General features: G+C 40.0%; 2 protein-coding genes across 10 annotated transcripts; one reads left to right on the top strand and one right to left on the bottom strand.

The window, feature by feature from the left end:
* Nucleotides 1-68360: 68360 nt before the first annotated feature.
* LOC126236961 (heterogeneous nuclear ribonucleoprotein R) lies at nucleotides 68361-248189 on the top strand. Of its 9 annotated transcripts, XM_049946662.1 has the most exons (12): nucleotides 68361-68477; nucleotides 123556-123702; nucleotides 165415-165564; nucleotides 188471-188811; nucleotides 188908-189084; nucleotides 189816-189951; nucleotides 190899-191104; nucleotides 194776-194925; nucleotides 207898-208171; nucleotides 232669-232817; nucleotides 236212-236383; nucleotides 246587-248189. In XM_049946662.1, the coding sequence occupies exons 3-12, from the start codon at nucleotides 165417-165419 to the stop codon at nucleotides 246781-246783; spliced, it is 1950 nt and encodes a 649-aa protein (XP_049802619.1). In that variant the 5' UTR covers nucleotides 68361-68477; nucleotides 123556-123702; nucleotides 165415-165416; the 3' UTR covers nucleotides 246784-248189. The 9 variants fall into 9 exon arrangements, with proteins under 9 accessions (XP_049802619.1, XP_049802618.1, XP_049802617.1 ...); XM_049946661.1 differs by lacking the exons at nucleotides 68361-68477; nucleotides 123556-123702 and adding an exon at nucleotides 160713-160835; XM_049946660.1 differs by lacking the exons at nucleotides 68361-68477; nucleotides 123556-123702; nucleotides 189816-189951 and adding exons at nucleotides 160842-161075; nucleotides 190318-190453.
* On the bottom strand, nucleotides 96778-159140 carry LOC126236960 (uncharacterized). Its single transcript, XM_049946658.1, has 14 exons — nucleotides 158485-159140; nucleotides 141772-141909; nucleotides 130196-130314; nucleotides 121370-121514; nucleotides 121130-121259; nucleotides 117483-117648; nucleotides 114857-115037; nucleotides 114590-114707; nucleotides 105944-106184; nucleotides 104085-104241; nucleotides 103096-103227; nucleotides 99449-99566; nucleotides 99217-99371; nucleotides 96778-97023 (listed from the first exon to the last, which is right to left on the bottom strand). Exons 1-14 carry the CDS (start codon nucleotides 158973-158975, stop codon nucleotides 96921-96923), a joined length of 2394 nt encoding a protein of 797 aa, XP_049802615.1. The 5' UTR covers nucleotides 158976-159140; the 3' UTR covers nucleotides 96778-96920.
* Nucleotides 248190-288358: the final 40169 nt, after the last annotated feature.

Genomic DNA, 288358 nt, shown 5'->3' with positions numbered 1-288358 from the left:
CAATGGAGCACGTTATCATGATTTCATACGGGATACTCTACCTGTGCTGCTAGAACATGTGCCTTTACAAGTACGACACAACATGTGGTTCATGCACGATGGAGTTCCTGCACATATCAGTCGAAGTGTTCGTACGCTTCTCAACAACAGATTCGGTGACCGATGGATTGGTAGAGGCGGACCAATTCCATGGCCTCCACGCTCTCCTCACCTCAACCCTCTTGACTTTCATTTATGGGGGCATTTGAAAGCTCTTGTCTACGCAACCCCGGTACCAAATGTAGAGACTCTTCGTGCTCCTATTGTGGACGGCTGTGATACAATACGCCATTCTCCAGGGCTGCATCAGCCCATCAGGGATTCCATGCGACGGAGGGTGGATGCATGTATCCTCGCTAACGGAGGACATTTTGAACATTTTCTGTAACAAAGTGTTTGAAGTCACGCTGGTACGTTCTGTTGCTGTGTGTTTCCATTCCATGATTAATGTGATTTGAAGAGAAGTAATAAAATGTGCTCTAACATGGAAAGTAAGCGTTTCCGGACACATGTCCACATAACATATTTTCTTTCTTTGTGTGTGAGGAATGTTTCCTGAAAGTTTGGCCGTACCTTTTTGTAACACCCTGTATACTCCGCAAGCCGCCGTGCGGTGCGTGGCGGAAGACAGCCTGTACCACTACTAGTCATTTCGCTTCCTGTTCCATTCACAAATAGAACTAGGGGAAAACGATTGTCTATGTGCCTCTGTACGAGCCCTGATTTCTCGTATCTTCGTAATGCTTAAGCGAAATGTGCGTTGGCTGCAGTAGAATAGTTCAGCAGTCAGTTTCAAATGCCGGATCTCTGAATTTTCTTATCAGAAAGAAGGCTTCGCATTTGAGTTCCCGAAGCATCTCTGTAACACTTGTGTATTGTTCTGACCTACCGGTAATACTAACGCCTCGCTCCTGCACTGCTTCGATGTTTTCCTTTAATCCCACCTGGTGCGGATCCTAAACACTCGATCAATAGTCAAGAATGGGTCGCACTGGTGTTCTGTATGCCGTTACCCACGCGTTCCTAAAATTCTCCCAGTAAACAGAAGTCGACCATTCGCCACTCCTACTACAGTTCTTACATGCTCGCTCCATTTCATATCGCTTTGCAACGTTACCCTTATGTATTTAATCGACGTGGCTATGTCAAGCAACACACTGCTAACGCTGTATTTGGACATTAAGGGTTTGTTTTTCCTACTCATCTGCATTAACTAGAAATTTTGACTAAGTCATCTTGTATCCCCCTACACCTTCCCATAAACCACAGAATCACCAGTAAACAGCCGCAGAATGCTGCTGACCCTGTCCTCCAGATCATTTATAGCAGCGCTTTTTTTCTAAAAAAAAGTTTGAGGATACTCCGACATTGGATGTAATGCAGCGAAAATTACTTATAACTGAAGCATGGGATACCACCCGTCTGCTTTTAACCATGACGTCATCAACATGTCGAACTACAAAAAAAATGGTATCGGACTCTTCAGTTGACTTTGTCTATCAAATACTCTCGACATCTATATATTTCTCTCTCTGGAAGAGCAAAACGACAACATAAAGTTTTGATATTTCTTTTACAATTTGTCATTCCAGGAGTCTCAGGCCAATTTGACGAGTCCAAAGCTTTCGCACATTCAGAGATAGCAATATCCTCTGTCTGCAGAAGACAATTCTCCATGCGCTGTTTCAGACAACTGTAAAATATGCTGGGCTGAAGATGTCTGATAGTTGCCTCCTTTTCCAGTGGAATTCTCTGAAGTTCAGCTCTTGGACTGCTTTGTGGGCTTCACAGTAATGAGGACCACAGCTCAGTTTTCTCTCTTCAAACACCAACAGCTGATTTCTGATATTCTATTGGGCAGAATACAGTGTGATGTCTCTTGACTGTAGCTCAAGACTTAGTTCTTATAATTCTTGAAGGGCATCACACATTAGAGCCAAGTCGAGAATGAAGTCAATTTTTGTAATGTACTTCAATAAACCACCGTACATACCTCTGTCAGTTGTTTCCCTGCTTTGATCATCTTTTGCAGCTGTGAAGTAAGCAACCAAAGCTTTAAAGTTTTTCCACAATGAATCGCAAAGGATCATGGTAGCGGGACCGTAGAGACATCTATCAGTAGCTCGGCGTTTGAGCGTACGCATATCCGTTTAGCACTACCATCGCCCATTATTAGCGGACGAGGCCACTGCATGCTTGTCGAACCGGCTGCCAGCGATTCAGTTGTTGAGAACGGTTGCCGAAGCTTCGAAATGCTTGAAACAGTCAATGACATCGCTTTTCCCACCAAAAACATCACTGGTATCGTTCGTATTGCAATTACCAACACGAAAAAATGAAATAAAAAATTCACGCCCGTGAAATAAATTTTTGGCACTCTTCCAAGTTCTCAACATCGTAAAAAACGTTTAGGAGTACACATCCCCCAGCGTTCCCCCAGAAAAACGGCACTGATTTATAGTTTGCATCTATCTTCAGGCGTCTGCCAATTCAGGTTCTTCAACAGTCGTGACGCTCTCCCGCTGTTCAGACAAATGCGTGGCCATTCCTGCTGCCCTTCTTTGTATACCTCCAGTAGCCCCTGTGAGTGCTATACGTCATATGGATTCCGCACATTTGAACAATATTCGAAGACGGGACGCACAAGTGATTTGTTGGTATCTCCTCTGTAGGTTGATTGCGGTTTTATTTTATTTTTATTTATTTATTTATTTTGCGAAGATCTGTCGGAAACATTTACCATTATTAAACCCGCAGATGCGTGAAGACGATTATTAAAGTAAGACAGAAAACAGCCGCAGACATAGAAACCAGGAAATTGACATCTTAGCTAGGCGGAGTATTGAGTAAAGAGGCGGTTGTCGCGTAACGACGGAGATTAGTTTCCTGTTTCCTGTGGCTGAGGCGCTGCGCGGCAGGGGTGACCCCGTCCTGAGACGCTGCCCTCCCAACGGCCGCCGATTCAATGCGGACACGTGGCTTGCAGCTGCATTTCCGGCGAGGCGAGCATACTGTTCGCCGACGGCTTTCAAGCGCGGCACGTGCAGCCGGCGCAGGTCATCAACTTCTCTGCCGCCAAGCGCGCCGCGCCGCCGAGACGCACTATCACTACGTTTACGCGCGGCTCAACTTCCGGAAGACGGAAACCGAATTTCAGAAACAGTTTTTTGCAGTTTTTCCGATCTTTAGTTGCTTCTACACAAATTCCGCCTGGAAATCAGCTGTTCCGGTTTCTGATTTAGTCAGCAAAATCGCTGCTTCTCTTCCATTAAACATTAGAGTTAGACAACTTCACGCTCTGTCTAATTTTTCTATTCCTCCATTACTGCACAAAAAGTTACTCCGCCCAGATTAACGGAAGATTTTTAAAAACAAGATGTAACATGACAAAGCGAGCACTTTCCCAAAATGGTTGTGCGTTAACCTGAGAGCGAACATCGACTGTGCGGGCGCGGTGGCCGTGCGGCTCTGGCGCTGCAGTCCGGAACCGCGAGGCTGCTACGGTCGCAGGTTCGAATCCTGCCTCGGGCATGGGTGTGTGTGATGTCCTTAGGTTAGTTAGGTTTAAGTAGTTCTAAGTTCTAGGGGACTTATGGCCTAAGATGTTGAGTCCCATAGTGCTCAGAGCCATTTTTGAGCATCGACTGTGGAAGTGGAAATTTGGCAGGTTGAACTTAATTTCCAGAATCGATATTGGCGTTTTTACATAAAGAACCGGAAGTGGAATTGGAAATTCGTTATTCTGGTAGCCTTATGTGAAGATTGAGAAAATGTGCGTTGTTTTCATCAGCGGGTGTCCACGAAGGAGTAACTACGTTAGAAAAAAATCTAACTTTTCTCCATAACGTATTCTCGGGCACTGATAAGAGGATTTGCAGCACTCAGTCTCTACTTCAATTTTTGAAATTAACTTTGTTTCCCTCGAGATGTTTCGGATGTTTTCACGTCCATTTTCAGAAAATGATCATTTATTTAGTTCAACACTATACAGAGTAAATAAAGGCCACGATGTTTGCTTTGAAACTCCAATTTGCTTATCGGAATTATATCTTAACGCATACATAATTTAGAAGTCTAAAGTAAAATAAAGTATCGAATAAAGAATAGGGCACGCGACGAACTGGAAACGGTCGATATGATCGATTTTAACATAATCGATTTGATCGATACTTGTCGACAGTTATCACGTAGGTCGACAATGTCAGATTGATTTCTGTGTTTCACCTGTTGTTGTCATTTTAGAAGATGGAACTGTTCACAGCGTACACATCACGAAGACACACAAGAAAGGACAACACGTGGTCTAATCTATATCAACATGGTAATACTGCAAATCATAATTAAGTGCCTGGCAGAAGGTTGATCGAACCACCTTCAAGATATGTCTACCGTTCCACTCTCGAACAGAGTGCGGGAAAAACGAATAATTGAATCTTTCCGAGCGAGCTCTGATTTCTCTTATTTTATTATATGATTAATTCTCCCTATCTATGTAGACGCCACCAAATATTTTCACACTCTGAGGAGAAAGTTGGTTATTGAAATTTCGTGAGACGATCCTGGCGCAATGAAAAACGCCGTTGTTACAATGACTGCCACTCCAACTCGTGTATCATACCCGCAACACTCTCTCCCCATTTTCGCGATGATACGAAATGAGCTGCCCTTCTTTAGATTTTTTCGATTTTCTCTGTCAATTCTATCTAATGCGGGGCCAACACCGCGCAGCAACATTCCAGAAGAGTATGGACAAGCCTAGTGAAAGCTGTCTCTTAATAGTAGACATGTTGCATCTTCTAAGTGTGCAGCCAAAAAATCGCAGTTTTTAGTTCGTTTTCCCCACAACGTTCTCTATGTGGCCGTTCCAAATTAAATTATTCTTAACTGTAATCCCTAAATGTTTAGTTGAATTCACAGCCTTTAGGTTTTGTGATTAGTCGTTTACCGTGTAACCGAAATTTAGTGGATTTCTTTTAGCACTGATGTGGATGACTTCGCACATTTCATTACTTAGTCAATTGTCACTTTTCGCTCCATACAGATATATTGTCTAAATCATTTTGCGATTGGTTTTGATCATCTGATGACTTCACAGGACGGCAAATGTCAGCATCATCTGGCCACCGAGAATATTAAAATACGATAACCTGAATGAATGGGCACAAGTCATGGAACAAAAATACCTCCAAAATATCGTAGAATCATCTCCCGCTTGAACTACACCCTCCACGCATTGCGTGTTAAACAACTCATGAGGCCGGTGCTGCATTTGACGCCATGCAGCACTTTAAAAGAGGCAAAATAATTTCTCACTGGACCACTCTGCGCGCCTCCAGTCAGCTGCCACTCTCTTTGTGTGTTGTCTGCTCCACTGAAGTACACCTTTGTGTGGCGCTGTGGACAACGGCCCTTTGAGAGGCACCCGACTCTAAACGTCCATCGCATGCAGTTCCCTTCACGGTCTTCGCTCGGAAACTGCTTGAGGTGACCTGCATTCACCGACAGCAGCAATTCATGTCGGCTTTGGATCCGATTGTCTTTGATAAGGAGTTACATTCTTCTCCAGTTCGTGTCGGTTAAGATCTTTTTATGAGCACTGTTCTTGGGCCGTGCACAATTCCTCGTAGGTATGTTAGAGAGTTCACGTTGATACACCAGCTGATTAGGCAGCTTCATTCAAGGTGTGATCATGGGCATCGTCCATACAACCAAATGACACTTCACTGTGCGACTGCTACGGTCGCAGGTTCGAATCCTGCCTCGGGCATGGATGTGTATGATGTCCTTAGGTTAGGTTAGGTTTAAGTAGTTCTAAGTTCTAGGGGACTAATGACCACAGCAGTTGAGTCCCATTGTGCTCAGAGCCATTTTTGACACTTCATTTCACTGTCATGACTTAAATCGGGAGTGTAGGGTTATTTGACTACTGGTACCAGCTGTACATCATCAGCAGGTCCCGAAAGCGATCGGAGTTTCTTAAGGGGTGACAAACATTTTCTCCAGTGAGATTACGAATTCCACAGCGACCTCGACAAGAAAGGCTGAAGAAGCTTGGGTGACGTGTGATCAAGTAATTTCAAGGCTCTTATTTCACAGCATACCGTTAGTACAAATGAATGTGTAACCTCCGAACACAGCCGGCCGCAGTGGTCTGGCGGTTCTAGGCGCTCAGTCCGGAACCGCGCGACTGCTACGGTCGCAGGTTCGAATCCTGCCTCGGGCATGGATGTGTGTGATGTCCTTAGGTTAGTTAGGTTTAAGTAGTTCTAAGTTGTAGGGGACTGATGACCACAGATGTTAAGTCCCATAGTGCTCAGAGCCATTTGACCCTCCGAACACAGATTTGAAAAAAACGGTCAAAGGAAATTAATTATATTTTAAAACGAAATAGTAACTGGTGACCTCATCAGAAAAAAAAACAACCGTGTCTATTGTGCGAGGGCTTGCTGAAAAGTAATGCCTCCGAATTTTTTATGTGAAAGCTCTTAAAGTTATTTAAATAAAATCAAACTTTATTAACATTCTAAAGCTTTATTCTTCGTGTCTGCATATTTTTTTCTCAGCAGAGTCATCCTGGCGATGAACACATTTCTCTCAAAAGAGACCAGTATGTTTATACCGTCACGGTAGAATGTTTTACTTCATTGATGGAGCCGCAACCTCACCCGTGCTTGCACCGCTTCATCGCTGTCAAACTGAAGTCCTCGAAGGTGTTCTTTTGAGGTTTCAAAACAGATGAAAATCGGATGATGCCAAGCCGGGACTGCATAGAGGATGATCGATGACAGTGAACCCAAAGCGTCGAATTGTTGAAGACGTAGTGAAGTGAAACACTTGAGGCCGTCGTTCTGGTGTTGTTATATTGCAGCCAGTTTAACTGACGCTCTGGTAGTGAACTCCATTCGTATACACTACCCCATCAATGGCCAATAACAATGAACTGACTTCCGTAGAATACAGTAAAAGCGAAGCTGTGTTTTGATGGTTGGATGCACAACATCGTTTTTTCAGTGTTCTGCGAAAGTCAGTTCATAGACGTTGGCCACTGATGGAATCGTGTATACGGTTGAAGTTCGCCTTCTCATTATCAGTTAAGGCCTGAAGATGGTGTACTGACCCACCGAAACTAGTTACAATAGAATAAATCTACCAGAAAGTTTCATGTCAGCGCACACTCCGTTGCAGAGTGAAAGTTTCATTCTGCAAACATTCCCTAGGCTGTGGCTAAGTCATGTCTCCGCAGTATCCTTTCTTCTGGCAGTGCTGGTTCTGCAAGGTCTGCAGGAGAGCTTCTGTGAAGTTTGGAAGGTAGGAGACGAGGTACTGGCGGATTTGGGGCTGTGAGGACGAGTTCTGAGTCACGCGTGGGTAGCTCAGATGGTAGAGCACTTGCCCGCGTAAGGCAAAGGTCCCGAGCTCGAGTCTGGATCCGGCACACAATTTTAATCTGCCAGGAAGTTTCACGTCAGCGCACACTCCGCTGCAGAGTGAAAATTTCATTGTGGAGAATAAAGTAACACCAACACAACTGCTGTAGATGTTTCATTTTGTTATGTAACTAAACGGCTGAAGTCCCGCAGACCATCAATCGGAAGGATAAACATGCAAAAAAAAAAAAAAAAAAAAAAGGGTTGTTGCAGATGTCACAGAGCTCGTGGGTGGTCTGGCATTGTCATCCTGAAGAGATCTCTTCAAATTCGTGCTTTCAGTTGTCGACACCGAGGCAGAAGGTTGCAACTAGCTTCAGCGAAGAGGGAAGTCGATCGAGTAATATACAAGACATGTAATACCTTCATTGATGCCGGCCGAAGTGGCCGTGCGGTTAAAGGCGCTGCAGTCTGGAACCGCAAGACCGCTACGGTCGCAGGTTCGAATCCTGCCTCGGGCATGGATATTTGTGATGTCCTTAGGTTAGTTAGGTTTAACTAGTTCTAAGTTCTAGGGGACTAATGACCTCAGCAGTTGAGTCCCATAGTGCTCAGAGCCATTTGAACCAACCTTCATTGATACTGAGAACATAATAAAAAATTCTGAGACATTACTTTTCGACATGCTCTTGTATAAGTGTTTGCTGTTTGTAGACACTAGGTGATTTAAGCTGCCGTACCACAAGACAAACTAGGAACACTTCCGCCGCCATACGTCGGTGAACACGATCAATTTTGTTTATAAAATTACCAATTATGCAGCAACCAGTCGAAAATCATGTTTTATTTATTCACTTTTGCAAATCGATTTCAACTGATTAACAGCCATCATCGGTGCTTTCAAGCAATATGTGCCCTGAGTAATAATACTGTCTTAAGCAAAGGTCAAACATAAAGTGACTTCTGGGTAACCCAGGCAGCCAAAGTGTTTGGTGTTTCAAGAGTCATCATGTCGAAGATTGATACCGCATACACAGAAAGTGGACTAAATATTAACAAACGAAAGTGTGTGTTCAGTGATCGTGATAGACGTTTGTTGAAGAGGACTGTGAGGAAAAATAGGAGGGCGACAGCTGTAAAATTATCTGCAGAACTCAATGTCTCACTCGCGAACCCTGTTAGCCTCAAAACAACACCAAGGGAGCAGCATAAGCAGGGAATTGCAAGGCGAGCTAGAATGCCAAAACCACTCATCAGTCATGCAAATACCTATAACAAAACAAAAAAAAATCATGCCTGAGCCATGAAACCTGGACAATGGAACAGTGGGGAGAAGGTCACTTGGTCGTTTAATCTTGTTTCACACCGTGTCCACCTTCTGGCTGAGTATACGTCCCAAAAGTGAAACATGGCCAAGGTTCGTGATGATTTGGGCAGCCATATCACGATATTCTATGAGCCCATGGTTACTCTACAAGGCCGCTACTACCAGGGATTGTGTGGCCATTTTGGCTGATCAGACCCATCCCTCGGTATAATGTTTCATCCCCAATGGCAATGTTGTATTCCAAGACAACAAGGACCCGTTCACACAGCGCGCATCGTCCAGCATTGGTGAGCATGAAGATAAGCTGTCGCAATTTCCCTGGTCACCACAGTCACCAGATCTCAATATTATTTATCCTCTGCGCTTTACTTCGGAGAGAAGGGTGCATGATCACTATCCACCTCCATCATCGTTACCTGAACTTGCCACTATATTGCAGGAATAATGTTATAAGATTCCCTTGAAAAGCATACAGCAGTATGAAAGTGCTTCCTTTACCATATCAGGCACGGTACTGTGTTGTCTTTTTGTTATTTCTACATTCTAAGACAAAAAAAGACGCAAAAATGGTTCAAATGGCTTTAAGCACTATGGGACTTAACATCTGAGGTCATCAGTCCCCTAGATTTAGATCTACTTAAACCTAAATAACCTAAGGACATCACACACATCCATGCCCGTGGCAGGATTCAAACCTGCGACCGTAGCAGCAACGCGGTTCCGGACTGAAGCGCCTAGAACCGCTCGCCCACAGCGGCCGGCAAAAATAGACGCACCTCGAAGGAATTATCTGAATGGGACGGAAAGTGGTAGGCGTGAAGTACACGTACACACAAAAACATTGGTTGATATTTTCAAGAGAAAAATCTTCACAAGTTGAGCAAGTCAATAACGCGTTGGTATGTCTCTGGCCCTTATGCAAGCAGTTATTCGGGTTGGCATTGATTGACGGAGTTGTTGGATGTCCTCCTGAGGAATATCGTGCGAAGTTCTGTCCAGATGGCGCGTTAGATCATCAAAACCCCGAAATGGTTAGACCGTCCTGCCATTATGCTCCAAGCGTACTCCGTTGGGGAGGGATCGGGTGATATTGGTGAGGATAGGGTTTGGCAAACATGACGACAAGCAGTAGAAACTCTTGCTGTGTGTGGGCGGGCATTATCTTGCTGAAATGTTAGCCCAGGATGACTTACCATGAAGGGCGACAAAACCGGGCGTCGAATATCGTAGACATACTGCTGTGCTGTAAGGGGGCCGTGGATGACAACCAAAAGGGTAATGCTACGATAAGGAATGGCACCCCAGATCATTACTCCTGGTTGTCAGGCCGTATGGCGCGCGACATTCTAGTTGGTATCCTACCGCTGTCGGAGGCACCTCCAGACACACCTTCGCTGGTCAAATCGGCTCATTTCGAAGCAGAATTCATCGCTAAAGACAATTCTACTCATTTCAAAGAGATTCCGGAACGAAGACGTGTCTGGAGACGCCCTTGATGGGATGCCCGCCATAATGTGGGACCACCAGGAGTTATGGTCTAGGGTGTAATTTCTTTTCATAGCAAGACCCCTTTGGTTGTCATCCGAGGCACCCTTACAGCAAAGCGGTACTTATACGACGTTTTGTTGCACTTCGGGGCAAGCCATCGTGCGCTTGCATTTCAGCAAGATAATGCCCGCCCGTGCACAGCGAGAGTTTTTTCTGCTTGTCTTAGTTCTTGCCAAATCCAAAACCAGCAAGGTCGCCTGGTCTCTCCTGAGTTGAGAACGTCTGGTGCATTATGGGCAGAACCCTCCAACCAACTTGGGATTTTGACAGTCCGACGTGCCAACTGGACAGAATTTGCCACGGTATTCCTCAGGAGTACGTCAAGTAAATATATCAATCAATGCCAAGCCGAATAACTGCTTCCAGAGGTGGACCAACGCGTTATTGACTTGCTAAATTTGTGAAGCTCTTTGCCTTGATTAAATCATTCAGTTTTTCTGAAACTGTGATCATTTATTAGTCTGTAGATGTATATTATATCTACTGATTTTCGTCCCATTCGGATAATTCCTTCGTAGTCCACCTTTTCTTTCTTAGAATGTGTATTTTGGTCCATCCTCTGTATGTGCTCCTTGCCAAACATGCTCGAATGTACGCCGCGGACTTCAGTGCAGCGGGAAGCCAACAAGGTGTGCTGTGCGCAATGGCGCGCGCGACCCGGAAGGAACAAAGGTTGGTGCGGCACGTGCCGCGTCGCCAGCAGCCAGCAGGTGCTGGTGGCCTACCAGCTGCGCCCGCTCGCAGCTGCCGCAGACCCACACGTGCGCCTGCTCTCTAGATTTCCCGCTCGCCCTTCCTAATTTGCGTTATAACCCGCCCCCGCTGCGAAGGTCCCTAAATCGCGCTCGCACACATACTTGTACCTCAGCGGCGACTATAATGTCCAGTATATTACACTACTGGCCGTTAAAATTGCTACACCACGAAGATGACGTGCTACAGACGCGAAATTTCACCGACAGGAAGAAGATGCTGTGATATGCAAATGATTAGCTTTTCAGAGCATTCACACAAGGTTGGCGCCGGTGGTGGCGACACCTACAACGTGCTGACATGGGGAAAGTTTCCAACCGATTTCTCATACACAAACAGCAGTTCACCGGGGTTGCCTGGTGAAACGTTGTGATGCCTCGTGTAAGGAGGAGAAATGCGTACCATCACGTTTCCGACCTTGATAAAGGTCGGATTGTAGCCTATCGCGATTGCGGTTTATCGTATCGCGACATTGCTGCTCGCGTTGGTCGAGATCCAATGACTGATAGCACAATATGGAATCGGTGGGTTCAGGAGGGTAATACGGAACGCCGTGCTGGATCCCAACGGCCTCGTATCACTAGCAGTCGAGATGACATGCATCTTATCCCATGGCTGTAACGGATCGAGCAGCCACGTCTCGATCGCTGAGTCAACAGATGGGGACGTTTGCAAGACAACAACCATCTGTACGTACAGTTCGACGACGTTTGCTGCAGCAAGGACTATCAGCTCGTAGACCATGGCTGCAGTTACCCATGACACTGCATCACAGACAGGAGCGCTGCGATGGTGTACTCAATGACGAACCTGGGTGCACGAATGGCAAAACGTCATTTTTTCGGATGAATCCAGGTTCTGTTTACAGCATCTTGATGGTCGCATCCGTGTTTGGCAACATCGCGGTGACGCACATTGGAAGCATGTATTCGTCATCGCCATACTGGCGTATCACCAGGCGTGCCATTGGTTACACGTCTCGGTCACCTCTTGTTCGCATTGACGGCACTTTGAATAGTGGACGTTACATTTCAGATGTGTTACGACCCGTGGCTCTACCCATCATTCGATCCCTGCGAAATCCTACATTTCAGCAGGACAATGCACGACCGCATGCTGCAGGTCCTGTATGGGCCTTTCTGGATACAGAAATGTTCGACTGCTGCCCTGGCCAGCACATTCTCCAGATCTCTCACCAGTTGAAAAAACTCAATGCCCAGACGTATCAAGGCCGTTATTACGGCCAGAGGTGGTTGTTCTGGATGCTGATTTCTCAGGATCTATGCACCCAAATTGCGTGAAAATGTAATCACATGTCAGTTCTAGTATAATATATTTGTCCAATGAATACCCGTTTATCATCTGCATTTCTTCTTGGTGTAGCAATTTTAATGGCCAGTAGTGTACTTTCTCCACCAGGTACGTGTAAGTGGGGGAAGAAGAATATGTAAAGAGGAACTGTGAGCAATCATCATGATGACTGTCGATATTCTACACAAATCGTGGTTTCCCTACAGAAATAGGTTGCTCCTTGATTCGAACTGGCAACCGATCCAAAACAAGGAAAAGTAATACATTAGACCCATTATGTCTCGAACGTATTTGCACTTTCTCTGAGCAGAGTGTATTCTCTTGATGAAATTAGTATTATGTAGCTTTTTTGGGCTCTGTTTCTCAGGCTAGTATTCACAAACGCGACTAACTCTTTAACGCCGAGACCTGTCATTTGGAAGACAAGAAGAGCGTGCCCTGGCTGCGGGAGAAACCACATGACGTATCATTGAGAGCTTTCTTTCACTACGAGACGGAAAGAAATCAAGCTCTTCAGTATTATCAGCACAGAACTGGTCTGTGCACGACAGCGTACGGTACCAATATGTTCCAAAGAGCCGCACCCGAAAATGCGGTTTTTCAGGGTCCATATCTAGGCTTCTATTGACCACAGAGATAAGGGATCACGTGTTTTGGATAGCCCTTAGTCTGACGATCATTTCTGTACCTGCCGTAACAACAGGCAGACTGTAGCTATCAACAGCATCGGGTCAAAATTCAAACATTTCACGCTTCCGGCACCGCAAGCAAACTGAGCAAACAGGTTGGTTCTTTTGCATTAGGTATGGTCTAGGGCATATCTTAAGCGGCTTGTAAATGCACTATTTGTTCATAGGCCGCTCCTGAGAATATCCTGATAAACCATGATTTCTGAGTACGACAAATATCAGTTGTGAGATGGCCACTTCTATCATTCATATTCATGACAAATTGTCCAAATTTGTACAGTATGTTCCTAAGATGATGTTCTCGGGGAACCTTGAAACTATTTTCGATATCACTATCGTTACCGAGATCCAGAAGTTCAAAGTTACCGTACTTAGTCACGTAAAGTACTCAGGCAGTATTCGGTCTGAGGCGTAGGAGTAGTTTTAACTGACGTAGTGAACACATGGCAAGGGTTCTGGGGTCAGTGCAAGGGTTCTGATGCCAACAAACTGTGTTCTTAGTCGCCATTTTTTCACCAACAAAACTTCATGACGCAGTCTGTGTATAGTGGGCACTTCACGTCTATACAGGCTACCTTGACGTGGAAATTATTCGATAGTGCCACCTACCGGCTAAGCACCTAAAAAAAATGTTTCTTGATACAAAATTCTTTGTACCTGCAAATCAGTAACCGCATTATTTTGGAATACTGCAGGTCTCGCCTAAAAATGTTGTACATTTTTATGCAAAGTACTGTAAAGTGAACTTGCGTTGGATGGGAGACGATTCTGCGTTAACCTTATGTTATGCTTACTTATTTCTTGTTTATATGTGTACAAGTAAGTAAATGTGTCGAATATATAAATAAACTGTCAAAACTTTACTATCCTACGGAGTTCGTTATATACTGTATGTAAATGTGTCGAAGTATATAAAAAAACTGCCAAAACTTTACTTACCTACAGAATTCGGTATACATAAGCAGCACACCCCCTGTAAGAGGGAGAAAAAGGGAACCAGATGAAAAATGCTCCTTTCAGAGTACAAAAAAGGTGATTATGCTACTCTTTAAAAGGACACTTTCGGAAAAGCGGGGAACCAGAAACTTCAAACCTCATTTCGCCTTCTCACCAAAACTTTTTGTATACAAACATATTCGTACATTTATGTGCTGGAAGAGAATAGCAGAGAGACAGTGACTGTGGAAGAGAGAAGGGACAGTGCTAGTGTGAGAGAAAGACAGGAAACAGTGACAGTGAGAGGCAGAAGTAACAACAAAATAGAGAGAGAGAGAGAGGTGGATGGATGAAGACACAGGAGTTGGAGTCAAAGAGAGAGGAGATAGTGACGGCCAGTGAGAGACAGTGGCAATAAAAGAGAAAGAGAGATAGATGGAGGTAGTAGCAGTGGGAGCAAAATAGAGAGAGAGAATACAGTCGAAATGAAAAAGAGAGATGAGTGGAGACCATACATTGTCTTGGTAGAGTCTGGACCTCTCAGACAGACGAACTTTAACACGAAAAAAATTGCCCACTTTCTCCCATCCCCCTATACCCACGTGTTATAGATTCTCAATCTAGGAGTCAAATCTCCAAGCAAACCAAGTTCAAGGATATGCGTGGAGAGGAGACAAAGGTGGTTGAATAGAAAGACAGCAGACTGAAAGAGAGAAAGAAAGAGACAGTGGAAATGGGAGAAAAGAAGAATGGGACAAAGACAATGGCAGTGGGACAGAGAGACAGTGGAAGTGACAGAGAAGGTGGCAGTGATAAAGGAGAGCAAGAGAAAGTGATTAGTCAATGACCGGGTGAGAGACAGACAGGAGAGAAAGTGCCAATAGGAGAAAAAAGATACAGTGGGAGAGACATGTATAGAGAGTGGCAGTGAGAGGGAAATGCTGGTATGAAGGCTTCACTACTATGAGGGACTATGCAAAAGGATTTAGAGTGTGCTGTGTTAAAAGAGCGAGAATATGTTCGCATGTCAAAATTGTTGGTGAGGAAGGCGGAATGTGATTGAGGTAGCTGGTTCTCCACTTTTCTGTCACGGTCTTTTAAAGAGGAGCATATTCGCCTTTTCAGCTTGTGATGAAACATAACTCAGCAAATCAAAGTTTCCATCCCATTCTTTGATTTGATCTTTTTCCGACGTCATGTTCCGAGTGAAGTAATGTATACATCTTTATTGAAATGATCAATTCCGGATATATTTCTGTTAATGTTTCTTCTGTTTCCAGACAATCGATTGATAACGAAGCGAAATGACAAAAGTGTAGATAAAATATATCGTATAAAAGCATAATTATATACATGGCCCGACAAAGGTGAAACACACAGAAGATATGCGTGGTTGTCAGTGTAACTTCATACACGTACACACCATCAGCGTGTATGTAAATGATTAGACTTGCAAGTCTCTGTGAAGGGTAAATTAGCCACCAGAGTGCTTTAGTGTTGTTATCAGGCCTTTTCGGGTAAATAGGGAGCACAAACAGCGTCATATGCTGAAGGATCATTATGAAGGACAGATATGCCGAGTACTCGTAAGAGAAAGGGTTATCAGCGTCTGCAGAGTTTGAAAGAGGCTTCATTGTGGGTTTCCATTTGGTCAGCTGGTCGTTTTGTCAAGTATCCAGATTTAAGGGGCATTCGGATGTGATGGTGCATTTGGATGTGACAGTGGCCTGATGCTGGACTACATGGGAAAATGAGGGGAGGCGTAATCGTCTTCAAGGTTCCAGTCGATCACATCTGACCACCACAAGGGAAGATCGCCATATTGTGCACCAAGCACATCATAACCACTTCACATCTGCGCCTGCCATTGGATAACAAGTTATAGACTCCCTGCAACATTCTGGTCATCACACACTATTGCTTGGAGACTAGTAACTGCCAGAATAGGGAATTACAATCTCATACACAGGCTGCTATTAAAACCGCACAACACAGACAGCTGAGATTGAAATCATGCCATGACCTGGAAGCACGAACTGATGATTAATGGCATCACAATATGTTCAGCGATGAGTCACAGTTCTCCTGTACGTCAGATGACCACTATCAGTGACCATGGCAGGTCAAAGCTGGTAGTGATAGAGTGATCTATTATAGCACAACAGTATGCTATGGACATCCTACATCCTCAGATGTTACCTCTCATGTGACAGTATTGTGATACTCTTTTTCAATGGGATAATGCTCGTCAACACATGCCACATATCTCTATGAACTGTCTGTTTAATGTTTGGGATATTCAAATGGTCAGCATGATTCACAGATCTGTTTCTGAGGGAACTTGTATAGGACTGTCATGGTTGCCAACTCTGTCCCAGTGCCAGTATCTAATATTTCAAAGATCAGTTACAACAACGATGGGAATCAGCACTGTGAGGGTAGAATCTCCTAGTTCCCATAGTAGCAGAGATGTCGGTGAAAAGGATTTTTCAACCTCTGACATTTACGCTGCCCTGCATGACAGGCATATTTTGTGCATAGTACCAGTATGTGTTGTAGGGACGACCTGCGTGGATGGCCACAGCTGTGCAGAAAAAGAGGGGAGGAGGTGACAAATAGTGAGAGGGCAGATGAGAGGACAGAGGGGGAAGATAAAACAGACAGAGAATGGGGTAGGAGAAGATGGACAGAGGGAGAGGGAAGGAGTGGTTGGCCTGAGAGATTGGAAAAAATGTTTGGCAGATGGAATAAGAAGGAGGAGATGGTCAGAGAAAGAGGGGAGGAGAGTGGGGGAGAGAGAGGGGGAAGATGGAGTTGGACAGAGAGAGGAAGAAGGAGGAGACAGAGAGAGACATAGTGGAAGGAAGGACAGAGATAGTGGGGGGAGGAGAAGAAGAAGATGGATAGAGAGAGGGGGAGGAAGAGATGGATAGAGAGGAGTGAGAATGAGATGTTTGTAGAGAGGGGAAGGATGAGATAGACAGAGATAGGGGAGATGGGCACAGAGAGTTGAGGAGGAGGACATAGAGAGACGGTGGAGGCGGATATGACAGAGAAAATGACTAGAAGGAGAAGGACAGATGCATGGTACATGTATTAAATATACCGTGGATATATAGATGTACCGTAGCGACGAGACTCCGCCCCCTCCCAGTAGGCGATACAATGTAAGGACGATAAATTCTCACAGTGAGGAACGCTTCGGACAGCTCTCAACATCGTCGCGCTGTTGAGTACAAAATCAAAACGATAGTCATCAACATAGCATCATTTTCTTAATCTGGTACTGCAAAGACAGTTCACAATATTTCATTTACAATGAGAGTGAAAGAGTTTCTTTCTGATGATTGTAGCTGAATGGTCCTTTCCAAAATGAAATGCTCGTCTTTGTTAAATAACAATTCATGCGAAAGATATAATCTACATTAATACTAACTTAAAACATAGTAGTTAGCAGAAATACGTAAGTCTAATTAGCCAATGCCAGTCCAAAGTGTGGGTCGAAAAGAAGAAAATATGTATAGCCGAGTATGGCTAATCTGAAGCCCAAAGAACCTCAAAAAACGATCAAATAATTAATCGATTTAACGAATGTTTGACTGATCAGGGAGGAATCAAGAAAAGAGAAGTAAGTGTATCCCCTTCCAAAACAGAGGTAAAAATTATGACTATAGTTTCATTAACATCCCTATTTCTTTACAAGCACCAAATGTAGCTCTAAGAAAAGTTCTTTTACTATTTTTATTAATTTTTATTTGTTTTAACATTTGGAGGGAAAGGCACATACAAATTTCCAGAAATACTAGTGGAAAATTCAGCTCTATTCTGCAATGAAATCAATTATCTTTTCCTGAGTCAGTGACCTCCAACGTGGTTGGTTTGGACGATCTTCGGCCGGTAGATCTAGTCGACATGAGGGAACATTCACATGCGAATAACGCATTGTATTATATTTTAATGGTCTTTGATACTTCTTCTAAATTTGCCTGGACATTACCTATGAAAGCGAAAACAGGGAAGGAGTCATGCATGTGTTTGAGTGATTGTTGCAGACGGAGACGAATCGAAGGCCAGTTAACCTTCATAGGTGATTTAGCTCGTATTTCAAAACACAAGACAGCATTTGAGAAGTCATACATGCCAAACCGATTAACCGAGATATTTAGTTTCCAAAGTGCAGTAACCTACCTCTTAAAGGGCAGCAGTGGTGCTGAAATTGCAGGATGTTTTTACACAAAAGAGCTACAGAGGGGCTCGGAAATAGAAGTGTATCTCGCAAGAGGATCATATGGCGTCGAGGAAATTGAGCGTTAGTTAAACGGCTTGGTTTTCCTGCATAATAAAACAGCTGGATCGACGCTGGAGACTTGCTATATAACAGGATGTGCAGACCACAACCACTTCAGTAGGCTAACACGCGTGATAGGAGACGCATTAGAGGAGGAGGTGGTATTCTCGAGAAACTACCAGTCGAATTACGCATTCCTGGATATAAGTACTTGAAACCATATAAGAAAGTACTTGGTCTCTTCATAAACAAACTAAAAAAAAGCCCAAAAGTCCTACCAGACAGGGCGCTTACACATACAATTGTTAAGACGAAATTGAACATTTTGTGGTTAAAACAAGCAAAAGAAAGTCCAAGAGTCCTACCAGACAGGGCGCTTACACATACAATTGTTAAGACGAAATTGAACATTTCGTGGTTAAAACAAGATATACACATAACGTCTACCATTTCGACTCATTCAGCGACGTGCAACCTCCAGAATAATTCCAACGATACTTCACATGCAGAAGACAAGAGTTTTGCAACTTTAAACGCTACCAAGACTTTAATACATTTCTGTGTGATCATCTATGCGTCATGTTCCTCCTGACATTTACGAATGATATGTAAGGACGGGCATTAAACATCCATTCACTAGTTGATGTCTAGATGCAATGTCGTACACTCTGACTTTAAAAGAATGATCGTCTGTACTACGAGCGAATTACTTCGAGCCAACTGACTTAAGCATTGGAGATTGTAGTATCACGCTGATTGGACTGGAGTCATACATCATCATCCCAAATATCAGAGAGGTATCTGGAAAGTAGTGTTAAAAACAAAATTGTGGGAATTGAACATGATGCATACGATATCGACGATTTAAACGACGTTTTAAAACGGTCTGCAAAACGGATGAGCTCCGTGCAAACATTAGTACGCTTAAATCTGAAATAAGGACGGCGAATGCATCGATTGACTTTAAGCAAAAGGTTCAATAGGCCCACTACTGTGTTTCACGAAGGGACGGGTTATGAAGACGGATCCGAGTGAATTTTACAAATCTGATCAGACAGTGGATTTTCTCCCTGTCAGTACAATCCGTATTGAGTGTACATTGCAACGAACTCATATCTCAACGATACCTCGATTCATTCAATTTACGGATTCTTCCCATCAGTTGGAACAGTGGATAAGATTGAGACTACTACCAACGCTTTATACCTTCCAGTGAAAGTTCAGACATTAGAATACCTAGAGCTGCGTATTGTGGACCAGAATAACCAACTTGTTGACTTTCGTGGAGAGGAAATCATTGTACGGTCTAGTATGATAAAACAAAATTATTCGGTTAAATATATTTTAATTCTTTCAATTTAAATCTGTGCTTCATACTAGAATGTCGTGTTCCCAGTTTGGCACAGCTTTGCCACAGGAGACACGAAAGCGGTCGAAGACGTCCGTCTTCTGGTCGGCACCTGATCGTTGTCAGAAGGAGGCTAGTTTTTGATTACGCAAAGACTTCTATTATTTGGAAAAGAACAACCCGGATTTCTTTACGTAATCAGTATGAATTTTATAATTACCTAAGGGACCTTTAACAATGAACAGTAAAAAAAATTGCATTTGCAAATGAAATCATTAATAAATGGGGCAGCTATGAGTTGTATAGAAGACAAGGGGCGGCCTTCTGTACACGACCAGGATGCCGCAGTATTCTCTGCTGTAGTAAAGGCTGTTTGACATTTATAAAAATAATATGGCATGGAGGTTAAAAAAGTATAAAGGAAAAGAACAGAATAAGAAATCTGGTAAACACTAAATATAATCAAACAATTCTCACTAGCAAATTAGGGCTTATTTATAAACAATATAACTTACATAAGTACTTTTCTAACTGTATGGTGCGATCAGATTTCAGCCTACCCTGTGCTGTCTCCTTGGTTTACGTTTTTGTCACAAATTACAGTCATTACTTTTCTCCTTCATTGAAGACAATTCTTGCACTGTTCAACACCTTCATAACAATAACTTGCCGGTTTACAGTTTCGAACTTAAATTACTTGAATTTTATTAATTAATAATGTTGTCTGCACGCTGGCAAGACCGCTTACTTTTCTAGCTTAAAGTCGACCTTCTTTACGTTTTCACATTACAAGCAGAAGTACATTAAAATCTGAAGATCTACCAAAGTTTTTTTACTGTCATCTTTTATTTAGATCGAAGCGGAACGTCAGTTCAGCTTCTATTAAAATGTTACTTTGACTGCGCAATCGATGTATTAGCGTCCGCGCTGGATGCGCATCTTTACAGTTATGTAAATTATATAAAACAAATGTCTTTCAAAGAATATGTCTCACCTCATAAGTTGATCATTTAATATACAGATAGGTGAATGCCTTTCCAAGGGTACTCAAAGCTTTCATACCGAGCGAGGTGGCGCAGTGGTTAGACACTGGACTCGCATTCGGGAGGACGACGGTTCAATCCCGCGTCCGGCCATCCTGATTTAGGTTTTCCGTGATTTCCCTAAATCACTCCAGGCAAATGCCGGGATGGTTCCTCTGAAAGGGCACGGCCGACTTCCTTCCCCATCCTTCCCTAATCCGATGAGACCGATGACCACGCTGTCTGGTCTCCTTCCCCAAAACCAACCAACCATCAAAGCTTTCATAGGACGGAAATACCAATAATATTACATCGCTTCCCGCGTGAGGAGTAATGAGTCTGAAAGATCGTTACGACTCACGCGCAGTCGTAATATTATTGGATTCACGTACTTAGTGAATAAAGTATTTAAGGATCTCTCCTTGTAGGGAGCAAAACAAACATAACATAAGGCACATAGAATTATATACGTTTCACACTAAGTCGTCAAAGCTACTCACAGTTGCTTGATCATTAACAAACTTGGTTGTGGCATGATGCCATCATAAGTGTTCAAGGATTTAACATAGGTTCCTTTTTTTCGTGTTCTCAAGAATTACTCTCATTCAATCAATTGAAACATTGAAATACTAATATAGATACAAGTACAAATTAAATACACATACAGATACATATATACATAAATATTGACAAGAAGAAAAAAAAATTCTATTACAGTATTGGTGCATTTCCGCCAATTGTGAACAGAACACAAAACTTTTATCAGTCTTTCTCGTAGCGACATCACTCTTCACTTTGTAGTTGGGAGTATTTCCTATGAACTCGGATGATTTTCACAGGGGAATTCTTTCATCACCTGTCACTTTTCACTGCACTAAAACTGGGGATCACCTTTTCACACTCTGATGGAAAACACTGGGGATTTCACTATGTGAAGGGGGAAGTGATATTTCTTGACTCGACGATCCATCGGGTCATGTCGGGAATCAGGAAAGTTGATGACTGGTTCAATGACGAATGAGTCAGTTTGGTGGCTGTCTTAATCTCATTCCAGTTCATGTTTCAGCACATGGAAATACAGAAAAAAATCTGTATTAGGACTTGCTCATTAACTAGCATCTTAATCTAAGGGCATATAGAGTAAGAATTTAAGACAATAAAAATTACTGCATAGACTATGTACATATACATTAATATTATTCACATTTTGTGTCTAAGTTTTATATTCTTTCGTTAGCAAATATTAGCAAAACAGGTTTCGTCTTGTACAGGTCTTTCTTAAGCAATGTACTTAGCAATATTGCCGTAGCAATTTTCAGTTAAGGAAAAGTCATCATTAGTGTCCTTTTAATGTAAATATAGTAAAATCGTGCGTAGTTTATCAACGTTTTATTATTTTTATGTCCATTTTCATCTCAAATCTGGAGCACGCTCGCGCCCGTTATGGAGAGGAATGCTTATTGTTGACTACGGGCCGGCGAGCAGTCATTGATTGTTGCCACAGTGCTTCACAGTCACGTGATAACGAACTGGCGGTTTAACAGCGTTGGCAGTCCGCGTCCTGCACGTGGCAGATAGTTCAGTGGCTACCAATCGTTTTATAACTTGTGCATTTTGTTGAATCATGGGTACTGGAGCAGCTCGTCAAGGTAACATGGTCAACCTGGACGGTAAATTGACTGCACCAGCGACGAAGAACAGTCATCGATGAAAATGACTACTGTCACCTATTGCAGTGAGTACAATAGCTTGTCTATCCTTTGACTGATAGTCACTGTATCGCCGTTGCAACGTGAGAATACTTGTAATGCTACTTCACACGCGGAACACCACTCGTGTCCATAAGTTTATTACAGTTTTGATTCACACAAGAGATAACTAGTTGTTCGTGTCCATACATGTGTCAAATTACTATGTTACACACGTGTCCATCATTTTGTCACTGAGTCACACGCATCAATCCATACGTGTCCATTTAGGTGTCTTTATACTACAGAGTAGTACAGGTAATGCTAAAATTACTTATCGTGAAAGGATCATTTACAAAATATACATAGTTTTTTTTTTTTATTACTGTCCAAGACGTAACGAGAAAACGTGTTTGCTATTATGAATGGTGCTTCTGAACCACATTAGATTTTATATGTAATTTAAATCTGATTCTTTTCCTTTTCTTATTGTTCTGTAACAGCCTTTTTTTGTTTCTTTGTTCATTTATTCGGTTACATCAATAATCAGTAAAATATACCCACTTTGGCGTGCCGAACAGTTCACGTTCAAAACTAACTTCATCTAACAGAAATCGGGAAAATTATTCCTATTTCCTAGGATGCTTTTGCTCACAGCAAATGAGATTTACATCACGTTTCGATAAGTAACTGCAGATACGCATTAACCAACGAGCCACGATCGTCAATACACACAATATACACATGTCAAGTCTTTTGAACCAATTTCCAAATTCCTTCCCCTACCGGGTAGGGTAGAAAGGTAAGAATGCTAAAGAAGAAAACTACAATAGGATAGTGAAAGATACGAAGATAGATAATAGGTGAAATAATCAGTTGAGCAAATTCATTCTTCGACTCCACCGTTTTTAGTGTCATCCACGTGGCATAACTTGACTTCAGTATTAAAATGTCCAAACAGAGGTAATATAATTTCAGACATGTTGCTGTATGTCTTTGGAAGCGGACACGAGCATGCGCTACCTCTTCCCAAAAACATGTATGTGCAGCACGATAGGCGAAATCCCACGCAATGATGACATATTTCGTTTTCCTCCATCTTAAACGTTACCTCCCTTATGTTTCAAACTAATGCCTTGTGCATATTGCACAGCCTTTATATTACTGTTTGAAAGTTTTTATTTGCAGTCCTTGGTTTTACAAATAATAGTATTGATTGAAAAAAAAAATTACATTGCAGTACTGGTTCAAATGGCTCTGAGCACTATGGGACTCAACTGCTGAGGTCATTAGTCCCCTAGAACTTAGAACTAGTTAAACCTAACTAACCTAAGGACATCACAAACATCCATGCCCGAGGCAGGATTCGAACCTGCGACCGTAGCGGTCTTGCGGTTCCAGACTGCAGCGCCTTTAACCGCACGGCCACTTCGGCCGGCACATTTCAGTACTGATTACAGTTATTGCGGAGGTACAGTTTCTCTTACATTAATACTGTTATTAGTGAAATTCTATTCAAACAGAATACTTAATTTATACGTTGAACTGGCTGGCTCTAAACGTTTTCTACCTTAAGTAGCTGAAATAATTTAATAATACAATGAAGCAGCTGGCCCTATAATGCTCAGCCCGAACAGCTGCACTAAAATGAACTGGATGGATCTCACACTTAAAACTAGTATGGCTTGGACAGCTAGCAGTAGGTGAAACTTAAAAACTATTCTGTTTATACATGCACTCGCACATGCACATGTAGTGCAAAAGAGAGAAAATATGGTAAAACTATCTTTTGTCCATTTACAATTTTTTAACTTCTTTGATATATATATATATATATATATATATATATATATATATATATATATATATATATTTTGCACATTTAATTTTCTTAATAATTTGTATGATTTTTTTACCAGCACATTGTGCTTATATATTCATGCAAACATAGTATGCTACTTATTATGAAATAAAATAAACAGAATGTATTGACACACAAGCATACATATTAACATGGGCATACACACCCACAAGCCCACACACAGACAAATAAGCAATCACACATGCAGGCACACCATACATCACACACATACAATATTTGCACAATTATTAAAGAGCCATACTATTCGACACAAGCCCTCACTCAGAAATTCGCTCACTCTTCTCATTCACACCGCCAGAGTTCCCACCCACTCTTGTAGTTCAAGTAAATAGTGTGAGTAAGGGACAGTGTACACCTTGTGACGATCGAATACTAGTTTGCTGTACCATATGCGAAGGTTGCGGTGGAACACCTCGAACACCACCATACAGGCACTGCAAGTAGTCTTTGACAATGAGGACACATGATGCTATATATCGCACACCCTTAGCCTGCCTCTGTGTGGCTCCGTCTATTGTACAACAGGCATACACTTTGGATCTTAGATCCACAAACTCCACAATCGGCAATCCATCCGTCTCATCTTTCATTAAGCCGATAGCCTTCGTGTTCTGAGGAACAAGACCATAAGGATTATGGGCTGCATATCCCGATGTGTTGAATTCATTACCATGACACCTAATTACTTCAAATTAATCGCAGTTCTTCACCCAATAGATGAAGCTAACTCTATCTATATAAAGTAACTATGGTTCCACGAAATAACTTTTAATAAACTTATAGTGGAAGCGATACATATGGAGTTTGGAGATGTCCAGTATATACATCCCCAGATAGATAGGTTTTGTAAACTCTACTGAAACCGTCGACATCTCCACAGCAACAAAGTTCTCATTGAAAATAGTGACCCGCGTAAAAGTTGGGCTGGTGATGCACTTTCTTACGCCCCAATGCACATCCCATTCGCTCCTAATTAAAATATAGTGTTCATTTCTTACATTCTGCATGGTTTTATGGAAAATGGAATTATTAATTAAGTTATAAAAATCTTTTTCGAAATCACTAGTCGCACCCGTCCTCTTTTCGGTATTTAATTCGGCATACTACTTCAGCCACGAGGACTGACTGAAGGAGGTATCCCGAGTGATTCTACCCGTAGCAGAGTACTGCGTTACATTGAATGGCATTAAATTTCGGATCATCTAGGGCATTGAGGAGCTCTATCTCCAGCACCAAGAGGCACACTTTAGATACCTGTCACGGTTGAGATACCCCCTGGCCATATTCTCAGTTTTAGTGACCCAGATACACCCCTCAAAGACCCTAGCAACCGCCGTGTGTCTAGAGGGGTCATGACGCTGCTAATCTGATCCCTTCGCTATCAGGACGCGAGAGAGCGCTACCGCTAGCCACAGGATTATTATCATTAACACTATAAGTAGGAAACGAATGTGTCCACCTGGTGGATGACGGTGTTGGTGAGAAGGAGCCTTATGGGGTGAGGGAGATGCACCGAGCACACATACCTTTTACTGCCGGTGAGGGCGAACAGTCGGAACTGCAGTGGGAGCAGTGGTGAGCCCCTGTGGGAGCACACAGCTGCTTCACCACCGCTAGCCAGGGGGATGGGAGGTCGTTGCTCTTACTGAGCCTCCCACGGATGCCAGAGGGGATGCGATGGTCAGCTTAATTAATCTGCATATCAATTTGATATCAAAATTGCATCAGTGCCACCCTTATCCCACTACTAGCTCCAGGGTCTGATGAAATCCCTGTAAGGGTCTATAAATTTGTGGCTGAGTTATCCCCTCTTCTAACTATAATATATTGTACATCCCGTGAACAAAAAACCGTGCCCAGTTCTTGGGAAAAGGCACAGGCCACACCCATTTACAAGAAGGGTAGTAGAAGTGATCCACAAAACTACCATGCAATATCTTTGACATCGCTTTGTTGTAGAATTTAGAACATATTCTGAGCTCAAACATAATGACATATCTTGAACAGAATGATCTCCTCAATGCCAACCAGCATGGGTTTCGAAAATATCGATCAAATGAAATCCAACTCGCACTTTTCTCACGTGACATACTAAAGATTGGGCTCAAGGCGGTCAGGTAGATGTAGTTCTTGATTTCCCAAAAGCATTTGACTCAGTACCAGAGCTAAGCTTATTGTCATAAGTACGCTCGTATGGGAGTATCAGGTGAAACTTGTATCTGGATTGAGGAGTTTTGGTAGGGAGCACGCAACAAGTTATCTTGGATGGAGAGTCATTGTAAGTTGTAGAAGTAACTTCGGGTGTGCGCCAGGGAAGCGTCTTGGGCCTCTTACTGTTCATGTTGTATATTAACGACCTTGCAGACAATATCAGAATTTTTGCAGATGATACAGTTATCTATAATGAAGTATTATCTGAAAGAACCTGCATAAATATTCGATCAGATCTTGATAAGATTTCAACTTGGTGCAGAGATTGACAACTTGCTTTAAATGTTCAGAAATGTACAATTTTGCACTTCACGAAAAGAAAAGACGTAGCATCCTATAACTATAGTATCAGTGAATCACTGCTGGAATCAGCTAACTGATACAAATACCTGGCTGTAACACTTCATAGTGATATGAAATGGAATGACCACATAGGTGCAGTCGTGGGTAAAGTAGGTGATAGACTTCGGTTTACTGGTGGAATATTGGCGGCAGTTCAGTCAGTCTAAAAAGAAGATTGCTGACAAACCACTCGCGCGACCAATTCTAGAATATTGCTGAAGTGTGTGGGACCCGTACCGGATTGGACTAATAGGGGATATTGAACGTATACAGAGAAGGACAGCACGAATGGTCACAGGTTTGTTTAATCCACGGAATTAAATAAATAAATAAATATTCCAGGGCCTCGATAATTTGTGTTCTGCGAGAGTCAAACACTTGTTCTTGTCACAGTGATACTGAAGGAACTGAACTGGAAGACTTTTGAAGACAGACTAAAGCTGTCCAAAGAAAGTCTTATTAACAGAGTTTCTAGACCCAGCTTAAATGATTACTACGTATCGCTCACATAGGGATCGTGAATATAAGGTTAGAATAATTACAGCACGCACACAGGTATTCAAACAATCATTCTTCCTGCGCTCCATACGTGAATGGGACAGGAAGTAACCTTAATAACTGGTACAATGGGACGTACCCTCTGCCATGCACCTCACGGTGGTTTGCAGAGTTTAGTTGTAAATGTAGATGTATTCTTACCCAACGCAGTCTTCATAAATTTCCTTTCCCCAGATCTACCTATATCACAAAACCTCTTAGTTTGAACACCTATAAAATTTTCTTATACCTGCCACTATCATTGTTGATATTATTGATATTACTAGTATTACTACTGTTTTCACTATAAGTGAGAGCAACTGCATTAGTGCAACTACTGACAGTATTAAGTTTATTAGTTCATGGTCAGTGTGATTTACTCACACTGCCACTTCGACACTCAAATCATTTTAACACTGTTTTTCATATTAAAGCTGTTATTTAACTATGGTGTAAAAATGTTCTGAATGTGTGAAACCTTGATCTAATCTAAGAGGAGGCCTGATAGCCCTAATCAGAAAAAGTTAAATAAATAAATAAATATTCCAGGGCCTCGATAACTTGCTTTCTGCGAGAATCAAACGCTTGTTGTTCATTAAACTTATTTTACAGTTAATATTAATGATTAATGAAAACCACAGCAGCTTTATTAATGCACATCTATTGTTTCACGACCGGCTTCATTCTTTTAGAACATCATCATGTTGCCTGCAGTTAAACAAAACGAGAAATTAGTCTAAAGCTAGTGTCTTAACGACTAAAATAGGCAACTCACAATGCCAACAGCTTTGTAATAAATTCTCAGCGAGTTATGCCAATACCTTTATATGAAAGAAATGGTTGTCATGTGTAACATTAGAGACAAAATATGGAAACGACCCTCACATGAACATTCTGGTGACCACCCGGCGGAGGTATGGTGAGCAATAAGTGTTGCCCAGACGCGGCTGTCCCAAAATAGAGGTAAACACGTAAACATACTACATGGCCTCTGTTGAAGGTTATATATAGATTGTTGAATTATAATCATTACAAGACAAAACCTTAAACACAGAAATAACATTAAAGTGAACAAAACACTAAAGAATTATCCAAAACTATTGCAAAAATTGATATAAACGAAGATTAAGAAAGGATTTAGGCAGAGTAGCAAGGGTACAGATGGCAGTGCTTGCACAAAGATGCATCGTAGTTCGAGAGATATGACAGTAAGTGACCAATTGTACATAACTTGTCGAGAAATTATATTAAATACATTGAAGCGCCAAAGAACTGGAATAGGCATGCGTATTCAAAAACAGAGATACACAAACAGGGAGAATACGGCGCTGCGGCCGGCAGCGCCTATCTAAGGCAAGTGTCTGGCGCAGTTGTTAGATCGGTTACTGCTGCTACAATGGCAGGTTATCAAGAATTAAGTGAGTTTCAATGTGGTGTTATAGTCTGCGCACGAGCGATGGGACACAGCATCTGTTAGGTAGCGATGAAGTGGGGATCTTCCCGTACGACCATTTAGTCTCCGACGTCGCTGCGGCCGGAAAAAGATCCTGCAAGAATGGGACCAGTGACGACTGAAGAGAATCGTTCAACAGCAATCCTTCCGCAAATTGCTGCAGATTTCAGTGCTGGGCCATCAATAAGTATCAGCGTACGAGTCATTCCACGAAACATCATCGATATGGGCTTTCGGAACAACTGATGACTGCATGACACGAAGCCTGGGCCCGCCAACACTGACATTGGACTGTTGATGACTGGGAACATGTTTCCTGGTCGGACGAGTCTCGTTTCAAATTGTGTGGAGCTGATGGACGTGTACGGGTACGGAGACAACCTCATGAATCCATGGATCCTGCATGTCAGCAGCGGACTGTTCAAGTTGGTGAAGGCTCTGTAAAGGTGTGGGGCGTGTACAGTTGGAGAGATACGGGGCTCCTGATACGTCTAGATACGACTCTGACCGGTGACACGTATGTAAGCATCCTGTCTGATCACTTGCATCCATTCACGTCCATTGTGCATTCCGACGGACTTGGGCGATTCCAGCAGGACAATGCGACATCCCACACGTCCAAAATTGGTACAGAGTGGCTCCAGGAACACTCTTCTGAGTTTAAACACTTCCTCTGACCGCCAAACTCCCCAGACATGAACATTATTGAGCATATCCCGGATGCCTTGCAACGAGCTATTCAGAACAGAAGAGATCGCCATCCTCTCGTACTTTTACGGATTTATGGACTATTCTACAGGATTCGAGTGTCAATTCCCTCCAGCAATACTTCAGACATTAGTCGAGTACATGCCACGCCGTGTTGCGGCACTCCTGCGTGCTCGCTGGAGCCCTACACGGTATTAGGCAGGTGTACCAGATTCTTTTCGCTTCAGTGTATAACAGAAACAGTAATTGTGAACTTGCAGAATGATCATGACTCATCAATAACGTTGTTACAAAAGGCGTATTGTATCGGACATGAACAAGTTAAAATTACCGAACTAGGTTGTTGCCACTGTCTGTAGTTAACACAGTTAAAATTGTGTTAAACTTACTACAATTAATTGCAACAGAAGAGAAAGAAATGCCAGTGCTTGCATAAAGCTGTACCGTCATTAATTAGATAAAACACTTAGTGACTGATTATAGACACGGTGGTGAAGTAATTACATTTTAACAGAAACAGTAATTGTGATCATGTAGAATCATTATGAGTAATGAATAAAAGTAGTTGCAAATAACGTTTTTCATTAAAAAAGGAAAAATTAAAAAAATAAAATACATTATAATTATAAAAGTTTATAAAAATGAATTATTGTACAGAGTTTAGCGATTTCCACACAACTTGCTTTTAATTTCCTAAAAACATAAACGACTGGAATCTTCCAGTTCAGTTGTTTCTAGTTCTTTTACGTGTTCAGTAACAATACATCTGTTGTATCAACCTTTCGAGCTATGATCATTCTGGGAGTTCATAATTACTGTCTGTTATATTCAATGTAATTACTTCACAAGTTTTTGTCATATCTGGTCGAACTACAGTGCATCTTTGTGTAAGCACTGACATCTGTTCTCTTGTTATTGCACATAATTATTTTATTAATCTTTTGTTTGTATTTATTTTTGCAATTGTTTTGGATAACTGTTTACTGTTTTTGCACTTAAATGTCATTTATGTATTTAATGTTTTGTCTTTACATGTAATGACTATGATTCCACAATCGATATACCGCACTCGACGGAGGCTTGTTTTATGTTTACGTGTTTACCTCTCTTTTGGAGCGACCTTGTCTGGACGTCTAGCGTACACAGCATGCCATGTCGGATGCAATTGCTGCTCGCCATGCTGCCGACAGGCGGTCAGCAGGATACAGGAAATGTATTCGCTGTTGCACATATGAACCACCATCGGCTACGTATTGAAATGACGATAGCGAAAATATGTACTCGAACGGGACTCGAACCAGGATTTTCCGTTTTATGAGAGTGGTCACCTTAAATGCTTCAGTTATCCTCGTCTTCTTCTTTTTTTTTTGACCTCATTTTGTCCGTTAATGTTCGTTGTATTTGTTCGGGGCGGACGTCCCATGACGCTTGTTCAAGTTCATCGTTATTCCATTAACTCAAAAAAATGGTTCAAATGGCTCTGAGCACTATGGGACTCAACTGCTGTGGTCATCAGTCCCCTAGAACTTAGAACTACTTAAACCTAACTAACCTAAGGACATCACACACATCTATGCCCGAGGCAGGATTCGAACCTGCGACCGTAGCAGTCGCACGGTTCCGGACTGCGCGCCTAGAACCGCGAGACCACCGCGGCCGGCTCCATTAACTCAGTTTTTTTTTCTTTTTTTCTTTATTACAGAGGGCAGCTAACCTTCAGACCGAAGCGCATGAATCACCGTCAAACCTAAACTTCCATAATAATGTCCTCGTCTTTCTGCAACAACCTGCATTGGTATACTACGTATATTCCCTCGTCCACGAAGGAAATATTTATTGAGAGTTGAGAATAAATACGAAATCGCAGTGATTGTGTATTTAAGAAGTACGATACAATGTTTCTTTGGACATGCGTATTGACTGTCGACTTCCAATAAATATTTCCTTCCTGGACGAGAATATACTTAACGTACGAGTGCAGGTTGTGACACATGGACGACGACATATGAAGTTAGGGAATGGCCGTGATTCCTGCATGGACAGCCGAAGCGAGGCCGGTACTGTAGCTCAGTGTGTTCGGCAGAGGGTTAAAAAAATAAACAAACTGAGTGAATCGATCAACCATGAACTTGAACGGTTGTCATAGGACGTCCGCAACGAAAAAAAAAAGAAGAAAGTTAGCATGACCCCTGGCCGCTGGAATAAGTGGGAAATTCGGGTTCGAACCTCGGCACGTCACAAATTTGAACTGTCGTCATTCCAATATACAGCCGGTAGTGGTTCATATCCGCAATTGAGAATAAATTTCCTGTATTTCTTAACGTCTGCAGGCACTGCTATTTCGCATTCGGTTAGCAGGTGCTTGTTTCACTGTCTTTTTCCAAATTTTGTCTCTATCGCTACGTATGACAATCAGGTCTTTTATATGATGATATTTGCACATCTCGTCGAGGATTTATGATACGTCTGTTAGCAGTGCGAGTTCCCAATTTTATTCTTTAAGACACTATAGCTTTTAGCCTAATTTCTTGTTTCGTTTAACTGTAGGCAACCTGATGATGGTCTAAACAAATGAGACCGCGACCGATACAGTAAATGTGTACATTTACAGCAGTGATGGTTTTCATTTATCATCAATATTAGTGTCAATCAGCTGTGAAGCCCGACATGATCAAGATCGTTTTATAACTGATTTATGTACTTTGCTGCATCATGCATCATTGAGTAAACAAAGGAGTGTCGCGAAGATGGTTCAAATGGCTCTGAGCACTATGGGACTTAACTGCCGAGGTCGTCAGTCCCCTAGAACTTAGAACTACATAACCTAACTAACCTAAGGGCATCACACACATCCATGCCCGAGGCAGGATTCGAACCTGCGACCGTAGCGGTCTCGCGGTTCCAGACTGCAGCGCCTAGAACCGCACGGCCACTTCGGCCGGCGGTAGTTCTAACAGCTAGGCTGAAATCGTAAAAATTCTCAGTTCTCAAATGTTTATTCGACTCATGTTGGTTCTTGAGAACCTAAGATATAAATTACTGCAACACATTATTTAAACAATTACGTTGGTATCCTGAGTTAAACTATTTCCAAGATGCATTATTGACAACAAATGTTAAACCAATACTGCAACGTAATATGTAAACAAATCTGCCGTCCCTGCATTACTGTTGTGGTGTCGCAGTGTGTGTGTTGACAGGCAGAAATACAGCAATATAATGACGTCACGAAATATTCTGCCAATCACGGTAAATATTAACAAAACTAGCTTACTGCACACTGCTTCGCTCGTGTAGGCTGTATGGCCCGCAGAGAATATTTGTTTTTATTTAATCGAATTTTTATGTTGTTCACAAACTGCAAGCCCTTCTAGGCTTTTCACGCTAATGAAGACCATATAAGCATGGTCATTTCCTCCTGTGCTTCTGACCAAAAAGCGGTTCTGGCAGCTGAAGTTCAAAGTTTTGGTTAACAGCAACTTCCATCCCCTACCAAACATTTCTTTACATCTAACCGAGAAATGAAATACCAATTTTCATAAATTTAGCTTTAAATTTTTTTAATTTAATGAAATATTTTCTTAAGTATTTTCATCCCCTATTGAACTACCTTAGGGGTTGAAGGTCCAGTAACAGTGAAACACGTATTTTTTTTATTTCTAACCGAGAAGTCAAATATCAGCTGTCGCAGATGTAGCCTTACAAATCCTTTAGTAGTTCTTCAGTAATTATTTATTTAACAAAAAACTTTTACCCACTGTTTTACACATTTAGTGGTTGAATATCCAAAAATGCTGAACCACCTATTTTTTTCCGACTAAGAAATAAAATACCAGTTTCAACATTCAATTAATAGCGACATACTTTCAAAAAGCCTTTGATCTTCCTTTTCATCCCCTTAGAAGTGGAATTTCGCACAATCCCTTTTTAAATGATGCCTACTGTATAAGATCCATGCCCTCTCCAAACTTCAAGTTTCTATCTTTAGCGGTTTGGGCTGGGCGATAATGAGTCAGTGAATCAGTCTGACGCTATTTCCCCCCTTAGGGGTTTATTTCCAAAATCAGTAAAACAAGTAGATTTTTGTTTCTAACTGAGAATCCAAATTTAAATTTTCATAGATTAAGCTTTAAAAATGCTTCCATTATAAAATATCTACATAAAAAATCTCACCCCTTATTTCACTCCCTCAGGGGCTCAATTTCGAAAAACACGTATTTTTTTGTTTGTAACCGAAAAGTCAAATACCAATGTTCATAGATGTAGCTTAAAAAATATATTAGTAGTTCATTAATAATGATATATTTTCAAAGAAAGCTTTCACCCATTTTTTCACCCCCATAGGATTAAATTTTCAAAACCTCTAAAACGCCTATTTCTTTATTTCTGACGAGTAACCACATACTAATTTTCGTACGTCTAGCTTCATAATTGCCTTAATAATGACATTTTTCAAACAAACTCTCCATCCCTACTTCACTCCCTTAGGGCTGGAATTTCGAAAAACTCCTTATTAAACGACGCCTACAGTATATGATCCACACCTTCTCCAAATTTCAAGTGTCTGTCCTTAGGGGTTTGGTCTGGGCAATCATAAGTCAGTCAGTCAGCCAGAACATTGCCTTTTATACATAGAGATTTACAGTATAAGACGCTTTGACAGTGCAGTGTGTGACTGTTGTGCGGCTGAATTACTGTAATGTGATGACGTCACGGCATTTCTACAAAATAGCCGAAGGTCTTGAAAAATTTATCAACGAAGATGGAAGACGTCAGCATATTCATTCCAAAGCTTGTCATTATTTCTAAATTTGATGCTTGTGAGTTTGTTACTGCATTTCAAATTCCGCAGAATTGTGAAAAATGTTAGTCCATCCACTCCTCTAGGCGAATTGTGTGTGCATGGGTGCTATCCTCCTTTAAAAAGGTAGCCAACTATTACCATAATTATCTAATAGTCCAAAATGGCCACCTTCAAGTTAGGTACCTCAATTGACGCAATTAGCAGCAAAGGATTGGGTATTTTCTGTAATTTTCTATAAATTTAGCGGAATTTTCCACAGATAACTGCTCTGATACATGACTAGTGCAAGAAATAAGCCATTGCTATGAGGAAACACGTCCCCGTGCTCTCCCCAAGTTTAACACTGCCTCTGCCAATCCTTCTGCGTCCATCATCCCGATAAGATTAGCCTGGCGATTCTAGAGACGTAACTACCATACTCCTCTACACGTGGACAATACCTTAACAGTAATTGGCATACTGGAAAATAATTTAATGAAAATTACATCCATGCTTGTACCCCCTGCAAGCTCACTGATGATCGATCACATCCCTTCATTTCTGTTTATTGGGATCTTGGATGGCTGACGAGACACTGCCACGAAATGAAACACCCTGTCAGGTCCCTACCACCAAGGGGAATTCACCCAACTCCACCTATCTCACTGGGCCACTGAGAACAAGGTCCCCCTCCTCTCACCATTAAAAAAAATGTAAATGTCGTGTGACTAGGGCCTCCCGTCGGGTAGACCGTGCGCCGGGTGCAAGTCTTTCGATTTGACGCCACTTTGGGGATGGGGATGAAATAATGACGATTAGGACAACACAACACCCGCGGAGAAAAACCTCCGGCCCAGGCGGGAATCGAACCCGGGCCCTTAGGATTGACATTCTGTCATTCTGACCTTTTTTTTATTTTTTATTTTTTTAAAAATTTTATTTATTTATTTATTTTGCATTTAGTTCGGTATTGTTCGTTGCGTTTGGTCTGGGCGGACGTCACAAGACATCCGTTCAAGTTGATCGTTGATTCCTTTACTCAGTTTTAATTTTTTTTTTTTTATTACAGAGGGCGAGCTGCCCTCTGACTGAACTCACTGAGCTACCGTGCCGGCACCACTCAGCTACCGGTCTGAACTCGCTGAGCTACCGCGCCAGCACCATTCAGCTACCGAGGGCGGACCACCTCACCATATCCCACTTTTATTACAACAGCAAATGCATGGGTGGCATCTTTCTTTTTCCATCCACCGAAGAGAATAGATCATCATGAAACACCAGCAACAGAAGACATCAGCGATTATACAGTGTGTTCAATAAGTAACTATGTAGTTCAGAACTTTAAAGTCATGGAAGTTATAAGAGATGCTGGAAGTGATCCCCTTGAACTTGAAGACGCAGTTGCAAATGTTTCTGCATTTTCTAGAAGATGTGCAGAACATCGGGAGCGATGTTCCGAATGTGACGTGTCAGTGGAGCTTGGAGTTCTTGTATAGTGTGCGGATTGCCTTCATAGGCCTTTCCCTTCAACATACCCCGGTGGAGCCAAGTCGGGTGAACGCGGAGACATGATGCAGTCACCGAAGATGTCCTTGAAAAATTTCATCGTCTTGTGGGCTCCAGAAGGCAGGTGCAGTACCGTTCTACATATATGGTGTCCTGAAGGAAGATCGGCCAAATGATGCGTTTACGAGTCACGGTGGGCGCACAAAACGCCAACCTTTTATCATGCAGTGGGGACACCTTAAATTCATGCGGATTCTCCGCAGTCCACACAGGACTATTCTGGGTGTGCACGTAACCGGACAGGTGAAACCATGCCTCATCCGTGAAAAACGTTGTGTCAAGAATCCCTTCACCATTGTCTTGCAGGAAGGACTGAAACCAGCTGCAAAAGTTCACAAGCGCCGGGCGATTGGTGTCTCTCAGTTCCCTCACGACCGACATTTTGTACGGATACATAGACAGTGACTTTCGAAGAATCTGGTGAGTGGAACTCACGGATACGTGAGCCTGCTGAGCTAGTCGTCTAATCGATTTCTTTGGACTTTCCAGCATCATGTCTTGCTCCTCCGCCACCTTCTCTTCAGATGTGGATGGCCTGCCTGATTTTGTAACATAATGAACGCTTCCGGTCTTTCGAAACTTGGTGATGAGGTTCCGTAGCCGGCCGCTGGTGGCCGAGCGGTTCTGGCGCTACAGTCTGGAACCGCGCGACCGCTACGGTCGCAGGTTCGAATCCTGCCTCGGGCATGGATGTGTGTGATGTCCTTAGGTTATTTAGGTTTAAGTAGTTCTAAGTTCTAGGGGACTTATGACCTCAGCAGTTGAGTCCCATAGTGCTCAGAGCCATTTTTTGAGGTTCCGTACAGAATTGCGGTTAGGCATCTTCACTCTTGGGAACTTTGCAGCAAACGCAGCTTCTACTGCTGAGATAAACTTGTCTCCATTGCAGAACACATGCTCCACAAAAAACATCCTTTGTTCAATCGTCAGCATGATGATCTGGATCACAATGATGTCACAGAAGACGTTGCTCTTCAATCCAACCGGTCCTGCGAGCAAATACAAGTATTTGGTCAAATATGATTCAAATATGTTAAACAATGGAAAATGTATTAATAATTGACAACCATATCAGTCATTACTTAGCTCACCACAACGTGGCACTGCGTAGTTCCTTTCAGAACACCCAGTAGTTCGCACTTTACTGGGTAAATTTTAGAACACATACGTTTAAGATAGGTTGTTATAATTATACCCCATACAATCATATCTATTAATACAACCTGGTAAGATCTCATGCTGACGAGCAAATCCCATGTTTTTACACGTAATGAAAAATACACTTGAGAACCTGAATCACTTTCCGAAACATGCTATAAATTCGATCGATCATGATGGATAATCGTAGGTATTTTACGTCAGCATATTGATATTAGCACAGCGTGGCGGAAAATAATGGTTCAAATGTCTCTCAGCACTATGGGACTTAACATCTGAGGTCATCAGTCCCCTAGACTTAGAACTACTTAAACCTAACTAACCTAATGACATCACACACATCCATGCCCGAGATAGGATTCGAACCTGCGACCGTAGCAGCAGCGCGGTTCCGGACTGAAACGCCTAGAACCGCTGAGGCCACAGCGGCCGGCAGCGTGGCGGAACTGTAACACATTTTCACATATATCGTTAGTGCAGTACACTAGCTTCGTTTGGAAGGCGTCTGTAATCCTTGCCTGTTGTCGCGTTAGGGCAGTAGGCTAGAAACACTCAACACAGTTCAAAAACATCACGAACCAACCAATCTCGTTATGCGATTTCTATCCATAGTGTCAATACGTATTCTAATTTTATAAGCCGTGACCGTAAGTCGCCTCATGATCACGTGACAACTTACAATACATTCACTGCTGTTTGTAAAGCTCAACATAAGAGTCGCAGGCATCAATTGGTAACTTTTCTGTATGGCACGATACTTTCATGAGTCTTTAGTATTCGCAGTGAATATGGGACTGGAAGCATTTGACATTTAATTTATATTTTAATATCTCGATGTTTAGAGATGTATAGCTGTTTTTTGCATTGTCAGACTTGCTGTCACAGAGACAATGACCTTTATTAGATTTTTCCAAATTTGTAGAATAGTTTTTATCATAAAAAAGTTTTTTTGATTTAATGTGTATTTTTCGTACCTGTGAGCAACTCAGTCTCCATGCAGTCCTAAAACCTCTTGAACTTCGCGGTATCTATGATTTTTCTACCTTATGAGGAGACTCTCGAAATCCTTCACATCCCTTCTTGAGAATAATTACACTTCTGGAAATGTTTATACAGTGCGGCGTAGTTAAAAGTAGCCCCCCTCCCCCCCCCCTCCTGTTTGAATGAGAATGCAATATATCGACTTCTGAAATTGAGTAAACAGCTACAACATTGGACAGTTTTATGCATTACTCGATTGTTAGCATTCTTCTGTCAGCGTTTCAGTTTACTTCTTCAATGAAGTTAGACGTTTCTCTTTGCGGTCTGTAAAATGACTTTATCGATTGAAGCAACAATTGAAATTATGGACCCATATCTAAAAACAGATTCGATTAAGGAAATTCGCGAAATTTTCGGGGTCAAGTATCCGGATTCAGGACTTCCAGTAAAGAGAGCAATACAGAGTCTGTATAAAAATTGGCGCACCTACGGATCTGCAGAAAACGGAAACCGCCAAAGAATTCCTTCAGTTTGCACACCAGAAATTATTGCAGGCATTCACCGAAGAATTATCGGAGCCCAAAGACGTCCTCACACAAATTGGCCCAACAGGCGCACCTTAAGTAGGAGGAATCGCCATCGGATATTGAAACGTCTTAATTTGGAGCAATATTATATAATATGAGCAACAGTTACGGTAGGATGACAGAAACGAGTAGATTACTGCACGTGGCTTTTGGATAACATCAACGATGGTTTGTTGACGCTTCCCATAACATCATGTGTGATGAAGCAAGGCTCCATCTTTCCGGCCATGCGACTTCACAGAACACGAGGAATTGGACAAGGGACAGCCCTAACCTTGTGTTGTCAGCAACTACTCAATGATGAAGAAATCGACGTTTGTTAAGGCGTAACAGGAACACGCATCACAGGACCGTATTTTCTGACACCACCCTCAACACGGTTACATATATGGAAATTTTTGATACATTCTGTGCTCAACTCACTGAATATGAAAAACAGTACTGCTTCGTCCATCAGGATGGGGCAACATGCCACACGTCTAAGTTATCCCTGGTTCGAGTCCATGATGTCTTCACTGAGGAACGAGCTGTCAGCAAACTTTTGTGGCCACCACGTTCGCCAGACCTAACATCATGTGATATTTTCCTGTGAGGATCATTTGAAGAACAAGGTCTGTGAAACAAATCCATACGCAATACAGAAACTGAAAGACAACATCAGCTGTGAAGTTGCCGCCATCGATCCCCGAATTTTATGCCGGGTATATCTAAATATGCTTAGACGTGCACAGCTGTGGATTGATGTTGCAGAGGTTCACATTCAGCGTCTACTATAAATATATTTCTCACTGTACTTTTCATTGTACGCCCTTTTCATTGTAAGCCGGCCCCTGTGGCCGAGCGGTTCTAGGCACTTCAGTCCGGAACCGCGCTGTTGCTATGGTCGCAGGTTCGAATCCTGCCTCGGGCATGGATGTGTGTGATGTCCTTAGGTTAGTTAATTTTAAGTAGTTCTAAGTTTAGGGGACTGACGACCTCAGATGTTAAGTTCCATAGTGCTCAGAGCCATTTGAACCATTTTTCATTATAAACAAATGGTAAGGCCATTTCAACCCTTCGTTTCTGTAATTCCACTGCATTTCCTTTATACTGTTCTCTGCGCCATCCTTTATGTTGTACTCCTTGGTCAAAGCGTACGGAAATCTGAATCGTTTCCCCAAAAACATTATGCAAGGGATAAACAATTATACAGGGTGATTCTTATTAACGTTTACAAACCTCCGAAGTGACGTAGATGACGCTGAGACAAGTAAGTTAAGATACATGGCGCCGCAGATGTCGGGAAGTACTCCAAAAGGATGACAAATGTTGAACGTGTGAGGTTACCAATGACGTAACTCGCCGTACGAGCAGCGGTGAAGCCTAGAGGCCCGTCACGTCTGATCGTCACAACCGAAGTCAAGTATTCACGTCGGCTCTGGGCCCTCGTGCGCGGCTTTAGGACGTGGGTCTCAATTCAACTCTTGCGTCTGGCAGGCAGTAATTTTCTTGCATCGCTTTAGACAAAGCAAAGTACAGTACAGCAAAAACATATCGTATTGCATCATGAGTAGATGAGTATAAACTTCCGAATTCCGTCGTTACCAGTAACTGACCTACGTTTTGTTTATTAAGTAATGTCTATAAATAAAAAAAGAAGAGACTAAAGGAAAGAAACACAAAATAAGAACACTTTTACTTCGTTACAGCGAGGACAATAATTTTGTAACTTCTGTGTTTACAACAGATCATATTTACAGGAGTGGTTTGTCATTGGCACCGTTTGCTCGAATGCAAGTATTTCATGGCTCAGCCATCCACCGCTGCACGTACGGCGAGGTACGTCATCATCTGATATTGCCACATGTTCAACATTTCTCATCCATGTTTGGGATATTTCCCGAAATCTGCAACCCCATGTGTCTTATATTAAATTACCTGTCTCAGTGCCATCTACGTCGCTTCGAAGGTTTTTAAACATTAATAAGATTAGATAGATCCAGACAGGCAAATATTGGATGACGCATCACTGCCGGTGGAGGACATACTGTTATGCGTATCAGACAGATAATTATGGGTAAACTGTCTTGATACGCAACCAAGCTCATCTTCACATTCCGCTTACTTTCCCTATAGTGCAGTAAAATCATCTTGTTTAATGCGCTGGACTGCAAATTTACCTAGTGTCCTCCTTTTCAATTTTTCATGTTTCATGTTTGTATCATTGGACCAGTAAGAGCTCCGACATACGTGGCACATCACGAACCAACCAGCCAATCACGTAACGCATTTTTTTTTATCTCAGTGTATGTTCTAATTTTAGTAGGCATGGCCGGAAGTGAGATCACGATCATGTGACCACCTTATAAGCTTGTATTACTTCCCAGGTGTCAAGTTACAGATCTACACATTTACGATTTAACATGTAGTGACTTAACTCTGCTCGACATAATGGTTCCTTTAGGTTCCAAGAAGACCGAGTTTGTTCTACATCTTTACTAGCAAGACAGTCATGCCTTAAATTTTTACACAGATGTTCTTTGCGTTCTCATATATTCCGACATGGAGAGGATGACTGTCATTAGATTCTTCCATATTCTTAACTCTAACAAATATACTCTCTGAAGTTGTACTTGTGAGTGGTGATGATGAGGTCCCATACTCCGAGAAGCGTAGGGGACGATGCGGGAGACCCGCACCGCCGACTAGGCAAGGTCCTGGCTGAGGTGGTTTGCCACTGCCTTCCTCCGACAGTGCATAACTATAAATAAGAAACATGTTTCCAACTATCATAACCTTACCCAACCTCCGTTCTCTAGTAAGTATCTAACTTCAGTAACATGATTGCCGAATCCATTTCCACGTAGATGAATAACGAAACATTCAGACCCTCCCAACAATCGTTCCATTAAAGCAACATTTATGTAAGTCACATGCATCCCTTACTAATTTTGAATTGTAATTTGCTTATGGCAAATAGGCAGTCATCCAGATGCGCAACGTAGAATTACACCAAGATATAGTTTACAATAAAACTTTCGGCATTCCTCTTTGGCAGTTTGTGCAACTGATTTCCACATTAAATAATTAAAACTGTGTGCATACAGAGCATAGTATTATAACCTATTATCAATCCTGATACGTGGATTGTGTGTATTTTCAGTCTCATCCATCAACTTGTATGTACATATTTACCTTAATTCTCCAGAAGGTGCTGATTTGGATTCCACGTCAGTCCACCTTAGTATTCATATTTATGTAGAACAAACACTGGCATGTGTTTTAGCATAGGAATATGACCAGAGTGTCTACCAACAGCAAATTCTTTTTGTTGATGATTATTCGTACCAGTAGCAAAAGCCTCTGGGTAAAGACCAAGGTGACAACACCTCTGGTCACGTGATTATGTGGTCAGTTCTTCTAAATATTCCTTTCAATCCAATTGTAAACTCCTATCCCCATTACTGTATTCTGTGTGTGCTGCGATGTGGCTATGCCAGGACCAGGGATAAGGTGTGGGATAGGATCCAACATAGGGCCAAGGGATAAGGTGTGGAATTGGATACAACAATGACAAGTAATATGCATGTGTTTTTTGCACGTGTGGTGTTACTCTACACACCAAAACACGTACTAACGGAGGCAGTTTAGTGGCGTATTTTTATTAAATTATCAGCTCCACTGTCTGTAAAATGTGGCGTTATAATTCCAAGTGAGCAGTACAAAATGGTTTAAATGGCTCTGAGCACTATGGGACTTAACTTCTGAGGTCATCAGTACCCTAGAACTTAGAACTACGTAAACCTAACTAACCTAAGGACATCACACACATCCATGCTCGAGACAGTGTTCGAACCTGCGACCGTAGCGGTCGCGCGGTTCCAGAGTGTAGCGCCAAGAACCGCTCGGCCATGAACAGTACACCCAAGCATCGACAACTGTATGTCAGAACAAGGTAATGTTAACGCTGGAAGTTACCCTAGCATGGATGATTGTCATAATGTATAGATGGATGTCTTTGATATCGTTTTAAATAGAACTAAGGCGAGTATTTTGACAAAATAATACAGAGAAACTAGGGTTCGGCCCTCAATCTTTACCCAACACAGGCTTATGCATTCTCTGTAGTAAACGTATCAGAGTATATTTTTTCGTATGAGTATACAAACTTTACGAGTACGTGTGATCGATGTCCGCATTAAGTAATTACAGACAGACACAGGCAGACGGGTATGCTATGCAACAGAGCCTGCCATCTGGAGAGTATCGATGGATGTACACAGGAGAAATCGTCAGACTGAAGGAAAAGATCCATGATTTGGCTACGGATGCTGGTGAGGGGTGGGTTTTGGAGGTAGAACTGACATATCCCACCCATTTGTAGGATGCGCACAGCAATTTTCCGCTGATCCGAAGTGCCTAATCCCACGAAACGGTTCCGTCCCATAGCTGTTGGCGACGTTGGGGAACAAGCAGCGGTATTCTGCACTACAGAAACCTCCAGAAATGTGCGGATGGAACTTGTTAGCATCATCCACATCATCCCCTACAAGCAGCGTCGCTGGTTGGAGGAGTACCTTGCTGTAAAGACCGAAGAGAGGGCTCTTGCAATGTGTGAAGTCAATGAATAATTCAGTTTTCGGAAAAACAATGGAAAATATTGAATATCGCGATATTTATTTAGTTTATTGCTTTGGGGTCGTTTTGGCGCAAGATGTTACGGCAAACGATAGTATATTGCAGTGCCTATGTCTTTAACAAGAACAATCCAGTGTTCCTTCGGGAATGTACTCATGTCCGAAGGAACAGGCACTGCAGCTACTACAGCCGTTATGAAGCACACGAAATGCATTCGCAGTTGCGAATGTCAGCAACCATCAGCTGTGTAAGGGAACGACGACACTGAAAATTGGTGCCGGCCCGGAACTCGAACCCAGATTTCCAGCTTTGCGCGAAGGGTCGCCTTTAACCGCCTTGGTTATCCGTGTACGACTCTCGGCCGGACCCAAGCTCCCATACGTCGTCGTTCCTGCGTCACAACCTGTACTCGTACACATATTATGAAAGTCCCGTACAGCTGCCTGGCATCGGCGGATGAGTACGATATTGCAGTGTCAGCGTTATTAGGAAGAACGATGCAATGTCCCTTCGGACGTGCAAAATTACTCAGACTCAGTCCGTTATCATTATGCTCTTCAGCTAAACCGTACGAGTGTAGGTTGTACGAGAGTCTCAGTAGTAAAAAATAAATGTATTAAAACTTCATGTGTGATTCGGCAGTGTTGACAACGTCGTATCTCCTGAACTATGCGTGGTACCGTGATGTACACTACTGGTCATTAAAATTGCTACACCACGAAGATGACGTGCTACAGACGCGAAATTTAACCGACAGAAAGAAGATGCTGTGACACGCAAATGATTAGCTTTTCAGAGCATTCACACAAGGTTGGCGCCGGTGGCGACACCTACAACGTGCTGACATGAGGAAAATTTCCAAACGATTTCTCATACACAAACAGCAGTTGACCGACGTTACCTGGTGAAACATTATTGTGATGCCTCGTGTAAGGAGGATAAATGCGTACCATCACGTTTCCGTTATTGTGATGCCTCGTGTAAGGAGGATAAATGCGTACCATCACGTTTCCGACTTTGATAAAGGTCGGATTGTAGCCTATCGCGATTGCGGTTTATCGTATCGCGACATTGCTGCTCGCGTTGGTCGAGATCCAATGACTGTTTGCAAGACAACAACCGTCTGCTCGAACAGTTCGACGACGTTTGCAGCAGGATGGACTATCAGCTCGGAGACCATGGCTGCGGTTACCCTTGATGCTGCATCACAGATAGGAGCGCCTGCGATGGTGTACTCAATGACGAAACTGGGTGCACGAATGGCAAAACGTCATTTTTTCGGATGAATCCAGGTTCTGTTTACAGCACCATGATTGTCGCATCCGTGTTTGGCGACATCGCGGTGAACGCACATTGGAAGCGTGTATTCGTCATCGCCATACTGGCGTATCACCCGGCGTGATGGTGTGGGGTGCCATTGGTTACACGTCTCGGTCACCTCTTGTTCGAATTCACGGCACTTTGAACAGTGGACTTTACATTTCAGGTGTGTTACGATCCGTGGCTCTACCCTTCATTCGATCCCTGTGAAACCCTACATTTCAGCAGGATAATGCACGACCGCATGTTGCAGGTTCTGTACGGGCCTTTCCGGATACAGAAAATGTTCGACTGCTGCCCTGGCCAGCACGTTCTCCAGATCTCTCACCAATTGAAAACGTCTGGTCAATGGTGGCCGAGCAACTGGCTCGTCACAATACGCCAGTCACTACTCTTGATGAACTGTGGTATCGTGTTGAAGCTGCATGGTCAGCTGTACCTATACACGCCATCCAAGCTCTGTTTGACTCAATGCCCAGGCATATCAAGGCCGTTATTACGGCCATAGGTGGTTGTTCTGGGTACTGATTTCTCAGGATCTATGCACCCAAATTGCGTGGAAATGTAATCAGATGTCAGTTCTAGTATAATATATTTGTCCAATGAATACCCGTTTATCAATTGCATTTCTTCTTGATGTAGCAATTTTAATGGCCAGTAGTGTATTTTCGTAGGTGCATTTAACGGCATATATGTATACTGTCTGAAAAATTTATTGGGAATACAGATAGAAGCACAGAAATAATACATTTAATCGTCATGCATGATGCATCAGTTTTTCAGAATGTTTGGATTTAAGATCGTTCGCACACTTCGTCACTTACTAGCTTGGCGTAGACAACATTGCTCGTGTTAGAGAGATGAATACCAATTATGTTCTGCTAATCAATTTTAACGTCGTCACGTAGAAAACGTTCCACTTCAAAAACTCCGGCCGTGCATGATCGGGTTGAAAACTGGTCTTGATGGTGGTTTGACTGTATGAATGTACCATATTACGTCGGTAGTGATGGACTCTAAACTAGCGGCGACGAAGTAGTAAACTACTACGGAAACTCGCGACCGCGCGGACGGGACGTAAACAGGACGTCCTCGCCGCAGCGCTGTACCAACTGAGCTACCCTAGCACCACTGACGACCCGTCCTCACAGATTCTATTCTTGCAGTACCTCGTCTCCTACTTTCCAAACGTCACAGAAGCTCTGCTACGAACCTTGCAGAAACTAGCACTCCTGGAAGAAAAGATATTGCGGAGACATGGCTTAGTCCCAGCCTGGGGGATGTTTCTAGAATGAGATTTTCACTCTGCAACGGAGTGAAAATCTCTTTCTGGAATATCTTCCTTCTTATTTTATGCACCATTATTTCTGCTACAACTATACCCCTTTCATTACCGTTCAATGGTGGACTCTCAATTTTTTGTAAATGACTCATACTAGCAGCAAACATCGATTTTCGGCCACCCAAAGCGTAAACTAAACCCTCATAGAAAACCCTTAAGCATACTCAACCTGGCATTTTGGTATACAGATGTGACTTAGTGAACAGTTCATTCATAGTTTTTACATATAACTCTGCAGCTAAACAATACAGTTCTTCGCTAGGGTAATGTAGGGCCCTCGTAGGGAATGTTCTAATATGCTCCTCAGTTATCGATAAGTCCATCTGCGGTGTTACACTGCTTGAAGCAGCACATCCCCTTCTGTTATATGGCTGGAAATTATTTTTTCATAGAGTTATAAATTTTTCACACTTGTTCATTTGTAATGCCAAAAAGGCTGCAAAAATCTGTTTGCACACTTCGATCAGCTCAGCATTTCCGGATAAACATGTGATACCGATAATTTAGTGGTCTTGGCTTAGAAAGGCCATCGCTTTTCCGGGGTCTTCAGCGCAACACACCCTGTAAGATATCGATATTGTTTGTCCTTACTTTCAGCCGCATTAAATTTACTGAAAAGTCTCTCTGTTCATGTTTAGAAATCCTCTTGTAACACAGTATCTTGCAACTGAAACATATTAATGCCATCTGATAGAAACTGCATTCACCACACGAATCCAGGGCTGATGTTTTTTCTGTCTTCTTTACAAAAATAACACGAGTCCAGCTCTCATGTTGTTAGTGCAAAGAACACGAAGAACATTATGCTTGTAAAAGCATTAATACGTGAGGACATATGTGATGTAAAGAAGATGAATCTATGTTTCATGAAGCCTACCCTGCATATAACTCAGTTTTGCCAAAAAATGGATTTATGTTGTTTTTGCAAATACAGATTCAAATGTTTCGGAGTTCGTTGTTCAGCGTACGTAGTTAATAATGAGGTTCTGCAAAAGACGATTCCAACATGTCCCTATGTTGACTATAGCTGTTGATGAAATATCGATATAACTATATTACCACCATAAAATATCGACATATATCTGTGACATTTTCTTCTCCCATATATCGATCTGGTGATATAAAACTTGCACTATCGAGTGCCACTATTTTTATTTTATATTATATTTTTACGCGACTTTTGGTAAATATTTGAAACTGTCCTTTTAAAATTGTAGTAGAACATAATTTTACTATCATTGTGTGAAGAAGTCTTACAACTTTTTAAGCTTTCATCACGTCCAGTCTTCCTCTTTGACTATGTGAAGCAAGTATAGGTGGCACAAAAGAAGTCCGATTGCACTGGGGGGGGGGGGGGGGGGGTGAATGGTACAACAAGATTTCCGATGTGAAGAAACAGCACACCAGTTGCGTTAAAAAACAATTTTTAACGTAACTAGTGTGCAAATCTAAATGACACCACTGGTCTTTGCGGTGGGTGGAGCCCTGTGAGGGAAATGTTGACGTAATCGGCGCTCTGCGCTACCAACAGAAACTGTAACGTTTAGCTTCACCACGCAGTTTTCCTACATCAGAAAGAAATAAGGCTCTTTTCGAGATGTAGACAATAACAAGTTAAGAAAATAAGGTATGAGAGGTTAACTGGAATGAAACAACAGTTGGTCAAAAAAATACTGTTACACAAAGTTTTCAACAGCACAAAGTCCCATTATTAATTTACTGATTTTCAGATTAAGTGTTTTTCTTTCAATTCTTACTCTACAGACCATAGGCAGGCTGCTAGCTTGTTGATGTGCAGAATATCTAATAGTAAAGCAACACTTACATATAAAACTCTAAAACTGGCAATATTTTACAATGTGCAGCCGATATTTTATATGCCTGTACGTTGATACTTTCTACTTTCCTTATATCGATACATTTTGTCGAGATATCGAGAGCCGATGATGAGACTTTTTCAATAATCGATATATCGGATACCCGACTTTTTTAAAAGCCAGCAGTCCTAATGGTGACACAACGACACTATCAATTACAGCTGCAGTGCGCACGGTATCATTGGAACTGAACCGTGGTTCAATGGTAGCGTGTCGCCCGTTGAATCAGGGCCCTTGCTACACTACGTGTCCAGACATGCCACTATGCAGGTGAACGGCTGCTCGAAACGAGCGACACACCATGAGTGCAGGCTGGAGGGAGCAGTATTATGCTGTGGGCAACATGCGCCTGGACTTCCATGGTACATGTTGTGAAATCGAACGCACTGTGACTGCTGTGAACTACGTGAACCACTTGCATCCCTTCATGCTTGCTGTCTTCTCCCAGCGATGGCCTCTTTCAGCAAGATATTGTTCGTCCCATAAGGCCACAATTGTGCTACAATGATTTGAGGGCCATGATAGAGAACTGACGTTGATGTTTAGCCGCCAAGCCTCCTGATCTGAATCCGAGTGAACACATCTGGGAAGCTGTCGGACGCTAGCTCTGCACTCACAAACCACAGCCCAAAATTTGCGATAATTGCGAGAACACATCTGGGAAGCTATCGGACGCTAGCTCTGCACTCACAATCCAGAGCCCAGAATTTGCGATAACTGCGTGACCTGTGCGTAGGCATCTGGTGGCGTATACCTCCGGAAACGTGTCAAGCAGTTGTCGAAGTCATGCTACTGTGTTGTGTTCCAACCGTGGTCCAATACACTCTTAATCAGGGGATCTTAATAGTTTCGCTCATCATAGGCTGCCACAACCATTTACAAAAACATTTATTACATGTGTACCGAGGCTGGTACGGAAGTTCTACAATTAGATCTGGTTTAAGGAGCTAATTATCTTCCAGGTATTATGTACGAGGCCGACCTGGAAAGTAATGCCTCCGGATCGTTCCATGTGAAAACTCTTAACGCTTTTTAAACTAAACAAACTTCATTAACATTCTACATCTTTTTGCTCATATTTCATATCTATTTCTCAACACAGTCACCCTGGCCGCGAACACATTTCTCCCAGAAACAGACCGGTATATTGGTATCTTCACTGTAGAATATTTGACTTTGTTGACGGAGCCACAACCTCACTTCTGTTTGCACCGCTTCATCACTATCAAAGTGAAGTCCTCGGAGGTGTGCTTTAAGTTTTGTAAACAGATGAAAATCGGATGCGGCCAGGTCGGGGACTGTATGGAGTATGATCGATGGCAGTGAACCCAAGGCGTCGGACAGTAGTAGATATCGCAGCGCCCGTGTGTGGTCTGGCATTGTCATGGTGAAGATCCATGAGGGTACTCCATGTGTGGACCAACTCCTCGAATTCGAAACTCGATTACAGCACGCTGTTAGTCACGCACCGACATTAGTTTCGTTACACACCGCCATGTTGCGCGTTACAATTCGGGGCCCTCCAGTGACAGAGGGGAGGGGGGGGGTTGTTTTGGGAAGGAGACCAGACAGCGAGGTCATCGGTCTCATCGGATTAGGGAAGGATGGGGAAGGAAGTCGGCCGTGCCCTTTCAAAGGAACCATCCCGGCATTTGCCTGGAGCGATTTAGGGAAATCACGGAAAACCTAAATCAGGATGGCCGGACGCGGGATTGAACCGTCGTCCTCCCGAATGCGAGTCCAGTGTCTAACCACTGCGCCACCTCGCTCGGTCCCAGTGACAGAGGGCTGCAAGTAAGTCAACATGAAGAATAAAGACATAGAATATTACAAGCACATGTTTTATTTAAAAAGCTTTAAGAGTTTTTACATAAAAAATTCGGAGGCATTACTTTTCAGCAGGCTATAGTATGTTGTGCTTGTAACCTAAAGACTTTGTTGACCAATCGAATCCTTCCTTGTAATCGTCCCAGAATGGCAAGGTATACCCAAGAATCTGTCGGACGAAAGTTTTGTAAGTTGTTACTAACGTGCATGTGTTATATGTTCTCAGAACTTCCAATGTGTCTCAGATTCGCTTCTGATTTTCCTACATACAGATTTATGTGGTTGCTCTACTTTTGAACGTTTTGGACAGTTACTCCCGTATATTTTATAGCTGCGTATAATCTCCATTGGGTATCACCAAGCCGGCCGTGGTGGCCAAGCGGTTAAAGGCGCTACAGTCTGGAACCGCGCGACTGCTACGGTCGCAGGTTCGAATCCTGCCTCGGGCATGGATGCGTGTGATGTCCTTAGGTTAGTTAGGTTTAAGTAGTTCTAAGTTCTAGGGGACTGATGACCTTAGAAGTTAAGTCCCATAGTGCTCAGAGCCATTTGAACCATTTGGGTATCACCAATAGTATAATCGAACAATATATTGCACTGCCGTTTACTTATGAGCAATAAGCTACAATAAGTCACTGCACCAGTCGTCAATCTTCTATCGGTTTTCCTGCATTTCGTTACAGTCTTCTAGCGCTGTAACTTACCTCTATATAAATTTGATGTATAAGTTCGTAGCGTTTTTGTTTTTCGTGTTGGTATTTCGTTTGCTGTGGGTTTATTTATCGATCGTCATTTTTTATTTGTAGTTCACTGTTGCTCTTTGATTCTACATACTGTCATTTTTTCAAGTGGAGATAGTGAGTCGAGCTGCGGACGCTAGAAAATGGAGTGGCAAGTGGAGAAATCGGAACGTTTCCGAGATATTCTTCTGTTTGAATTCAGTAGATGGGTGACAGAATTGGTGGCAGCCAACAACATTTGCGCCTTGTATGGAAATAATGACATTAGACAGAGCACAGCAAGAAAATGGTTTTTTCGTTTTAAGGAGAACCGTTTTGACATTAATGATTTTTCACGTTCAGGAAGGAAAAAAAATTGGAAATTCGTGGTAATTCCTATAGGACCAAACTGCTGAGGTCATCGGTCCCTAGCGTTACACACTACTTACGCTAAGGACAACACACACGCACATCCATGCCCGAGGGAGGACTTGAGCCTCTGAAGGGGGCAGCCGCGCGAACCGTGGCAAGACGCCCAAGACCACGGAGCTACCCTGCACGGCCATTCAGGAACACCATCGGGTTTTAATGAAGATCGCTTAAACGCATTAATGCACAATGATCTACGTCAGTGTACTCGTGAATAGGCAAATCTGTTGAATTGCAGTCATTTCACTGCAATCATCACCCAACGTTTGCATGCTATGAGGAAGGTTCGAAATTCGGGTGCATGGGTACCACTCGCTCTTAAGCCAAAATCACAAAAATCGGCGATGCCCATATGTGCATCTCTGCTCTGCTCATTATCACTTGGCTCGTGAGTAACACCGCCCGTTCCTATCCTGTATGGTGATGAGAAATGGTGTCTTTGTGCTAACATAAGGAAATGAAAGCAATGGTTGAGCCTACACAAAGCAGCAACTAGCCATACCTGCGCGCATCCACAAAACATAATGTTACGCATCGGGTGAAACAATGACGGTGTGGTGTACTACGAATTGCTTCCCCGAGGTGTAATCACCATTGCTGACATTTATTATCAATATCTGAGATGTCCTCCGCATTCTGCTTGAATGTCAAGAAACATCAATACGATTTGGGTTGGGAAGTCATTCCGCACCTACTTTATTCACCTGATCTTGCACCCTCAGATTTTCACTTTTTCCACTTCTATCGAATAGAGTTCAAGGAACTTGATTTCTGCTTGATAATGTGATCCGAACATGACTCGAAGAATTCTTCGCCTCAAAATCACGTGATTTCTAGAGTCGCGGAATCGAAAAGTTACTCCAGCGTACGCTAGGGTCGCAGGTTCGAAACCTGCCTCGGGCATGGATGTGTGTGATGTCCTTACGTTACTTAGGTTTAAGGGGACTGATGACCTTAGAAGTTAAGTCCCATAGTGCTCAGAGCCATTTGAACCATTACTCCAGCGTTGGCAGACTGCTGTAAATAGTGGAGGAGAATATATTAATGATGACTAATATCCCTGTTATGCGTATCTTTTCTGTTCATTAAACTTATGGAAAAACGCTACGGACTTACGCACCAACCCAATACAACAATACGCATAGCCCCACGCAGCTTTAATCGTTTTCAATCAGATCATTTGTATACTACTATACACTTTCCTTATCATACTTTTATGCATATTCACCTTATCTCTTTTCCGGACACTATCTGTTCTTTTCAATTGATCTTTCAAGTCTTTACGTCTTCTCTTTGAACCTTATTTCACTGTACGAATTTGTCATCGTTTTTTCTTTTTACTTTCTATGCCACGAATGGATTTAATGCTACAAACCTATCCCATTCCCTTCTCATCTCCTGTATCCCTGATAAACCCTTCAGTTCTTATAACTGCCATCTGGTTTTTGTGCAAGTGGAGGAAGAGGTTTCGCTCCCTTTATTTTATTCCTGATAACTTCAGAATTACATGTTCGAATGTTGTTATTGATGTTGTTGTGGTCGTCCCAAGACTGGTTTGATGCAGCTCTGCACACTACTCTATCCTGTGTAAGACTCTTCGTCTCCGAATAACTACTGCAACCTGCTTACCATTCATCTGTTGGTCTCCCTCTACAATTTTTATCCCCTGCCCCACTTTCCCCCAACGCCACGCTGATGATTTCTTGGTGTCTTAGAATGTATTCTATCAAACAATTCCGTCTGTTAGTCAAATTGTGTCATAAACTGCTTTCTCCCCACTTCTATTTAGGACCTCCTTATTAGTTACGCGATCTACCCATCCGATCTTCAGCACTGTTCTATAGCACCACATTTCAAAGGCTTCTTTGCTCTTTTGTGTGAAGTGCTCAACGTACACTTTAGTAAAAGGCAACACTCCAGGCAAATACCTTCAGAGAAGACTTTCTAACACTTAAATGTTTGTTAGAAGTTAACAAACTCCTCTTTTCAGAAACGTTTGGCTTGCTATAGCCAGTCTGCAATTTATATTCTCTCTACTTTGGCCATCATGAGTTATTTTGCTGCCAAGTACCAAAACTCATCTACTACTTTTAGTGTTTCATATTTCCTAAAATAATTCCCCCCCCCCCCCCCCCCCCATCATCGCGTGATTTAGTTCTGCTACATTTCATATTCCTTGTTTTACTTTTGTTGATGTTCATCGTATATCCTCATTTCAAGACGTTGTCCATTCAGTTCAACTGCTCTTCCAACTGTATATATGAATGTATGAAGTACTAATATTGCATCGCTTTTTTTTAACAACAATCAGTACGGGTTGTTTGTAACGCAATATGTTCAGGTTTTATCCACTACTCTAAACTGAATTAACGTCTCTTCCATCATGTATTTAATCTTTGTTATCTATTGGTGCGTCACCCGTAAACCGCCTTAGATTTGAGAACCACTTTGTATAAGCATCGTATTCTTGTACGAAAACTTGCGAATGAGAATAGCACCGGATACATACCGTTTTTATTGTTTTTTTGTATTGTTTGTTGTGAACATAGGACCACTTGAAGTTATGTGAAGATAATTACACTGTAACTGAAACAATGTGACAAGTAGGAAAACTTTACATTGCAAGTGGAGCGAAACATCCATAGATAAAGTAATCTGTTTTCTTGCGACAATTTTCCGATATGGTTTTGACGTGTTCCCTTAGCTGAAAGTATTTCAATTTACTGTTTGCGTTAGTGTGGTTAATACTTCTATTTTCATCGAGGAAGGGTAAATTTGAAAACGGAGTCAAAGTGCATGACACAGATTATGGACGGACTCTGAATAGTAAATGAAGATTATTCTTGCTTCGTAGTGAAAAATACTTAGATATAGTGTAGCTGCTCGCGGCGTAACAACATAATTGGCACCAATAATAACGGTTTGTGATGGTAAACATTACGAACTATTACATTTCTTGTCTCACACTTCTGGAGAGCAATAAAATAAACAGGAGCTGTAAAATCCTGAAGTCGTTACCCGAATATGCTATGGCACAATGTCTTTGATACCAACAGTTAATTTTTTCGCTGTGAAATATTGTAGTCAGGATTATTTATATTGTTGTAATGGTGAATTACAACGTTGTGGTAATTACTGTCTTTCTATTTTATTTTTCATCTGCGTAATATTCCAGCTTGCTAGTCTCTCGTGTATATTGTTTAAATAGCTTTAGGCTGCATCATCCTTTCAACCAAAATTAGAAATCAACTGTTAACACATACATTAAATGTAATTATGCAGACGTTAGTTGCCTTCAACGCTAGCCTGGTCTACAGAATGACACAAAATTGTATCTGCATGAAGTCTTACCTATTCCCGCATTATACTGATTCATGTTTGTATGCGAATTAATTGCACCACGTCTAGTAAATAATATTTAAACTATACATTTATGAAAGGTTCATGTGTCGTAGTCTCGTTCTTAGTTTTACGAATGTTAGACAGTAGTTCATATACACTGACGAACTATATACAGTACATGTCTTTTTTTTTATAGAAATATAAAAGTGTAACTGTAAGAACATCATTAAATTTTGTATGAATATTAAAATATCGTACAAATATAAAGCGCAGTAAGGAAAGAGATATAACTGCGGCAGAACAGATAGGTCCTAATACATGATATTTGCCCTTTCTCCACGATCTTGATTAAATGCTACCTGGGCTGATATTCTAAACTTGTATATCGGCCTCTGTCAAGAATTTAGTAATCATATGACATTTGCGAAACTAAAGAGCGCAGCAAATCAACAGCACATGTAGCAAGGAGAATCCCCCTTGAAACCAATTTCATGCACAGACCAGCCTGCGCATGCTTTGCTTTTGTGCGCGATTGGCACACATGCTGAGGCAGCTGAGCCAGGCCTCCTCCAGTGTGTAAAGGGCGATCAAAAAGGTTCCGTTTGCGAGCGTTGCTGCTGCGTATATGCAATGTAGCGCGATTTCGATGCAGGTATACAAGCATCGACTTGCACAAAAGAGGTTAGGGTGGCATTCGTGGCTCTCCGACGTGCGTGCGGTAAATTCGTAAACGTGAACTATGGCGACGTTATTACCAAATGCGTCTAAACAGGACCAGTGTGCTTTTACTCTTTACTTGACTACCGAGGGACATCCGTAGGAGAATGAAGAATATGTATGGGGCAGTATATCCGTGGAAAACCACCGTTGTGGAAGGGTGCACAAAGGGGTGCTGCTGCTTCTTAATAATGCGCGTCCCCATGTCGCAAGTGTCGCAACGCAGAAGTTATACCAACTCAAGTGGAAGACACTCGAGCACCCACCATGTAGTCCCCTTGCGATTAGCAAGCCTTCAGTCCCTTAAAAAAGATCTTGAAAGGTTGACGATTCCTGTCGGGCGAGGATTTGCAGAAGGCAGTTACTGACTTCTTCACGCAGTACGGCACAGTGTTTTACCAAACGGGTATCTTCAACCTGCTGCATCCGTGGGATGATTTCATCAATGCTCATGGCGACTTTACGTTTTTCAACCGCTGTGTCGCAACACATTGGAGTGTCGCGAATATGTATCACGTATGGAGCGAGATTTTATGTTCTCGCTTAAGACTAACAAGTTTCTTTTACTGCATGCTTTATATTTATGTTCACATATTCCTATTCAAAAGTCCTTCTTAATAAATTTGCAAAATTTGTGTCTCACTGACGTTCCATAATAAAAAAAAAGGTATTGTGTGTACTTTACGAGAACGTGTTTGCTTTTTGCATCTAGGAAAAAAAATTACATGTAAGGACGTCGCGAAAGATTGAAATGTACTTTGCAATGCCCCAAAGGAAAAAAAAGGTTGACAAAACCGGATCTAGAATATAATGTAGCTTGTACTTGTTTTTCTTTTATTTATTACTGATATACATACATCAAAAAAAGTTTTTCATCACCTCGGTTCCGAGAGTTCCGGAACCTGTGCAACAAATTAGAATAGAGATCAACATAAACATCATTTCCGCCCTTATTATTGCTCATGAAAACCACACTTTGTATGTTGTACCACCATACAGCGAGACCTTCAGAGGTGGTGGTCCACATTGCTGTACACACCGGTACTCCTAATACCCAGTAGCACGTCGTCTTGCATTGATGCATGCCTGTATTCGTCGTGGCATACTATCCACAAGTTCATCAAGGCACTGTTGATCCAGATTGTCCCACTCCTTAACGGCGATTCGGCGTAGATCCCTCAGAGTGGTTGGCGGGTCGCGTCGTCCATAAACAGCCCTTTTCAATCTATCCACGGCATGTTGGATAGGGATCATGTCTGGAGAACATGCTGGTCACTCTAGTCGAGCGATGTCGTTATCCTGAAGGGAGTCATTCACAAGATGTGCACGATGGGGGCGCGAATTGTCGTCCATGGAGACGAGTGTCTCGCCAATGTGCTGCCGGTATGGTTGCACAATCGGTTGGAGGATGGCATTCACGTATCGTACAGCCTTTACAGCGCCTTCCATGACCACCAGCGGCGTACGCTTAGATTAGATTAGTTTACGTTCCATAGATCCGTGCTGAGGAGATCCTCGTGGATGTGGAACATGTCAATTTTTTTTTAAAGCTGAAATAACAATACTAATAGTATGAATATATACAATACATCATTTGTTTCTATTACAAAATTCGTCAATGGAGTAGAAGGAGTTGGCCACTAGTAAGTCTTTCAGGCTCCTTTTAAACTGATCTTTATTTGTAACTAAATTTTTTATGTTTACTGGCAAATTATTGAAGATGAGTGTTCCTGAGTAGTGGACCCCTTTTTGAACTAAAGTAAGTGCTTTTAAGTCCTTGTGCAGATCATTTTTGTTCCTGGTATTGTATGTATCAACTGAGCTGTTTATTGGAAAAAGAGATATATTATTTAGGGCAAATTTCATTAATGAGTAAATATACTGAGAGGCAGTAGTTAGTATACCCAGTTCTTTGAAGAGGTTTCTACAGGACGTCCGTGAATTTACTCCACAAATAATACGTATTACACGCTTTTGGACTCTGAAAACTTTTGTTTGACTTTAAGAGTTACCCCAAAATATTATACCATATGACATTATGGAATGAAAGTAGGCAAAGTATGCAAGCTTTTTCATTTTTATGTTGCCTATGTCTGCTAACACTCGAATTGCAAATACAGATTTATTAAGGCGTTTCTGCAGTTCTGTGGTGTTCTCTTCCCAACTGAATTTATTATCAAGTTGTAATCCCAGGAATTTAAGACTGTCAACCTCTTCTATCTGCTCTTCTTCGTATTTTATGCATATGCTGGGTGGAAACCTCTTACAGGTTCTAAACTGCATATAGTGAGTCTTTTCGAAGTTTAATGTCAGTGAGTTGGCTTTAAACCATTTATTAATATCCATGAAAATGTCATTAGCAGATCTTTCTAGAACTACACTTGACATACTATTTATTGCAATACTTGTGTCATCTGCAAACAAAACGAACTCTGCTTCTGGCAGTGTAACTGATGAGAGATCATTAATGTACACAAGAAAAAGCAATGGCCCTAAGATGGATCCTTGTGGGACACCACATGTAATTTCTTCCCATTCTGATGATGATTGATGACTTAATTCACTAGTCCCTTGCACTGACACTCTTTGTTTCCTGTTAGTGAGGTATGACTTGAACCATTTTGCAGCACTGCCCGTGACACCATAGAATTCTAATTTACTTAAAAGGATGTTGTGGTTCACACAATCAAATGCCTTTGACAAATCACAGAAAATACCTGCTGCTTGTAATTTGTTATTTAATGAATTAAGTATCACTGTAGGTGTAAATAGCATTCTCAATATCAGAACCCTTCAGAAATCCAAACTGTGTTCTTGATAATATGTTATTTGTGGTCAGATGGTTGAGCAGCTGCCTGTACATTACTTTTTCTAAAATTTTTGAGAATGCTGTCAAAAGTGAAATCGGTCTATAGTTTGATGGTATCTCTTTATCTCCTTTCTTGAATAGAGGCTTAACATCTGCATATTTTAGCCCCACATAATGCCACTCCAAGACAGCAGGGAACCTCTACCTTACTGTACTCGCTGGACAGTGTGTCTAAGGCGTTCAGCTTGACCGGTTTGCCTCCAAACACGTCTCCGACGATTGTCTGGTTGAAGGCATAAGCGACATTCATGGTAAATAGAACGTGATGCCAATCCTGAGCGGTCCGTTCGGCATGTTGTTGGGCCCATCTGACCCGCGCTGCATGGTGTCGTGGTTGCAAAGATGGACTTCGCCATGGCCGTCGGAAGTGAAGTTGCGCATCATGCAGCCTATTGCGCACCGTTTGAGTCGTAACACGACGTCCTGTGGCTGCACGAAAAGCATTATTCAACATGGTGGCGTTGTTGTCAGCGTTCCTCCGAGCCATAATCCGTAGGTAGCGGTCATCCACTGCAGTAGTAGCCCTTGGGCGGCCTGAGCGAGGCATGTCATCGACAGTTCCTGTCTCTCTCTATATCCTCCATGCCCGAACAACATCGCTTTGGTTGACCCCGAGACGCCTGGACACTTCCCTTGTTGAGAGCCCTTCCTGGCACAAAGTAAGAATGTGGATGCGACCGAACCGCGGTATTGACCGTCTAGGCATAGTTGAACTAAAGACAACGCGAGCCGTGTACGTCCTTCTTGGTGGTATGACTGAAACTGATCGGCTGTCGGACCCCCTCCGTCTAATAGACGCTGCTCATGCATGGTTGTTTACATCTTTGGGCAGGTTTAGTGATATCTATGAACAGCCAAAGGGACTGTGTCTGTGATACAATATCCACAGTCAACGTCTATCTTCAGGAGTTCTGGGAACTGGGGTGACGCAAAACTTTTTTTGATGAGTGTATATTATAAGTATTATAAGTATATAAGTTAATGACGAAAGTAGCTTTCGCAAGATGTGCCACAACCAAGTAACAATAGCTCGATGAAAGTTGGACAGTACATAGAAAGAATTGCTACAATATTGTGCAGAAGGTAACTGAAAGTAATACACAATGAGACGAACAGAAATGACATTAGTCTTCAAAGAAAATTATTACACTGGAGTCACCACATTCTGTGATGGTCCCCGGAACATTATAAACGACAGGACATGGTTCTTAGTCGCTTGCGTGTTCAGTACACATGGCAGTGCATGCTGAGGACACTCTCCCATACTGATCACAAGATTGGTGAGAAGTTCTTGTGGTAGGGTGTTTCATTCCTCCACCAGTGTAGTGGACAACTGCTGGATGGTAGCTGGTGCATGTGAGTGTGCTACCATTCGTCTCTCCAACACATCACACACATCTGATGGAGTTTAACTCGGGGAAATAGGAAGGCTAGTTCACTCACAAAATATCCGCTCGTTCCAAGAGCTCCTCTACTTGCGCTGTTCAGTGTGGTCATTCGTTGTCATCCATGAAAATTAGGTCAGGGCTGAATGTATTACTGAAAAGATGAACACAGGGAAGGGGTAAACTGCCAAAATAACGTGGGCAGAGGAGTGGAAGATGAGGAGATGGATAGACAGAGAGGGTCGAGGAGGGCATAGGCAGAGAACAGAGTTATAACATCCTAACTTCCATAGGACAAGAGAAACGGGCAAAAATGTGGCTTCCACTCTTGACATATAGGCTGGCCTTACGAAAGGTATGTTGTGTAGGTAATATCGACATGTCTTGCAGGGGATACACAGGCAGCTGGCCACAGTTGAGTGGAGAGAGGGGGAGGATGTGCATAGTGAGGGAGGGGGACAGAAAATGGGGGAGGAGAATATGGACAGAAATGGGGGAAGGATGTGATGGACAGAGAGAGGAGGAATATGGCACATACAGAAAGAGTGGAGAGGATGAGAGGAACAGGGAGAGAGGGGAGGAGGCATGTTATGCAGGTAGCATTTGCTTGCCTTGCAGGGCCTCCACGTGCTGATGGACTCAACTGAGCAGAGAGAGGGGGAGAGGAGATGAACAGAGAGAGTGGGGAGAATTAGATGGATAGAGAGAGGAGGGTAGAGGAGATGGACAGAGAGAGGAGAAAGGAGGGGAATGATAGAGAAAGGGGAGGAGGAGATGTACAAAGAGAGAGAGGAGAAGGAGATGGTCAGAAAGAAGGGGGGAGGAGATGGACAGATAAATGGGGTGAAGTAAATGGAGAGGAAGAGAGAGTGGGGAGAAGGAGATAGACAGAGAAAGGGGGTTGGATGAGGTCGACAGAGAGACCAGGGGGAGAAAGAGGTGGATACTGAGGCAGGGGAAGAGGAGATGCGTGCAATATATGTGTTGAACAATTATGTGAACAGATCTCACATGGAAATGGCTAGCATGTTTATAAAATAGGATGTATGTCTGTATGTCCAACATTCCTCCTAAACTACTTAACTGAATTCAACCAAGTTTGATATGCACTCATAGGAGTGGAGATAAGCACAAGAAACGTTTTCGCCTCCTGACATGTAGGCTGCTGTGATGACAGGCAAGTTGTGCCACTATACTGGCATTCCCTGCAGGGGCTGCAAATGCTAAATTACATATATGACCAGAGAGAGGGAGGGGAGGAGGCAGATAGTGTGAGGGATTGGGGGATGAGGTGGACAGAGAAAGGTAAGAGACAGAGAGGGTTCATGTTTAGGGTTGTTACATGGGCCAGTAGGGTATATAAGGGGCTTGAATAACAACTGATGTTGTGTGGACACTGTGGAGGACGTGAAGATGCCGCATACTCATGTGAGATTATTCACCAGCTGAAGAAATCCGAAAGAAGACTCGTTGTGGGGCACCACAGGGGAGGATCACTGTACTGTACACGAAGCACATCTAACACATTCGCTTCTACATCTACCATCCGAGAACAAGTAATGAACTCCTTGAAACATCCTGTGTAGCCACATACCATTAGTGGAGAGCAGCAGTAGGCAGGATAGGGAATTTCTGTCCCATGCGTAGTCTGCCGTTAACAAGACAACATAAACGGCTACGTTTGGAGTGGTGCCGTAATCGGGAAGCGTGGACTGCTGATGAATGGCGTCGCATTGTGCTGAGCGATGCATTATGGCTCTAGACTAGCGAAGACGGCCATCATCGGTGAGGAAGGTGGCGACCTCGTGTTCAAATGGTTCAAATGGCTCTAAGCACTATGGGACTTAACATCTGAGGTCATCAGTCCTCTAGACGTAGAGCTACGTAACCCTAACTAACCTAAGGACAGCACACACATCCATGCCCGAGGCAGGATTCGAACCTGCGACCGTTGCAGGAGCGCAGCTACGGACTGAAGCGCCTAGAACCGCTCGGCCAGCGACCTCGGCAGTGGTCCCACTCTTTAAATGTTGCGAAGAGGCACCTTGGCGTTACTTCTGGCGTCAAGATGTGAGGTGCCATGGGATATGACTTCAAGTCGCGGCTTGTGGTAAAAGAGGGAACTCCGATAGGGCACGCCATGGGAATTCTCTATCTCCATGTATTACCTGCCGTATGACAATACAGTGGGGCGATTTCTTAACAGGACAATGCTCCTCTGGACATTTCATATGTTTCTGTGAATTGTCTGCGTGGTGTTGAGGTAGTCCTATAGCTAGCAAGATCCACAGATATGTCTCCGATAGAACTTGTATGGGACCAGCTCAGACCTCTACTTCGTCCTAATACCAGTATCCAGGACATCGAAGTGCAGTTACGACAGTTGTGGGCCAGCTTGCATCAGGGGAGGATACAATGGCTTCAAGACACACTTTCCAATCCTATCGGTGTATGCATCCAGCCTAGAGGGAGTACAACATCATACTGATAAGTGAGATCATACTGCCAAATTCTTTGTAAGTTTAACTGTATCAGTGAAAATCAAATTACAGCCCGCGAAGTATCATTTCGCTTCCTCCTCCACTTCTGGTTCAAATGGCTCTGAACACTATGGGACTTAACTTCTGAGGTCATCAGTCCCCTAGAACTTAGAACTACTTAAACCTAACTAACCTAAGGACATCACACACATCCATGCCCGAGGCAGGATTCGAACCTGCGACCGTAGCGGTCGCGCAGTTCCAGACTGTAGCGCCTAGAACCGCACGGCCACTCCTGCCGGCTCCTCCACTTCTGATTCATTGTTTGTTGTCATTACAGAATGTTCGTCCTAGTGGTCATCAGCCGCAGATACTCTGGTGTTTCGGCAGATATATGCATGCGACGCACAGTGTCGACGGGAAGCGTCGATTTGTTTCCCGTTACAGACAAAATGATTTATAAAACGTAATTTCACGTGCACATTCGATAGAGTGATCCCAGATTAATCTCCTGCGTTATTGCATATCCATATAATTATATATTCAATGCTCCCTCGTCTTTGGTACCTTGGTAACAATTCCAAAAATGTTTCCACGACGCAAATGCGCTAGGTAGCATCTTTTCTCCAACTTCATGCGTCTTATTGATGTGACTTGACGCTTGTTGAGTGTAACACTCACAGACCATCCTCTCGGTGGTCTTCATGCTGTATTACTGCACGGTGTGTGCTTTCGTGCCTCTACGGTGCGGTATTTTCAAATTATGCACTAACCAGATATCTGAATTTATTTTTTTATAGCGTTCTGTGCACAGGCACATCTGGAACTGGTCTTCCTTAAAGGTTTCTTTGCTAAGTCGTCAACTCTATCATTATTAGAGTTTATTTGTTCATTTACTTCACTACTGTAACTGCTTCCAATATTTTCAGAACCTCCCTTTTAGTTCATTTCCGTGACCCGGTTTTTGTAATTTCTGCAGCTTACTTCAAATTCTGAAGTCACATTTGCTGTTGTGTAAATACTATGCGCAGCATATCGTGGGCAATATAGATGTTTGCATGGTAATGATAAATTTTAAACATAAGCAAGCTTTACGTCAATAACTTCCCTGCTTTTCGTCTTGACTAATCTTTCAAGAAATTGTTGCCAATTTTTGCGTACGGTGTACGTTTTTCTTTTATCTTTGGTGATGTTGTTTCATTTTGAATAGCTGTATTCCACGCCGTATTGACATGTTAATTGTTATAGTATCTAACTGCGGTTAGTTAATGGGTAATTTACTTTCCATGTTTCCTATTCTGTATAGAACTCTCCAGCCGTATGACTGACCGTGTCTGCCTTATCTTTAGTTCAGATTTGGTCGAATTACAGTGGAAACGGTCGCCGTCCTAGAGGCACCGTTCAACCAAGATGACTATACCAAGGGATTAGTGGATATATTTATGTTTGTGTGGTTTATATACCCCTACGTAAACCCCAGCGTAACACAGGTGTGGGTGTTTCGCCAAAGTAACAAGTTTGTCGACATAAAACGTAATACCGACTTCTGCAGAGTACTTCTTAAATATGTAGGCGTAATACTTGATTGTTCTTTGACAGTTAAGAAATATGTTGAAATAATCGGACAGAAGATTTAAACTATTAGCAACATTATCACAAAGCTGACTGGAATAGGCTGGGGCTACAAGCAAACATTGAATTTATAGCAACACAATCGACTGTGTATTCTGTTGCCGAATTTGCGCTCCTGTGGGGGCTGGAAGTACTCTTGTCAACAAAATTGATGTCTAGCTGAAACTCAACGGCAGAGAGAGAACTGTCACTGGCATACAAAAAGCAAGACCAGTTTTCTAGCTTCGTGTCTTATGTAATATAGCACCACCAGATGTTAGACGACGACAATGGACCGAGGTTGGGACAAGATATGAAACGGATTAATTCGTGGAAACTCTTAATCAACAATGTTCTTTCTCATCTTCCACAAACCAGAGATAAATCTAGGAAGCCTCTGTGATATGCCTAGTTATCCTTCCTTCCTGCGAGAAGTATGTTTTATTCACTTCTCCGGCGGAAATGTCTCCCAGGTGCATATCCTGTTCCATCGTCTAGAGCCTCTTCTTTTCGTGTTTCATATCGGTATTTAGTTTACAACATACTTCCGGACCATATCTTCCGTTCAGATGTGTTGTCTACGTCAGACTGACTGTCTCTAGCTATATTTTCAGAAACCTAACTTTTCTGTACAGTTTGATATTTTATGACGTTACACTAATAGAAGCAGTAACTGAACTTCTTCCCAGATATTTATAATATGCCTAGTACCGTCTCTTTTGCCGTATTTTCTTCCATACATTGGCCTTTTTAATTTGCAGTAGTAATGTTTTCAGGCAGCAGATACACTACTGACTGTTGCAATAGTAGCTTCCTACGATACGAGAGGCAACCTTTGTTCTTTTCGGGAAATTACGTATATCGATGGTAAGCACTGAATCTCGTAACTCCATCTGTCTGTCAAAACAGGTCCAGTAATTAGTAATTCCACTATCAAAGAGAGATTTGAAAGTGCATGGATTTTTCTAATGTCTCAATAACTAGATTTCTACTACATAGTTACACGTGTAACAACTTTGTGTGCAGCAATTTATATATTTTTTTAGAAATCATTTTTTGCTTCTCCTGTACAATTTAACAAAATGGAGTTACAAGGTTTTCGTTGCTTACCATCGATATGTAACGCTGGCGCAATGCGCTTGTGCGCTCCAAGATAATCTTCTTTTCGCCTCTAGTGATATAAATTAGATACAGGACACATCGTGCAATGTAAGGTTTCACAGACGGCATTTCCGTGCTTGATGATTTTTGTTTTATGGACATTACCCCATTAGCATTAATGGTAATCGAGAATCCTTTACATATATGCTAGACATAACTGAGGTGTCGTTACATATACCTGGAAAACTTATGATTTCTCAGTACAAAGAAGTCCATACTCTCTTTTTCATTGATTTAAAACTTAGCTACATTGCAGTAATTAATTTTCAATCCAAACATTAATCTTTTCGTGTGGACTCGCAACTGGGTTTCACGAAATGCAAAAAAATGTTCAAATGTGTGTGAAATCTTATGGGACTTAACTGCTAAGGTCATCGGTCGCTAAGCTTGCACACTACGTAACCTAAATTATCCTAAGGACAAACACACACACACACACCCATGCCCGAGGGAGGATTCGTACCTCCGCCGGGACCAGCCGCACAGTCCGTGACTACAGCGCCCTAGAACGCTCGGCTGATGCCGCGCGGCAACGAAATGCAGATGTAGTTTAGGAATGGTTATTATGGAAAATTCAAACCGGGCACAAATCGTCCTGCCTGTCTCCCATTCCCTTTCACTCTCTCCTTCCGTTTAGATTAGAAAGGAAGCTATATATGCGATGACAGTATCTTGTTAACTGTGATCTAAGCAGATAAACAGCGTGTTATTAATTTAGCAAAAAATGACCTGAAGGACCTTCTGGTGTTCTCAAACTGAAACTGTACGCGGGAGAAAATCGTCCACCTCACCAGAGGATACAAGAGATTGGAGATGTGTCATAAAAAGACCCAAAATAGCGAACGCTGCTAAAGTGGGTAAACACAAGGTCGAACATGAAGAAGAGCTGTTGTTTTTTTCTTTTCGTTTACGTGAACGCAAGGTAACTAAGGACGAAATTCGTTCTGAATTCGAGTAGTTGACACAAGAAAAAATAGTAACCGCATGTATGACGTGTTTTAAAGTCACCATTGGATCGCTATCATTTCGCCTAGCTTTTTTCCTCTCCTTTACTGTAGTAAACATCGAAATACTGGAGCAATGGCAATGAAATATAGTACAACTCCTTGGAAGAATATATGAGATGCTAAATATAGCTACCGCAGTAGGAGTTTGGAGCATATTCTGTATTCGAACATTATGAATTATTTCAAAGAAGACGATCTATTGACACAATGTCAGCAAGGATTCTGAAAATATGTTCTCGTGAAACACAACTGGCACTTCATTGACACGAAGCACTGAGTGCTATCGACAGAATATCTCAAATTGATTCCATATTTCTAGATTTCCAGAAGGTTTTCGACACCGTTCCTAACAGAGCACCTTCTAATCAGCTTATGTACCTATGGAGCATCGTGTCACTTGTGTCACTGGGTTGGTAACTTCCTGTCAGAAATTACACAGTTCGTAGTAACTGACGGGAAGTCATCGGATAAAACAAAGTGAAACCTGGAATTCCCCAAGGAAGTGTTGTATGCCCTCTGCTGTTCCTAATCTATATAAGCGAATTAGTAGACAATCTGAGCAGCTCTCTTGGGTTGTTTGCAGCTGATGCTGTCGTTTACCATCTAGTAAAGTAATCAGGATACCAAAACTAATTTTACAAAATAATTTAGACGGAATATCGGGATGATGCGAAAAGTGGAAACTAACCCTAAGTAATAAGTTTGAGATCCTCCAGATGAGTACTAAAAAGTCTGTTAAATACCGGTTACACGATAAATCACAGAAATATAAGGGCTGCTTATTACAACCACAAATAAATTGGAACCATCACATTGAAAAAGTGAGGAGGCGAAACAAAGATTGCCTTTTATTGTAGAACATTTAGATCTTGGAATATGCACCAAGTCTACTGAACAGACTGTGTAGATTACCCTTGTCGCCCTCTTCTGGAGTATCGCTGCGCAATATTGAATCCTTACCAGATAGGACTGCTGGGGGACCTAAAAAAAGATCAACGAAGGTCAGCTCGGTTTGTATTATTGCAAAATAGGGGAGAGAGTATGACAGATATGATATGCGAGTTGGTCTGGCTAACATTAAAACAAACGCGGTTTTCGTTGTGCGAGATATTTTCAAGAAATTTCGATTACCAAATTTGTGCTCCGAATGCGAAAATATTTTGTTGATTCCCACCTATATAGGAAGAAATTGCCATCGTCATAAAATAATGGAGAGTAGAACTCGCACGCCAAGATTTAGGTGCTCATTTTTTCCCACGTGCTATTCGAGAGTGAAACGGTCGAGAAATAGTCTGAAAGTGGTTCTGTGGATCCGTTGCCAAGCGCTAAAGTGCGAATTGTAGATTAGTCATGTAGATGTAGATGTCTTGTACAAAGCTGTCCTGCTGCAAAGGTTTCTCGTCGCTCTCCTCCGCTCTTTCCTCTATGTTTTCTACATGTATATTTTCAGTGTATAAAACGGTAACTGGTAGTTTTGTTTGCATCTCACAAATTATAAGGGAAATGAGAAGTGGAGGAAACACGAGTGCTACATTTTGCTTGTTTCTCACGATAGGGCACTGCGGGAAGTTCCAGAATTTAAAGGAGGATCACTATAATATTATAATTATAATATTATAATTCCACGTGCTCCTTGATAGCTCCATTCTAGTGGGTTATTTCTTTCTGTCACGGGAAATTGAAATGACAAGTTTATGTTCAAATGCCAAGACCATTACTTAACAGCTAAGCTGCGAAGGGATTTAGCTATTGCTACTATTTGTAAAAAAGAAAGGAATTCGGGAACATTTTTAAAGTAGTGACCATGGCTCAAGCCAAGCCGGTGTTTTTACGCGTGATGAAAATGCGTCTCTCTCAGAAAAGTTGCTTTTAAGACGTACTATTACTTCACACTTTCAAGAAGACTTACATTTCAAATTGCTGTCTTAACACACAATACGTAGTTGATACGTTTGAAAAAATCAAGTCTTAAAAGCTGGACGGTCTGTTTAACGCACCGTGTTTTACTAAGATAAATATCAGAAGTAATATATTGTGTAGTTCGTAACTGAATATTGTTAGAATTTTTAGAGCATACAAGTTAGTTTATTTACTACACGTTCTAACATAGGAATTTTGCGAGGCAACAGCGGTACTGTAAAAGCTTTGTTTCCCTATTAATCTCTGCAGGGCAACTCAGCGTATTTATTACACTCGCGCAAGATGTTACTCGCGTAGAGCAATTTAAAATTTTACATCGCCCTCAGCCACAGCCCAAATGAAACCCTGTCGTTGCGTTTCACTTCGGAGCTTAAGCTGTAATGCCATCACGCTACAAAATGCTATTTCCTTTCAAAACAAATGAATTAAAGGCAGTTAAGTTCTTAACAGTCTTGCTGATACCGAGATGACAAACAGTTCTTAACATAATCTTGGGAGTACAATGAGAAATAAACATTCCGTTATCCGCGTCCTTCTCACCTCTGTTTCAGTTCGTGAGATCTGAAAATTTTTCAGACAGTCCCAACATTGTTCTGTGGTCCTCCCCTGTAAAAGCCAGCAGCAGGAAGGTGTCCAATTGCTCCCTTGCCCAAATGTTAGTGATGACTTTGGCAGTTGTCGCTTACTTGTCTTCATAAAAAATGCGATTTAAACAAATGCCCTGCGCTTAACACTATATTTTTTCCCAAACAAACCAGGTTGCATTGTGTGCTAATGGAGCTATTTGTAAATACGTCTTCTGGAGAGTCTGAAATAAGAGGAGTAGAAAGGAAAAGGGAACGTATACTACATTTTGAAACAAATATCGACCATGAAACGATTAATTATCAGTATCCCCATTGTAGGCGAAAAAGTTTATGGCTGATGGTCGATAATGGTGATATAAATGTGTGACATGCAGTTGGATTTTTTGGTAAATGCGATCATTGATACGGGAGGACACAATGTAAAAAATACAAAATTCCTACAACCACAAAGGCTGCGTGTTGATCCGCAACTGGACATTTTACCTTCGATTCGTCTCCGTAGCGATCCACCGTGAGTGAGTGCTGGCCATTCGACAATCAACCTTTCGTAGATGTGTGTTCAGCAGTCACGTGCCCGCGTTATCGGTATGTGAGCCCTCAGTTATCGCTGCGTTTCTGTGCTGGACGCTCGTGGCGTTTGCGTGGCTATCTGGAGGTGGAATAAACCCATGTCTGCAATAGCATCCCAGAATTCTGTGTGGTGGGCGGAGCTTGTTCATCATGTGCCGTCAGTCGCCGGAGAGGTAAGCTGTGGCACACGAAATATTTCTCGTTCAAGTATTCTAATTTCACTTTACAAAGTGTCGTACATAGATTAGGCTTGGCAGTCTAGATAGCATCGCTACGTCACATTCGCGACTGTGAACATCACAGCCTCAAGCTGTACGTTTATGGTTCGCACCCAGTTCACAAGAGAAGCTAACTATCGCCATTCATTGTTCGTTCTATTGTTGCTCGTTAATGATAGTATCTTAGAAACGCTGCCTGATCGCTACACTCGTAATGATTTATAATATTACTATTTGTTATTACGGTAAAAAATGCTTTCTTACTTTTGCGAGTGTTTCTCTGTTCCTTCTTACTGAAGGGTTTTGGTACAGTATGTCGTCACAAGAAACATGCCACAAGATCTGTGTACTGGATGAAAAACCCGAGTTCTGAGTATTTTAAATAGACTAGTCACACTTTTGTGTCGAGTCATTGAATTTAATAAACATTGTTGTCTGCTTAGAGTATTGACAAATTCATCTTTCTAAGGTGAATGATATTAGGTGGATTTTTAGTTGAAATTTCGTCGCGCGTTGTTTACAGAGAAGTTATCTTGCAGTAAAAACAGTTAACAGTTTGAAACATGCGAAAATACGGACGTAAGCTATTATTTGTGTCCAAAATAAACGAGGTAGCCATCTGAAGTACGTTGCACTGTGGCGCGTGTTTTGAAATGCAATTCAGTTGTTCGTCGTGAGTTTTATACGTTTTAAATGATTGAGTTTATAGTAGGACAACACATCTGTCAAACGATGTACCGCGAGTGTACTTACGCGTCCGGAGGCTTTTTTTTAAATTCGGAAGTTATAATGGTGTCTTAAGTATAACGATTTAAAATAAAATTATAACTGGTCATTATTTCTAGAAAAAATCGTCTGTATTACGTAACTGCCACGGTTCGCAAGAAATGTAGTTATTTGAGAAAGTAACATTTATATGTTATTTCGGATAAGATTCAAATGGCTCTGAGTACTATGGGACTTAACAACATCTGAGGTCATCAGTCCCCTAGAACTTAGAACTACTTAAACCTATCTACTCTAAGGACATCACACACATCCATGCCCGAGGCAGGATTCGAACCTGCGGCCGTAGCGGTCGCGTGGTTCCAGACTGTAGCGCCTAGAACCGCTCGGTCACACCGGCCGCCTATTTCGGATAGCCATGGAGAGTGACTGCTCCAAATGAACAAAAATGGAGTCAGAATCACGGTCACGTTGACAGCAATTTTACATGTGACTCTTAAGAAAAGTTCGGTAACACTTGTCATATTGTGGTAGAAGAGAGAGATTACAGAGAAGATAGGCATTTCATATAAATGGGTGCACAAAGTGCTGAATTAAGTTCCATGTATGAAGAGGCTAAGTACCCTATGTCGCTGCGTTTTTTACATCCTGATCAAAAATGAATGACGAAATAAGTTCAAAAACGGTTTTGGGGAAATTGAAGCATACTTCGCGAGACTTCGGACGTAATTATGTGACTGTATACAAGGCGAGGAATCTGAGCTAAAAATCCACATCTAAAACTGCTTTATATTCCGCATGCCACCTTGCAGTGTGTGGAGGGGGTACTTCTGGTACCACTACCATTTCCTCCCTTCATTTGCGAATGGTGCACGGGAAGATGGACAGTTTCTCTGATTTTACACCATGGTCATTTCGTGAGATACCCCTCTCTCTCTCTCTCTCTCTCTCTCTCTCTCTCTGTGTGTGTGTGTGTGTGTGTGTGTGTGTGGTGGGGGTAGGGGGAGGAAGTAGATGTGCATGTGTTCTTGGAATATACGCTCTCGGAATTTTAACAGTAATCTACTTCATAATGCACAACGCTTAATCTTATAGCGACTGCCAATGTGCCAGTGGAGTTTGGATTATCATTTCCGCAACTGTCTCAGGCTTAATGAACGATTCCGTGACGAAACGAGCCTCTCGTTTTTTAGATGTTCCCTCTATCCCACTATTAATGCTACCTCGTAAGGGTTCCCAACAGTATTAAAAAGTTGATCAAAGGAGTATTTTAAAAGGAGGTATCAAAAAGTTTCCGTTCGAATCGGTATGATAACCAGGTTAAATCACCGTGAGCATCGAGGCAATCATCCCACCGCCGCCCCAGGTTGAAGATTATCGTTTGGTAAAAGACGGTGTCCTGCTGCGAAGTCCGTAACTGCCTGCTGAACATCCTCGTCCAACAGGAATCGTAGATCCTTTAAGGCCCTTTTTAAAGGCCCGGAGGCGTGGCAACCGCATGGGGAAAGATGAAGACTGTAGGGCGGGTGCCCGAGTGTCTCCCACTTGTGTTGGCCTAACTTGTCCGTTACATTTGCGATATGGGGACTTGCGTTTTCAGCACGGAATATGGCGCATTATTCCAGAACGGTGGATTTCGACAGACACGCTGCCCCGTGCACGTTCTTCATTCTCCGATGGATGTCTGCCGGTGTTAGTCCTTCGGCAGCCGAGAAAAGAATAACAGCGTGTTGGTTCTGTTTGGACGCATAACGTCGCCGCAGTTCAAGTTTCCACATATACCGCACACACGTCGGAAAGACACGAATGTCACACTAATCCCTTGCCTATATGTCGATGCCTATTTATACCCGCATCGGAGTAGTTCTGCGTTGAATACACGCTACAGCAACGCCCTCAAATGGAAACTTTTTGATCGCCCCTTATCTGCCGCTCCACACGCACATTAAGCAATGCTCTTGCCCAGAATGGAGTCCAGTATTCAGCAACGCATATTTTCAATAAGTTACCAGCAACCATTAAGAGTTTAGTTTCAGACAAGGCACAATTTAAACATAATTTAAAAGAATTTTTGGTGGCCAACTCCTATTCCATCCAATGAGTTTCTCAACAAGTGCGTAGACCATTTTAATGAAAATTTATTATACTTTAATTTTTGACAATACTTGGTTGTAACAGCCAAGTAACCACCTACTGTGTGAATAATAGACGTATGGAAAGCAGATATAAGTCTTAAGTCTGTAAATAGTGGAAGTTTAATTTTAAATCTTGTACATAATCTGACTGTTCTTAACTGAGTATCACTGAAATGAATAATTTACTTTAATTTTTGACAGTACTTGGTAATAGCCAAGAAACTAGAAAATGTCTGAATGATGGATTTAATGAAAGCAGATGTAACTATTAAACCTGCAAATATTAGAAGTTTAAATTTAATTCATGTACATAATTTTACAGTTTATTGACCGAGGATCATTAAAATTAATGAAACTCAAGTTTTTCTAATTACATTTTTGTAATATGTTTATCTGACATATTCCACACCCAGGAGGATTCCCTCTTTTATGGGTCTATGCAATGAATAATTAATCTGATCTAATCTAATCTATGAACAATACCAAGCTATTCGGCTACGCTGTCACACTTCATTCTTGCAGTTTGCCGATGAATCTTCCCAGTATGAAGTCATGCAAATGTTGTCACCGTGGCATATCGTTGTAAAGATCACCGCCACACTGCACTGTAACTGCACGCTGATTGACACACAGCCGTTTCCTTTTTCTTCAACAGCCTCGTGTTGTTTAGCACTACAGTCACGCTGACGTCACGCCATGTGATCCAAATTTCTTTGCACGACTGGGATACCTCTGGCAAAATACTCCCGCATATTCATTCATTTTAATCGAATAGATAAAAGGTTATGCTACTCTATCTAGCTCGTCCTTAACCCTGGAACACTAATGGGGGAAATGCTACATTGTTACTATACCATCGAAGATTTGACTACTCCATATTTTATTGGAAGGAAGTCGTAATTTACAGTTTGCGCAGTAGTTAATTACAACTATAAAGTTCGAATGATACGTCACTTACTAAATAAGTGCAAAATGTCCTGTTTTACATCTTATACTGATGGATTGGAGGGAACAGCGAATTGGTACCGCCGACCGCGGTGGCCGAGCGGTTCTAGGCGCTTCAGCCCGGAACCACGCGACTGCTACGGTCGCAGGTTCGAATCCTGCCTCGGGCATGGATGTGTGTGATGTCCTTAGGTTAGTTAGGTTTAAGTAGTTCTAGGTCTAGGGGACTGATGACCTCAGATGTTAAGTTCCATAGTGCTCAGAGCCAGTTTTGAATTGGTACCAACTGGAACCGTAAATTTTACGAGGGTTTAATAACGTAGGGTTAAGTTTGGTACAGAAGTGTGTGTAATGCAAATTACAGACTTGTGTTTCAAAGTATAAACGAAATTCCGTATGGCAGCTCTCGTCTATTTCAGTACTCATATTTGTTAATGTTAATGACATAACTAAAAGTGGACTGCTTACTTCTAGAATTAGCTTTCCAATCTGTGGTAGAAAGTAAAAAGAAAAAAGTTTCTAGTGCATGTTTGGCGACGCAAACGTGATTTCCGAACCGTTTTCTCTTTTCCTTACTCCTGCTCCTTGTTTTCCTTTAACTCCCTCAGTTGCAGTCATTTCTTTACGTCACGAAAACTCTCGCATGACAGTTATTTAGGGTGCATACAGCGGTATTGACTGTTTATGGAAGTTCGTAACAGCTTCAAGATGAACGAAAATCTTACTGCACTTACACCGAACAGTGATAACTATGGGTTTTAAAATTAGCGCTGTGTTTTGTTGGGATCATTGACATAGCTTCGGACTTGTATTCGTCCGTGCTAATTGAAAACTGAGAATTCATTAACTCAGGTTGTGGAGAAACATTGGGTTTGCACGGATGCTTGATTAGTATGAGTACAAAAACTAACAATCTACAGGTACGTACGTCTCATTAGAATGGTGCTGTAAATGAGTTACTATTTGTCTCCTTTGGTATAGCACACTGTCATAAAGGGTTGCTTGAAAAGATACTTGTTTTTTTTTTATGGATCTTCACTTTTCGTTGAGGCTTCTACGCTTTCTGCCATCATACGTCGTGTAATCTGATGTGTTATTCTCGGCTCAGAGATTATTGCAACTCCGTTAGATGCCCCTCATAATATAGTGTAAGAAAAACCTCTGTGAAGTAAGACTATAGGAGTAAACTCCACGGAACTTCCATGGTGCAACAAAAATAATGACTGATCAGAACACCAGACCGCTCAATTTGCAAAAAGGAGGAAAGGGAATACTGAGGCTTAATGTCACGCCTACGACAAGACGGATCAAAGGCTGGGGTTGTGGAAGGATGGGCGAGGAAGTTCACCATATCCTTTTCAAAGGAATAACTCCAGTCTTTGCCTTAATCGAGTCCAGGAAATCACGGAAAAACTAAACCTCGAGAATCGGACGGGAATTTAAACTGCCTCATACCGAATGCTCGGTAAAACTGTGAGCATCAAGCAACTTGTATTATTCGTTTTCCATTACACTGCAGTTCCCATTGACACCTGAACAGTGTATGCTGTTAGAGGAACAACGTTTGAATCCATATTTACGCGCGATATCTGGACGACAGTGATCATCATTTAACACCGAACTTCAATAGTTCTAAATGCACCTCTTGTCAACATAGAAAACAGTTACAAGGAAGTAACTGTAACACAGAAACGAATGATGCACCTCGGACAGGATCTGCGAGAGAGAACCCCCCTTACATCATATCCGGCTCTGAAAAATTCCAGTAGCAGTTTATGCACATTGAAGATTTTCGCGATGCTCACAGCTGTTGCCGTAATTGCAGACTTTCGACAGCGTTGCAAGATTGCTGATTGCCTAGAAGAAAAGGCAAGAACGAGTTCTCCAACTCCTGCCGCGAGCCGCAGGGTCTGCAAAATATTGCCATGCAGGGGGAGGTTCTCGAGTGGCTGAGGAGCGAGGGGCGGTCCGCAAAGAAGTGCTTCCCCTCCTCCCCCCCCACTATCAAACCTCTCCCCTACCTCCCCCAGCGTCACCGACAGATTCGCAAAATGGTGCCGGCCGCTTTCCACCATAGCGATTTAATTCAGCTCGGTTATTCACCTACCTTATTTGCAAAATTTACGACTCTGATAGTTGGGAGTGAGGCTTATTATCTATAACAGGTAAACAATAAACGCTTTATTGGCAATACAGAGCGTTTCAAGAAGAACGGTAACCGTTTTATCGGGAGGTGATGAGGACGGATATGAACACAGAAGTTCAGATAACCATGCACTGCAACCAAAAGTCAATAGCTACCCACTGCACTTCGGCCCAATGGCGGCAGCCATGTTAAAAATTATTACATGAACATTTACGTCTGTACTCTGCAAACCACCGTAAATTGCTTAACAGAGGGTACTGCTCCAGTCTACCATCTATAAGGAAATTTCTCAGTCCATTCGCGTATGGTGCGCAGGAAGAATATGGCTTAAATCCTTCTGCGCGCGCTGTGATAGCCTATTCTTGTCTTCGTGATCTCTGTAGAAAACGCTTGCTGCCTTCGTTCTATACCTTCATATTCCCTGTTAGTTTTATTTCGTTTGGGTTCCACACGCTTTAGCAACAATTAAGGATGGAACGCGCTAATGTTTCGTGCGTTAAGCAAAGACTCGTTGCATTTTCCCAGTATGCAACCAATGAACCAGCTTTAGCTATGACTGAGTCTAGGTGATCATTTTATTTCATGTTGTTGTTATGGTCTTCAGTCCTGAGACTGGTTTGATGCAGCTCTCCATGCTACTCTGTCCAGTGCAAGCTTCTTCATCTCCCAGTACCTACTGCAACCTACATCATTCTGAATCTGCTTAGTGTATTCATCTCTTGGTCTCCCTCTACCATTTTTACCCTCCACGCTGCCCTCCAATACTAATTTGGTGATCCCTCGATGTCTCAGAACATGTCCTACCAACCGATCCCTTCTTCTAGTCAAGTTGTGCCACAAGCTCCTCTTCTCCCCAATTCTATTCAATACCTCCTCATTAGTTATGTGATCTACCCATCTAATCTTCAGCATTTTTCTGTAGCACCACATTTCGAAAGCTTCTATTCTCTTCTTGTCTAAACTATTTATCGTCCATGTTTCATTTCCATACATGGCTATACTCCGTACAAATACTTTCAGAAACGACTTCCTGACACTTAAATCTATACTCGATGTCAACAAATTTTTCTTCGTCAGAGACGCTTTCCTTGCCACTGCCAGTCTACATTTTATATCCTCTCTACTTCGACCATACATATCCCTACAAATTGTTACACACAGGTATTCGTATGATTTTACTGATTCCAGTTGTGACTCAATGAATGCAAGTTACCAGTCTTTGAATTACTTTCAAAAATTATAAAAACTTTAATGAATATGTGTTTATCTTTTTGCAGTTAATGCGTCGCCATAGATAAAGTATGATGTTAGCTGATACTAAAGACTTACGTTGGACGTTCTTTGCTATTGTTACAGTGCAAAATGTTTGTGAGAGACTTACTATTTCATAAAAATTTCACATAGCGCCATGGTTTTACATAACTCTGAGATGACGAAAGTAACTAACTTGGCGATCAGTCCGTGAGACCACGCACTGGCGCCTCGCCGCCGTGTCATCATCTGCTGGTTAGACGCGATTTAGATGGGCGTATAGTCAATTCTCTGTTCTCACAGATTTCCGGTCTTGGAATTGCAATTTCTTATTTAATCAACTCCACGGTTTATCTCACGAAGTTGAGTGCACCTATCTTTTCTCTTGCCACCGAGGAAAATCCCTGGTAGTACAGGGAATCGAAGCCGTGTCCTCCACATAACAGACACACTGACTGATAAGCTACGGAGGTGGATCCATTCTGGCAGATGTCGCGATCAGTGGTTTCTCGGCCGCAGTATCACCATGAAACTGAGTGCTGTAGCTTCCCAAAGTACCGTTCTGTCCGTAACTTCTGTACCTTAGTTGCAATGACAGTCTTCTGCAGTAGCCAAGGATGTCTGAAAATTGGTTCATACAGCACGCCTTGAAGTTCGTGAGATGATAAAAAGCAATTACTCTCTTTGGTACACAGGACCAATGATTAAGGTTAGTATTTCCCTAACAAATGTTTCGCACAGTACACTTTACAGTTCGCCGGTCCTTGTGAGTAAACATTTTAAACCTTTCCGGTCAATGCTTACGTTCACTGCTCTGGCTGCATACAACTTGTGTGAAATATAATGCCGTAATATCTGATGCAGCGGACTCTTACAATTCTGTCGGAATCATTTCTCTCGGTAGACATATTCTGATGGAGATCCTGTCGATGATGTTTTTATTTTAATTTTATTTTTAGTTAATTATTTATTTGTTTTGCGATTTGTTTACAAATCTTGAGATCGTTTCTCGCAAATTCGTATCCGTGCCTCTTGATTCTTGTAAAATCGTCTTTCAAATTTCTTCATTGCATATCCTCCTCCACATGGTTTTTCCATTGTGCACAGGTCTTCCTTTTTTTTCTCTTTTATGGAGGTCGCCAACTTAGTACTTTTTCAGCCTAAAAGTATGTTTTCCAACTTAATCTCATCACAAGCCTATACCATTTTAAACGCCGTTATTCCATCTCTTCGGTTATGTACATGACAGGTTTCTTTCGCTTCCTGATTTCTTTATTTAGGATCTTCTCTTATCCTGAAACTCTACATCTTCTCCTCACGAAATCAATTTGCACGGCTTCAAGTCTTCTTCTGCCTCTTTTTGTCATTTCCCCGGATTCCGCTCCATATGCTTTGTACTGTTGATTCATATAAACCTATCTGTGTCTTTTTCTGACTAAACGATGGAATTCAGTTTGTATATTGCTTGTTTAGTTTGTGTTGTCCTCTCCTCTCTGTACTAATGTAATTTTACGTCGCGCGTAACGCATTTACTGGCGAATCCGGAGACTTTGAGCATCATAGTATAAATCCTTATTCCAGCAGATACGGCGTTAATAGTAATATTAGTGTTACTCATTTTAAAAATCTCCAAAACTGAAAGTAATTTGATGTCTCGCCGAGATCGGAGATAATAGAAATGGATGGAGAAGGGAATCGGTGACGATATTATTCTGCATTTACATTTACATGACTCTTCTGCAATTCACAATTAAGTGGCTGACAGAGGGTTCATCGAACCATCTCCAAGCTGTTTCTGTACCGTTCCACTCTCGAACAGCACAAGGAAAAGACGAACATTAAATCTTCCAGTGCGAACTCTGATTTCTCGTATTTTATTGAAATGATCATGTCTCCCTATGTATGTGGGCGCAAAAAAATATTTTCTCATTCTGAGGAAAAAGTTGACGATTGAAATTTCGTTAAAAGAGCCTACCGCAACGAATAGCGCCTTTGTTTTTAATGCATGCCACTCCAACACGCGTATCATACCCGTTACACCCTCTCCCCTGTTTCGTGATACTACAAAACGAGCTGCCCTTCAAACTTTTTCGATGTTCTCCGTTAATCCTATCTGGTAAGGATCCCACACCGTGCATCAGCACTTCGCAAGAGAACGAAAAAGCGTAGTGCAGGCAGTCTCTTTAGTAGACCTGTTGCATCTTCTAAGTGTTCTGCCAATAAATCTCAGTCTTTTCTTAGCTTTCCCCACAGCATTACCTATGTGATCGTTCCAATTTTAAGTTATTCATAACTGTTAATCCGTAAGCAGCCAATTTAGTTAAATTTACTGTCTTTAGATTTGTGTAATTTATCGTGTAAGCGAAACTAGCGGTTCCTTTTAGTACTTATGTGGATGACTCCACGCTTCTCCTTATATGGAGTGAATCGCAGCTTTTCGCACCGTACAGATATATTGTCTAAATCATTTTGCAATGCTGAATTAAATATTCCGATATTCACCTAAACTTATTTGCGAGAAACAAGGAAATTAGGATGTGACGGGGATTCAAGTTTGAGCCCAGTATCTTAGCAACTACATTATTTCCAAGAACGACCAGTAGCTGGCAAACGGCATACTAGCTCGTTTTAGTGTCTAAAAATATCGAATATTTTGTTATAATGATTGAATTTTCGAAAGTCTCACCAGAAACTTTTCTGAGATCTACACTTGGTCTTCGCTAGCAGTGATCCCTGCGTGTTGGTTTCAGTGCACTCGGCCTGCTATTACTGATTTATTTTACGGAACGATATAACGTAGTCGATAAGACATTGGACTCGAATGGTAGGACAGCGGTTCAGATTCCTATCAATTTATACAGATTTTCCTTGGTTTCCTGCAATCGAGTAAAGCAAATGTCAGGATGATTATTTTGAAAAAAAAAAAAAAAAAAACACGTTTTGTGCTCGATCTCTTGACCTCGACGGGACGTCAAACATTAACCTTCAGTTTTCCTATTTCTTTCCTTACCAAACTCCATACAGGATCTTCTTGGTAACGTTTCATGACTATTGTATTTAAAATGACATAAAAGACTGAATGGCTGGAAATGCATACTGCTAAGAAACACGGTGAACATTCCGACACGATCAAATACACATGTAACCCTATTGAAGAGCGGATATATTTCTGCTGGAATATATCATTACTACCGACTCTTAAAATGTTGAGTATTAGGCCCTATTTCTCAAGTTCGCTCCGTATGAAGTAGGCTTGCTATCTCTGGAATTTAAAACTTGCGTTCTCGTATGGAAACATGAAGCCGCTTCTCGAATAGCCATCCGTCATTAAAGAGCTCAGACCCGTGTACGTATTAAGCAAGTAGCAATAGATAAACAGTAGCTACTAATTACACGACTAACAGCGTTTTTAAAATTAGCTGCTTTTCTGCTAAATTTGTGATGTTGATTCACGGCTGTATAACCGCTCATACAGCGTAACGCTGTAACAATAGTCCGTTGTGAATACAGCATATACAAGTAGTCTTTGACATATATTTTACTCTGTTAATTTATAATTTGAATCTTTCCACCTAGTCGGCGGTCCTCCTCCGTTATTTAATTTGCAGAATTATAAGCAGTTGTTACTTTAGTCTAAATTTCTAGTAGCTGATAATTATATCCAGTTCTTCTGTTGTAGCTTTAGTTTACTCCAAAATGGATTTTGGCCTTTCACCCACCTTCAACTGAAGTAATATGTTTGTATCTTCGTTAGTGTAATGTTTTTATCAACTGCTCTGAGCACTATGGGACTCAACTGCTGAGGTCATTAGTCCCCTAGAACTTAGAACTAGTTAAACATCACAAACATCCATGCCCGAGGCAGGATTCGAACCTGCGACCGTAGCGTTCTTGCGGTTCCAGACTGCAGCGCCTAGAACAGCTCGGCCACTTCGGCCGGCTTTATCAACTGCATTTTGAATGCAACAGCTACGTATTGCTCTGTACTTTGTAGCTCCTTTTCCCGCTCTAAATGCATAGCATTAACACTTTTATGTTCACTCATGCACTAATTAATGCACCGTTTCCGTCATGTGACAGACTAATGAGTTTGTTTTTAATCGGCTACATAGCGAATGCTGCGCTGTTATCAGTGCACGTAATGTTTGTGTTATGCATTGGAAGTCGAGAAAAGAAACCAAAATTACAGAAAGTGGCTGGTTGCATTCCTTAAGCAATTCAGTCCATGCCACGGAGCTTAGCCATCATTAACACGGAGAAAGTAACATTTCTCTCTGTCTGGCACATTCTACGTCTATGGTAAGTCTTCTTCGTGATGCAGTCTACAAAATATAGTTGGGTGAATTCGAATATTAAGTAATGTAGAATAAAACAAAAAAGATCGGCACCATTCGTGACATAATTAAACTAATGATAAGATTTGCTGATTACTGTTAAATCTCACCTCTTCTCCTCAGTAAGTTGTTTCTTTGTGTAGCGAAAAGAACTGTCGTTAGAGCGCTCGTCAAAGAGACACAAAAGGTAACGAATCTATAGTTAGAAGATAATACTTCATACTGGTCCTGTGTGACTCATTAAGTAATATGTATTTTGCATATGTCGAATGCCACGCAAATCTCTGGCAGGGTACGGAAGATCTTAAGGTACAATATTTTGGTCCTAAGCTTAGTACTACCTGCTGAGTTGCAAATTGTTTGTGTAATACTCGGATGATTTGGAAGCAATGTTCAGGATTTGGCATTTTGTGGAAAGAAACGTGCTTTAATACCATGACGGAAGTGTTATGAGATCGCGCTCACGATGTCGAACATCTCTAACGCAATTTTTGCTATCGAAATGTTGCTCGATTGTTACAAAATCGATATTTTAGTGATGCTTTGAACATGTGCTGAACAATCCACATGCCCCTAATATGAAACAGTATGATTTAGTGAAATGACAATGGCACCAGGTCATGGTACACATCCAACAAATAAGAGAAACCAGTTGCTGGATTGGATGGAAATTGTATCCTACTAACGGAAAAACCACAGAATTTACACTGCATTTTCGGGCTGCTGAGGAGTGATTAGAAAATGGAAGGTATTGTCAGTTGGAGTGTCACTGTGATAAGACAGTCAAGAATTGTTGAAAATATACAGTTCGTGTGTTGATTTGTATACTGAACAAAGTTGTCTGTAACTGGCGACAATAAAGGTACATTTCTCTACAAGCATTTATTAACACTTAGATGGGACAGTATCATCACCATTCTCGGTTGTTATATGGCAAGAATCTAATATTTCGTGACAGCCTCTGTGCAGTGAATGTTCTAAGTGGTGTAAGAAGCAGTTTGTTGTGGCAGTTTTTATTCGGTCAACTTCATCCAACTAGTACGCTTTTCATTGCCACCATATAATATACAGAAGAAATATAAGAAGTAGTCATATTGGTTACGTAACAGCCCTTAATTTGTGCATGTCGGGTACTTACAGCTGGTCTTTAAGTGCGCAGTGTATTTCATTCCTATTACGGATAAATACCTTAAATACCTTAGGTTCTAAACAGAACTTCACTAACTTATGGTCTTACGTCGACAAAGAATCATAATTTTCAGAAAGGCTATACCCTTGACGATGCACCCTTTCTCCTGTGGACCATAATTTAACTTAATGGGATACATGAAATTACGAAGGCAAGATGAAAAAATACGTTTCCGAATTATTTAATGTAAACTATTAAAGGTTTTTCAGTAAAACAAACTATTAACATTCTGCATCTTTATTCTTCGTGTCTATATACTTACTTCTCAACATAGTCGCCCCAGCGACGAACACATTTTTCCCAACGAGATACCAGTTTATCGATACCGTCACTGTAGAATGTATGACTTTGTTGACGGAGTCACCTCACCTCTGCTTGCACCGCTTGCTCGCTATCAAAGTGAAGGCCTCGAAAGTGTTCTTTAAGTTTTGGAAACAGATGAATATCTGATTGGGCCAAGTCGGGAGCGTATGGAGGATGATCGATGACAGTGAACACTAGGCATCGGATTGTTGCAAATGTCGCAGTGCTCGCGTGTGGTCCGGCATTGTCATGCTGAAGGAGACGGCGCTCCATGTGTGGGCGTACTCCTCGGATTCGAAGCTCGATTACAGCACGTCGTTTCACATGCACCGACGTAGTTCCGTTATACTCCGCCATGTTACACGCTGCAATTCGGAGTCCTCTAGTGGCAGAGGGCTGCAAATATGTGGATATGAAGAATAAAGACGTAGATGTTAACAACGTTTATTTTATTTAGAAATCTTTAAGAGTTTTCACATAAAATATTCGGAGACATTACTTTTCAGCACGGCCTGGCATAATCCTGCGGCCGGCTACAGCATTTATTTCTTCGTTGAATCAATGTTATTCAGTATCGTTGAATGTAAGTGATCTTACCATTACTATGTCTACACAGTTCCATTGTTTCTTGTCAACATTAAACTTCTGACTATTCCATTTAAGACATCGACGAATAAAATCAAGCAGTGAAATACAGCGATATATCTCAGTGAAAAGGAACTGAAGTCTACCCTATGAGAAATTTGTTTTGACTGCTGACGAAACAGCTAGGATTACATGAGAATCAGAATATACTTTGATAAACTAGATGTCACACGAAACATAGAGACAAACATCAAATACCAGATTTTAATGTGATTTCTAAAGTGAGAAGTAAAATCTGTGCGGCCGAGACTTGAAAGTCTTAGGAAGTGTGATCAAAAGTATGCGAACACCTGGCTGAAAATGACTTACAAGTTCGTGGCGCCCTCCATCGGTAGTGCTGGAATTAAGTTGGCCCACCATTAGTCTTGATGACAGCTTCCACTCTCACATGCATACGTTCAATCAGGTGCCGGAAGGTTTCTTGGGGAATGGAAGCCCAGTTTTCACGGAGGGCTGCACTGAGGAGAGGTATCGATGTAGGTCGGCAAAGCCTGGTACGAAATCGGCGTTCTAAAACATCCCAAAGGTGTTCTACAGGATTCAGGTCAGGACTCGATCCAGGCCAGTCCATTACAGGAATGTTATTGTCCTGTAACCACTCCGCCACAGGCCGTGCATTATGAACAGGTGCTTGATCGTGTTGAAAGATGCAGTCGCCACACCCCGAATTGCTCTTCAACAGTGGGAAGCAAGAAGGTGCTTAAAACATCAGTGTAGGCCTGTGCTGTGATAGTGCCACGCAAAACAAGGGGAGCAATCCTCCTCTATGAAAAACACGACCACACCATAACACCACCGCCTCCGAATTTTACTGTTTGCACTACACATGCTGGCAGATGACGTTCACCGGGCATTCACCATACCCACACCCTGACATCGTATCGCTACATTGTGTACCGTGATTCGTCACTCCACACAACGTTTTTCCACTGTTCAATCGTCCAATGTTCACGCTCCTTACACCAAGCGAGGCGTCGTTTGGCATTTACCAGCGTGATGTGTGGATTTATAGCTTATGAGCAGCCGCTCGACCATGAAATCCAAGTTTTCTCACCTCCCGCCTGACTGTCGTAGTACTTGCAGCGGATCCTGACACAGTTTGGAATTCCTGTGTGATGGTCTGGATAGATGTCTGCCTATTACACATTACGACCCTCTTCAACTGTCGGCGGTCTCTTGTCAGTCAGTCAACAGACGAGGTCGGCCTGTACGCTTTTGTCCTATATGTGTCCCTTCACGTTTCCACTTCACTATCACATCGGAAACTGTGGACCTAGGGATGTTCAGGAGTGTGGAAATCTCGCGTACAGACGTAAGACACAAGTGACACCCAATCACCTAACCACGTTCGAAGTCCGTGAGTTAGAGCGCCCCCTTCTGCTCTCTCACGATGTCTAATGACTACTGAGGTCGCTGATATGGAGTACGTAGCAGTAGGTGGCAGTACAATGCACCTAATATGAAAAACGTATGCTTTTGGGGGTGTCCGGATACTTTTGACCACTTAGTGTATCATACCGGCATCAATCTCCAGTGATTTAGAGAAACCGCAAAAAAAACTCTGAGGGCCACTGCGCCATCTCATTCGACCTCTTCTATTCGGGGCCTTGGCGAATCGGCGAGAAGATAAATATACTAGTACGTTAGAGGCAAATCCTGCCATGGCTGCAACATATTGTCCTAGTTAATTAAAAAATAGTTACAGATAATAATGTGTTTCGGGGTGTTCTGCCGAGTTATTTTTTCCATTTTATGCACAATATTTCAACTACCGACTCATCCGTCTTCTTTAGGCGCTACGAGTTTTGCTGTTATGTGCACTAGCTTCCAGGACTCCAACCAGATTGTGAAGTGTTGTTGGTCTCACGCCTATGTTTATAGCTGAGTTCGATTCCCGATGCCCACTTCGCCCTGGTCTTTTGTTTCTCAGAGCCCTCACTGATATTCCTTGAAACGCAAATTCTCTTATCGTTTTCTAGCTCTGGTGGAGATTATAATAAACTGACTGCCGGACTCCAAGCCTCATTTAATCTGAAACTTCCGCCCTTGTTTATTAGGTTTTATGACATCCTTATTTCGATAGACTCCTGAATTACGCTGTCCGAGAAACTGGGCATTTGCACCACACTCGGCGACAGCGGATTTACTTGACTCTTTTAGTCGGGTGCGTCCCAGATGTTCCCCGCATCTCCCCTCGACTGTCTCGACCAGGGGCGGATCCAGGATCTCGGTCGGGGGGGGGGGGGGCAAATTTTTTGGTACCTGCCTTCCAAAAGATTAATTCCAAATAAAACCATTAATACTCTACACACACACACACACACACACACACACACACACACATATATATATATATATATATATATATATATATATATATATATATAGTTTGTGTATCGCTATGTGTTAAGTGCGTTTAATGAAATAACTTACTGCATTACCTAAAAAATATTCTTCAAATCCGACACGTACACTTGAAAAACTCTGTGATTGTCTGCTAATGTAAAATAATCTATAAAAATGCTAATGTTCATTTGTTTCCATTCTTAAATCTTCGAAATTAGTTCAGCAATTGCTTTCATTTGACAGAATGCTGCCATCGAATTCGCGCATGTGTTTATACGCAGCAATGATGATACGACTGCGAAAAGTTATAATAGGGTATTTGACTGTGTTCGGGAAATGATCTTATATTGTTAATTACATCATTTTATGCTCATAATAAGCTGTTTTTCCTCATGAATGTAAATTTTAACAATAAGAAAAGATCGGTCACGCACCAGGGGGAGGGGGGGGGCAATTGCCCCCTTTGCCCCCCCCCCCCCCCCCCCTGGTCTCGACAGTCTGCTCAACGTAAGACATGTCACCTTCGCATGCATTGCGGCATGCACCCAGCTTTCGAGAACCTAAATCTTCTTCAATATTACAAACGAGCCTTTTTATCCTAGTTTAAGGGAGCAAAATACTCAGGATGCCATGTTTCTGAGGGTTACACGTTAGTATCGACATTGTACGTAGGTACTGATTCTGTAGTTCGCGTGATGTGAAGGTGGATGGTTCTTGTTAATAATCTGAAACCGGTTATCAGCAAATTGTAGTTTTATTTCTTATTGCGATCAAGGCTACCAATATATATATATATATATATATATATATATATATATAATACTGCTGTATCTCCTTCACAAGACGATGTCATGTCTTACATACAGCGGTATTAAACTTGGCGACATGGTGTCGGGAGCCGTCGGGTATGACCAGGTTACAGCTGGTAGTGATTGAGAGAACTCTACTGGCACAATGGTACCTCACGTGCATCCTGCATCCCCATGTCTTGCTGTCTTGCGACGGTTTCGTAGTGCCATTGTTCAACATGAAAATGCTTGTCCACACGTTGCACATGTCCACGTGAACTGTCAGCGTGATGTTGAGGTACTTCTGTGGCCAGCAAGATTCCTAGATCTGTCTCAGATAGAACATGTATGTGACCTGGTCGAACGTCAACTCCGTCCCATTGCGTGTCCAGGGCGTCAAGGACCACTTGCAACTGTCGTGGAGCTGCTTGCTTCATGGATGGGTACTGTCGGTTTACGACACTCTTCCTAACAGAATCAGTGCATGCATCCTGGCGAGAGAGGAGGTGCAACACCATACTGATAAGTTGGTTCAAACTGCCAAGTTCTTTGTAACTTTGACTCGATTTTGTAATCACTGAAAAAAACATCGCACATCTCACTGAACCTGTGAAGTTTGATTTCATTTTCTCCTCCCCATCTGGGTGCTTCACTTTTTGCCAGGCAAAGTAGATTGCAACAAAACGTACCTTCTGCCAAGTAATTTATAGTGATTAGCTCAGTACTGATGTCCATGGATTAGCCTTTCAAGTCATTGTGTAATGCAATAAGTGAGAACGAGTGTATGACGGATTAAGATACAAGAAAGTTCTCATTTCCGTTTTACACCATGGTGAAGACAAGTTCGAGTGATAATCGGGATGTGCAGACGTTATGTATGATTATTGCGAGGTCTGTGAAAAGGTTCAACGAGAGCAGCTTGTGAGAATTCTTTAAGGGGGTTAGGATGTGAAACAGGCCAACTTGGAGCAGGAGAGGCACCACAGGACATTTTAATTTACATTGTCTATACTTTTACAAATAAATTCATATAACTGTGTTAGCATGACCAGAAAGGATTCAGGATTCACACTCATAGCAGAGGAAGTTCAAAAACATAACAAAACAATTTTTTTTACATGTGAAATTTCATCATTTTTTCAGTTGATATTGGCTGCATTTGTTGCTGTAGGTACTCTTTTCTTCATAAGTAAGAGAGATTCTTCGATGAATTTTGCACAGCATACAAACCATACTTACAGGTGTAAGAAACTCTAGAATTTCCCAAATCTGTTAAAAACTGTGGTAAAAATTGAGATAATTAACTATAAAATTCGAGTTTTCTTTAAACACGAAGTTTAAAACGTAACAGCCCATTCATTTTTCCATAGATTAAATAAATTCTATCCCACGCACGGGTTCCCGGGTTCGATTCCCGGCGGGGTCAGGGATTTTCTCTGCCTCGTGATGGCTGGGTGTTGTGTGCTGTCCTTAGGTTAGTTAGGTTTAAGTAGTTCTAAGTTCTAGGGGACTGATGACCATAGATGTTAAGTCCCATAGTGCTCAGAGCCATTTGAACCAAATTCTAGATTTTCATACACCTGTAAGTATGGTTTGTAAGCTGTGCAAAATTCATCGAAGAATCTCTCTTACTTATGAAGAAAAGTGTACCTATAGCAACAAATGCAGCCAACAGTAAGTGAAAAAAATCATGAAATTTCATATTTAAAAATATTATTTTTTCAGTGCAAATTAAAATGTCCTGTGGTGCCTCTCCTTCTCGAAGTCGGCCCGTTTGACATCCTACCCCCCTTAAACGAAACATCTGAATTATAGAAAGGTTCGAATTATGCCTGGTAAAATATCGAGCTTCAGACAATTACCTGATCGTACTGAACTCGGTTTCTTTTCAATTATTTACCCGTACGCTGTTGTTATGTTACAAAAGGCTGTGCTTCATTCCTTTCCTACATCTGAGATAGTTTTCTCCCTCAAACGAACGAGGTGACATAGTGGCGTAGATTATGGTTTGAAATCCCGACCAGGCCATTTAGATTCAGTTTTTCCTTTGTTTCTCTAAATTATTTCACTCGAATGCTAGGATTGTTCTTTAGACAAACCCATGCTTAGTACATAACAGCCACTTCTTACTGTGCTACGCTACTTCTCTAATGGCTCATTGTCAGCAAGTGATTAATTTTCACCTTCCCGTTTCTTGTGCACTACCTTCTTTTTGATCGCTTATCGGACTTTATGGGAGTGAGTATTGATTCACGTTTCGTCCATGCAGCCAAATTAACGTGTCAACAACGTATTTTGCCCGAATTATCCGTCCGACAGAGATCTGTTAATTTGTGATCGAAGCAAAATATCGTTAATTGACAGCCAGAAGAAAGGAATACATGACCGACCGTTACTTCGTCACAGGTGCCCCTTTCTCCAGTTTTGTAAGCAGATGGAGATGCTTGTCACATGGTTTTGTTTAGAATTTGTGTTGCCTCGTCTTAACCAACAAAAATGCGATACGCGCGGAGAGCTACAAACAACATGTTGCATGTGTTGAAGCTAATATTCGTCGTTTCCGCGTGAATATACATTCTTTGAATTTGATGATAAGGTTTTTCTCAACATATTCGACGTATTTCTTTGAATTGTCTTCCAACTGACCTAGCGTATAGTTTCTGTAAGTACCTCGTGAGGCCAACCGGTCTGTGCTTTCATGCTTCTTTGTGTACACAGGATGTCCTCCGTTAGTCCAACGTGATACGTATCCCACACATTTGAACATCGCTGTAATATAGGTAATGCGTTTTGTAAACAATCTCTTCTTAGTACACTAACTACACTTTCCCACTATACTACCAGTAATAAAAGTAAATCGAATCAAGCCATTTACATGACTGACTGTAGTTACGCCTCATTAAACGTGTAGTCAAAAGCTACTAAAAACGTACATTTTGCGAATGCACAACGTCTTCTCATTTTTCTACTTTGAGAGCCAGTGTCCAGGTTTGCGCCACACCGATTGTTTTCTCCATATCTTACTGGATATTGTTGTGATTTATGTCGGTTAACATGCGTGGTGCGTAATCCACGAAATCTAACTTTGCAACATATTCTAGTCGCTAAGGCATCGACATGTCAGGTACTTGCGATACTTTAACATCTGAAACGGATTTTGGTATGACGAAAATGCAGCGTTGTTTGGTTTAACTGGATGAACCGTTTGTGACGTCGCTGCTAGATAATCGCGTTTCACACTTAACAAATCATGCAAACCGTAGCGCCTCAGTTGCTGTTCTAGGAATTTCAGATGATGTACTGAGTTTCTCATTTGGGAACACACAAATCCGACCAGAATTATTTGGCCGAATAGCGCACCCAAGTTTAATAAAAGTGGCGTCATCAGTTATTTCTTTGTTGAAGCAGTTCCGGTGGGGGGGGGGGGGCTCCATTCCAGACTTTTATAACTTTTTCGATGCTACATATAAACGATCGGGCTGGTCGGGGTGACCGAGCGATTCTAGGCGCTAGTCTGTAACCGCGCGACCGCTACGGTCGCAGGTTCGAATCCTGCCTCGGGCATGGATGTGTGTGATGTCCTTAGGTTAGTTAGGTTTAGTAGTTCTAAGTTCTAGGGGACTGATGACCTTAGAAGTTAAGTCCCATAGTGCTCAGAGCCATTTTATAAACGATCGGTGTTGGATGTAACAACGAGCGAAAAAATGTGACTTTATTGTCGCTTACCCCATCACAAATACTTGGGGCAACAGTATGGGGGGATATAAATTGCAACGATCATACAGGAATCAGGATGAGTTGTACATGAAACAAATGGCAGGATTAATTTTATTGGTGTCCGCCCCTGGTAGCTGAGTGTTCAGTTCGACGGACTGTCATACCTAACGGTCCGGGTTCGATTCCCGGCTGGGTCAGAGATTTTCTCCGCTCAGGGACTGGGTGTTGTGTTGTCCTCATCATCATTTCATCCCCATCGACACGCAAGACGCCGAAGTGGCGTCAACTCGAAAGACTCGCACCAGGTGAACGGTCTACCCGACGGGAGGCCCTAGCCACACGGCATTTCCATTTTATTGGTGGGACACAGAGCATTGGAAAACTGTGATTTTGCTACGGAGGATATCAATTGTAAAATACTTGCTCCGTCTATACTAAAATACTTGTGAGGGATTTTTATCAGGTAAGACAAAGATAGAAATTTGAGTGTGTTCAGTCCGGAGCACGGATGGTCGCACGATTGTTTTCCTCGCACGAGAACGAACAGTAGCGCAGAAATATCTCAGCTTCCAGCAGACACTCGAAAAAAGCATGTTAACGTCTCGTGGTAATCTAGTCACAAAATCCGAAAGAGTTACAGGACGAAATCTACGAATATTTTGGAGCTCCTGACTTCATATGCGTAAATATGAAGAAGTCAATAGGAGCATACTAGCAATCATTTTTCCCACGCTCCATGTGTATCATGTAGAAAGTACCACCTGTCAAACACTTTCTATTAATTCGCAGAATGTAGATGTAGATGCTGAATCCATACGTAATGCCATTCTCAGTGTCTAAAAATCTCATAGAAGTAGTTTGTTAAAAAAGAAACACTGTCCTCCGAGAGATCTGCTATCCTGCTCGAAGCGAGAGAGTGAACAGCGCAGCAGAGATTGGCCTGTTTGATGGTGCACTTGGCGGGGGGCGGGGGTCCGGTGGGATGTGAGGCAGCGGGTCGGTGGCCGCTTCCCGCGTCTTTCCTCCCCCTGGGCCCAGTGCACCGACTTCCGGCCAGTGCACCCTTCCCACGGCCCGGAGGCGAATCGCGCGCTCAGAAGCGGCTCGGAGGGGGCGCGGGCAGAATTCGCGAAAGAGGGTGCGTTCAGTTTGCACACGCGGACCGGTTTTTCTGCAACTGCTGCCGGCGGTGCATGTGGAACACTCGTTGGCGAAACGCCGCGCCGTGTACAAGTGAAGATGCTGCGCGTAGGCGCAACATCCACCTAACAGCGCGACTACCTTGCGCAGGCTACCATCCCGCTGACGACATCCACGGTAAGTCGTCGCAATAGCAGGCACATCCAAACCTTTCAGATTATGTGCGACTGAAGGGGAAAACGAAATATCAACAATGTTCTAAAGGTCATGTGTTTTTAATGTCATTTATGCCGTGTGCGTCCACGATAGAAAGGCAATTCCGTTAGAGGAACGACTTCCATTGAGACCTTTACAGCACCTCAGTGATTTTCTGATCGGTATATCTCAAAGGCAAACTTATGCCATTACCACAAGCTGTCCCTTGTAATATTCGCTCGTCAAATATTGTCATGCGCTATTTTTCGCCATCTGTCTTAAACATCAACCAGTCATTGACTTCATTATTTTTTGAAATTAATCCAGAAACTTGCGTTAATTCACTGCAACAATGTGAATGGATCATAAATTTTCCTTTTAGGACAATTCATTAACAGCATTCTACTAGGTTTAATATTGGGTTTCACACTGTTCTTGGTAATGTGCCATTGTGTAGATAAGCACTGTTAACACCTCAATGATACAACTGCTCATGACAGGTTGGACACTTAGGGAAAACTGCAAAAACCTTTTTTTAGTACTTTAGTGGTCCAACACAGGGGACATCAACTATAAGTTTGGAAGAATGCAGACAACTTCTGTTGAATAAAAATTGTGATGTGAATGACAAATCTATTGTGTGAATAGCACCCATCAAGATCACATTACTTTAAATACACAGTGTCTTCACACTGAAAAAAAGTTAGAACCAGGATTGGGGCTTTCGCACATTGTACACTTGAAAGCAGTCCCAGTTTTGAAAAAAAATTGATTCACTAAGAAGTATTGCCAATACTCAGTCATTACTATCATTGACACACAATTTTGGATAACCAGGAAGACTCTGCTGCATTGGTAGCAATTACAAATGATTCCTCTTGACAATCATTGTACATTCTATTATGACATTTGGGTTTTTGAGAGCTTTGTAACAGATTCATCAAGTCATAAAATGACATTTGATAGGTTTACAAGATCTTAGAATTCTTCATTTTATTCTGTTTTGTTTTTGGGTGGAAACAGTTGGTTTTGCTGCTACAAAATCTCATTACTTGCTTATACACACAAGAGTCTTGACCATTGGAAAACAAAACCTAATTGTTTTTTGAAAATAAATAAGAACTTCTTTTTCTTATCAACTCCTACTTCGTAGAACAAATTTAAACTGGAAATTAGTAGCTTGCATGGCATGAAAAACTTATGTATTTGCTTTTACCACAAAGGTCAAAAACTGCCAAGTGTGTGTACATTCACAAGGTACTAGCCAACAAATACTCGTTTGTTTGAATTAGACATAAATAGTTTTTCAGAACTGCTGTATCTTTATCACAGTACGTTAAGCCCAAAGACAATCACAGTGGGTGTGTGTTATTTCACTAACATCACCTTCCAGTTTGTTTACAGAATGCTACAATGAGATAGTGAGCAAAAAGACTGCAACACATCTGTCAAGGGGGGGGGGGGTCAGAACTGGTTCCAGATTGTATAACCAATGATTCAGTAACTGAATTCATACAGATGAAAGTAATGTCACTTTGTGTTCAAGTTACAAAAATGCCACTAGTGGAACTGGCCTAATATGACATATAGTTTCAGCTTGTGAATGCATATTTACATAGTATTATTATTGTCCATGAACATTTTATGAGAATTTTCATAAATAACTACGATCAGTCACAGGAAATATATACAAGACATTTACAAAGTAATAAGCTCCAGTGACTCTTCAAGCTTTCCCAGTGGGTATGTTGGAAATAGTCTTCACAGGTTTGCTGCCGGATGATGATGTGCAAATTCCACAATATTTCCTCGGAGCAACTGTGGTTCAATCTTGCTGGTGGCTAGGTATGGCTGTTACCTAGCCACCAGCAAGGTTGAACCATGTGAAGATGTCGAACAGTTGCTCCGAGGAAATATTGTGGATTTTGCACAATGTCATCCGGTGGCAAACCCATGAAGACTATTTATAATAAGCTCCTTTTTTTTTTTTTTTTTTGAGGAGGTGATAGTATCAATTTCAAGTTATTAGACTTATACAAAATATACTAGATTATGCCAGGGAAAGCTTAGATGATTAGGAGGTTGTAAAGGTCTATTTATTTGTACCGATTAACAGCTTAAAATGTAAAAACAGAACAGCATAGTGATATGGACAAAAATTTAATTCAGAAATTCTTTGAGAAACCTAATGTTTTCTCTCCTCTATCCAATAACTATATTTTGTATGTACTGAATTCTGACCTTTGTTTGCACTTTTTTCTCTGCTATGTTTGATCTGGCTGCCTCAAGTTGACTTAAATGCAAACTGAACATTTTTATCATCAGCAGCACTTTTCGTCCTTTTTGCTCCTGTATACTGGACTTCTTACTAAAAACATTTTGCCTCATGCTCCACATTTTTATTTTGGTGGCAGAATGTCAGTGATCAAAAAATGCAGTTTCTGTTATCCCTCACTGGGTAGTTGTTTGTTCCAAATTTTATATTTAAATTTATGTTTTATAATAATTTCTATGCTCCAACATAACATGAATCATGCCACATTCCTCCAGTGTTGTTACTGCCTCCAGTAATTTTGTCTGACACAACCAGAAAAAGTTTGTGCATAAAGTTTTTTGAATGTTAACAATGCAAGAAGAATTAAAATGGTTTATAATATCTGCCAAGTGATGACACACCATTTTGTACCCTACATATGGCTTTAAAGCTGCCCATGAACTGCTTCTAGGTGTACTATGTCATTTAATGAAAATTTATCACAATTAAAATTTAATTTATAGCACAAAACTGCTCACTCTTTCACCTAATCAGTCAGAGTTGTCATGGGGTCAGCTTTCTCATTTTGAGTACTTGGTTTCTACACTGTAGCATGGCACATTGAATCAAGACTTCACCCTTGTAGGGCATGGGTTTGCTACATCATGTCTTTGAAAATGACAAATTTTCACTAGTGTATTTAAGATGATAAAATAATAGTTACTTAGGGACAATACTGTTTTTAAATAATTGTGTGTGTAAGAGAGCTCCTGCAATGTTCTAGAAAATTCATTTCAGTGCAAACATGGGAAAATTTTGTCTTTACTGCTATTTTGTGCCTTGTATATAAATAGAAATATGAAAATCTACTTTACATAAGGAATTTTAGATGTCTGTCATATAGAAACTTATATTTCATAATGGCTAAAATAAAATACTGTACTGTAGACAACTATCACTCGGGCAGGGTAGGGCACTGATGTTTGTCATAACACTATTAGTGAGACTGGATTGCTGGCCAGTACTTACCTACAGTAGGAAAACTTTCAGTTCTGCCAGTGAGGCACACATAGAAGTACGTACATTATAAAAGCTTTTGGTATTAATAGTGCCTTCTTTGAGGAAGAGAGAGGAATATATTGGGGAAGCTAAGAAAGGGAAAGCCAGTTCCTTGGGCTTCACAATGAGAAGAACACGTCTGTTGTGAGGACAAACGGAGCCAGTGACCTTAGTTTTCTCTCCAGAAAGACAAAAATCTTGTATTGCTGGTAAGACACAGCAAAAGTGGGGAAAAATATGTTCCTAGTTATCAACACTGTAAGTTCCTTCATTAAGGAAGGAGGGATACATTTCGGAAGGTTGGGAATTAGTGGCAGATTACTCAGACTCCAGGATGAGAAAGATCCACCTGATGTGAAGTCGTGGGGAGAGAAAGATCACTTGACAAAAGAAGTGTAACATCAAAGCATTAAAGAAACACTGTATGTGTCTTAACATTGCTATTTTCAGTACTTCACATAAAAATTGTGAATTGAGCTGAAGGCAACATGTCTTCATTATTTCATGTAAAATCGTATGAGAAATCTATTGTCCACAAGTGCGTTCATCACATATGATCATTTATAGCAACGCAGTTTGAGGCGCCATGTCACGGATTGTGCGGCCCCTCCTGCCAGAGGTTCGAGTCCTTCCTTGAGCACAGCTGTGTGTGTTGTTCTTAGCATAAGTTAGTTTAAGTAGTGTGTAAGTCTGGGAACTGATGACCTCAGCAATTTGGTCCCTTAGGAATTCACACACATTTGAACATCATGCAGTATATTCCATGATTCAAAAGGAAACGCACACAACTAGAGCAGTGGAAAAGTTTCCTGATATGTCCTTCAAAATTTGTTGGCATATAAATACTTTTTCCTTGTATGACTTTCTTTTCCTATAGAAGTTGAAGGTCAATCACTTTATACCATACTAAAATCAATTTGTCACTCACATAATTACAAATTTTGGGCGAGCTAACGTCACCAGATTCAAATACTATCCTCTACAGTAGACTTCAGTCACCTTCCAAACCTTCATTTCTCATGTGCCCTGTGACAAAATCTTCAAAATACTTCTTCATTTTTCTTTACTGAAGTACCCACCAAACTATTAACAAACATCTATTGAGTTGGTTTATTTTGTCAGATGTTCTGTGCTTTGAAAACACATTCATCCCTATTCATTAGTATCACAACGGAGGACAGAAATTAACACATTTGCTGAATAACAGCAGCAGCAGCAGCAGCAGCAGCAGCAAACAACAACATTAATGACAATAAGTCTGTGTTACCAGTGGACTGTGGAGATATTTGTCAACATTACTGTCTTGTTGTTCACTGTTTTGTGGTTCAACACTCTACATGATGCTCAACATTTGGAAGATGCTGTCCCTGGAAATTGTTATCTTGATTTAAGTATGGTTTGTAAATGATACACTGTGAGTATCAATACAGTCCCAATATGGGAATTTATACCAGAAACTTGCATAATTTATTATATTAATTTTTAATGAAACAGTAACTTTGAGGATACAACTGTTACTTGTACTATAGCAGAAATTCCACATGAATGAGGCTTTTCTGAAATTAAAATCTGAGGACTGATTACATTCTGAAGCTACAGCGTTAATTTGCTCTATCAGCTCAAAAGGGAGGTGGGGATGAAGAGACATTCTACCTTTAATTAACTGCTATGAGAAAATAACACACAGGGACATTTCTACCAAGGTAGGACGTGTGTCATGAGTAATTCACATTTGGACATCAATTTTCAAGGAATAGACCTACAAAAGGCACACAGGCAATGCTGTATGTGTTGATACTGGCATCCACCTTTACCTAGTTACAAAGTGAAGAAACTGTGATATATCATCCCTGGCTTTATTTAGGCAAATACTCCATAATCTTTCAGGTGAACATCTGGAACAGATATATTTTCCAGATGTACACCCAAAATATGATGGAATATTCTATCCAGCACAAAGAACACAAGCTGGGCAGATGTCTATCATATTATGAAAGTCAGGTGATCCAAAGTGGTTTTTCCATAAAAAAGCTTTATGCTATTTGTTTTATTTATCAATGTTTTAAATTATTTGGAAAATATTTCATAGGCTTTCCTTCACCAATATAAATCATCAAAAGAAGTCAATAGAATTTCTTATAAAAAGTATAGATATAATTTTATCTTGTTATAACAAATGGTTACATCAAAAATATGCTTTATCATTACTGATTACAGGACAGAAATATTTCACAATAAAGATCATAATGTAACTGGATAAATTCAGTAATGCAAATATTCTAACTGAATCTACAGAATTACAAACACTGTAAATCAATTATAAATGTCAAAATATATTTATCTTCCTTTAGGAAGTAATACTATTACTTCAGCAGTTGCAGAAGTGATGTAATGGATGGATTTAATGTAATATCATAATTAAAAATCAGTAAATTCATATAAAAACAATAGCATCCAATAATAATAATAATAATAATAATAATAATAACATTTCACTTTCAACACATACAGTTATTTCACAAAGTATTTTGTACATTCTAAAATGCTTTTTCGCAATCTAATTAACCAACTAATAAAAAAAATAATAGCTGCCAGTTACATAACCTTGGAATACTCTTTGGGTTAAAAATACCTTACAACCAAGTCTTCTTTTTGCTTTTAATTAGTAAAACTTCAGATCATTGATCACTTTGTGATGGCTTATGAATAAAAATTGCCAACATTTGTCTTTTATTATAGTTCAGTCCCTCCATACTAATAACCTGAGATAGGTGAAAGTACAATGTTCAGCTCACAGTATTTTCTTCACTTGTTTTTTGGGGGAAAAAGCAAACATAGATTCCCCGAATAATATAACAGAAATGTCACTGTAAAGGTACACAAAATAATATAACTGATTTCTTAAAGCCAAGGCATAAAATACATAAAATGGTAAAAAAACTACAATTAAAGCTAGCAAATTTCATGTATGAACTCAACACATCACACTGCAGAAAAATAGTTATGGAATGTGCGTTCATTAAAAATTCAATGAAATTCATATTTAAGTAGATAAAGGAAAAGTGATGGGAATGTTTGCACATACATGTTAACATATAAAATACTACTTTTCATATTATACAACAAATAACATATGTATCTTTTTTTTTTTTCAATTTTGTACAGTAAGGTTCTTGATCCCTAGTGTAAATCTTCCTTCAGTGGTACACTGGTGTAAACTATGGGCTATCGCTGGACAATGTGTGGCAACACCACCATCAAGAGGAGGACAGATATGCTGACGCTCAAAGCTGCTGCACCAGCCAAACGGCAGTTAAACATGTCATACCTGTGCCACAAAACATCAATATGAACAGTAACGTGAATGCCAGAGTTTGTCCTGAACAATTTTCGAATAAAACAAGAATATAGGTAGTATGTTAATCATGCCCACAGTGATTCAGTATAGAACATTCATAATATTCAACTATATGCCCTGAATATCAAACTGTTAAGAAACTTCAAAATAATTTGCTTAACAAACAATATGTGTATAATATGAATAAAACACCTGAGGTGGTTGACAATACTGTGGTATAGTTATATTTCCTCTACTGAAAGAGAAGACTTTTGACTGAATAGTGGCCAGAATATTATAACTTTTGTTCAGTTTCCAAAATGAAAGAGTCTTTGGAAGAAAAGGCATTACAGGAGTTTGGTGAACTGGAAGACAATTATTTCAGAATAAACTTTCTCATAAATTAAAATCTAAGCAGAGGATAAAATTTCTCTTATGATATTCTATAATATGCTGTAGCAGAAAAGGTAAAACGTTTACGCACATTAGGCAAGGATCAGTGAATGCACAATACCCCACATGCACAGGTACCAATAAAACATTAAGGTGAGGCTATGTGATTCTTAGAGTTTTCCTGGTATAAAGAGTATTCCATGAGGTTTCTGAATTGCAGCCAAATAACTTCAACATCTTGCAATGATATTTTTGTAGACAAACATGCAATCATCTTCAGATGAGTGTTTTAATCTCAAGATTGCTGGTGCACAGTGTTAAGTTTATACAAATAATTGGTGATTTTCTTACTGGGCTGTGAGTAGTGAGTTCAGCAATCATTTCCCAAGCACCTTTCACATACTGTGCGTGTAGTATGACCAATGCAAGTTTTGCCGCATTGGCATGGTGTTCCATTGACTCTAGCCTTCCGAAAACCTAGATCATACTTATTGAGCTGAGAAGAAAACTGGTCTTTGAAGATGGTCAGAAAATTTTAACATATTTCTTTAGGGTTCTGCCTAATTTCAACAAAATACTGCTGACATATGGGAAGAATGCCTTTGAGTTTAGCAGCCCTTCTCCCCTTGATCTTGTGAGTGGTTACATTTCTTCCTCTTTAAAGCTGTGCTAATCCCTTGTGGAGAATATCCATTGTATTTGAACACAGAATGTGTGTGTGTGTGTGTGTGTTTTCTATGTCTACATCTCCATGGCTACTCTGCAAATCACATGTAAGTGCCTGGCAGAGGTTTCACTGAACCACCTTCACAATAATTCTCTATTATTCCAATCTTGAACAGCACACAGAAAAAAGAATGCTTATATATTTCCCTGTGAGCTCTGGTTTCCCTTATTTTATTTAATGATTGTTTCTCCCTATGTAGGTTGGTATCAAAAAAATATTTTCACATTCAGAGGAGAAAGTTGGTCATTGAAATTCTGTGAGAAGATTCTGCCGCAACGAGAAATGCCTGCCTTTGTTTAAATGATGGACACCCCAAACCCTGCATCATGTCAGTGACTCTCTCCTCTATTTCTGGATAATACAAAATGTGCTGCTCTTCTTTAAACTTTCTCGATGTACTCTGTTAATCCTATTTGGTAAGGATCCCACACCACACAGCAGTACTCCAAAAGAGGATGGACAAGTGTAGTGTAGGCAGACTCTTTAGTAGATCTGTTGCATCTTCTAAGTGTCCTGCAAACAAAACACTGTCCATTTACTTTGTGAAGCTGTCCCTATCAGGTTTGACATGTGGTCTAACTACTTTATGGAAACTATTAGTTCCACTTGGAGCTATCAAAAGTGACTTGTGACAATTGGTGTAAAGGAAGTCTATTTCCTCACATAGTCCTAACATACTGAGAACAATCACGGAAAGTTAAAAAAACAGCCAGAACTTGGATTTTACATATCAGGTAAATAAGACTGTGGCTGGAGACAGGATCTGCATGGACCATAACATGTAGACAGACAGAGGAAGGGAAGGAAAGACTGGCTGACACAGACATCATAAAGCAAGTGAATACAATTCTAAGAAAAATTTTGTGTGCGTGCGCCAAAAGTCTTCAGTATGTATGTGTGGACATATAAAAGAAGCAGAGCATACCTATACAATTTAAATGGAATAATATGAATTATGCTGTGGTTCTGTGGGTTAAGATGCCACGTGTTTCACACATGAATTGTGTACATATTTGCATTGGATAATCATAAATGAAATACACTTGTGTGAGCTGCATTCTTACCTGGTTGGTTTGTCAACAACTATGTTCCCAAATTCAGCTTCTACTAGCTGACCATCAAAGTACGTAATCTGATCTTCAAATGGGTATTCGTAACCCTGACGGCATTCACACTTGTAGTTTCCAGTTTCGTATCCACGGCCAAGAATTGGGACACACTAAAAATTAATACAACTGTGTCAGTACTTATAATAAATTGTATTTATGTAAGAAACAACAGTATGTAAACACTTACATAGGATGTTTTCCTGTCACATTTATGAGTTCCCTTGAATGCATTTGGTGCATAATACTTGTCAGGACATTGGTTGACATCCAGCTGCATCAAGTCCATTGTTACTGCCACAACACCCCTTAAACAATCCCAAAAATGTAAAATTAGGAAGACAGACACACTATGGCTGCTGAGTCAGAACTTCTATTATGTGAAAACAACTAACAATGTATATACTTTAGTTCTGTTAATGGGATGCTGTCGTTCATATTTACACTATAATAAATCCAGTAAAACAAACACTAAACTAAAGTGTAAAGAATCATCAGCTTCTAAAGGCTATACCTTGTCAGTGCAAAGTCTTCTCTATTTAATGCTGCCTTCTTCGCACCTTCTTTACTTGCAAAAAATCTTTTACTAATTTTCCCTTGATCTCACCTTGGTTTTTGGATATTTTACAATCTTGTTTTGTCTATATTAATGTCCAAAATGTTTCATTTTCCTTTTTTGGATAGTTGCTATGAAATTTATTTGCTCCTTGATCCCTTTCAAAGCATCTTCATTGGATTTTCTTTCTGCCCAGCTGGCCCTTGTCAACCTTATCTAAAGCCACACTTCCACCTCTGTCTTCAACAGTGTTCAAGTTTCAAAACCACATAGAAGCAAAATGCTGATGAATGTCTTTGGGAAAAAAAAGTTTTCTTTTCTGTATTAAATGACTTGTTTTCTAACTGTTGTTCTCTTTCTGAATGAAAATTTTGCTGTTGTAGTTTTTATTTATTTACAAGCTGCATCTGTTGTTTTCAGTAATTAAGGTACTCCAACAGAATTTATCAACTTTTGCTATTTTATTTCTTTCAATTTTGTTGGTGGGTGTTCTCTATTAATTTACGGCAGCCATGGAGTAATGAGTGGTAGAATAATTTTACTTTTATTCATGACTTGCCACCTTAAAAAGAATGTCTTACCATTTGCAATTTGACTTCAAGTATTTATCACCATACAATATATTCAAATTGGCCTCCAGCAATCCTGCAGCACTAAGTTTAGACTGGACAAGGCTGGAGAAAGTAACTGAAAGGGGGTTTTATGGCACTTGTCTTAAGCTGTTTACAGAAATAATAGAAAATATAAACCAGGGTCAGAAGATATGTTTTGACTCCTGCTTCTCCCGTATACCATATTTAGCTGATTAAGATGAAGTTATTTCCCAGATTTGTCATTCGAAGAATATGGGGTCATCTTATATTCACAGATTAAACTATTCCTGCTCAGATCAATGTTTTTATGTAGTTTTAGTAGAGGGAAACATTCCACGTAGGAAAAATATATCTAAAAACAAAGATGATGTGACTTACCAAATGAAAGTCCTGGCAGGTCGACAGACACACAAACAAACACAAACATACACACAAAATTCAAGCTTTCGCAACAAACTGTTGCCTCATCAGGAAAGAGGGAAGGAGAGGGAAAGACGAAAGGATGTGGGTTTTAAGGGAGAGGCAACAGTTTGTTGCGAAAGCTTGAATTTTGTGTGTATGTTTGTGTTTGTTTGTGTGTCTGTCGACCTGCCAGGACTTTCATTTGGTAAGTCACATCATCTTTGTTTTTAGATATATTTTTATGTAGTTTAATAGACGAGTATATGGATCATCTTACGGTTACAGATGAAGCTTTAGCTATGACGTTGCATGCAAATTTATTTCAAGGAATTCCAAAGTGTGGGGATTAGTAAACAATGCTTACATTTGAATAAGCTAGAGACTTCCCAATACACTGAAGCACTCAATACAGTACTGACCTGGATTGAACAGTCACGTGATATTTGACATCTGGCACCACTGCAATTTGCAAGGGATACACAGGAAACTATAAACTAGCTGGTACAACAATCTAAAGCTCTGCTGAAAAATTGACAATTTTGTGGAACACAGTGATTCTGTCAACTTACAAACTTTTGTTGTATTTGAACAGGTTTGTAATGAAAGTCGTCCTACATGTATGCATACCATACAAACACCATACATTTCTGCTGCTTTTAAGTAAAGTTAACATTCAAAGGCGAAAATCTAGTCCTTCAAAAACCATTACTTGATTCTGAACCCAAGTCAATACTTTTATCTGGTTGTGAGAAACTGTAATGATTTTCCAAGTGAGTTGAAAATAAGAAATTCAGTTGTTTTTGCATATTAGAATATCGGGGAAAAACATCAGCAGCTTTACAGCAAGATGGTGAAATTAAGATGAAACGAGAAAGAACATTAATCCAGAATTAAAAGTGTAACAGACAAAATAAATGACACTGAACTACCTGCAATTGTTATCACAAGGAAGTCTCATCATAGAGATAGTACAACCAGACGGCTCTAGATCACTGGATGAGCAAAAGTTCGAGAACTGCAGTGAATCATGGTTGCATCCTTTTATTTATGTATTAGTTTCTGTTGTTACATATGACCTGTACCCCAGAGGATATTGCCATCCATATTTCACTATTGCTAAAGCATAGCACTATGGAAGGGTTGGAGAGGGGACAGTGACATCAGTGTGGCTGAGGACTACGATAACTGGAGAGTGGGGAGTGACTAGCAGACAGCAAATTTCATGTTGCTAACCATGGGAATCTATTCTGTGTACTTTGGCTGTTAAGATCATGTATCATGTTTAAACTGCAGTTAATCCGTTTGTCCTTAGAATCGAATTGACTTTAAAACTGGAAAATTACTGAACATAGCATACAAATCTGCAGGAGAAGCTAAAAGTCTAGACTGGGGCCACTGGTCTACTTACCTATTCCATGCAGAAATATTATGGATACAAAGCCAATGAGAAAGTGACAGGCAGACGATATGTGTGATAGCAACACACAGAGGAACATTATCACATCAATATATACACAAAATCTGCTCTGTTTTTCTCAAATCCCACCAAACCACGACCCCAGAAATAGCAACATCTTCAGGAGAAATAGCCAGATATTTGTGGCACTACTGTCCTGTTATGATGATGATGGTGATAATGAAAAATAGTGATATGACATATGACAGGCTAAAATAAAAATAGGCACTATAGATAAAAATAATGCAAACAATTACTTCCGTCTATTTTATTACTCCTCATATTATCAAAATTAACAAGGAATAAATGCCTTAATTTAGCATCTGTGAAATGTTCATGAGAAACATCTTAGAACAAGGAGGGTTGTCTTATATTCAGGATCATCTTATACTCAGGTAAATACAGTATTACCCTACTGTCTCTACATTTTACTATCTCACTTGGTGGTAATAATTTAATAAATGAAGAGTGTTTGTTGTATGCATCTGAAAGGAAGTCATGGCTCTTTGCTACTCTTGTGGCACTAAACCTTATTCATGTGTCTTGACACCACCCCTCACAAGCATTATTACTAAAAACCTGTTTTATGCTAGAGGAAGGGGGTGTGAAGAGTGCAAGCAGCTAAAAATTTATAAATTACATCTAATCTGAGAAAATATCTTTTTCAAAAAGTTGATGGATATAATGAAAGAAAATTGTGACTGGTGAAGGAGAGGTGCTATTGTTGAGGGTCAGGAAAGGTGGCGGATCTCTCTCTCTCTCTCTCACACACACACACACACACACACACACACACACACACACACACACACCTCCTTAGCAGTACATACTTGAATTCCAGCTTGTTCTTAATACTGTCCCAACCAAAGAATGGTGCTGCATAGGTAATTATCCATTTTGGTACTTTGCCTTCACAATCAAAGAATGGTGATGTCCAGTATCCGTGGTCCAAATTGGCGGCTCTGAAACAATAATTTCTTGTAGAATATCGTAAATATGATCTATGCTGTCTATAGCTGTAGTTTTGTATAACAAGTGGCCTCTTTAAGTCTGGATTGTCCCAAATTTTGCTATTTTACCACACAAAATTATCCAAAGTGAATGAGCTCTAACCATCTGGTTTATCCCTTATTGGTACTAATATCTGGTTTGCTATTTTGTGTACAAAGCTGTCGTTTAGCGTAGAAGCACACTCATACAAATAAGTAACTTATAAGACAAATTTTTGCATCTAAATAGCGTAGGCTCTCTTCAACCCAAATGATGTTTGAACATTGGAGAGCTTTACCTGGTGATGTGCTGTTGGAGGTGCCCTTCTGCTGACCTATGAGCTATTTTATCCAGCCAGTTAACAGTGGGACCTACACTTTAATGAAAACTCTGAACCATGGTGCAACTTTGCATTTTTCACATATTTAAATCATTACCAGAAGTGACAAGTAACAGGAAGAACTACTAGAACTGATGATCGAACCCCCAATCTTAGAATTTGTAGTCTGACACTTATGTATTGAGCCACCACATCATATCATACATGCCTTGAAGATTTTTAATTAAACAATAATTCTCTTACTTTCTTTCATGACTAGTACAGGAAATGGTATGTACATTGATGACATGCTGTTAGTACAATAAGTTGAAAACTCTGACATGGTTGAATATCATAATATATCACACAAAAGACAGCTCCGTCTAAATATGCTAACAACTATGACCTGTGAATGGCAGCTCTAGATTTACAGGTATCTCCAAGATAATTTGAATTTGATTTAAGGGAGGCAGAACAACCTAGCAGTTTTGTATGTGCGAACAGCATTACCTGTAGAAAGTTGGGAAGCGTTCGTGTTTCTTCAAATATTCTCCCATTTCATTGAAGCGAATCTTAATTTTCAGATTGAATTTTTCGAGAGAGTCAAAATTTGTGGACCACCGCTGTTTCAAGAATCTGAACCACTCATTGTTTGTATAAACTTCATCTGAAAATAGACATCAATCAATAAATGGTAAAAGCAAGATTTCACAAAATAAAAATGTCATGGGTAACAATAACAGATATTTTTATTGTGGGAGTTGTTACACAAACTTGAGTGATGAAGAAACTCATTTGTAATTCAGGATATATGAAATGATGTTAACTCTTAGAGTATTTAAAACATATACTTCATATCACTTAATAAGACATTTTAATACTTGAAGATTATCATTTATGTTAATTTAAGATATGTTCATATTAAATTAACGCATGTGAAGGTGTCCAATTAACCTTACATTACGTACTGAAAATGAATCACCACAATACATATTTCAGAGCACAGGTGATGTGAAATAAGACTGCTATGTAACATATTCTTTATATACACAAAAAACACTGTACTTAAGAAATTCGAGAATATACACTTACTGCCTGGAAACTTTATTTGTGAAGATTAAACAGCTATGTTAAACTGTCAGTGACAAAACACACAGAAAGTAATAATTCAAAATTTAGCTAATGTTTGGCAAATAGTGAATGTTGGAACAGATCTATGATATATTTCTACCAATCTAAATTCACAAGAAATACGGGATAAATAGTATCTCGTGTCTGTCAACACACAGCCCTTCCACTTGCATTATGTTATCAATGTATGATGCACCATAATTTGATATTCTATTCTGGTGAAATGCAAGCTACACCTACCAAATAGTTAACTACATTTTCTAATGATCATCTTTCAGTATACAAGTCAACTAATACATATGGAGTAGGATCTCCCATTAGCATCATCTAAAAAATGGTTCTAAATACATTCAACTTTTAAACAGTTAAACCATTAAATTTAAGAGCAGCAATGCATATATTGAAATAGATGCCGAATAATCTATGCTGATAAAAAAAAGAGAGTAATTAATTTACCCTTATTCATTGTAGTAACTTATAAAATGCCCCCTGAGAAAGCTTCGGTTTTCTTAGCTGTAAATATCTGACAGTTGAAAAGCTGAATGAAGCTTTCACACTTTGGTATGGTATTGCTAAATATTTGAAAGAAAGAAATGGGATCAACAGAAAAATCAAATAGTAGTGTACTGTTCAAAAGATATGTTAGTTATCCTTTGAGATACATTAATTATCTGACAAGAAGTTACTAAAGACAGAAGAAATATGTCATTAACAGTAGTGAAGCAAAAACACATACTGCATGAAAAAACCAATGTCTAAAAAATAAGACCTACCTGACAGGGAGCTAATGACAAATAGATACACAACGTGTAGTGTTGGCTTCCATGGCTGTTGCCAGTGCTAATAAAATTTTTCAAGTTATGTGATCACATTGTCAATATGTAAAATTCTCCAATGTTGAGTCAGCAAATACTCTGAGAAAGGGAGTTTGCAACAGTGGCCAAACGTTGCCGAATTCTACATTTTGCAATGTGGTCCCATACCCAGAAGAATTTTATTGACAGGTACCAGTGCTAGTCTTTGTCCTGCATAAATGATAAAAGTATCAGGGAGGGAAAAAACTATGATGGCATGCAAATAGCCAGTAGTAGTATATAAAGAACTAAAGCTTTTCAGTATGACTTAACAAAAATGGTTACGAACAGCCACAAAAATAAAAAAGGTGTCACACACATCTCATTTGGTCAGCCTAATATTTATATAACATGTGCTACTAGGTTGAATATAAGAAAACATACCTGGTTGTTTAAGCCTTGCAAGGTCTTCCACTTTGTATTTTCTTGTGTTCAGCTGTGTCTTGTATGCAAATGGTGCAAAAAATGTTCTGTTTGTGAATTTGTTGCGTTCCCAGTATGTTCCAGCAGACCAGATACGGCTATCACCCATGACAAGAGCAAGTGTCTCTGCAATCATCTGGTCTTCTGTCAGCTCCTTATCTGCTACTCGCTTTCCTGAATATACTTCCTTAGGATCAGAAACCTAAATAAATGTAGAAAGTAGTCAACATTAGTTAATTACAGAAAACTGAAAGTAGTGCTTTTTACTTTTTGTTTTATAGCTTCGAGACACTAATTATGTAGAGCCCAAAAGTGTGTACTCATAAAAATAATACAATTTTTCTATAGTATTCTAAATTAATTAATTAGTTATCGGCATTTTGGGAAGATGCAATCTCCAATATTTGCTAGTTTATAAGTGCCAAAATTCCACTTGTTCCAGCAGGACAGATAAATTTAGCACTGAAATATCAGACATAATTCAAGGAAGAATGTACTACAAAAGAGAGTGAAAGACACTCTCTTGCACTCAGGGAATCGATTTATTAGTTTGCAATAAAAAGCTCTTTAAATTACAGAACAACAAGTTAATTACATATCTTAAGAACTTTGTATGGGTAAACAGAATGTCCATTACTGAGCTTCTTCTATCCCCACCATGCGATGTGTTTCTTTAAAGTAAATTATGTTCTGAAACATTACTGTGTTTTACCTTTTCTCTCTGTCTTTTATTTTCAGAAAACGATGTAAATTTTCAAATACAGCATCAACCACCATTCTGAATTTGCTAAATTTTCTTGAAATGAAATCAAACTTTGACATTCATATCAAATATTTTCATGTTACACTATCCTAAATCATGTTTTTGCTTCCCTATTCTAACTTGTCTTTTCTTACATATTATATTTACACTCATAAAAATCGTGTTGTGAGCTCACAGTTTTTGTATTAGTTCATGCTGTCTTTTTAAATTGCATGCCCAAATCTCTTATACTGTAAGAGAATTTCCTTACACATCACGTGCAAGATTTTGTCTCAACACTGTGTTAACACTATTGTGGGTGTGAGTGACAACAGAATTTGTCTTCATTCAATCTTTCTGAAGATTTAATTTTATTAACCAAAGATGAAAGTGTTCAGAAACATTTAAATAACTGAAATACATATTCCTATGTTGGAATGAGGAAGACAAGAGAAAGAAAGATCTTTGGAGTCTACTAGTTGCTGTATTTACCCCATTATAAAACGAGGTTTTTTCCCAAATTTGCCATTTGAAAGATAAACTGTCGTCTTCTATTTGCAGATTAAACTATTGCAGGTCAACATTTTTACATTGTTTTGTAGAGTATATAGGGTAGTCTTACATTTATAGGGGTTGTCTTGCATTTAGATATAAAACTTTCACTGTTGAGGTCACAGGCAGTATTAATGTGATGAATTTGGAAGGACAGGGCTTGTTAAACAATACTCATGTTCCATCATGCTCAAGATTTCCTGGTATGCCAAAGTGCTGGACACAGTATTGGTGTTACTCAAATAAGCACAGGACATGGACTCGCACAGCACTAGTGCAAGAGATATGTGAGAAACTATAAACTAGCCACTTCAACAGTCTATTGCTCTGATTAAAATTTGACAATTTTGTGAAATGCAGGAGGAACTACTATTAAATTGTTGAACAAGTTTGCAACAAACATTCTCATATACGTATGGGTACTGTATACAAACAATAATGCTGATTTTTAAGTAAAGGTGATCCTCAAAAACGGAAATTTTGTCCTTAAAGAAGTTTGTTGATTCAGAACCCAGACTAGTGTTTTACATGATTATGAGAGATTACAGTGAATTAAACTAAGTAGATTGTGAAAAGAAATTCAGTCACTGTTCATGTATTGATACCAGCTTTAAATCAGCTTTAGAACATGGTGACATTCAATTAAAACACGAAGGAAAATTAATCCCAAACGAAATCTCTAACAAAGGAAAGGAAACATATTAAACTGACTGCAATTGTTATTGTGAGAATAAATTACAATGGCAACACCCATCATGGAGATAGTACCAACAACACCACTAGATTGTGGGATGAGCAGAAGTTCTAGAATGGGACTGAATCGTAACTGCGATTTTTTATTAAAGTATAATGTAGTGTTGTTACATATGACCTGCACACCAGAAGATATTGCAGTCTGCTTTTCACAGTTGCTCAAGCTCACTACTATGTAGGGTTAGAGGGGGGAACAGTGACATCAGCTTGGCTGCGAGCTAGGATGCTGGCGGGGAGGGGTGGGGTGGGGGAGGGCAAGCAGCAAATTTCATTGAGTTGCCAACCATGGGACCCTGTACCATGTACTTCACTTTTTATGAACCTCTGCCGTATCTATACTGCAGCCTGCCTGAAACCATTTATAGTCGCAACTGAACTTCCTTTAAAACTGGACAAATATTAGACAGTAGTATTCATTTATGCAGGAGATAGTAAAAGTCTTGATAGGGGCCAGTGGCGTACTTATATGTTTCTCGGTGCAATGTTGTTGTCACTGTGATGTATGAGAGGAATGAGTGGAGATGTGTTGAGATGTCTCAGCTGCCGATTCTACACAGCCAATGATAGAGCAGTGGGCACGCGATATGTTTGGAAACAAAAGACACTGAACATTCTTACATCACTATAGAAGTGAAATCCAATGTGTACTCAGAAGAAAACAGCTTTGTTCTCAGGATCCACCATAATGGCAACCTCAGAAATAGCAATAGATTCGAAGATATAAATTTCACAGCTGTAGTACAGATGATGATGATTAAAAATAGTGATACCACAGACTATAGGGTTCGTAATCAAAAAAGCTAGAAAAGAAAATGTTTTGAAAATTAATGTTAACTATTCCTTTTTGTTTATTTTACCTCTCCTAGTATTATAAAAATGTAGACAATCTATAAATGGCGTAAGTTTAGAATAGGTATAATGTTAACTTTTTGTCAATAAAAACAGTTTGTAATTTTGATTAACCAGAATATGTTTATAGTCTGGGAGACGAGTCTTTGGTATTGACAGCTCGGTAGCGTCTTTCCGTTGGCTAGCGACCGCAAGCAGGCAGCCAATGACGGCCTGACTTTGAGCGGGTAGCAAGGGCCACGTTGCCGCTCTGAAACCCGGTCGCGCGCGCTTATGAAACTTACCAGTGTCTCGCGTGCAGGCGGTGCGGTCGTTCGTCGTTTGTCTGAAGTTGAATTCGCAGTTTATTTCGTTTTTGTTGTTTTTAGTGTTTCTTTGTTTATGTTTCGTTGTAAACAATGTCTAGTGCGGCGGATAGTACCAGCCCAACACAAGAAGTGAAACGGAGGAAGAAAAGTGTGCTACACACCCAGGCCCGTGAATTTGTGTGCTCTGTGAGGGATTACTTTGAGAAAGAAAAGGACAAAGGTGGACCCTTAATTCCTGTTGTTCAGGTTGTGAAGAGAACTGCAGCAGCATTGAAAATAAGTAAGAACACTGTTGTAAAGATAGGGAAAGAACAGTATAGTGTAGATTGTGACGAGAGTGGCACAACAAAGCTGCACACACCAGGAAAGAAGTGACCGAGAAATAAGCAGGTGACAGCTTTGGACGATTTTCAGAAAGACGCTATTCGTCGTCATATATACAGATATTATAAGAGAAGGGAACATCCCACTCTATCTAAATTACTGGTGTCGCTTCAGAAAGACGATCTTTTTAAAGGAAGCAAATTTTCATTGCGTACAGTGTTGAAAGACATGGGCTTCAACTATTCACTGTTTAACGGACGCAAAATATTAATGGAAAGGACAGATGTAGTTGCATGGCGGTGCAGATTTCTGCGCAGGATCATGGGTGTGGAATTCGAAAGTATAGTGTGGTTAGATGAAACTTGGGTCAATGCCAGCCATTCTTTACGTAGAGGCTGGAATGATGGAACGCCCGAGGGGACAATGGCAGTGCCTGTTGGCAAAGGAGGGCGTATTATTGTCTTACATGCAGGAACATCGAAAGGTTTTGTGCCAAACTGCTTGAAAATGTTTCGGTCAAAAAAGACGGGAGATTACCATGAAGAAATGAACAGTGTAGTATTTCAAGAATGGTTCGAGACATCGCTTATGACGAATCTGACAAGTCCATCAGTGATTGTTATGGACAATGTGCATTATCATTCCGTTGTTCACGATAAGGCACCAACCTTGGCAACAAAAAAAGACGATATCATTCAGTGGTTGAAACGGCGAAAAGTAGATTTCAGAGAAGATTTAAGGAAGGCGGAACTGCTCGAAATTGCGGCACAAAAGAAACCCCAATTTCCAACATATGTAATTGATGAGATTGCTAAAAGGCACGGGCATGAAATCGTTCAGCTTCCTCCATACCACTGTCACTTCAATGCAATTGAAGGAGTGTGGGCGCAGATAAAAAATTACATTGCTGCAAACAATAAAAAATTCACGATCTCTGAAGTGGAAACTCTCCTTCCAGCAGCTATCAATAAAGTGACAAGCGAGATGTGGGCTAAAATTGTAAACAGCACTGCAAGTGCCATCAGAGAGGCGGCCAAAACCGAAGGGGTTGTGGAAGAATGCATCAAAAATTTAATTATACATCTGGGAGAGAGCAGTGATAGTTCGAGTAGTGCTGAGGAAGACAATGTCAAATCAGATTCTGACAGTGATGTGAGTGGTGTTTTTCCATTACAGTAACTACAACATATTCAGGAATGTAAGGAGGGAGTTTGCTATCGATCTACAACCAGATCATCATATTGTGAGTACTTTCTTCAGATTATAACTCTTAATAAACTGACCAATTATTCTGTAGCTTGTAGTAGAACAAATTAATAATGCTAATACTTAACAATGGAAACCAAAACTGCTAATGTTCAACAACTTGCGAAAATAGTTTTCACTTCAGTTGTGAAGTTTAACAAATAACTTTATTATGTTTCAGCATCTTAGATACTTGTACTAAATAGCTCTTATCAGTTTTCAAGTTAATATATTTCAAGCATCAACTTTAAATAAATTCACGCGTACCAATACGACTTGTATTTTGTCTCGCTTTTATTTCTGCTGCTAGAGAATGCGTGTAGCAGACAGGGCGCCGCGTGCTGTGAGCCACGTTCGGCAACAGCGCCGTCTGCCCGCCGGAACTGTCAGTACCAATCACTCGTCTCACGGACTATAAAAATAAATTTTTCTTGTGGAGCATCTTAAAAAAAAAGGGGGGGGGGATGTCATCTTCTACTTGGGTAAACACAATAATTGCAATATTGTGTATATTACACAGTGATTGTGAAATTTACCTGTATGACAATTTAATTTAAATAATGGTCAGAATGGAAAGGGAAAAAGAGGGAGGTGGGGTTCCACAGGCAGTAATGGACAAACTGAGGTAAAAGTGAAAAATGGGTTATGGAGAAGTGTTAGAAAGAAGGGAATTCAAACTGAGGTAAAAGTGAAAAATGGGTTATGGAGAAGTGTTAGAAAGAAGGGAATTCAAAAGGCCAAAATGGAAAAGAGACAACAAAGATCAGAAACAAAACAAATTTTCAATATTATTTAACTATTTTTGTCCCGCTGAAGAAATAAAATTTTTAGCTGATGCAAACGCTTGGGACACTCGACAGATGTGCACAATTTTGCATTTTTTGGTCATTCAGACTGCTATATAATCATGACATATTTAGTTTCATGATCTAAAGAAGCCTTTCATGCACATATGTTGACTGAAATAATATATCACATTTGCAATGTCATCATGGAGATGTGAAAACTCTTCCCGAGGAAAAATTTTAGAACTCCTGGGCAGTTTGAACGCAAAACAATTTGTCTTATAAACGGGAATTTTATTGCAGGTTGATGAGTTCCATCTACACATGCTCATGGGTGCTTTCAACTAAGAAAGCAAATGGTTTCAAAAACAGATGGCGCAATTGGCAGTGTCCTCAAAATGTTTAGAAGACTATCCTTTAATTTTTTTAATGTCACAATGAATTCTCAAAAACTCATGTATTCTTTAACAAGTGAGCTTAGTGAAACATATGGTGCTTTTTTTGGAATTTGTCCTTCTGTAATGCTATTCTCATTTTAAATGCATCCCAGCAAAATCAGAAATATGCTGTTTCTCACACTACAACGTCTTACTGTGGGCAGCGTGCAGTAAAGACCATGTAAAACGTAAGGTCTGCAATCCATTCTGGAAGCTCTTAATTTTCATTCCTGCTTTCTTTTTACCTTCAGAAATTCAATAATTTAGCAGGAGTTAATTGAAAATTCATTCCAATGCATGCCCCTAAACTTAACCAATGTACTTTTCAGTAATACATGCAGTGTTCATACTCTTCGTTTAATTCCATCAAGAGCTTTTGCAACAGACAGAATAATACTGTGTATGACTTCCGAAAACTTTGTATTCGTACCACCAATTTTATCAAGTGCTCCGTGCCAGAAAACTTAGCACAAAGTCCTTCTTGATCAACAGAACAAAGAATCCTGTACAAATCATCTGTCGATTGCTGTAATGTTTTGCTCAAGCACCATCCACTAAAGCTTTAATTCTTTCTGAATGGTGTTGTAATGTCACTCCAGAGGAAGTCTACGGTACACGTTGATTATATGACTGCATAATAGGTTCTGAGAATTCTCAAACTTTTCTTCTCACGATAGATTCCTAGACTGTTTCTTTCTGTGCAAACAGCCACTGGACCCGTGAACTTCATGTATAGCACAGACAAACAGTGATAGATGAACGGAGCTGACTCCACAACTCTGTCAAACTGAAGAAGTCTTGCCAACAGAATACTGTCATGCCATACTGCTAAATGAAATGTTGTGCTGTACCAAGTACTTCCAAGAATGACCAAGCAAAGCTAAGATGTAGTGAGTAGTGCCCAGAAAGGCTGAGCCTCGGTCTTCAAGTATGCAGCACATGTGCACCCACACAGTTTTGCACACTGTAGCTGACCCTGATCTAGAGAAATAGAGTGACTTGCTCAGAGACAGTAAGGAGGTAGGAAACAGTGGAAATGTACAAGACAAGTTTGAGAAGTTTAAAGAATCACCACCAGACATCAGCTCTAATGCAACAAGGTTCCTGCATAAGAACCGAGTATCCTTTATGAATAAGCTCGTCATGTGTTAGTGCTCTGGGTAGAGATCTGTGGTGTGGATGTGTCTCTGGCGTTGTTCCTGCGTCATGATTTGTTAGAATGGAAAAAACTGATATTTGGAGCAGTGATTAAGTACTGTGTAAAGAAAGTTATGAAAGCAATGTAGATTCATTCAACTGTTGCCCCTTCATATTCAACTGTTGCCAAACGGACAAATGAGTTTGAATTTGTTTGGGGCAGCTCAGATGATCACATGTGTAGTGGTCGACCAAGATGTGCCACTACCCCAGAAATTATTGCAAACTGCATAAAATGGTCATGGAGGATTGCTGACTGGAAGTGCGAAAAATTTGTGAAGCTGTAGAGATGTCATCTGATTGGGCATATCACATTAGACAGTGGAAATGGATCTGAGAAAATTATCTGCTAGGTGGGTGCCATAAATCGTAACACAGGATTAGAAACGAATCAGAATGAAAACAACCAAACAATGTTTGATGCATTTTCACGGCAACCAACAAGATTTTGGTCTGCAACCACAGATGAAATTTGAGTGAACTGCTATACCCAAGAGACAAAAAAGGTCAAAGCATTGGAATAATGTTGACTTACCACTATCAAAGAAAGCAATGGTAATATCAGCCTGGAAGGTCTGGTGTAAGTCTACATCTACATCTACATTTATACTCCGCAAGCCACCCAACGGTGTGTGGCAGAGGGCACTTTACGTGCCACTGTCATTACCTCCCTTTTCTGTTCCAGTCGCATATGGTTCGCGGGAAGAACGACTGTCTGAAAGCCTACGTGCACACTCGAATCTCTCTAATTTTACATTCGTGATCTCCTCGGGAGGTATAAGTAGGGGGAAGCAATATATTCGATACCTCATCCAGAAACGCACCGTCTCGAAACCTGGCGAGCAAGCTACACCGCGATGCAGAGCGCCTCTCTTGCAGAGTCTGCCACTTGAATTTGCTAAACATCTCCGTAACGCTATCACGGTTACCAAATAACCCTGTGACGAAACGCGCCACTCTTCTTTGGATCTTCTCTATCTCCTCCGTCAACCCGATCTGGTGCGGATCCCACACTGTTGAGCTTACAAAAGGATTATTCTGATAGGTCATCATCTTGTTGACACATCAGCTGATTTGACTCCATCAGGCTTTCACCTCTTCCCCAAGCTCAAAATTTTCCTTGGTGGGTGAAGATTATCTTCAAACAAAGAACTGACAGCCAAAGTTGATGGGCATTTTGCTGGCCAGGATGGATCTAATTTTTGAGATGGGATCAAGGCATTGGAACATCGCTGAACCAAGTGCATTAGTGTACAGGGAAACTACACTGAAAAATTAAGTTTCATTGAGATACTTCATTTCTTTCCATTCCATTCCAAAAACTTTTCAAACTTCCCTTATATAAGAGCTATGTCAGTTTGGAAAAATTTTGTACGATGAAATATCTTTTCAAATGTAATCTTCAAATAACTAACCTGCAGGAAAGCACTAATGAAATTTGCCAAACGGACAGCCATTTTAGCTTCATTAACAAACTGCTCCTCTGCTCTGCTAGCAAAATCCCCCGGTAACGTCAATTCTTGTTTTGTATATCTATAAAAGATACAATCACACAGGCATTACTATTATTGATCATAATTATGTAATTTAATGCACTTCATCTTATTAGCAGAACAATGTAAAGAGAAAACACAAATTCAAATATCTTGTAAGTATTTAAATGTACTTTTATGCCTGATTACCGTGAACAAGTTTTTGGATTAACACCATGTATGAAACGAAGTGCCTCATCAATGTTCATCTTGTTAGTATGTATTGCAGCCGGTCCAGTGGAAAAATTACGGTATTCATAAAAACGCTCTAAGTACATCTCACGTGTATTAGGGTCTGCACGTTCCCACTGCACAGGCATCTTATGGACCCCTACAATATAAAACATGATACAGAAACAAAAAATATTTGCATGTCTGAAGTTCACTTAAGCTTCGATTAAGGAAAGAATACAGCATCATTAATTATCATTTAAAAACACTAGGTGGGTTATAAAGTAAAAACAGAAACAAAGAAATGTCAACTCATGGGCATAAATAATAGTAAATCAGTGTTTCAGAATCTGGAATCCATAAATAGTAACCCACTGGGCAAGATACTGCTAGACTGAGAAAGTTTTGTCTGCATCAACCGGTGCAACACCCCATGCTTTACATGTCAGCAGATGAGCCAAACTGTAACTTATAGCAGTCTGATACTTGCAGAAATACCATGAAATATGCAAAAGAATACATGAGTGCCAAACACCCTCACAACAGAACTTCATGCTTTACATGCATTTCAAGTTTTTGAAAAACATTGTGACAAACAAGTGGATTGTTTCCATTGGTTGTTTCTCCATCCATAAAAATTACCAATTTTTTTTTGCAAAGTTTTATCTTCCACACAGTACTTCCTTAAAATTCTCAAAATCCTATTTAGACTTATTTTCTCTTTTATTTATTATTCAGGTTCCTATTTCAAGAGCTTTGATCCATTTGTAAAATTAATTTTCATTAGGGCACCGTTAATTAAAAGTTACAGATAACTGAAGTTAGCACAATAGTTCACTACAAACAAAAACCCAGGAGTGATCTACACCATTTGAAAATTAAGCATTTCCACTTTCCTGTAAAGTATTTTAAATTAATTAATTATCTTCAGAACAATTAAACTGAAATTCAGCACCAGTACCATTTGCCACTGCAGATTTTGTTAAACTCTGCTAGATTCTGGACACTGACTCTTACTTATGCTATCTTAAATTTTCTGTTAAGTTTAACATACAGCATTAATTGATTAACTCACTAATTAACAATATCATGTAATTGATTTTGTTTTGGAATATGGCACCTATTCAATTAAATGTGGGGATTCACAATACAGAAGAAAAATAGGGCCAATGTACTTTTATAAATTTGTAACCAGCATCATCTTCTGTAATGCAGAATTCCATCTGTACTTGTAGATCTTCAAAAACAGTGGATTCCAACCTCGAAAATTTTCAAAGCATTGTATACCTATCAAAATATCAATTTGTTCTTACACCTGTCTATAAGTAGTTGTGCATCAGCCGAAAGTCAGTCTGCATTTTGGAAGTGAATAGTTAACACGTATCTTGGAGGTGCTCTCTGTGTTTTACTCAAACCATAATTACGTAGATTCTGCACATGAGAATACACAATATGTTCACAGCAAAATTCAAGAACTTTAAAGTGAAAAAGCATTTGCTCTGATTACAGTACCTCTAATTAATGAACACTGTGATTGAACTGTGTTGCACTTGTCAGGAGGGTGTAATGTTATTGTCATTGAAACTAGCTATTGTTGGGCTCAGTAAATCAATTCATGGATTCATTTAAATGAACCATCAAAGAGTAATTATATTTTATAAACGGAAAAAGGACTGTGCTAAATGTGAACTGTGTCATTTTGTAGATAAATGTGAACTGTCTATTTTCTGCCCCATTGATAACTTTATCACTGTGATTGCACAAAGTGATATGTAAACTTGCTCTAAATATTTTTTGTAGTGTAAAAACTGATCATTGTAGTAAATCAGTGAACTCCACAGGGAATAAAGTACACATTAATGTCAACTAAATTGTTGGTGTCAAGTACATTTTTGAACGCCACCAGTACATACTGATGGGAACTTCCAGCTTCAAGGTGACCAAGAAGAGCTGTTACCAAGCTGAAGCTATGAATTACAAGTCAGTAATGTCACAATGTCGTTATCAGGAGAAACAAAATTGGCATTCTAGGGAATGGAGCGTGCAGATCCCTTAATCGGACAGATAGGTTAGAAAATTTAAAAAGGAAAATGGATTGGTTAAAGTTAGATACAGTGGGAATTAATGAAGTTCGGTGGCAGGAGGAACAAGGCTTATGGTCAGGTGAATCCAGGGTTATAAGTACAAAATCAAATATGGGTAATGCAGGAACAGGTTTAATAATGAATATGCAGATGTCCAGTTCCACATTTAGAAGTAATTAAAAAAAGAGAGCCTAAATTCTGCCAAGGTACTGATTATGCTCCACATTCTTTGGACCTGGTAGTCTGGGCAGTGAGGATGCTTTGACAGTTATGATCCATTCAATGCCCTCTGTGACTACAGTTAAATACAATAAAGCAGACCAGTATATTACCTAAAAACACTTACACTCTATGGCATTTTAACACCAGTTTCATTTGTGAAAGATAAGCCTGTCTCACAAGAATATAAAGTAGTTGGAATTTGATAATACAAGAGTGAGAATGGTGTTTCATTAAATTCTTACTTCATATGAATATATTTATAGTTACACTGTGAAACAAACAAATTATGAAATACTTACATCCAATCTTGAGGCAATCAAATTCATTACTGTACTGTTCATCAGAGGCACGCTCCACGATTTCACCTAAATATGGTCGACGTACAACATTGGGCAAGCGAAATCCTGGTCGGCATCTGCACTGATAGCCCCCACGCCTGAAGCCCCAGCCATGAATTGGTTCACACTGGGGGGGAAAAGAATGAAATTAATGGAATGTAAGAAAAAATTACTCTGAAACACAGCAAAACAATGAAAATGAAAAATTAGTAACATTTAATATTTTAATAAATATAGGAATGTAGTATTGCGAGCTTTTGCAATACAACTGGTTTCTATCATATTTCCATTCTTGTAAATATACACTACATTTGTGTTGAATCTGCATTACAGACATGATAGTTTCTTGTTTCTGTATACTTTCAAGTACTTGGTGGGGGAAAAAAAGCATGTCACAGACATTAATGAAAAATCACTTACAGCATTTAGATAGATGTGAAAATCCATGCAAAACCTATTTAATAATAAATAATATAATTTTCTTGACCTCATTACACCTGCTACTATAGACAATGATTTGCAACTGGAGCTGGCTGAAATCTTTTTTGTTAAATTATGGAATGACTGGGTACTGTCACTAAGTGTATTTGAAGAAGCATTGACTGAACGTGTACACAAATATGGTGTCATTCACCTTTTGAAATTCTCTCTTGAAGGTGTCAACAAACATTGGTATTCTAATCTTTAGAACATATGTGTGTGTGTGTGTGTGTGTGTGTGTGTGAGAGAGAGAGAGAGAGAGAGAGAGAGAGAGAGAGATATTTCTCCAATCAGTATCTTATGGTCTGCCCTTACATTATCATTTATCTGTTGCAACAACACACACTATTTCAAAAAATAAATAAATAAAATCCAATACAAAAGACTTGCTGCAAAAATGTATTCCTAAAGTTGCAATATGTCTTAAATGAGATTATCATATCGCTTTTGAACATACAGAAATCCATTACTATACAAACCAGTGTATATATTATTTACATGACCAAAGTGTAGTTTTGTTGTGTCATTGCATATAGCAATGTTGTTGCATATAGTGTAGTACCATAATCATGACAATTATCACTATTTTATAGACTTTATAATATTTCACTCTCAAATGTGTTACGTTTTATCTTTTAAGGGCACAACAGTGTAATTTAGCATTTCTATTATTTAGCTTGCTTGCAGCATAATCGTTCCTAGTTTTATTGCCACTATTGGGTTTTAAAGGGTTCATACACCTTTTGGTAATTTTTTCATGAGTAAATGTGAAACCAGACTATCAGTATATTTAATAAATCAAAGTACACCCGGTGTATCATGCTGTACACAACAGTATCAACAAATGACTATTAGACATTATGAAATTTTATGCAAACTCTACGGGGATGGTCCTCAGTGAAGTGTTAAAACACAGAGTCGGAGCAAACTGTGTTTTTATGAAACCTCAGGAATTGTTATAATTTTTGTCTCTCTGTGTGAAGTGACTCAATAACTGAATGCTGTAGTTGTTTAAAGAAAGAAAAAGTTTCTTTTCTTTTTTTTTATTTTTAAAATCATTTAAGAAAATACTTCTTCTGATATTTAATTGAATTTGTATCTGAACATACTCATTCAGCTCTCAAAATACATTGTGCTTTGTTTTTGTAATCCATTATTTAAAAATATGTATACATGGTATCTCATTATCTCAATCATCTCCAATATCTTTTTGTTCAGCAGCAAAATAGAAAAAATGTCTCATGCAAAAGATGTTTAGCTACTAGTGGTCATTAACCAGCATCATTGTCTTCCTTGTACATTTACAATGTAGGAAAAGATAGGTTGCTATTTACCGTGAAGATGACACCTTAAGTTGCAGGCAGTAACAATTAAGACACTTACACAAAGCTTTCGGTCACAGCCTTCACCAGAAAATGCGAAACACACACCAGTGGTATTCTGGTCCGAGCTGCCGGAGTTGGTGGTCATGTGTGTGTGAGGTGTGCTTGCTTGTGTGTATGAACAGTGTATGTTTCTCTTTTGCTTGATGAAGGCTGTAGCTGAAAGCTTTGTGTAAGTCTTTTAATTGTGCCTGTCTGCAACTTAAAAGTGTCGTCTTTATGCTAAGTAGCAATCTATCTTTTTCTACATTGATGATATTCCTACCTGGAGTTGCCATTGTTTGATTTTCTTGTACATTTGTTCATTATAGAGATATGAACAGCAATATGCCTTTTTTTAAATAGCTCCCTGCATTTTTAATTTTTTTTATTTGGTAATCCACTTCCTCTCCTCAAGATCTGGTATGAAACATATAATACTGTGTCATACATGTGAACATTTTAATAAAAAAAAAAAGGCACAAAATTGACAAACTCTTCCTTACTAGCACATAATACAGCTACCTGGGCTCACTTGTTCATTTGCTGCAGTTGAAGCACACAAGTGGAAACAAAGTTATTGTTACTGTTCTGCTAACTTACATTCTCCATTGGTATATATTTTACTCCCACAAACCTTCAACTGAAGAAGGTTGAATGGATGACTGGTGTGCTTTTTCCTTGTGTTTCCAGTTTTTACTGTCAACACCAGCAAGTTGGTGAGTTACATTACCCTGGGTACCTGTACTGTGTGCTGCTACGGCGGACTTAATAGTCGATTTTGTATTGTGTTTTTAATAATGTCACGCTTACACAAAATGTACACTGTGGTATATTTCTGAACAGGTCTCGAGGAGTGGAAGTGGTTTACCAAATAAAAAGTGTAGGGTGCTATTTAAAAAAGACAACACTTTTTATTTTGCTTCATCCATAAAACTGTAGATTGGCAAATCACTTGGCTCAAGCCTCCAAAGTATCAAATTGCATCACTTTAGTGTTCAACAATTAAAAACTGCTCAGAAATAAACACGTGTTCTCAAGAATTCCACCAAGTTGTAACTCACAGAATTTCCTGTTATATCAAATTCTCCTTCTGTACTATAATCTCACATGAGGGAAGTTTCACTCCTAGAAGTTCTATGTGGCTTGTCTCTAAAACCTAATCATCATGTGATAATGCACAAATTAAAGTCCCATTTTAATAAACCATGGACTTAAAGCAGTCACATGCCATGTATGGAGACATGCCACTTCAAAATTCCACTAGGACAGAAACAAATGACACAAACCAAGTCCTACTTTGTACCCCATATCATATAAGAAAAGGGAATTCCACCTATGCTCAATGCATTCTTTTTTACTGTCAAGCACATGTATCAAAATTGTGAGCGCCTTGTACACAAGCCCTACTCCACAAACCGACTCACCACAAAAAGCAAAAAGCCACTTGCATACTTGTGCATTTCCTCAAGTACTCTCGCCTTGCTTGCGTCACTCCACCTACGAACTACACTTACACAAATTAAAAAAAACCATAATTCATAATATACATGAATCCTGACATTATTATTTCTTATTACCTGATGGTTCTCATCATTAAATGGAAAACTAGGTTATAGGAGAAGGAAACCTTAGTAAAGAAAAAAAAAACATTGTTATAAAAGAGTGTGAGGATTTATTAGTTAATTTTTTATGTTAAAAAAAAAATTTAGCTTTGTCATCAGAAGCTAAAAAATTTGCAGATGGACAAACAGTGAAGTAGCATACCTCAGTGGTGTCCTTCTTGCAGCGGGCTGTGTCTGCAAAACGATTTGGACCATCGTTTCCTTTTCCCTTTGGGCACTGGTTGATATCTATTCTGTCAAAATCCAATTCCAGAACAGCAGCAGCTGTGTACCTTGCAAGGAATAAATGTGAGATATAAATATTGAGCACTGTATGTTTGAAATAACATTGATTGGGGGAACAACAACAACAACAACAACAACAACACTGTCTAGTACTTACTTAGGGTATTCAATGTGCCTGAAGCCTGTATGTCGAGGGTATATATCTGCGATGGGCACAACAGCTGCCACTAACCATTTATTAGAGCGACCACAGTCGAAATAAGGTCTTGTCCAGTTTACAGGTCCAGGATACTCATCAGCTCCTATATAAATGCAGAAAAGAGCAAACATCAAGTCTACACAATTAAAAATTACACAATTCATTTATTATACAACTGTGAGCATAAAACATATGTCTATGAACTAATTATGCAATACACTTGTCAAATCAGTTACGGGATCAAGTCTTCCTAAGGAGAATGTTGTTTCTATGACAGACAGGGACGAACTGCTTGCTTTTACTACACGAAGAGGAACAGTCTGTTCCACTCTCTTCAGAATGTCTACTAGACATATGGCTAAAATGTGTGACACTGGACATGTGCCGAGACCCCTGAGGTTGCCAGTGTTCAGTGCTAGTGAAAAAGATGCTGTAATTATTTACTAGAATCTGTAGCACAGGAAGCAAGGTATAGAAGCTGGTCATCAGTGGCTGCATGACTTAGTCATTGGAGTACTCCAAGATGTAATTTCACAAATCTTGATCCCCTTTCAAATAACAAGAGGTATTAGAAAAAGATTGAGGAGAGGTTGCACATGAGCAACTTACATCAGTGATGGTCATATCACCTCTTGCTCAAAATGCATCTGAAATGGCGCTTAATGCAACCTGACTGCAATGAAACTTACAAACAGCATTGAGTTGCTGAGTATCACACCAAATTCCACTCCGTTTTTTTATCATCATAGGACAATGTTGTGTGTCACAAGAAGACACTGAAAATCCAAAAGATGTTCAGTGAGGAAATACTGGGCATTGAAGAATATCTGAATGTGGGGAAAAACAACAACTACAACTACAAAAGCTACTAGTACTACTACTATGAAAGATGAAAGCTCAGCTTCAAGTTTGAGCTTGCATTAAGCTGTAATCCGCAGGAAGTTTCATAACAGAATACATGTTACTGCAGAATTAATTATTCATTCCAGAAGCAACCCTGCGAAAGTGGGCAAAGAATTCTCTGCCGTATTGTTCATCCCAAGGATGCTAGTCTCCAGGACAGCCTTTGCAGAACTGGAGAACGAAGAGCAGGGTTCTGAGATGCACACAGATAAATCAAATGACAAAATCACAACAAATGAAAGAGATGAATTCTCTGAGTCTAGTTCTTGCACACAGTTAAAATTTATGAGGATACTCTTAAAAGCTTATTTTTGCATAAAATTTTTGTAAGATACACTAGAAATTTAGACAAGTGGTCAACAAGAAAATGGCTAGATTTCTATGCTGGGCTAAACAGCGATTTCAAAATATAAATATGCATTAATTTTGAGGCAAGAATTAATTAATAACTGTTAAGTAATACTTGCCAAACATTGTTCCACAGAACATTACAGTTCTTCAGCCATTTTTATTGATGTCACAAGGCTTACCGTAAGGATCTTGTCCAGACCGGCACAGATAACATACCCGCAGTCTTTGATAATTTTGTGAGTCACCATGAAGACAATACGTGAAAACATAATGATCACTCTCAGCAGTGTGTAACATGATGTTCTGCCGATGTGATTTCCAGATGTAGAATTTATGCACATTAAAATCATTAGCTCAACTTTACAGTCATAACAAATTAAATAAATTTTATTGTGTAACATCTAAGTTTCATAAAGTCAGTTTGTGGTATGGTATTTTAAAACATGTTTGTGAGTAAAGATACATTTCCATGAGTCCAAAGAGTTGTAATTTCAATTTTTTTCATACTATTTAGACGTCTCTTCTAGTCACCATTCACAGCTGCTATGAATTAGACTTTCAGAGGTGTTTGCTAGAAGTAGACTTTCAGAAGACTCAAGTGTCACACTGCTTTTCACTTACTGGTGTCAAAATAGTGTGCACATATGGAATTATTACTCAGTGGCACCTGGATAAGATGAGCAAAGTTTCAACCTGTCAGTTATTTCTCTTTTCTCTTCTGCGACTCCCTTCATTTCTTTAGTCCTTCTTTAGTTTCGATATTTCTTACTTCACAGTGAATTTATCATCGTATTTAAAACCCATATCAAGTATACCACGCACTTTAACACTCACATTCACGCTATTTGCACCATGTACAGTAGCATACATATATATGAAATATGTTACAGGTCACTGACTTCTGGTCAACTGACACTGGTGAACTGCATCTTGTCATCTATTTCTGATCTTCATGAATGAAAATTATATGCCTGCTAATGCTGAAATTTACAACTGTGATCTCGACCTGAGTTTTCATCCATCAGCGTGGTGAAAGGGTAAGACACTTATATGGTTTTTTCTTTTGTTTACGAAGTATGTTCAATAAAAAATCTTAAAATTTTCCTTTGTCGTATGTGAAAACCAAACATGTCTCACAGTTAATACCACATAACTACACGTTGATTTGTGGGAGAAAGGGAAAGGTCAAAAATTTAGCAGAAATCAGCAAGGGTAAGATACGCTGGATTCAATGCCAAAGCATCAACTACAACAAAAGTGGTGCTTCCCATATCAAGGACACTAAAGATTAAAGCTAGAATGTACAAAATTTCAAATCATTAAATGTTTCCAGCGAAGGAACAACATATGAAAATACCAACACAACATTTGGAGATTATCTGGCGGACAGGAAGAGCAGCAATCTGCAGTTGTGCAATGAATGGCAGCTAGCTTTAGATGTAGAAAAATGTAAGTGAATGTGGATCAGTAGGAAAAACAAAACCATAATGTCTGGTTACAGCTTTAATAGTGTACTGCTTGACACAGTCACATTGCTTAAATATCTGGGCGTAATGTTGCGAAGTGATATCACATGGAACGAGCATGTGAGGATTGTGCAGGGGAAGACGAATGGTTGACTTCGGTTTATTGGAGTGATCTATTCTTGAGTACTGCTTGAGTGGTGGGATCCACACCAGGTCAGATTGAAAGAAGACATCAAAGCAATTCAGAAGTGAGCTGCTAGATTTGCTACTAGTAGGTTTGATCAGCATGCAAGTCTTATGTATATGCTTCAGGAACACAAGTTAGGATCCTTGGAGTGGGGTAAAAAATCATTCATTTGAAGAACACTACTGAGAAAGTTTAGAGAGCCAGCATTTGAAGTTGACTGCAGAATGATCCTGCTGCCGCCAACATACATTTTGTGTAGGGATCATGAAGATTAGATATGAGAAATTCAGGCTCGTATGCAGGCATAGAGACACTCGTTTTTCCCCTGCTTTATCTGTGAGTTAAACAGAAAAGGAAATGATTGGTAGCGGTACAGCATATCCTCTGCTACGCAATGCGGCTTTCAGAGTATGTATGTAGATGTAAATGGTGATTACCAATTATGCAGTGGAATACAAAATGTAAAACAACTGGAAGCTTGTAACAAACAACACTGTGCCTTAAAAGGCATCTTATTTGAAAGTAAACACTTCCATCTTTAGAATCTGTCAATCAACTCCACCAAACAAGGACCTCATACAGTTTGTGGGATACTGCAGTGCCTGTGTTGTCCAGAAGCATGATGCAGTGTTGCTTTGGGCATGCATATATGTCTGAATGAGCAGCCACTGCAGTGACTATAGCTGTATGAAACACATGAAATGTATTTGCAGTTGTGAATATGGACAACCATCAACAGTAATATGCAAGTTGTAGACACGTGGTTGATGACATGGAAGTTTGGGTCTGGCTGTGAGGCATGCTTGGATAGCTTGCGATAAGTGGAAAATCCAGGTTCAAGTCCCGGTCTGGTACAAATTGGTGTCATTCTGTTATATAGCTGACTGTTCTCAATATTTACAACTGCAAATACATTTCACGTATTTCGTACAATCTGTTACCATAGGCCAAACAGGGATTTCTGATTTCAGGTCAGATGGGGAATTTAAACCAGAGGCAGTCTTGACAATGTAATATTCATGGATGCACATTTATATTAATCTGTGCCACCTGCAGAACTTTAGGGATCTCTTGGACACTCAGGTGTGCACTAGTTGCAAGGAGCAACAACTTAGCTAGTAAAGTAGGTGTCACATGTATATGAACGTTTTAAATTTTATTTTATACTTCTCGTCACAGATGTATTTTGTTCCACCTGGTTATATCTCCCAGAAAGGAAAGTCTCTGTTGTAGACTAACCTCAGAAAAGGATGTAAATATTCAAGTGACTCAGATGGGAGAAAAGGTGAAACAGACAACTAGCAGACTGCAGCAGTTCGAGATTCACATCACAACAGAAACACACCCAATAGGTCACCAATTTAGTTAATTATACACATAATTGCAGTATATACTTAGATGCAACAAATGCTGCACTAGTATGAAGTGGTTCTCTATAGTTTTCAAGAAATCTAGAGCCATAGTTTTATGAGCCTGTTGAATACCATACAAAAACACCATTTGTTGAGCAGCAACACTACTGCAACCAACCTACAAGTCTGTCTGTACAGTATGTACTGAATACAAGTCTCAATATTTTGTTTCTAATCTTCTATGAAACACTTATATTGCTACAACAAACCATGATTCTTCAGAAAGGAACAGCAATGATAATTACAGTGGGACATTTGTGGTAAGGTATAATAAGGAAAAGCGATGAAATAAACATTTATTTATTGATACATTCACATGCATATAAAAAAGTTACTAAAGTCAGTGATTCTTCAGTGTTAGTGGTAGGTAGACAGCATTCATTTTATAAGTGATGCCTTCTGATATACACTTTCAAATTCTTAATAAAAATACCAGATAACATTGCATTACTATTTACAAGGAATGGCAGTTCAAAATACTTTTTGATGGAAACCATGTGAATTTCAACATAGGAGCTGTCAACTGATACAGTACTGGAGACTGAAAATACTGGAATCTTCAAGAGATGATATTTCTCTCTAGCCCTGCAGCAATGTAGAAGTATTCTGCAGCTACTTTAGGAAATTTCTGATTTCTATTCTGCTACCTTACTTGGTAACACTAACGCCACTGCAGACAGCTCGTGCTCTTCTACGGTATTCAAGAAGCTCATAAGACTTTAAACATTAGTTTCTTGAAAATGCTTGAGAAGCGCTTCGTACCGTATATGAATATTTTACATCTAAGTACAGGGTGTACATAAAGTCCCTTTTAGTTATTTATTGCACAAGAAATAAACATTGTACAGATGTCAACCATATTGCATTTTGAAGAGAAACTATGGAAGTTTTTCTTACAAACATTCGATATGCGAACCATGAGTGACGCGGCAGATGTCAATACGGTAATCGAATTCTTGCGATACCCATCCCAGCATGACATCGTTGACTGTGGCAACCGCTTCCCGAATTCTCTCCCGGAACTCTGCTACATCACATGGTAGAGGCAGCACATAAATCAGATCTTTAATCTGTTCCCACAGAAAAAGATACATGGAGTGAGATCTGGTGTTTTTGTCGAACTCCAATACCCAGAAAGCTCACTCCACACCTGAACTTGCCATGTTTGCGATTAGCACTGACTATTGGCAAATTACCAAACTACGCTGTGGCGATACACATGAAAAAAAAAAAAAGTTTCAGGGTTACGCTTCAAAGCGACATAAAATATGATATCTGTACAATGTTTGGTTCTTGTGCAATAAATAATTGAAGTTGTTCCCGGACTTTATATACGTGTTATAACGATGCAAAAGGTGACCAAAATCTGTGACCCTGTATGCTTGCATTATCAGTTATTAACAGTAGTATACTTGGATGCCAAATAGTTACAGTTTTCAAGAACACTGTCAAATTCAATGAAATGGCATTGATTTGGAATGCATAATGAACTTGATGAAAGTAAGCATTGAAGGAGGTCCAAAGATTGTAGCTAGTGACTTCTATTGGTCATCAATCTGCCTAAATGCTGAAAAGTGAATTTGTAGATGATAGCATATAAATTTCTCAGTCAAATCATAGTAATAAGAGGCAATCTGAAACTGCTAGCATATGATTTGATGATACAATGGCCTAGTACTTACAGCAGGGAAAGAGATTTGGACACAGTGGTACTATATATGTTTATTGTAAAGTACCTCTGTACTACATGTGTTTATTGGAAGATACCTATAGCAATTCAATAGTTGATGGATCCAAATTCTTAAGCTCAATCAATACAAAGCTATTTAGAAGGCTGTTGCAATAGCAATTATTACTTGTGTTGAAAAATATTTTAAGAGTTGGAGGTAAGTGTTTTGTTCATAAAATCAGACAATTAGCGATATGATTCTAGAACTTTTTCTGGCATATATCCTGTATGAAAAATTCACAGGAGTATGTTCAGATGTTGCGGTAGACACGCACAATCTTTGAATAACAAACTGAACTGTGGTTCTCCGACATGTGGAGGAGCTGATGACTGGAGTGTGCTCACTTTATACCTTTGAGCTTCTCCTAACAGATCTGCAGCATCAGACCAGGTGATCTGCAGTAGTGTAAAGCCCATTACTGCACTTAGCTCATTATGACTGTTCAGGAGCCCCGGAACTTCTAGGCTGATCTTGCCTTTCGACCTTTGCATTTTCATTGTGTACTACTTGCGTATGCTTAAACATAACTGCAACAAATTTATTTCCGTGATTTAATTTAATAAATATTATAGTTAAATGGCTAAGCCTCCATTATAATGAAACATAACCTGGTACAGTTTATTTTTGTTGAGCAATTTTTTAAAGAAGTTTTCCCATTTGCATCCACTACAAGACAGAAATGAATTAAAGCTATACATTCACAATATTCTACATAATCTGAATATAGCTGCCTTCACAACAGAAAACATCCACACTCAGCACATTTTATGCTGCCGAAAGATGTTTTTGTACAATTATCCCTTTTAATATCGTGCAGTGTTATGTAAAGGACTGATTTAATTCAGACTTCAAGGATTCTTTGTCCTCCCACACCATACATGGTGCCCCAGAAGGAACGGTCAATATTCAGGAATTTTACAGGAATGATCATTTGAATCAAAAAAGTCTAGTAAACATGGACTCTAAAATGCCTACCCTAAGAACCGTGAGCACTTCTTCATCTTCGATAATATGAAACAAATCTTCTCCAACAGTATCTTCGCTTTCTGTATTGTGGTGGTAGCAGTAGCAAGGATCAAAACATGGAAAAAGTCCAGTAAGCATGAGTTCCTAAGCACAAACCTTCACACTTGGAAGTCCGTTCACTCAAAAGAAATTTGGGCCCACAAAATTAGCTATTTATGCTATTATCTAAAATATTACTGCCACATTTTTGGTTGACATATACGAGGGTTGGAACTTAAATAGTGGCAACTATTTATTCACAACCAATACAAAAGAGTTATTTATTTGCATCTGTTACTGTCCTTCAAAGAAGTCACCAGCATTGTGTAGAACACATTGCCAGCAATGTGGAAGGTGTAGGATATCATTAGCCGAGCCTGTTCTGTTGACGGTGCGAATGGAGTGGTCGAATCCCTGGAACAGTTCTGAAATGAATGCCACAAAGTGGTTCCTTCATGGGGTGGGGGGGTGGGGGTGGGGACGTATATATGGAAAAGTCTCGAGTATTCTCGCATGTAGAGAGGTACATTGCAATCAGGGCAATACCAAGCTCCCCTGTGTGCCAAACCAAGTCTCGAACTCAGGACCTTTGCCTTTCGCGGGCAAGTGCTCTACCAACTGAGCTACCCAAGCACGACTCACGCCCCATCCTCACAGCTTTACTTCTGCCAGAAGCTCTCCTGCTTCTTGCAGGAGAGCTTCTGTAAAGTTTGGAAGGTAGGAGATGAGGTACTGGCAGAAGTAAAGCTGTGAGGACAGGGCGTGAGTCGTGCTTTGGTAGCTCAGTTGGTAGAGCACTTGCCTGCGAAAGGCGAAGGTCCGACATTTGAGTCTCGGTCCGGCACACAGTTTTAATCTGCCAGAAAGTTTCATATCAGCACACACTCCGCTGCAGAGTGAAAATCTCATTCCAGGGCAATACCAGTTTATTGCTTTCCTGCTTTCCTTGTAGTAAATTGTCTCGTGCCCTCCAAACAAATCTCAGAAAATTGTGTTGGATGCACCTTCATCATGACATTCATTTGTAGAAAAGATAAGATTAAGACAAATAAAACATAACTAAATTTTTGTTATAGCAGTAATATCTGGAGCAACAATATTGGTTGCACTTGAGTAGGTTAACAAGGCAATTATGAATCATCATCTGCACTATAATGATTCTGGAAAATCCTAGATTGAATATGAACAATGGAAATAGTAAAGGCCTAACCTACCATCTGTTGAAGATGTTGATTGTGGTGCTAGAACAAATATACGTGTGCGTTCTCTAAAGAAAAATGCAAATTTGTCAGCTGTAGCCATGTTCCAGCCCTGCATATGCATTTCACTCTTCAGTGACTTCAGTATAAGGTGAATGATTATATTTTCCCACCCCACCATCTGTACTCCAGCATTTTATAGTAATTCTTGCCAGACACACAGCTGATAGTGCTGTGTTGTTGCTGATAAATGTGAGATCTAATCTGTGGGGTGACACTTTGTACAACAAGCATGGTTCATTACCTCTGTGTTGGCACATGCTTTAATGCAGGTGCTCATTTTTCCATCACATATTATAAAGGATTTCTAATATTAAAATGTATTGTATTATTAATGTTGAAATGAACTGTCTCTCTAAGGATTCTAAGTCACAAGTCTAATGATTTAATCAAGTTACTGGAAGGTTTAATTAAATTAATTAATATTCATTTTTCTATGTTGTTTCATTTATAATTCACTAGACACTTTACCTGGAGGTCCATGGAATGTAAACGTCTCGTTGGTATTGTTGGCATAGCGAATTTCCACCTGGTATGTTGTCTTGGTGTCATGCCGTCGGTCAACAGTGTCTGGCAGCCATTTTTTGTACCTAAAGGAAATCACATTATGCCAATAAATATGACAAAATAAGCATTTTCTATAATGAAAAGATCCACTCCACACCTAAACCAGTCTGTCCACTGTAACACAGCGGAAATGTCAAATTTTTGGCTTTTTAAATATTTTATGCAATGATACGGCAGTACACTCAGAAGGAATTTAATAAAATTGTCACTAGCTGCAGAAGTCTATGGATTTTGGCCAGTGCAGACTGGTAACACTAAAAAGATAATTTGCGCCCACTCCCCACACCCACCCACCCACCCACCCACACACACACACACACACACACACACACACACACACACACACTCGATTAACAACGAACTGATCAATTATCCAATTTGGATTTTAGCTGTAACAGAGGTTTTTGGTTCATTAGAGTTAGATCCAATAAACAGCTGTTCCTTGTGGCAAGTTCTTCACTGTTGTAAGGCAAAAATCAGCACCTTACAGACTTTGACAAGATGTTTAAGTACCCACTGTTTTATGTGCTTTACTTTAATGTGCAGTAGATGGGTTGGTCTTCACTAATACATAAGAAGTTGGATGATTATGAGATTCAAAATGCTGAATGTTGTGATCAAGATCTGCTACGCTCGTTCAGTACTTACAAACTATCTCGTAATGCCAGGGTGCAGTACTTACCAGAAACTGCTAATATTTAGTAGTACAAAGAATCAATGAAATGCCCCTACTTATATCCAAAAATATTCACTCTACAACACATGTTTAACTGGGTGAAAGGCCAACGTTTGAAAAATTTAGGGAATAGCTTGAAACATTTGAAATCTGCAAGTTGGCCCAAAGCCACCCTCCTGGATGTAGGTCGATTGACATTTCTACTGATTTCTGATGCTGGAAGTTAGTGACTGATAAAATTATTCTTTGAATACATTGAGCTTATTCAAAATAAGGCATTCTTGAGTGTTGAAAATGGGCCAGTTTTTCCCAATTTTGTATGCTGTGTTGGGACTAACAACAAGCTCCTTTGAACGGTGTACTGTATTATATCGAGGAGCTCTTAGTCAGATGGAGGAGTTGCTAATGGAAAACTGAAAGTTTTGTTTCAGTGAAAAGGAGGCACTACAAATGTTGCCATGTAAATATAAAGTGGTTTTCCCTTAGTGTAACTCTCAAACTACGTAGCTTTGGGCTGGATTAGCTGTTTTTTGTTTTGTCTGATATTCCTGTGGAGGTAACTATGAATGAGATAGAGTTGATGCACTGATTGTTGGACATGTACATCTTCTAGTCCATCTATCGGTCTCAGAATCTTTCTGAGAGCAATTAGATAGCCACAATGCATATCTCTTTGGAGTAAGTGTAATGACTTTTTTAAAACTTTGCCTTGTGTGTCAATCAGAATCAAAATAATGTTAGAAGTGTAAGGGTGATGAGAATTGATTCGAGTCCACAAATAAACTTTTCCTTGCTCATCAGCGATGTACTATGTCAAAATTGGTCCCGTATACTGCCCACTATGAGGTATGCATGGATTTTTGCAGTGGATACACGTGAGACTTTGCATAATACCATAATATCAAGCAGGACACTCCATGGTTAGTGCTTACAAAAGCTGATTTTATTACTACAACCACAAATACAAACACTGTAGAACAGTGTTAAAAACATTGGTTCACCAACAGTGAAGAAGAAAATGTTGTTCAGTACAAAAAAAAGGTATCTTCTTTCTCCGATTGGTGTTGAACTGTTGAAAAAGGTTCACAAACCAGAACTCTCATGTTTTATGTTCAATTACTAAATCATATTTACATACTAATTTTGAAATTTCTAGATGAATAGAACACAGCTAACAAAAACGTTCTGAATTACATCCATTTGTGCTTCACACAACAATGAACATTTTATGTTACTGGAAGTGTTATCAAATACACTACTGGCCATTAAAATTGCTACACCAAGAAGAAATGCAGATGATAAATGGGTATTCATTGGACAAATATATTATACTAGAACTGACATGTGATTACATTTTCATGCAATTTGGGTGCATAGATCCTGAGAAATCAGTACCCAGAACAACCACCTCTGGCCGTAATAATGGCCTTGATACACCTGGGCATTGAGTCAAACAGAGCTTGGATGGCGTGTACAGGTACAGCTGCCCATGCAGCTTCAACGCGATACCACAGTTCATCAAGAGAGTGACTGGTGTATTGTGACAAGCCAGTTGCTTGGCCACCATTGAGCAGATGTTTTCAATTGGTGAGAGATCTGGAGAATGTGCTGGCCAAGGCAGCAGTCGAACATTTTCTGTATCCAGAAAGGCCCGTACAGGACCTGCAACATGCGGTGATGCATTATCCTGCTGAAATGTAGGGTTTCGCATGGATCGAATGAAGGGTAGAGCCACGGATCGTAACACATTTGAAATGTAATGTCCACTGTTCAAAGTACCGTCAAGGCGAACAAGAGGTGAGCTAGACCTGTAACCAATGGCGCCCCATACCATCATGCCGGCTGATACGCCAGTATGGCGATGACGAATACACGCTTCCAATGTGCGTTCACTGCGATGTCGCCAAACACGGATGCGACCATTATGATGCTGTAAACAGAACCTGGATTTATCCAAAAAAATGACATTTTGCCATTCGTGCACTCAGGTTCGACATTGAGTACACCATCGCAGTCATTCCTGTCTGTGATGCAGCGTCAAGGGTAACTGCAGCCATGGTCTCCATGGTCTCCATGCTGCTGCAAACGTCGTCGAACTGTTCGTGCAGATGGTTGTCGTCTTGCAAATGTCCCCATCTGTTGACTCAGGGATCGAGACGTGGCTGCACAATCCGTTACAGCCATGCGGATAAGATGCCTGTCATCTCGACTGAGAAGGCCGTTAGGATCCAGCACGGCATTCCGTATTACCCTCCTGAACCCACCGATTCCATACTCTGCTAACAGTCATTGGATCTCGACCAACGCGAGCATCAATGTCGCGATACGATATTCTGCAATCGCGATAGGCTACAATCCGACCTTTATCAAAGTCGGAAACGTGATGGTACGCATTTCTCCTCCTTACACAAGGCATCACAACAACATTTCACCAGGCAACGCCGGTCAACAAGGTGTCGCCACCGGCGCCAACCTTGTGTGAATGCTCTGAAAAGCTAGTCATTTGCATATCACAGCATCTTTTTCCTGTCAGTTAAATTTCACGTCTGTAGCACGTCATCTTTGTGGTGTAACAATTTTAATGGCCAGTAGTGTATTTGGCCAAAAACAAAAATTGACACATTGCGTAGTAGCCTACAAATAAATTTATGGTCATTCGAATTGTTCGGTGCAGATAACTCGGCAAAAGTTCAGTAGATGTCAGTTTTCTAAACAGGATGGAAATTATGTTGTTTATGTTTCCCATAGCAAATGTTTTGCTCTCCTTTCCTTCATCTACACTACGAGGAATGCTCCTTTCCTTCATCTACACTACGAGGAATGTGAAGGTATATTTCTGCAGAAAACTCCAACACATAAGTTATGAAGCACTACCATTTTCAGTGAAAGACCTACGACATGAAGAAGTTTATATTTTATGTCCGGCACTTGTACGCAGTTCACAATCCAGATGGTTTTCATCTTACACGAGTGCAACATTCAAAGCCAAGCTGATGAAATACAGCATTGGTGAGGCCACAGGTGTGAATACTTGTTCATAAAGAGCAGATACATGGACTGATCCACAAAAGAGTTACATATATATAAATGGACAATTTGCTGACCTCGACTGGACACAGAAATGTGTGTTGGTGACAATTCCCTTCCCCAAGAAGGAAAACATCTGGAGGTTTTACTGAGACTCAGATTACTGAGATAATGTTTGATTTAAGAGCTTTTGAAATTTTTGTTGCTGTTAGAGTTATAATTTCTTAAGCAATCACATTAACATCAGTGCTGACAGATATTCATAGGTAAATCTGAATTAATAAAGCAAAACATGTCACAGCAATAGAGCAGCAAGCATGCCAAATCCAGTGGCCCTTGTCCTCCCTATGATTTCTCTTCAACCACAGTAACCTCACTTTGAGCATCCACACTTGAGCCTCGAGAATGTCACGCCCTATTTGAGTCTGCCTGAGCAAGTACAAAGGGAGCAATACTCTCAATTTCCAGACCTCTACTGTGGTGTACGTATAACTCATAACTTGGCTCATGTCACACAATTACTTCATTTAAAATGTGTGCTGTGGGACAACTTTCATTAAACATCAAATGTCCTGCTCCCAAAGATAGTGGCAATACCAAAGGTAACTTCAAAAGATATGGGTTTCAACACGTTTGGCACCGTAACTAGACAAGCTGGGTATGTCTCTGATGGAATAACTGAAAAGGCTGCATCAATCTGGATTGTATACAAATTATTAGGGAGTAAAAATGCTATCCTTGCCCATTTTTGGCTCATTCTTTCATGTGAACTCAGTTTACACCTGTGCATCTTGTGCCTAGTTGCTGTGCTACTGTACTTGCCCCACATGCAAGTAGAGGTATGTGTGTAGGGTTGCTTGGCTCTTCCTGAACACATGCATGCGGGTGATTCCATTCACACCTGTGTTCACGTTGGGTACCCTTGCTTCCGTGTGGGGTAAGCTACAGCGACTAGCCGCAATGCGCACAGGTGTAAACACAACTTTATAAATGCTACTGATTCACCTGTTAGTAAGGCTCATCCCATAAACGAAAAACAAACTGGGAACTACCAACATAGTTTCTGCAGAAACAGATCCAAATTGGATTGTTTATTCACTCTGACAAACTACTGAGATGGCATGGGAATTCAACGCAGATGTTCACTTACTGTAATCCACATTTTAAAAAGGCCTATGGTAGCATATACTATCATGACACTGCTGAGCTTAATGAGGGAAACTGAAATACCCTTTTAATTATCAGATTAGTTAAAATGTGTACAAACAAAACTTTATGCCATCTAAAGACACTGAAAATTTTAAGATGTACACTGGATTGAGACAAGGGGATGATATTTCACCTATATTACTTAATCTTATCTTAGAGAAGATTGATAGGGAATTTACTAAAACTAACCCACAAGATATTCAGCTGCAGGGTGTGAACAATACTAGATTTGCGTATACCCTGCTGACGTAGCATTGGTAAGTAGTTCCAAACTATTTTAATCAGAATGACATGGAACTACTATGAAATGGTGTGTGTGGGTGTGTGTGTGTCGGGGGGGGGGGGGGGGGGGGCAGGGCAAGACAATATCTGGTCATAAGTCTGAAAATGCGAAGTGATATTCCTTTGACTGTCGAAGAATTCATTTTCAAGTCAATCAATCACTTCACATATTTAGGTAGTATTTTAGCAAAGACAAGATGACAGCTATAGAAATTATGTCCATTTAGCAACAGCTAGCAGAACATGAACACTTTATAGTTATATCAGTATGTTAAGGAAAAGATTACTTAGCACTAATTTCAAAATTTGCCTTTATCAGTTAGCTCTGTTATCAGTGATATATGGAATGAAGCTTTAACTTGGGGGGGGGGGGGGGGGGAAGCAGGAAGAAAAATTATTAATATTTGAAAGAAAAATATTAATAATTTTTCTGGACATGTTACTGATGGAAAGGAGAAGTGTGGAAAAAGAAGAATTACGCGAGCTGTACAAATACCATTTGACAAAGAGCTAAAAAAGAGAAGGTTGATCTGGGATGGTCACATAGTAAGAATGTCAGAAAACAGCTTGCATAAATATCATTCTATAGGACAATAGTCGAAACGAGAGGAAGAGGAAGAAGCAGAAGTAGTTGGTTTGACAACATTTGCTATGACACAGATAAGATGAACAATAGCTCAGAATGGACAAGCAAGGAACTCTTCATAAAAAACAGAAGAGGATTGTAGAACAAGCATATGGTCAGTAAAGGACCTAGGCACATGTAAGTAACGTACAGCAAATAAGTAATGTGTAGATTAAGATACTGGTAATTTATAAGATACTATTTGTAATGTCTTTAAAGAATAAGTGAGAAAGAAGGTAAATTCCAGATAAGGGTATTTGAAAACATGACGATGTAAAACTGGCTGAAGTATCAGTCAGCAAATCAGAGGTAAGTAAAGCACAAATTAGAAATACAAACAAAAGTTAGACAAAAATACAATGAGATGCTTGAATTAAAATAGCTTTCTTATTGAAGTTTCAATAAGTCAAGTGGTACTGGCCAGCTGCTTGGCAACTGTAGTTCTTTCTTGAAGGGCAAAGTGCTCACAGTGTTGTCTGTTCTGTAGGTACATGCAGTGCCTTGTGAAAACATAGTTGGCTACATGTCAGTAGTACTCCCTCCCCCTCCCAAAAAAGACTGCAGTTTATCATTACAAATTTTTTTCTGGAGCTGTAGCAATGATTAGTGCATGCCGGGGTCAGCTGGATGACAGAAACCAAACACAAGCCACATAGCAATTTCTATTGGCAAAGGTTCAAAGATGCTGGTGCTGAGAAGGATCAAAACTGATACCTACATCATACACATTCTGTTGCCAAATGTGTTCTGAAATGTACTGTACTGTAGTACCTCCATAGACTTTCTGTGTCCTTTCATATAAAACTAATAATAATTTGGCTTCGAGCCTGGTGAAAAGCCTTTCTATTTGAATACAGTTCAGTAGCTTGTGAGTCAATGTTGTGGCTTATTTATAATAATAACTTCTCATTTGGCCTCACAGAGCTGAGTGGACCCACTTTAAGACCTCCTGTCATTTGAATCATCAGATAAGCCTATGGCTAGTTAAGATGGCATAGGAAAAGTGCCTGGTGTGGTGCTTGTGATAAGTGAACGCAGTGGTAAAGCTGGTGCTATATTCAAGTTATGGATAAGTTTCAGAAGAGAAATCTTACACTGACACACACAAAATGAGACTGTTCGCAATATTAAATAACTATTAGAGCACAATTGTATTTTCACCTTGAACTGTGCCCTTAATAATGTAAAGCACACCATGAAAATCAATTTACACAGCAGCACTGTACAAGTACCTTATTATGGCCATGTTTTTTATTTTTTATTTTATGGAGATTATTATGTGAAACATTTGACACAAAAGAAACTGATGTTGCAAATTTTTGTTGATCACTTACAAAGCAGGACCCATTTAAGTGCACAGTCTTTTCTTCCACCATTCAAAAAAATCCTGTATGTCATTTTCTGTCAGGCCCCATAGGAGTGCTGTGCTCATCTTTTGTGTCTCACCAGAATGCACGAACACAATACTGTACAGCGCTTGTCCACTACCACTGGTTTTGATTAAACTTGTCTCATGACTGGACACAGTTCAGGGTTGAAAATCAGTTGCACGCTAATATCAATAACAAAAAGTTCCTCAGTAGTTTAAGCTGTGTCTTCCTTTTACGTTGAGGTAATTATCCCACGAATGCCAAAAATGTAGGTGACAGTAGAGTTTTATTTCAAACTTTCTAAATCTACTTTCTTTGCCTCCAATTAATGCTTCTAAAATGAAAGTCAATCAATTCTTTAACATGTTTATTATTACTATATTATTTCTATTCTTGTACTTCACAATCCCATTCCACCCCCACCCCCCTCCAGTGAGTTCTGTAAACTTTTTTATGTATTTTACAGCATTGCTTTACAGGTGATATTCAACTAAATAAAATTCAAATAAATAAATACTCTTACAAGATTATTAAGTGAATGTCTTAGCTGGCGTGACTTGGTCTATTGGCATCTTGGATAATAAATGTCATTTGTCTTTTTGTTATGATATGAACATTACTTTTTATTTGTGTGATCTCAAAGTTATTTTTTGACAGCTTTTTTGAGCACTTAAACTAAAGTGATGCTATCAAAAGATAACTTTATAAGATAACACAAATAAAAAGTAAAAATATAAATAATGTGATTGTATCATGATAAACAGACAAAAGACATTTACACTCCAAGATGCCATATGGACTACATCACATCAGCGAAGACATACACTTGATAATGGCAAATCACTGAAACAAGCCATCGTGTAACGTGTGTCTCCACGACCCTTACGAGAATTCAAAAAGCATTTATTCGTTTCTGAAAACTGAGGTACGGTTCTCTTCATAAACTAGTTTTGGTAATTGTTCTAATTGATGAGATATGTAATAAGCCATCTTCTTTTTAAGAAAATTACATTTAAGCAATGATATAGTTGACATAAATTAGTGAGAGCTTTGGAACCTAACTCACATTTTCAACTGGTATAAACCCAAAAGCATCATTTCGAAATTGGTTAGTAGTAAGGACTATGTTTACTAATGTTTACTAATTTACTTCTTAAATACCGTCCTTCATATCTTAGTCACACAAGAGTTACTAAAAAGATTAAAGATGAGTAAAGAATAAATTAACAAAATGGCAAAGAATATAATGCATGACCATACGACAATTTAAACATGGCTCTTCCTAAAGTAAGTCATATATTTTATCACAGCTCTAGCTTACCTGTTATGTTAAATGACCTTGGAGTAAACAAAGAAACAGACTAAGAACAGGTAACTGTTTCTTCGTCTTCTTATTCTTTTTGTCAGCAAATAATAAGATAAATGTATAAATGTGGAAGACTGTTGAGTCCATTATATATATAAAACACAAATACAAAATGACTGTAGGGTGAGATATTGTCAAAGGTCAACCATAGCAGTTGGTGAAAAGAATGTCCAACATGCTCCTTCTGCATTAATGTTATACAACAGTGTGGAAAAACGTCTTGCATAGAGTGATTTAGGAGCTGTATACAATTCACAACTGACGGAAACAGTTTTCAACGATCTACATTGTGATTTCTAGACACTTTGTCATTTCTCAAAATTGGTTAGTTTCACTTTCTGCGTTAATGTTTGTAACAGTATCTCTTGAGAACGATCTCAGGTGATTGTTCACACAGTCTCAAATGGAATACTACACTACTGGCCATTAACATAGCTATACCACGAAGATGATGTGCTACAGACGCGAAATTTAACCGACAGGAAGAAGATGCTGTGATATGCAAGTGATTAGCTTTTCAGAGCATTCCCACAAGGTTGGCGCCGGTGGTGACACCTACAACATGCTGACATGAGGAAAGTTTCCAACCGATTTCTCATACACAAACAGCAGTTGACAGGCGTTGCCTGGTGAAACGTCGTGATGCCTCGTGTAAGGAGGAGAAATGTGTATCATCACGTTTCTGACTTTGATAAAGGTCGGATTGTAGCCTATCGTGATTGCTGATTATCATATCGCGACATTGATGCTCGCGTTGGTCGAGATCCAATGAGTGTTAGCAGAATATGGAATCGGTGGTTTCAGGAGGGTAATACAGAACACTGTGCTGGATCCCAACGGCCTCAGATCACTAACAGTTGAGATGACAGGCATCGTATCCGCATGGCTGTAACGGATCGTGCAGCCACGTCTCGAACCCTGAGTCAACAGATGGAAACGTTTGCAAGACAACCATCTGCACGAACAGTTCGATGACATTTGCAGCATCATGGACGTTACATTTCAGATGTTTTACGACCCGTGGCTCTACCCTTCATTCGATCCCTGTGAAATCCTACATTTCAGCAGGATAATGCACAACCGCATGTTGCAGGTCTGTACAGGCCTTTCTGGATACAGAAATGTTCGACTGCTGCCCTGGCCAGCACATTCTCCAGATCTCTCACCAATTGAAAACATCTTGTCAATGGTGGCCGAGCAACTTGCTTGTCACAATACGCCAGTCACTACTCTTGAAGATCTGTGGTATCGTGTTGCAGCGGCATGGGCAGCTGTACCTGTACATGCCATCCAAACTCTGTTTGACTCAATGCCCCAGGCGTATCAAGGCTGTTATTACGGCCACAGGTGGTTGTTCTGGGTACTGATTTCTCAGGATCCATGCACCCAGATTGCGTGAAAATGTAATCACATGTCAGTTCTAGAATAATATATTTGTCCAATGAATAACCGTTTATCATCTGCATTTCTTCTTGGTGTAGCAATTTTAATGGCCAGTAGTGTACTTTGTTTTGTTATTTCACATGCACTGCATCTTTATTTATAGAAGTGTACTCTCTTGTTATCCTCACATTCAACATCATGCACAATTTTACGAGATTTTTCAAGCCTCTTGGTTCTTTCATGCCATTTCAAATAAGCTGTCCCCACCAAACTCCTCTACTGTGCTGTTGTTTGTGAAGAACAAGATGTTAGGCCTTTTTCCGTTACCAATATATCACACTGAATGGAAGGAATGAAAATCTGAGGTATACCAAAGTTAATGATTCAGCGGTTCCTCTTTGACCACAAAATAGAGACTTTGGTTTCCGACTAATCTGTAGTGTCGCCTGAGATCTAGGTTGGCTTGGAAGGTGATAACTTGGGGTCCTGGTACTTTGATAGTTAAAAATACATGTGCTTGAGTGGCATCCAGTCAATATACCAGTTAATATAATCACTGGTCAAAGCTGATGGATTGTGTTGCTTTGCTAAATGATTACCAATTCTGCTCTTGTTCATTTGTCATTTTTGTTTCACAATAAGTTTTATGTCACATACATAACATGCCCCACCATATTAAGTTTAACTTAGTGATAAAAATTAGATGCAGAATGTTTTAACTTAGATACTACTGCAACTGATAATCGACATCTACCAAAACAAATTCTGGTTAACAGTTACAATTACACAAAATCTGTAGAATCCAGCAGTCGCTACAAAACGAATGCGGTGTTACCATTAGATGAAAAAGTAACTATTCTGGCAAAGTTTTAGCATCATCAATAAGAGGGGGGGTGGGGTAGGGTGGGGGGAGGGGGCTTCTTTCCATAAAACATCATTGTAGTGGCAACATTAATACAATAGTGGAAAACCCTGGGTGGAATACAAAAATATGAAATGAGTAAATGTGATATCTCACTGTATTGTGGAAGTATTGAATGGCAGGTGTGCACATAAACAGACACTGGGTCATGGTACCTCAAAACAGACACTGGGTCATGGTATCTCAGTTTATAATCTTCTTCTACATGCACAGACATACACAGTTAAGACTGTCCTGCTACAGTGGGGGACACTGTAGTTGTATTTATAACTATGTACTGTGAAGAAAAACTACATATTGTAATCTGAGTTACCATGTTCTTGTTCTTGTTCTTGTTTATGTGCGTATCCACCACTCAACAGCTCCACTATATGACTGGTAATTATCTTTACTCATTGTACTGTTAGTCTTTCACTATAATGGCAATACGTGTTGAATTACTAATTTTTCACTTTTACTATTACTTTTCGGTTTCATAGTATCCTGAATTTTATTTCAATTTTGCATAAATATCTCTAAATTATACAATGCACTGTATGTTCAAATGATTGGAGTGTGATTCTTCATTACTGTTCTTAAGAACAAGTGGAAATAAATAAAATAAATTAAGTTTTGCTTACCATTCATTGATCTTGTAGTACTCAGAAGTGTAGTCCAAACTTAGACTATCATTGGGGATAGCACCTAAGTCCTGCACAATGAATGTTCGGAGTGTAGATGTCCGCTCCAAATGTATCGGATCATTGAAGTCGTCACCCCTTCAAAAAGGCAAAGCAAATCACATTCATTACCATGTAGCCATTACCTACACTATGTACCAACATGAAAAAGAAGACATGCATTTGTCCCATAAAAAATAATTGCATGGATGGAAATCAAGAGCACTTTTGTTAGTAAACATGCTAAAGGAATAGTTTTGTAAATGTGGGATGGCCCTTACAGTAAATATATTAACCGAATGGGGGAAAAGTTTCAAGAAATAATTTCAGCGACCTTTCAATCAACTAATAACTTTCTGGATACATTAGGGAATTTGTTCTCTTTTCATTGCTTTATGGGAGTTGTGAAGCATTCAGGGTGGATGGTTCTTGAGATAACTGAAGTCATATTTTGCTCCAGAACATAGGCAATTTTCACACCTTACAGCTCAGAAAAATCACCTCTGATGTAGTTCTTTCAACTTGCATAGGGAACTAAATGTTTTCTTTCATCTAAAAGATACCTCAATTTTATAATATGGTCTGTGCTGTACAATGTAATTTGAAGGGAAGAGAAATCTTATTCTGCTAAGTAAACACAATGGCAAAGTACACTTTTACAATCCTTGTCTTGGAGATTAACAATTCACTTTTGGTTAATGAATAACTTGAACCAAGTCTATTTAAAGTGAGAATTTGCTACTGATTCTGGAGTTCTCATTGAACACTAACTGGTATTGATCCACAGTGGTTTTTGACACTACCCCTCTGAAATAAATAGTATCCCTATCACCAATGTGCTATGCTTGACAGTCAGTGAAGTCCAACCATGAGTGGTTACTTTTCTGATGTTCCCATGCCTCAGAGTGGGCTGCTTAGCTAATATTCCCAAACCTCAAGTCACCTGCCTAATGGATCCTAAGTTGGAATGCTATTAAAAAAAAAAAAAACAAACAAACAAACAAACATACATACATCTATTTGTCAATGGTGCAATGTTTAAATTTTGCACCAGTTTTCTGAATGTTCCTACCTGGGGAATACTAATGTCTGCCTAAACGTAATTCCTCAGGAACTGGCAGCTTCTCAAGAATATGCCGATCAAGGATCCAGTTAGTATCCCTCCTGGGTTGTCAGTAAAACAATCTTAAGGGTCACAAAGGTGCATGTAAATAATCAGAGCATTGTCTTCCTTGGATGTACTCTCACAAATTCTGCCAACTCATATCCTGTAGCCATAAATGAAGAAAACATAATAGCATGGCTGCAAAATTGAAACTCAGAATTCTGGTTGATTCTCTAATAAGTCTGAGAATTTGGCAACTAACTTCCAAAAACTTGTTTCACTTGAACTTTTTGCAAGTAAGTTGTGTCAAACTGGTGGTTTTCTCTTGTTTTGGCAACAGTGAATGCAGAAGTAGTATATTCTTGGCCTGTCCTAGACAATTCTAACTAAGCCTTGTCAACAAAAAGTAATTTCATTTTTGTTATGTTTTTGTGACAACTGTGTGAAAATCAAATGGCGTTAGATCTGATATTCTTTTGAGCACTGTAAGTTAACACTTGTAACTAGACATTTGAAAGGTCCTCCAACCCCATCACACACAGCTTTAAAGAACCTGGTAGCAAATGAAATCTCCATGATGGTGGCAATTTTTTCTGTACTTTGAACACATCCATTGCTGATGTTACATAATTTTCTGCAGTTTAGTAACTGTTTTATGAAGGTGACCATTTCTGTCTTAAAAACATGAACTGGTATAGTATTACATGAACTGGTATAGTATTACATTATACTGTTTCACTTAGAACAAAATAATCATGATGGGATGCATAATAGTTTGACAGTTTTCTCAACTAAAACATTTCACAGAATTCTGAGCAACTGAATAGCAGAGCTATCAGTTTACTGCACTTCAAGTTCTCTTTCACAGTTTTAAGATATCATGTCTGGAAGTGGTGACTCGTAAAGTTATATATGAAACCTTCAGCATGAAAGCTCCAACAAGGAGCTCGTTATCAAGTGATAAACCATCTCAATAAAATTCTTTTGGATTATTTCACTATAATGATACCTGGAAGATCTTATGATGCATGATCTGCCTGAAGCCACAGACTGTAGATGGGGAAGGAACTACTCATCATCATCGTCTTCTGGGTCAACATCTTTGTAGAAGCCAGGAAAATATGATTGCCGTACATCCATTCTTGTGTTGATGGTCCGTGGGTCTTAAGCTGTTCTCTTCCATTATGAAATGAAACACCTGCAGCTATCATTTAGAAGTTATTTAATTTTATGGAAACCAGTTTCAATGACTCAATGTACCATATTTAGACCATAGCTGATTGCTTAATGGGGTGAACTCCGATCCCATACACAATTCCATCAGTGGCCAATATTTCTGAACTGGCTTCCGTAGAATACTGTAACAGCAAAGTTGTGTCTGCAACCATCAACTAGTTGATGGCATTGTTACATCACTATGGAAGCCAAATGATAGACGTTGATCACTGATGGGATTGCATATACAATCAGAGTTCACACCCTAGTGTCAGCTAAGGCCTGAAGATGGTGTATTAAGTCACTGAAACTGGTAGTCATATAAACGATAGCTGCAGGTATTTAATTTTATCATGTTAAGGAAGATATGGTGACCATGCACTGCGTATTGTTGTGTCAATTAAAACTTGTTTAATTATTTTGTAAAATGCATTAGTTTTAAATTCTGATGAATGGTACAAACTCAGAGTGCATTCCCGATGACCCACAGCTATACACCACTTAGGTCTGAATGCACAGAATTTGGAAATGATAATTTCAGGACCAAACTTATTCCAATAAATAACAAATACTTTTTTTTCAAAATGCTTAGCAACTGTTGCTTTTAAACTTTTACCCCCATCAATTAGAACAATCACGTAGTCTTTTATCCCTGGACAAAGTCTGCCAAATTCCTCATTCTTTACAAAAATACCACCACAATGACAATTTTTTACAGCATCTGATGCATTTGCCCCCTGTCATAGCCAAAATACTATCACCAGTTTTCAATTTTCTGGTGCTACACTTGTCTTTCTGGTGGACCAACTGTTTGGCACCAATGTTAGAAACTGAATTTTTTTCAGTGCAACTTAAAATGCACAGTTTTACTATAGTTTTGATCAAGAGGTCATATGAAACAATTGAGCATTTCATTTATGAAATTTTGTATGAATAAATTTTGGATAATTTTGCGCATATCTGAAAACATACAAAAACAAAATTATGGTGTCTTGTGGAGAGGAGTGTGCCACTTCTAGCAAATATTGAGAGATCTGTATTAGAGGTAGCCCTTCTGAGCTAAGAGTGTCCACAACTGCCTAAATATTAAGGAAAAATTTTCAAATTATTTGAAGTGTTTGACACTGCTACATCAACTCTCAACGTCTCAATCTAAACTAGACCTTGGGCTATCTTACAGATCAGCATGTTACCACACCTAAGATTTTATATTCACATTAATTGCTTTCACTGACTCATACCCAAACTGACACTATCCAACTTAATCCATGCCTCGACCACACTACAGATCAGTCTGTCACCACACCTTACATTCCAAAAACCTTTGTATTTGAGCCTACATTTAGTTGACCTAAATTTCCTGCACCAAAATCTTCCTCCAATTATCAAAAGGACCACCCACTCCTATAAATTAAATTTTGCCGATCCCACAAAGTAACAAACACGGACACAACTCTCAAAAGCAGAGCTTTTTATCACAATTACATGAGGAAATACTTTTACGTCAACTGTGAGCATTTCTCATTACATGGTATTTCTTGACACTTATAAGAGTGCCTCTGGTGCATATTAAATCAGATGATCTAAACTGACAGCTTTCCTTTTCAGATTAATTTTACTGACTTCTTATTACACATATAATATGCAATCAGGTTTTCTTTTTCATTTCGTAAGTATGCTAAACAGATGACTAAAACTATTATCTCTTTACTCTCCTGAGTTCTTTTAATGGGTCTAGTAACAATATGATCCCCCCATGAACCATGGACCTTGCCGTTGGTGGGGAGGCTTGCGTGCCTCAGCAATACAGATGGCCGTACCGTAGGTGCAACCACAACGGAGAGGTATCTGTTGAGAGGCCAGACAAACATGTGGTTCCTGAAGAGGGGCAGCAGCCTTTTCAGTAGTTGCAGGGGCAACAGTCTGGATGATTGACTGATCTGGCCTTTTAACATTAACCAAAACGGCCTTGCTGTGCTGGTACTGCGAACGGCTGAAAGCAAGGGGAAACTACAGCCGTAATTTTTCCCGAGGACATGCAGCTTTACTGTATGATTAAATGATGATGGCGTCCTCTTGGGTAAAATATTCCGGAGGTAAAATAGTCCCCCATTCGGATCTCAGGGCGGGGACTACTCAAGAGGACGTCGTTATCAGGAGAAAGAAAACTGGCGTTCTACGGATCGGAGCGTGGAATGTCAGATCCCTTAATCGGGCAGGTAGGTTAGAAAATTTAAAAAGGGAAATGGATCGGTTAAAGTTAGATATAGTGGAAATTAGTGAAGTTCGGTGGCAGGAGGAACAAGACTTTTGGTCAGGTGATTACGGGGTTATAAATACAAAATCAAATAGGGGTAATGCAGCAGTAGGTTTAATAATGAATAAAAAAATAGAAGTGCGGGTTAGCTACTACAAACAGCATAGTGAACGCATTATTGTGGCCAAGATAGACACAAAGCCCATGCCCACTACAGTAGTACAAGTTTATATGCCAACTAGCTCTGCAGATGATGAAGAAATTGATAAAATGTATGACGACATAAAAGAAATTATTCAGGTAGTGAAGGGAGACGAAAATTTAATAGTAATGGGTTACTGGAATTCGTCAGTAGGAAAAGGGAGAGAAGGAAACATAGTAGGTGATTATGGATTGGGGGGAAGAAATGAAAGAGGAAGCCGCCTTGTAGAATTTTGCACAGAGCATAACTTAATCATAGCTAACACTTGGTTCAAGAATCATAAGAAGGTTGTATACCTGGAAGAATCCTGGAGATACTAAAAGGTATCAGATAAATTATATAATGGTAAGACAGAGATTTAGGAACCAGGTTTTAAATTGTAAGACATTTCCAGGGGCAGATGTGGATTCTGACCACAATCTATTGGTTATGAACTGTAGATTGAAACTGAAGAAACTGCAAAAAGGTGGGAATTTAAGGAGATGGGACCTGGATAAACTGACTAAACCAGAGGTTGTACAGAGTTTCAGGGAGAGCATAAGGGAACAACTGACAGGAATGGGAGAAAGAAATACAGTAGAAGAAGAATGGGTAGCTCTGAGGGATGAAGTAGTGAAGGCAGCAGACGATCAAGTAGGTAAAAAGACGAGGGCTAATAGAAATCCTTGGGTAAAAGAAGAAATACTGAATTTAATTGATGAAAGGAGAAAATATAAAAATGCAGTAAATGATGCAGGCAAAAAGGAATACAAACGTCTCAAAAATGAGATCGACAGGAAGTGCAAAATGGCTAAGCAGGGATGGCTAGAGGACAAATGTAAGGATGTAGAGGCTTGTCTCACTAGGGGTAAGATAGATACTGCCTACAGGAAAATTAAAGAGACCTTTGGAGAGAAGAGAACCACTTGTATGAATATCAAGAGCTCAGATGGCAACCCAGTTCTAAGCAAAGAAGGGAAGGCAGAAAGGTGGAAGGAGTATATAGAGGGCCTATACAGGGGCGATGTTCTTGAGGACAATATTATGGAAATGGAAGAGGATGTAGATGAAGACGAAATGGGGGATAAGATACTGCGTGAAGAGTTTGACAGAGCACTGAAAGACCTGAGTCGAAACAAGGCCCCGGGAGTAGACAACATTCCATTAGAACTACTGATGGCCTTGGGAGAGCCAGTCATGACAAAACTCTACCATCTGGTGAGCAAGATGTATGAGACAGGCGAAATACCCTCAGACTTCAAGAAGAATATAATAATTCCAATCCCAAAGAAAGCAGGTGTTGACAGATGTGAAAATTACCAAACTATCAGTTTAATAAGTCACAGCTGCAAAATACTAATGCGAATTCTTTACAGACGAATGGAAAAACTGGTAGAAGCGAACCTCGGGGAAGATCAGTTTGGATTCCGTAGAAATGTTGGAACACGTGAGGCAATACTAACCTTACGACTTATCTTAGAAGAAAGATTAAGAAAAGGCAAACCTACGTTTCTAGCATTTGTAGACTTAGAGAAAGCTTTTGACAATGTTAACTGGAATACTCTCTTTCAAATTCTGAAGGTGGCAGGGGTAAAATACAGGGAGCGAAAGGCTATTTACAATTTGTACAGAAACCAAATGGCAGTTATAAGAGTCGAGGGGCATGAAAGGGAAGCAGTGGTTGGGAAAGGAGTGAGACAGGGTTGTAGCCTCTCCCCGATGTTATTCAATCTTTATATTGAGCAAACAGTAAAGGAAACAAAAGAAAAATTCGGAGTAGGTATTAAAATTCATGGAGAAGAAGTAAAAACTTTGAGGTTCGCCGATGACATTGTAATTCTGTCAGAGACAGCAAAGGACTTGGAAGAGCAGTTGAACGGAATGGACAGTGTCTTGAAAGGAGGATATAAGATGAACATCAACAAAAGCAAAACGAGGATAATGGAATGTAGTCAAATTAAATCTGGTGATGCTGAGGGAATTAGATTAGGAAATGAGACACTTTAAAGTAGTAAAGGAGTTTTGCTATTTAGGGAGTAAAATAACTGATGATGGTCGAAGTAGAGAGGATATAAAATGTAGACTGGCAATGGCAAGGAAATCGTTTCTGAAGAAGAGAAATTTGTTAACATCGAGTATAGATTTAAGTGTCAGGAAGTCGTTTCTGAAAGTATTTGTATGGAGTGTAGCCATGTATGGAAGTGAAACATGGACGATAAATAGTTTGGACAAGAAGAGAATAGAAGCTTTCGAAATGTGGTGCTACAGAAGAATGCTGAAGATAAGGTGGGTGGATCACGTAACTAATGAGGAGGTATTGAGTAGGATTGGGGAGAAGAGAAGTTTGTGGCACAACTTGACTAGAAGGAGGGATCGGTTGGTAGGACATGTTTTGAGGCATCAAGGGATCACAAATTTAGCATTGGAGGGCAGCGTGGAGGGTAAAAATCGTAGAGGGAGACCAAGAGATGAATACACTAAGCAGATTCAGAAGGATGTAGGTTGCAGTAGGTACTGGGAGATGAAGAAGCTTGCACAGGATAGAGTAGCATGGAGAGCTGCATCAAACCAGTCTCAGGACTGAAGACCACAACAACAATATGATATAATTATCACTAGCGCTACTAGTCTCACAGTAGGTATTGACAAATGTGCTATAATGGCAAAGGTAATTTCTGCATGTGCATCAAATTGAAGGTGTGGAAGTATGTTTTAGGTACACATTCATAGTTCAACAGGAAATGGGTCTGAGATCACATGCATATATGCTTCACTATCAACACTATCACTGAGTGAAGGCAATTACAGTTGTTGCTTAAGCTGATATATTCATCAAACCTTAAGGTTACCCTATGCTCAGTTTTTTTCATTCTGTAAATAATTTGTGTCATTCTTACATTTCTGTGTAACCCCAAGGTTATCCTCCACCCAGTTTTTTCATTCTTCTGTAAATAATTTGTGTCAATATTTGGCAAACATGAATTAATAAACTGATGGTTCGGTAGTATTAACATTTGTCAGCACTTGCCTTCTTTGAAATTGGAATTATTACATTCTTCCCGAAGTCTGAGGGTATTTTGCCTGTCTGATACATCTTGCACAGAAGATGGAATAATTTTGTCATGTCTAGCTCAACAAGGTTTTTCAGTAACTCTGACACAATGCCATCAGTATGTTGCAAGTGTCAGTGGTAGTCAGAAAAGTTTTGTATTTAGTTGTGAGGGCATTATGTTGGAGTTAAGTAAATTTGAACATGAGCAAATGGTTGATGCTCATATAGTGTGTGCTTCCATAACCAAGGTAGGACAAGTGTTAGGTGTTTCAAGAGGTACCACATTGTAGATATATACCGCATACATGGAAACCAGAAAAACATCATCTCCTAAGTCATAATGTGGACAAAAGTTTGTGTTGAGCAACTGTGACACAGTCATTGAAGAGCTTTGTTATGGAACATTAAGAGAACAAAAGCTACAATAGTCACTGCAGAACTGGATGTTATACCCGTGAACCCTGTCGGCACCAATTAACATGAAGAGAGCTTCACGAGTAGGGAATTGCAGGGCTAGCAGGAACACCAGAACCACCCACCAGTGATGCAAATTCCCCTAACAGCAAAACATGGCACCAAAGCCACAAAAACTGGACTGAGGAGCACTGGAAGAAAGTAATTTGGTCGAATGAGTCTTGTTCCACACTGTTTCAAACTTCCAGCTGAGTTTACATTCAGAGTGAAACATAGCTAGGTTCGGTGATTACTTGGGCAGCAACATTGGTATCCCATGGGTCGCATGGTTACTCTGGAAGATCGCAATACTGCCATGAATTGTGAGATCATTTGTCCATCACAGGGAACAATGAAATTTCCTGGCAGATTAAAACTGTGTGCCTGACCGAGACTTGAACTCGGGACCTTTGCCTTTCGCAGGCAAGTGCTCTACCAACTGAGCTACCGAAGCACGACTCACGACCGGTACTCACAGCTTTACTTCTGCCAGTACTTCTGTGAGTACCGGTCGTGAGTCGTGCTTCGGTAGCTCAGTTGGTAGAGCACTTGCCCGCGAAAGGCAAAGGTCCCGAGTTCAAGTCTCGGTTGGGCACACAGTTTTAATCTGCCAGGAAGTTTCATATCAGCGCACACTCCGCTGCAGAGTGAAAATCTCATTCTGGAAACATGGAACAATGTTTGTTCTCAGTGGTGATGATGTGCTGCATGATGAAAGGGCCAGTGTTCACTCAGTTTGCATCATCCAGGGCTGATTTTGTAAGCATGGGGATGAAATCTGACATCTATCCTGACCACCAGTCACCAGATCTTAATATTATTGAGACTTTGTGATCTACTTTGGAGAGAAGGGTGCATGATCGCTATCCACCTTCCCCAGCATTACCTGAACTTATTACTATTTTGCAGGATGAATGATGTGATATTGCCTTGAAAACCATACCGGACCTGTATTTAACCATTCGAAGATGAATGGAAGCTGTTTCGAATGCCATTGGTTTACCTACACCATATTAAGCAAGGTATGCGTTATGGTTGCTGTGTTTCTATCTGTATCGACATCTGCATGGTTGCTCTACAAATCACACTTAAGTGCCTGGCAGAGGGTTTATTGAATCAGCTTCAGACTAATTCTCTATTATTCCAATCTCGAACAGAGTGCAGAAAAAATGAACACCTATATCTTTCTGTGCAAGCTCTAATTCACTTTATTTTATTATCATGATTGTATCTCCCTAAGTAGGTCAGCGCCAACAAAATATTTACGCTTCGGAGGAGAAACATGATGATTGAAATTTCGTGAGAAGATTGCCCCCAACACAAAATCATTTGTTTTAATGATATTTATCCCAAATCTTGTATCACATCCATGACACTCTCTCCCCTATTTGTCGATAATACAAAATGCGCTGCTCTTCTTTGAACTTTTTCAATGTATTCTATTAATTCTTATCTGGTAAGGATCCCACACCACACAGCAGTACTCCAAAAGAGGATCGACAAATGTGGTGTAGGCAGTCTCTTTAGCAGATCTGTTGCATCTTCGAAGTATTCTGCCAATAAAACAAAAGTCTGGTTCACCTTCCTCACAACATTTTCTGCTTGTTCTTTCCAACTTAAGTTGTTTGTAATTGTAATTCCTATGTATTTAATTGAATGTACGGCCTTTAGATTTGATTGATTTATCATATACCTAAAGTTTGACTGATTCCTTTTTGTCTATCCCATATTCCCCCCACCTTTCAACTTTCTCTTCTTTACTTAGTACTGGCTTGACAGCTGAGATCTCTATATTCATATAGTTGCTCCTCTTTTCTCCAGAGGTGTCTTTAATTTTGTTCTTTGTGACATTATCTTTCCCCTAGTTATGCATGCTTCTACAGTCTTGCATCTGTACTCTAGCTATTCCTGTTTAGCCATTTACACTTCCTGTCTTTTGTACTTGTGGTGCAATGATACAGCACACTTTAATCACAATTCAACTAGCAGCAATGGACCAGGTTTTTATTATGCTATTGAAAATCAAACACTATCAACATGTAAAATGGAAACCTTTCTTCACAACAAAATAAGAGTCACTGCATGAGAACAAGAAAATGAGAATAACTGCTGTATGGGTAACACTGCATCTCACCCATAAGAAGTTCTCACAGCTAAGTTTAATCACATAAAAAGGAAGTTTCTCACAGTGTTTATAAAGGACGAGTCTCAACAAGGCAGCGGTTAGTGATGAGCAGTAGCTGCACTTGGTGACAGCTAGGTGGCTCGAAGAATGTATGGCAGGTGGCATCCAAAAAGGCTATGGCCGACAACACCTGCACACAGTGGCAGCGTAGTGGCTCGTGGAGCATACAGAGAAGCTAAATTGAATGAGGCTATGGTGGCAAGTGGCAACTGCACAAGGTGACAGTGAGGTGCTTTGGGAAGTGTGCTGCAGGTAGAGTCCCACAAGGCTATGGTCGGCAATGCTGTGGCTGTATGCAGTTGCAGACTAACTGCTCAGAGAGACAGCTAATGTCTAGGACTGGAGCTCTGTTGGAACAGGCTGGCTATGTGTTGGGCAACTAGTTGTATATACACCCAGTGAAAGCTTACATGGTCTTTTCTACATGCCACATGACTGGTGTAGGAAAATAATTCTATAATTGTGGTGCTGCCTGGCACCTGGGTGCTGTGCGGAGCTTCCTGTAAGACTGCTGGTAAAAATTTTTATGTTTATCAGCAGTGAAAGTATCCTTCCGCTGATTTGGTGTTTGTTACCAGTGGTCGAGTTGTGGTGAGACCACTGCCAGCAATCTGATAGTATTTCGGTACAGCTTAGTTTCCGGGATATACAACATACAGGTATACAGATACAATACTTGGAGCCATCTTGAGACCATAAAGATCAGAGGGGAGGAGGCGTGTCTTGAAGGTGAGGCAATGTGGCTCTAGTGTGGAGAAGCCAGTGACCACCAACGGTGGCACTAGTGGCCGCTGGGAGAGACAGCTGAATCGACGGCAGCCACCTCAGATGCAACAATATGGACAGGGTGTGCTGGGCAATGCGGGGAAGGCTGCAGGAGTTACATGAGATGGTGTCATGAAGAGGTGTCACTGGGCAGAGACCAACAGATAGCTGTCTGTCGTGCAGGGCCTTCTCCCTGAAAACACTGCAAGTACTTGAGACATTAGTGTATGTCCATGCTGTACTACCTGTAGGTTCAAGGCCAGAAGCGGAAACGAGGCTGTGGGACAGGGCTGTGGGACGTAGACGAGTGCAGGCCCATTGACAAAGTGGCATGACCTCATGGAGTACAGTACCTACAGAACGTTGGGCACTGGAGGCTGATGGGAACAGGGCCTGACCAATGGCAGGTGCCGTACAGGGTTTCTGAACGTCAGCAGTGACTGATTAGGAAACAAATGAACCCCGAGAAATGGATGCAAAGCACAGGAGGCAGACCGGTGGGCCTTCAAATGAGCAGATATGACGATCAGAGTTCTAACCCTTGGAGTAAATAGATGAAGAAATGGACTCTGAGATGTGGTGCTGGAAAAGAGCAAAGAGCACTGCAGAAGGCAGAAAGACAGCAACTGAAGAAGCGAAACTGCCGGAGCAACTGAAGAAGAGAAGCTGTCGGAGAGGCCTATGGTGTGAATGTGTCAATGGGCAGTGATGGATGGAGCCAGCTGCGGTGGCTGAGTCGGCGGCAGTATGGTTGTATTGCAGTACTGACAAGTTTACAGGGGGTACCACATACAGATAATACTGTCAGTGTCATTTTTTGGATGTCTGTATTCCCTTTCACCTGCTTCACTTGTTGCATTTTTATGTTTTCTCCTTTCTGTATTCAGGGATTTCTACTAGGCCTTGTCTTTGCACCTATGTAATCCTCTGCTGCCGTCTCCAAAATTTACCCATTCGTCTTCTATTATAGACCCGTCCCATTTCAGTTTAATGTTGTCTGATGTTCCCTCTGAAACCCTCAATCTCAGGTCCCACCTCCTTAATTTCCTATCTTTCTGCAATTTCTTCAGTTTTAGTCCACAAAATTTGTCAGTCTCCACATCTGGCCATATAAATTTCTTAAAGTTTAAAATCTGATTTCGAAACCTCCGTCTTACAGGTATCAATCAATAAAGAATCTTTCAGTGTCCTCAGGCCTATTCCATGTGTACACTTTCTTTCATCATTCTTAATCTTAGTGTTAGCAGTGATTAAATAATGCTCTGTGCGAAAGTCTACCAGGTGTCTTGCTCCTGCATTTCTTTCCCTCCCTCAGGCCATGTTTCCTGCTGTTTTTCCTTCTCTACCTTTACCCAATATAAAATTCCAGTAAACCATAATAATTTTCATCTGCTGTAACTATCTCAATTGTTTTCTTTTATCTCATCATGCTTTCCTTCAATCTCTTCATCATCTGCAGAGCTAGCTGACTCTCAACCTTGTACTACTGTGGCATTTAAGTTCTTGTCTTTCTTGGCTACGATAATACATTCGCTGTGCTGTTCATAGTAACTTATCCGAATTCCTTTTTTCCTATTCATTATTAGGCCTACTCTTCCATTCCCCCTATATGACTTGTGTTGATAGCTGCTGATCTGCCCGAAAGTCCTCTTCTTCCTACCACTGTAGTTCACTAATTCACACTATATCAAACTTCAACCTACCCATTTCCCCCATTTAAATTTTCTAACCCACCTACTCGAATAGGGGATCTAACATTCCATGCTTCGATCCATAGAATATCAGTCTTGTATGGGATCTGAATGGGGGAGCAGAGTACCTCGGGAATATTGTACCCCATAGGGTGCTATCATTATTAAGCCAAACAGCAGAGCTGTGTGCCCTTGGGAATATATGGTGGTAGCAGTTTCACCTTTCAATTATCTTTTGGTGGTACAAGCACTGCAAGGCCATGCTTGATAATGTTACACAGACAGATCAGGCAACTATCCAGATTGTTGCTCCTGCAACTGCTGAAAAGGTTGCTACCCCTATTCAGGAGCTCCAGCTTAGTCTGGCATCTCCACAGATACCCCTCCATAGTAGTAGTTGTTGTTGTCGTTGTACCTGTGGTATAGGGAGGCACGGAAGACACCACATCCTAGCAATATCTATGGTTCATGGGAGGTGGTGTTACAGTTGTGGCATGTAAAATTTAACTGGTATCTACCTTGGTCGTCATAATGTTCCACTTCATTGCCCAATAGAAAAATGATTTCCTACTAGAAATTCATGTATTGCAAGCTGTAAAACTGTTGGTATCCAAGGAACTAATTTCTTCCTGTGGGGTGTGGTTTGAGGAAGCAACAGTAAATGCATTCCACTGTTTACCCTAAAAAAATGTGTATAGGAATACTATCAACTCATTGAGTGTTTCATGTCTTAAGAAATTAAACCAAATGGAGGTTAATATAGCATAACAATAGATACCAATAATTTCAAGGATCAGCAACTTAATTAGAATGATGAGCAGAATGCACTTATGGTGTCCTTGACTGTGGGGTCACATTCTGATGTTGGTAACAGCTCACATGATTAATGACAGGAACCGAGTACAATGAATCACGATTCAGTTGTCAGTAGCCAATCTGAATTCTCATCCTTAATTTCATATGGTTTATAAATAAAGCTACCTGGTCGTTTGTTCTCTTAGGTTAGACTGTAACAACGTCATTGGAATTTTTGGTAAAATTAGTTAATGTAATGGTGAACATAAGACGGTGATCTGATAAATCTTGTAAAAAAGCAAGAAATTCTTTGTTTCATAAACAATTCACCTTATTTCTCAACATTGTCTCCTTTGAGGGATATACATTCTAGCCTTCTCATCCCACAGAAAAAAATATTTTTTTCTCCAAAATACTCATTGACTGCAACTATCATTTCTTCATTTGATGAAAATTTCTTCCCGGCAAGCCAAAGTTTCAAATTATGGAACAGAAAGAAACCACTGGGGCTCAGTCTGGTGAATAGGCTGGATGGGGAACTAATTCAAAGTCCATTTCATGCACTTTTGCTATTGTTATCGCTGATGTGTGGAATAGTGCATTATGCTGATAACAGAACACGTTTTTGAGTGCCAAACCTGGTACGTTTTCAGCCAACACAAGTTTCTTCTAATGATCCAATACTGAAGCATAATACGGTCCAGTTATGGTTCTGCCTTTTTCCAAGTAATCTATGAGTATTATTGCTTGGAAAAACTAAAAAGCAGTAGCCATTACCTTACCAGCTGACAAAATGGCCTTAGGCTTCTTTGGTACATTTTCACCAGCCTTTGTCCATTATTCTACTGCCATTTTGACAAATGGGTGTAAAGGTGAAGCATGGGTTCATCAGCCATCACAAACCACTGCAAACAATCTTGTGGACTGCTATTAAACACCACCAGAAATGTTGCGTCCGATGCGCGTTTGGTCAACAGTGACCAATCATGGCACCCACTTTGCACACAGCTTCTTCATAGCCAATTCTCTGTGCAGGATATTATGCACTTGCTCAGCTGAGATGTCCACAGTCTCAGCAACCTCACAAATTTTTTTTCGGGAATCGTGCATTACCATATTGTGGATTTTAAAACGGTTTCCGTGTTGTGACCTCAACTGGATAGCCGGAGTATGCTTCTTCACTTGTCTTACCACATATAAATTCAGTTGTGATTGGCAAGCTTTCAGAGCCAACGGCCCCTTCTTCATGTAGAAGGGCTGAAGGGGAATGAAGAAGTGTGAAGGAAAAGGACTGGAGAGGTCTAGGAAAAGGGGTAGATTTTGAGAAAGTCACCGGAACCACAGGTCAAGGGAGACTTACCGTATGGGATGAGAAGGAAAGACTGTTAGGACAGCATTGGACGAGATTTAGATTTGAAAACCTGATAACTTGAAGGTGGAAGAGAGGGTCACAAGACACAAGATTACTACTAAAACATCATGCACGAGTTAATAAGAGTGAGAAGCTAAGTGCATTGTACATAACAGAGGTTGGAGGGGTCGGTGAAAAATAGAAGGGAAAGACAATGAAAGATGTAGAAAACTGGACAGAAAGCCTTTTATTTCAGACATTTTTACTTTTAATTTATGAAGACACTTACAGAGAGTTGATGTGGTTCTGAATATAATTTAACAAAAAGCCTAAGTAGATTAATAACGGGTATCTGTGTTTAATGTTTGAAGAGTATTATGCTGACAAACAGTTTTCTTTTATAGGCAAGATATAACTGCATACGAAGAGAAATGGGACTGATAGTGTATTTAAGTTTGTAATAAGGGCTACAAGATATTTTGGTTATGAAAATTTCAGACAAGCACCTGATGGCCTTGATTTTCCTGAAGGCAATTAATTCAGTATTAATGAAGAAACAACAGTATTATGGTACCCTGTACAGATTATCTGTTTTTTGTATAAGAATTATCTCAGAAAGAATGCCATATCCCACATGAAAGTGAAAGAAATCATAACACGAACTATGTAAGTTTTTCATAAACACGTGTGCAGTTTACTCAATAATAAAAATCACACACACTCTTCCACACATGCTGCCTACTGCCATCTCTAGACTAAGGCCCAACTGTGGTCTCGACTGTTCCAAGCTGATTTCAAATCCAGATGTATATTGTCAAGTTTAACAGATGTGCAGTCAATACCAACATCGGATCAACTGAAAATAATATTAGGCCTAATAATTAGCTTTAAACCAAATATTCGATAAGTTATAAACAGCATTGTTATTAGCAATGATTCTTCAAGAACTCCCTGAGTAGCACTGAGCAAACTGAAACTTTTCACTTTCGTAGTTTACAATTTGTTTTCTTTAATGAGGAACAATTCCAAGCCCAGGGTGCCATAATACTGTAGTTTCTTCATTAATTGCTTTAAGCCTACAGGAAAATCAATTAGTGTAGCTTCAGCACAGTGTTTTGCTCTGAAACAAGCTTGCACAAAAGAAGTACCGATTTGAACAGCTTTGACTGAATTTGGACGGGAAACCATACCGACACTGTCAAGATATCAATATTTGGCCAATGCAAACATTTTTGTTGTTTGCAACAATAAATTATTTTGAAACGTATATGAACCAGAGGAAAGTGAAAACTACTAGTAGAGGACTTGTCACTTTTTGTCTGAAGGGAAAACCATTTCTTTTTAGGCACTCTGGGAAATGACCACTAAGATCCAGTTTATCGATTTGCACAGATGATATGGTACTAGGCCTAACTCTTTTTTTTTTTTTTTTTTTTTTTTTTACCAGGTATTAATCATATATTGTTGAGTCTATTCAGACTAAGGCAGTTTTGATCGAACTGTCAAGAAATTGTGGATCACCTGAACTACAATTTCTGCTCTTTGAAGCGTAAAGCAGCACTCTGTATTTCTTTATGATTTGTGACTAGTCTGACTTATCAACACTTGTGTACGCATTACCTACCTGAAAGTTCTGGGTGCAAAAAGTGGCATGGTCTTGTTGAAGAATCCTCTATACGACGGAGTGTATGAAGAATTCGGAGCAAAATATATGGCACTAGCGTTGATGTATCGGTTTGCCGAGACATCTGCGACCGTTGAAAGGAAATAATACATCATTCCAGGATCGTATGTATCATTTATTGCTGGTCTAATGAAACGTGACTGCAATACGTAACTCCAAAAGAAAGACCTGCTCATTGCCATATTATGAAGATGTAACAACGCAGTTCTATTGGGGAACACTGGATTAATATTTATGTCCTTTATGTCTGGAATATGTGACACTGAATCTTCTGGTAGTCGTAAGTCCTCCACACGCTGGATTGGGCAATTATCAGACGTAACTTTGTCCATTTTTTGACGTATCTCGTCGAAAGCATCGCGCGTTTGCCATTCATACTGCCCGTTCACGCCCAAAACAGTGAGAACCCAAAGTACAAGGAATGTATGCATTTTCACCGCCCAATTGAAACAATTTCGCTACTTTGAAGACCGTTTGATAGTGTTAACTTTGTCAAAGTATATCATAAATCAAACTCATCACTAGTGTTTTGTAACATTTGCTGACCTCCCCTGCATACACAACAACAGACTCACTCCACCATTACATTCAGAGATATGCTCTACGTCTACCACTACACGACGATCGGTAGTCGACCATTGAGCTCACTGGAGTCGACACACATGATGGTCTTGCCCATTTATTACAAAGGCCGATTTCAATACTTGTTCAACCGAAGTCTGCCGTAGACTTCGAGTCACTACATAAATGAAGTAAGTTAGATTAACATGTGGAGAAACCATGTACGGTGTTATATTGAAGCGTTTCGGGATAGCATTGTCTTCAGGAGCGCAAGTGTTTTGCTGTGCAGCGTTCTAGTCAGTTTTTCTCAGCACGTTGACGGTACAAACTGTTTATAATACAGCAAGACATACACGCAAAACGATTATATAGGCAGTTGCTAGATTTTGATTATTGCATTTAATGATCTCACTCAGAATCAGACACTGAAAAAAATGCAACTTGCTATTACAAGTATGCAGGGACCATACGTACATTTTATTTAAACAGATCGATAGCTGATGACGGAAAACGAAACCTTAAAATATCAAATGAAGCACGATGAAAGTTACTTTACCTATAACACGTAATTTTGATTTCCTGTACTTTTGTTTACCACTACTGCAACTGTGTTTTTGTTAACGTACGTTTACTACGCTGTGTAACGTTCAGTTGCTTTCCTTGAGGTTCCCCTTGGCATATGCCAAAATTTTACCGATACAAGGTCGCATATACATTAGATTGTATGGGGGGGGGGGGGTAGACTGAGGTATGGAGTACTTTTAGTAATTTGGAAGATTAATGTCGACTTGAATAAAAAGTTCCGGCCCTGTTAAAATGTGCGTAATACCGACTTCTAAATAATTTCTTTTAAAGAAGAACACCGAATAATACGCTTTTCCTTTCCTTGAGAGCCGTTGGGGCGGGGGGGAGTGACAGATCCTCCCCCTTGCCCCCCCTAGTATGGGCATCTCGGTACCGGAATGCATATTTAGGTGAGATGGAGGAAACTGCTATCAGTTTCTGAGAACAAAAGGCAGATTTGAAAAAACTATCAATAAACAAGAGTTTTGACATTTGTTGGATTAGTATTGCAATATTGGTGGGAGACCAGAAGGAGCAACATACAAAGAGTGCAGTGTCGAGAAGCGTTTCAGTGCTCGTTTTACGACATTCTTCAGTTTGGAGTGTCCGACAACAAGAAAATAACCACCACTGGCGCTGTAGCACAAGGAGCTACATTATATGCACCAACGTAAACCACTATGATGTTTGTGAGCCGTACACTACTTTAAAAACGCAGTTTTCATAATTACGCTGTACAAGTTCAGCTCTCCGTAAAATATTTCCAAGTCCCAAGGAACGCTGAAACGCACGTATTAGGGAGGCACTTGTGTAAACAGTCTGTTACGTAAAACATTTATACCATATTTAGCGCAATTTATTCAGATTATAGACATTTTTACATTGCATCGACTAAGGGCGTCCTAAAGAGGCGCAAATAAAATGCATCAGTTTTTGTCTTGACTGACCGCTAACGTTTAGCATGTTGGTGTTTCTTATTACCGCCACTATTTTCTTCGACCAATGAGAAAAGCAGTACAATGATTTGAAGGCAAGCCCTGTGTGAATGGCGCTGGGTTTGAGATTATCCTTGCGCGTCGTCGTGTAGACCCCGTTTGTACGCGATCACGTTGACGTTGTCTGCCGCCATTTCCCTCTCGGAGGAATTCGTTTACTGTATTTTGGAGGTAATGCAGTGCAGGTTTTGTTTGAGACGAACGTTGTACGTAACAGGAATCAGTATATAAAATTCGCAATTTTAGTGAAATGTAGTCGTGTTTACTTTATGGCGTCATACTTCTAAACTGCAAACAACGCTGGATATTTTTGTAAACGGTTACACAGAACCATAGCACCGTATAGCCGGCCGGTATGAAGTGAACGAGTGTTTCAAAACGTTCGTGAGATGCGGCAGTCATGAAGCGCAAGTAATAAATATTTTTAGTAAGCGTGACGTAATAGATATTTAAATTATTGTGTGTTGTGATATTATGTAGGGCATTGCGATATCTGAAATACTTTGTTTTGTAGGTCTTCAAAACAAATGGTGGTGAGGCCTTGGCGCGTTGAACTATTTGTTTACCTAATGTGCCTAAGAATTAGAAACATGCAGAGCGTGTTGTTAATCGTTTAAATTAGTCAAAATTATTAAGTGTGTTTGATGGTAAAGACAAAAAGACAACACGTTCTAAAAACACATGGCCAGTTGTGTAGCACGTGAATAACTGAAACAAAACAAAAAGCACGTTTTGGGAGTGCATTTTTATACAATAATTTTAGTGGCTCCACCAGTTAATAGTAAAGATGAAATGATGAAATTGTGTTTACTGTGGTGATGTCAACATGTGGGTGCGCTTATACTGGAGAAAATGGTTTACTTGGAAGTAGGACTTCCGTGTGCTGCAGTGTCTTGTACAGCTGCCTCTGTGTATCAGAATCAGGAAATAAACCATCGAAACTGAAAACAGAGGGAGTGTTGAGATATTTCGAAGTTACAAAAATAGTCAATTAAGCACCTGCATTTGGTCAAGTGCTCTCTTTCACAAAAGAAAGCTGAGAACATGGGAGTTCCATCAGTGTTTGTGGAGAGAGAAGGGGACGCATTAGCCAAGAGGGAATTTAGATTTATTTATGCAAGCCATCACTTTTTGTGCTTTTAGAGTACTTAAGCATTTATAGCTGTTGTGTAAAACATTGAATTCAGAATGTAGGTTGTGATACTGTATGTTTAATATGAAATCCACTGAATCACCACTGTGATCAACATCACAAGTTTTGTTTGCATATTTAGTATTCGTGATATCATTCCTTTCCACTTATGTCCACACTTCCTGAAAGTACATGACAATACGTCTTGCAATTCAATCTGATATGCTTGAAGTTATTCTGGTTAATAGTGCATAGGGTTTTGTAATGAGATAATAGCAAACCATATATTAAATTAGGTATCCAGAAATTTTGATTCGAATGAATTATGTTAGTTCACCATGTCGAATAGCTCAGGTGGAAAATGTGTGCATAATATCTCATATTTATTCTGGTTGTAATATTTAATGGTAAAGGAGTAATGACATTCCTACATTTTGCTTAGAAATGGAAATTATTTATTACAGTATATTTTTATGCCGTATGGTTCATGCTATGCTGATATTTATTTAAACTAGGTTGAATTACCAGTTGCACTTTGATATACAGCTTCTTTTCTGTCATGTGTAGGACATATGGTATAGGTTGTTAGTTACAATGAAATGTTAACAACTCTTTTGCACTGACAACTCTTTTTGTTTTACAACAAATCATAGTGCATGGCTATATGAAGTGCAGTAATTCTTTATCCTCCCCCTCCTTATTTTGATACCAAATAATTGTTCTTTTTGAGTAAGTTTAAGATTTTCTCATATTTTTGGTAAGGAATTAGCTGTTACAGAACATAATATAGTAGGGCATACACTATCTAAATTGAGAAGAAATGATGATCTTGGGATAAAATGAAAATTTGTTTTGAAATAAGCCACATTCAGGTAATATTATGCTGCCACTATGAAAATAATCTGTGTGTACTATATTTGAAGCAAGTAAAAAGACTAAGAACCAGATGGAACATTGGTAAAGAGAAGCAGAAATCATTTATGAGTAAAATTTGTGTTCATACAGTTTTAGTGTTAGTCCCCACTGACCTTGAAGAGATGTTATGCTTTCCAGTCAGTGGTGCATAGCGAAAAGGAATTGGTCGTAGATAAGTGACATTGTCCTTTACTGTATCTAGATGTCCCACAAACATTTTTCTCAGGAGCGGACTTAGACTTCCTGATAGTTTTGTAGAACTGTCCCAGAATGTGGACTAGTTTTTGTTCATAGAACTAGTATTTAAAGATTTATGTTACATGCCAATGACAGTTTTCGTGATAATAGCAAACTGTGTTTTGCCTTTCCAAGTGATGATTGTTAGAGAATTACAGGCTTTTTGTATTTTTTTAAAGCAATTACATGTTTTTACACTTCGGCAAAGTAGCTTATACACTTAAGATCCAGCTTTGAACTTTCATTGTACTTTTAAAAAAGTGTTGAGTTACTTGCTGCTCTTCCACTTGGAAGCTGTGCCACATTTCTTAATGATAAGTTGATTATGTTGAAAGAATTACTGTGGATTTAAATATTGGAAAGAGAAGAGATTTTGGTACATTATCAGCTTTGACCAGTGATGCTATCAACAAGCTACTATTAGTCAGTACTTGGGACAAGTTTGGCAGCATGACATTTTGCATTCACATATTTTAACTAGTGTAGTATTGGCCCCCAATATAAGATTAAGGCCATTTCAGCTGTAGATGTTCTTGTTATCAACACCTTTCAACTATCAGAAACATTCGGGAAAGTTTAGGTTCTCAGTGGGGACATAAGTATTAACTAAAAAATGCCCAAAAAGCGAAAGATACATGGACAGGGGCATGGCAATTGTTTTACCAATTCACAATTGAAACGTGACTTCCAACATGACTACCGCTTCATCAAAATAACAGTGATGACAGTCTACCGTGGCAATTCGTGGCCAATGGGCCCAATATAGCTGCACCAGCAACAAATGTGCTCTGCACTTGTGGATACATTCACACACTCCCCGTCAGCTAGCCGTATTGGGTTTGCTTAGCGGTATGATAACTGCCTTATCAATTTTCTGCACACTCTTGCATGTAGTTTCACATTCTTTCACATGAAATACACACCACTTGGAGAAACACAAAAATGACTTGCGCTGTTACATTATTGGCCTAACGTTTTGTTTGATAGTATCCTTCTGTGATTAGGTGTGGTAGCTGTCCTTTAAACATGTAGCTGTGATTCACTGTATTCTGCTCCATATATGGACTTAAGTCTACAGTTGAGGTTAATCTGTTGCCTCCCATTAATTAAAAAAGAAATTAGTGCTGATGACGTCACTGGCCAGCACAGAGCTTTAATTTTATGAACTTTGCTATATCGAAAATATTTTGTATCTGTACTCTGAAAACCATTCTCAAGTGTGTGGGAAAGGGAATATCCTAATTGTCATCACAGTCCCTATGAGAGCGGTCCATTTGGGGAGGAGGGGGGGGGGGTGGCTAAGCATATTTCTAGAGCCCTCATTTAACAAGTTTCTTAAAACTTGAAAGCCCATTTCTGAAGGATAGTTGACATTGTGGCTTCAAGCAGATCAGGTTTTTCAGCACCTTAGTGTTACTGTTATGATCGGGTCAACATACTGTGACAATTCCTGTTGCCCCTGTTTTTAAACATTACTATCCCATGTTAGTCCTATTTGATATGGTTGTTCAGACTTGACCAGTGTTCTCAAATGGTCACCTGTGGCTTGTACACAGTCTCCTTTGTAAACTGCATGTGATCATGCTATTTCATATCCCTAAAAATTGTTACACCAGATGTTCATAGGAATTGACTGTTTCCAGTTGTGACATACTGAAATTTCAGGCATAGGGTGCTGGGAATTCATGTTTAAGAGGTGCAGAATTTAAAATTTCTGAATATTTAAAGCAAGTAGCCACTCTTTGTGCCACTTTGAAAGCTTATCAAGATCTGACTTGAGTATTTTTGCATCATTTTTCAGACATAACTTAATTATATATAACAGATTCATCCACAGATTGTCTGAGATTAGTAGTCTATTCATATTACATATTCCCGACAAACTGCCGGTTGGAACAGCAACCAATGAAATTCTGTTTTAGTCTATAGTCGCATTTTTTCTATATTTTGCCTATTGGCTACCCCTTTCAGTGCACAGGAGCCTCTTCAGGCCATCCTATGATCAAAAAATTACAGTATGTATTTAAAATAGTAATGTGAGAACTGTAGTATATGTTATTATTTCAACTATGTACTACAAGATTTTTGATTGTAAGATGGCCTGAGGATTGTACTGCATACCGAAGTTGGTAGCCAGCAAGCAAAATAAGAAAAAGAGTGACTGTAGGCTAAAATAGATACTATTAATATTTTCTGCCAGGTCATTAATACAGATCAACAGTTCGGGCTTCAATACACTTCTTTAGACCACGCGCCGAGGCTCTCCATCCAAGGCAATATCTTAACTACCAAAAAGTCCTCAATCCAGTCACAAATTTAGTTTCATGCCACATATGATCGTAGTTTTGTTAAAGTGTTGTTAGATATGTTTGATTACTTCATAGTTATGTAGTTCAATAAATTGGCGATGTGAAAATTTCAGTTAATGTTGTGTCACATATTTAATATGTAATTATTTTCTTTTAGTTATGGCGGAGGGGAACGGCGAAGTGACAATGGAAGAAAAGTCTGTCAAAGAAGAAGTAAAAACTGAAGTGACTGAAGACTATCAAAAACTTGTTGCTTATGGTCTTGATGAAAAGGTTGCAGCAAAGCTGGATGAAATATACAAAACAGGTGTGTCTTGGGTGTCGGTGATGGTTCGTTTGATATAGGGTACTTTTCAGAAGTAAGACACACTGTTTATAACACAGCAAAATGTTTCAAAAGGATATACTCATGCATGTGCCACACACATTTTATCACTGTGACAACAATGTTTTCCCGTGGTTCGAGCATCAATATGAAACTAGTATTTCTTAATCTGCATATGAAATTTCATTAGCGAAGTTAATCTAACACTGTTGTTTCCACCCCCACAGGTCCTCCACCTTGCTTTTGCTTGTGGCACTTTCGAATGTTCCTTGTACAACCTGCCTTGTGAAACGTTCAGAACTTCCTCAAAATCCACTGCAAGTATTTCCTTCTGTCAAGTCTCGTGTAACAAGTTGAACTCTCAGTTGTAGCTGTTCTGTTAAATTTTCTCATTTGTGAATCTTTGAATAATAAGATCATTTTCATTTTTTGTAGCATGAATTGTAAATAACATTTCACACTTTTATGTAGCCTTGTTAATGAGAATTTTCTCTCAGTGGTTGAAAAGAGCCCTGTAAGGCATATTGTGTTTGCCTGAAGTTAGTGCTGAAATGTATGCCTTGAGTTTCATATTGATTTGAACTTGGAAGCAAGTCACCAAGTACTGAGAGAGAAATTTATTTATTACTTTTATGTGGAAATGCACCTACTGTAGCTTCTCAGTTTCTTTTTCTGCATCACATCTCATATTTAGTTGCTGTAGTCCCAGTCACTAATTTGAAGCTGTTATTTCCTGTAACTGAAAGCAATATTTTTTGTGTGCAGTTGTGTAATATTTATTCATTTTATATTCCATCATTTACAATTCAACAATGTTTTCTCCTTTCTCACATCACTGGCCCTAGATTTGCCAATGAATAACTGTTGCATAATGATAGCATGATTACACAGTATTTGCCTCAAAATCTATTTTTTTCGCATTCAAATCAGATAGTGAACTTGACAGTGTAACGTTTGTTCAAATTTGATTTGAAAGATTGATGATCATCACTTTTATAACCAGTTGACTCTTACTCTGAAATGTGCCTTACAGTTTTCTTGGTGGTGGTAAATAGAAAATATTTCTTTTTTGTTGTAGCAGTATGTGGAAGACTTTTCTCAGTGCATAAAAAATAGTGAATATGATGTAGTGTCGTAGTTTACAAATGAGAAGGATAATGTTTGTTCATTGTTTATTACCAGTCTTCCTGTTGGATATAATTCCATTGTCTCTTATTTGTTTGTGATACGATTGTTGTGTGTTTGATTCAGTTACTAAAGTTATCACTGATGTTGTTTATGATTTAATGCGTTAGTTATATTGTTGTATTTGTCTTCATTCTCTTGTGTAGTGGTTTCGTTAATGGTTGCAGAGTTTTGGGCTTTTAAGAATTGGCACCCAATTCCTTATTTGAGAATGATGCTATGTGGCTAACAGGGTAATAAGGCAAGATACACGGAAGCTAAAACTGCTTGCAACAGGAGGTTTAAAGAAAAGTCTTCCAGCAAATAATGTTATAAGTAGAAAAAAAAGTGCTTTGGCTGGTGTAGGAGGAAATTACAGTGAGAAGAAAAAGTTCCTGTTGAAAAGTAGGAAAAGTGAATTGCAGTAGCGTGCGCTTTGTAAGAACCAACAAAAAAATGTTTAAGAACCAACAAAAATCTGTTTAAAATAGTGTAAAATTGTCATTTGATGGAATAAGTGAGGAGGTGTAAGACATACAATAAATTTTGTACCCTTACAGAATGGCGAATCAGTAGTAAGAAATATGGTGATAGGGAATGTAGAAAAATTGAGAAGCCTGAAAATGATGGGGTACTGGTTAGTTAAACAAAAATAGTTGTGATGGGCATACAAAGTGCCTGAAATGATTGAGGCAATATTTGGGACCTAACGAAGAATTTTTGTTGTTGTTACATTAAAAAAAGGAAAACAAAAAAGATTCAGAATGTGTGTGTGTGTGTGTGTGTGTGTGTGTGTGTGTGTGTGTGTGTGTTGGGGGGGGGATGTAGATAAAGGGATTCAAAGGACTTAGGGTTGAGTGGGAATTTACATGAGGTTTCTTAGTTTTAAAACAAGCAAGTAATTATTATTATTATTATTATTATTATTATTATTACTTTAAACATGTCAGTGTCATTTAATCTTATTTTATTAACAAGCTGGATGATACACATTTGTGAGCATTGTTGTTTAGTACTCTGTGTGTGTGTGTGTGTGTGTGTGTGTGTGTGTGTGTGTGTGTGTGTGTGTGTGTGTAATTTTAATGCCAATATGTGATAATCAATTTTTTATTGAAGCCATTGTATTGTACCGTATTGATTAATTACTGAACAGGTGTTAAAGAAAAGACTGATTTTGATATATCTTAATATAACATTGTGTTTAGAATAATTTGCAGCACAAATATATACTGTTCAATAAGTTATGTGTATTGTGAATGTTTTTACCCCAAAAAAATTCTTAAAACTCGAATCATTTCATGGAGAATTGTGAAGAAATTACACAAAGTTGTGAACATACACGTGGTGGTCAGAAACAGTCTGAAAAGCTTGTAAGAGTGTTGCAGGGTAGATTGTGCTGAGAAATAATTGTTACGGAAATTCTTGATACTCTGCTCCATTTCCAAGTTAATTAGCAATGAAGTTATCCAGTCAGGCCATTGTGTTCTTCATTCGGTTTCCTAAAACCGTTAAGTGTGTGATAAAAAAACTGGATACAGAACTGTAGTAAGGATTGAACTGAAACCAAAGGTGCTAACCTCTATGCTGAGACAACAATTGACACCAAATGTATCTGACGGGCTGCTCCAATTTGCATGTGCAAATGCCTGATTGGCTAACTTAAGTGGTAATTAACTGAATAACTGCACAACATATTGTACTTTTTCTTAACAATTATTTTTCAGTACATCCTGCCCTGCAACACACTTCAAAGATTTTCGGACTGTTTACTGTTTCTGATCCAGTATATAAATTCTCTCTCTCTCTCTCTCTCTCTCTCTCTCTCACACACACACACACACACACACACACACACACACACACACACTTTTTAGAATAGCTGCCTAGTATAGTGGTCATCATTATTGGCTAGTGACTAGAGGTCATGGTTTGTTTACTGACACACAGATTTTTAATGTTATGGAAGGCTTTGGAACAAAGTTGCAATTAGTTGTGTGATGTTAAATGAGAGCTACGTGAATAAAAGAGCAGAGGAATTGATACACACTCGCCACCGAAGCGCTGTCAGATCTGAAAACTTGCACCAGCAGTATGTATACGCCCTGGAACAACCGGGGAAAACCTGGGAATTTTTTCATCCAGGAGAAAATGGGGAAATAGCCAGAAATTCTTTGGAATTCCAGGAAATTTTCGTTGTTTTAGTTTTCAGTTAAATTTGTATAGTTTTGATTCGCAACAACTGATACTCTAACAAAGAATATTGGTGTATCGTGCTACTGCAGAATAATATTGCAGCAATGAAACATAACCAAGAGAAAAAACAAAAATAAACTTCAGTTGCAAAGGAAATGCAACAACAAAACACTGTGCACACAAGCGTCTGCCAACAGGAAAATATTTCAAAGGCTTCAGGACTAAGACTATGCAATACTTTGTAACAACAAACTGCTACCGATGAGTGTGACGTCACAACTGTTTACATTAGGTTCGTTTTAGCAATTGCCAGAGGGCATATGCACTTGCACAGTTGAGTAGCGTATGAGCAGTACCTGCAACTGCTTCTGGTTACTAGCTGTTAGGTGTATCAGCATGCAGCCAGATGTTAACTGGAAAAAATTATCTGGCATGCTCAAGCTGCCAGATTTATTTTGTTTTCACGTTTTTGGCAGTCAAGCATTAATTGTGTAGCAGACTAATGAAGTTATTTTGGACTGTTTGCTACAGAAATTTGGCTTTTATTAATCTTTTCTGCTGAGGCTGTCAATTTATTTGAAATTAAGTGTTGCATTCCAAAGTACTGGCTAGTTCCAACTGTTCGCTGAATTTGAAGTAAATGTTTTCATCTAGTGGTACGTATGGTATTATGCCTCAATAAAGATCCAAACATGAGCTAGTACAGTATTCGTACTCCAAGAGAATTTACATCCTGAAAACCACACTGAAAAGCTTAAAATCAGGTTGGGGCCTACTTCATTGTGAATCTGGACATACCCGAATGTGCATTTCAAGCCAAATTAAGCATTTTAGTATTGTTTACTAAATTCTGATGCTTTTGGAATATCCTGTGATGTCCTGTTTTTATATGACATGTAAGATCTTTTAATGCTTTATACGTATGAACAAACGAGCCTCCTTTGTCATCATAGCAGCACTTGTGCAGTAACGGTTGTTTTCTGGTGCTCTCTGGCAACAGCTGAAACGATCCTATTTGTAGCAGGTCTCAGGAAAATATTGTGAATGATGGTTTGAAAAGCGTTACTTTCAAAGTAAATGTCCTGTCATGCAAGATGAGTTATGTTACATGTCAAGAGTGTGTGATTAATTCCTTGAATCACAGAGCATTTGACTCTCGTTTGAAACTTATCATTTGAGGACCAGCCACTTAGAAGAATCTCCGGCCAGAAATCCAGACATTTACGTCATTATTTTAAATTTTACTGGCACATTTATGTGATGTACCTTAAAGTACAGCATACGCAAAAAAGGAGAGAGAGAGAGAAACAGTATTATGTGTAAAAACTTAGCTTCTCTTGTAGCTCATTAATCTTGAGAGACCAATGTTGTACAGGAAAGCCTGACTACATAATGTGTCCTAAGCTCTGAATATCTGCTGTCATCGGCTGGCGAGGTCACGTGACATGAGCTGTGATTGGCATACAAAAGGCATCGCGATTTCGATTTTAATGCTTTGGATTGGCTTACCAAAGGAGTCGCAGTTTCGATTTTAATGCTTCGGAAACTAATGTGCTGTGTTTGGTGGAATTCAAAATTATACTTTTGGAATATGAAATTATGCAGCATATCATAATATGAAAATATCTTACATACATGTTGCTGCACGTCAAAGAACTTCCCGAAACTTTTTTTTTTCTCTCTCTCTCTCTCTCTTGAGTTTCGTTTTCTAAAATGCCGGGAAATTCTACGACAGTGTACAAAACTTTAACCATTCAAACAATTTATAGTTCCAAGGGAAAGTATACAGCCACTTGGCACGGAAAAAGTGTATTGTTACCTGGGAAAAAGGGTATTTTTTAACTGGGAAATCCAGGATTTTTTTTCCTTATCCATGTATACGCCCTGATCAGGCTGGAAGCCACACAACTTTTATTTCTTTACTTTTTTGAATTATGTGTGTCCAATTTTCATACTTTTAAGTGTTCGAACTATGGAAATACAGGTTCATAAGAGTGAAAGAAGTGTAGCTTTTAGTATATAAGATATACGTCATTAGGATGCTCAGCCAGCATGTCATTAGAGAATATATTCTTTGCATCAGCAGATACATATTTGTATATATATTGTAAATATATTTCAAGAGTTGTTGTCACGTAAAATTTATAAAAAAATTTCTCAACAAAAGAACCAATCTTAGCTGTAAAGCAGATCGTTGGAAAGTATAACAAATTTGGTAACAAATTAAGTTATGATACTTGATCTGTGTGTCTAAATAAAACTCTCTCTCTCTCTCTCTCTCTCTCTCTCTCTCTCTCTCTCTCTCTCTCTCTCTGAATGGTTCTGTTAAATCTACATAGTTGCATTTATTTGAATGTTTGCTTGTATCATTCAATGTGAAATAATTATGAGGTTTTTTGTTTTTCACTCCTCTTTTTTATACACATTGCTAACAGTTCACTTTAATGTTTTGGCCTATGCTGAGTTGTATGGATACTTTCTAGTATAGGTTAAAGTGCACTTCGTTAAACTTTCTAAGATCTATGCCGTGGCGCAGTAGATGTTGCCATGACATTTTCATTTTATTTTATTGAGATGCTCATTAGAGAGTAATTTAACTAGCACAATCCTTACATTTTTATAGTTAAGTAGTCTTAAGGAGGAGGGGAGTAGCTTTGCACTTTGTGTGCAGATGATGTCATTATTTAAAAATATTCTTGATGGAACTGTAAATTAATAAAACTAAATCTTCTTAAAAGCATTCAGAGTCTATTTAGACAGGTATGACTGAATTTTGTGCTTAGATTTTGTGCTGTAGGGAATATCAAAAAGTTCCTTAATGAACAACGCTATATATTATTGTATATTGAATGCACCGTCAAAATAGTTACATGATAGTTTCACAGTATTTGATGAGGGCAGTGATTGGAGTGAGGAACCTGGAAAAATCAAATGTTAGGTAATAATCCTGAGTGGTTAGGGGGAGGGGGGGGGGAGGGATTCTGAAAAACTTTGAGGTTGTGGGGAATGGGGATGGAATTACAAAAGATGGGAGCAGAAGTTTGAGGGAATTAAGAGACTCTCAATGGGTAATTCTGAAATACTTAGTGGGGTGGGGTGCCATCTGCAATATTCAGGTGGTGTGTGGGAGGGGATGGGGAGTTTCTGAGGGACTCTGGAAGGGAATTTTGAAAGAAGATTGTGAGGTGAGTTGAAATTTTTGTTGATGGAAGCAATGTACTGTCATTGGCTCTAGAGAGTTTGCTTCAGAAACAATAAATTGTGGGGTCACGTAATGAATGATGAAGAAGCACATTGAATTATTTTAATGTTCGTTGCTTGATTGTGGCTTCATCCTGTGCAGTTGAGGACCTCAGGGAGTTTGTTTATTGTCCATGGGTTCTTGGGCTCCAGGTCCACTTCCCATTGCACGATTGCAACTGCTATGGAGTGTATTGTGTACATTTGAATTCTTCACGTGGCTGTTGGTTCGTCTTAAGCATAAACGTAAAGTTGGGTTTCATAATGTTGTAAGAAAATATAAATATAGTTCCATATTTTGAACATGATTTGTAGATCACCATTGAATATTCTGGCTTCAGTTCCTTTTTACCAATTTCATTACAAAGTTGTATCTTTCTAGTTTTTTCGTGTTGTCATATTTCAAGTAACAATGATCCCTAATGTGAAGAGCAGGCAGTTTGAAACTAGAGGTGTTGCTACTGATATTACATTCCAGTGACATAAGTGTGTTCCTGTAAAGCTGTGATTTATTTAAGGTCGTTGCACATCGACACAGAATGGTGATGGACAACAGTAACATAGGACTTGTTTAGAATACTGTAAATCCTAGCTAAACTTGTGTAATAATTGCCGTTAACTGATGTTACAGTAAAAAAAGAATCCATTTTTGGCCTTAAAAACTTGTAAGTAAATCTCGCTCGTACTACAAAAATTGGTTCAAGGAAATTTAGAAATCCAACCTCTTAAGTCTTTCGGAGATCCACTCTTGTGATAGAAAATGTTACAATAAAGGCACATTAACTCAGAATTCTGAACTAATGATGTGATTTGAACATGAGTAACGTAATTAAAATCCTGAATAACTATCTGACTGTGTGACCTCAATTTTTAGCTTACAAAGAGAATTAACCTTGTATAAATGCTGATACAGGGTGAGTCAAAAAGGATTTTACAACAGTGGTATGATGCAGAAATGTATTGAGATAACTTAGAATCTGTAGATGTGTCATTTTGGTTCGATGTGACTACCATTTGTGATGCGGCAAACATCCCACAGATATTCAATTTCTTCCCACACTCATTGCAGCAAATCAGGCGTAACTTGTGCAACGGCAGCATAGATTAGATTTTTCAGATCAGCTAAATTGTATGGTAGGTGAGGAACATAGACATGGCCTTTAATGAAACTCCAGAGAAAGAAATGCATTGTTGTCTAGTCTGGGGAATGGGGTGACCATGCAGTTGGCCTTTCATGGCCATTACACTGACCTGGGAAGTGATTATCGAGGAAACCTTGAACTGTATGTGAAGAGAGGTGGTGCACCATCTTGCTTGTAGTAAGCTGTCCCATCTCTGTTATGTTCAATGATTTGTGTAATTGAAAAAGTTTTCGAGCGTGTCCAGGTACGCTGTACCAGTGGCAGTTATCTCCATGAAGAAGAAAGGGCCATACACTTTTTTTGCTAAGGGCACAATGCAAATTAACTTGGGGCATGTCATGAATGTGTTCCATGGTTGCATGCGGATTTTCACTGCCTCGTATTCTGCAGTTGTTGGTATTCACCATGCATCCGACATGAAATGTTGGCTCATCACTGAAGATTATTGTGTTCATGAATATCTCGTTGCCCTCCATCCAGGACAACAATTCCACACAGTATTCCCTATGAGCAACCTTACCAACTATCTACCATGCCATTGTGAATCTGTGTGGTTTCAAGTGTAAATGTCTATGCAGTACTTGCAAACAGTCTTTTATGGAATGCCAGTCTCGCAAGATGCACATCGCATTGATGTTTGTGGATTTCTGGTAAACAGGGTGTATATGACCCGGGACAACCGGGAGATCCGGGAAAAACCCGGGAATTTTTTAGAATTCCGGAAATTTTTCATTGTTTCAGTTTTCAGTTAAATTTTTATGATTTTGACTGGTAAGAACCAATACTCTAACAAAGAATATTACTGTATCCTGCTTCTGCAGAATAATACTGCAGCAACAAAACATGAACGAGAGGAAAAAAAACGAAAATAAATCTTAAGTCGCAAAGGAAATGTGCCATGTACGACAACAAAACACAGTGCTCATACAGGCCTCTGCCAACAGTAAAGTGTGTCAAAGGCTTTAGGAAGACAATGCTGGGCTTCTTAACAGCAAATTGCCTCTGATGAGTGTGACGTGACAGCTGTTTATATAAGATTTGTTTTAAAGCAAGATCTTTTGATGTTTCACACGTACGAAAATACGGGCTTCCTGCGTCATCGTAGCTGAGCAGGCGCAGTGGCGCCTGTTATCTGGCGCTCTCTGGCAACTGCTGAAATGAACTTATTTCTAACAAAGTAAATTTCCTTTCATGCAAGATGAAATATGTGCGAGAATGTACGATGAATTTCTTAAATCACAAAGCGTATGACTCTCATTTAAAAATCAACTCTTTGGGAACGACCATGTAGAAGAATTTCGAACCCATATCAGACATTTATATCATTATTAAAATTTTTACTGTCACAGTTATGTGATGTATCTTAAAGTGTAACATGCGCAAAAAAGGTCAACATTATATGTGGAAGCTTAGCTTCTGTTGCAGCTTATTAATCTTAGAGACACAATATTATATGTGAAAGCTTTGCTTTTTTTGTAGCAACAATATGTATATTAATTTAAAGCATTACCTTATTTGTGTTCGCGCTACTTAAGAGTGATCCTGCTATTGGCTGACTACATCACGTGTGTTATGCTCTCACGTGACATGAGCTGTGCCTGGCTTATAAAAGGACGTCGCAATCTTGATTTCAGTGCTTCGGAAAGTAACATGCGGTGTTTGGTGGAATTCGAATTTATACCTTCGTAACCTGAAAATATGTAGCGTACAAGTTGCTGCACATTAAAGATCCTTCCAAAATGTGTTTTTTCCCCCTGAGTTTCATTTTCTAAAGTGCCGGTGTATAAAACCATAAACCATCAAAGGATTGATAAGTTTTACAGTGCCGAGGAAAAGTATAGTGTCACTTAACGCGGAAAAAATATATTTTCACCCTGGAGAAAGTGTATTTTCAACTGGGAAATCTGGGAAATTTTTTTCCTTCTCCATTTATACACCTTGGTAAAGCTCTCTCTAACCCGTTCAATGTAATCAACAACACGCGGGTGAGCTGGTGTTTCATAATGTCGCAGTGAACGACCTGTCTCAATAAAGTTCTTGTGCCAAGATTAAATTGTAGGCTTGCGGGTTCTTTAGCATGTTTGGTGCCAGTTTACGCTGAGCAGTTGTTGCAGGCTTTATTTCATGAAATCAGAACACACAGCAAGTATTATGCACACTAGTGAAAGTAGCTGTTTTACATGCTGACACTTCTGATAGCAGAATGGTGTACTGCTGCAATATGTGAATACAACTTGAGGTTGTTTGCTATAAAATGGAACTTTTATCGATTCTGTAACTTACCTCACTAAATGTCTATAACATTTCAAAGTTGGAAAGTCCTGAAACTTCCTGGTAGATTAAAACTGTGTTCTGGACTGAGACTCAAACTCAGGACCTTTGCCTTTTGTGGGCAAGTGCTCTACCAACTGAGCTACCCAAGCATGACTCACGACCCGTCCTCACAGCTTTACTTCTGTCAGTTCTTAGACTCCTACCTTCCAAACTTCACAGAAGCTCTTCTGCGGAACTTGGAGAACCAACACTCTGAAAGAAAGGGTATTGTGGAGGCATGCTTCCGTGAAGTTTGGAAGGAAGGAGATGAAGTACTGTCGGAAGAAAAGCTGTGAGGAAGGGTCATGAGTCGTGCTTGGGTAGCTCAATTGGTAGAGCATTTGCCTGCAAAAGGCAAAGGTCCCGAGTTAAAGTATCGGTCTGGTACACAGTTTTAATCTGCCAGTAAGCTTCACATCAGTGCACACTCCGCTGCAGAGTGAAAATTTCATTCTTGGAAAGTCCTTTTTGACTCACCCTGTAAGTTGCAGTAAACTCCAGTCCATACAAATGTTTAAAATTTTTGCTGTCTTAGATTGCTAAGATCAGGAAAGAAATGTCATTCTTTTAGAATGAGGAATGACATGGTAATTTGTTTTTCTTAGTTAGTATTCATTGTTGCCTTGAACTCAACAAATCCAGTCAGAAAGATTATCGTTGAGTCAGCAGCTGTCTGTTGACAGGAAGGAAGCCTTGTGCTGTGTTAACAGAGGGCCACTGGTTCATTGAATTGTACCTTGGCAACTGTTTTATCTTATGGGGTTGCAAGTTGTGTCCCCATGAACATGAACATGTCAGAAATTCAAATATTCAGTATAAGCCAAATATAGTACATGTGAATCGTAGACTTTTGTTGTTGAAATACACTGCTACACCCATAAGGCACATAGGTGCATTGATTCTCTCACAATTTGATATCCCGGGCTTTTTCACATTTCTTGTTAATTTTCCTATCTATCCTCAATGTGTGTGCTACGTACTGGAGAGTGCTATAAAAACATACTCAGAATTTTTGTTGAATAGGTTCCCCCTCCTGAGGAGTCTTTTTGTGTAAAATATGAGTGAACATGTGTGTGCACTCCCCCATGTGTTTGTGCTCCCCCATCCCACTGCACGCACTCACACAGACAAATTATTCATAGGGTGTTTTTGTAGTGTCGGTGGAAAAATTTATTCTGTTCTCATTATAAATAAAAAAACCAATTAATTTAATTCTATGTACATAATCAGTAGAGTAACTGTAATTAATATTCACTTCCAGAATGTTTGATGCTGACTGTAGGGATTTAAGTATGGTTGTGCTGGTGCGTGAGAGAAACATGAAGTCTGTGTGGCATGGCATAGCAGTTTTGAGGCACAAGCAGATTCGGACTTTCCCCCCCTCCATGTTTTCTGTCACTATTAGGTTATTCTATCAACTGAGCATGTAAAATTATAATTTAGGCAATATTTTGTTGCTTTTGCCTTTGACACTAAATGTTGGATAAAAAAAAGCAGTTTTAGTTGGTCTGGCAGTACGAACTCACGGAAACAGTTGAAAAGGCTTCAGAAACACCAGAGAAATGACAGCCAATGCACTTTAGTGGGGCACTGGATCTGAATAATAGGGAGATAGTAAAATACAGCTGAACTTGGGAGGTGGCACTATTGTCTGTATGCAGATACACCATGTAGACATTACATCAGTGTTAGTGACAGTTGGTTGTGTTGTGTGAAAGGAACCCTAAACACACAAACTAAGCATACAAAGGAAGCTAATCACAATTGCTACTTGTCCTGTTAGATTCATTCTTAATTCTTGGTGTACAGGTTTTATAAATTTTTTCTGATGTGAATTTGGTTCTACAAGAACCAGTTGAGTGACATCTAAAGTAAGCTACCTATTTTCCGAACTAGCTAGGAACTCCTTAAAGATTGATTGACATATGGGTGTGATGTAGGGACTTCTGACCATGAAGCCTCATTTTGTTGGAGTAGTAAAATTCTTAAGTGGATATGAAGATTATTATACTGATTTCTTTAGCAGAAGATGACCCAGTATGTTCCCAGATTTCAGACTATTAGTAACTGCTTGATTAATTAAAGGTATTTGTACCATGAATGCAATATATTTTTTGGCTTGGAGTGCTGTGTACAAGAATTGATGATGACGACCATCAAATAAGCATGTCAGTATGTGCATATGCTTTGAAAATACCCTGGTTTGTCTGAAAAAAAGTATGATCCAATTAGATGGTGGCTGCAAGGGCATTGTATTTGAACCGCAAGTTGATGACTGTTACATATAACGGACCAAAATGAGCTTATTGTTTAACCACAAGTGGTATCCGTTTGAATGTAACTGCGACTGCTAAGTTGGAGACAAGGTAGAAAGTATGCTGAAAAATCACCGTGACATTGCACACTGAAGATAACCTTGTACCTCTGGAAACAGATTTGTTAGGCTACAAGTAATGTACACAAAGAAAATATATTAGAAAATCTTAATGACACCTTTGTACTCTAACTCTACACAATCATCATTCCAGCTCAAGCAGTTTTCATACCTCTTAATGAGTTGACTTATTACTTCGGGGGGGGGGGGGGGGGGCGGATCTGCTGCTGAGGCTCCTGCCACAGCATTTGTTGGTGTCAGTGTTCGTAATCCAACGGCACTTTCATGTCCATGAACAGGTGAAAATTACTTTGACACAAGTCTAGGACATAAGATGGATGTTCAGAAATAACCAATTTGAAATGATACAATAATTCTTGTTTACCTGGCAGAGCATACTTGATACAAGACATGGCGTCATCTGTGATAAATGGCCTGTGCCAATTTTCTTAAGTTCTCACCACAATTTTAAGAATTGCAGCCACAGCCTTTCTGCCTGAGAGATTTTGGTGTGCTTCTTTGCAGTTCTTCCATAAGGCAGTATGACTTCACACTATTGACTGCTGTTTGTCTCTGTGATAGCATAGAAGAGTAATGTTTCATCTCCAGTCATGATTCTATGTAGTAGACTTTCTCCCTCCACATTGTAATGGGAAAGTAAGTAGTTGTTGAGTTGTATGGTTTTCAGGAATGAAATCCACCAAGCACAGAAACAGTTCTGACACTTTGAGTAATATGCAGTAAGTTATCTGTTCATTACTGACTACAGTGGACAGTCACTTCCATCATCCAAGATATGTGTGCAGCACCAATTTTGCAATGAATGTTAACAGCTTCATAAGTATTACAGACATCAAAACACTGTTACAAAGTGTAAGTTACTCCAGGTTTATAGCTCAGCATATTAATGTAAATACCGGAATTCATTCTGAAAAGCAATGGAAAATCATAATTAGGGACAGAAAATATTGTTACATTTTGTGGTCAATTTACACATTTTGGTAATTTGACGGCTTTTCTCTCTTTTAGGTTATGTATTTTAATCAAAGTTAACCATTTAGCTCATTATTTTCTTTTCTTATTTTGAAATGAGTGTAGAGTCTAATCCTGTTTATCATAGGGTTTAAGTACAACTCTCGTGGCACCAGGATTTGTGATCCTGGTTTCACAGAAAAAAAAAGAACATGGGCATAGGCAGGCAGACTTGTGACAGGAAGGCAGGGCTTGTTCTCCTGGACTGCTCCTCAGCTTTTGAGCATTCGAAGTTCTCGTTTATTCACATTTCAGGCTGCTATAAGTTGTGGTGGCTGCTGTAGCGCAACGATGTAGATAGTTACGGCGCGACGATGCAGATAGTCTGCCTGTAAATTATGGATAGATCAATGTTCAGTTCTCTGTCCACTCTTTAAGCACCTGGTCTGTCCTGTTTGTAGTGTTGTTGGCCATGGGTCTCAAGGTGCACGAAAAGGTTATGCTATATACAGATCAGGGCTTGTATGCTTTAGATTTGAACTCTGTGTTCTGCGGATTTTGTTGTTATTGAACCGTGTGGAAAAGGAGAAAATGTCGAAAAACTCCTTAAATCAGAGAAACAGTTTGTTCATCAGTGAGAGCCCCTTCTGAACAGAAACAATTATTTGTTGGAAGTTTCAATAGAGCCAAGAGGAGAAAACAAGCCAAGACAGTTTTGGAAAAAAACTTTAAATTTTTGCAGAAGCAAATATTCATCTCAAATAGTTTTTAGTAATGAGAATAAAAACTGCTTACTATCTTAATTACCCCTGTTATTATTATTATTATTATTATTATTATTATTATTGTAGTTTTTGTATCTGTTTCGTTCTTTTTTCGTTCTTTGGCAACAAACTTCATCTTCAGGCAAGTGGCTTGCCAAACTTTTAAATTTAAATGTCTAACATTTATGCCAAAAAATCTAACTTTGCAAAAAATAGCTGCTACATTTTCAGGTTCCTACATCACACACATCACATTTACGTTGCACTGACTTGCAAAGAAAAATTAAAAACATTTATTTTATAGCACTTTAAGGCAGGTAAGCTTCAGACACGCTGCAGAGAAGTTTTTTTTAAAATGACAGCAGTGTCACGATTTTTAGGTTACCTTCTGAGAGATTGTGCCACCTGTCAACACTTCATTGTTGATAGAAAATGTTGGAAAATAACTTCTCACTGTGACTTAAGTTGGAACACAGAATCCAAATAGCATTCAGTACCACAGCTGCAAACTGCTGATCATCAACTCTTGTTGGTTGCAGACGTTTGACTATGTTAACATTTTCCAATTGTGCGGACATTAGCTTTGCAGAAATAATCTAAAGATTCTTACACAGCTTCAGAGCATCAGCACTACAGAGACGTCATTCCAGGTCATTCGTGTGAAGTGAGGGGCGTCCAAGAAGACAGTCATATTAAGTCTCTGGCATGTTCTTTACAGTTAACTGACACCCAATGCTTTCATTAGACAACTTCCACATGTCATCATTGTGGAAGAATTCAATCTTTTATTCAAAATATTCTGCGTCATAAGTGGCTATGGAGAACCATGAGTTCCAGAATTTTAAAAGTGAAAGAGGAAGACCTTTCATATCTGTTCTTTTCCAACAGAAACTGCTAATACAAATGTTTCCTGTTCTCAGTGTTCAAGAAAGTTCTCTTTAAATAAATTACCATGTTGTTGTTGTCTTCAGTCCATAGACTAGTTTGATGCAGCTCTCCATGCTACTCTATCCTGTGCAAGCTTCATCTCCGAGTAACTACTGCACCCTACATCCTACTGAATCTGCTTAGTGTTTTCCTCTCTTGGTCCCCCTCTACGATTGTTACCCTCCACGTTGCCCTCCAAAACTAAATTGGTGATCCCTTGATGCCTCAGAACATGTCCTACCAACCGATTCCTTCTTCTAGTCAAGTTGTGCCACAAATTTCTCTTTTCACCAATTCTGTTCAGTACCTCCTCATTAGTTACATGACCTACCCATCTAATCTTCAGCATACTTCTGTAGCTCCACATTTCGAAAGTTCTATTCTCTTCTTGTCTAAACTATTTATCGTCCATGTTTCACTTCCATACATGGCTACACTCCATACAAATACTTTCAGAAATGACTTCCTGACACTTAAATCTATACACGATGTTAACAAATTTCTCTTCTTCAGAAACGTTTTCCTTGCCATTGCCCTTGCCAGAATATATTTTACATCCTCTCTACTTCGACCATCATCAGTTATTTTGCTCCCCAAATAGCAAAACTCTTTTACTACTTTAAGTGTCTCATTTCCTAATCTAATTCCCTCAGCCTCACCTGATTTAATGTGACTACATTCCATTATCCTCGTTTTGCTTCTGTTGATGTTCATCTTATATCCTCCTTTCAAGACAATGTCCATTCCATTCAACTGCTCTTCCAGCTCCTCGGCTGTCTCCAACAGAATTACAATGTCATTGGCAAACCTCAAAGTTTATATTTCTTCTACATGGATTTTAATTCATACTCCAATTTTTTCTTTTGTTTCCCTTACTGCTTGCTCAATATACAGATTGAATAACATCTGGGATAGGCTACAACCCTGTCTCACTCCCTTCCCAACCATTGCTTCCTTTTCATGCCCCTCAACTCTTATAACTGCAATCTGGTTCTGTTCAAATTGCAAATAACCTTTCCCTCCCTGTGTTTTACCCCTGCCACCTTCAGAAATTGAAAGAGTATTCCAGTCAATATTGTCAAAAGCTTTCTCTAAGTGTAGAAATGCTAGAAACATAGGTTTGTCTTTCCTTAACATATCTTCTAAGATAATTTGTACGGTCAGAATTGCCTCACGTGTTCCAGCATTTCTACGGAATCCAGTCAGCTCTTCCTCGAGCCGGCTTCTACCAGTTTTTTCCATTTGAATGTAAATAATGAGTCTTAGTATTTTTTAGCTGGGACATATTAAACTCATAGTTCGGTAATTTTCACACATGTCAACACTTTGGGATTGGGATTATTTTATTCTTCTTGAAGTTGAAGGGTATTTCACCTGTCTCATACATCTTGCTCACCAAATGGCAGAGTTTTGTCAGGGCTGGCTCTCCCAAGGCTATCAGTAGTTCTCCAGGGGCATTGTTTCGACTTAGGTCTAAGTGCTCTGTCAAATTCTTCACACAGTATCATATCTCCCATTTCATCTTCATCTATGTCCTCCACCATTGCCATATTATTTCCCTTAAGTACATCGCCCTTGTGTAGACCCTCTACATACTCCTTCCACCTTTCTGCTTTCCCTTCTTTGCTTAGAACTGTTTTTCCATCTGAGATCTTGATATTCATAGGGGTTGTTCTCTTCTCTCCAAAGGTCTCTCTAATTTTCCTGTAGGCAGTATCTATCTTGCCCCTAGTGCTATATGCCTCTACATCCTTACATTTGTTCGCTAGTCATTCCTGCTTAGCCATTTTGCACTTCCTGTTGATCTCGTATTTGAGACGTTTGTATTCCTTTTCACCTGCTTCCTTCGCTGAAATTTTTTTTTTTTTTCCTCCTTTCATCAATTCAGTATCTCTTCTGTTACCCAAGGATTTCTAATAGCCCTCGTCTTCTTACGTACTTTATCTTCTGCTGGCTTCACTATTTCATTTCTCAAAGTTACCCACTCTGTATTTCTTTCCCCCGTTCTTGTCAGTCATTCCCTAATGCTCTCTCTGAAACATTCTACAACCTCTGGTTCTTTCAGTCTATCCAGGTCCCATATCCTTAAATTCCCACCTTTTTGCAGTTTCTTCAGTATTGACCTACCGTTCGTAACCAATAAATTGTCGCCAGAGTCCCCATGTGCCCCTGGAAATGTCTTACAATTTAAAATCTGGTTCCTAAACCTGTCTTACCATTATATAATGTATCTGAAAGCTTCTGTTTCTCCAGGCCTTTTCCATATATACAACCTCCTTTCCTGATTCTTAAATCAAGTGTTAGCTATGATTTAGTTATTCTCTTTGCAAAATTCTACCAGGGAGCTTCCTCTTTCATTCTTTATCCCCATTCCATATTCACCTACTATGTTTCCTCTCTTCCTTTTCCTACTACTGAATTCCAGTCACCCATGACTATTAAATTTTCGTCTCCCTTCACTATCTGAATAATTTCTTTTATCTCATCATACATTTCTTAAGTCTCTTCTTCATCTGCAGAGGTAGTTGGAATATAAACTTGTACTACTGTGGTAGGTGTGGGCTTCGTGTCTATCTTGGCAATAATAATGCGTTCACTATGCTGTACGTAATAGCTTAACCGCACTACTATTTTATTTTATTTTATTTTTTTTATTCATTATTAAAACTACTCCTGCAGTACCCCTATTTGATTTTGTATTCGTAACCTTGTATTCACCTGACGAGAAGTCTTGTTCCTCCTGCCACCGAACTTCACTAATTCCTGCTATGTCTTCCTTTACCCTATCCATTTCCCTTTTTAAATTTTCTAATCTACCTACCTGATTAAGGGATCAGACATTCAACGTTCTGAACTGTAGAACGTCAGCTTTGTTTCTCCTGATTATTATCATAGTGTCCACAATTGGACTCAGTTTATGTGCCAGCACTGAACATGGTTTAATAGATCACCTGCTATTGTTTTCAAAGAGCAAGCACAAGAAAGCACACATGACCATCAGCTACAACATCTCTGGCCAGAACGCCGGCCCGAGATGCTGTAGTAGATGGTCATGTGTGCATGGGGTGTGCTTGCATGTGCGATGAATGGTATGTGTTCCTCTCTTGGCCAAAAGTCGTATGTAAGTGTCTTTTAATTGTGCCTAATTAGGTAAGCATGGAGGACAGGGGCGGGGACTGCGAATAGGTGGCACTACATGGGCATGTGAATGGTTCAGGGAGGTGCTGAGATAGTCCACGCATTTGCCATGAACACTGTGTCTTGGTGGCTTAGTGGCTAACACAACTTAGTAAGCAAGAGATCTGGGTTTGAGTCCCAGTGTGGCACCCATTTTCACTTTGAGTAACTGATTCCACACAAATTCCTGATGCAGCTTGCATTTTAATGATGAGGTGAACTAATTGTACCAAGAATTGTAGAAACTAATAAACGACAGCAAATCCCACAACAAAATGATAGTGGGGCATTTGAGTGTGAAGTAGGACAAAAAGTTAAAGGACAGTTCTTCAGTGGGAAAATGGGTAAAATACCAGAAATGATACATGGTGTTTTTTTTGTTAGGGTTTGTTATGATGAACAGTATGTTTATCACTATATTTTTAACAAGTGATAAGGAAAATGGGCAGAATGTGACAACCACTACAAAATCTTGAGTGTTCCATAGGCTTGTAGGATATAGCCTAAAAATACAGCAGTCAGAAAAAGTACTCAACAAGCAGGAAATCAAAAATGTAGGAATATGGGAATGTAGTTCAAAATTATGGTATGTAACAAATTAAATTGAAGCAAGAAGTTTGACATCTTAGAAAATGAAGAATATATTGACAAAGAAAAAAATTATGATTATCTAACTAAGGTTCTATACAAACTTGAAAAGATATTGCAGGAGGTATCATTAAATTAAACAACAGAAGTCTAAACTATAACAAGGCAACATTAAAAGTGTTTAGAGATGTGATGATAGGAAATTGATAGTGTATGCTGAATCAAACAAAGCTCTTTAGAAATGTCCTCAAGAAAAAATGGCAAAGGAGAAAACCAAAAACAGTATGTATAGTGAAAAGAGAATGTTTGGTAGACATAACATTTAAAGTTGCGCAAGGTACAGTAACTAATAACAAAGAGAGGACTATACAGGGACACTTTAAGTGTCTGTAGTTCCAGAGATGAGCTGGAAAGGCAGGTAGTTATAATGTAAACAATGATTTTTTGGTAATTAAAGCTAGATATTGTGATAAAGTAATTTGAAGAAACTAGAGGAATGTACCGGGATTTGATGGCATTTCAGTATCAATAATTAAAACTAGGGGAAATGTAGCATTAAACTGAGCTGCAAAATGTCTGGAAGGAGGACAATCCCACAAAACTGGGACTCTGCTGCAATTGTACAACACTAAGAAGGAAAGAGACAGGAAGACTTAGGTGTCTCGTAACTGTAATGTAGAAGATACATACTACACTCATTATCAAGCCCAGTCAGTACATTGGGAGATGTGCCATCACCAGAAGTTGACACTGGGCGCAGTGGCTGATGCGAGCGACTGCAAAGGCATTTCCCATACAGCCGCTTCCATCAGCCTAGTGCGCTGGGTGTCAACTTTGTTTGCACTTGTAATATCTTGGCATCTCTTAAAGGACATTCCGGAATCTCCAAACTGGGAACCAGGTACATTTTGTGGCTGAACAACATACATTTTACAGGTAGCTTTGTGATGTTTGCCTCTAGCTTTGATTAATTTAAGCAACAAGTGGAAGAAATTAATAGAACAAGTTTGAAAGCAGGACTGTAAAAGAAGGAAGGAACGAAGGAAGATTGGGTTTAACATCCTGTCGACATTGAGAAGGGAGCACGAGCTCAGATTGTGTCAAGGATGGGGAAGGAAATCACCTGGAGTGATTTAGGGAAATAACGGAAAACCCAAATTTGGATGTCCAATCGCAGATTTCAACCGTCACCCTCCCGAATGAGAGTTCATTGTGCTAACCGCCGCACCCCCTTGCTCAGTGCAGGACTGTAAATCAATTACATTAAGACAAATAATAAACACACCAAAAAGTAATTTTTTCCAATTATGAAGTCGTGGAACCAGTTATGAGAGATTTTGCAGTGAAAGTAAATGGAAGAGTAATTTTCAGGAAGTCAAATGATATCATCAAAATTTGTACCTTCTGATTACCACAGCAGTAATTTGCAGCCACAAATAGATTTATAGTGGAATCCTGACCTTTCAGAGCTTGTAGATGGAATGATTTACTACCTTGAATCAGATATGTTGCTACAAGGGCGGCATATAGCTCTTTTGGAATAATATGTGTGTAATTAAAGACGTATTGCATCTTCCCAAAAAGATGTGCCTCTCCTTCGCAAGCATTGCTAATTTACATGATTCCCTTAATCTCTAGAAGCTAACACAGCAGAAAGAGCTTATTTCAAAGAATTGAAGTGGAATTTCATTCTCAGTCAGTGTAAACACAGTAAGATTGGATGGTGTGAATGTTGGCAACGAAATGAAATTATTGTCCGTTCCTAATACTTAATAGGCTTCTGGTGCTCACGTTCTCAATAACTTTCGTAGCTAATCATCCTTTGTATGTTGATTCTGTGCAAAAGAATTTATGAAGCAGTGTGTTTCTAATGCGGCTGTAGACTTCATCGGTATTGAAGAATCCGGCTTTTTCTGTTGATGAATTTACCGTTCAGTCTTTGACTCAGATTAGCAGTCATGGTAAAGTTTTTGAAGATGGTTTGGTCATGGTTTCTGGTATCCCTCTTTAAATGCTATAAACCAACTGGATAAACTTAAAGATCACTTAACAGATGAGCATATGCAAGCTACTGTTACTGTATTATTTACATGCACTTATTTATTGTTCACTCTAAGAAGACTCTCAGCATGATGGTTGACAGGAGAAGCTACTAAGGTAGAAGTCAACATATGGCTTCAGACCCATGTTCGTTTGTTTCCAGTTGCTACCTATGTTGCTTTCAATACCAGGTGCAAACTGTCTTTGTTGAAAATATAAGTAAATTTAACTGTTTCAAACTCAATTTTACACACAACAGTTCTGTGATTTTTAATTTCGTGTATTGTGTCTTAATTTGCGGGTACATAGACTCGTTGAGAACATGGTTGTCTGACAACTACGATTGTCTAGGTTGGGTTTAACAGAGAGCTGTTGGTAATAAAACACAGCATTCGACATCTATCGATAGACTTGCTCTTGGCAGTCACCATTCAGGCTCTTCTTAAAGTGAACAATTAATAAGTACCATCAGTATTAGACAGCAGTTTTACCAATTTTGTATGCTAAATCTGTGCACTTAACACGTTTTCATTTAAATGCTTCTTAGGTTATTTTCAGCACAAAACAACATGTAGACAATTATTTGAATTACTGCAGCTAGGCTACATGTGCAAGATGTTATTGTCTATGTCAGATTTATTGAGAAGTGGAGCAATCAGCTGCCAAAATCCTCTTTGTTGCAGTAGAGTGACTTGCTAATTGTTTCATTACTTGAAGTACGTCAAATTATCTATTGGAAACAAGAGTAAAAATTACATCCAAAACAGTTGACAGCAGTATGTTCCATCAATCCATTTTAATTCTTAAACATGCTAAACAGGTACATTTAAAGTTGTATTCATAATTATTGTTTTCCCGAGTTAATAGTAGTTTACCGAATTGAGTATTATGTAATAGCAAATGTGTGAAGGAGTGTCTGTGGCAACTCTGGGGATTATTGACATGGTTGTCGCTTTGTATGTTCACCACACATAGTGGTGAAAATACATTATTTAAATTGAATTGTGATCTGGGTTCTGGTTGCAACTGGTATTTGCAGAGCTGAATACAATTGAAGATGCAACTGTGTATCATTAATTTTTTGGTTGTTCAACTGATAGGTTGTGGGCTTGTATGAAAAGCTTTTTCAGTGTTGTGCAATGTACCTAATATTTTGAAAATGGATTTGTGTCAAGATCTTAGATTGTAGATTTTCTGTTAGCTATAGGTGGCTTGGTGTTAAAAGCCTATTATGTTGTGATTGAAGAGATCTAATGCCTCAAAAACTGTTATACCTCAAATCTGCAGAGTCTGTCCTCATTGATGCTGTGTCTGCTGCTGAACTTTTGAGTCTACCATGACTTGGAAATTTGTGAAAGATAATTGAATTTTCCATTAGAATAATACACTTTGTGTTGCTGAAGGAGTGCCTCTTTAAGTGCTGCAAAGTTTATTTACAACATAGGCCTGATCTTGCTTAATCCTTTTTATTGCTTGAAGTGATTAAAGGATAGTGTTTTCTCGTGGTTTTTGTACGTTTTACAACACAGCTATTAACAGTGTGATGATCTTTGAGCTTCAATTAAGTGACCCTGTTTTCAGGTAAGTGTGGCTCTCACGTGTGGGAATGATTTGTTAGCAAAATGCCAAGTTTCACCATGGTGTCGATGATATACCCCATGGATAAGCCAGTCCCATGGCAGGATAAGCCAGTTCCACGGCAAGAGTATGCCATCACCACCAGGACCTTGCTAAATAGAGTGCTGTCTTGTTCAAACCAACCTTTGGGTTCTTAGCTTCACTTTTTATGTAGGTCTATAAAAAAAAGTATACTTTTATTGAAGGGGGACATGAGCAGTAGGTGCAAAGTGAGAATAAAGAGTTTACTGAGTCTGTTAATTTATTTGGATGCAGTATAAAATTGTCAGTTTGTAATCTGTAAACGTTTCTAAACATGGACCACTGCATTCTTTTAATGTTGAAATAAAATTGATTTGTTGTCATTATTTTCGTAGGTAAACTTGCTCACGTTGATTTGGATGAACGTGCTTTGGATGCTCTGAAAGAATTTCCGGTAGATGGTGCACTGAACGTTCTGACACAGTTTCTTGATTCAAATTTGGAACATGTTTCAAATAAGTCAGCATATTTGTGTGGTGTAATGAAAACTTATCGCCAGAAAAGCCGTGCAGGCCAGGGTTCAGGCTCTGGTACTGTTGCAAAAGCACCAGATGAGGACAAAATTAAATCAATTTTGGAACGCACTGGATATACATTGGACGTAACTACAGGGCAGCGGAAATATGGTGGACCTCCACCTGACTGGGAGGGACCAGCTCCTGGTAACGGCTGTGAGGTGTGTAATAAATAGATAATTTCTACGTAATTGTTTATGAAAATTCGTTTACTTGTTTTGTATATTTGGATACAATGCTGTTCGTTGCTGTTTCAGGTTTTTTGTGGCAAGATACCAAAAGACATGTATGAAGATGAGCTCATTCCTCTGTTTGAAAAATGTGGCACTATTTGGGATCTAAGGTTAATGATGGATCCCATGACAGGCCTTAATAGGGGATATGCTTTTATTACTTTTACTACTAGGGAGGCAGCACAGCAAGCAGTCAAGGAGGTAATTGTGAGACTGAACTGTTTGTAGGTGTCAATACTTGTCTATAAAGTAATGTATTGTTTGAGTTACATAATTGATGTTTGTTTTAATATGTCTACAAATAATTATCTCTGGTAACAAACTCACTTGTTAGTTTAAACATTGGAAAATTATCCTTGACATTTGATTTGGCATATATTTGTACTTGTGAATCAGTATTGAAGTTTGGCTCAAAAACTGAGTGAGTTTGAATACTCTGAGAACATACAATGTTCGCTTGTTGTACTTGCTATATTGGATGTCTGTCAGTAGTAGAATAAGTTTTGCTTCCAGATCTCCTCTTTGCTCTGTGGGCAAAATTGGGACTGGACAAACAGTTGATCAGTGTTCCCAAATTCAAACTCATACAGTAGTGCTCTTAGGTGATGGCTGGAGAAGTCACTCCTTCTTTCTGAGTTACAGTTTCCGTGTAGTAGCTACTATAATATCTTACATGGTAGTTTGTTGAAGTTTAGTAGTTCTGAAAATAAATAATAAAAAAGTGTAAGATTTGTTACTGGTTGTACTTCTCTCATTCAAAATTTGAATCCATTAAAATTTTAAGGAGAGAGCATGCCTGTTTCAGTAGAATATTGGTACAGAATTGTGAAGTTAGCTCTTATTAGTCCCTAAATTTACTGATCGTCTTTTTTGAACTTGTTGTTGCTCACTCACCAAAATTTGGCATGTGTGTGTTTCTCTTCATCCCACAGCTTGATAATCATGAAATCAAACCTGGCAAGAGTCTGAAAGTTAACATTAGTGTTCCAAATCTGCGACTTTTTGTGGGCAACATTCCAAAGTCTAAAGGCAAAGAGGAGATTCTGGACGAGTTTGGTAAATTAACAGGTAATGTGTAAAGAAAGAGACAAAAATTGATGTAGTTTAGAGACAGCAGGGGTTGGATTGGGCCCACATCACAGCTGTGCCTCTCAGCTTGTTAGTTAGTTGCCCCATCCATTTGATGAATGTATGAAATTGCCAAATATTCAAGCCAGGTGGCAGAGAAATTACCTACTGAGGTACCTGCCTTGCACAATTTAATTTGTGAGGATGGGTGCGGCTTGCTAACATTCAGACGGGCAGAGCTTCCTGAGGCTCTGTCCCATTCCCACCCTCACTGTCAAAGCAGACCAGCCAATAAAGCAGGCATAAGAGCACCCCACAGGCGAGGCAAGCTTAATTGGCGCACTTCCTTCCCCATTGTTCTTACAGCTGAACGATTACGAAATTCGGAAAGGCAAAAAGATTGGTGTTACAGTATCATATAACAATCATCGCTTATTCGTTGGGAATATACCCAAGAATCGAGATCGTGACGAGTTGTTTGAAGAATTTTCAAAACACGCACGTAAGTTGAGATTATCGCTTAAGCCGATAAGTCATTTTGTTTGAAAGTTTGATTGGCTTGAACTAAAAGATTGGCTGGATAGAGAACTGCATTATGCTAACATTTGCCTTTCTAAGTTGTGCTCCATTCACTGATTTGAGCACGGTGGGTGGGAATGATGGATGGTGTAAAAGAATTATCTTTGATACATACACGACTTTTTTCCATGTAAATCATAATTGACTTAATTTTCGTAATTATTAATGTGAATTGTATCAAGTTGCATGATTTTTAGTTTTTATATATAGTCATGTGTTGTAAGCAGGCGTGCTCAGTCCGCAACTCTTGCTGCTGAGGAACTTTTAAATGGTAAAAAGAGCAATGGATATAGGTTTAAGAATTGAATTTACATATGAATGCCTTGATTCTTATGCTAATGTGCTGCCATGATTGATTCTTCCTCCAGCTGGTCTGACAGAAGTGATTATATACAGCTCACCTGATGACAAGAAGAAGAATCGTGGCTTTTGTTTTTTGGAATATGAATCCCACAAAGCAGCATCCTTAGCTAAGAGACGGCTAGGTACTGGCCGTATAAAGGTGTGGGGATGTGATATCATTGTTGATTGGGCAGATCCCCAAGAAGAGCCTGATGAGGCTACAATGTCAAAGGTATGTTTGGTGCAGGAGGTGTGATCATATTAGTTGCTTCATACTAGTTCCACATATGTATGGAAATTAATTAGGAAAATAACAGTGCTGTGATTTAGTGTTATTTCTCTGCAGCGATAGTTTTCCACCTTATGTGTATCATAATGAAGTGAACTGTTCAGTTTGCTGAAGTGGCAATAACCATTGTAATAAACATTTACTTCTCATCTGATGTGGCTCCTTTGTTTTTGCAGTAATGAAAAGTTGTTTATTTTATTTTTGTAAGACAAATAGAGTATATGAGGTCTGTTTAAAAAATTCCAGAACTTTTTTTCTTTGCTTTCCTCTTACTTACTGTGCACGGCCTCTATTGAAATAATCTCCTCCACAATTGGTACGTCACTCCCAACACCATTTCCAATCCTGGAAGCAGTCGTGGCAGGCCACTTGCCATGCGTGAATTTTCTTTTATCTTTTCTGTCATTGCAAATATTTGTCTTATGAACTAGCTTTTTAACTTTGGAATGCAGTGGTCATTTCTGGACAGTACGGAGAATGAAGCAGCACAGTGTTGTTCTTTGTGCAGTCGTCACGCACCAACAAGGATGAATATGTGGGTGCTCTATCATAATGCAAGAGCCATAGATTGTCTCGCCGCGTTTCAGGCCATTTCCTTGTCACATTTTCTCCCAGACATTGCAACACATTCTGGTAGTACCATTAGTTAACAGTTTGTCCCTGTGGGAAAAATTCGTGATGAACTGTCAGTATGGCATTGACATTTGACCTGCCCTGAAGAAGCTTTCTCGACCTATTGCAAAGATGCGAATTCGTGATGAACTGTCATTATGGCATTGACATTTGACCTGCCCTGATTTAACATTCCACGTGGGAAAAATATATCTAAAAACACAGATGATGTGACTTACCGAACGAAAGTGCTGGCAGGTCGATACACACACAAACAAACACAAACATACACACGAAATTCAAGCTTTCGCAACAAACTGTTGCCTCATCAGGAAAGAGGGAAGGAGAGGGAAAGACGAAAGGATGTGGCTTTTAAGGGAGAGGGTAATGAGTCATTCCAATCCCGGGAGTGGAAAGACTTACCTTATGGGGAAAAAAGGACAGGTATATACACACACACACACACACACACACACACACACACACACCCATCCGCACATACACAGACACAAGCAGACATTTGTAAAGGCAAAGAAACTCTTTGCCTTTACAAATGTCTGCTTGTGTCTGTGTATGTGCGGATGGATGGATGTGTGTGTGTGTGTGTGTGTGTGTGTGTGTGTGTGTGTGTGTGTGTGTGTGTGTGTGTGTGTGTGTGTGTGTATACCTGTCCTTTTTTCCCCATAAGGTAAGTCTTTCTGTTCCCCGGATTGGAATGACTCCTTACCCTCTCCCTTAAAAGCCACATCCTTTCGTCTTTCCCTCTCCTTCCCTCTTTCCTGATGAGGCAACAGTTTGTTGCGAAAGCTTGAATTTGGTGTGTGTGTTTGTGTTTGTTTGTGTCTCTCGACCTGCCAGCGCTTTCGTATAAAAGGAGCTTTCTTGACCTATTGCAAAGATGCTTCAACATCATGACCATAGACTATCTTATCACCAGTTATGATTCTCTTAAGGGCTATCTACATTTACACAGATACTCCGCAAGCCATAGTACGGTGTGAGGTGGAGGGTACACTGCACTACTCGTTATTTCCTTTTCTGTTCCACTAGCAAATAAGAGTGAGGGAAAACAGGCTGTCTGTATGCCTCCGTATGAGCCCTGATTTCTCTTATATTATCGTCGTGGCCCTTGCGCGCAATATATGTTGGCGGCAGTAGAATCGTTCGGCAGTCTGCTCGTAATGCCGGCGCTCTAAATTTTCTCAATAGTGTTATTCAAAAAGAACGTCATGTTCCATCCAGGGATTCCCATTTGATGTCCTGAAAAATCTCTCTAACACTTACTTTTGTTCGAACCTACCAGTAACCAATCTAGCACCCCGCCTTTGAATTGCATCGATGTTTTCCTTCGATCTGACCAGTTATGGATCCCAAACACTCCAGCAGTACTCAAGAATAGGTCGCACCAGTGTTCTATATGCAGTCTCCCTTACAGGTGAACCTCTCTTTCTGAAAATTCTCCCAATAAATCAAAGACGACCAGTTGCCTTCCCTACCGCAGTTTTCACATGCTGGTCTCACCTCGTATCACTTTGCAGTGTTATCCCCAGATATCTCGATGACTTTAAGCGGAACAATAGTGATACTGTATCCAAACATTACAGATTTGTTCTTCCTACTTGTCCCCATTAACTTACATTTTTCCACATTGAAGGCTAGCTGCCATTCATCACACCAACTGGAAATTTTGTCCAAGTTGTGCTGTACTTCCTACAGTCACTCAACTTCAACACCTTACTGTACACCGAGACGTCATTAGCAAACAACCACAGATTGCTCCCCACCCTGTCAGAGAACAACAGGGGTTGTATCACACTTCCCTGGGGCACTCCTGACGATACCCTTGTCTCTGATGAACGCTTGCCATTAGGACAACATATTGGGTTCTATTATTTAAGAAGTTTTCTAACCACTTGCATATCTATGAAATTATTCCATATGCTCTTACTTTTGTTAACAGCCTGCAGTGGGACACCGTGTCAAATGCAACATCTCCTTCTCATTTGCGCAATCGATAAGCTCTTCACAGATTGCGAGGCTAAGGTCATTGTGGTCTTGACTCGAGCTGTAGGACGAACTTGGTGGCTACTCAAAGCATATCAAGATACTGTGTCAAGATTTCATGACATGACCCAACTGAAATGTTACAATCTCTTGGACAGTCAATTTTTGATTGGCACACACAATTCGTTGACATTCCTGACATGAACATTGTCAGTAGACGTTAAGGACGTCCTGACCGAGGGTCATCTTAACTTTCAACCGATCATTTTTAAATACGTGAGCCTTTCGTAACACCAAGTGTGGTTTAAGTTCTTATCACCATTATCACCTGCATCATTTGGTGTGTGTCTCTGCAAAGGTTTTCTTGAGTTTCACGAAAAATTTAATGCAGACGTGTTGCTCCTCGAACCCTGCCATCTCAAAATTCCTGAACAGTGTGACGCAACATTCTACTCAATACAGCACTGAATGGTAACCAACAGATATGCAGCAATAGGTCTTCCGGCAGTTGCACATTAAATACAGGTGTGTGCAGGGATGTCAGTCACATTCCGCTCCAACACACCAGTGACGTGAAATGACAATTGTTCCGGAATTTTTTTGAACAGACCTTGTACAAGTAAAAATTTAGAAAACTTCGTAAACCAGTTGACATATTTGATATGCAAGATGAACTTTTTGTCCTGTTATGTTTATTTTCAACACAGGTATAACTTACCGAACCCCAGTAAATGAAAATGGTACTTACTGTAAGGTTGTATTGTGGGATGCATAGGTATGTTAAAAGCTGTACTCATTGACTGATTTCTGAGATATGTTTTGTTCGGGGGGGGGGGGGGGGGATGGTCGTGTAGTTAAGTTGATAGTATACTCTTCCAGGACCAACATAGTAATTGTTTTGGTGAACTGAGACGTAGATACCAAATTAACTAGTGCATCTGAAATTAATCTGATAGCTATCTACTAGATGATTTTTCATAAATTTTCTTCGGTTGTAGGTAAAGGTGCTGTATGTAAGGAATCTCACGCAAGACTGTTCTGAAGAAAAACTGAAAGAATCATTTGAAGCTTATGGAAAAGTGGAAAGAGTGAAGAAAATCAAAGACTACGCTTTTATCCATTTTGAAGACCGGGAAAATGCAATAAAGGTGAGTGCCATAAATATATAGGAGCAGTAATAATTGAACAACCTTTCAGTTGATCAGTACTTCACATTTGCGGTCTGCAGCAGTGTTTAAGGCATAGTTAGTGCCTGTGTTCAATTACCTCATGCCATTAACGGATGCTATTTTGCAAAAGTTCAGTCCTACCTTTCCAGTTTCCTTGATCTGTGCTGTCTATAAACAGGAAGTTTTGTATGTTTCTGAATCTAAAATATCTAGTCCGGGGTTGCCGCATATTCTGGAAACAGGGAATATCAAATATATCAGGAACATCAGGGAAATATGAGGGAAACTTGAAGAAAATTTGAAGGAAAAAAAAAACACTGGAAAATCACATTTTTGTCTCAGTAAATGAAATGACTTGTTTATTGAGGTGTCGTGCGCTGTCGCTGGCTGGGTGCAGCTGAGTATGTGTGCGGCTTCCCTACTCCCTCATTACTACTGCTTAGCCCCCTTCGTACCACTTCCCTCAGCAGGCAGGCAGTATTGCCACCACTTCTTGTCGCTAGCCTAGCAGCTGCCAATGAGATGCATGATGAATGGTTAGTTTGGATGTGTTTCTCAGAGACTGTAGACGCAAAAGCTATGGCCGAAAATGGTCTTTTCTACGTTTCTGTCTGTGGCTCAGCAATCGTCTTTATGGTGAGTTGCTACCTATCCTCATTATTATTGATTCTCAGAGTATTTGAACAAGTTATCTGTTGCATGGATTGATCACCACGGTTCATTTCATTGACATGCTATCTGTGGCTCATGAATAGCTAGCCACAGAAGTGCTTTCTGTGATGGGCCAAAACTGCAGGCTGTTTTTGCGGGTATCTGTAATGGATTGGGCCTGCCAATCTGAAGCCATTCGATTCCCACTAACGTGCAGGCCCTGCCCGTTGTATCTAGTCTCGCCAATCTGGTTACAGGCTGGGTCTGCTTGTGCGTGACTTATTGCAGCAGATTTTTATGGTTTATCCATGAACCCAGGACTCAATAGGCCAGAGACCATGGGTGGTGCATTTCAGGAATTGCGACTGTCTCATTGCAAGCACATTGTGCAGTGTGGTGTTTTAAAGGCATTTTATTTGTTCTAGCAACTTTTGGCACTTCAAAAGTAGTTTCTATGTTAGAATGCATGGACGATAAGAAGAAGAAAATTTTGTCATTTGCTAGCGGTTTGTTCATTATGTACTCATACATTTCTCAAAAGAAAAATCACACAACACCTGTAAGATATAAATATTACACAGTGGGCAATAACCGACAGTAGTGTTGATAATAGAACCAACATTTTATTGGCGGTCACCTACAGTGTTGGTTTACACAATTCTTTCCTGCCTTATACACTTATTTCAAGAGGCCTACTTTTTTGAGGTTATTTCTGAAATCGATGAAGGTATTTTAAACCTGTCCTGTGACTCCAAGGAAATGTGTGTTTTTGTCACCAAATATGTTGTTTTATTGAAATAAAATAACATCAGTGGGTCTTAATGAAATACATAGGCCATTTGGCTTGCTTTCTTCATCTAAAAACAGTTCATTACAAAAGATGTTGATGTTAGTACTTAAAATTTTTTGCTCATATCAAAAAACACCATCTGCTTGCAAGTTTTTTTTTAGTTTTTTTTCCTCATGTGCACTGATCTTTCTTGTACCATAGCTGAAAAGACAGATTGTCAACTTATGTCTTAACTTGCCCTTATCTCAGAATTGGTCAGGGAAGAATTCTATTACTAGTCTGGAAAGCAGGGAATCTCACATGGGGAAACTTGCGGTAACCCTGTAGTCCTCAAATTACTGTGTGTAGATTGTTTGTGTATGTAGAAAATGTGTTACTTATGTGCTAAAACCATGATACATTAAGGGGCATTTTCAAAACGTTTTGTCCCCCTGCGGGTTCGGGGGTAAGAATAGGCCCGCGGTATTCCCGCCTGTCGTAAGAGGCGACTAAAAGGAGTCTCAAATGTTTCGGCCTTATGTGATGGTCCCCTCTCGGGTTTGACCTCCATCTTTCTAAATTATTCCGAAGAGCGAGCCAATTGGGGAAGGGCGCCTTACGTGGTGCACTGTATCCGTCGTGCACTTAGAACTTTAGCCGGCTTTCTCGTCGTTGCAATGGTGTCCCGCTCGTTTTCGATCTCTTGGGCGATTACCACGCTGCACTCTGCAGTGTTTCTTTTATCTGCGACGACGACTTTGGTCAGTTTTGCACCTAAGATCCAGCACGGTAGCCAGTCCGTTGTGGTGGGGCCGCCATGTACCCTCTTGGTTGTAGCCCCCTGACAACACAGGGATCGCTCTACTGATGCCTGCGCCGTTAACTCCCCACGAATGCCAAGGAGTAGATGCCCATCTCCTTGGGGCATCAGGACTCCCGGCAATGGCCGTCCTGCCAGGTGGCTATTGCTGCGGCTGGGTGGCGCCCGTGGGGAGGGCCCTTGGTCGGAGTAGGTGGCATCAGGGCGGATGACCCGCAATGAAGCGTGGTACATCGTCTCTCGCTGGTGGGCCTCCACCAGCAGTCTCTAAGCGATCGAGGTCTAACCTCAACGGGAAGAAATTTGATCCGAGATCGTTTCCCTCCCTCGCTACTCCATGGGAGGAACGTCTTGCTACAACAGGCAGTGGAGAATATTCACCCCGGTACCTCGTGTGTACACGGGTTGATGGAGAATCGTTTATGTCGACAAAGCCCCAGTTTTTTGTGGAGCATTTAGAGGACAAGTTCGGGGAGGTGGAGGGCTTGTCCAAGATGCGCTCTGGTTCTGTGCTCATCAAAACGGCATCCTCTGCCCAGTCACGGAGGTTGCTCAATTGTGACAAGTTGGGGGATGTTTCAGTTAGCATCACGCCGCATAAGAGTCTCAACATGGTCCAGGGTATTATATTCCACAGGGATCTTCTTCTGCAGTCCGACGATGAATTACGCGCCAACCTCGAACGACGAGGTGTTCACTTCGTCCGGCGCGTCCATCGGGGTCCGAGGGATAATCAGGTAGCCACCGGTGCCTTCATCTTGGCCTTTGAGGGTGATGTTTTACCCGAAAAGGTTAAGGTGATGGTTTACCGTTGTGATGTGAAGCCATATATCCCTCCTCCGATGCGGTGTTTTAAATGCTGGAAGTTCGGGCACATGTCATCTCGGTGTACTTCCAGCATCACGTGTCGGGATTGTGGACGTCCTTCGCATCCTGATACTCCATGTGCCCCGCCTCCTATCTGTGTTAACTGCGGAGAACACCATTCCCCCTGCTCGCCGGACTGTAGGATCTTCCAGAAAGAACGGAAGATAATGGAATATAAAACCCTTGACCGCCTGACGTACTCTGAGGCTCGGCGGAAATATGAGAGACTCCATCCTGTGCCAATGAAGTCAACGTACGCCGCTGCTGCTACGACGGTTCTTCCATCTCCTGTGTCGTCCCATACGGTTGGTTCTGTGATTGGTCAGCATCCAAAACCCCCCTTGCTTGTGGGGGGCACTTCACACCCTGTTGCTCCTGCTCCATCTCCTCCAGGAGCAACACCCTCAAAACCATCGGGGACATCAGCTCCCCCTTCCCAGCCGGAGAAGCGTAAGACTTCTTCGGCTACTCTCGCCAGGAAGGGATCCCTTGGGGACCTCCCTTCGCAAGTCCCGACCAGTGGAAAAGCTGACGCCCGCAAGGGCTTGAAACAACCGCCAGTCCCTGGTCGTCGGGCCTCGCGGTCGTCGTCTGTCCCTGAGACTGACCCAGTGAAGTCCATGAAGCCTGAACCACCGAAGGCACAGCGCGACAAGCTGAAAAAGAAGAAAGTCCCCAAGACCAACGATGTTGCGGTGGCACCCATCCCACCGCTTCCTACAAGCTCTGCCTCTGACGACGAGGTGGAGATTCTTGCGTCCGCTGAGGACCTCGCTCTTGCCGGTCCCTCGGACGCAATGGATGGCATTTGCACGGGTGCTCCATCGGAGGCAGCAGGTGACCCTGCGGCGTAATCTGCCTTCCCAGTCCCGTCACGCCTTTCCCAGCCATGGACAACACCATCCTCCAGTGGAACTGCAGCGGTTTCTTCCACCATCTAGCTGAGCTCCGCCAACTTATCAGCCTTCACCCTTTCTTTTGCATTGCTCTCCAGGAAACTTGGTTTCCAGCAATGCGAACCCCCGCCCTCCGTGGCTATCGGGGTTATTTTAAGAACCGAGCAGCTTATGAAAGGGTGTCTGGTGGCGTCTGCATATATGTCCTTCACACTCTGCACAGCGAGTCTGTCCCTCTCCAGACGCCTTTAGAGGCTGTCGCTGTACGCGTGTGGACGCCACAGGCTGTTACCGTCTGCAGTCTTTACATTCCACCGGATGGTGATGTCTCACAGCAAGTCCTGGCTGCACTGGTCGCCCAATTGCCGCCACCTTTCTTGCTATTGGGCGACTTAAACGCCCATAACCCTCTGTGGGGTGGGTCAGTGGCCACAGGTCGAGGCGCCATCATTGAGCATTTATTGTCGCAGCTCGATCTCTCGCTGTTAAATGATGGTGCCTTCACACACTTCAGTGTGGCGCATGGCACCTACTCCGCCATTGACCTTTCAATCTGTAGCCCTAGCCTCTTACCGTCTGTCCAATGGAGTGTGCATGACGACCTGTGTGGTAGTGACCACTTTCCGATCTTTCTGTCACTACCACAGCGTCACTCTTCTGGGCGCCCTAGCAGATGGGCTATGAATAAGGCTGACTGGGACTTGTTCTCCTCCACTGCCGCTATTGAGCCACTCTCTACTGATGACATTGATGCGGTGGTTACATCGGTCACCACCGGCATCGTTACTGCCGCCGAATCTGCCATTCCCCGTTCTTCTGGGTCCCCTCGGCGGAGGACTGTGCCTTGGTGGTCGCCTGAGATCGCTGAAGCGATTAAAGATCGCCGGCGGGCGCTCCAGCGTCACAAGCGACATCCCTCCATAGACCACCTTATCGCCTTCAAACGGCTGCGTGCGCGGGCCCGCCTCCTTATCCGCCAAGGCAAGAAGGAGTGCTGGGAGCGGTATGTGTCCTCCATTGGCCTCCATGTCACTCCATCGCAGGTCTGGGCCAAGATTCGACGCGTCTACGGGTATCGGCCACCTGTCAGCGTCCCTGCGCTCTCACTGAATGGAGCAGTTTGTACTGACTCCGACGTCATTGCACATCGCCTAGCAGAGCATTTTGCTATGAGTTCCGCTTCTGCGAATTACCCCCAGGCCTTCCGCTCCATTAAAGAGCGGATGGAACGTCGGAGCCTTTCGTTTCGCACCAACCACCCAGAATCTTACAATGCTCCATTTAGTGAGTGGGAATTTCGCAGTGCCCTAGCTGCTTGCCCTGATACCGCTCCTGGGCCAGATGGCATCCACTGTCAGATGCTGAAACACCTTTCAGTGGACTGCCAGCGGCGCCTTCTCGATCTTTACAACCGTCTTTGGGTCGAGGGGGAGTTTCCGTCGCAATGGCGGGAAGGCATTGTCATCCCCGTTTTGAAACCTGGAAAGAACCCTCTGGAGGTGGACAGCTACCGTCCCATTAGCCTCACCAACGTTCTTTGCAAGTTGCTTGAACGGATGGTGAGCCGGCGCTTGAATTGGGTACTGGAGTCTCGGGGCCTTCTGGCTCCGTCCCAGGGTGGGTTCCGTAAAGGCCGCTCCGCCACCGACAATCTGGTGAGCCTGGAGTCGGCCATCCGTACTGCCTTTGCCCGCCGTCAGCACCTGGTCGCTGTCTTTTTCGACATGCGGAAGGCGTACGATACGACATGGCGTCATCACATCCTTTCTACGCTTCATGGATGGGGTCTTCGGGGTCCTCTGCCGATTTTTATCCGCAATTTTCTGTCGTGTCGTACCTTCCGCGTGCAAGTCGCGGCCTCGTATAGTTCCTCCCACGTTCAGGAGAACGGTGTGCCACAGGGTTCTGTTTTAAGTGTCTGTCTGTTTTTAATAGCCATTAACGGGCTTGCTGCGGCCATGGCAAATTCTGTCTCCGCTTCCCTGTATGCTGACGACTTTTGCCTTTATTACAGCTCTACTGGCATTGCAGCTGTTGAACGTCAGCTACAGGGCGCTATCCGTAAGGCGCAGTCTTGGGCTGTAGCGCATGGGTTTCAGTTTTCGGCAGCCAAGACCCGCGTTATGCATTTCTGCCGGCGCCGGACAGTCCATCCTGAGCCGCAGCTTTATCTTGCCGACGAACTCCTTGCAGTGGTTGAGACCCACAGGTTTTTGGGGGTCGTTTTTGATGCTCGGCTGACTTGGCTGCCTCATATTCGGCAGCTCAAACAGGCGTGTTGGCGGCATCTCAATGCACTGCGATGTTTGAGCCACACCCGCTGGGGCGCCGACCGCTCTACTCTGTTACGGCTCTACCAGGCGTTAATCCAGTCCCGCCTGGATTATGGGTGCCTGGCTTATGGCTCAGCATCCCCGTCTGCGTTGCGGGTGCTGGACCCAATTCTCCACAGCGGGATACGCCTTGCCACTGGTGCTTTCCGCACCAGCCCTGTGGACAGCTTACTAGTGGAGGCAGGTGTCCCTCCACTGCGGTTCCGACGCCAACGTTTGCTGGCCGCTTATGCTGCCCATGTTCTAAGCTCGCCCGGGCATCCTAACTATCGTCTCTTGTTCCCACGATCGGTCGTCCGTCTGCCAGAACGTCGGCCCCGCTCTGGTTGTACAATAGCGGTCCGCGTCAAAGGGCTTCTGTCTGGGCTTCAGGTTTTCACTGTTCCACCTCCTTTCCGGGCTACTTTGCATACACCCCCATGGTGTGTTCCTCGCCCTTGCCTTCGGCTCGACTTGGCACAGGGCTCGAAGGACTCGGTCCCTCCAGAGGCCTTCCGCCGCCGCTTTTATTCAATCCTGGCCACGTATCAGGGCTCTGGCATTGTTTACACCGACGGTTCGATGGTTGCTGGTCGTGTTGGGTATGCGCTAACTCTAGGGGACCATTCCGAACAACGTTCCTTGCCGGATGGCTGCAGCGTTTACACTGCTGAGCTGGTCGCCATCTTTTGTGCCCTAGAGTATATCCGCTCCTGCTCAGGTGAGTCCTTCGTTATCTGTAGCGATTCCCTGAGCAGTTTCCGAGCACTCGACCAGTGTTTTCCTCGTTCCCGTCTGGTGATGGCTATCCATGAGTCCCTGCATACTCTTGCGTGTTGCGGCCGCTCTGTGGTCTTTGTCTGGACCCCCGGTCATGTCGGTATCCCGGGCAATGAACATGCTGACCGCCTGGCGAAGGAGGCCACGAGACAACCGTCTCTGGATGTTGGCCTCCCAGAGACAGATTTGCGGGCAGTCCTCTGCCGAAAAGTTTTTGCGATTTGGGACGCTGAATGGCACGATCGGATCATGCACAATAAACTCCGTGCCATTAAGGAGACGACGACTGTGTGGCGGTCATCCATGCGAGCCAACCGCAGGGACTCAGTCGTCCTTTGTCGGCTCCGCATTGGCCACTCCCGGCTGACACACAGTTATTTACTGCGCCGGGAGGACCCTCCTGTATGTCGCTGCGGGGCGTCTTTGACAGTGTCCCACATTTTGTTGGCTTGCCCCCTTTTAGCTGTGGTCAGGCAGACATTTGCGCTGCCTGATACGCTCCCTGCCCTTTTATCCGATGACCCTGTTATGGCTGGCTTAGTTTTACGTTTTATTCGGGCAGGGGGTTTTTATAGTTTAATCTGAGTGTTTTTAGCGTTGATTCTGGCTTTTAGCCTTTGATTTTAATCTGAGTTTTTAATGTGTTCTTGGTGGTTGGCTTCTCCTCTTTTTTTTCTCTATGGTCGGCCAACCACCGTCACACTCTGTGTGTTTTACTTTGTTTTGTCTGATCTCTGTCGGCGTCTTTTTCGTCCTGTGTCGTCTGACGTCTTTCCTGCTGTTTGTTTTTTATTCTCTTTGGGCGGTTTTAATTTTTTTTTTGGAAAAAGGGACCGATGACCATCGCAGTCTGGTCCCTTTAATCCCACAAACCAACCAACCAATCAAAACGTTTTGAGAGATTGAGACACCACTGCAGTTGACCCAGGTAAACTGAAGGAACCCTTTTGAAATCCTTGTGTAAATATGTATGTATTGGTCATTTCCCTACAGGTAATCTGCTCTTATCATAGCATTTGGTACTAACTCTGTATTATATATATCTAAAAACAAATATGATGTGACTTACCAAATGAAAGCGCTGGCACGTCGATAGACACACAAACAAATACAAACATACACACAAAATTCAAGTTTTCGCAACAAACTGTTGCCTCATCAGGAAAGAGGGAAGGAGAGGGAAAGACGAAAGGATGTGGGTCTTAAGGGAGAGGGTAAGGAGTCATTCCAATCCCGGGAGTGGAAAGACTTACCTTAGGGGGGGAAAAAAGGACGGGTACACACTCGCGCGCACACACATATCCATCCACGCATACACAGACACAAGCAGACACATTTAAAGACAAAGAGTTGTCATTAAATATGTCTGCCTGCGTCCGCACATGTGCGGATGGACATGTGGTTACCAAGCCCCCACAGAATGTATCTCCGCCTACGTAGATCAACACGTTCAACCCATTACATGCAGTCTCCCATCCTTCATCAAAGACACCAACCACTTCCTCGAACGCCTGGAATCCTTACCCAATCCGTTACCCCCGGAAACCATCCTTGTAACCATTGATGCCACTTCCTTATACACAAATATCCCGCACGTCCAGGGCCTCGCTGCGATGGAGCACTTCCTTTCACGCCGATCACCTGCCACCCTACCTAAAACCTCTTTCCTCATTACCTTAGCCAGCTTCATCCTGACCCACAACTTCTTCACTTTTGAAGGCCAGACATACCAACAAGTAAAGGGAACAGCCATGGGTACCAGGATGGCCCCCTCATACGCCAACCTATTCATGGGTCGCTTAGAGGAAGCCTTCTTGGTTACCCAAGCCTGCCAACCCAAAGTTTGGTACAGATTTATTGATGACATCTTCATGATCTGGACTCACAGTGAAGAAGAACTCCAGAATTTCCTCTCCAACCTCAGCTCCTTTGGTTCCATCAAATTCACCTGGTCCTACTCAAAATCCCATGCCACTTTCCTTGACGTTGACCTCCACCTGTCCAATTGCCAGCTTCACACGTCTGTCCACATCAAACCCACCAACAAGCAACAGTACCTCCATTACGACAGCTGCCACCCATTCCACATCAAACGGTCCCTTCCCTACAGCCTAGGTCTTCGTGGCAAACGAATCTGCTCCAGTCCGGAATCCCTGAAGCATTACACCAACAACCTGACAACAGCTTTCGCATCCCGCAACTACCCTCCCGACCTGGTACAGAAGCAAATAACCAGAGCCACTTCCTCATCCTCTCAAGCCCAGAACCTCCCACAGAAGAACCACAGAAGTGCCCCACTTGTGACAGGATACTTTCCGGGACTGGATCAGATTCTGAATGTGGCTCTCCAGCAGGGATACGACTTCCTCAAATCCTGCCCTGAAATGAGATCCATCCTTCATGAGATCCTCCCCACTCCACCAAGAGTGTCTTTCCGCCGTCCACCTAACCTTCGTAACCTCTTAGTTCATCCCTATGAAATCCCCAAACCACCTTCCCTACCCTCTGGCTCCTACCCTTGTAACCACCCCCGTTGTAAAACATATCCCATGTACCCTCCCACCACCACCTACTCCAGTCCTGTAACCCGGAAGGTGTACACGATCAAAGGCAGAGCCACGTGTGAAAGCACCCACGTGATCTACCAACTGACCTGCCTACACTGTGATGCATTCTATGTGGGAATGACCAGCAACAAACAGTCCATTCGCATGAATGGACACAGGCAGACAGTGTTTGTTGGTAATGAGGATCACCCTGTGGCTAAACGTGCCTTGGTGCACGGCCAGCACATCTTGGCGCAGTGTTACACCGTCCGGGTTATCTGGATACTTCCCACTAACACCAACCTATCCGAACTCCGGAGATGGGAACTTGCTCTTCAATATATCCTCTCTTCCCGTTATCCACCAGGCCTCAATCTCCGCTAATTTCAAGTTGCCGCCACTCATTCCTCACCTGTCATTCAACAACATCTTTGCCTCTGCACTTCTGCCTCGACTGACATCTCTGCCCAAACTCTTTGTCTTTAAATATGTCTGCTTGTGTGTGTGTGTGTGTGTGTGTGTGTGTGTGTGTGTGTGTGTATGTGTGCGCCCATCCTTTTTTTCCCCCTAGGGTGGGTCTTTCCGCTCCCGGGATTGGGGTGGCTCCTTGCCCTCTCCTTTAGGGCCCGCATCCTTTCGTCTTTCCCTCTCCTTCCCTCTTTCCTGGTGGGGCAGCGGTTTGTTGCGAAGGCTTGAATTTTGTGTGTTTGTTTGTGTTTGTTTGTGTGTCTGTCGACATGCCAGCGCTTTCGTTTGGTCGGTCGCATAATCTTTGTTTTTGTATATATAAAAACAAAGATGATGTGACTTACCAAATGAAAGTGCTGGCAGGTCGACAGACACACAAACAAATACAAACATACACACAGAATTCAAGCTTTCGCAACAAACTGTTGCCTCATCAGGAAAGAGGGAAGGAGAGGGAAAGACGAAAGGATGTGGGTTTTAAGGGAGAGGGTAAGGAGTCATTCCAATCCCGGGAGCGGAAAGACTTACCTTAGGGGGGAAAAAGGACAGGTATACACTCGCGCGCGTACACACACACACACACACATATCCATCCACACATACAGACACAAATTGTGTCTGTATAGAGAGAGAGAGAGAGAGAGAGAGAGAGAGAGAGAGGGGGGGGGGGGGACATTCCACGTGGGAAAAATATATCTAAAAACAAATATGATGTGACTTACCATACGAAAGCACTGGCAGGTCGATAGACACACAAAAACACACACACACAGAATTCAAGCCTTCGCAACAAACCGCTGCCCCACCAGGAAAGAGGGAAGGAGAGGGAAAGACGAAAGGATGCGGGCCCTAAGGGAGAGGGCAAGGAGCCACCCCAATCCCGGGAGCGGAAAGACCCACCCTAGGGGGAAAAAAGGACAGGGACACACGGGCGCGCGTGCGCACACACGGGCGCGCGCGCACACACACAAAAGCAGACATATATAGAGACAAAGAGTTTGGGCAGAGATGTCAGTCGAGGCAGAAGTGCAGAGGCAAAGATGTTGTTGAATGACAGGTGGGGAATGAGTGGCGGCAACTTGAAATTAGCGGAGATTGAGGCCTGGTGGATAACGGGAAGAGAGGATATATTGAAGAGCAAGTTCCCATCTCCGGAGTTCGGATAGGTTGGTGTTAGTGGGAAGTATCCAGATAAAACCCGGACGGTGTAACACTGCGCCAAGATGTGCTGGCCGTGCACCAAGGCATGTTTAGCCACAGGGTGATCCTCATTACCAACAAACACTGTCTGCCTGTGTCCATTCATGCGAATGGACAGTTTGTTGCTGGTCTGCTGTGTCTGTATATGTGTGGATGGATATGTGTGTGTGTGCGCGAGTGTATACCCGTCCTTTTTTCCCCCTAAGGTAAGTCTTTCCGCTCCCGGGATTGGAATGACTCCTTACCCTCTCCCTTAAAACCCACATCCTTTCATCTTTCCCTCTCCTTCCCTCTTTCCTGATGAGGCAACAGTTTGTTGCGAAAGCTTGAATTTTGTGTGTATGTTTGTATTTGTTTGTGTGTCTATCGACGTGCCAGCGCTTTCGTTTGGTAAGTCACATCATCTTTGTTTTTAGATATATTTTTCCCACGTGGAATGTTTCCCTCTATTAATTTAACTCTGTATTATTTATGAGTGTCCATTGACCCACTGCTGCATTAAACTGTCCAATAAAAATCAATCTCTCATCCAGTTAATTTCATGCATGTTTGTGTCTGTCCTAGCAAATTTGCTACTGTAACAATGGTACCTGAAACTTCAGTTGTGGAAAAAGCCGCAAAATATTTGCTGTGTTCAACAACTGATTTGTACATTTATACTTCATAACTAATTTGTTGTGTTACGGATAAATGTGATGGATAAAGTTTCCATTGAGCAATATTTTTTTTCATTTCTACAGGGAATCAGAATAGAAAGTATTTATACCATTTGCCTCTGTATCTGCTTTATGTATATCTTTCTTGGTTTAATCAGTCTGTGTATTCATACACAGTTTTCTTATGGAGGGGAAAAAAAAATCATCTGAGCTGCTTTACCAGATAACATTGTCAAACACTGGAAAGTCCATGTTGAAATATCATAAATATTGAAAAGGACTGATTGCTACCCACCTTAAAGATGACATGTTGAGTAGCTGATGGGGCACAACAAAAATACTGTTAATCATTTATCTTTCAGCCAAAGCCTTTTACAGACAAGAAACAAACACACACACACACACACACACACACACACACACACACACATTTGACTGCTATCTCTGGCTGCATAGGCCAGAATTCAGTTGCTAACAATTAAAGCAAGCAAATTATGACACTTTAAGAATTCCAACTGAAATCTGAATCTGAGCTGTAGTGCTTGTGGGAAGTTCTCACTGTAACACATCATAACCAATTGGAAAGTTCATGTGACAACTCATTATAATGAAGCTTCTGTGTCTTTGTTGATTTATATTGTGGCTCCCTTACTAATTATGCTTCCATTTAGTAAGTTGTAGTCAGCTTGATTGAAACTGTAATTTGGATGTCTCAGTAAAATCGACATTAATATTCGAAAAAATGTTTGCCTTTCTTGGAGTGCTGAAATTTTCTTGTGATGTGTGGTTTTTACCCCCCCCCCCTCCCCAATCCATTTTTTGGTATAGAAGTTCTGTTAATTTAAAAATAAGCACTTTCATAACTATTTGCAGAGAACAGAAATGACATGTATTTTCGAGAGTATATTTCATTATACACATTTTTAGATCTTGTTGTGTGGTTCTTCTGTTCACTTTTGAGTGTTATCTTTTTATACATTTTTAAGGCCATGGAGGAACTGAATGGAAAAGAAATGGGGGGTTCTGCAATTGAAGTTTCATTGGCAAAACCCCCATCGGATAAGAAAAAGAAAGAAGAAATTCTACGGGCCAGAGAACGTCGCATGATGCAGATGATGCAAGTCCGTGGTGGATGCTCACCATCACACCCGTCCATGTTACCTCCAGGTGTGATGCCCATGAGGGGCCCTGGAGGACCGAGAGGGCAAGGGGGGGCAGCAGCTGCATCCTTGCGTGGTCCTATGGGCCGTGGGGATTACGGTAAGTTAGCACGCATACCTTGTCATTTTGTTTCTGTTCCTGCAGCTAGATCATGCCTTTGCAGCAGTGGGCGAATAATTAACAGACTGTTACTCCATATTTAAAATCTCATTTTAGGGAAGAGGTTTAGTGGTCACATACCTCGCCACATGTGTTGGAGAACACACAACAGGACCTTGTGATCTGTTGTATAATATATTTAAGTATGGTTAAAAAGCTTCTAAAGTGCATAATATGACTCACTCTACAAAGTTCAAGCACTTTCTTAACAGACTAGGTGCTAATTTCTTCAATGCTGTTGGGTTGTTCAATTTTGGATAGAACAAGTCATTGTGAAGCACTTTGTTTTTAGGTATTGCTGGTTTCGATAAAGGTTTCACCAGTGACAAACAAAATTTCAACACTTAACCGAGTATATTTGCATTCACAATGCCATCCGCCCCCCCCCCCCCCCCCAAAAAAAAAATCATTTCCATTTCATTTTTGAGGGAAGGAGGGTACTGTTTGGATAATCCATCTTCACTTGAAAGGTAAGAAGGAGACCATGTGACAAGTTTAAAAATGTTATGACTAAAGCACATTTTTTGGAAGTGGAAGGCATCTTCTCTAAACCTGCTGATAACATTTGGATCTTCTTTTCTGTCTGAAGCTTTCAGAAAATTGTAGCATCCAGTTGAAAATGGAGTTTGTATTATTGTACCTTCTGGCAGACAAGTCTTCGCAGTTTCCCTCTCAAATAATTGTCCTTGCTTCTAAAATAGGCTGTTGTGTCATTAGTGTTCACTTTAATGACAGGTAGCGCTTGTTCTTTTTGGAGGTCCAATTTTGATTGGATTATTTTGCTGTTAGCTTTCTTTTATATTCATTTACTAAAATAGTAAAAACATTGGAACGATTAATACATTGTTGGACATACTCATAGGTAAGGCTTATATACCAACCACATAAACTAATGTACATACAACTGAAGCTTATAGACTTACTTATTATTTCTAGAAACGCAAATACACATGTATATTAATGCACACCCAACTTGATACTGAGAGTAACTTCAAAGATACTCCTTCTACCGGAGTAACATACACTACAGTAGGTCCCTTAATCTCCCCACTTCTCCCAATAACGCAGAGCACCGGAATGTAAGGAATTGAAACTTTGTTCAGCTTTGTTTGCTAGCTCTTTGGGGGGGGGGGGGGGACGACTGCTGTCCACTGTGTTGGTTCAGCTGCTGGACAAGATGATGGTATGGCTGTTGGTTGGGGAGGGGGTGGTAACTTCAGGTGATGTCTGCATGGATGTCTCCAAATGTAGTGTGACTTGTGACGTCAGTGTTATCTTGTAGGGAGTGAAGGTAGGGCACACATTGGCTTGACCTGCTCAATAGAGACCTTTGTGGTGTTGCTGTTTTGAGTTTCTTGATCATGTGACCTCGTCACAATGCCGAGAAGGGTCTAAAGTAAGGTGGTTGGAGCACTGATTTGATGAGATTTATGCGGAATATGATGTGAGTACATTTCTCAAAAACTTTGTGGATCAAAATAAGGTGTTCGCATTGGCACAAAGCAGCCAGTTAACAGATCTTGGCGTTTGGTCTTGGAGTTGCTGTAGGCACTGTGACAGTTCTGCTGTGGATGGCACCGCTGCGGGTGCGAGATGGTCAGCTAGAATGGGTGACAGCTCCCCATACACCATTTCTACTGACGATGCCCCGATATCCAGCTTTAATAAGCACACTTGGTTAGTGCGAATGAACGGAATATTTAAAAGCTCATAGCTAACTGAACCTGTTAAATACTAATAAAATGAGGTCACAGGTCCCATAAAAGCAACATGTAAGTTCCCTAATCACTCATAGTAAGTGTAAATTAACAAAATTATTTATAAAATAACCTGGAAAGCTCATCATTAAGTCCTAGAGATATTCCTGGACTGAATATCAACTAGTATAGGTGTTACAGTTTGTTCAGGGTCAGGCAGTTATTCAAAGTCAAAATTAAACTTACCTTGAAGCTAAACCACACAGTTACCCTGAGTCGTTAAAAGTTGAACAAGATATAAAATACAAAAAAATGCAGTGTAATATTCATCATTGGATTGTACCGGCATTATTTTAAAGCTGACAACTAAAAGAAAAACCATTCATGAACCAATGAAGATTAAAAGAAATTGTAAATACAAAAATATATATGTAATACATACCATGTAGTATAATAATTGTGTTCCTGATAAAATATTAGACTTAATTATAGCAGCAGCAAGTTACAATGCTGCCTTAACTACTAGTGACATATAAGGGGTTGCCAGATAACCAAAATGTGCAAAATATTGTATAATTATTGACAATTGAAGACTTGCAATAGGAAAGGTTCTAAGCGACAAAATCATGGATACGAGGAAAATGAATTTTAATTATGCTAGATATTAATGGTCAAAATTGCACTATTAATGTGTTTTATTTGAAAGTTAAGCATAGTGTAGATCTGTTGTAATATTCGTGAAAATGTACTGAAAGTGGAAATGTGATGGAAAGCTCTAAGTGCGGTAGTTCAATACTTAGGAAGAAGATAGTAAAAGTTCATTCTGCTGTTGTAAAAGTGTTTGTGGTCATTATTCATAAGCTATTGCATCATTTCAATCAAATCTTCCTTCTTTTCTTCACAAAAGTGGCTTATAACATTCAGGGTAGGTACTTGCTTTTTCTTTATGCCCTGTACTTCACAGCCTTTTCTCTAAATAGGGAAACCTTCCCAGGCCTCAATTTCATTTAAGCTTCTCCTGGTCTTAACTACATGAGGCTTACGTTTGTCGAACTATAGCCACTGTACTCTAGATGTGTTTAGATTTGCTGTGCCTATATTAGAATCTGATGATGTCTTGAAATCTAAGTAGTCAGATGCATTCAAGTAATATCTTTCCTGCGAAAACTCATCCAGCACAGGAGGTAAATCGCTTTACTGATCACTAACTTACACCGTGATTTGTGCATGAGGTGTGCTTGCTTGTATGTTTCTCTTTAGCTGATGAAGGCGGTGGCCAAAAACTTTATATAAGTGTCTTTTAATAGTGCATGTCTGCAACTTAATGTGTGATGAGTAAGAATCTGTCTTCTTCCTACATTGTTGATGCTCCTACCGGGAGTTTCCATTGTTTGATTTTGACAGTAAATGGCTTTATTTGTCTTGATTGCTGTATCACATCCTCCACATCTTCTGGAACGACATATTTGGTAACTGAAGAATAAGTAGTCTGTCCAATTATGGTGTAAGTTAGCAATCAGTAATGAGACTAACCTCCTGTGCTGGATGAGCTCTTGCAGGAATACATTTATTACTTGAGCTTACATATTTATTCCCTCTATTTTCACATTTTTCCTCAGTTCTGCCACAACACCTTATCCTTTAATTCATTGTCCCCCCCACTGTTAAAAACACCTGTCGCCTCCGCTATTTTATCTAACACAGAAGAGTAATCATGCGGAACATAGAGCCTTAAATATGTTAACAGCAGTGGCTGTTAAACAACATACCATCTGTTCATTGGATTGGGTACTACATTGTATTTGTGACAGTTTGAGCCTTTTTGAACTTTGCATGGAGATCTCATTTCACACAAAACTTCAAAACTCTTACTATTAAGGCACTTGGAGCCTTTTTTTTTTTTTTTTTTTTTTTTCAAGTCTTAAATTGTAGGTGTGATTGCCTTGCTCGTGGTAGTATTGGAAACTTGCTCCCTGGAGGCTGCACACTGAAACTCATGCTATGATAAAATTAAAAGTCTAAAGGAATTAACTCTTTAACTCTACCATAGAGAAAAACAGATTAATGTAAATATAATCTAAGTGTTAAGAGACAAATGTAAAATGAAGCAGATGTTCAACCACCTGAAGTTGGCTTACACACCAAGGAAAGAGTTTCAAACTTTAACTATAGTTACAGCAGAAATCATATATATATATATATATATATATATATATATATATATATATATATATATTATCATTTTCCAAGCGGTATTAAAAAATTAAAAAGGTATTTTCTTATGTGGCATATCGCAGTATGAGAATTTGCTGCATATGTCCAAGAACTGCCAGATATCTCTAACAGCACTTGTCGAGAATAGCCACATATTGACAACAGGCAGGGAGCAGGTAATTATTCAGTCAAATTCTAATGGATATTACTGTTTTCTGCCAGAACACCACCACCTTATTTCCTCATCCCTCTGCAACTGGCATTGCTGTACAAGGAACACACTCCACTGATTGTTCCACAATGCTCCTTGGTTGTGGGCATTCTGTTGGAACCGTGCTGGCCCCAGAGGGAATCTGGAGTGATCTGCACATCGGTTCCCAAAGGTGTTTTCAGCGAGTGGTTTTCCCTTCGTGCCACATTGGAAGCAATAATGGTGTGGACGCAAATGACCTCAGTGATCAGCATTTGCAACATTTATGTACCTCCAGTCGGGTCTCTTACATAAAGTGGACCATCTTCATCCAATAACTCCTCCCAACCCCCAGTGGTGGAATACCACTTTGTCTTGATGGGTTTTCTACTTAACCAATTTCTTACTGGCCGTGATTTGTGTCTCCTCAATGATTGTGCTCCTACCCACCTTTCCAGCTACCGATTAACAGTCTATTCTCCCAGTATCACGGCTTTCCTACATTGGTCACCACATAACAATCTTTGTAACAGTGAGTAAACCCCATTCCGGTAATCCTGTAGCTTCTTCACCATTGCCAGATGGGCTGTCTACCACATTGTGTGCTTTGTAAGAGTCAGGTGGCATTTGTATGCTTCATCACCCACTGTCATATTGCATTGATGAAGGTGTGCAAGATGTCTCCAGTGCAGTTTCCCCTTTCTACAGGTCCCTCTCCATCACTGGATTGTGCCATGGTGGACCAAAGACATTGCATAGCTCTTACAGACAGCTGAAGAGCCTTGCAATGTTTTAAGCAACATCCTTTGCAGACCAACCTCATCACTTTTAAGTGGCTTCATACTAAGGCTCGCTATCTGATTTTAACACATTAGGAAGGAATGCTGGGAATGATAATGTCTTCTCTCTGGAAATGCAATACCATCTTCCCTTCACAATGGTGAGACAGTATCGTAGTTCCAATACTTAAGTCAGGCAAAACCTCAACATCCACCAACAGTTTGGGCCAATTAGCCTCACTGACATGCTATGCAAACTGCCTGAAAGGTTGGTCGCATGCAGATTATGCTGGTTTTTCAAATCTTGATGCCTGTTGTCCTCCTAGCAGTGTGGTTTCCTGGGGGACAGTTCAATGCTGACCATGTGATTAGTATGGAAATGGATCGTGGTATGCTTTCTCCAAATGCCAATACCTCATTGCAGTCTATTTTGACCTACACGAAGCATAGGACACTGCCAGGCACTATCATATTTTAGTTACCTTCCATGACTGGGACCTTTCAGGCTTCATACCAGTTTTTGTCACTTTTTATTCCACTGGTTGTTCTAGTTCCAAGATGGTACTTTACAGGTCCAAGAGAATGATGCCATGCAAGACTCTGTGCAGAGTCACACTTTTCCTCATTGCTATCAATGGGTTAGTGACACTTTTCTTGCCACTGATCACCTCCACAGTGCTATGTTGATGACTTCTGCATTTGGTATAGCTCCCACTCTCTAGCCTTGGCTGAACACCAGCTACAAGTTACTATCCAATGGGCTTCTGCTTGGAACCTTTCCAAAGGTTTCTGCTTCTCTCCTAGAAAAATGCAGATCATAGTCTGTACCACAGTCCATCCTGGTCCAGATCTCTGCTTGGGTCTGAGCACTTGGACATTGTTACACAATCCCATTTTTGGGACTCCTCTTTGACAAGAAGCTGATCCATATTCAACAACTAAAGACCAGTGCATGCAAAAACTTACAAGGTTTCTTCTTTCTTGCCCACATCTCTTAGGGTGTTGTTATGCTGCTCGTCATTCACATCTACTGGGCTGTGGTCCACCCTTACTTGGACTGTGGTTACCAGGTTTATTACTCAGTGGCACCTCAGCTTTGCTGTTGTTAGACCCAGTCAATCATCATGGAGTTGGACTAGCCATTGGTGTCTTCTGGATTAATTCTTTACTCTCCTTGTCAAAGTGTGATCTTCTGTCTTTAGTTACAACAGTGCCAACCCTTGCACACCTGTGTGATCACCCTTCGACAGTTTCTTAATATTCCATTATATCCTATTCGTTTTGCATACTAGGGGCATGAACCCTTGGACAACAGCCTCTGGATGGGATAACCAGTTGATATGCGCCTCCCAGCCCTTTGCCATGACCTCCACTGTGCCTCATCACTGAGTACTACTCGTGTTTCCTTGCAACATCACTCCTCATCGTTGTTGAATTTAAAGTCTCAGTTGTCCCCATGACCGTTCACCATCTGTTCGTTTCAGTTTTTCAGGAGTGCCAGGATGCTACCATCATTTACCTCAGTGGCTGTAAAATCATGGATAGGATGGATTAAGCTTTTACATCTCCTGTCAGCCAGTGTTTTTATGGTGTAGCTGATGGCCATTAACAGACATCTTGACTGGGTTTTAATATATAACAACCGAGCGAGGTGGTGCAATGATTAGCGTACTGGACTCGCATATGGGAGGACGGCGGTTCAAACTCGTGTGTGGCCATCCTGATATAGGTTTTATGTGATTTCCCTAAATCGCTTCAGGCAAATCCTGGGATGGATCCTTTGTAAGGGCAAGGCTGGCTTCCTCCCCCAAATCTGATGGGACCGATGACATTGCTGTTTGGTCCCTACCCCAGATCAACTGACCAACCAACATACCATGATTAAAAAGTACATTATGACCACCAACCTGCTATAGATATGAACCGTTCCTGGCGATAGAAGCATCACCTGGCAAGGAATGACTGCTAGTCAGACACACGCATGGTGCATGTAGTATCATTGAGCATGCTGTCCGTATGTAGAATGGGCAGGGCACACAAACTATCTGAGTTTGACTGGGGGCAGATAGTGATGGCCTAGAAACTCGACACCAGCATTTTGGAAACTGCACGGCTTGTCAGGTGTTCAAGTAGTACTGTGGTGAGTGTCTTCAACAGATGGCAAAACCAAGGTGAAGCCACGTCCAGATGTTGGGTTGGGTGGCCACTGGCTCATTACACGTGTCGGGCACATAGGCGAGGAGAATGGTAAAACAGGACAAGTGGTGAACTGCAGCAGAACTAACATTAGAGTTTAATGTTGGGCAGAGTTCAAGCATGTCTGAAAACACAGTGCACTGAACACTTGTAGCGATAGGCCTCCACAGCTTGTGCCAATGTCAACACCACAACATAGACTACTACGAGTGAAATGGGCACACGACCATTGGTACTAAACGTTGGTGCAATGGCAGAGCATTGCATTATCTGATGAATCTTGATAGCTTCTTCATCATACCGATGGCTGGGAGCAAATCTATCGCCTTCCAGTGGAACAGTTCTCATTGACATATGTACTGCGGAATGGAGACAAGCTGTCGGCGGGGCCATTATGCTCTGGGGAAGATTCACGTGACCATCCATGGGTCCAGTGGAGCTCATGCAAGGCACCATGACGGCCAAGGAGTATCGTACAATGGTTGCAGACTTTGTGCACCAATTCATCACACTTGCATTTCCGTCTGGGAGTGACATTGTTCAACAACGTAATGCGCCATGTTGCAAGGTCAGGATTGTGATGGAGTGGTTAGAGAAGCACAGTGGCGAGTTCCAATTGGTGTGCTGGCTCCGCAGCTTGCCAGCTGGGATGTGATTGAATGCAGTGCCAGAGCTCATTGCCCCCCCCCCCCCCCCCACACACACACACACATCTGAATTTATGGGATTAGGTGACTTGGTGTGTGCAGATGTGTTGCTAACTCTCTCCAGCAACCTGCCAAAACCTCATTGCTTCCATGCCATGAAGTGTTGCCACTGTTATTCATGCCAAACATGGACATATTGGCTATTAGATAGGTGGTCATAATGCTCTGGCCGAACAGTGTATAGTGACTCAGTGGGCTATCACTATCACTATGCTTTTATGGATGTTACTGTTGTCACCCAGGGATACATGCTATTCATGACCACCTTGATGAACGTAATCATTCTGCCTGCTTGTTTGTTTTTCTCTGGGTCCGGCATGTGGGTTATCCCAAGAAGTGAACTGGCCAATTGATTGGATAGAGAAGTGATTACCCCCCCCCCCCCCTCCCCTCCTCCCCATTCGCTTTGGCGATTCCAGGTGCACCTGCAACCAAGGTCTCTGCTCACTTGGAAGTAGAACGTATGGTGGGCTGCTGTCCCTCAAATAAACACCGTTCTATCAAGACAACTGCTGTGTGGCAATCCACTGTTGTATTTTGCCTCCGCATTGGTCATACTAGACTGCTCCATAGTTTTATTTTTATAATGAGCCACCCCCACATTTTGGTTGTAGAGTTTTACTTGCAGGTGCTCGAATTCTTTGCATCTCATTTTGGCAGATGACTCGGAGAGAACTGAACTGATGCCCCATTTTCTCCGTGACATTGTTCTTTAGTCTCAGATATAAAATATATTAAACTACCTTTGGGGCAGGGTGTGCCAGAGGATTACTGTGACTTAGATTTCATATAAATTACACCATTTAAACAACCAGGCCGTGAGTGAGTGCATATTAATTTGAGCACATTCGCAGGAAATCTTACATTGTTACGTTCATTACAAATAGACACAAGATGGGGGAAATGGTCACCAATTCGAAAGTTGAAGCAGATGTAAAAACAAAAAATTTGTGTAACCCCCCCCCCTCCCGTCCCGGTTTTTATGATTATGAGTTAACACTTTGAAAAAGAGCGGAACACTTTCAGTTATTTATTGCACAAGAACCAAACATGGTACAGATATACATATGAAATGATAAATATGTCTGCTTGTGTCTGTATATGTGTGGATGGATATGTGTGTGTGTGCGTGTGCGCGAGTGTATACCTGTCCTTTTTTCCCCCTAAGGTAAGTCTTTCCGCTCCCGGGATTGGAATGACTCCTTACCCTCTCCCTTAAAACCCACATCCTTCCTTTCGTCTTTCCCTCTCCTTCCCTCTTTTCTGATGAGGCAACAGTTTGTTGCGAAAGCTTGAATTTTGTGTGTGTGTTTGTGTTCGTTTGTGTGTCTATCGACCTGCCAGCGCTTTCGTTCGGTAAGTCACATCATCTTTGTTTTTAGATATATTTTTCCCACGTGAAATGATAATTAAATAGACACCCTAGCTGCAAACAGGTGTTGATGTACTATTTAATTATCATTTCATTTCTAGCAAAGCTGCATGGTCATCCACCGTAACTGTTCTTTCGGGAACAGATACTACTGTCATATATAGATATACATATGTCATTTTGAAGAGAAACACTGAAAGTTTTTTTTCCTTCCCCTCCCCCCCACTCTTAATGTGACTTTTTTCTGTACGAGCATCTTAAAGATCTGGTGTATGTGCCGCCTCTACCACATGATGTAGCAGAGCTCCGGGAGAGAATATGGGAAGCGACTGCCACAGACTGCGGCTATGGCAAGAATTTGATTACTGTATTGACATCTGCCGGGTCACTCGTAATTCGCATATCGAATGTTTGTAAAAAAAAAACTTTCGGAGTTTCTCTTCAAAGTGCAATATGTATGACATCTGTACAATGTTTAGTTCTTGTGCAATAAATAATTGAAAGTGTTCCTGGACTTTTATGTACTTCCTGTAGATGTTTCAGTACATGAGACAGATAGAGTTCAACATTAATTACAGAGAAATCGTAGAGAATTTTTTGTACAATTACCCACATAAAGTACGAAAATGTAGTCGGCTGGAATGGATTCTGCAGAAACATATGTTCCACATTCAGCAAAAGTAAACACTCAACAATTGTGACTTAAGCCCTCGAGAAAAACTTGAGGCATAGTTGTTAAAAACAAATTCTCATTGATAGAGACTACTTGCCAATAAGTAGCACATTTCAAATCTAGCAGTTAACAGCATAAAATACATTTCACACAAATAAATTTCACAAAATATTTAAATCATCATAATTTATCATAGGACTTCAGGAAAATCAATAAATATTTTCATTATAAAATTTCTTTTCTGTACACAATAAATTTGACTTCTTCACTCCACAATCCAAGAGGTCTGACAGTATCACAGTGAGTTCAGCAACTGCAAGTGCAGAACAGTTTTATGGCTGTATGCACTTCAGCCTATAGATGCTTACTTCTCACTGGTATCCTGAAAGACTCTACCAAGAGCTTGGAATTTAGTGGTATGGCAGATTTTAAGTACTGAATTATGTGGCATTTCTTTTAGAACCTAAACACTTTGTGTCTGTTCTTACACTGAACCAAAAACACACTTCCAGCAATGTTTATGTGACTTGTACAACTCTTCGCACTCCGATGTTAGATGTTTTCTGTTTTGCATGTAAGAGGCAGTTTATTTAGTGTAAAAGCTGGTGCACCTTACCTTAAAACTTTTACGTGTGTAATGCAACATCTACCCTGAGTGGAAATATACTTTAATCAGCTGTGCATGAAGAAATATCACATTCATGAAAGACAGATTTTGTTTCCTAAGGTGTCAATCCAAATGAAGTGGTCCAATAAAAATTAAATTGGTTGCTTGACCATTTTTAAATATTTTAATTTTTTATATATGATTACCCTGTAATTGAGAAGTTAAAAACAGTTTTTTAAAAAAAATTTACCTTTCACCTTTACTGAATGACGGTCTTTTTGTTTGTTAGTGCGCTGCGATGTTTGTTTCGAGGTGTTAGCAAAAATATGAATATCTCTGCACTTGGTTAAGTTACAACATTGCAATTAACTTGATTGTTTTTAAAAAAGTGTCCTCTACAACATTGTCTATTAAATAAAATACCCTAAATTAAAAAATAACCAGTCAAAATGACCTCCAAAGTTTGGTATCCAAATTTTCAAAAATCCACTTTTAGGCCCAAAAATAACAAACAGGGAGTGATTTATGAGAGTGTTTTTTTTCCCCTATAGTTAGATATCATACACTGCTAGCCTCATATAGAGCAAGAAAATTTTCATTTTTTGTTAAGTTTGGGGTTAATTATCTCAGGTGGGACTGAAAATAAAAATGATTTTTGCACAGTTTGTACACCTATATAATAGCATTGTACTGTAAAAATTTCAACATTGATATCTGACTGTGAACAAAGATATGAATTTTTGAAAATGAGATAATTCACATTACTCTACAACTGGTCTTGTGGCTGTAGCCTATTCATGTGTGATATTGGTGTAATATAATCAATTATGAATTTTTGAAAATGAGGAGATAATTCACATTACTCTACAACTGTTCTTGTGGCTGTAGCCTATTCATGTGTGATACTGGTGTAATACAATAAATTATTATTGAAGTAAGGTAATGAATTTTACACAAAAAGTGGTAACATAACTGAAATTAACATTTATATTATTTTGACATACTTAAAATAAATGTTTTCAATTAACATCCTTAGAGATGTGCCTGTTCCTAAACTTGGTGGTGAATGTTAAGTACACTTATTTCTTCAGACAGCTTCTGCAGTATAGAATAAGACCTCCCAGTTGCTGTGGTTACGTTCAAGAACTGAAAGTTTGCTTAAAACTTTTTTCATTGATATCCGAACTCTGTCACTAACAGATTTCTTGAATGATGTTCTTGGGCCACAGGGTGGTAAAAATACACAAAAACATCATTGTTTTCCAAACTTATTCTTCCAACCTCTGTAAGCCACCACTGTCCATCATTCATACATGCCACTATGTCATTCAACATTAAAGACAGAGATGTAATTTTACTGACACAATGATATAAATTTCAGTTTCTGATGTTGCATAACATCGAACTAAGTTTTCTGCAATGCCAAGGAATTTGTGGAAATGCCTAGTTCCTTTTATTGCTATACAGTTTTCAAATCCTGTTTGAAGTGTTCTTTTCATATGCAGAACCACTTCTTTCTTGATCAGAAATTGGGTAATCCCTTTAATATAATCCTTGCAAAAGACATAAATGTCCTGTACTGTGAGAATTTGGTCTGTGCTTAGTCTTTGTAGGCTGGCTTTACTTACTTCACATTTTGTTGTACCTCCTACTCAGTCACATGCATTTTTACCACGGCAAGGTGCAAAAAAGTGCCATTCAGCTTCCAACCCAAAGTCTACTTTGTGGTTGCACAGATTTGAAAAATTCTTTTTGTTCTTATACTGACTACCACTTCCATCTGAATAATATATCAGCTTCTCAACCTTGGGAAAAATTTCTTTTATGTAATTTATTACATACTTTTGAAACACATGTACAGCCAAAGTGTTGTGCTCCGAAGTAGTCGCTTATAATGCAAATTGAAGAACTGCAAACTTCATCTTTCTCATCTTTAAAGTAGAGAATAACTCAGCTAGCACTATGTATTCAGTTTCATGAGGTTGTGCTTTTTTTGTACTTCAGAAACATACTTTGGATTTTAGAAACATAGTGGTGACTTTAGAGTTTTTGTAAGTTATCGATTAAAGATTCCAAGCACTCTTCCTGAGATTTAACCAGTTATCATTTTTCCCCTGTCAGTTGTGACCCACTGTTTGAAGGTAATACTGTCTGGCATTTCCTCATCATATTCGTGAAACAATTCAATAACAGTTTCCTTACCAGGGCATTTATTACACAAACTCGTCATGCAGTCATAACATGTAGTAACTCCTTGTAGTTAAGGTCGCCGAGTTTTTCACCCGCAATCATCAGTTTGACATTGATGATATAAACAAACACATTCGTAGTGTGTCCCTGAAGATCCAGCCAAAATACACTACTTAGGGTGGAGGTCACAAAATTTTGACCTTCCGATTTTGCATTCAGGATGAGAGTTTTTGAAAGCTACATAAAGTTAATTTAAATTTGACAGCTCTAGTTGTTTCTGCTTTGTTGCTTTAACTCTGTTTATAACAATTCTTTTCCTATCTTTGCAACCTGGGCACGTTCTACTGTTTTCATAATCTTCAAAAAACTGCTGGATCTTTTTAGTTGTTTTTTCACTTATGCCTACTCCTTTCTTCTTTCCTAAAACTGGAAAATGCCTTGCTCATTCACTAATTTTTGGGTTAGTTTAACCAAACAATGAGAAACGTTGAATTCATGAACTATGTTTTTCTTTTGACCATGAGTCAGGGAACAAACTTAAAATTTAAACTTTTATCTTCCTTCGATGTCAATGAACATTTAATTTTTAATTTCTCCATTAAACTCAAATTTTCAGTGTCAGATGACGCTGGTGGTAGGTTTTCTTCTTCTTTAGAAATAATGTTGGTAGCCTATCTGTATTATTGTAGCATGATTCCAAGTCTTTTCTAATTTTGTCTGAAATTTGTTGTACCTTATTTTCAATAGCTGCTTTTCTTTTTCTGCTACTTAATTTTATTATTTTTGAAGCAGGCGGTACATCTAACTTAGAACAAGCAACATCCAATATGCTAACAGTTTCCTTATTAGGAATATAAATGTCATTAACAAGGTTACATGACTCTGGTTCTGGATATTTTGGAGTAACCATTTGGGCACAGGGAATTTCCAGGAATCGCATTACGTTTCACTTGAGAAGGTGTTTCACTCTCTCATAACAAGGACAAATGTTTAAGTTCAATTTCCCTCAAACCTTTAGTAATAGGCTTTTTATGAGCTTTAAGTGGATCACAGCACTTTCTTCCAAAAATTCTTCTCATGATACTCTCACACTGATGTCAAAGAAGAAATTACTTGAAATTTAAACAAAGTTTGTCTAACTAGATCAAAGTCATTGACATTTTTCAAGTTTTTTGAAACTCAACCGTGAACTGTTTTGTGACACACTTCACGTGCTATCTGTCCAACAGAGCACTGTTCATCCATGTTATTGCATTCCAGTTAATCTCTCAGAATTAATTACGAATTACACACAGCACGAAGCACATAACACGTTCTACACTCTCGAAGTATGTTCATCCACTCTATTAGAGGTTTCAGAACAGACTGACGACAACAATGCCAAACACAGGAATAATGTCCATCTTCATTGACGATAAACCTAAACATAAATGGGCCTTTTTATTTCCATAGAACAAAAGCGAAAGCTCCTATTGGTAATATGTCACAATTAAATTTTATTACAATGAAACAATAAACCATTTATTTAGGCAACAGCCATAAGATCAGTTGTAGAGTAATGTGAATTATTTCCTCATTTTCAAAAATTCATTTCTTTGTTCAGTCAGATATCAATGTTGAAATTTTTACAGTACGCTGCTATTATATAGGTGTACAAACTGTGCAAAAAATCATATTTTTATATTCAGTCCCACCTGAGATAACAAACCCCAACCTTTACAAAAAAGAAAATTTTCAAATTTCATAAAAAATTAAGGAAACATTTGTAAGTGTTCTTGCTCTATATGTGGCTAGTAGTGTATGATATCTAACTATAGGAAAAAATAGACACTCATAAATCACTACTTGCCTGTTATTTTTGGGCCTAAAAAATGGATTTTTGAAAATATGGATACCAAACTTTGGAGGTCATTTTGATGGGTTATTTTTGAATTTAGGGTATTTTGTGTAATACACAATATTGTAGAGGACACTTTTCTAAAAACAATCACGTCAATTGCAATGTTTTAACTTAACCCATTGCAGAGATTTAAATTTTTGCTAATGTCTCCAGACTGAAAAATTGTCACGCGCCTGCAATAAAAATGGCCTCCATCCAGTAAAGGTGCAAGATAAATTATTATTATTTTTTAAACCTGTTTTGAACTTGTCTGATATAGGACATTCACATATTTAAAAAAAAAAAATTAAGAATGGTCAAGCAACCATCACTGGACCACTTCATATGGATTGATCCTAAGATGATAATGCAACTGTGACATTTTCTCAATCTAATGTGCTTTTCTGTTTCACCAGTTTGTACAGATGCTTGAGGGAACTGGTCGGTATAGGCATTGTGTTGGCATTATTTACGGGCCATTGAATGATAAGGCTTATATTTTTATGAACAAAAGGAAATGCATAGATTTTTTGAACGAAAAAGAAGTGTATTCCTTGTTCAGGATAAACATTGGTTTGTGAAGTCTTATCCAGTAATGGCACTCATAAGATGTTAATTTCTGTATTGGAACAAAGTTCATGAAAGAAAGGCTAGGAAAGGAATTCTGTCATTGCTTGCTGAAAGTCTGTTGGAGTGAGTGTCGTTTCGATATCATGAGCTGTGTTTGAAATATGAAGGTTGTTATGACCAATGATTCCTGATGTGCAGAAATTGACTGGATGCAATGTGTGCAAACTTTTGCCAGATATAAAAAAACCAATAACTCAAGTACAAAATAAGAGATCGTTCTGCTTGTCGTTTTAAAGAAAATTTGGATGTTGTATCTATATTTCATCCACAGCAATGTATGAGCTAAAATGAACCATATGCAAAGTTTCTGCAGTGTGTTTTTACCTTTGCAATCTCTCTAAAATTTCGTGCAATGTTTTATGTAATTTGATGCAGCGAGGCAACCATGACGAATAATGAAAAGAAAATTAGTTATTTATTGAACGGAGATCTCGGGCTGTAACGTGTGAAAATCAGTTTGTTTCCACCTGTTTCCTTAAAGTCATTTTACAAGTATTTCATTTTGGGCAGAACACAGTCTCAGCACAGCATTTGGTGAGTAGTAAAGCCACAACAAAGCTGCAGTCAGCATGAAATGCGGAGAGCACATCTGTAGTGGCAAAAGGGTTAAGAAAAACCAGCAAATCAATTGTGCTGCCTCTGTGTGACTGATTATTATCAAACCACCTCTATTACATCCATAATATTTACTCAGTATTGTCCACATTTTTAGTTTGACATAGGAACTGCCCTGACTCATAAACAAGTTGCTAGTTGTGCGTGGGCTCTCAAATGTTATCACTAAAGCTAAACACTACATTGAGCTCATCATCTGAGTTACTTTTTAATTGTTTGAAACTTAGGTTCATTTTTAATTTAAATATCTACTTGTTTTAGGAAAGCAGAACTGTTTCCTTATTGCTCTTCTGCTGGAGCCATTGAAGCAAATTCAACAATTTTTTTAGGAAATGTAAAATACATGTGATAAAATAAAATGGGTTTCTTCTCACATCCTATTTGTTTTTACAGGTTTTCTAGTAAGAAAATAAGTCCACTTCCACTGTCTCTTGCTGTTATTTCTTTGCTATTTGGTCATTATTGTTATCTTGTTCACTGCAACTTTCAAATACTTGAATAATTTTGTGGTCAAGTTTGTTGAAAACTGGAATAATTTGCTCTGATGTGAAGTTGTATAACGACTGCTATGTGCTGTGCCCCAGTAGAGAGAGAGAAAACAAGTTTATTTTTGATTCGAGGTGCTGCTGATAGAAATTAACTCATTTATGAGTGAATTTATCCCCTCCCACCCAAGGGTGTAGGATCTTTAATGTTCAACAGGTGTGGCAAACATGTTGTTGAGATTTTATCATTGTTACTAGACTCCTGTTCAATGCCTAAACTACATGAGTATGTGCTTGGGCTTTGTTTCAAATGGTTGAGAAGTATTTGCTGTAGCAATCTGGGCACGGATGTCTAGTTCTGGAAGGAAGCCTCCATTTTAATAACACTTCACACATGGGGGCTTGAAGGTAATTCAGCTTGGCTGCTGCAGAGGTGTTATTTTGCTGTATTATGGTATGTTTGTTTTTGATGTCCTTTATTGTTAATGTGTAATTACATTGTTCTGTCGTAGAGTATATTTGCTAGAGAGAGAGAGAGAGTGTGTGTGTGTGTGTGTGTGTGTGTGTGTTACTCTCTTGTTATGCAACTAGTTATGTGTTTGTTTTTTCTCACTTCGAACAAAAACCACTTTCACTGCATAGTCAGAGTAAAAATACATGGAAATTAATGAACATATACTACTTTAGCATCAGCACATCTTACATAAACTTCACTAAGTATGCAAGCATTCCTGGTTTTGAATCACATGTGATATTGGAAGCTTAAGAGATTGTAATTTGTTGAGTGACATTGTTGTTGGAGCTTGTGAAATTTGTGGATGCTGACAAAGACTTGCCATATAAGAGATACTGAAAAGTTAAGTAGAATGTTGGTGATAAGTTAAAACTGTGTAGCGTAACACGTCACAGTTGTTCTCTTGCAGTATGCTATGAATTGCACTTTGAAAGTACAACTTGCAGCCTGACCCAAAGTTTCAACTTGTTGCTCCCTAACTCCATAATGGCTCTTGTGCTGTTCTGATAGTTCCAAGATGCATAGCAGAAGAGCCTTTGTGGCGTTTGGAATAGAATTCGTTTACTATCTGCTAAGTATATTGCCCCAAAATCCTCTTACATACTCACTGACCGCTTCTAATATTGTCTGTTGGCACTGTCTGGAAGAACATAATTTTTCTTAGCTAGTATTCGAACTACACTTTCTTGGGGTAACGTGTCTGCAGTGTTAATGATGAAACTGTTTTAAGACGGATGGAATGTAGATGCAGAGTGCACTAACAAATTGCATGAAGCTATTGTTGACCTTTAGCACCATTGATAAAACAATTCACATAGGCTACATAAAGTCGATATTTTCTCTCTTCTAATAAGGGAAAGCACACGTTTTTATTATTGTGGATAGATGTTGCCACATGTTGGCATATTTAGTGTAGGAGGAAGAAAACTGTGGGAGTGTTGGTGTCATAGTCGAATGCCTGCCATCCACTGATGAATGTAACCAGTTCATTGTGAGAACTTGTTAAGAGCGATTTAAACTGTCAGGCTTAGTTTTAAAAATGATACATACCTTGACAAACTTCATCTTTGCCAATATTTATGTTCAGAAAATGTAATGGCATAGGACAGTGTTATGCCTCTTCGTACGCCACTGAGCTTCTATTAACACGTTTTGCTTTCTTTAATAGGGAACATAGTACGCTACACCACCAGGCCCGATATTGTATACAATCTAACCTCGTTAACACAAATCTAAATCTGAAGGGACCAAAAAATAGAGAGTTCATGTTAAAAAAAGTTTGTGTTAAGTGAAAAACCTATGTTATTACGTGTATGTGTACGGTAATGCAGTAATGTGTAATACACTACAGCATCAGTCACTTTACAGTAATGTAGAGTTAAAACACTATAATGTGACAGCAAAAGTGCAACTACTTACAAATTACACTATTTTCTTGGAAAAAAATTGAATTAAGGTTCACTGACGTTAACAGGTAGGAAAATATCTTGTAATTTCACAACCAGTTGTTGTAACTATTGTGTTTGCAGACTCAGTAGTGAGACCTGTGTGTGGAAGCAAATTGTTCTAAGCTAAAGACTGTAAATATCTCCTGATGGGTAGGTGGAATGGTATTTGTATTCTCCATCTCATCAGTTTCTTCTGATTACTCTTCTTGCACCTCAGTCACAGCTTTTGGCACATCAGATTCTACAAAGCACATACAACACTGTTGTTTATGTTAATGAATTCCTCAAAACTAACCCCAGGGTTCACAACGTCTTGCAGACCTATCCATTCATTAGCTGAAGTGGCATCATCTAGCTCGTGGCCACTTTTAGTAGTGTTATATCTCCAGGCTCTGTTAAAGCACTTCTGTATATGATGTGGGGACATGGAGTTCCAGGCTGCTGTGGTGGCTTTTATTATGTCATGCAGACTCCAATTTGGGGTTGCAGTGTTGTTTCCAGCAGCACGAATTTCAGCTCTTACAAGTTACTTGCAATAAGCTATTTCCGTGAGAGAAGTGATGCCTTGATTCAAGGGCTGAAAGTGGCTTGTCACGTTGTTTGGAAAAAGTGCAACCTTTATGTTGGTTAAATATATTTGTTTTTAAAACGATGTGGTTTCTCTCATATAACCCAGCAACATAACATTTCACTGTCGTCAGCATTACATACCAGGGCAACAGTTACCCATTGTGTGCTTCATGCTCAAGTATGACACTTATCACCTTTCGTCTCCAGCTTGCAGCTTGGAAGAAAAAAAAAATTGTAGAAAAGTAGTTTCATCTGTATTGAACACATCACGCGAGGCATACTTTTCCTTCTCTCAGGCAAATTCATGCAAACAGCTGTTCACAGTTTCTTCATCAACTTTATCCACAAATTTGTCCAGATGAAATTGAATGTCTTTTTTGCAACTGATACAGCCAACCAGCAGAACAACTTCATAGGGCTTAAGTACGAAGAAATCATTATATTATTGCTAGAATGATTCAACCACATGCGTGCACGTAACATATCTTTAAAAAACCCTATGATACAGTCAAGAGCTTGTTTGTGCTAACGAGGTTATAGTGTGTATGAATTCATATTCTATTGACATCGCTACCAGCCTTGCCATTTTTAAACATGTAAGAGGTAAATAAATACACAATTGTAACAAATTGGACATGATACTACAGTTGTGGTTTGATATAACTGGGGTGAAGTGAAGGAAATTTTTGATCAAGATAAGTATCTGATATTATATTGGGTTTGAATTTAGTCTTTTTTTACTAATTTCATGCAGCTTAATTTCTCTTGGGGGTTACTGGACATCTTTATGTGATCTATGAGAAAACTGAACTGCAGAAAGTCGTTCAGTAAGATCTGTGAGAGGTAAGTGAAAAGGGTGAGCTCTTGCCAAACCTTTGAAAAACACTGTTCCTATTTTCATTGTAAGTAAATAATACTGTATTTTCCCCTATTTTTTGGCAGTTTGTGTTACTGTATCTTAAATAGAAATGTGATGGGTTGCAAAGGATAAAAAAATTAGAATGGACCATTACTTAAATGTGGATTTTTAAGTAAGAAATATATTGAAAATAGTAGACAACTCTGGAAAAGTAATAAAATGTTACCTGTACCAGTAGGGGAAACAATTTACAGAAAAGTTAAAAATAGGGCCTCACTTAAGTTGTGCAGTTTGACTTGGCCATAGCCTTTAAACCGGGACACTTACAGCTTCAGTTGCACCTAATCAGTGGTTCTTGCAGTGGTTAAAGCTGTATCAGAAGTTCATTTTAAGAGTGGCATGTAGTTTGGTAACATTTGTATGGAAAGGAGTTTCCATTTTTAAGAAACAACACAACTCTAATTTAGCAACTAAGGATTGTGGTAACACAGAATGTAGTTTTAATTATGATCTCTGTCTCATCCACAAAATAATTGTGCCTATTTTTTAATGTAGTTCTCAACAGGTCTGATGTTTACATGACATCATGGAAACTGATACAGTACTGTTGATAGTGTCCCTTTGTATGTCATATGTCCTTTAGAGGTGGTTGGGAGAAAGCAGCGATTTAGTTGTTAAATGGAAGTTGATAGATTGTTTTTTATTTTCCTTTAGTCTTAGGAAATGGAATGCTGCCATGATGGCAACTGTTTTTGTTTTCAAATTGTGTCCATAAACGTTTATAAGATTTTAGATCGTGGGCATGTCCCACAAAGTTAGGACTCATTTGTTGGTATCTCGCTGGCAGTTTACTAACTTAAATGTATTTGTTGTTGATCTTGCATAAACACCAGGGGCTGAGTACAGTTGCAGTTTCATCATGAATTGGTTCTGTGTTAAAATTCTGTGGTAGACTTCCAGATGAGAGTCCTCAGTGTCATAACTAACTTGAAGCGCCAAAGAAACTGGTACAGGCATGCTTATCGAAGTACAGATACATGTAAACAAGCAGAATACGGCACTGCGGATGGCAACGCCTATTATCAGACATCACGTGTCTGGCGCAGTTCTGCGATCGATTGCTGCTTCTACAACGGCAGGTTGTCAAGATTTAAGTGAGTTTGAATGTGATGTTGTAGTTGGTGCATGAGTGATGGGACACAGCATCCCCGAGGTAGCGATGAATTGGCGATTTTCCCATATGACCATTTCACGAGTGTATTGTGAATATCAAGAATCTGGTAAAACGTAAACACTCTTACATCGCTGCAGCTGGAAAAGGGTCATGCAAGAATGGGACCAACGACAACTAAAGAGAATCGTTCAACGTGACAGAAGTGCAACCCTTCCGCAAACTGCTTCAGATTTCAATGCTGGGCCATCAACAATTGTCAGCATGCAAACCATTCAACAAAACATCATCAATATGGGCTTTGGTGCTGAAGACCCACTCTGTACATTTGATGGCTGCCTTGCCTGGGTCCATTGGCTCCAACATTGGACTGTCGATGACTGGAAACATGTTGCCTGGTCGGACGAGTCTTGTTTCAAATTGTATCGAGTGGATGGACGTGTACGGGTATGGAGACATCATCATGAATCCATGGGCCCTGCCTGTCAGCAGGGGATTGTTCGAGCTGGTGGATGCCCTGTAATGGTGTGGGGTGTGTGGAGTTAGAGAGATATGGGACCTCTGATACATCTAGGTACAAGTCTGACTGGTGACATTTATGTAAGCATCCTGTCTGATCACCTGCATCCATTCATGTCCATTGTGCATTCCGAAGGACTTGGACAATTTTGGCGGGACAATGGGACACCCCCCTCGTCCAGAATTGCTACATGGTGGCTCCTGGAACACACTTCTGAGTTTAAACACTTCTGCTGGCCACCAAATTCCCCAAACATGAGCATATCTGGGATGCCTTGCAACATGCTTTTCAGAAGATATCTCCACCCCTTTTCAGTCTTATGGATTTACGGAGGACCCCCCCCCCCCCCCCCCCTTTCACTCATTGAGTCCATGCCATGCCATGTCGTATTGCAGCACTACTTCATGCTTGCAGGGGCCTTACATGATAGGCAGGTGTACCAGCTTCTTTGACCCTTGAGTGTATTTCTAGAATTCTTTATGTTGGAAGCACTTCAGAAGGTGCATCATGCATCACGTGTTGCTCTGCAACCAATACTATTTAGAGAGAGAGAGAGAGAGAGAGAGAGAACATTTTATCACTTTATTTTGAAAACTACAAAATTGAGTAAATAACATTAATCGTATCAAAACGCATGTTTTGTATGTCTGGTAAGATGCTGTAAAGGCTAATATACTTTGCTTACTAGTAATAGTTGTTTCTGAAATTTCTGTACATAAAATTTGAGGTCTTGTCAAAGTTAGTAAGAATATTTTTCTATACCAAGTAAGAATGCAATATTCCAAAGTAATATGAAGTACTAAAGAAATAGATTCCTGAGAAGAAATGGGTTGCCAAAGAGGTTCTTCCTGTCATCTTGTCACACCATTAAGTGTTGCCTGTAATTGAACTTTGGGGCAGAGTTAAAAAGCTAGACTATTAAAATTCTGAATTCTGGCAAGTGCTGTCTAGATATCTTTTTAGTGTGAAGAGGGGCTAGGAGGTGTTTAATGATTTTTTCAAAGCAAAAGGAGGTCAATGAGAAGGAAATCTGTGGTGGCCTTGTCATTGGAAACAGTCTGTCTGAAACATATAAAGAAACCATAGAAAATTGAAATTGGGATTAATGAACTGGTATTCAAAACCTTCTCCTGAAGAAGTTTTACTGTCGGCTGTAGTTTTTTGTTTTGTACCCACATTGATTTTATCTTCTTTGCTGTTTCCCAGAAGGTGCGTCTTTTAGGTAAATTAGGAAAAGACTGAGTAAGAAAAAGGACTCTAAAATTTAGCATCATGCAAATTGTCAGGCTCTGTAGTTGAATGACTCGAGAAAAACTGTTTTTGGCTATATGACAAAGCATGCCCCCACCTCTATCGCCTCCAACTTCTCCTTCACCACTCACACATAAAGTTATATAATCATTAACTTCAGGTACCAGACTCTTTAATCTGCCAAAATGAAAGAAAGGGTTCGAGGATGGTGCACTAATCATACATTTAGTCAACCTAGAAATGAAGATAACGGAAAACAGCGCAATAGTATTGAAGAGAAATAATAAGTTTCAATCGGGGAGGATTGACTAATGTTTTAATTTATAAACTCAGTTTTCCTACTGTTGATCATAATTTGGTGTATGAACGGTAAGAACAATATTTTAGAGAAACCTCCAAGGGAAATAGTGCAGTTCCTATATAAGCTCAATGAAAAATGGAAAATTAATAAATTATAAGTAACATACGTGGTCACAGGTCAGTGAATTAGTAGTATCACACACTTGTCAGATAGTTGTATGGTGGAAGGTACTACTTCCTGAATTGAATTATCTGAGTAATGAGAATGAGACTGATTTAGTTTGGAGATTTGTACAGTTATTGGCATCCACTCAGACGGATACTTTAAGAAAGTAATATTATTTTTGTTCCTTGAACTTGAGTGAGTGGAAGACTCTTTGGAAGTGCTGTTGACTCCATTGTCATGGATACTGAGCCTGTGACAGTGCTGTAATCTACTTAAAGCAGTTGCATTACAGCTTCTGAATAATATACCTTTTTTTAAATTTTTTTATGTATTTATAAAATAGTTTTCATAACTTGTTTGCTTGGGGTTCAGTTCAAGGATTACACTCTCCAGGATATGTCCAGTTTGTGATGTATTGTGAATAAGACGAAGTTGAAGTGAAAAAATATTGTGGTATTAAAAAGGTATCTACCTGTACGAAAGCCTTTAATGGTAGCAAGTTTGCTAAAAATATGATTTTAAGCACATCATTAGATTGAAATCTGAAGTGCTCATCAGAAAGTATGTGTGTCAATGTCTTTTCTGCCAAACAAAGGGAGTCGCTCAGTGAAAATGACTCCTTTTTGGCAGAATAGTAAATATGTGTGTTCGCTTTGGGTAATTTTCTGGCGCGCTATTCAGCAATTTATCACTGTTATTGTTGGCTACGTGGTGAAGTGGAGAGTTCATTATTATTCCTTGTGCATGTATGAATATTATATTGTCATTGAATCCTGAGTGCTTGCAGTTTCACCCAGTTTTAAACTATTTGTAGAATATTAAGCCAAAACTATCAAGTATTTTCAATTGTTTTCTACATACAAGGCACTCAGTAGGATTTGACAGACATTGTGCTTTGCCTTAGGAACTGATAATTACTGCACGAGTGTTGTCTTATAGACGAGTATGGTTACCAGAATTGCATGATATGGTAACCTTACTTCGAGGTATTTAATCGTTCTGTTTCGTATAAAATTGTATTTCATATGGTTAAACTTGTATTAAAGGAACTTTCACCTGGTATAAGTTGACTTATTTTTGTTTGGCACCAGGTTGAAGTTACCTATGGTAGAGAGGTAAGTGTGAATTATGAGGTTATCTGGTGTAGTGTGTGTGGTGGTAGTTTTACTTCGTTATCTGTATTTATTTGACTATTGTTGTAGCAATGTTGTGATCAGTTAGCACCTCAGTTGAAGATTAGAAGTTCAGAAAAGATGTTTTATGTAGTTAGCTCTTGATTTTGGCCTGAAAATTTTAATTTACTTTTCTCTTTTCCCGGCATGCCTTTTTGTTAAATTACTGCAATTTTCGGAAGGAAAGGTAGCTCGTCGTGGCTGAAATTGGGTCTTTGTTGTGTGTTTATAGATTACGATTACGAGTATTACGGTTATTCGGATTATCGAGGCGGCTACAGTGATCCGTATTACGATGACTATTATCGTTATGAGGATTACTATTTCGATTACCCGCCGCCGCCACCACCTGCCAGAGGGAGGGGCAGACCGCCTCAGCCGGTGGGTCGAACCGTTTGATTCGTTAACGTTGCTAGCTAGCTCTGACTGTGGCACTGTGTCTTTTGTCTGTTGTTTCATTTTTTCCCTCCTCCCTGAAAACCGAGTCCATAATTTGAGTCCAGAACCATGTCCTTTTTCTCTATTTACGATGAGTACAGTCTCAGATAAAAAGCTGACTTCCCTACCAAAGACACAGTATCACTTTCAAGTAGCTTATCATATCTGAGCCACTGATATAGGCTTCAAAAATTTCTTTCCAATATTTAAATTTAGCCGGGAAAAGGATGCTCTTGATACCTGAGGTTTTGTAGGGAAATACGTATTGTAGTTATGAAGAGCGGTATGTGTGTGCCTGTATTGGCTCAGATATGGTAATCTCATTTTCTTGCTGTTTAGTTGCAGGGTTATCCAAAAGGTCAAGGGATGGGTTCCGGGGCACATGACAGCTGTAAATGGACAACTAACTTTTCCTCACTTAATCACGCAGTTAATCACGCGCTTTGTTTCTGTTCTGTGAAAAGATACTGAAATTCGTGATAATTTTTTCAGGATAAGTCAACGATTAACTTAGTTGCAGGCTGAATTGTCTGCAGATATTACATTGTCTTCATATTCCCTCTCTGGTTCATAAAAAAGAAAATTACGCAGATTCTTAATGAAAAGTATGTTATTGTTGCTTATTTGGGCTGTTGAGGAAAGGTTAGATTACTTTTTGCAGATTTGTAGCTACTTACCTTGTGCACATACACAAAATGCATAATGCTGACAAAGTTCCATACATTTCTCTGGCTTTCAGCTTTAGTTGATGTGCTTTCTGCTTTTTGCTGCTTTTAGATGCTTCAGCATTTAGTTAAGTGGCAGTAGATGCTTTGGCTTCCCTTCCTATTCCCTAAACTTCTAAGTCTCTCATTTTGGATAACCCTGCTATTTGCTCATAAATTAAGATATTTCACATATCGTAAAATTTATCAGCCAAATACTGGCAGCACATACCACTTAAGCAATTGTATTGAACTAGTGTACAATTTACTGGAACAGTGAAATTTAAATGCCTTGGACTCAATTGTAACAGTAATTTGTAAACATATGGTTGATGTATGTTGAAAATGTTGACAGATGGTGATTTGAAGAGTGTGAATTACGGATGAACATGTTCGAAATAAATTCTGTGAAGTAATGTTTATCAGTTTATATCTGGAAGTTACGTGCACAGTTCCTTTAGAATAGTGGGGACATTACTCAATTGAAAAACCCCTTTAACGTCAAATGTACAGTATTAAAATGACCAGTTCATTGTTTCTAAATATTGCAGATTAAATGATTGGCACTTACTGACATTCCATACATGCTCCACTTACTGACATTCCATACATGCTCTTCAATTAGTGTCAGTCTTTGCATTGTGTTGCTCAAGAGGGAAGAGGCAGAAAATTTATATCCTAGAAATTCTTATTAAACAGCTGTATCTAAGTTCAAATTTTTTTACCCAGTAAGTTCCTGTATTTATTAACAGTGATTTCTTTAAGATAGGTTTTTTATGAGAAAAACTTTCCTTATAATACTAACTAAAATTTATGTTTCTCCTCCCCCCCCCCCCTTTTTCCTCTTTCAATCTTGCCTTCATTAACAGTCACTATTATTTTTCCACCTGCCCCTTACTGCCAGTAATCCTCGTTTTTTCAGTCTTGCTGTCAGCAAGCCCTCTTGCCCTGCTCCTCTTGCTGTCAGTGAGCCTCGCTGCTTGCCACCTGAACCCCAACCCTTACTGCCAGCATGGGCTGCCCCCTCCCTCCTTTGTCAGTTCCAGCAAACTGCTGCCCCACTGTCACTGAAACTGATCATCTACTGTACCCAGCTGTTTCATGTCATTTGCTTCCACCTTGTGCTGGTAGCCAGTATTCTTCTGTGCTAATTCATTGGTAAGTAATCTTTAGTCTGCAGCGTCCCTAATTCAAACCTTTTTTTCTAGTCCTTCCTACCCTCTCACTATACTATTTCATGTCATCACTCCTGTTCATCCAAGTGTGTCCCCAAGCTTCCACTTATGTGGTTATCACTATCTGATAACATCAGTTACTTCTATGGTGCGAATTTTTAAGTTCATCAGTTGAATTGAAGTGAGATAACCCTGGGTGTGTTTGAATTATAAATTAAAAGTATTTTGGACAGTAAAGGAAGGGCCATTTAGTAGCAACTCACAAATAAATAAATTTGCTGGATAACAAAGGATGCGACATACATATGCTAATACATGTTCCATCTTTTAATTTCTCCCATTAAAGGGCCTTTTGTGTTTCTCAATTTGCATGTCTGACACACAATTGTTCCTGTTGTGGACAATATTAACTATTAACTATTCACTTAGCTTTGGCTCAGATTTTGGTTTTTATTTATGACTTTCATGTATTTCCAACATTTAAAGTATATTATCCAGTAACATTTCAATGGATGTTTGCTTGTCAGAATTTTCAAATAGAATGTGGCGTTCTGTTAAAGCATTTTCATTTCTGTGCTGCAGAAACCTGGAACATTGTTGTCAACGCTCTTTGTCTTGAAGTTTCCAGACTTTTGCTAATGATGATTGTCTTACTTCAAAAATGTGTTTATTGAAAAATCTTACTTTAAAAATATGTTTATTGAAAATCTCTTTCCTCCGTATTCCATTGTGTTAGATTATTACACTTGATCAATTCCTGGATGACTATTAATTAACAATAAGTAAATAATTCTGTGTTGCAACATAGAGAGTTCCATTATAAATAATTCACTGTTGCCTTACATTCTTATCTGTACCTCTTTTACCAAATCACAGCTGCTACTGTCACTAAATTTCTCCCTCCCTCTCTGCGTGCGTGCGTGCGTGCGTGTGCGTGCGCACATGGGTGTGCCCACATATCACAGTGTTTCACTTACTCATGAATTAACATTTATGAGTAGAAAACATGAGAATATTTATTTTGAGTACTGCTCTGAACTGCTCAGTGATTGTTAGTTTTCACCAGTTGATGATATTCAACAGTTCATAATTTGAGTAGAGATATTGATATATTACCTGTCTATAAAAATTTCTCAAGTTTCATAGCTGCCATTAAGGTGAGTTACAAAGTTGTTGAGCGGGAATCTGTGCACGGTGTACTTTTCTTTATAGATCAGTTTTTATTGTTAGCAGCACTTTTCATAACAGCAAAACTTGGTTACCTATCTCGATATTTTTAGGAGCAACACATTTAAGAAAGATTACTTTAGATTGTGTTGGTTTTAGTACTGGTTTTATTGTGTAACTACTTTGTTTTTATATTCGCAGTATGAAATTCAATTATTCGAACATTATATTGATTTCAGGTGGCTGGCATGACCTCTTGGTTTCGGAATCTGACGTATGGTGTTTCAGCAGGCTGGTCGTGGGCGTGGAGTCGTGGCGCGTGGCCGGGCAGGTGGGCCCCCGGGACGTGGGGGAACCCGTGGGGCTTCTCGCAACGCGGTATCCGGGGTGGCAACACGTGGGGGGTCACGGGCAGCCGTACGTGGGGCGGCGCGCGCCAAGGGAAGTTTACCAGGTGAGGACGGTAAGTATCAACACTTTCACAACTATTTCTTTAAAACTGTGGCACACAATCGTATATTTGGCATAAAATGACAGAATTCGGCATATTAGTAGGATTTTAGCAGCCTATGACAAAAGTGACGTGTCACTTTGAATTCACTTCAGTAACTTAGTGTTCTTTCGTAGTTACTCTCATAGTACTTGCCGTCCTCCATATATTTATCACTGTAATATCTCTAGGAAATAATGAATCTATTTGATATCATTCTAATACATCGATAATCATTGGGGACCATCGCTACACATTTCTTCATTTCATTTCATTTCATGAGACGTCTTACATAATTTCACGATGGACTTGTTTTGTATGTGATAGGAAACTAAGTGCTTTGTCACATGACAGAATTGCCTGTTTTTAGTACATATGCTACATGAAGAGCGTAGACTTTGGCACTTGTTCCACTGCCCAGTTTAACAGCAAGTCAATTTTTTTAAAATTTCTATTTACTTCTTGGGCATCAAAAATGGATGACTGCAATTGAGCTTTGATGCAATGACATGTTAAGTCTTAGGTTTTTGAATGGAAGTTTTGAAATAAATGTTATGGAAGTGGAAAATTTGAACCTTTCCTGGTTGTTTTGTGTGCTAGTACGATAGAGCTCCTGTAAACTACTTTCAGGGAAAGATATCAGTGAACTGGAGAACTCTTTGAAAGTTGCTGATTGTATTTCAATAATATGAATGCAGTATGTTCTCTAGGCAACCTCTGAAACCGAATAAGCAAGGTTTTTTGAATAATTTGTGATGGTGTCCGAATAGTAATTGTGTGTCAGGAATAGGCAAAAATATACATTACATGACAAAAAAGAAAAAAAAAAAAGACGTAGCCACAAGACTTGGTCAGATAACAATGTAACTTTGTACAGATACATTCAAGCAGTAGGTGTGTAATTGATAGTTGCAATTCTCTTTGATAGGCAGAACAGCCACCAGAGTGCATTCGTGTAGTTTGTGTTTAGTGTTGATACCAGCCCTATCGAAGTGCATTAGCATTACCAGCACCTGACAGTGTTTGTAAGTGGTTTCATTATGAGTATCCATGTGGCTGGCTGGTGAGTCATGCAGTGTACAGGTTTGTGGGGAATTCAGATATGACAACCACATCTGGCCACGACAAGGGCAGATTACTATATTGTGCACCAAGCACATCCTAATCCCTACACATCAGCACCTGCTGTCAGAGGACAAATATGGACTACATATAACATTTTGTCACCCCGCACTATTGATCGGAGACGGGAACCAGCAGCAGCAACAGCTGGATTTATGAATTATTGTCCCACCCGTAGGCTGTGTTTAAATAAGACACCACAATGGTTCGAGTGGTGCCATGATCAGGAAGCATGGACATGATGGCGAATGGCAGAGTGTCACAGTTCTTCACTGCCCTGGATGGCCATTGTTGGCGAGTACTGTCAACCTAGGTAGGAGTCCCATTCTTCCAGTGTTTCGGAGAGCCACAATGGTGGTACTCCTGCTGTCATGATGGTGGGAGACATCAAGTATGGCTCAGGGCACTGGTGTATTAAAGAATATGTCCCTGGAGAAGTAGTGAGTCGTTTTTCAGCTTCTTCACGAGAGCCATAAACAGGTAAACAGCAGTGAAAGAGTAAATTCCTCAGATCCATTTTCTTGTAATCTTGATGACCTAGAATGCACTGGTTCTGGTGTATTTGTCATGGTGTATAAATAAAATCTGCTGGTTTCTGGTTTCATCCTTGATTTATTACATCTGGTTTTATCTGCAATAGATCTCATTGCATCTCCTGTTAAAAAACAGGAAAAGTAACAGAACACTGGAATTTTGTCCTAATCCACACTCCTGTTTCGAAGTTGAATCTTCAAACAAGATGCAAAAAATAATTTTCCTTTCAGTCAAATGTGTCATTGAAGCATATTCTTTTTTCAAAGATTTCACTCTCACTGTCGCAAATTTTAGCTTCTGAACTAGACAGGCGGACATGTTCACCAGATTATGTACATGGCTCAGGACTCTGTCTTAGAGATACTTAGACACACTTAGAGATTCTGTCAGGCACACCACTATCATCCCCATCAAAGAGTTCATTCTCGCTGTTGCTTCTTGTTGGATCTGCATTATTTTTTTCCTGTGTACAATCACAATGGCATGCCATTTTCTCAGTCTAAAATGAAGATCATAACAACAACATTAATAAGATCACAGCAGCACACATACACAGGTTGGACGTGGGATAGCCACCAAGGACTCTTTTCTTATGCCATTCATAAGACCTTTTATAAAACAAATCTGTATGTATTGGTTGTGGAAGTAAGTTGTTTTTCCTTTAAAGTAAGTATTACATAGACACTCGTGTGTAACAAATAAGGGGCCAGAATTTTTTAACCTTAAAAGGGGGTTTACCTGAAGTCGAGGTTTTGATAGAAAGCAAACCTTTTCCAGAACTCTTTGCCTGTATTGACATGAATTACACCAACACACACAATTTACACAATAACAACAGTAAAACAAGGAGATACCTATCCTACACATTATACTGTAATTACAACTTTTTTTGTAGCACTAATACAGTAGTCAAAGATGTAGTTTCCCAGCACACTACAAAATTAAAACATCCATAAAATACTTACACAATTACAGTAATATAATAATTTGAGTTACTCTTCCTATATTCGAAACACATTTACACAACTTTCACAGTGCCTCATTTTTTGAAATACCTGCATTCAAAAATGGTAGTCTGCTTTTTAGCACTGTTGGATTTTAGGTTCAAAATGTCCATCTCCAATCGATTTACTCTGTCTATAACAGGGTTGTCCACTTTAAATGATGTGACCGGACAATGTGTACTGGCAATAGCTTCACTGAATGATGATGTTTGCATTTCTTCATCCCTTACATCATAGTCTTCTTTGATACCTTCATCATTCTGCTTTACTTCATCTTCGCAGATTTCCTCAACATCTGGGATGCATGTAGTGATGGCATCATCATCACAAGCCACAAATTCATCAAAAGTGATGGGTAAATTGTTAGATACCTGCACCCAGTCATGCATGTCCACTACTGCTTCATCACTGTCTTTGTCGAGAGTGATCATTTCATTAAATCCAGCCGCATGAAACAATTTGAGGCGGTTTCCTTAGTTACCGTTTTCCAAGCTCCTGTGAGCATATGCATTGCTTGCGGGATGTTCAATTTAAGCACGTCATTCCTATCAATAAAGGCAAGAGTCTTAAGGGCAAGAGCTTTCCGATACTTGCTTTTCAGGCTGCGAATAATCCCTAGATCCATTGGCTGGAGCCTGCTAGTGCAATTTTCAAGAAAGAAATGGGCTTTCACATTCCGCAGAAATCCTAAGTCTGTTGGATGAGCAAGACACTTGTCCATAAAGAGAACAGCCTTCCTGTTTCTAGCACCCACTCGTGCATCAAAAGCTTGCAAGAACTTTGTGAACAATTCATATTTGAAAAATTGCTAATTTGCACATAATAAAATATACCTTAACATTCATTACTTGAAACTAACAGAATGGCTTACGGTGGCAGCTAGTGGCATTTTTTGGAACTTCTTAGGCTTTGCACCCAAATGTAAACTGCAGGCGGTTTTTTGGATTCCTAAAACCGGAAAAAAAGTGTGGCATGCATTCGGGCCGCAAAAGCCACTATTGTGTTGTTTTCAATATTTAATATTTCCAACACTAAATGCGGGTTTTGCCATAACGCGAATTACGTTAAATCGAATATAAAATTGCATTGCCCTTATGGAATAATTTTTGGGACTTGAAATTTCTTCCATTAAATGCAGGTTTACGCTAAATCAAGGTCACGCAAAATTGGTGTTATATTGTAATTCCCTTTCATTAGGGTAATTTGTGAGCTCTTTAAAAGCATCTTTTTAGTGAGGAAAAATGGTTATTCTACGTACAGAGTTTATCATAATTAAAGGTTAAAACTGACACATGGGAAAGTATATGATAATAGAAGCAAAAACATTCCACTAAAGATGGGTCCGCATACAATTTGTCTGGGAGGTGATCAATAATATGTGGTTACAAACTGCCACTGACTTCAATATGTATTGTCATAGTTAGTAAAATATATTTGAAATGTAAACGTTTTGATTAAGTCCTAATGTAATTGGACTCAATTTTCGCCCCAGGTGTACCATACCTTGTGCAACCTGTGCAGTGTTAGGTAATGTGGTACATGCATGATAGGCCATAGGTGCATTTTACTGCTGGTGTAAGACAGATAGCGAACATGCCAGTTTGATCTGATATGACTGATTGTGTGCACAGCCTGTACCTTGGCATGTGAGGTCATTCTCAGATATTTCCTGTGTCGAGTCATCTCAGAATTGAAGTGCACAACACTTTGGTTAATACAATTTAAAAAGTGGAGCAGCCAATAGTGCAATCTCATCCAGATCTACAAGATGATACAGATGCATTTGAAAGAATTTGTAGCTTAATGCAGGAAAGGGTGCAGCATTGAGTCAAAGTCCAAATGTGAGGACAACACGCAGAATACCTCCTTCACAGCAATTTGTCGCATTTAATGTGCTGTAGTAATAGTATGTTTGCTATTAACATGGGCCATGGGTGAAATTTTAGCCCATATAGATGTAGGCTTAATCAGAGTTTATATCCTGAATGTGATTGTACAAACTACCGGGGATGGACAAAAATGTGGAAACACTGGAAGAAATGCATGCTTGAACAAAAATGCAGATGCTAGCCGACTTTGCAGGTGGTGCTGTTATTTGACCACAGATGGCGTGTGTGCAATGCCCTCAACAAGTTGCAAGTGTCAGTCATTTTCGGAACAGTGTTCATTTTCGGAACAGTGTTCATTTTCGGAACAGTGTTCATTTTCGGAACAGTGTTCATTTTCGGAACAGTGTTCATTTTCGGAACAGTGTTCATTTTCGGAACAGTGTTCATTTTCGGAACAGTGTTCATTTTCGGAACAGTGTTCATTTTCGGAACAGTGTTCATTTTCGGAACAGTGTTCATTTTCGGAACAGTGTTCATTTTCGGAACAGTGTTCATTTTCGGAACAGTGTTCATTTTCGGAACAGTGTTCATTTTCGGAACAGTGTTCATTTTCGGAACAGTGTTCATTTTCGGAACAGTGTTCATTTTCGGAACAGTGTTCATTTTCGGAACAGTGTTCATTTTCGGAACAGTGTTCATTTTCGGAACAGTGTTCATTTTCGGAACAGTGTTCATTTTCGGAACAGTGTTCATTTTCGGAACAGTGTTCATTTTCGGAACAGTGTTCATTTTCGGAACAGTGTTCATTTTCGGAACAGTGTTCATTTTCGGAACAGTGTTCATTTTCGGAACAGTGTTCATTTTCGGAACAGTGTTCATTTTCGGAACAGTGTTCATTTTCGGAACAGTGTTCATTTTCGGAACAGTGTTCATTTTCGGAACAGTGTTCTGTGTAGTTCATAGTGCATAATTTTAGAGCTAAGTGAATACAAATGTGGAAAAATTGTTGTTGCTCATATGGTGGGTGGTTCCCTAAACAAGGTAGCTGAAATGTTTCGTGTTTCAAGTGCTGACGTATCAAAGATATATACTGCTTACACAGAAAGAGGAAAAGATAATCTACCAAGTAACGACATGGAGAAAAGTGTATATTGAATAATTGTGATAGGCGGTCATTGAGATATAAGAGAAGAGGACAGGAAAACGGTTGCCGAAGTCACTACAGAACTGAGTGTCACACTTATGAACTTTGCCTGCACCTGAACAACATGAAAGGAGCTCTATAAGCTGGGAATTCCAGGATGAGCTAGAATTCCTAAACTATGCTAAAACATGGTGCTGAAGTCATAAAACCTGGGCTAAAGAGGAATGGGATAAACTCATCTGGTCAGATGAGTCCTGTCTCACTCTGCTTACATCTCTGGCTGACTTCACGTCCGGTTTATGCTGTCCCAAACCTATGATGCAGACTGCTTGCTGTCAAGGGAGAATGATGGTGGGGTTTTGGCAGTGATTTGGCAGCCATATAGTGGTGTTCCATGGGCCTCCATGGTTACCCTGCAAGGTCACATTACTGTCAAGGATTAATAATAATAATAATGACGATGATGATGAAATTTTTAAAGTCACACTTGCAACCCACATCTTCAGTTGTGTGCTGGATGTATTCCTGTATCTATCTTCCTTTTCAATTTTACATCTGTTACCCTGTAATACCACGGAAGTTATTCCCTGTTGTCGTAATGGATGTCCTACCATCCTGTTCCTTCTTATCAGTGTTTTCCATATTATGCAGAGAACCTCCTCATTCCTTACCATATCAGTCCACCTAATTTGCAATATCCTTCTGTAGCACCACATCTGAAATGCTTAAGCCTCTCTTATTTTCCAGAGAGCCCATGTGTTACTACCATACAATACTGTGCTCTAAATGTACATTCTCAGAAATTCCTTCATCAGATTAAGGTGTGTGTGTGTGTGTGTGTGTGTGTGTGTGTGTGTGTGTGTGTGTGAGATACTAGTAGGCATCTCTTGGTCCGGAGAGCCTTTTTTGCCAGTGCTAGTCTGCTTTTCATGTTGTCCTTGCTCCATCCATCATGGGTTATTTTGCTGCCTAGGTAGCAGAATAACTTCATCTACTTCATGATAATCAATCCCAATGTTTAGTTTCTTACTGTTCTCATTTATGCTGCTTCTAATTACTTTTCATTTATTCTCAATGCATTTGTGCACATTAGACTGTTCATTCCATTCAGAAAATCCTATAATTCTTACTCTTCTACTGATAGCAGTGTCATCAGTGAATCTTATCATTGATGTTCTTCCACTTTGAATTTTAATTCCACTCATGAACCTTACTTTTATTTCCGTCATTGCTTCTTCAATGTATAGATTTAACAGTAGGGGCCAAAGACTACATCCCTGGTTTATACCCTTTTTAACCCCAGCATTTCGTACTTGGTTGTCCACTCATATTATTCCCTCTTGGACTGTCGAACGCTTGTTCTCTGTCGACAAATCCTATGAATCTGTCCTAATTTTTCTTTAGTCTTGCTTCCATTAACAACCGCAGCGTCAGAGCTGCCTCTATGGCGCCTTTACCTTTTCCAAGCCAAACTGATCATCATCTAAAAATCCTCAGTTCTCTTTGCCATTCTTCTGTATATCATTTTTGTCAGCAACTTGGAAGTATGTGCTGTTAAGCTCATTGTGCAATAATTCTCACACTTGCGGGCTCTTTCAATCTTCGGAATTATGTGGATGATATTTTTCCAAAGTCAGGTGGTTTATCACCAGACTCAAACATTCTACACAGCAATGTGAATAATCGTTGTGTTGCCACTTCCCCCAATGATTTTAGAAATTCTTATGGAATGTTATCCATCCCTTCTGTCATAATTGATTTTAAGCCTTCCAGAGCTATTTCAAATTCTTATTCTAATTCTGGATCCCCTGTCTCTTCTATATCGACTCTTCTTCTTCTTCTTCTTCTTTTTTTTTTTTTTTTAAACATGTCATCAGACAAGTCCTTCCCCTCACAGAGACCTTCAATGTTTTCTTCCCATCTATGTGCTCTCTGCTCTGCATTTAACATTGGTATTTCCCATTCCATCATAATGTTTGTGCCCTTATTTTTATTTTCAACGAAGTTTGTTTCGACTTTCCTATGTGCTGAGTCAATTCTTCTGACAATCATTTCTTTATAGATTTCTTCACATTTTTTCAGGTAGCCATTTCACCTTAGCTTCCCTGCATTTCCTATTTATTGCATTCCTCAGTGGCTTGTATTTCTGTATTCCTCAATTTCCCTGAACGTTTTTGTACTGCCTACTTTCATTGATTGAAGTATTTCTTCTGTTAAGAGTGATTTCTTCGCAGTAATCTTCTTTGCACCAACTGTTTTCTTCCCAACTTCTGTGATGGTTTTTCTTAGGGGGTGCCCATTCCTCTTTAGCTGAACTGCCTAATGAGCTATTCCTTGTCACAATATTTAGAGCCTCAACGAACTCCCAAGTTTCCTTAGAATTTCCGTATCCCACTTCTTTGCACATGGTTTCCTCCTGACTAGTCTCTTAAAATTTCAGCCTCCTTTTTGTCACTACTAAATTGTGATCTAAGTCTATATCTGCTCCTGGATACACCTTACAATGCAGTATATGATTTCGGAATCTCTGCCTGATCACAATGTAATTATCTAAAATCCAAGTACATCTCCTCCTCTTGTGATTTTTTAACAGCGTATTCACTATTAATAGCTGAAATTCATTGCAGAACTCAATTATTCTTTCTCCTCTCTCATTCCTAGTACCAAGCCCATATTCTCCCATAATACTTTCTTCTGCTCTTTCCCCTACAACCACATTCCAGTCCCCCATGACTATTACATTTTCAATTCCCAGTACTTTCTCTGTCTCTTTATCTTTGGCTTGTGACGTCGCATGTATACTTGCACTATCATTGTCGTGTTGGTTCGCTGAGGATTCTAATTGGAACCACCCTGTCACGGAACTGTTCACAGTAACTTTCTCTCTGCCCTACCATCCTATTCATAACAAACCCCACTTCCATTACACCATTTTCTGCCACTGGATATTAATCTGTACTCATCTGACCAGAAATCTTTCTCTATTTTCCATTTCATATCACTAACCCCCTACTATAACTAGAATGAGCCTTAGCATTTCTAACTTCCCTACCACTTCTGGCATTCCGCGCAATGATTCGTAGAATGTTATCGTTTCATTGGTGATTCAGTCTTTTTCCCATAGTTACCACACCCTTAGCCGTGCCCTCCAGACATCCGAATGGAGTACTAATCTGGAATCTTGTGGCATGACGCTTTTCAATTACAGGCCACATGTCCTGTGGACACAAATTGTCTTTAATGTATGGTTCCCATTGCTTTCTGCATCCTCATCCCGTTGATCATTGCAGATTCCTACTCCCGTAGGGGCAGTTTCCCACCTGAAAGACAAGAGAGTGCTGTGAACCTGCTCCTCTGCCCTCTTTGATAAGACCGTTTGCTGAGTAAGTGGTGACTTCTTATGCTGGAAGACTTCGGCTGATGATTTTTATTCAAAATTTAAGCGGTGGCAGGGTTTGAACCCGGGACCAAGGACATTTCGACTACTAATCAAAGACGCTATCCCTAGACCACAGGTTCATTGTTATTATGGGACCATTTTGGCTGATCAGTTTCATCCCATGGTACGTTTGTACCCCAGTGATGATGCTGTGTTCAAAGACAAGACTCCATTTCATACAGCCTGTCCACTTTCATCTTTGTTACCTGTACTTGTAACTATTTTCTGAAAAAATGGTAGGAGATTACCTTGAATACCATGTGGGACCTGTATTTATCTATTCAGAGACAGCTGGAAGTAGTTTTGAATGCGATTGATTCTGCTACACTGTATTGGGCATGGTGATATTTATTTATTTTTGTTTCCATTCTGAAGTAAGTGGTAGCATAACCACACATTTGAAGCTGTCTTGCAGACAACTTGTTTGCAGTCTCACATTTACTGCAACTTTCTTGTGTCAAGTATCCACATCGGCTTTTGCTACTCATATTTTGGATCCAGTATACAAATCTTGTAGTTGGGTGCCCTTGGTGGCCACTTTGGTTGCTTGGGGCTTAAACTGGCCCTGACTTGAAAATATTGGAACTTTATTGTGAAATATAATGAAAATCAAGAAAATTGGAAATGCAGTATATTCTGTTAGTCAATGAGAAGGAGGTGAGTGTCATATGGTGTATTAGTAGGCAGGCAATAAAATGGAAAAAATTAATAGACCCATAATATTCTTGTTTTTGGAGTTGATTTTGAGAAAGTGGCTGGTATTAATTGGGTAATATAAGGGAAAGGGTAAGTTGCTTAGAATCTTGGTTCATAAGGGAAATAAATATCGGATGGAAGATAATTTTTGAGTTAAACCTGTAATGCTGATAATGAAATCAATTTGGGAGAAGGCAACTGGTGTGCCAAAGAGTTTGGACCATTACAAAATAATCAAGTTTCTTACTTAATTTACTTCCTCTTTCTACAGTTACTGCAAGAGTAAAAAGTAATACAATTTTGAAGTCAGTATCTTAGTGCCAAGAATTCTCCATTAAAGCATCTGTTTTTCCCTGTCTTTCAATTCTTTATGTAGTATACTGGCTGATTATAAATTCTTGTATGCAGGTAAGCGCAAATTTGACGGGGGTCACCAGAACCAGGGGGAGTCGAAGCGGCGCTACCAGAGCAGCTGGGGCAACCAGCCCCTTGCCCAGCAACCACTGGGCAATGCGTATGGGGGCATGGCGGGCATGAACGGTGGCGGCTATGGTCCAGCTGCGGATCAACAGTGGTACCAAGACACCTATCCGACTTGGAGCTAAGTGCCTGCCGCCCTGAGGGGCGGCTGAGGCGGCAGCGAGCTGATTTATTGCAATCAGGAAGCGAAGAAGAGAAGTGGTGTGGAATTGATTTGTTGCTCAGATACAATTGCGAAAACCCACTTACACGCAGAAGATAAAAGTGGTCTCCCTTTACTGTTTTGGTAATTTTGCCCCCCTTTATTTTAAACTATTTCTACATTTGTTTAATAGTGTTTAAGAATTTTTGGTTAGTACTCCATAGCCAAATTCCATTACCTAACACCTTGCAATTCGATTTGTGTCTTAACTGTGTAAAGTAGAAAACACTACAAAATTTGGCATTATATGCGTCATATTTCTCCATTGACATAAGATTTTGACCCCCGTCAGTGCCCCACCCCCTAGTTCTGGAGACATTACATCACCGAGGGGGGCTTCTAAATCCGCTGCTACAGAACCCCACTCCGTGTGGGCCCTCGTCTTCGTTTTTGACCCGGCTTTTGTCATTTTGGAACGAGCAAGGCGTGGTTGATGGACTCTTGGGATAAACGTTAAAATTTTGGTTTGTGGTCTAGACTTGGGTTTCTTCTAAAATTTCAAGAAACCTGTAATTAATTTTTAGTTTGTTTTATTACTTTTAAATGTCAGTTGAAAATTATGTACTACTGTAGAATGTTATGACCAATAAATTGAACATCTTTCTCAGAATGTGTGAGCAAAGTTGGACAGAGTGAAAAAAGAGAAAGCTATTTTAAAATGAGTATTTATGACAACATAATGACGGATGATGAGTGGGTTTTTTGATTAGAGAGAACGCCTGAAATCTCTCGATCTCTGCGCGTATGACTGCGTTTTGCTGTGCCTGTGTTTTGAAGGTATGGCACAGTTTTGTAGTTAATTAAAAGATCTATAGTTGTTACAAACTGTGATGAACTCTACAGGCTGTTGGCTTGTTTGTTAGGGTGCTGTTGTCAGTGCTATACCTTCGAGACCTCACTAAGTGATCGCGTGGAGTTTGTTCATGTTCGTATGAAGAGATTGTGTCTTTACGTGCCTGAGTCGAGGGTATGTTACTCTCGGTTCAGGACAATTTTTTTAATATATATGAATATATATTGTATTACTACTGCTGCAAAATGTAATTATTTTAGCAGTTAATTGGTAGGAGACACAGATGTCCCTTCGTTTTCTTTTGTGTGGAGTTTGCTGCTCCTACCAAACTAACAGTACATCTGTTTTGAAATTATGTTGTCTATTTTTTATTACAGATGATATGCTTTGCTTGATTTCAAATTTTCAGCTATTTTTTTTATTTTTGTCACAATATTTGACTGCCTGCAAATTATTTAGTAAGCTGTAGACTTAAAAATTGTAAGAACTGTTGATAGTTATTTTTTTGGGCCAGGAAATAATCAGATTTCTGTGAATTGACCTGATGTAATGAATTCTTACATGTCACAATAAAACAGTTGTATGAAAAGCAAGTTTTTATTTCATAGTCTCAATTGTGATTTATTTCCTTCAAATGTAAGTATTACCTAGAAATAATTTCAGCATATTTTGTTGTTTCTACAAAGTGCGCTTGAGGAATATTCTTGACAGCCAACTCACAAATAATCACACATTTTATTATGAATTTCTTTCCCAGTGTTGTCTGGTTATCTAAAAAGAATTATTAAATCACTTAAGAAGTAAGGTAAACAACTCATCAAATAGTTGAGGCAGTGAGTTTTCAATAGGCTCATAAATAAGACCGAGACTTCCTGTATTTCAGACGAATCCTTCAGAACTAGAAGATACATGTAACCTGTATGACTACACTGTCCCAGCTTATTACATCTGCCAACACTGCAGCTTGGCCTGGGTGAGGGGTAGTGACATCTGGGGCAGACCTGGTGACAGACTTCAATCAGAACACAGACTGACTGTTGCTTTCTCAGGTGGCCCTGGTGTCTGGTAAGATCAGATGAGCCTGTGATGGTAATGTGCACTGCATGGATGTATCGGACAGGCCTTGCACCTATGTCTTCCAAGGGTTATGACCCATTTGAGAAGGGGTTGAGTGGGTGTGGCATAGACTAGGAAACTGAATAGACTGAGTGGGTGGCGGAATACTACAGTAGGAGGGAGGAGGGTTTAGGGCTCGAAATGAGGAGCGTGCTACCCATAGTCATTTCATACCTTTCCATCAGACCATATACTCCCAACAGTTTCTCATTCTATCTTCCTACTGTTGAATTTTGAGTTACCAGTAACGACTAAACTTTTGTTTCTCTTAACAGTCTGAATAATTTGTTTCACCACATCATACATTATTTCCAATGCATCATCTATGGAGTTGGTAGGCATATGGAACTTCAATCAGAACACAATTTAATCAGTGCTATCTCTTTATTTAAGAGTCCTGAAGAATGTATTTGTGGAAGAGAAATGGACGTGTATTAAAGTTTATGATAGTAAAACAGAGATTTAGGTATCACATTTGAAACTGCAAAGCATGTCCATGAAGAGAGGTGGACTTCGACTATAATTTATTGATTATGGACTGGAGATTAAAACTGAAGAAAGGCAGAAAATTAAGGAGACAGGACTTGCATAAATTCAAAGAATCGGTAGTTGAGAGTTTCAAAGGGAACATGAAGCAACAATTGACTGAAACGGGAGAATGGATACAGTAGATGATGATTGATGATGATTGAATAGCTTTGAGAGGTGAAGGCAACAGAAGATGAAATAGGCAAAAGACAACGCCCTGGAGAAGTCTTTGCGTAACAAATGAGATACTGAATTTGACAGCTGGCAAAGTAGGAGTAGGTAGAGGACAAATGCAAAGCTATTAAAGCATGCATGACAGTAGAAAAATTAAGAACCCTTGGGTGAAGACAGAAGTACGTGTATGAATGTTAAAGAGCTCTGATGCCAGTACTAAGCAAGGAAGGGAATGCTGAAAAGTGTAAGAAATGTGAAGAAGGGCTGTACAAAGAAGACAAACTTAAAGGTTATTATGGAAAGGAAAGAGTAAGATGATGATGATATGGGAGTACCCCAAGGATTGATGAGATCCTTGGGAGAATGTATTATCACTATTCTACCTGTTATGCAAGATACAGGTGAAATGATCTCGGACCTAAAGAAAAATGTAATAATGCTTATGCAAAATCAGAGGTGTGAGAAATACTGAACCATCAGTTTGTGAAATGCAGAGTCCAATTATTCACAGAAGAATGGAAAGGCGTAGATGATGATCTTTGAGGTCAGCCTGGGTCCTGGAGAATGTTGCAAAACACAAGGCAATACTGACACTTAAAACTATTTCTAGAAGACAGACTGAGAAAGGTAGACTCACATGTAAAGCAATTGTAAAAGCATTTAATAGTATTAACCGGTACAGCATTGTTGGTAGCTAGGCAAAAATTCTATCCAGGAGCAGAAAAGTTAAAAACCAGACTCCTGTTACAAAAAGTTGGACATGTTGAAAGTGAGCAGTATTTGAGAAGGGGTTCCAGACATTTACAATCTTTACATTGAGTGAGCAAGCAGTAAAGGAAACAAAGTAGAAATTCAAACAGGAAAGGGAGCAGAAATAAAAAAAAAACCTTGAGGCTTGCCAGTAACATTGTATGAGGTGTGAGTATTAACACTTGATGTAGCCTGAACACAGGTCAGGCTGCAACTTTGTGTTAAAAAGACAGCACCTGAGTTGTGATTTTCTTGATGCACGAGCCACCTATTGCAGGAAGAATGGACTTGTTTCATATGAGAAGAATGTATGAATTTCTTGTGACCTGCCACTTGACTGGTGCTGTCTTCTGTTCAATTTCTAGAATCATTTAGAAAGAAAGATCAGCAAATGTAACAGCTGCTATCTTGAGTGGCTGAGCCAATGTGATCATACCGACGTAACTTCGTGTGTGTGCTCATTAGCTTTCGCATTTTCCTGTAATTCTGCTACAAATATGTAACACTGAGTGAGCTAGAAATTTTGGAAGCTGGAGAGGAAGAAATTGCTCAGTAACTCACATCGCACTTTTTTCTTGGGAGGGTAATTATTACACTTCATTGACATTATTTTAAAATTTGTGATCTATTGAAGAACTAAAGTAAATGTGAAAAATAGGTCTTGGAACTTGGTCCTTTTTTACTATGTATTGCTCCTTAAGACAATTACATACATCCCAGTAAAGTTTTGAATAACGACAAATGGCTGGTTTCCTATGCTCAGTATTCTTCAAAGAAGCGGTCAGTCTACAAACCATTAACTCGACTGGTACTGCTACCAGCAAACAGCCAGTCTGCAAATAAGATGGAGCAGGTTTTGTGTTAAACTGGGGAAAGTTGCTACGGAAGTTCATGTCAAGTTGAAGGAAGTGTACGGAAGTGAATGTTTATCGCAAACGCAAGTTTGTGAGTGATTGGTTCTGGATGTTTAGGGAGGGACACGAAATGACTGTGAGAATTCTAACCCGTAACATTAATAACAGATGACAGCATTGAGAAAATTGGTAAGCTGATTAGTGAAAATTGTCATCTGATTGTCGGAACCCTTGCTGAACATACAAAGTGTACTTCATATTTTGTATGGATCTTTCAAGGTGCACAAGGTTTATACAAAAATGGTGCCAAAACTTCACTCCAGACCAGAAGGAATTGAGAATGAACATTTTTCCTGTCATTTTAAATGGAATTTGTAATGGTGCAGTTTTTAGATGGTGATTTCTTGTGATGAATTTTTTTTACCTATACAATTCTGAAAATAAAGCACCGGTTGATGCTGTGGAACAGCTGAACCTCACCATGGAAAAAAAAGAGTGAAAAGGAGCAAACCAAAAGTCAAAGCTATTATGGATTCCGTCTCAGAAGTGAGGAATTTTCTAAGATCACATAAACATTATGACGTCGAGGCTCCAATTGTTGCTAGTGAAAGAGTGAGGAGACAAAGATCCGATGTATGGAACATCAACTCCTGGAATATCCACCAAGACAATGTGCCAGCTCATTCTGCGTAGTTTGTAAAGGTGTTCACAAAATACGGCATCACTGTGTTGGACCTCCCACTATATTCGCCTGGTCTGGCTCCTTGTGACCTTCTATATTTCCTAAGATCAAAGGGACATGATTTGTGTATGGAACAGGTGGAAGGGAAAGTGACTAATGTTCTCAACATGCTACCAGAAGTGAACTTCAGCAATTTTGAACAGTGTAAAATTCATGTCGAGTGTTGTAGGGATTTACAAGGACTGTACATTGATGGTAATAAACTGTGTAATCTAACTGATGGCCAAGAAAATGTTTTGTAGCACCAGTCAGATTATTTACTTTCCACGCTTAGTAACTCTGAGACGGTAAAAGACCTGGACAATTAGCTGAACAGAACGGATGATGTTTAGAAAAGAAATAGTGAGATGAATATTAATCAAAGTGAAACAATAATAATGGTGTGTAGTTGAATCAAATTGGGTGATGCTGAATGTTTGTTACTGTTAGTAATAGTTTATCTTGCAGTGAAATTGAAGTAGATAGTTCCTGAGAGTTAGTATGGGTGATAATAATTGAATCCTTTTACCAACTTTCCAACTCGGATGAATCAGTTGCTGGAAGGTTCAAAGAAAACCTGACTCTTAATTTCAGACATGTATGAGACTCCTACAATTATAGTTGGTGGTAGCTTCAATTCATCCTTGATATCTTGGTGAAAATATGTGTTTAAATGTTGTCGTAGGGTAAATCATCCAAAATTGTGCTAAACATATTCTCTGAAAATTATTTCGAGCAGTTAGTCCATAAGCCCACTCGAATAGCAAACAGTTGTGAAAGCATACTTCACCTCTTAGCAACAAATAATCCTGAGCTAATAATGAGCATCAAAGTGGTTACAGTGATTAGTGAGAACAGGGTTGTCCATCAAAAATAAACAAAAAACTAGCTATTCAAAAAAGCAGATAAAATTCACTTGACACTTGCCTGAGACACAATCTCCACTCTTTCCAAATTAACAATGTAAGTGTGGACCAGATGCAGCTTGAAAAAAGAAGTAGCACAAACAGCAATTGAGAGAGTGATACTAAATAAATTGACAAACGATGAAGCTGATCCCCTGTGGTACACAAAACAGGTCAGAACACTGCTGCAGAAACAATGAGAAAAGCATGCCAAATTTAACGAATGCAAAATCCCCAATTTAGGCGATATTTTACAGGAGCTCGAAATTTAGTGCGGATTTCAAATGTGAGATGCTTACAACAGTTTAGACAATGAATGTCTCGAAACCTGGCAGAAAGTCCAAAGAGATTTTGGTCTTATGTAAAATATGCTAGATGCAGGATACAATCAATGCTTTCTCTGCGCAATAGCAATCGAAATCCTATTGATGACAGTGCTGCCAAAGCATAGTTAGTAAACACAGTTCTCTGAAATTTCACCACCAAAGAAGACTAAGTAATTATTCCAAAATTAAAATCGAAAACAGCTGCTAACTTGAGTAACTTGGGAGTAGATATCTTGGTAGTAGTGAAGCAAGTCTTCCTGTTCAGACAGTATGCCACGTAGGTTCCTTTAAGAGTATGCTGATACGGTAGCTCCATACTTAACAATTATATGCAACAACTTGCTTGACGAAAGATCCGTACCCAAAGTTTGGAAAGTTGCACAGGTCACACCAATACACAAGAAAGGCAATAGGAGTACTTCACTAAATGTCATTAACATCAGTATGCAGCAGGATTTTGGAACATAAATGTTAGAACATTATGAATTACCTAGAAGAGAACAGTCTGTTGACACACAGTCAACACGGATTTAGAAAACATCGTTCTTGTGAAAGACAACTAGCTCTTTACTCGTATGAAGTGTTGAGTGCTGTCGATAAGGGATTTTGAATTGATTCCATATTTCCAGGAGGCTTTTGACACTGTACCTCACAATCAGCTTGTAATCAAACTGCATGCTTATGGAATACCTAATCAGCTATACAACTGGATTTGTGATTTCCTGTTAGAGAGGTCACAGTTCGTAGTAATTGACGGAAAGTCATCGAGTAAAACAGAAGTTATTGCTGGTGTTCCACAATGTAGTGTTGTAGGCACTCTGTTGTTCCTGACCTACATAAATGATTTAGGAGACAATCTAAGCAGCCGTCTTAGGTCATTTGCAGATGATGCTGTTGTTTATTATCTAGTAAAGTCATCAGAAGATCAAAACTAATTACAAAATGATTTAGAGAAGATATCTGTATGGTGCTAAAATTGGCGGTCGACCCTAAATTATGAAAAGTGTGAGATCATACACATGAGTGCTACAGGGAATCTGTTAAACTTCGGTTACACGATAAATCAGTCAAATCTAAAGGCCGTAAATTCAACTAAATACCTAGGAATTACAATTATGAAGAACTTAAATTTGAAAGAACACACAGTAAATGTTGCAGTTTATTGGCAGGACACTTTGGAGATGCAACAGATCTACTAAAAGACTGCTTCCACTACACTTGTCCATCCTCTTTTGAAGTACTGCTACATGGTGTGGGATCCTTACCAGTTAGGATTCACGGAGTATACCAAGAAAGTTCAAAGAAGGGCAGCACATTTTGTATTATTGAGAAATAGGGGAGAGTGTAGCATGGACATGATACAGGATTTGGGATGGACATCATTTTCCTTCAAATGCAAAAATATTTTGTTGACGGTAACCTACATAGCGAGAAACAATCATCACAATAATATAAGGGAAATTAGATTTCACATGGAAAGATATAGGTATTTGTTTTTTCTGCATGCTGTTCAGGAGTGGAACAATAGAGAATTATTGTGAAGGTGGTTCGATGAGCCCTCTGCCAGGCACTTAGGTGTGATTTACAGAGTATCCATGTAGTTGTAGATGTAGATGTTGTTTGTTATTGGGGTGGCAAAACTTATGACGGCAGAAGCAAGAAGGATATAAATTGCCATCTGGCAACAGTGAAAAAATAATTTCTGAGAAAGAAAATTTTAGATTTAAATTTTAAAAGTATTTGTTTGAGTGTAACCTTGTACTTAAGTGGAACATGGGCCTAAACAGTACAGAGAAGAAGAGAATAGAGAACAGAAGAATCTCAGATACTAAATGGGTAAATAAGATATGCTGAGTTGATATAAGATATACTGAATTGAATTTGGGAGAAAAGAACTTGGCTAAAAGAAGTGACACGATACAACAAGAGGCATCAGTAAACTATCAATTTGGTAGTTGGAGGGCAGACCCTGGGTTGACTACAGTAAACAGGTCCATATGGATGTAGGTTGCAGTAGTTACTCAGAGATGCAGCTTTTTGCCCAGAATAGACTAGCATGAAGAGCTGTCTTTAAAGACCACTGCAGCAACATCATGTGCACTTGGTAATGAGTGATTTTGTAATTTTTTTCCTGAGTGCTTGGAGAATCACAAAACATGAACAGATGGTCAGCTTGTTCAGTCAGTTCATTAAATGTAAAGTGGCCCAAGAAAGAGAGAACTTCACATGAACCTTGATTGCATATACATCGAAATATATTGAATACACAGAAATATTATGTTATGAAAAAGCATAACAGTGTTCAAAGAGTACAAAGCAAGCTGACATTTATAACACTATATTTGTGCTACAATTTAGACAAGGTATGTTTTTTTCCTGCATCTACATCCATACTCTGCAAACCACCATGAGGTATTTGGCAGAGGGTACATCTCATTGTACCAGTTATTAGGGTTTCGTCCTGTTCCATTCACGTATGGAGTGCGGGAAGAATGATTGTTTGAATGCCTTTCTGCATGCAATAATTATTCTAATCTTATTCTCTTATGTGAGCAACACATAGGAGGTTGTAATATATCCCTAGAGTAATCATTAAAAGCTGGTTCCTGAAACTTTGTTAGTAGACTTCCTCAGGATAGTTTATGTCTTTCTTCAAGAGTCTGCCAGTTCAGTTCCTTCAGTAGCTCTGTGACACACTCCAGATTAAACAAACCTGTGACCATTCATGCTGCCCTTCTCTGTATACATTCAATATCTCCTGTCAGTCCTATGTGGTACGGACTCTATACACTTGAGCAGTATTCTAGAACTGGTCGCACAACTGATTTGTAAGCAATCTCTTTTTGTAGACTGATTGCACTTCTCCAGTAATCTACCAATAATCCGAAGTCTACCACCTGCTTTACCCACGACTGAACATACGTGATAATACCGTTTCACATCCCTACAAAGTGTTACACTCAAGTATTTGTATGAGTTGGCCAATTCCAACAATGACTCATTGACATTACAGTCATAGGATACTACATTGTTTCGTTTTGTGAAGTGCAAAATTTTACATTTCTGAACGTTTAGGGCAATTTGCCAATCTCTGCACGACGTTGAAATCTTATCAAGGTCTAACTGAATATTTATGCAGCTTCTTTCAGATGGTACTTCATTATAGATAACTGCATCATCTGCAAAAAGCCTGATTTTACTATTATTATTGTCTGCAAGGTCGTTAATATACAACACGAACAGCAAGAGTCCCAACACATTTCCTTTGGGCACATCAAAGCTACTTCTACATCTGACGACTCTCTATCCAAGATAACATGCTGTCCCCCCCTGTCAAAAAGTCCTCAGTCCAGTTATGAATTTCACTTTATACCCCATATGATCGCACTTTTGATGATAAGTGTAGGTGTGGTACTGAGTCAAATGCTTTTCAGACATCAAGAAACACTGCATGTGCAAGGTCATTAATATACAATGTGAACAGCAAAGGTTCCAACACATTTCCCTGGGGCACACCAAAGTTACTTCTACTTTTGATGATGACCCTGCATCCAAGATAACATGCTGTGTTCTCCCTACCAAAAAGTCCTCAACCCAATCACGAATTTCACTTGATACCCATATGATCATACTTTTGACAAGAAGTCTATGAGCAGTACTGAGCCAAATGCTTTGTGGAAATCAAGAAATAGTGCATCTACCGGGTTGCCTTCATCCAAAGCTTTTAGTATGTCATGTGAAAAAAGTGCAAGTTGGGTTTCACGTGATCGATGTTTTCGAAATCCATGCTGGTTGGCATTGAGGAGGTCATTCTGTTCAAGAGACCTCATTATGTTTGAGATCAGAATATGTTGTAAGATTCTACAATAAACCAATGTCAAGGATATTGGATGGTGGTTTTGTGGATCACTTCTACTACTCTTCTTGTAGACAGGTGTGACCTGTGCCTTTTTCCAAGAATTGGGCACAGTTTTTTGTTCGAGGGATCTACAGGATGTTTCAAAAAGGACTTTACAACTTTGGAAATTCGTATAAATTAATTCATAGGTACCTACAAAAGTGACTTTAGTGTCAATTTGTAGGGAAATATATCAAGTTTTGTCTTGTGTAGTTCGCTAGTGCTGAATCGCACTGTTAGGACTGCTAACAGCAGTTGTGTTAAAGATGGATGCCTTCACTGGACCTGAGCATGCTAGCTGTGTATTTTGCTTTGAAGAATCGAAGTCGGCGGCAACAGTTCAGCATAATTTCCATACCAAGTATGCTAAAGATCCTCCTAGTAGGCCTACAATTTATGAGTAGCATAAATGTTTTGTTGAAACAGGGTGCTCAGTAAGACATGGGAAATCATCCGGTCATCCAAGCACATCAATAAAGTCGTTGAGCGAGTGAGACAGTTTTGTCAACTTGGTGAGCTGCAAATACCACATATGACTGTATGGCATGTGTTGAGAACCGTTTGCATTTGAAACCATAGATTGACAACTGTACAAGCAAGAACTTCTGTGTGGATATATCGATTACATGAAGATGAACATTTTTTGGACAAAATCATCTTTTCTGACGAGTTGACTTTTCACTTAAGTGGCAAGGTTAACACACATAACTGTAGAATTTGGGGCAGTGTAAATCCACATCAGACATTGCAACATGTTCATGATAGCCCTAAACTGAACGTTTTCTGTGCATTAAGCGAGAAAAAGGCGTATGGCCCCTTTTTTTCCCATAAGAGAACCATCAATGGGATAATGTACCTGGATATGTTACAACAATTTTTGATACCACAGATCGATGAGGATGACCGAGAACGAAATGTTTACTTCATGGGAGGTCAATGGACTGGCCGTGATTTGTCAATTGCGTGGCCCCCCACATTCTCCGGCCTTGACACCACTCAAATTTTTTTATTTTTTTTTTATGGGGATTCATCAAGGATATTGTGTTTGTACCTCCTGTGCCAGCTTCTCTACTTGAACTACGAGCAAGAATTTATGCCGCCACTGAGCAAGTTTCACCTGCAGTGTTACAGCGAGTTTGGGAGAAAATTGACTTCCAATGAGATGTGTGCAGGATAACCAACTGAAGCCACATATAACATCTTTAGTTTAAGATTTAAAAAATTTATGTGTTTCCCTACAAAATAAAACAAAACCCAGCTCTGTATCTTCTTTCAATAAATATACATGACTTTTGCTCTCTCGACAGCCAAACACGTTTCATTTGGCATCTCTCTATCAATAGCCCTACGCTTTGTTTTACATCTATTATGCAGTAATCTCTATTTCTTTAGAAGTTTCTTTACGGTGACTGTATACCATGGAGTTTCCCTCCCATTATGAGCTGCTCTACTGGATACATATCTATCCAGTGTGTGGTCAACTATTCTTTTAAACCTGAGTCAGAATTTCTCTCCATGCTCCTGACCTGTGCTGAAAGTTTCAAGTTCCTCATTAAGATATGACACTACTGATTTTTTTATGTAGTTTACTGAACATTTAAATCTTTCTGTTAATTTTGGTTGTCCTTTGTACTTGCTAATCATCGTTGCCACAACAATGTCGTGATCACTGATATGAATTTCAATGTGGACATAGTAAAGAGGTCAGTTCTTTTTGTTGCCTTTAGATCCAATATATTTTCATCATGGGTGGGGTTCCTAACTATCTGTTCTAGGTAGTTTGCAGAGAAGGCATTTAGTAAAGTTTCACAGGATGTCTTGTCACGCCCATTACTAACAAAACTGTAGTTTTCCCAATTAATTGTTGGATGATTGAAGGCACCACTGATGATAACAGTATGACTGGTGAACTTATGTACAAGTGAACTGAGGTTTTCTCTAAAGTTTTCGGTTACATCAGGAGATTAGTCTGGTGGGCGATAAAAGGGTCCAATTATCATTTTATGCCCAGCCCTTGGAAACAATCTCACATGCAGCTTCAATTGCTATCTCTGTGGACTTGAGTGTCTTGTCTATTGCAACAAATACACCACCTCCATTTCCCATCTGCCTATCCTTTCAATATACTCTTAAATTTTCCCCAAAAATCTTGCTGCTATCAATTTCAGGTTCCAACCAAATTTCTGTAACTAGAACTACGTGAGCTTCACTGCTTCTCATGAGCACTTCAAACTCGGGCACTTTGTTGCAAATGATTTGGCAGTTTACCATTAGGATTTTAATACTCTTACCTATGGGCGGCATTTCTTTCGATCTTACACTGATACTTCTGTGTTTCCTACAGCTTTCGTTATGTGCATTGGATGGAGTTTGCCTAATCTAAAAAACCCATGTGTGCATCCCACTCACAGTCAGCTAAGTGAATAGCCAACTCTGATTCATAGTGCACACCTGACTTATTTAGGGGACCCTGCTTTTTTGTTATAATGCTTCTTTTAGTTTTAGAGGGTTGTTATAATTAAAGTTTCACTACTTGAGCCAGTGTAGGAAAACTATTTACTGTATGGGTACCCAACTTAATGGGAATGGTGTTCAGACTGTGCACTGCAGGATTTACATTTTTAGTAGTATTACTGTCATGACATGCCATTAGGTGCCGGTACTGGTATGACATAGTGTTGAAACATAAGCATCAGTAAACATTACAGTTAACATGGATCTGGACAAGTTGAACAGAGCTTTACTTGTAAAGCTGCTTTATCAAAAGAACAATGAGTGCTGGTGATCTTTATGAATATCAGCACGTTAAAGCAATACATAGAGGTCTTCTTTCCACACCATGGTTGAAGAACGTGATTCGGAAATTCGAATTAATTGTCGATTTGCGAACTGCTCCTGGGAGAGGCCAATGTCCAACTGTACCACAAATTCTTGAAGTTACTGTTGCCATGGCTGAGTGTGCTGGGCACAAAGTGTGATCTTCAAACAGTGTGCAAGCTGTCATGGCAGCTGAACATTTCATGGTCCACCATTTGAAAAGTGCTCTGTACAATTGTGACATGGTATCTCCAGTGTGGTTCCAGTTTGTCGTGGATGCAGATCATCACACTGAGCAACATTTGTAATGCTGACTATAAACCTAATACACAATTAACAAATGTTAGCCCCTCATCTGGTAATTACAATGTGTTTCTGTTAATTGTTCATTAGTTATTTCTTGTCCACTTGTCCTTACAAATGTTCAAACCAAGTTTTAGTGTCTCATGACAACTCTTTTTCATGGGGATCCCCTCAAGTAGGGACAGTTTAATTATAACCACCTTGTAGTATGTTTTTCATATTGAGTTTCGTGATTTGTTAAAAACTTGCATTTTATTCAGTTTGACTTTTCTGTTTTGCTACATGGAAACTCCACAATAGCATTAAACTTGTCACAGAAAGAACAAATATTACCTCCAGTGTAATCAAGAGCAAGCAGTATTCAAAATGTTATTGAAAGCTGGCATGGAGAGCTCTTATGATACATAATTGCTAGGAATTCTTCTAATTCTTCAATGCTACCTGTCTTACATTAAAAATTTTTCAGTGCTACCTTCTGTCTTATGTTAAACTGAAAATTTGCTGACTCAGCATTGTTTTTTGTCATCTTGTGGCAATGAAACAAACTGAAACTAAACTAATTGGATAAACAGTTTGTTCTAACCAGAGTTGGAAAAGTTATTTTTTGAAGGCAACTAAGCTACAGTCAAAGTTATTTGCCAGGAAAAATAACTTAGTCACAGTTATAGTTACTATACTTCGAAAGTAACTGTATCAGGTGCAGCTAACATTACAGTTACTTTTAAAATTATAACTGTAACTCATCTGCAAATAAATAATGAACACTGTACATGTAGAAACGGAGCAACCATTACTGTCAGTAATTGAATACATTGTTTACAGCCTCTTCTAGCTCAGATGAACTTTTTGTTGATCTCCGAGAAAAGTTGTTTTTCAAATGTTTCATCTCCCAATTCACCCACCACTGCCTTCCAAAACACAATACTCCCAACACTGAAAACTCTCTCTATAGATGCATTATTTGGTATGCTTGTATATTACATCAAGTAAAGAGAGTCTTCATTGTGGAAACACACTGAACATCTGTGTATCTGTTGACCACTTTAGTAAAAATTTTTCAAGATCCTGTTGGACACATTTGGTAAGTGTATTTCATCTCTCAATGCACAACAAGTCTTTCTCCTTGACCTTGAGTAATTCTGTTTCTTCCCTGGCAGTCTCTCTTGAGAATATTTTCTATTTAAATAAAGCAATAGTATCAGTCACACTTTTATTTAAATGCCCAACACTAACAGCAAGCAAAAAACATACTTGTAAACTTTTTTTTTCACTATGGAGCTCTGACTGCTTTGTATTCTTTTCTCAGCAACACATTATTTGCAATAAAAGGAATAATTTTTTCCATTTGACATCAAAAATTTAAATATTTCAGCATAAACTGGTCAAGGCATGTGTGCTCTGCTTCCTTCACCATGTCCAAAACAGCTGGAAACAACTCACTATGGGGGGAATTCATTGTTATGGGGGGGGGGGGGGGGGAGGGGGCTGCTCTGCACTGTGTTTTTCAACTGTCGAAAGCAGATATAACAAAAACTATGAACAGAAATAAAGTAAAGATTGTTTGGTCATCATATGAATAGTTGTTTTACTGTCCCTTTAAATCTGAAAGTCACAAGTTTTCAAAGTGAGCTGTTAATCACCAAATGGGCATAGCACTGAATTTCTACCAACATTTTACAAGAAATCTATGAATTATGCACTTATTTTCTTTTCAAAATATTGAATTCACACTAAAACAGTTCTCTACATGACATAGTATCAACAAATATTATATTATTAACACTTACTTCAGCTGGTAACATATATTTAGACAGCACTTTTAATTTTAATAACATTGTAGAAAGGTTTTGTTGCCTGTAAATAACATATAAATTTCAGTATATGATTACTTTAAAGTCCTAAATTCTTAATCATCTCACTTGAAAAATGTACTACTTAGAGAAAATATACAGTTGACTTCTGATCAACTTCCAAAAATGTTTAAATTGCCTGAAAACTCATGATATAAGGCGTCCCTAACATGTTTGACGCCTGGATTCAGGAGAACAGCAGGAACTTGTTGAAACTCTATGCGAGATACATCCTTCTAGTCAACTTTGCCAAGTCCCCTACAGGTCGCATTCACATGATCCGTATATCCCCATTGTCTTCAACACTTCTCTGTGCAAGGGCAGAATACCTGTATTTAGTGGATTTGTTTCTTGCAGCTTTGGAACTCTACGAAAATAAACATTCCTGGCATGATTTTTCCATGACTGGTTCTGAGCCAGTAACTTCTTGGGGACTGTGTGTCAACAGGTTATCAGGATATGATTCCTCATCACTCATCTCAGAATCTGTGTAGATGAGAGAATGTACGCTGGGTGCAAGTTGAAAAACTTGCACTTTCTCTAAATACGATTTTAGAAAACTTCTACCACATATTAGGTTACAGATATTGTAACCATTGAAGTAATGCTTGCTGTGAATATCTTTTTAACAGATTTACAACATCCATCCAGAACGTCCGTGTTTTCATCAATATGATCTCTTGTCAGAAGAAGAAAGTTTATTCCTGAAACAAGTGATTTGTCACAGTTAAAAATTCCTGCACATTGCTGAGGATGACTTTTCTTTGCTTAACTTTATTCCAAACAGCCCTTTTTGTTACAGCTCTGGTGTCATCCACTGCACCTTTCCCATGTAATGTTGCTAAGAGAAACCATTCTCCAGTCACTACAAAGTCTTACATCATGTAGGAGCGGTTACAAATGGTGAGTTTGTTCTTAACCTGACCTGTGCAACCATCAGAAAAAAAGCCTAACCAAGGTAAAGTTTTTCTGCAAAATCTATTTACAATACCACTTCATTGTCACTAACTGATGCTTTCACAGTCTTGAAAGCTACAGAATGTATACTTTTGATAAATAGGTGCTCTTTGAATTTTGTTGTTGTTGATACTTTAGTTCTGATAGCTTCATGAAAGACTTCCATTAGCAGTAATCTGTTTAGAGTGACACTCATGTTTGATCCATTGTCTGCAAGATATTCCTTCACACAAATCAAACTTTCCATCAATTAATTAATGGAAAGTCCAGGTAGAAGTACCAACACTGTAAGAAAAGACAGATTGTTACTTACCATAAAGGAGACACGATAAGTTGTAGACAGGCACGATTAAAGGACTCTAACATAAAGCTTTCAGCCACAGCCTTCATAAGCAAAAGAGAAACATGCATCATTCATATACACAAGCGAGCGCTACTCATGCACACATGAGCGCCAACTCTGGCAGCTCGTTTCTGCAAGCTAGCTAACTCTTTTCCCAGTTTCGTGGTCTACAATAGACTTTGCATCCTTTATACCACTTGTTTGCCTGCTGATTTCATCATTTGTGAAAAAGTTTTGAATTTTGAGCAGATTGTCACCTTTAGGTTTACAGGTTGTTTTCTTCTCTTCTGAGAAAATCTTTATTATCTTTTTAGGAAAACTCTCACTTAGAAGCTTTTTTTTTATTGCTGATTTTTATGTGGGGCTCGAAGGAAGCACGTTATTTACCTGAGGAACAGCTTTGCCAAGGAACTGGACACTTATATGATCCTAAGTGGGAAGGGCATGTCTCAAATTGACATTAAGTTGGTACAGATTTTAGTTTAAGGCTGCACTTCCTTTTTCTTCCAGATTCCTTCTTCCGATATTCCAAAAGATTTTTCACTGGAGGATGCCGTCATATTTATATTTTCCCATCTTCTTTTATCCCGTCCCCTTTCTTTTTCTTTATGGGCGTTGTACTTGGCATCTTTCTTCAGCTTTTTTTGAAGTTTTCTCATACGCTCTGCTGACGTTGTTTCTCCATTTTCTGAATAAATAAGAAGTTTTTATATACAGGTAGTGTAAACCATCAAGGCACTTATTATACCAACCAACATAACTTAACAATGACAATAAATGTTAAATGGTTTAGACTTTAGAAACATTCAAAAAACTGTCGTGGTGGAATACAGTTTCTTTTAACATTTTTAACTGGTCATTCACAAATTAAAAGCTGTCTGATGGCTCAGTGGATGTTTTCATTTTTCTTACTTTTAACGTAAAATACACCGAATTGCTATAAATCCTGAGTTACTTTTTCATGTTTTTTGTGAATTAACTGCATGCCTAAATAAATAACCTTTCTTTAAAAACTGAAGTTTATTCGGAAAATAAGCTTCTGCTCTTGAAACTTAACAATTACAACAACAATCGCTGCAACCCAAATTTAAATAGCTGCGAACCTCTTGTACTCCATCCTCATCTGCAGAAGTGCCAACCTCGTTTAGATATATTTCCTCAACTAATTTTAATATTTTTTTCAGGACAGTAAAATTTAACTTTCGTAGATTCAAAAAATTATGACATAATTAAATTTAAAAAATTAAAAATAAGCCTCAGGCTAAGTTGGGCATGGAATCACTCTATATTTACATGGGGCTCCCAAAATTTCGTAAACCGAATTCGCAATACCGTTTCTAGCTGGTCATGTAAACACTCGAAAATCAATTCTGAAAATCCGTTCCTAGCTGCCTGGTTTCACTTCCACAATCTATTTCATCTTTCATGTAAACGGACAACTGTTTTTGAAACATGCTTGTGTTGTCAGGTTATGTCTTGCTTTAAAAACATTCGGCCAATGCTGACGGAGTGACTTATTGTGCAGTGTAGGAGAAGCAGAAATATTAAGACTGAGCATGAAGCTGCCTACCTGATATTTAAATGATGAGAAATAGCGATTGTACTGACTAAATCAGAAACTGAAACAGCTGTTTTCCAGATGACGTATTTAACTGGGTAGCAAATCCATTCCAGACCTCAACATGTAAACGCGACAGCGAAAAAAGGTTTCCGAAATTCGGTTTTCGTGTTTCGTAAGATGTGTCGGGTGTAAACGACTTTTGTAGTGTCGGAGTTTGCGTGTTATTCACGTGTCACGTGACAAGAGTCCAATATGCTCTTTGTTGCGTATATAATTTTCAAATAAAATGTGATGAATGAATGAACAATAATTAAATACAATAACGCCACTAAAAAAACACTTTCTGTGTACATTTTAAAACATCATACCCAACTGATAATTCTCAATAGATAGAAGACATATATTGTTGACCAAGTGATGTCAGGGAGACACAGAGAGACAAAAATCACGTGCAGAAACAAAACACCGATAAGCGTAACCTCAGACCATAGATAACATAGACTGCACATGACGTGATTTTACTGAAACCAACATCTAAGTGACGTGACTCGGGGCATAGTTGTTTTGTACCCTACTGATTAGGTAAAGTGACGAAAATTTCAGTTGTGTAAGTGAATTGCTATAAAATACTTGCAGAGGTATTTCCATAAGTTGAAAGTTTATATGGATGTTGGTCCTTGGTTGTAAAACTTCGTGAATGACTAAGATTTTGAGACGACATATCGTTAATATTTAGCACACTACAGCAGTATAATCAGCGTTTTGTAATATTTTAAGCTTCCTATCTTGATATCGTCTCGGTATTTGTATTGGATTAAGCAAAGTCAGAAAACAAATGTGCTTATTTTGTGTAAATACCTGACATTATCCACGTAACGAATTTCCTTTCTTACAAAAGCTGCATTCGAAATTATTTTGCCTTCCACTTCTGTGGAAGCGGCGAAATCCACGAATTCACAGTTCACAAAAAAAGAGAATTCACTAAAGAACAGTCACTCTTTCGCCTGTTCGAAGAAGGGTAGTATTACAGTTAGCTGGATTGTCATAATCAAGGCTATAGATCAGAGAAACTGGATCTGTCAGCTCCACTTCACACAGCGCGTAATGAGAGGAACTAGTCTTTCTGTACCGAGTCACGTAACTTAGATGTTGGTTTCGAGCGTTAACACGGCAGAGATAGGAACATGTGCGGTGTATGTTATATATGTTGTTGTTGTTGTGGTCTTCAGTCCTGAGACTGGTTTGATGCAGCTCTCCATGCTACTCTATCCTGTGCAAGCTTCTTCATCTCCCAGTACTTACTGCAACCTACATCCTTCTGAATCTGCTTAGTGTATTCATCTCTTGGTCTTCCTCTACGATTTTTACCCTCCACGCTGCCCTCCAATGATAAATTTGTGATCCCTTGATGCCTCAGAACATGTCCTATCAGCCGGTCCCTTCTTCTTGTCAAGTTGTGCCTTAAACTCCTCTTCTCCCTAATTCTATTCAATACCTCCTCATTAGTTATGTGATCTACCCATCTAATCTTCAGCATTCTTCTGTAGTACCACATTTCGAAAGCTTCTATTCTCTTCTTGTCCAAGCTATTTATCGTCCAAGTTTCACTTCCATACATGGCCTACACTACATACAAATACTTTCAGAAACGACTTCCTGACACTTAAATCTATACTTGATGTTAACAAATTTCTCTTCTTCAGAAACGCTTTCCTTGCCATTGCCAGTCTACATTTTATATCCTCTCTACTTCGACCATCATCAGTTATTTTGCTCCCCAAATAGCAGATCTCCTTTACTACTTTAAATGTCTCATTCCCTAATCTAATACCGTCAGCATCACCCGACTTAATTCGACTACATTCCATTATCCTCGTTTTGCTTTTGTTAATGTTCATCTTATATCCTCCTTTCAAGACATTGTCCATTTCGTTCAACTGCTCTTCCAAGTCCTTTGCTGTCTCTGACAGAATTACAATGTCATCGGCGAACCTCAAAGTTTTTATTTCTTCTCCATGGATTTTAATACCTACTCCGAATTTTTCTTTCGTTTCCTTTACTGCTTGCTCAATATACAGATTGAATAACATCGGGGAGAGGCTACAACCCTGTCTCACTCCCTTCCCAACCGCTGTTTCCCTTTCATGTCCCTCGACTCTTATAACTGCCATCTGCTTTCTGTACAAATTGTAAATAGCCTTTCGCTCCCTGTATTTTACCCCTGCCACCTTTAGAATTTGAAATAGAGTATTCCAGTCAACATTGTCAAAAGCTTTCTCTAAGTCTACAAATGCTAGAAACGTATGGTCTATGCATAAGACAAGAAATTGTTCAGATGGCTCTGAGCACTATGGGACCTAACATCTGAGGTCATCAGTCCCCTAGAACTTAAAACTACTTAAACCTAACTAACCTAAGGACATCACACACATCCATGCCCGATTCAGGATTCGAACCAGCGACCGCAGCAGTCGCGCGGTTCCAGAGTGAAGCGCCTAGAACCGCTCAGTCACAACGGCCGGCTATGCATATGCATAAGACAATGAGGATAAAAAAAAGAAGAAAGTTGTCACAAAGTTGAAGCCGACTACAGCCGTTTTGTATAGCCCAAAACATTAGGTTTTCCGCATTTATACCTCCATGGTTCACCGCGATGGTACTTCCCCGCGTCGTCACTCTGGCGTACATGCACCCACTTTCGATCGTCTCTTGTTACTTTCTGTGGAGCAGTAAATGTTTAATCAAAAATGCCAGTTTGCGTCGTTTAGGTGTACTGATTGATTCGATGGTAATCTGAAACGAAAAGGAATCATTTATCATTCGGAAGTGGAGCCATTCAAGCAGTATTTTCCTTTTTATACATGACTTGTTCTGAAGCCGTTTATTTTTATTGTTGTGGCTTTATTTCTGTCACCTGGCGTTAGATTTTCTTTCAACTCATGTGCTACCCTGTTTCATTGACATTTCAATAGTCATTCACTTTGTTGACATGCACAAGATACGGTAGCATGCCTTGCTACTTTCCTCGTTGTATACGTTTATCGACTTACAAAGGACGCGGAGGTAATTTTTTTGCAAACATGAACATTAATATTGTGGTGCGTACAAATTGCAAGATGAAAGAAAATGTGACGAACAAGTAGCAGTACCAGTCAGCAAACAAGCATTGGTTTCGAAGTTCAGCTTCATTTGCTATACAGATACTGTAGAAGTGGAATTAAATGGATTACGAAAGCATCCTTCACACATCACAGCCCTTTCTTCTTGGTTATTCGAAATATCTCAACGAAAAACAAGTTAAGTACATTAACGAGGCCAAATGTGTCGTATTACAAGAGCAAATACGCATACAAGAAAAACGTTCGAAATCTCCTTCCTGACACTAAGTTATTCACGTAAACACTACAGTTTTTGTAATTAAAGCAGCTGTTGCAGACAGAAATAATGAACAAGAAGCAACTGTAAACAGTAGTATGCTAATGTTTTGGGTTACCTAAAATGGTGCCAACCTCCGCCCACTCTGGTCTGAAAACAACGCACAGCGTAATTCTATAGCGCAATCTACCTTCATTTTTTAGCTCCAAGTATAAGGCTGCAGTCACAGTGGCTCCGATATCGGTGGATTCCGCCGACGACCGACATCGACCGGAGACGGCCGATCTTTTCAAATCAGTACGCCACTACGTGCGCGGTCACACTGTAGCTGATTTTATCTTCCGTACGTACAGACTTCGGACGACAATCGGCGAAATTCAGATCAGTTGCTTTCTTCGATCAAATCGACCGACGTTCTCGCACACGAAATATGGAGCGTGAGAAAGATTAGTGGTTGATTTGGGGGGAGGCGACCAAATAGCGAGGTCATCGGATTAGGGAAGTAAGTCGGCCGTGCCCTTTCAAAGGAACCATCCCATAATTTGCCAGAAGCAATTTAGGGAAATGACGGAAAACCTAAATCAGGGTGACCGGACGCGGGTTTGAACCGTTGTCCTCCCGAATGCGAGTCCAGTGTGCTAACCACTGCGCCACCTCGCTCGGTGAGCGTGAGAAAATGGTCTGGTTCGCAGGAGAGCTTCTGTAAAGTTTGGAAGGTAGGAGACGGGATACTGGCAGAAGTAAAGCTGTGAGTACCAGGCGTGAGTCGTGCTTCGGTAGCTCAGATGGTAGAGCACTTGCCTGCGAAAGGCGAAGGTCCGAGTTCGAGTCTCGGTCGGGCACACAGTTTTAATCTGCCAGGAAGTGTCATATCAGCGCACACTCCGCTGCAGAGTGAAAATCTCATTCTGGAAACATCCCCCAGGCTGTGGCTAAGCCATGTCTCCGCAATATCCTTTCTTTCAGGAGTGCTAGTTCTGCATTGGTTCGCAGTAGAGCTTCTGTAAAGTTTGGAAGGTAGGAGACGAGATACTGGCAGAAGTAAAGCTGTGAGTACCTGGCGTGAGTCGTGCTTCGGTAGCTCAGATGGTAGAGCACTTGCCTGTGAAAGGCAAAGGTCCCGAGTTCGAGTCTCGGTCGGGCACACAGTTTTAATCTGCCAGGAATGGACAGTGTCTTGAAAGGAGGGTATAAGATGAACATCAACAAAAGCAAAATGAGGATAATGGAATGTAGTCGAATTAAGTCGGGTGATGCTGAGGGAATTACGTTAGGAAATGAGACACTTAAAGTAGTAAAGGAGTTTTGCTATTTGGGGAGCAAAATAACTGATGATCGTCGAAGTAGAGAGGATAACAAATGTAGACTGGCAATGGCAAGGAAAGCGTTTCTGAAGAAGAAAAATTTGTTAACATCGAGTATAGATTTAAATGCCAGGAAGTCGTTTCTGAAAGTATTTGTATGGAGTGTAGCCATGTGTGGAAGTGAAACGTAGACGATAAATAGCTTAGACAAGAAGAGAATAGACGCTTTCAAAATGTGGTGCTACAGAAGAATGCTGAAGATTAGATGGGTAGATCACATAACTAAAGAGGAGGTATTGAATAGAATTGGGAGAAGAGGAGCTTGTGGCACAATTTGACTAGAAGAAGGGATCGGTTGGTAGGACATGTTCTGAGACATCGAGGAATCACCAATTTAATATTGGAGGGCAGCGTGGAGGGTAAAAATCGTAGAGGGAGACCAAGAGATGAATACACTAAGCAGATTCAGAAGGATGTAGGCTGCAGTAGGTACTGGGAGATGAAGAAGCTTGCACAGGATAGCGTAGCATGGAGAGCTGCATCAAACCAGTCTCAGGACTGAAGACCACAACAAAAACAACATCATGGACACTGTAACTTCACGTGAGATAGGTAGAAATGGTGAAAAATAAATTGCCATTCAGCATCAATTTGTTGCTACATAATCATCAGGGGGTGAGTACATAACTTCAGATATAAATATGAAACACTTAATCAAAACGGATTTGGTCATACACTGTTGATTTAAGCATAGATCATTCATGAGGAAGTCGAAGAATTAATCTTTGATTATTTGTTTGTTTGAGTCACGCAAATTTATTCGAGTAGAGCCCTGACGTAGGTTGTTGTTGAACACAGTATTGTTTCAATAAAGTATTCACAGGTAGTAACAAATTTGCATAAAAAGACAAAACAGAGCAGCAAAATCATAAAACTGCTGTTAATCTTAAAGTTCAATGGCTGCAAACAAGTCTTTATGCAGTAACAAATTCACTATGGTTGAAATAGTCAGTGACTGTTAATCCGACTATGAGACTGCCCACAAGCACTTACGAGTTCAAAAATATTTTTAAGTGCCAAATTGATACCACTGAAACATTTCTAAGTTCAAATAACATGTAAGTCCAAGTGGCTCTCTAGCCACTCAGAACCTTACGAAAACCAACCTCACGACCTAAAAATTAAGACGTTAGACCATGAACTCTGCTCAACCTGCCTGTTTAAGAACTTGGTTATGTGACCCACCGTCTTACTCAATAAACCAACTTACATCTTGATCAATTAGACATATTATTACAATTATACATTTTAAATATATAAAACATATACTTAATATAGCATATATATTCGTCATATGAGAATTCCACAACTGTATTGATATTTAAAAATGTGTGTGTGTGTGTGTGTTTTTCAGTCATAGTGACACTGTATTTTACAGCTTGAGTAGTTTTGATGTCTCTGCAGGATTCTGTAATGACTGACACTACAGTCTCATGCAACAGCTAATCTCTTCCAATCAGAAGCTTCCAAAATTACTTTCTGCTTCCTGTTAGCAAGATAGGATTTCAGCATGTCACCTAATGGCTCCTAATGCCACACACACACACACACACACACACACACACACACACACCCACACCCACACACACACACACACACACACACACACACACAAATCGAAGACTTTAGGGAGATTACAAGGGATACCCACTGGTAAACTGTTCTTGTTTAGAGACTCTAAGATGTTTTCCACAAATGTGAAGAATACCGGTTCACTTGATATATTCTTTTGAAATCTAAATTACCTAGGTGTTTCACAATCTTAACATGCAACAACATTTTTAATACTTATAAAAACAATGTAAGAGGTTAAATCGGTTTAGTAATTACTCATGTTTGTGACATAGGTGTGCAGTTTCTGGAAGAAGTGCTCCACATCTGCTATTACAATCAAAATAAATCTAAGCCATCCATTCACCTTCTTTATTACTGGTGACATGTGTTCATTCCTTTCTTATTGCTTGGTGGTATTACCTCTAATATTTGAACATTTCAACAAATGTGAGACATTAACTACTAAGCTTGTTATTGGTTTCTATTCGAATTGTTCTCATAGTTATTTTGCATTTTTTCAAATTAGTGATAACCGCCATTCGATACATGAGGTGGAATGGAAGTACTAAGTCGTTTCACATATGCTTAGAATTATTAGAAGATAATACTTTCTTGTTGACAGCAAATGACCTGCTAGTGCTGCTAACCTTACCTGTGAAACTAATTAAGATAAGTGAGACGAGTTGTTCACTTCCTTGGACATGCCTGATGTTTTGTTGGTTTAAGTTGTTTTCCTGAGGCATTATCTGTCCTGCATCATATGCTGGAATCTGTCAGCGGAAAATTCGTCAAGCCAGTCACAGATTCGTGGGGAAACTCCAAATGGTCAAATGTTGGTTATCATGATAACATTAAAAACCTTTTGGAAATACAGTAAGCTGAAATCTACCTGCTTGCCAGCATCTGTTATATGCAAGATACATGTAAAAAAAAAAAAAAAAAACTGAAGTTATTTTCACTTGAGTTTGCTCTCTGATAGATGATTATTTTTCTCATGGAATGTCATAATGCTTTCTAATTCTTTCAGCAGCATTAATGGTGCTAATTTCAGTATTACTCATTAGAGTGTTTGTTTTCCTGTCGAAGTGTATAGTAGTAACATAGCATCTAGAAGAAGTAGTGCAGGCACTCGACAAGTTTCCGCGGATCTACCGTCGCTTAGCGCTGGGCGAGAAAAGTTTCAATGTGTGTACAACGCTGAAGTGCCAAAGAAACTGGTATAGGCATGCATACTCAAACACAGAGATATGTAAACAGGCAGAATACGGCGCTGCGCTCGGTGACAAGTGTTCGTCGCAGTTGTTAGATCAGTTATTGCTGCTTCAGTGGCAGGATATCAAGATTTAAGTAAGTTTGAAGGTTGTGTTATAGTCGGCGCACAAGCGGTGTGGCACAGCATCTCTGAGGTAGCGATGAAGTGGGAATTTTCCAGTATGACCATTTCACGAGTGTTCCATGAATATCAGGAATCCGCTAAAACATCAAATCTCTGACATCGGTGCGGCTGGAAAAAGATTCTGCAAGAACGGGACCAACGACGACTGAAGAGAATCGTTCAGCGTGACAGAAGTGCAACCCTTCCGCAAATTTCTGCAGATTTCAGTGCTAGGTCATCAACGAGTGACAGCGTAGGGACCATTCAACGAAACATCACCGATACGGGCTTTCGGAGCCAAAGGCCCAATCATGTACCCTTGATGACTGCTAGACAAAAGTTTTAAACCTCGCCTGGGGCCTTCAGCACTGACACTGGACTGTTGATGACTGGAAACATGTTGCCTGGTCGGACGAGTCTCGTTTCAGATTGTATCGAGTGGATGGACGTGTACGGGTATGGAGGCAGCCTCATCAATCCGTGGACACTGCACGTCAGCAGGGGGCGGTGACCCCTGATTCATCTAGATACGAATCTGACAGGTGACACATACTTGTGTGATCAGCTGCATCCATTCATGTCGGTTGTGCATTCCAATTCCAGCAGGACAGCGCGACACCACACACGGTCAGAATTGCTACAGAGTGGTTCACGAACACTCTTCTGAGTTTAAATACTTCCGCTGGCCACCAAACACCCCGTACATGAACATTATTGAGCACATCTTGGATGCCTTGCAAGGTGCTTTTCAGAAGATATCTCCACGCCTTCGTAGTCCTACGGATTTACGGAGAACCCTCCAGGATTCATGGTGCCAATTCCCTCCAGCACTACTTCAGACATTAGTCGAGTCCATGCCACGTCGTGTTGCGGCACTTCTGCGTGCTCAGGGGGCCCTACACGATATTAGGCAGGTGTACCAGTTTCTTTGGATCCTCAGTGTAGTTAGCTCTTACACAATTTTAAAACGCTTTATTTGACAAGATTAAGACAAGATAAGTGAGCTATGCCATCTGCATTGAAATATAAAACATTGACGTCCTTTAAGGCGATTATGAAACGTTGGGTCATGTATGATAAGCAAATACAGTGTACAGATGAAGATCGAAATACAGCCGAACATACGAAAAAATCATCTATAGAGGGACATCCCTATCAATGACACAGAGTAAAACACAGTAGATAAAAGATAATATAAGCTCACTCATATAATTTGTACCTGTTAGTTGTCGAAAACTTTGGAAAGCTTGCGTGATGACTTCACGGTCTTTCTGACATGAGTTCTTTGCTGATTTCTTTCGTGCAGCGTTTCAAGAAATGGAAAATTAAATTGCCGGCAAGGTCAAGTTTATGTTTCAACAACATCCTAAATTACATGATCCTAAAACAAATCCATCAGTGCTGTTTAAACACTCATGAAACATATCACACCATAGGTTTGAGATGGAAGACAAATTTTTTTCAAGAATGTTGAAAATGCTTTTGGACAAGTAGGTCAAATAAGAAGGTCCATTTATTGAGCCGAAGCCCTTCATGGCGGTGATGGTTGCAGTTTTTGTCAGACGGCTCAAATGGTTCAAATGGCTCTGAGGTCATCAGACTTAGAACTATTTAAACCTAACTAACCTAAGGACATCACACGCCTCCATGCCCGAGGCGGGATTTGGACCTGCGACCGCAGCAGCAGTGTCGTTCCGGACTAAAGCGCCTAGAACCGCTCGGCCACAATGGCCGGCTGTCATACGGCGTTTCATTTACTGGAGGTTGAGCACACTTCACACTGCTTGTCTCTTTATTAAGCTTTTTGACAATGAAACCTGCTATGTGTACTGAACATTGTTTTGGAATTTTGCCTTTACACAGAATAAAAAAATCATTCTCCCAGTCCGCTATTGCCATTATGTCCTTTTGTCCTCAGTAAATAAGTTAATGCATTTGTTTCGTACCTCCATTTCTTTAGCACATAAGCGCATATGAATTCGGTTCCCAGTTCCCAGACGTAGATCTAGCCATCTTAATGGGGACATACAGACACTTTAACATATGCATTTGCAGAAAATCTACATTTGATGTATGGTAGGGTGTCCATTTCATTTTCATTGAAAAAGGGGACATTTAAAATAAATTAGAGAAAAACCTGGGACAATGAAGAAAAAAACGGGACATAAATATTGTATTGACTAAATTTAATACACATACAAGTTTACCTTTACAACGTGCACTCAGATGATCCCAAATGACTTTTTACAATTATTCTGCCACACTATCACCGTAATTTTCACTTTTATGTACTTTATCAAGAAGTGCATTTTCGTTTGAAATTGTATCATAAAAGTCAGTACACAATACACCATCAAAGTGTGTTTTGACAATGAGCAAGGCCCTCACTGTTTCAACTTTCATTCTGTTTTTTATTTTTATTTTTTTTTTCATCTGACCACAAAGAGTTCACTAACGAAAACACACGTTTCATAGCAGCATTTGAACCACGAATTGCCAGACAAAACTCCACCAAATGAATCATGTTTTTCATGTTAATGTTTTTACTTTTGAAATAAGCAAATATTTCACACCACGTTGCACTAACACTTTCTTTGTCTTCTTCTTCATTTTTTATGAAGTTCTGTGCACATGAAAATTCATCGAACAGTTCGTCTTCATCAACAGGAAAATTTGGTACAATTCTTTTAACAACAACACAAGTCCTGAATATTCTTCCACTGTAGCGGCTCCTTTTCAGTATTAACCCAGTCAAATGCTTTAAAAGGTGTGAGAAATGGTAAACACCATTCTTTAATATACTCAGTGCAAGAGTCATAGAAGATGTCAGCATAAATATAAAATTGTTCTACAGTAATTTCACCCTCTTCTTGCAGCTTTCTTAGAGTCTCATGTACAAAGGATGTGAGAAATCTTTCAGATTTTCTACGTTGTAATTTGCCCAATAATTTGTTTATTTCTTGTTAAACTTCCACTATTGTGATTTCTTGTTTCTCAATACGTTTAATTGTTGTGGAGAAAGGTTTTAGCTGGCTAACAAGATAATGTAGAAGAACAATAGACACAGGGTTATCAAAGAATTGTTTAAGGATAACAGGACACTTATCAAGGGAAATGAAATATGATTTCAAAGCAGGAAATATCTCTACAGTTCTTTCCAATGCTGGTAGCAGAGATAGCCACCTTGTCTTGCTGTGCCCAAGTACAGTTTTGTATTCAGTTTTAGTAAACTTACAGAATGACTTCAGAGATTCAACCCTTACTGTATTTATGTGGAAATGCTGGTAGATTTTGTTTACAATTAATTGGCAGTCGATGGGTAGGCAATCTGAGCCAGTTTGTAACGAATTGTGCACCACATGAGCTGGACAGCCAACACCTACTATATTATTCACTGTGTTCTGTTGCAGTTTATAGAACAAATTGTTTTTTCCTTTCCTCTGCTTACCACCAAAATTGGTGTTCGTGTTGTCTGCAGAAACTGCAATCACCTTTCCCTCAAATCATATTTCTTTAAAACCTCCAGCACATAATTCTGAAGTAAATCTGAAGTTTCTCCAGCTAAATTAACCAATTTGAGCACTTTCGCCGTGATGCCATTTTCAGGGTGAAAATACCTGGTAAGGAGAGGAACCAACTTCAAATCCAGATGATTCGATGTGTCAATCATTACAGAAATGAATCGAGCACTTTTCAGTTCATTTAAAACCCGCTGAGCTGCATACGGTGCAATAACATTTGAAATGACTGCATTACATTTTGTGTGTCCACATGTGAATTTAGGATTGAAAAATTTTTTAACAACTGCTGTGTACAGTCCATTGACTTAAAGGTATGGTTATGCATTGTACTGTGGTATGCAAACGTAGCTTCTTGTGCTGCCAACTGCCTATCCATTTCTGTTACTGATTTTAAGTTCGCATAGTAGTTACTCACGCATTTATTTGATCTTTTCGTTTGATCACTCATGCGATGTTTCTTCGTCTTAATGTGATTCACAATGTTAGACCTTCCACCATGACCAATAGCAAATTTTGATCTGCACAACATACATTCTACAGTTTCTCCACTACCAGTGATAAAAGAAAACTCGCTTTTTATATTGCTGTTAAAATTACACTTTCATTTTGGCATAATGAAACAGTGATTGCACAGTGCAAAACATTAACAGTGTGGTGACGAAAGCCAGAGAGCAAGTATCAGTGGTGTGGAGTACCTCTGGACCGAAAGGACGGATTCAGTGGAACGATTTAGAAGAGAAGAATCTTCGTTGTTATTCGTGACCTATAGTACGTTTAAAATTACTTGCGATTTTTGACAGTTCGGTACATGTTTGGGGTATGCTGAAAATCATCACACGCTTCCTAGCATAAATAATTGCGCAGTTAATAGAATGTCAAACAATCAGTAGCGTAAAATACTCTAGCCAAGCGGAATCATAAAATAAACGGGACATTTGAGCGTCCCCAAAAAAACTTTCGGGACAGCGGGACATTTTGGTAAAAAACGGGACTGTCCCGGGAAAAACGGGAGGAATGGACACCCTATGTATGGTTGACACAAGCTATAGACCTCAAAATTCCAAAATGACGTTCCAGAGGGTCTTGGTTGAATTTTCCTGTCATTAAGTACTTAAGATCTTTGGACCATAAATACTGAGAAACTTCCAGTTACTGTTTAGCGTGACAGAGATTCCATTGTTCTGTTTGAGAAAATATGTTGTTTTCTGAGCAAACAGTTTCGTAAAAATCAGTTAATATTTTGTACGAAGGGGAATCTTTGTAGAGTAAATTATTTGGTATTCTAGAGTTGAGCGCATCTGATACATTATGGTATTCCTATCTCTCGTGAATAATGGCGTGTTTTCAGTGCTGCTAAAATTCTGGGAATTAGTTTTGCGGAAAAAGTCTACAAACACACACGACAGTGTTACTCCACTGTTACTTTTTGATAAAAAATACTTTAGTATCACGAAACACAACTAAACACAACAACAATTATAAGTGTGTCTTACGTCCTGCACTGTTAGAAATGTACTTCAGGCAGCCATAGCGACTGCTGCTCTGTCTGTTGGTGGGTGCAGCAACTACCATTATAAAAGATATCGCGAAAACAGAAGTAACGGCTCTTCTCCTTCTAAGCGCTATGGCAGTAAGCTCCCATATATTAATAGATTTTCAAATGTAGCACTTTGTCAGGACGAAAAATCACTAGAATCTTCCAAAAGATTTTTCAACAAGTTGTGATACGAAATTGTTGTAGATTTAATGCATAGCACTTCTTTACAGTGAGAGTTTCCACTACATTCTCTGAATGCCAGGTACCATTAGACTGAGGTAAGCCTTTGTTGTCTTCTATTTTATCTGGTACATATCTAAAAAAGGTGAATGGACTCTTTATGTTCTTGGACGACATATGGATACTGACAAGAAGGGAGGTTAGTGCTGCTGAGTGAATACGCATTTTAGTATCAAAGAAATTACTAATGTCCATTACTATTACCGGAAGTTTTGAGTCTTCTGTAATTACTGATACCTCAACAGTTAGTTGGAAGAACGTGGGAGGACACTAGAAAATTTGTTTGTGGTTAAGTGCTTGGGTAGAACTGAAATAATGCAAAACAACAAATGTGTTTGAGTATTTCATGGGGAGGGGGCAGGATGACGTAGTGTTTACCCTCCTCTAAAGTTGTTGTTCAGGGAACCTGGCCAATTGTAACTGAGTATGAGCTTGGCAGGGGATTAGTCACTGCTGCCAGGCTTCAAGTATTATAAACGCTGAAAATACTTCAGTGACTACTGTTAGATGTGATAAAAGAGCATTATGGCTCAGAGAGTCGGGATCATGGCTAAACTGCTCGGACCATGAGAATGGTACAAACACCTATTAAAAACAACCTCAGTGTCAAGGTGAGCTGTGCATCAATGGGTTGCATGATTGTTGAGGCGAACTGATCATTAATGAGCAACCTCTGCATTACATGTTGCAGTTTTGTTGCACCAGAATTGTCTGAAAAGTCAGGTCTCTGTCTGGATTGAACAATATTTCTTTTGCTACTTACGGAATGTTTATTGTATATTCAAACCCTCCTCCTTTGAATCACAGTGAAATAAAATGTGCAGTGGATAGGTATCATCCCAGCAAGAGGGCTCAAGAGGGGAAATATTCTGATCAGTCGTCAAATAAAAGAGAAGCCTTAGAGTGAAGAAGTTCAGTAGAATGTCAACATCAGTCCATTTTTGGTATTGAGAAAAGAAAGGGTGATTTTGACAAAATTCATTCTCGTATATTTAGGAAGAATGAGATGGTATAGTCAGTATCTTTAAAACTGTGGAAAAAACTGTGTAACTGTTCTCTTCTGATCGAGGCTGCGACAACGTTACAAGGAGCTGAACTTGTAAGAGCAAACATGCTTCATGACTGCCCTGTTGTCTGTGAACAGTGCAGCATTTTTAACTTATATACATAGCAGTGCTGTTATAGGTAAAAAAACACAATGATAAATGTTCATGTTGTAGCAGAGGAAAATAGTAGCATTAATGCCAACCCTTAAAATGCCCATACAGGATGTTTAAAAAATGGAGGGCGTAATTTCAGGTATGTATTCCCTATACATGGAAAATTAAAAAATATATATCTCTGCACTTGTCTGGAAATTCCTGGTTACCGACTTAACGGTGTTCAAAACAGCAATTTCCTTCAAATAGTTGCTATTCCAGGAGATATTAACAGGACAGTTAATTCCGTGGCAAAACGTATGTTTGGTGTTTTCCATGTACTTGAATCAGGAGGTGTCAGGAGTGCACTTTGTGTATGGCAAGATTGGGAGCAGTGCTGCACTAGCTTACCATTTGCACCAGGAGAGGTGCTCGCAGTGAAACAGTCCAGACAGGAAGACATTTGAACATATCCATCACCATCTGTGTTTTCATGGGACGTTTATATCTTCCGGTTTGGAGAGGGGATGACTGAGACCTGCAACTCCAGATGTAGAGGAGCATGTTCTAGATTGTGTGCAACAACTTCTTCTATCACCACAAAAATATCTGGAGACTTGAAACAATAACAGTTGTATCGTTATAATTTACAGTGTGTAAATGCTTTGTCACCACCAGATTATCCTGCACAAGTTATGTTCTGCCAGTGGTTCTCGGAGCAGTGCGCTAAAAATCCGAACTTTCTTGCCATCTTCACATGAGATGGCTTCAAAAACTTCCACAATCAGCATGTATCGGCATATGAAAACCCACATGCAGTTGTCCCATCCTATTACCAAGTACAGTTCTTCCTCAACAAGGGGGCCAGTACCATGGTTATTGGTGGTTGGAACTCATGTACTTGTGAACAGACGTATAAGGCAGGCATTCACAATCTTCCTCGAAAGCGCAATATCTCATGTTTTTGAAGACACTCCACTGATCTTTCGTCAACAAGCTCACTTCTTGCATGAAGACGCTCCTGCACACATCAATGGTACGGCTTGTAGATAAAATGTTCCCTGATCGATAAACAAGTAGAAGTGGCCCAAATACTTGACCTGCAAGCTCACCTGATTTGAATGGTATTGATTTCTGCTTGTAGTGCCATCTAAAATAATTGGTGTATTTGTCTCCAATGTCTGATATGAAATCCCTTCGGAACTGAATTGCGGCAGGTTGGATGGAAATATGCAGTATTCTTGGAATTTCGGAACGTGCTTGCAGGGCTGCGAGACATTGGTGCGAGGCCTGTATTCATGCAGGAGGTGAACATTTTGAACATCTGCTGTAAAACTGCAGGAAGAAAATTGTTGTGGTTAATATCTTAGTTTTTAAGGCCATAACTTGCAAACTGAACACTTCCAGACAAATGTGTTCCATACCACTTCATGTAACTGGTTTTGTTCTCATTTATTCGATGCATCTTATTTCAGTGAATTTAATTCAGCTGGTAGTATGCCTGCATTATAAGCAAACATTACAGATGTAGGTGGAGAGCTCATAGGTTTCCAGCCAAGGGGCTATGTTAAAATACCGTGTTGTTTCGATGAGCGTCACACTCATCATCTTCTGCTAAAATGTCCCTCCCCCCCCCTCCCCCCCCCCCTCCCAATCTGGTTATGGGTGGCTGGGTTCTGTCTGGACAGGGGCTTTCAGAACACAAAGGTGATAAGCTGAATAACAGGGTACTGGGACAAAATTGTAAAGTAATGCACTTAAATAAGGATTCCCAGGACCCTGGTCAACAGGGATGAAGGGTACCAACTGAGTGTGGCATAGGATACTGTGTTAGCGACAGTACAACAAGAAGGCGCTCCGTACTGTCCAGTGTGCAAGATACATCCGTAATTCCCAGACAGGGATGCAAAATGCGCACTTACTAGGCACACCACTGCAACTTTCCCCCCACCTCCCCACTCGTGGGCCAGGTTCCATCCAGCCAACCATAGCCAGTATGTTGGCACTTTGCCAGAAGGTGATGAGTTTGAGACTCTTCGGTAGGCTGCAGTATTTTAACACTCCCCCATGGCTTGAAACAAGAGAGCTGTTCATCGATAGTATATGCTGAAAGAGTCTACCTTCACATATTATAGGTGTCCTTTAAAGTTATTTCAGTATAAATTAAATAAGGTGAGAATTGACTTCTCAAACAATAGACTGCATGGCATGCTACATCCTGTTGAGTAATTACAGTATTATAGTGTTACAGAAAATGCAGTAAAACAGTTGCATAAATACAACTCTAATAGCCAAAAAAAGTTCTTTAAAGAAAATTGCTTAGATTAGCCATCAGTTATCATCCAAACAGGTGTTTTCTCAGAAGAATACATAATACACTAAAGTGCCGTAGAAATTGGTATAGGCACGCGTATTCAAATACAGGCAGAATACGGCCCTGCGGTCGGCAGCGCCTATATAAGACAACAAATGTCGGGCACAGTTGGTAGATCGGTTACTGCTACTACGATGGCAGTTTATCAAGATTTAAGTGAGTTTGAAGGTTGTGTTATAGCCGATGCACGAGCGATGGGACACAGCACCTCCGAGGTAGCGACGAAGGAGATTTTTCCGTACAACCATTTCAGGAGTGTACCGTGAATATCAGGAATCCGGTAAAACGTCAAATCTCCGACATCGCTGCGGCCGGAAAAAGATCCTACAAGAACGGGACCAATGACGACTGAAGAGAACCGTTCAACGGATGGACGTGCACGGGTATGGAGACAGCCGCATGAATTCACTGTCTCTGCATTTCAGCAGGGGACTGTTCAAGCTGTCGGAGGCTCTCTAATGTGGTGCGGCGTGCGTAGTTGGAGTGATATGGGACACCTGATACGTCTAGATACGACTCTGACATGTGACACGTACGTAAGCATCCTGTATGATCACCTGAATCCTTTCATGTCCATTGTGCATTCCGACGGACTTGGGCAATTCCAGCAGGACAGTGCGACACCACACACGGTCAGGACTGCTACAGAGTGGCTTCACGAACCCTCTTCTGAGTTTAAACACTTCCGCTGGCCACAAAACACCCCCGACATGAACATTATTGAGCATATCTGGGATGCCTTGCAACGTGCTTTTCAGAAGACATCTCCACCTCTTCGTAGTCTTACGAATTTACAGAGAATCCTGCACTACTTCAAACATTAGTCGAGTCCATGCCACGTCGTGTTGCAGCACTTCCGTGTGCTCGGGGGCCCTACACGATATTAGGCAGATGTACTAGTTTCTTTGGCTCGTCAGTGTTTATCTTAGGGCCACTTTTCGTTGTCTATTAAGGCAGGTTGGCTGTGTAAGACACTGAACATATATTCAGGAGGATGACAGTTAAAATTCCCGTGCAGCCATAAATATTCAGATTTTCCATGTTTTTCATAAATCACTTCAAGTGAATATTTAGAGGGTTCGTTTGAAAGGTTATAGCAATTTTTTCCCCTATCTTTTCATCTCTGAACTCTAATTACCTGATTATTGACAAGACAATAAACACAGATTTACGTTCTTCCTTTTGTTTCCTTGTCTGTGGCAAAGACCGTCTATCCTAGCACTGCAAGTGACGTGTTGAACAGTCGGCCCTCTACTACCTCTCCAGTGTGGAAATGCTATTGGGGATGTAGAACATTTGTAATCACAACCATTCAAAAAATACTGAGTGTCCAAGAAGTCCAGTAGACCTAAGTCAAAACAGTACATTGTACATTGGAGTACACATAAAAAACTTTGAATTCAGCAGATCTGTATGTGCACTCTTGTAGCTCACCCAGAGATCTGTGGATCTCCATTGCCTCCATGACATCTTGCAGAGCATCTCATGAGTTATGCTTTGAAAGGCATCTTCAACATTTTGGACAAAGCCTGCATCTTTGTCCATGTGAAGTGCACGGTAGAATGTCCTTTACCCTTAGTACCAATTATTAGGGCTTATCCTGTACCAATTATTTATGGAGTACTGCAAGAATATTGCCTAAGTACCTCTGTGCATGCTGTAATTAGTCTAATCGTGTTTTCGTGATCGTTACGGGATCAATACGTAGGATGCTGCCGAACGTTCCTATATTCATCATTTGAAGTTAATTCTTGAGACTTTCTAAGTAGACTTTAATGACACAGTTTGTGTCTTTCTTCAAGCATTTACTAGTTCAGTTTTTCAGTATCTCTTACACTCTTCCATGGGTTAAATGGGTCAAAGGAACCTGTGATCATTTGTGCTGCCTATCTTTGTACACATTCAGTATCCCCTGTTTAGTCCTGTGTGGTAAAGGTTCCACATACAGAACAGTATTCTAAGATGGGCTGCACAAGTGTTTTGTAAGTAATTTCTTTTGTAGACTGACTGCGTGTCTGTAGTACTTTACCAATGGATTGAAGTCTGCCATCTACTTTGTCTATGACTGAGTCTATATGATTTTTGTATTTTATATCCCTGCAAATTGTTACATCCTGATAGTTGTTTGAGTTGACCAAGCCCAACTGGAACTCACTGATATAGTAGTCACAGAACAATACATTTTTCATTGTTTTATTAAGTGCAAAATCTTACATCTCTGAACATTTAAAGAAAGTTGTCAAAGTTTGCACCACTTTAAAATATTATCAAGAATTGATTGAATATTTGTATATCTTTTTCTAGGCAGTATTTTGCTGTAGACAACTGGATCATCTGCGAAAAGTCTAACTGTATTAACATTATTTGTAAGATCGTTAATATTTCAGAGATGCAGGAGGGGCACTCCTGTCTGCAAAGTGGCATAGGCAGGCAGCTGTGCAGTGACGTCTCCAGCACTTCAGTGGGTGTCGAGTCAAGAGTGCTTACTCAATACTATTCTTTATTAATCAGGGTGTATATGCCTCGGGACAACTGGGAAATTCGGGAAAAACCCTGGAATTTTTTACGATTCCGGGAATTTTCCATTGTTTTAGTTTTCAATTAAATTTTTGTGATTTTTACTGGTAAGATCTGATACTCTAACAAATAATTTTACTTTAGATTGGTGTTGTAGAATAATACTGCAGTAATAAAACATATGGCTGAGACTAACACCAAAATAAGATTTTAGTTGCAAACTAGGTACGCCACTTACAACAACAAAATACAGTGCACACAAAAGCATATGCCGACAGCAAAACGTGTCAAAAACTGTGCAGTGCTTTGTAACAACAAACTGCTTTCGCTGTTTTTCCTCGTGGGTCCCGTTTTTAAGAGCGAAACATCACAACTTGTTACAGTTCTAACAGGTTGTGAGATAATATTGCGAATAGTGGTTTGAGAAGCATTCCTTTGAAAGTAAATTTCCTTTTACATACGATAAATTATATTTTGTGTGTGAATGTGTGATGAATTTTGTTAACAACCGGAGCGCTAGGCTCTCATTCAAAACTGAACGTTGAGGAGCAGCTACTTGGAAAAATTTTGGGCCCAGAAGCCCAGCCATTTGTGCTACTATTAAAACTTTTACTGGCCCATTTGTGTTTGATTATCTTAAAGGGTAATACAAGCTAAAAAAAACGAGTTTCAAGGTTAGTTTTTCATATTTATTTTAGTTCTTTCACAGATTACAAATTATACAATAATGATGGCAAAAAGTAAGAAATGAGTTTTTGAGCGTTTCACCCGTACTAGGTTTTTCTATGGAAAAATCGAAGTGATCGACAGAACATGTATTAAGCCAGGTAACCCACGAAATGTTTGGTGCACAGCAGTGAAATTTATAATTGTAGTTGTCAGAAATATTCAGCTGCTGCAATTTCAGCTGTGTTGTTAGGATCCTGTCTAACTACACTCTCAGAAAATAAGCTGCAAAAAATTTTTGATGACCAATATTATATGTGAAAGCTCAGATTTTCTTGTAGCTATACTGTATGTGTATTAATTTAAACCTTTAATTTTTCCTATTTGTATGTTCGCTGACTACGTCACGTGTCCTATGCTCTGAATATCTGCCGTCATTGGCTGGCGAGATCACGTGACAAGAGCTATGACTGGCGGACAAAAGCGCATTGCAACCTCGATTATAGTGCTTCGGAAGCTACAGGGCTGTATTTGGTGGAATTGTTTATATTTTCGTAATACCAAAATGTGCAGTGTAAATCCTACCATGCATCAAAGAGTTTTCCAGGAAGTGTTGTTTTTATTGCTGCTTTTCGTTTCCTAATGTGCCGGGAGGTTCTATGCAGTTGCATAAAATGTTCACCATTCAAATGATTGATAAGTTGTACAGCTCTGAGGGAAAGTACAATATATTTGTCATATGACATGGAAAAATGTACTTTCACCTGGAGTGTAGTGTATTTTCACCCAAGAAAAAGTGTATTTTTAACAGGGATTTCTGGGAAAAATCCGAGATTTTTTTTGGTCTTCGTATACGAGGTGCGACAATAAAGTAATGAGACTGATTTTCTTTGCAACATGTGGCAACTCTGCAGGCTCACGTAGGCACAATATCTTTGGCCTTGGTCTATAAGCTGCTTCTAGTCCAAGCGCCACAGCGATGCAACTGCTCAGTCATGAGCTGAGCTGTAATAAGTTAACACGTGTTTGTGTCGCTCGTCGTAGAAGTGGAACTGCATAATATTGCGCAATGGTATGCCATTTCTTTTTGCGTTAAACTGGGTGACAACGCGACGACAACTTACGGTAAGCTTCAAAAGGCTTTTGGAGAGGAGGTAATGTCAAGAGCTCAAGTTTTTCGTTGACATGAAATGTTTAGTGAAGGCAGAACAAATGTTGAAGATGAAGACTACAGTGGACGACCATCAACCTCACAGACGGATGTGAACTTGGTCAGGGTTCGTGAACTTGTATGATATGATCGAAGATTATCGGTGAAAATGATTGCAGAAGAACTGAACATCAATCGAGAAACGGTTCGTCTAATAATAACCGAAGATCTGCATCACGATAATGCGCCATCCCATACTGCTCTGTCAGTACTGCAGTTTTTAACCTCAAAACAAATTCCAATACTACCACAGCCACCTTATTCACCAGATATCGCTCCGTGCGACTTTTTTCTATTTCCAAGAGTCAAAACAGCGGTCAAGGGATACCATTTTCAAACAACAGAAGCTGTCCAAAAATCTGTGACGAGGGTCTTGGAGGATATTACGGAAGATGAGTTTCAGAAATGTTACCACCAACGGCAGAAGCGCTGGAAAAAGTGTGTGCAATCAGAAGGGAACTACTTTGAAGGAGACAACACTAATCTTGACTAAAACGGTAAGCAACATTTTTTTTCACATCAGTCTCATTACTTTATTGTCTCACCTCGTATACCATGTTAATTGATGGTTCCAGGCAGGAGGTCGATGAGTGGTGGCCAGGAGCCAGCCACGGCTAGCGGACAGTGAGTGAATACACTGTGACAGCAGAACAGCAGCTGGCAGTGGTAGTGGTTGGGTGACAGCTGCACAGTACAGCCGGTTTACAGCTTGGCTGGTTTACCCTGCCTGCAACCCGAGGCAGCTGTCAGGTGTGTGCAGATGCCCGGAGTTGAACCAAGGACTTTCAAAGGCTGGTCGAAGCATCAGGTGGTTTGCACTTAGTGGATGGCCTAGCCTCAGCGGATGTAGTTCAAAGCCGAGAACCGTCAGGACTAGCTGAGGTGTGAAGACCGGCAGCTTCGTTGGTCAGCGGTGCTGCTCGATGAGGCCTTATTTTCTAGGCCACACATTTGACAGACGACTGGTGCGGAGAGTGCATTTGGTCGAACGCACGACGTTGATGGAAGTGGTGCTACCAGCTGAGCTGGGGGTATCTGTACTCTCTCTGACAGGTACGTTACAACAGGAGGTAGCCTCCCACCATGTCGTCGGGAGTGGAAATGCTATGTTGTGCTGCATACTGTAGCACTCTAGCCCGCATCTCGTGGTCGTGCGGTAACGTTCTCGCTTCCCACGCCCGGGTTCCCGGGTTCGATTCCCGGCGGGGTCAGGGATTTTCTCTGCCTCGTGATGGCTGGGTGTTGTGTGATGTCCTTAGGTTAGTTAGGTTTAAGTAGTTCTAAGTTCTAGGGGACTGATGACCATAGATGTTAAGTCCCATAGTGCTCAGAGCCATTTGAACCATTTGTAGCACTCTAGGCCATCGGTGACAATAGGTTGCCATACTGCTGAACGCAACGCCAATATTATTGCACCACCTAGCTATAGGATTATGTAGGTGACAGGCGTAGATACTTCTTGGCTGTTTGTGGTGGCCCACATATGGCTAATGCAGCAATGATATGAGACACAAAGAAATTTCAGAAAGTGTTTCAATATGCAACAACAAAAATTTTGATCATATGGCCAATAGCGTAAAATGTCTGACTAGTAGCAAAGCAAGTGTTAAATCTAACATAAAATCATTCCTCCTGGACAACTTTTCCTATTCCAAGGACAAATTTCTATTTAAAAATTGGTAAACTGTAAAATAAAGTATACGAGATGTGAACAAAAAGTGGCTGGAATTTTTGTTCTTTTATAGAATCTTTATTTATTCATCAACATCAACTTCTTCCTCTTCAAAGTAATCCCTATCAGATATAATACACTTGTGCCGACAGTATTTCCACACTATTTCCGATCTTGGAAACACCTGTCGAACTCCTTTTTGTTATAGTGTTCATCTCATTCAGCGACTCTGTTTTATTTGAACAATGGTGGCAAAATGACATCTTTTCATGGTTCTCTTTACCCTCAGCAAAAGAATGAAGTCACAGGGGAGCCATGTCTGGCAAATACGGTGGCTAAGGCAACACAACAGTTTTTTTTTTTTTTGCCAAAAAAATCACCAACAACTATTGCTTCAAGCAAACGGCGCAGTATTCCATATTGACCGTACGACCATAAGGCAGGAACTCGTGATGCAATGTCCTATTGTAATCAAAGAAAACAATGACAAGAACCTTCACATGTGATTGACCATGTCGAATTTGTTCGGTCTTGGCTCTTCAGGCAGTTTCCATTGGGATGACTGGGCCTTGGTTTCGACGTTGTACCCCGTATAACCATGTTTCGTCACCTTTTACAACCTTCTTCAGAAGTTTTGGATCGCTGTCAGCTTCATTCAGCAAGTCCTGAGCGCCGTTTGTGCGATGTCATTTTTGGACAGCATTCAATAGTTTCGCAACAAACTTTGCTGCTACAAATTTCACGCCCAAAACAGCCGAAAAAATTGCTTGGAATGAGGCAGAGGATATGTCAAGATCATCAACAACCATTCTGATGGTGATTCGGCGATTTTACAGGACCATTTTCTTTTCTTCTTCGCCATTGTCGTCAGTAATTGAGTGGTGGGGTGTCCAGGGTGGCCGTCGTCTTAACTTTCTTCTTGGCCCTCATTCAAATGTTAATACCACTCGTAAACTCTTGTCTTACTCATAGTAGATTCGCCAAAAGCCACAGTCAACATATGAGAAAGCGTTGCTGCACTTAACTCCATTTTTCAAGCACAATTTAATGCAAATTAT

This window comes from Schistocerca nitens, chromosome 2 (assembly GCF_023898315.1).
Source record: "Schistocerca nitens isolate TAMUIC-IGC-003100 chromosome 2, iqSchNite1.1, whole genome shotgun sequence".
Classification (NCBI taxonomy): Eukaryota; Metazoa; Arthropoda; class Insecta; order Orthoptera; family Acrididae; genus Schistocerca; species Schistocerca nitens.
Note: the sequence above shows the minus strand (reverse complement) of the source record. Positions and strands in the feature narration are given on the sequence as shown.

Coding starts and splice junctions, on each gene's coding strand:
- LOC126236961 (XM_049946662.1), top strand. CDS start 165,417: ATGGCGGAGGGGAACGGCGAAGTGACAATGGAAGAAAAGTCTGTCAAA. Junction 188,812..188,907: donor CTCCTGGTAACGGCTGTGAG/GTGTGTAATAAA, acceptor TTGCTGTTTCAG/GTTTTTTGTGGCAAGATACC. Junction 191,105..194,775: donor ATGAGGCTACAATGTCAAAG/GTATGTTTGGTG, acceptor CTTCGGTTGTAG/GTAAAGGTGCTGTATGTAAG.
- LOC126236960 (XM_049946658.1), bottom strand. CDS start 158,975: ATGCATACATTCCTTGTACTTTGGGTTCTCACTGTTTTGGGCGTGAAC. Junction 106,185..114,589: donor TCATTAGTGCTTTCCTGCAG/GTTAGTTATTTG, acceptor ACATTTATTTAG/GTTTCTGATCCTAAGGAAGT. Junction 104,242..105,943: donor TGCAAGGCTTAAACAACCAG/GTATGTTTTCTT, acceptor GTCTATTTTCAG/ATGAAGTTTATACAAACAAT.